Source organism: Megascapheus bottae, chromosome 9 (genome assembly GCF_031878675.1).
Source record: "Megascapheus bottae isolate mThoBot1 chromosome 9, mThoBot2.hap1, whole genome shotgun sequence".
NCBI classification, from domain to species: domain Eukaryota; kingdom Metazoa; phylum Chordata; class Mammalia; order Rodentia; family Geomyidae; genus Megascapheus; species Megascapheus bottae.
This window is the reverse complement of record NC_143517.1, coordinates 55,844,146-56,100,563: the sequence shown is the minus strand read 5'-3', so window position 1 is coordinate 56,100,563 and position 256,418 is coordinate 55,844,146. Positions and strand designations below refer to the sequence as shown.

General features: G+C 41.0%; 2 protein-coding genes and 1 pseudogene across 4 annotated transcripts; 1 reads left to right on the top strand and 2 right to left on the bottom strand.

Moving 5' to 3' along the window:
- Positions 1-23,921: 23,921 nt before the first annotated feature.
- On the bottom strand, positions 23,922-164,972 carry Fer1l6 (fer-1 like family member 6). The gene is made up of 41 exons (XM_090338730.1): positions 164,837-164,972; positions 135,815-135,900; positions 132,591-132,708; positions 129,840-129,894; positions 129,531-129,662; positions 128,172-128,234; positions 124,358-124,436; positions 123,043-123,199; positions 121,558-121,744; positions 119,194-119,386; positions 115,376-115,728; positions 111,304-111,412; positions 108,500-108,686; positions 104,412-104,532; positions 102,738-102,838; positions 99,898-99,988; positions 96,733-96,852; positions 94,618-94,770; positions 89,732-89,909; positions 84,807-84,931; positions 81,925-82,059; positions 81,530-81,679; positions 76,555-76,665; positions 76,189-76,350; positions 74,848-75,028; positions 72,588-72,817; positions 70,917-71,042; positions 68,813-68,852; positions 66,876-67,000; positions 64,492-64,623; positions 63,542-63,667; positions 58,829-58,956; positions 53,973-54,143; positions 53,468-53,628; positions 48,100-48,242; positions 47,026-47,114; positions 46,495-46,593; positions 43,335-43,576; positions 41,066-41,229; positions 26,019-26,119; positions 23,922-24,533 (listed from the first exon to the last, which is right to left on the bottom strand). Exons 1-41 carry the CDS (start codon positions 164,857-164,859, stop codon positions 24,350-24,352), a joined length of 5,631 nt encoding a protein of 1,876 aa, XP_090194856.1. The 5' UTR covers positions 164,860-164,972; the 3' UTR covers positions 23,922-24,349.
- LOC150059213 (small ribosomal subunit protein eS1 pseudogene) lies at positions 32,551-33,354 on the top strand (annotated as a pseudogene).
- Positions 164,973-209,620: 44,648 nt separating the features above from the next.
- On the bottom strand, positions 209,621-255,807 carry Fam91a1 (family with sequence similarity 91 member A1). Of its 3 annotated transcripts, none has more exons than XM_090339350.1 (24): positions 255,698-255,807; positions 248,992-249,076; positions 245,873-246,024; positions 244,300-244,357; positions 243,537-243,604; positions 242,646-242,759; positions 240,362-240,452; positions 239,655-239,717; positions 236,693-236,799; positions 235,731-235,769; positions 235,172-235,284; positions 234,633-234,748; positions 231,946-232,058; positions 231,272-231,358; positions 229,609-229,741; positions 225,335-225,483; positions 223,382-223,516; positions 223,090-223,203; positions 218,668-218,740; positions 216,375-216,524; positions 214,326-214,430; positions 213,729-213,852; positions 212,261-212,330; positions 209,621-210,888 (listed from the first exon to the last, which is right to left on the bottom strand). In XM_090339350.1, the coding sequence occupies exons 1-24, from the start codon at positions 255,767-255,769 to the stop codon at positions 210,697-210,699; spliced, it is 2,523 nt and encodes an 840-aa protein (XP_090195476.1). In that variant the 5' UTR covers positions 255,770-255,807; the 3' UTR covers positions 209,621-210,696. The 3 variants fall into 3 exon arrangements, with proteins under 3 accessions (XP_090195476.1, XP_090195477.1, XP_090195478.1); XM_090339351.1 differs by having other exon boundaries at positions 214,326-214,403; XM_090339352.1 differs by lacking the exon at positions 255,698-255,807 and adding an exon at positions 255,171-255,397.
- Positions 255,808-256,418: the final 611 nt, after the last annotated feature.

Sequence of the window (256,418 nt, the reverse complement as noted above, 5' to 3'; positions counted from 1 at the left end):
CATGAGGGCTTATTAGAGTATTTATGATAGTGCTTGTAATGATGAAAAACTAATCAATATTAAAACCCATTAATGGAAGATGATTTGAATTATGGCCTACCCACACAAACAGAATCCTTTTCCATACTCTTTTTCCATTTTCAGGGGTCAGATCTGGTCTATTTTCTGCTCAAATCATGGCAGAATGATTTGACTAAGCCATGAAAACCATGCTACCTTGAGTCTCTGGAGAAAGTCCTTCCCTGCAGGAAGACCTTGCTGAAACAAGTACCTGGATCTTGAACTGCAGGCCTTCTGTTAGCCAAACAAATAGTGTCTGTTAATTAAATCTGTTATTCAGTTATAGTAATTTGAAAGAGATGAAGACACTATAACAAAATTATTTTGTTCATTTTTAATGTATTTTATTGTCAGGGTGCTATATAGAGGGGTTACAGCTACATTTTCAATAAGTGGGCACATTACTTCTTGAGCATTGCTATCCCTTCCCATGTTTTTCTCCCACTTTCTCTCCCCTACCCCTCCCACCTTTTATTGTGATGTATAGAGGAGTTACAGTTCTATAAGTCAGGTAAAAGAGTGTATTTCTTTTTGGACAATGTCATCCCTTCACTCACCCTCTCCCAGTTTCTCCTTCCCACCCCCACCCACAAGTTGTTTAGTTCATTTCCCAAATAGTGTCTAGTGAGTATCATTGTGTAGCACAACTCTTGATGAATATTGCTAGACTTCCTGGATCCTCTTGAAGAGAAGACCAAGGAAGGTGGCCTGAATACAGCGGGAAATGTGAGCAAGCATACTCTGAAGTATCACCCTCCCCAAGGTCTTGACAACCCTCTCTGAAGTGACTTGTTTTTGTTGCTCTCCTGTCTGGTGCCCATTTATCTTTGTTATGCTTCTGGGGTGGGTGGAGGGGGTACTCACATAACTGTAGTCCAAGGAACCTGACAAAGATCCAGTACCAACTTTGGAAATGCCAGGCGGTGAGTGATCTTTTTTTAATGAGAACCTCATTTCCAAGAATGAACATGCTTAGTCTCCGGGCTGGGCAACTTCAAGATGTACTCGCTGCCTCAGCTGGGATAGCTGGAGAGTGGCTAGCTCTGTGCAAGAAAGAAGTGGGAAACCTGGGCTCCCTCCACGTGGCAGCTGATATGACCTGCAAGTCGAGCTGATTTCCAGAAAGCCTCCACTGTCCACTGTGAGAGCTTAGTGGTAGCAGAACAAAGAGGTCGCTGGGGGTTGTGTCATTACATGAGCCCGTCTCTGCTGAGGTTGGATGTTGAAGGCACATGATTCTGAAGGAGATTCAAGGTTTGAAACAAAGCCAGAAGCTACCAGAAATACTTCTGTGTAAAATTATTACAGCCACCAGATACCTAGAATTGTATGTAGCCTATTGTCATTACTGCCTGGGCCACCTGGACATACTCTCCTATCAGCATTCAGTTATTTAAATCAATGTATAAAATTAGAAGTGCAGTTTATTCACCTTTCTGCTTTTTTCCATTCCCCCCTTTCCTTCTTGATTCACGTCCTATGTTTAACCAACCCTGTAATTAGATTTATGGATATTTATACTCACGTACATGTCCATGAATATGCAGGAGAAGGAAGAAAAGGAAAAAAGGAGGATAAATAATTGTATAATATATTGCATATTGGATCAGCACAGAGAAACTCCACAAAAGCTGATGATCAACAGAGAGATGAAAGGAAAAAAGAAATAAACTCTGAGAGGGTGAGGTTGAGTGGGAGGGGTTTATTAGTAGGGAGGGGGCCAAAGAATATTGAATCTGGGAAAAATAGTCTATTTGCAACTATGAAAATGGGACAAGAGAACCTGTTGGGGACAGTATTTCTTAGAGAAAGTGAAATTGATTAGAATTCAGTGCTAATGTGCATAGAAATATAACAAAAAAATCCCTTGTAACAACTGATCTATACCAACAAAAAATTCTCAGTGTACTTTACTTCCTTCTTTCATACACAGAAATTGGAAAGAAGTAGAATCTTCAAAAACTTGTGTTTATATTGCTATATCTATAGGGTACCATGTTTTATGTGTCCCAAGTATCCGGATGGGCCTGAGAATGTGACACAGCATGTCACAAATCTAATAGCCTGGAAAACCCCCTGCAAAAAGGCAGGGGATACCAGTTCTCCTGAGATACTATGAGATACTCAGCTCAGGGTTCTCCTTTAGTCCTGGTTCCAGACAACTCATTGTAAGGAATATGAATCCAAGTGTTTCATTTCAGCAAATGTGGACTGGAGCAATAATATGAGGGAGTCACTAAATCACATTTAGGGCCTGAAGTATTCTTGACCTTGAGGCCTGGTGTTAAAAAACTCTGGAAGACAAATAAAAGTAAGTTTATTGAGCAGTTGTGATGAGAGTGATAAAAGTCAAAAGTTAGTGGTTTACATTTAAAAGATGCTGAAAATAGTTGTGAAGTCAGTCTCTCTCTCTCTCTCTCTCTCTCTCTCTCTCTCTCTCTCTCTCTCTCTCTCTCTCTCTCTCTGTCTTCCTGTAGTCTTGTAACTCACCGTATGCTACTGTCCTTACAACTTAATTGTAACGTGAACGAATTATAATTTTACATTGCCTAAGTATAGTAGGGACCAGAAAACCAGGGTTAAAGAAAACCAGGCCAGTGTGTTCATATTTGATTTTATGAATGTATAAGTACAGTCACTACAGAACAGCAATTAAATAGTAATCTCAGGGTATTTCCATTATAAATGAATAACTGATGCTTTCTAAAGAAAGTAAACAGCCTGAGAATTCCAGAGGAACTAAATGCCCTCATAAACAACCCGACAAAAGGAACCTATGTAAGCTGAGGGAGAGACGAGCTTCTGGAATTCCATAAATTGTTAGAATCTTTGTAGTTCCCTGGAAAGCAGTTGGTTACATTTTTAGAAACCTTAACATATAGAGCTATGTTATATTCAAAATGTATGTTCTGAAATTTAGCCCAAGGAAATACTACCACTATGTATTTATAATAGAAGAAGTCTTGGGGGGGACAAATAATTAATTTAGTTAACACAAAGCATATCAGTGCAATGGAGTATGTGTAGCTATTAAAACAATAACACAAGTTGCACTCATATTCATGAAAAAGCATTTCATTGAAAACAAGAGGGGTCCGGAGTTCGGCCTAATGGGAGAGTGCTTGCCTAGCATGCACAAAGACCCGGGTTTGATTCTTTGGTACCACATACAGAGAAAAAAGCTGGAAGTGGTGCTGAGGTTCAAGTGGTAGAGCTCTAAGCCTTGAGAAAGTCCAAGGACAGTGCTCAGGCCCTGAGCTGAAGCCCAGGACTGGCAAAACAAACAAACAAACAAACAAGAACAACAAAAAAACCCCAGAAAACAAGAGGGCAGAGTAAAGCTTCCAGGAAGATGGAATAAATACAATTCTATTCTCCTTGCATAATACCAAAGACTTTGTACATAAATAAACATCAGACCCCATATATAAAACAAATACCAAAGACCCTGTACATAAAATAAATATATGACGACTCTGAAGCATTGAGGAGATGGCAGGCTGGAGAGGGATCAGAGACCCAAAGAACGATGACCTATTATTTTGTTTTGTTCTGTTATTGTTCTAGTTTTTCATCATATATCCCATAGTTGAGCTGTCAAATCCAGCAACTAAAATACCACTGGGAACAGGCAACAAAAGCCACAGATCATCTGTGTCCTTTGTCCCAATAAGACTGAAAACTTTTAGGCCATTGTGTCTGTACATCACACAATATTCCCAGTAGCAAAGAGCAAGCTTGGATCCAAGACAGCCACCCTCATAAGCTGCCCCTAAGCCCCTCCAGATGTTGTCATAAAAGGCCCAGCCAGAGGTTCTGTCATGTATTATACTTAAGATAGCAAAACCAGCTAGGTGCCCATGGCTCACAGCGATAATTCCTAGCTACTCAAGAGGCTGAGATCTTAGGAAAACAGTTGGAAGCCAGCCAGGGTAGAAAAGTCCCTATGAAACTCTTCTCTCCAATTAGTAACTCAAAAAACGAAAGTAGGCTCAGGGATAGCACCCTGGCCCTGAGTTCAAGCCCCACAACTGACATTCAAAAAAGATAGCAAAACCCCAAAGCATGAAGGAATTCTCAGTTGATCTATGTTCTGTGCTTCTATACTGCCCATCTCAGTGCATGGAGTCCGGACTTACACTTTTTGTAGAGTGAAAGTCAAGAGCAGAGAGGCAGAACCTTGAGTTCTGTCCCATAGCATGAAGGGACCATTGCTTCATAATCAAAGCTTTCTCTCCCTTAGAAGTGACTGCTCATAGGAAGACATGCTATGAGTCATTTATTCTGCAGTGTGTCACTGCGTCCCCTTATTCACAGGACTCTGCAAATAAATCCATAGCTATGCTATATTAGGAAGGATTCTGCCCTCTGTTGTAGGTTTTGGGGTCTCCCAAAGAAAAGGGCCATATTGCATTCCTAGAACTCCTTATTTCTAAGTTGTCCTCAGCCCAGATAGCTAGTTGTCAATTGAACGAAGACTATCATACCAAACAGGAAAAGAATGGGTGCAGGCTTAGCATAGGGAATAGTCACTTAGTATGGAGAGACTGAGTCTGTCTAGTAATTCCTACTAGATTAATCTGTACAACTGCTTGCCATCTGTAAAAAGATAACAGCCATTCACCCAAAGAGCAGAAGCTAGATTCTTATGAGGGACGACTGGTTTGTAGTAAAGACTTTTATTTTAATTAAAACAACAAGACATTGAAGAATGAACAATGGATTTTCAACTCACACATGTAAGAATGTGGGAGTCATCACTTGTCTTTCACAGGAGACAGACTGCCCAAACTGAAAACCAGTGATTTTTATCCAAATTGACAGAAACTGAAGTTACAAAGTACTAAAGGAATTTAGAGAAAGACAGTACTACTCACAGGCCAATTTCTAGCCAAATTCATACGAAACGTTGCACTAAAGATCTGTTTATCTTAGTTCTTATTACTAATACATCATGTCTAACTTTCAACTAAACATCATAAGACATGCCAAAGGTCAAGAAAAAGCACAGTCTGGTGAGACAAATATCATAACCAGAATCTGATATGATACAGATGTGTGAATTAACAGGTCAGTTATAGAATGTCACTTTGACTGACATATTAAGAGCTTTAATGGGAAAAGTAGGAAGCATTCAGGAAGAGATGGCAAACAAAAACAAAGGGAAAGAAAACAAAGGCAAATAAAGGAAATGCAAAAATAGTTTTCAAGTTTGATGTTGTTATTAAGTCGTCATAAGGCGGGCCACTCAAGTCAGGGTATGAGTGCAATGGTTCTTGACATCTCCCCTTCCCTCATTCTACCCCATTGTCCCTTTCATTCCTCCTAGCTACAAGTGACATAGTTCCCTTTTTAGGTAGTGTACATGGAATGCAATGATTCATTTGCTCATTCTTCCTTCTACATGAAAAAAACATTTTAAAGACTACTGTACTAGAAATAAGGAATTATTTTTGATTCATCATTAGACTGGACATGGTGTGGAAAAGAACTAATTTGAAAGTAGGACAATTAAAGTTTCTCTCCAACCTCAGTGCAAAAAGGATGGCTAATGGGAAAAAGTATAAAACAGAACATCCAGGGCTGTGGGAAATGTTCGGAAGTATTTGGAATATCAGCAAGAGAAGAGATAATGGAACAAGAACAAGAGATGTCATAGTAATAATGGCAGCAATTTTCCAAAGTTCAGGACAGATACTCGGGATAGATACTAGGACAGGTACTAGGATAGATCCAGGGAGCTGAGTGAAGAGAACAGGGCAGAGAAAACCAGATGTGATGTCAGTTGTGCACCCCCACAGGATACACTGGAGTAGGACCAGACCCTCGCCTCATTGTTCTCTGTACCTTCCTTACTTTTCTTCACTCACTATTATTAGGAACGTTCTTGTGTGCAGGTCTGTGGGAAGGATTTGGTCATGCTAGGAGAGCCCCATACCAGAGCTGGGGTGCCCTCTCCCCTTCAGAATACCCAGATTAATCAACACGGAAAGATGAAGAATTCTGTGATGAAGGCCTGGCACTAACTGAACATTGGAGACCTTGGAATACATGAACTCTCCTCTGCGATCCACTTGAGCAGGTGACACCCTCAGTGCACAAAGGTTCCAGGATGCTTTAGAGTTTTCCTGTGTGACTGCTTCCCCCCCTCCCCCCGTGGCCTCGCCTCTGCCTCAGCTTGAGCTCATCAAGGCCTCGGGAGGAATTCACTACCCTGTCTCCAGTGTGGCTGATGGAAGGGAGTCAAAGCAGGCCTGTGCACTGACCACAGGGACGGCTGCCAGCTGTCAGGCCAAGGAGTAGAATGGGAGCCTAGTGAGTGAGAGGCTGAAATTGAACTAACAGAGGAAGATGGGTGTCAGAGCCAAACAACTTGAAGGAGAGACGGTGAGAAGAAAGCCTCTGGTCTGCAGTGCCACCTCATGTCCTCATGCCACTTCCTGCCTACTAAAAGTGCTGTTTACCGAGGGACTCAGCTAAATTATAGCCATGATTCCGTAATGTCACTGGGAAGAAAACAAAGCATTCAGCTCTCTCAGCAGGGAAACCTCAGCACCCATGAAGTCAGACCCCCCTCCCCCACGCCACCTGGACACATTCTGTACAGATACCAATTCTGGGAATTAGTACTGGACACACTCTGTGCAGACCCTGACTCTGGGAATTAGTGCTCTCAGGTTTCCTGGAAGGCACCTGCTTTTCCATTCAGTTGTTTGTTAGAGGGAAAAAATGATCCAAATCCTCATTTGCCAAACTCAGAAGTGGTCAAAATAGAATTCGCATACTAATCTTGTATTTTTCCTAAGAATTGGTGGGAACAGATTTTCCAGGGAGATTTCCAAGCCATATTTAAATTTGTGTTTTAGGCTTCTATGTGGATCTGTAGAATAAATCCTTCTGTCTTGGAGGATGATAATTTTTTTTATTAAAGGAACCTCAAACCCATAACTGAGTCTTTTATTTTAATTTGGAAGCTGGAGTATCACCAGCAGCCAATGTATGTGCAACTTGGAAGCAAGAAAGATTTTTAGCAACTTGGAAGCAAGAAGGATTTGGGGGAACCACCCTCATTTAAAACCTCAGGATCCTCTACCAATAGGTTAAAAAAAAGAAGTTAAACTCAGTCTTTCTCCTCTCACCACTTCATGGAATGCTCCTTTTCTATATTTTGCTGCCAGATGAAAAGACTGTCGGTCAATGTCTGCTCTTCTCTGACACAGAATTTACAGCTGTGTTGTTGGTTTTCTGTGGGGAGGGGAGGTGATGGTGGTTGTGAGGTGCTAATAAGACTTCCAGCTCCACATCTGGCCTGAGCGGCGCTCCTAGGATCTATTCTCATTTTCCAGTATGTTTGCCACCTTCACGCAGAATCACCTCCCATCTTGAGCTTTGCCTGGTGCCACTTTGCCCTTTTGGGACTGAAGTCCCATCTTCATGAAGCTTTTCCTTGCACCCCTCCTCATAAAGCTACCTTCCTCTCCAGGAAGGCAGAGCCCATGCACAGTCACCTTCACGTGCCCCATCTACTCCCACACAGAGGGCCAGCTCCCTGTGACGGAAAGAGGCCCACTACTCCACCTAACTTTGAAATTCCATCTTCTGTTTTGTGCCAGATTCTTGTGTGAATGAATGAACACCTGCTGAGTGAAATGAAGAAATGAGGGACTAAATGAGTAGATGCAGACACGAATGCATAATAGGTATGTTGATTGGGACTGGGATGGAGACACAAATGATCTGAATGACCCTTTCTGGAAGTGTACCTCTGTCCTGTTCTTACATACGTGATCACTTGGAAATGTGCCCCTCCTTCTTTGGTTGGTCATGGGGTTTAAACTCGGGGAGCTGTTCTGAAGCTTTTTTACTCAAGGCTAGCACTGCACCACTTCTGGTTTTCTGGTGGTTAATTAGAAATAAGAGTGCCAGAGGCTTTTTTGCCCTGCCTGGCTTTGAACAGCAATCCTCAAATCTCAGCCTCCTGAGTAGCTAGGATTACAGGCGGGAGCGACTGTCTCAATCACTTGGAGTTCTTATGGGAACTCAGGACAGTTTCCATTCTGCAGAAGAGAACGGGAGGCAGCGAGGTATGTTGCCTTCCACAGTTCACAGTCCATTATCCTGTCCATTGGATAGGGCATGCTACCTGTTGAAGTGAAGTCGTGGTTTGGTCAAGTGGAAGGCTGGCTGCCCATACAGCCTAGGGTAAGGAGATGGGGGCACATAGGGGATTGTAAGGAATGTCATTTGACGGCTATGTGATCAGAATTTCCCAACATAGGCAAACACACGTGTGGCTCTTCCATACCCCCTTTTAAGATGTGTAACTGGGTCAGACTATCCCCTTCCATCCACACTCCAATTATTGTACTAGAAATGCAAACTGTGCAAAAATTAGTTTAGCTTCATTCTCCAAAGGGCATCTTTCCCCTTCCCTGCTCTGAATGAATTTACATAATTTTATTCAAAGAGGAAATCATCACTCAGCCTTTTCAAAAATCAACCTCTTTAAGTTATCATTTTCACCCTCTTGTTACCTTTGCAAGCAGAGCTACTATTCTGCTTTCTGATCTCGGTTCTTATTTCAATGTTGGCAGATAACAAATCACTGCAAAACGAGAGGAAGGGCCAGCAGTGAGTGCAAGACAGGTCAGGGAAGCTGGAGGAGAGGGGGAAAGCAGGAGCTCCTTGGTTGATGGTTGCACCCCACTGCTTCCTCTTTCAGTGGTCACCCAAACTAGATCAGCTGAAATCAAAGCTTGTTCAAGTAGTCTTTTAAAAGTTAAAGCAAAGTTGCAGACAGAAATCACATAGGATAGGACATCTGGATCTACTGGAAGATGGGTCAGGTTTCTTAGCTCCTTTCCAATGATGAACTTTCGTGTCTGACAAGAGGGTCTGCTCTATATGAGGTCAGGGTTATTGTATTTGTTTTTGTATGCAGCGGGGCTGTTTCAGGATTGTATACATTGAGGGGTAGGATTAACAGAAGATACAATGGTAGTTCCAGCCACATTAACCCAGGATAGACTTCCACATTTTAATCACATTCCCTGGTTGACCTTCAGGGGCTAGGACTAGGTCAACATTACCTCTTTGGTAAATCTCATGAAGACAGGGGCTGGCTTTTCAGGTGAGCAGATGACGTGATTGTGTATATGGAGAGAGCATAGTTTCTGATCTTTCTTCCTTGGCCCAAGCATGTCCAGCTGCAGGAGTCGTATGCTTCTCTAACAAAGTGCTTGAATCTCCAGCAGGTGAGCTAAGGGCCAGTTTCCTTCTGTTCCTGGAGCATGCTCAGTCCATAGTCAAAGATGTAAACCACTATGTTTCCTTCTTCCACTTTGGGTAATTTTGTTTTTCCAGACGTGTCAACATAACCCATATTGAGATCACTGGACTTCAAAATTTGGAGGAGGAGCAGAGATTTGGATCCCCCTGCCATTATGGAAGTGACAGCAAAAACCTGCTGCTCAAAGATCTGCTCAACCCTCTGACACATGCTGACTGTTCAGCAGAGTTATTTATCATTGACATATTTGTAACACTTTCAACGATCCTGCCACTTAATTCTGATTTTCTCATTCCAAAGATGGTGTGATGAACTCAGAGTCACTGGAAACCATCCCAAGGCTAGAGTTGTGGAGTTATAACTCAGACCTTCCTTAATCAGTTTGCAGACAGCCCTTGTTCTTTGTGTTTTTCAAAAGCCCATAGTGACTACCTTTTTAGTGCGACTGAAAATCAGAAGCAGATTCAGAGGTATAATACTAAGTCAAAAAAATCAAGGCACAAAAGAAATCATTCTGTGTGTATTTGAGTTTAAAAATCCAGTATAACTTAACTAAAATGACCAATGTTTAATTAATCGTTATCTTTGGGGAGAGGGACTGATATGAGAACCATACAAAAGAAGCTTTCTGGGATGTTAACACTCAGAACCATGATCTGAATGTGATTTACATAAGTACAAAAATTCATTCAGCTGTGTGCTTACACCAACTCAAAATTAATTAGGAAAGTAGGAAGAAAAAAATGAAATGACTTTAGGAAAGAAATGTATCCCTCCTCCTCTCATATTAAATCAGACTATTTTTCTTTATCGGAACTACGCGGCAATATACTTGCAGTTGTAGGGTAGATGCCAACTTTTGTCTCATTTAATAGCAATCACAAGCTCCTTTATCATAATCATCAGAGTAATATTTGTGAGAAGCTATCTTTGCATTTTTAATGTATATGTGCTGGTCATAGGGCTTGACTTCAGAGCCTGGCCACTGTCCCTGAGCTTGTTTCAAGGCTTGAGCCACAGTTCCATTTCCAGCTCTTGGGCCTATAATTGGACATAAAGATTCTTGTGAGCTTTCCTTCCCAGGCTGGCTTTGAACAGCTATCCTCAGATCTGAGCCTCCTAAGTGGCTAAGACCACCACTGCTTGGCTTCCTCGCATTTCTAATGACTGATTTTTTTTTAATCTCATGGTCTTGCTGATAGTGCAACTCTGTGAAAACTCATCAAGCTTTCATAATGTGGTCTTCTTCATATGTATTACAAAACAATGGAATTTCATTAACTATTTAGCTGGAGCTTGCTTTTGAAATTTCTGTTGTTATGTTAGTTTTCGGTCTCTTTATTTTACATAATTATTATATGGCTGAGTTTATGTCTTCCATTTCACTATTTGTGTTGAATTTGTCACCTTCTATTGAGTATTTCCAAAATTAATATACAGGCAGATTATCTTAATCAAGTTAGGAATTCAAATGATTACATGCCTCTGTCAGAAGGAGGATAATCTATTTCCCATTTGCTGTTATCCTAGGTACAGCCTTTTAAATTTTCCAATTAAAAGCCTTACGTGTGTTTCAGATGGGTATCTGTAAGTCTGGTGAGAATATCATAAGCTTTGCGTTGTCTCTCAGGAGCATTTGCTATTGGAATCAAAAATAAAACCGAAGAGTAAAGGAGCTCAAACTTCTCATCTCACATATGTTTCCTCGCTTTCCTAGATTTTGTCTTGTATATTTCCTTGTCTTCCTGATGCTTTCAAATATGTGTTCTTCATATTTTGTTTGGGTTTTATATGGGCTTCAGAATAGTGGGTCTAAAACAACTTTGTCAGTAATTATTGAAATCAAAACTCATCATTATTATTTATTATTATTCATGGTGAAACTGCCCCATGGATGTCTAGTCTACACTCTCCTGAAGTTTTAACACGTATAATTTACTTCTGTGTTACCTGGCTACATTACTGCCTTTCCCTAACATCTGGGTCCTACAACTGGTGAGACATCTAGTAATGTTTTGTTCTTTATGTGTTTGGGAGAAATATTGGAGGGCTTCATCCAGAAAATGTATTTTTATTAATGTTTAATGTTTTTAATTCTATGAGATAAATTAGCTTAACCAGTCAATATGATGTAATCAAGGTTCTGAGACTGTCAATAATTTTTATTGTAAAGAAGGGTCACCTTGTTTGGTTTAATCATATTATGTTATCAATAACAAACTTATTTTTCCTCTGTGTCCATTGCTTTGTAAATATCAGTTGCTTATATTTTAATATGGTTTAATATAACTGATATTTACTCAAACCTCTAGCATTTTTGTCTTAAAAATTAAAATATTTTGAAGACAGTTCCAAGAGGTTCTGAGAAGAATATGCTCTGTAGCTGTTGAAGTGAAATATTCTTTAAATAACTGTTAAGTCTGTTCGATCTATAGTGACATTTAATTTTGGAAGTTATTTTCAACTTTTGCTTTGGAAGACATATTCCCTGATGGAGTATCAATGTCAAAGTTGGAGTCTTTCTATGCTTTTATGTCTAGTGGTGTTCGCTTTATGAAATGGTGTTCAGACCTTTGATGCATATACTTGCAATGATTATATCTCTTGATGATTGTTCCTCTTATCACTGTGATGTTTGACCCTTCTAATTATCACTTAAAGACTTTTTGTCAGACATAAAACTCAGTTTTTGCTTTCTTTTGGGCTTCATTTGCTTAAAATGTATTTTTACATCTTTTCATTTAAACTTATGTTTTCCTTTGCCAGTGAGGTGCATTTCTTCTAGCAGCACATGATTAGGACTACATTTTTAATTAATTAATTAATTAATTAATAATTAAATATTGTTAATTAATAATAATATTCTAATTATTGAGCTCAGGGCCTGAGCACTGTCCTTGGACTTTCTCAAGGCTATAGCTCTACCACTTGAGCCTCAGCACCATTTCCAGCTTTTTACTATGTATATAGTACTGAGGAATCGAACCCAGGCTTTCGTGCATGCTAGGCAAGCACTCTACCACTAGGCCAAACTTCTGGCCAACATTCAGAGTATTTTTAAATGGCATGTAGTAATTCTTCTTTTGTTTATTTATGTAATGTCTAATTCTTTCCTAATTCTTATTGCTTATCCATTTTTCTAATGAAATTTTTTATTTCAGGCATTTTTTTGGCTGCATTTATCCTCCTCTTTTGTGTATGAAATTCCTTTAGTGCCTTCTGTAATTCTGGCTGTCTAAGTGGTCCTGACTTCCATTAGTTTTTGTTTATTAGGGCCATTTCAATTATGAAGGGTCTTTGCTGGATACAGGACTCCATATTAGTAGTCCCCTTTTAGGGCTTAAAGTACATCATAACATCCCCTAATTGTTTTTAGAGTTTCTGTTGAGAAATCTAGTATTGTTTGGATGGAATTTTTTTATATATAGTTTGGTGCTATGCTCTTGCAGCTATCGATTTTCTTTCTTTATCATGTATACTTATTCTGTAATGGTCCAAAAAGACATTGGAAATTTATTTTCAGGTCATGTCTCTGATGTTCTAGATGCCTCCTGTATTTGCATGGCCATCTCTTGTGAGGAGATTTGGTAATTATTCTGCCATTATTTAATTTAATATGATTTGTGTGCTTTTAGCTTGCACCTCTTCTTCTATACCCATGATACATGAATTTAGTCTTTTAAAATGGTATTTAGAAGTTTTATGTTTCATTTGTACTTCCTTACTTTTTTCTCATCATCACCTGAATTTTTAGACGAGTATGCATTATTTTCAGTTAGAATGTGTTTCTGATATTCTGTCTTGATCTAGTCCCTAGGTGAGGGTTTCAAATGGGTTTTTGTTTAATTTGACTTTCTAAGATGTTCATTTCTGTAATTTCACTTTTATTTTCTTCAGAATTTCTGTGTTTATTGAGTTGCTCTCCCATATCCTCCATTTCCTTCCTTATTTCATATAGTTGTTAGCTAATAGTTGCTTGAAGTTCATTCAAGTACTCATTTATGGTTTCTTATAATCACTCTTGAATTTTTTTTATTTTGGTATTTCATTCACTTCACTGTGAAATTATTGGCTTTTGGAGAAGTCATGTTGCCTTTTATGTCCCCTTTGCCTCTACATTGAGATTTGTGCACCTGAAGCTGGAGATTTCTAACCACCTATGGTCTTTCTGTTTAAGGAAGGACTGGGTAGTTGCAGGGTTAATCCACAGTTTCTCACGACTGAGCTGGGGGTGTAACTCAGTAGCCAAATATTTGCACAAGGCAATAGGACCAATTTACAGCCCCACATAGAGAGAAGAAGTCCAGCTATAGCTCCTAAGGCATAAGTTTGTGCCGAATTTGGCCTGAGAGTTGGGCCAATCAAGGAACCAATCAGTCGTCTGCTTCAGGGAAGCTTTTCTTAGAACTTTTCCTTCTTTGTGAACTGGGGTCACTGATGACCACAAGAAGCTTGGCAGTCTGTGGGCCAGTTAGATGTCCACTTGTTCACAGGACCCTAAGTGTCTGCTCCCAGGGTGAGCAAACTCCAAGCCTGGGGTGGGGGTGTGGCCCAAATGTGTCAGATTATGTATGTGCAGAAAATTGAACAAAATACAAGACTCTGGTTCTGGGAGGGGAGAACCGAAAGAATATCACACTCTATCTGGAAGTTTAGGGTTTTCAGACCCTAGCCAGCAATTAATCACTCTAGGAAGAAGAAAGCTGGGGAAACCAAATGATTTATTGGGCCTTGGTTTAGAACCCTCACTTCCACTCAGAAACAACCCACACACAGCTGAGATGAAGAAGGTGAGTCATCCACCAGCCATGGATTTGGAGCTGATTTTGTCCAGTGACCTTCAGGTAACTGAACTTGCTTTATGTGAAACACATGCTCCACTACTGAGGTACATTCCTAACCCAGTTTTGTTTTTCTTAATGACTGAGTGAAACTGTGTGTGTGTGCGTGTGGAGAGAGAGAGAGAGAGAGAGAGAGAGAGAGAGAGAGAGAGAGAGAGAGAGAGAGAGAGAGAGAGAGAGAGAGAGAGAGAGAGAGAGAGAGAGAGAGAGAGAGAGAGAGATCCACTGCTAGGCATTGGTGTTGATGCTAAATGACATTGATGGGCACCCAGACCGACTCCATGACTCGGCTGCTGTGAACAGTGCCTACTTTGCTTTTAAAGGTTTGGATCTCAGCCTCTTTAGTTAAATGCCCTATTGAAGCTCCTCAGAGTTCAGTTGCCAAACTCATATCAAAAGCTTTGACCCAAGAAGAATGGATGAAGATGGGTTCAGAGCCTGTATCCTAGCTGCCCACCCTCTCCTAGGCTCTCTCCCAGGTCAGGCAGTTGATTGCACATTGTGGAGGGGACTCCAGCTCCACACTCAGAAAGAAGGAAGTAAGAAGGGAGATAGGAAGGAAGTGCTTTCTGACTGAATGTCTGAACTTTCTTCTATTTCTAGTATAGTTGTTTTCTATGTTTCTTGGCACCTAAGGTACACAACAGTCAATTCCTTGATAAGTAAGGGTACATCATTGGACAGTGCTCTACAGTGGATAGCCCACATCTATATTTGCTGGCTTTTATTGAGCCTCCAGGGACACACAGAGACTCAGAGAATAAGCATTTCCAACTCTACACATTGAATAAAGAATCTAAATCTTGGCATATTTACAGGCAGACAAGAAAGTAGCTGAATAGAGACTAAATATCTAGTTCTTTAGATTCTCCTCTATGTTAAGCAGATAACAGAGTAATGTGTATTTCCTGTCAGGCTTGCTCCAGAGATGGGAGATGGTACTTAAAGGGTGGAAGGAGTGAGGGAGTGAGGGAGGGAGGGAGGGCATCGAGTTATAACTCTAGTGCAGTGGTGAAGTAGAGGAATATAGTCTGATTGTAATTGATGTGCAAGAAACAAGACAGTTTTTTTTTTTTTTGTCAATCATGGGGTTTGAACTCTGGGCCTGGACTCTGTCTCTAAGCTCTTCAGCTCAAGGCTACCGCCCTACCCCTTGAACCACAGTCCTAGTTTCTATTTTCTAGTGATTAATTGGAGATAAGAGTCTCATATTCTATAGTTCCCAGGCTGGCTTCGAACTTCGATCCTCAGATCTCAGCATCCTGAGTAGCTAGGATCACCACTGGGTTATCTAAGGACAATTTGGGGTGAATAGAACTCTTCCTTCTTCCTTGCTTGTTCCATAACAGTTAACTTTCCTCCTCATCTATCCACAGTAGAGGGAAAAGTGATCATGCGATCACATTTTAAAAAAAAACCCTACTAGTAGTCCCTGTATGATAAGAAATTACTTATTAAGATGGTGATATAATTTTGCCCTTTTAAAAAAGAATGAATTAGTTGGTATTCTCAGGAATGACCCTTATCTACTTGGCTAGAATCAAATGCTCAACTTTGAGTGAATCACTGTGGTATTGATTTTGAACATTGGGCCATACATCTGGGCAGGGAGGAGGAAGCTACCAAAGCCATAAGAACTAGAGGTAGAAAAGAGATGTTTCCTCAGAAATTAGAGATCCAAAACAGACCATAAACAATCACCGATGAGCATGGCCTTGTTTTTTTCCCAGGCTTGGGCCATCTCTGCCTTGAATAAAGGTTGACTTCACTTGGTTTCAGCCCAAAGGTCCCACTCATTTGTAATCTAGGATGGAGATTCACCTATTTCTCAGGCTGGCCTGTTTCCTGCAGCAAATGGTCATATACCTATTTTATTGTCAGAGTCCTTTTTTTTCCCCTTAGAAGAATCTCCACAACCTTACAAGAATGGGGCATATGCAAATAAGATCCTGGCCCCCCTCGTACGTCCACTCTCTATAGAGGTTGGTGATGATCATAACCCCAGGAAAGTGCTCTCTGTAAGTGTTCTGTGCTAAATACTGTCCTGGATACTTGAGGTGCCATCCTTATCTGGAACCTTAGCTGGGGCAGCCACGAGGCACATTTGGTGAATCATGGCGCATTCTTGCACATTGTCTTACTGAGAGGACTAGGGAGCATCTTGGGAGAGAATTCACACTGAAGGAAAAGGGGCAGCAACTCAAAAGCTGGTGTATCAGATTATCATCTCAGCTTAGTGGAGAGGGTTGTTGAAGGAAAGACCAGGCCTCCCCAAAGCTGGTCTCTGTGCCCACCCTCAAGCCAAAACTCATCAAATCTCCTCAATAATTCAGTGATTTGGTCATTTGGTAAATTGGGTTTTAGTAAATTAGCTTTCGGCAAATTGATTTCAGCAAAGTGGTTTACAGTCTGTGTTTTCATGTGGAACAATTATGTTTCCAGGGGCCACCATGCCTCCTCTGTGCTCTGATGGGGGCGGGGTGGTGCTAGATCCCTGAGCCCTTCAGGCATATAGCAGAAGCAGCATTCAGGGTCTTTCCCTCTCTTGGGAAGATCTGGGGAAAACAAAGGGAAAGAGCTATTCCACCTTTTTATTTTTTAATCAAGTAAGCCAGAACATTTCAAAATCTCCACCTTGCAGACCTTTTAGTAGCTGGTTACTGGTCACATGTTTATCCCACATGGCTGCCCACAAGAAAGGTGTTAACACATGGTACCATACCAGCTAAACCCCAATTAACTGGGAGATAGAGGACGATAGATTATGAGTTAGAAGACAGACCGAGCAAGTTATCAAAATAGAAAGGAAAGCACTGGAGGGATGGCTCAAGAGCATCTGCCTAGGGAGAGTGAGAGTGACACCCTGAGTTCAAATCCTAGGTTTTATTTCATGAACATGGGGACAGGTCTTTGTAAGAGACTTTGGTCCTACTCATAACTAGGTCATGGAATTCAGTGATTTGGGGTCATGGGCTGACTGTTAATCTCTTTTTACTCGTGAGTTTATGTGACCTGCAGAGACTTGGTAGAAAGAGATGAAAAAGACAAGGATAGATATGAAATCCAGAGCCTTGTAAAGTGTGTTCTGGATGATAGGGGGCGGAGGTGGAACAAAGTGCACTGGGCAAATGAACAGAATCAGAGCACATGTCATTTGGTGCTTATTTTTAAATGTGTACCAATACCGATATAAGCAGCTGGGCTCCTGAGTGCTGAGTGAAGAAAAGAACTACCCGCATATCTCTCTAGAGCCCCAATGTTTTGATTGGGAAGAATCCTACTCATATGTGGAAAACACTGTTACTATTGACCTGTGTCTGGTTCTCCTCTGCCTCTGAACCCGTGGGGAGAAGCCATCTGCAGGTCTGCGCTTCTTTGAGTTGCACGTGCCAACACTGTGTTGGCCAATAAAATGTAAGCAGAAGTATCAAGTGTCACTTCTACTTAGATGTTTTGGATTTGAAGTAAAGGATTCGTGTATTGAAGCATGGAACTATTTTGGAACGTTTTGTAACGTTTAGGATGTGGACCACTGGGAGAAACCAGTCCTAAGGGGTGCTTTCAGCCTCCTACCTCTAGTCTTTCTCTGTTTATTGCCATAACTTCCTGTCCACCATGAGGTGAGTAGAGTCTGCATAGATTCCCACAGCCGTGGTGTTCTACCTTGTCAAGGTTCCTGACCCAGCAGAGTCAGCCATGATACACTGAACTCTCTGGAACGATGAGTTAAAAAAAATGCATCTTTCCTCGTTTCAGCAGTCCCATTCATTATTTTGTTGCAATGGATAAAAATGTAACTAGCATATGTATATTATAGCAAAATTTAAGTCTAATTTTAAGAATTTCAAGGTGAAATTTAAAAGAAGCTCAGAGACAGAAAAGAAAGAACTTCTGTTTGGAGATTGCAGCAGCTCATTTTGGTCCTGAAGGAACCTTGTGGTTATGTTCTCCATAGAGTTTTAGCTCTCACCCGGGGAGAGTGACATGTCTTCACAGGAGCACTGTCACCTGTCCTTTACTGGTGTGACATGAAGTAACTCAAATTAAGTACTGGAGGAAGTGGTCTCAATTCTACAAGATTGAGAAAAGCATTGTGTACCAGTCTTAATTTAATTCGACTGCATATCACCTCCCACCTCTGCCAGTATCTGTGGGTTTAGAGCAAGATGTTTGTTTTGCTTTCATGTGGAAAAAAATCAGATGTAGGGCATAAAGAACTGTTCTTGGTGATTCTACAACCAACACAAATTGATTCCCTTCCTATTCTGTTCTGCTATTCTTTGTGCTGGCTTCTGTAATTAAGGTTGTCTTATGACCCAGGGCAACCAACAGAGCTCCAGCCATCACATTAACAACTCAAGTGGGATGAAGGAGGAAAGAGGGAAAGGAAAAGGTATGAAGAGTATAAGCTGAGTGAACTCCCTTCAAGGAAACTTCCTGTAAGCTGTAGTTCCACAATCTCTGCATGTTTACGTAACATTATTTGCCCCTAACCGAAAGATTGAAAATGTTTTCTCAGCTCAGTATATTTCCAGTACGGAAGGTGTTTTGTAACCAAAGAGGAAAGAAAAAATGATAATTTTTCTACAGAGTTAGCAATTTCTAGAATTACTGAATGCCTCTTCCTTTTCTTCACATAATTGATTTCTAACTTCTGTGCTTGACTATGGGGAGCTCAATGAAATGACTGCACTTCATGAGTTATTTTCTGCAGGGAAATGGTAGGGGGCTTCCCTTAGGAGAAGAGGTAAAAATGTGAAAAGACTTTAATACCTATCTGAGATAGGCATGAATGTGAGAAGTCCATTGCCTTTGCTTACCATCAAATAAAAAAAATGAGAGATCTGTGATACATGCCTGCCTGGTGTTGTATAAAACTCATTTGAGCTGCTTGAGGCATTTTATGACTTGAGGGGTAGCCATGCCTACCCCAAATCCACCATTAAGAGAAATAAGAGACTTGCGTCTGAGATCTGTCACAAAGGAGCCCCACAATCCTGAGATCCCTCTGCCAAAATTCTTTGTCTATAAAATGGAATTATTTGGAGCATGTATTAGTGAGTAAATATATACCTACTTACTCAACAAATCCTGTTACTTAGAGTTATTGGAAGAGTCAGTGCTTGTTAATTTGAATATTTAAACAATAAACAAGACAACTAGGTTTTGTCAGTAGTCTTGCACCTCTATCTATAGCTGTTATCACCTTTGAACATGCCCTGACTTTCTACAATTTTATGGGAAGTCTATGTTAGGAATGTACCATTTTATGCATCAGGAATGTAAGAATCAAAGGCATTGAGTGACCTGCTTAAGACCACATAGCTAAGGTGTGTGTCTAGGCTCCACTTTCATTCTATTTCCAAAGCCCATTTTCTTGACACTAGAGCAATGTTTCTGAAACATTAGAAAAGTGATGCTTCAGAAAGATTGAGTTCTTTCCTTAAATTGTTATTATCTTCCTGGGAGAATTGAGCTTTGTATTTCTCTTGGTTGTGAGGGCACTCAAAGGCAGTTCCAGGAAGCCCAGGGCTGGCTTGGAACCCCAGAAACAGAGCAAAGGCAGAGCAGAGGCCTTCCATACTCAGTTCTGAGCCGCACATCCACAGAGTTTCTGAGGACTTCAATCAGACAGGGAGCTTGGAATGAGACCTTCCCTTATTTTCTGAGATAATTGTCACTTGAGAGAACAGAGAGAAAAAAACAAATTGTTCTGACAAGAAAAGAGCTCTGCCCCCTTCATACACTGCAGTCACCCCACTGACTGCCAGAGCTCTACTGAAATGACTTCCTAATGGCTCTAAATTACTGTACCAGCGATGTGCAGGGTGGCAGATGGAACAGTACCTGCCTCTGCCAAGAGGTGTATTGTCTCACACCACAAAGGGCCTTTGCATCTTTTACAGATGTGATTAACTCGGAACCCTGAGGTGTGTGTGTGTGGGGGTGGCAATCCAGGGATATGTGTGTGGGTCCAGTGTTACCTCCTCAGGCCTTGAAGGCAAGAAGGTACCTGGCTGTGGACAGAATGAGACGCAAATGCAGGAGAGGGCACAGAGAGATGAGATGTTGTTGGTGTTGGCAAGGGACGCAGCAGCCTTGAGAAGCTGGGAAGACCCAGAAACTCAGAGCTTCTGGAAGGGAAGACTACTCAGGGAACACCTTGGTTTTAACTCAATAAGACCAAGCTGGACTTCGGGCTTATCAGACAGCAAGATGGTAAATCTGTGCTGCTTTAATCAACTTAACTTTTTTTTTGCCTTGAACTCAAATCCTGAGCACTGTCCTTGGGCTTTCTCAAGTCTAGAGCTCTACTGCTTGAGCCACAGCACCACTTCCAGCTTTTTCTATGTATGTGGTACCGAGGACTTGAACCCCAGTCTTCGTGCATGCTAGGCAAGCACTCTACCACTAAGTCAAACTCCCAGTTCTCAACTTAAGTTGGTTGCAGCAGTAATAGACCTTCATTGTGCTCCTCATTCTCTTTTAGACTCCCTCCTCCGACAGGGACTTTGCTTGTGTCATCTTGTGAGACCTCTTCCCTTCCCCCTATCATCTTTCATCTCCATTCAGCCATTGCTTCCCCGGGTGCCTTCCTGATGGCAGGCCCTCTGTACAATGCTGACTGCTCCCAGCCCTGTCTGGGACACTCCAACTTCCTGGAGAAGCATGAGAGAGAGGGAGGGAGGGAGGGAGGGAGGGAGGGAGGGAGAGAGGGGGGGGGCTTGTTCATTTCTTGTCTCCATCAAACTTCATGCTGCGTGGATATCAGCAGGTCTTTGTATACTTTTGTGTATCTGGTGCTGATCACAGCAACTGGAATGAGGACAGGAGCCAATTATGTTAAATTGCCTCAGCAATCTTGTCATTGCCATTTGCATCTTATGAGAGAAAGCAAGAAAATTACCAAATAGTTTAACTCCGTGATACAGAATTGCATATCCTGTATTGTACGTTGTTTGTTGGTTTGCTGATATTGTTTGTGTGTGTGTGTGTGTGTGTGTGTGTGAGAGAGAGAGAGAGAGAGAGAGAGAGAGAGAGAGAGAGAGAGAGAGAGAGAGAGAGAGAGAGAGAGAGAGAGAGTGGGGAGAGTGCTGGGATTTCTACTCTAGGCCTTATACACCCCCCTCCCTCCCTCCCTTTCTACCCCTTCCCCTCCCTCACCCAGATGGAGTCCTGCGTTTATGCTCAGGGCCAGCTTGAACCATAATCAAGCCTTTTATTTACACTTCCCAAACAGCTAGGATGAAAGATGCAGCTTTAGAAAGAAAAACGAAGCCATAAGTCCAGCTATCATACTCAGAAGACTGAGATCTGAGGGTTGAGGCTCAAAACCAGTCCAGGAAGGAAAGTCCATGAAATGTGTCTCCAATTAACCATCAGAATGCCAAAACGGAGTTGTTGCTTAAGTGGTAGAGCTGGTAGAGTGCAAGCCTTGAAAAAAAACAAAACTAGAAGCATGTCTTTCAGAACCTGAGTTTAATCCCCGATACTAGATTGGCTCCTCGAAACGTCTCCTAGGCCAGCCTCCAAACTCAGCTCTCCTTGCCTTCTGAGGAGCTGAGATTATCACTGTACCAGGATTCTAATTTTGTTTTGTTTGGGAGAAAGGTTTTGGAAAAGACAGTGAAAAAGACAAAAATTATTCTGAAACAAATTTAAGCTGCAAGAAAAACTATGCTATGAAATGAACAGATTTAAATCAGTCTCACTATAAAACAAGGATTCAGGACAACTTAAAATGGACTCCTTTTTTACTGTAGTATATATAGGGCTAGGATTGCACAGTGAGGCATAGAACAGTGTGTGATTTATTTGTTTTGTGCAGGATAGGACATATGAAATATCCTATATATAGAAGATCAGACAGTTGGTTCCAAATTATGCTTGTTAACCACTTCCCTTAAACATTTGACGACATCAGATCCAAAAGGGTTTCTTAGTATTTGGGGATTTGACATCAAGGGAAGTTGATAAGTTCTACTGAATTCAGAGGGTAGTTTTTGGCTTGTTTTCATGATGAGTACGAATAAAGTGCACTACTTTTTCAAGAGTTTATTTTCCAATTCATAAGATCTTCCTTTCAAATCTCTCCTAAAAAAATGCTGCTCTTTCTTTATCTTTTCAACAACACCAGAGATGTATGTGCTTTCTCCTAAACCATGAATCACATTCTATATCTGGTGCCTTTCTTGTATAAATTGAAGATAAAACGATATCTGGTATAATTCGAGCTTCTTAGGCGGTGAAGCTTGGAAGCATCGTGGTTTGCAGCCCCAAATTAGCATGACCTCAGCTTAACCAACAAGTTGTGTGTGTTGTGCTCCTCAAATCCCAGCTATCAGGGAAGTAGAGGTAGGACTGGGTCTGAGACAAAACCCAAAGATCCTATCTGAAAAATAACTAAAGCAAAATAACATTCTGGAATGGTTCAGATGGTAAAGCACCAGCCTACCAAGTGAGGAACCTCAAGTTCAAATCCCTGTACTTTCAAAAACAAAACACCTAAAACCTTGGGGAGGGGATGGAATACAAAATCCAGTGTAGTAGGGCCGTAAGTATTATCTCTGCTGGGTTATTATGGCTCAGCTCATAGATCCTAAGTAATAAATACTTCAGAATGAACACATGTAAGTTTATATTTATTCATTAAAATTTTACACTAAGAATAATGCATGTTTATTTCAGAGGTTTCATGAAAAACAAGAAGGAAAAGAAGAGTCTATTACTTAAAAATATCACCATCACATTCTGGCACATTCCTCCACACTTTCTATGTATATATTTATGTATATATGTATGAATATATATGCTGTACATATTTTGTATGTTTATATAGTATATACACATACTACATGTAGTTTTATATTATAACTTATAATGATTTCAGCGCATGTATCTCATACCATCCAGTATTTCTGACTATTACTAAGAGTATCTTGCATGATTGCACAGCAATTATGAATCACCATTGGGCAGAAAAAATCTGACTAGGAAAAGAAAGCATTATGGGGATTAGAGGAGAGGCGGGAATCTAGGGCCAGAATCCACAGAATCCAACAAATAATGCTGATGTCTACAACCACAAACAACATACTTTGGTTTCTCTTTTACACATCAATATTATAGAAAGACTTTCTATGTAGAAATAAATGTGTGTGCCTTTGGAAGAGTTACATTTATCCAGGCTACCAAAAAGAAGAAAGGAAAGGAGAAAGAGAGAGGGGGGGAGGGGAAAAAGAAGGAAGGAAGGTAGAGTGGAAAAAAGGACGGAAGGAAGGAGAGAGATGACCATTTATAGTATCGTCTATAGTTATAGTTCATAGATTTTGAAAGTTGCTGAAGAGTATAAATCAAAACAGATTCCCCGTGTCTCACTAATTACTACTGAGCATGCTCCACTCACATCAGTTTTAATGATTAAACAGCCATATAGGAATATCTACATAGGAATTTCAATAAGGAGATATTTTTGGTAATTCATCCAAGTTTTCTCCAAGCCAGTACCACAGCCTGAATGAGTTGAAAGGAATAAACAGGGTTAACATAGATGACATGGGCCGAATATCTAAAAGCTTTTCAATCTATTTGCTGTAAATATTTATGTGAACTAAAATACTTCTAGTAAAATGTCTCTGATTACAACCAGATATAGAAATAAAACATTCATTCAGCTCTATTTGAAGTCTCTGTTGACTATCTGAAGGTGGAAGAGTCATTATTTCATGCTGTCTATGGATAAAAACATGAATTAAGCCAGGTGCTAGTGGCTCACACCTGTAATCCTAGCTACTCAGGAGGCTGGGATCTGAGGCTTGCAGTTAGAAACCAGCCTAGGCAGAACAGTCCTTGTGAGATTCTTGTCTCCAGTTAACTACTCAAAAATCAGAAGTGACACTGTGGCTCAAAGTAGTCAAGCTCTAGCCGTGAACAAAAGCCCTAAGTTCCAGCCCCACAATCGACAAAAGTAAAAACCCTCCAGAAGCATGAACTAAGACTTAGAAAGATGGTAGTGAGGTAGAAAGGTCCTCGAGGCATGACATAAAGACAGTTTCGGGGTCCTGGAGCCTACCCATCAGTACTCAGCACAGGGTCGATGTTACCATCGACGAAGAGAGGAACATTTGTGAATAGGGAAGTTCTGGTTCCGCTGTGACCCCTACGAGCCCACCACGATCCTTCGGCTGATGGCTCCAGGCAAGGTATAGATGAAGAGAACGAGGAAGATGATAAGGATGATGAGGATGAAAGCAAGGATGATGTACTTCTTGTAATTCTTCCAGATGAGGTGGTACAGACATTTAAAGGGACTCACAAACCAGGAGAAAGATGTGTCTGGACGGCTGAGGAAAAAAATCAGAAAAAGGATCGTGTCAATATTTGACATTCTTGGGGCCAGGAGTGTGACCTAGTGCACAAAGCTTGCCTAGCATGCACAAACCCCTGGGTTCAGTTCCTCGGTACCACATATGGAGAAAAAGCTGAAAATGGTGCTCCTGCTCAAGTGCTAAAGTGCTAGCCTTGAGAAAGCTCAAAGACAGTGCCCAGGCCCTGAGTTCAAGCCCTAAGACTGGCAAAAACAAAACAAAATCTTACATTCTTAAGCAGTCACAAAGTGTTCCTATGACCCTCACTTTCTGGGACCCACAAGAATAAGATGAGGCTGTGGGAGGGAGGAAGACCATGCTGCCTCATAAAGAAGCAATTGGACAAGGGACTGGAAGTGATTCCCCTATGATTTTTGAAGGTTGGTCTGGAGTAGAGCCAGATCCAGGCAGATCCCAGTTAGAGGCCAGGCTATTTTCCATCTATCCCATCATGACCAGCTCTGCCCTACCTTTTGCATGCAGGCTGTCCTGGTCATCTCAGCTAACGAGTCCTCTTATTTTGAATTCTTGATCCACTGATTGCTTGACTTATTCCTTTTCTAATATATGTTCTCAGAACTACTGTATGAGTCTCTTTTATTTCTCCCTAAATAAATGGACAGCTCCTAGAAGGTATAGTTTGTGTCTTACATTTCTTCTGTATTTTCGAAAGTGTTCTCTTAATGAGTAGTTAATTAATACACTTGAATGCATAAATAAATATCTACTGTTTTCCTAAAACCACAGAGGTGCAAGGCTGAAAAAAAGACCACTTATCTTGAGACCCTTGGACCTGGTGGAGAATATAATCAATTCAATTCCAAAGAGACTTTTGTAGACACATTTCGTATTTCTACTTAGTTGTTTTAATTGATATATAATCAAATTACAGAAAGTAAATCTTTTTTTTCTACTAATTCTACTTCTGGAGATCTAAAGTTGTGTCTTATAAGAGAAAAAATATTCTCTTCATAGTGCAACAATGGAAAAGGTAAATTTAAGTTGAATATTTGTTTAGGAAAAGGTAGCCTAATCAATTCTATGGGTTATTTCAATCACTAAAAGTTCCAGTTAGGACAATTATGACAATCAATAAGACAAAAATTTCCAGTAAGAGATTTTAAATTTTAAGACAAAATTTTCTGTGTACAATTAGAGATCGAGTAGAAAAGTAATCTCATATGATATTCATATTCACGCCAAAAATAGGTAGAAAAATATAGGAGATAATTCTAGAAAGGCTATGTGGTACAGTACAGACAAGATACTCTCTATTTGCCAAGCCCTCTCGGGCCTTCAGACATTAGGGTTTGAAGGGTAGGGGCAACTGCAAGACCTTGATTTTCTGACCTGTGGCTTCTTAGCCTTCTTAGCAACCTTCAGGAAATGGCAGCTTATCTGAACTCCAAGGCCTGCAGAGGTCTTGTCCCATTTCCCAGGCCCTCCCCACTGCCCACTCACTTGGGCTTGGCCAAAGGCTCTGGCTCCTTCCGTGCTTTCCCAACAGGATTTTTCTCAGCTTCTTCTGCTGTGACAAGGTGGAACTCAGCTTCTACTTTGCCCTGTATGCAAAAGACAAAAGCTTTAGCTTCTAGTCACAGAGATCCACGGGGCAAAGGGAATGTCAGGAAGTATTTGCACTATGTGCTGATTTATTTTGAGAAATACTGTTGTCTTTTGGGTCCTGGGAGAAAACATTTTGTAATGAATAATAAAGGCCCCAGAATAACTTTACTAATGAGTTTTGCAGAAGGAGAGTCTCCTGAGTACCTACAGACACACAGACATCTGGTCACATGTACCACTCCATTTCAAATCACTTAATACATGAAGAAATAATTTTAATGATAAAATTCAGCCATTACTGTGTGCCAGTACCTCATACCAATAATCCTAGCTACTCAGGAAGTTGAGATACAGTTCAAAGCCAGTCATGGACAGACAGGTCCATAAGACTTCATCTCTAAAATAAATAGTAAAATCCAGGCTGGAAGTGTGGTTCAAGTAGAAGAACACCAGTCAAACAAACAAGCAGGGCAAGTATGAAGCTTGAGTTCAAACCAAGTGTCATACTCCCACTCCCATAAAAGAAATAAGCATAATAATCAGAAAGGGCACCAATGACTTGAGTAGAGGCCCTTTTGCACCTGTGGGACATTTCTTTTTTCTTTTATTATTTTATGTTTTGGTTTATGTTATGGAGCTTGAACTCTGGGCCTGGGCATTATCCCTGAGCAATACAGCTCAAGAAAGCCATAGCACCACTTCCAGTTTTCTGGAGGTTAATTGGAGATAAGAGTCTCATGGACTTTTGTACCTCGGTTGTCTTTAAACCGTGACCCTCGGATCTCTGCCTCCTGAGTAGCGAGGATTACAGGCATGAGCTACCAGTGTCTGGCCACATTTTGTTTCTGTCCATTTTCAAGAGATGTGGCTTTATACTTACCTAATTAATTTTCAGCCATCATTTATATGTTTGTCCCTACTAACGGTTTCAGATTTATCCTTTTATTCTAGCACCTTCCCATCCTACCTTGCACACCCTCCTCAACCTCACTGTAAGAAGTAGACCCTCGGGCCAAGAGTTTGGCCTAGTGGTAGAGTGCTTGCCTAACATGCACGGGTTCGATTCCTTGACACCAAATGCATAGAAAAAAAGCTGAAAGTGGTGCTGAGGCTCAAATGGTAGAGCTCTAGCCTTGAGAAAGTCCAAGGACAGGGCTCAGGCCCTGAGCTCAAGCCCAAGACCAGCAAAAAAAAAGAAAAAAAAAAAAAGAACACTTTTTTTTTTTTAAAGAAGTAGACCCTCTGACATGAACATTGTGATTTATCTGTTTCCTTAGAGTAAAAGGTATAGGCAGTGATGTGAGCCTTGGGTTGTCAAAGGATGGGACAGGATCTGTGCAAAAGTCAAGTGATTCAAGTTATTCAGTCAGTCATTATTCTAGGCGTTGGGAGCTTAACAGAGATTAAGAAAAATAAATCCCTGATCTCTAAGAAAAAGAAGAGCACCTGTTCTGGGCAGAGGACACTCTCTGCAGCCTCCTGGGTATTCTTAAGGACGCAGGGGCAAGGCAAAATGGCAGGGACTGGAACATCTTAAGGAGTATATTAGCACATTCCATTATTAAAGATGACATTAAAGTTTGCTTTCCTCTCTAGGTGACACAGAGATTAGATATACTACTTGGCATGGCCGATTTCTTCATTTTTCTTTTGTGGTACTGGGGTTTGAACTCAAGGCCTTGCATTTGCAAGGCAGGTGTTCTACCATTGAGTCATACCTCCAGTTCTTTTTGATTTTGCTTTTGATTTGTATTTGTTATTTTAAGATGGGCTCTCACTTTCTTCCAAGGAACGCATCTGTACCAAGGTCTTCCTAGCTTAGGCTACCTATCAGACAAGCACATACCAGGGTTGGTTCTTATGCCATGAATATCCAAGGTTCAGATGAGCCAGAGATCCTGTGTGAACTTTCATTTGGAAAAGAGGAGAGATTCTCAACCAGAAGACTTGATTGCCATGGTAAGGTTGTGATGAGAAAATTGAAAGGACAGTAGAATATTTGGGATAATGTTGAGAGGCAGGAAGAAAGACAAGACCCTATCTGTCTAAATGAGTAAAGAAGTGCAGAGGGATTTTGTTTCACGTGAAGTTGTGAGTTCAAGTTTGGGTGGTCCCATCTACTCTCCTATTGCAACATTGGACCAACTCAAATGATCATTATATGTTCTGTCATCCAGAAACGTTCCTTAAATGCAGGAAGATGCATAGTCTCTCATCCTTACTGAGAAAGCATAGCTTCACAGGCCATGACCTGGGTATAAGAACACTCAGAAAGTATGTGAAAAGTGTGAGAAAGGAGGCATATAAATCCATTGCCTGTATTATATCTTCTGTATAGCTAGCAACATGGGTGACAATACTAGAAATTGTAATTGTGATAATCTCTTGATTGCTTATTTGTTGTAGGTTCATTAATTGTTATTGGTTCTATCTGTCTATGTACTTACCTATGTATCTAATTATATATGTGTGTATCTGTCTATGTAATTATGTATTTATGTCTCCACATATCTATGTATCTATCCATCCATCTAGCTACTATGTACATATATACATTTATATCTCAGCAATAAGCAAGGTAGATCTCCTGTCTATATATGTTGAAATGATCCGAGAGGTCAAATTATTTTTCTACAGTCATATACAAAAGAAGTCAATCATTTAGAATTTGAACCCAGGTATAAATGATAACTAAATGTATGTTCTCTTTGACAATAATGAGCTACCTGCCAATTTATTCATCCAGTTGTAAGAGAATTAGACCAGAGATTTTTACAAGGATCTTCTTAACTGTAAAGTGAGATGATTCCATGATCATCTTCATAATCACCATCTAAAGGCACTTGTGTTCTTGGGTCTCAGTTCCTTCATCTGTCAAATGGCTAACTGCTTGCTCAAACCACAAAAGGTAGGTAGGGCTAAAGCCCAAGAAACTCTAACAAGACGTTATAGCTTAAGCTCAGGACAAAGGGCTTTTCTGTTTTCCTGTTTGGATAGGACTTATTTCCAGAGTTCTCTTTGAAGTGACCTTAGCTGTACTGAACAACAATTTATGTACTAAGAGTTTTATCCAGTGGCTCTGTTTGATGGAGAGTCAGTTTAAGAGGAGCTAATCAGTTGCTAGGCTCTCAACTGTTTGGAAGAGAAGACAGAAATCAACAGAGAACATATTGGGACCAGACCAAAAGTGCTTTTTGCTTTCTTCTACTAAGCTGAGCCATAGAGCTTTATAGTTTGTGTAGTGCTTCACGAATTCATGATTGTATTTAAAGCATTTGACAATTCAGACATGTACATAGCATTTTGATTTCTATTTTGCAACCAAGGAAACCAAAGATTGATTAGGGGTCTTAATTTGTTTCACAATATGAGGACTTGTATCTAGGTCTTCTGACCTCAAACTTCATTTCTCTGCTATGGTTGTACCTGAGTAGCCCCTTATCGAGAAGCTCCTCATTGAGTGGGCTACTCATTTAACAATAAGTGTACCTTCTCTGAAATGCACAGGAGAGACCCCATCACCTTGCCATTTGCTTTGGCATTGACCCCAATCTGTAAGCTGGCCTTGGCGAGTTTAAGGTATTATGCAGTGTAGCACAGCACAGCCAAGAGTTGAGTGAAGAGAACATAGTGTAGACTGAGCAGCCTTGAAATGAGGTTCTATTAACTGTGTGACGTTGGATGAATTCCCTGTTCTCTGTAAGTCCGTGTCCTGGGGATGTTAGCAGGATGTAAGGTTACTTTGAAATATACATGAAATAGCACATGCACAAATGCTGGGTTTTGTACCTGGTAAGTCAAAACCCTTTAAAAATAAGAATTGTCACCTTTGACACTCTGCCATCCATAGAAAAATGATACCAGAAAATACCCAGAATACCCAGAAACGTACAATGGGCCCAAATGCTTAATGAAAAAAACAAACAGAAGGAAAAAAGGCTGAGCGTGTTAACTCTGTTGCAGACACTGGGAGTCATCTGTTGTTATCTTGTACAGCCTTGCTCCCGCCTTACCACACGGCCTGAATGACTGCAAAGATTTGTTGGGTGTCAGGAAGACAATGAGAGAATGGACATGTTCTGATAAATGCTGCCCTTTGCGGCCTATCTCTCTGTACAGAGCATTCTGCATCCTGTCCTGATCATCACTATCCAGCCAGCACCAAACAGAGGCGTTGAGCTAATAATATTGTCCTAATGTAATGTGAAATCAAGGTTAGTAAAAACCAAAAAATAGACAGCTTGAGAGACTATTAACCCAACGCTACCTGTGGAGGGGGAAAAAATGATAAGAAAAGGTCTGTTAAAAAAAAAAAAAAGGCCGGGAGTTTGGCCTAGTGGTTAAAGTGCTTGCCTAGCATGCATGAAGACCCAGGTTCGATTCCTTGGTACCACATATAGAAAAAAGCCGGAAGTGGTGCTGAGGCTCAAGTGGTAGAGCTCTAGCCTTGAGAAAGTCCAAGGACAGTGCTCAGGCCCTGAGCTCAAGCCCAGGACTGGCAAAAAAAAAAAAAAAGAAGATTGTGGATGTGTTGTACAGTGTTTAACCATTGATGAGCATGCCTGGTGAGTATATACCGAGGGAAGGTGGGAGGTACTTACATTCAGAATAAACATGCTTTATGTATCGATAATTAGTGCTCATTAAAGTGAAGATATTATTATGCTTGGATTACACAAGACATTCTCACATCTTAATGGTAGAACATACACTAGTAAAATTCTTTAGAAAAAAACTCCATACATTTATACATAGATGTACATAATATATAGAGAGAGATGCATACATGTGTATGCATGTGTATATGTAGTCATACTCTCAACCTAGAAATTCCATTTCTGGGTGCTGAATTAAGGAAAGAATTCAAAACTCACAAAAGCTTTATGCACCAAGCACAGTTACTCTGCCTTTATGTGTTCAAATTGTCCCATTTGCCTCAATGAGTTATCTCAGGCTCATCCTGGATTTACCTGCCCTGCACCTGAAGTCAGCCACTTCAGGTTCTTTTGGTAGAATCTGGTATTTCAAAACCAGGATCCAAATGTTAAAACCCATTTTGTCTTTTCATTATAAACTAATAGACAATATATTTTTTAAAATTCATTCGTCTACAGGGATATTTTTTTAATGGAACAAGAGAAAAATGTCCCATTTTTCATTATTTGAGTTTACCTTCTTTCCTGTGCCATTACTGAACTCAGGGCCTGGGCACTGTCCTTAGAATTTTCATTCAAGGCTAGCACTCTACCACCTGCGTCACAGTTCTACTTCTGGCTTTTGGGTGGTTAATGGGAGATAAGAGTCTCTTGGAGTTTCCTGTCTGGGCTGGCTTCAAAGCCATAGTTCTCAAATCTCCACCTCCTAATTAGCTAGGATTACAGCTATAACCCACCGATGCCCAGATTTGAGAGTGATTCGTATACTATCTCTTGGCTCCAATATTTGGAAATTGTGAAATAAAATGAAGTATTTATTTTGTCTCTTTGGGGAGTCAGAGAGATCAATGACTGTAATTTATTTCCAGTGTATGATGGAAAACTCTTCTTAGTAGATGAATGCAACTACAAAAGGAGAAAGAATAATAGATTTGGATGATAATAAAAGTAAGCAGACATACAGGCAGATAAAAGGAAAAAAAGAAAAGATGGAAGAACAGAGGGAGGGTAAGGCAAATGATCTTAAAAAAACCAATGAAATGAATGAATCAAGGTTCCCAGTGTTGCTAAAATCACTGGGTGGAAGGCCGTGGCAGCAAAGGAATTTCTCACGGTGCCAAAATGTTACCCGACCAGTTATTTGCTAAATGCCAAGGGGAAAATATGTCTTTACCAATATAACTCACTGAGCCAACCAAGTGCCATATATACAGGACAGCATGTGCCCTGGCAGACTTCACCTTGAGTAAACAGCATCACAAGTTGTGTGTTCTGGTCAAAGGAATAATTAACCAGAACCTGACAAAGCTGTTGGGCCTTATTTTCCATTCACAGAAGACAGAAGGGATAGGGAATAAAATAAACAGCATCATGAGAAAACAGCCAAATGCAACAGGCCCAATCTCATCAATTAGTCAATGCCTTCGTGAAAACAACCAGAGGACTAATCTTAAGTTAAACAGACCAAAGAGAGGTAAAGACAACAGCCACACATGAACTAGGACCAGATCTTGTACAGAAAAAGAAACCATTATGAAGTATATGTAGAGAGCAACAGGCATTGTTTTTATATAGATAAAGAAGTGAATAGGTCTAGATAGCCAATTGTACTAGGAAATCTTAATTAACTCATATATGTTTTCATTGTAGGAGAGTGTTCATACATGATTTAGGGGTAAAATTCCAGAATGCCTATAAAAAAAAACCAGCAACAACAACAACAAAAACAGTGAAAAATATCAGATAGACCTTTTGGCTCTCTGACCAATGCCATGGCAGTGGACAAGAACAAGTGCCTTAGGAAAGGCGGCAAAAAAGGAACCAAGAAGAAAGTGGTTGACCCATTTTCTAGGAAAGATTGGTATAATGTGAAAGCCCGGCCATGTTCAATATAAGAAATATTGGGAAAACACTAGTCACAAGGACTCAAGGAACCAAAATCGCATCTGATGGCCTTAAGGGTCTGGTGGTTGAAGTGAGCCTTGCAGATCTGCAGAATGATGAAGCTGCATTTAGAAAATTCAAGCTAATTACTGAGGACGTTCAGGGCAAGAACTGCCTGATCAGCTTCCATGGCATGGATTTGACCCAAGCCAAAATGTGCTCCTTGGTCAAAAAGTGGCAACCATGATGGAAGCTCATGTGGATGTCAAGACTACATACAAACGGGTATTTGCTTTGTCTGGTCTGCGTTGGTTTAAAAAAAAAAAAGCAACAATCAGATCTGCAAGACCTCGTATGCTCAGCATCAGCTCAGCATCATGTCTGCGAGATCTGGAAGAAGATGATGCAAATCATGACCCAAGAAGTGCAGACAAATAACTTGGAAGAAGTAGTTAATAAGTTGATTCCAGATAGCAGTGGAAAAGGCATAGAAAAGGCTTGCCAGTCTATTTATCCACTTATGATGTCTCTGTTAGAAAAGTAAAAATGCTGAAGAAGCCCAAGCTTGAATTGGGAAAACTCATGGAGCTTCATGGTGAAGGTGGTAGTTCTGGAAAAGAGTTCTGGACGAGACCTGTGCTAAAGTCAAGTGAGCTGATGGCTACGAACCACCAGTCCAAGAATCTGTTTAAAATTTAGAGTTTTAATTATGACAGATAAAAGGCCTAGTTGTGATATTTGCATCTCAAAAAATATCATATAGATAAATGCCTAAATATTCTCACACAACTTTATGGACATAATAAATATAACACAAATAGTAACAAGTATTGAATCTTGTTCAATGTACCCCAGTTTCTTCACCTTCTCTGTAAACTCACATTTTAAAAAAAGGAGTAAATGTTGAAAGAAAAAAGCATAGTGATTACATCATGGCCTCTCTATCTTGAGAGTATAAAGATTTAATAATAGCTTAGAAAACATCGTGTTGGGAAAATGTGCATGGTAATATTGAGTGAACGAAATGAAGATAAAATTTGTATATACTCATAAAGTTCTGGAAATTGCCCCTGAGGTTTTGCACATGCTAGGCAATCCATTGTTGCTGTTAGTCCATGGAAAAAATATGGAAATAACCAACACATCAGCAATAGTTTTTCCTAGATAGACTATGAATGTGTGCTATTTCTTCTTTTCTATACTTTTGTGCTTTTCAATTTTTTAAAATAAATATCCATTATTTATTCAGTATTAAAAATACTCTTCATCCTATTAAGGTCATTGACATGAACTTAGAGATATAACTATATAGACGTAGACATAAATCTATGATGAGTTATGTAGTCTTTTATGTTTATGGGTGATGGGGCTTGAACTCCGCCTGGGCGTTGTCCCTGAGCTCTTCAGCTCACAGCTACAGTCCTAACCTTGAGCCAAGACCCACTTCCCGTTTTCTAGAGGTTTTTTGGAGATAAGAGTCTCAGGTCCTTTTGTGCCCGGCTGGCTTTGAACCTTGATCCTCAGATGTCAGCCTCCTGAGTAGCTAGGATTATAGGCGTGAGCCACTAGGCCTGGTGGGTTATATATTCTATAGACATATTGATATAGTATATAGATCGATACGGATCCATGACATACAAACTCACAGCTTAATTTTAATTTTGTTCTTAAATGTATGTGCCAGTAATCACTTATAGAAATTCCATTCTTGAATACTTGTTTGTTAAACTTGGCATTTGAAAAATGATGTAAAAAAATCAGTGTTAATAAAATCTTTTAATAAAAAATTACTCTTCTGCTTGCCTAGCATGCACAAAGACCTGAGTTCGATTCCTCAGTACCACATACATAGGAAAAAGCTGGAAATGGTACTGTGGCTCCAGGGGTAGAGCTCTAGACTTGAGGAAGCCCAAGGATAGCGCTTAGGCCCACAATCTTTACATAAAAATACCCCCATCTCATATCCTACTGAATGTGAACCTGCTGAGCATTTCATTTGCTGCCAACCAGCTAAGCCATGCACTTTAAGATCCCAGCAAGCTGAATCCTTTGCCCTATCCTGTGAGAGTATAGCCACAGAGGATGACGGGGTGCAGAAGCCCTCCTTTAAATTACAGTTATTGATGCCCCTGAGACTTGACCTGGCCTACTGATTCACTGATGAAAGAAACTTCCATCTCTTACTAGTGATTTCTATAAAGGAAGTTTTAGGAGACAGAGTCAGGAGGGCTATCAGGTGCATGGTGCCATGTGTTTCATGAAGAACATGCACCCTAGGCATGTCCTTTCCTTTCCCCAGGGCACCCAGCCATCCCCTGAGCTTTTTTACACAGACCTTGAGGACAGCCATGTTCCACCCTAGATGCTGTGTGATCCAAATGTCTAAATCTTTCTGCTTGGGGTACTGATAAGCAGCTTTAAAAATAAACCCCGCAGATGGCAGTGACAGTAAACAAACCCCTTCTTCCCTGGCAGTAGCTGGGACAAGAAAACAGTGACGTTGTAAATGCTTCAAATCATAGGGAGTGGGTCAGGGTTGTGGTGGTATCTGAGAATGTGCTGGGCCTTGGAGGACCATTCCAGCCCATTCAATGAGAGACCTGGAAGTTGAGGCCTGGACACCGGAAGTGCTCCCAGTGACAGATGTTTTCTGTGACACCATTTTGCTCTGAGATCCTCCACCTTACTACAGTATTAAGAGAATGTCCCTGGTGGCTGAGCTTCTCCCACATGGGGGGCTCCTAGAAGGGGTTTGTACCCCTTTTTCAGGCACAGCAGGGCTTTCAAGGTCTGGGTCTCATGCTGGAATCAGCACAGAGTCTGTATGGAGAAGACACTGAGTTTAGCTCTCCCCTTTAGGGTGTGTAGGAAATAAGAAAGAGGTTTCATCTTCCCCATTGGACATAAAGAGAAGAGACATGCCTTCTTCCTTCTCTGTTTCTTTCTTCTCTTTGAAATGTATTATAAATCATTTTGGAAACTAGATAGGCTTTTGCTTTTATCTCAATTGCCTATCTCAATGACTTTGGAATCAGTTTTGTGAAACATAAATGTCATGAGACTTACATCCCAGTCTGGCCTGGTTCTGTAATCCTAGCTACTCTGGGGGCTGAAGCAGGATGATCACAAATTTCTAGGCCAACCTTGCCACAGGGTGAAACCTTCTCTCAATTGCTAAAAACAAAAAGAGCTTTCAGAGACAGGAGGGCTGGGAGAAAAACTCTAGTTCTATTACCAGGGAGTATAGAAGCCTCATTTCTGCCTGTACCTTATTCCTCATTGCAAAATTACTTTTTATTGCAACGATTTGCTAATTTTCCCCCTCCTACCTAGTAAAGCCAAGTTTATCTAACAGAGGTGGCTGTTAAAATTTTTGGGAAAATCTAGAATGAACAACATCTGACACATGGGGATATCAGTTAAGTCCTTTATGAGAGAGCTTGTTATCACTAGCCATGAAAATAGGTATGCAGAAGATAATAACCATGGTGGGTATTCTGGGTGCTCCCTCCTCACTTTTATTGTATGCATACTATTTTCACAGAGACTTGCTGAAGGATTAAAAGGATTTTCTCTTTTGGAAAAAAAAAGATAATAACCACAGGCTATGTAATGGGATAAGGTATCTATCTATCTATCTGTCTATCTATCTGTAATCTCTTTAAAAAATATCTTTAGTCAGTTGTGCCAAGAAGCTGGCATTTAACAAAGCAGCTTCTGAATACAACATATCTTGATTAACGTCACCCCTTTCAAGGTTTCATCCATTTGGTAATCTCTAAGCAGCTTGCTTGTGATACACTTCACACTCTGGCTTGATAATTATATATAATAAAATTGTTCTCCCCCTCTACTACATTTGTGGAGAAGCTTTCTGGGTTGGAAGAAGGTTGTGTTTTATGTTAGATTTTCACCATAGCTGTCCCCAGTGTCTTGCATGCAGCAGACTGCAGATAGGCCCAGGATCAGATTGCACATCTCTTCTGCCTCTGTGATCCTTTGCTAGGAAAGAAAGGATAGTGCACAGTGGTCAAAGTGAATAAACGTAGAACCACACAGCCTGGGTTTGAGTCTTGACTAGCTGTGTTACATGAGGTAAGTTATTTGACCTCTCTGTGCCTCACCTTCCTTATTTGTAAACTATCATTTGATACACACACACACACACACACACACACACACACACACACACACACACAAAATCATCTACATAGAGAAATGAATTAGTCTATATTTAGCATTTAAACTGTGGAAGTCAGCAAAGTCCTCTGAACAGAGACTAAAATGGAGTGATTTACTCAGAGCTTGCTGTAGCAAGCAGTCATCTGCAGTCACTTCTGTTTGGCGCAGACTCACAGATGGAAGGCTGGGGAGTTTCATGGTGAACAAAGGCTTTACATTAGCTCTGAATGGAGGGTGCTGGCCTGGAGGAGGTAAAAGCCAGCTGACTGTGTGACCGGATGGAAGAGCTTCTTTAAAACAGGAGCAAGGTCAGGGAAATTGGTGTCCTTGATCAAGCCTGCCATTGGGGCTGATCTCTGCAGAGGATGTGCTTTGATTTCTAGGTCAAGGGTCAGAGGTCAGGAGTCAGGGAGATATCAGACTTCTATAGTCATTTTAGGTCTGGCTATTGTTACTTTGTATTTCCAGTCCTTCAGAATTGTGCCTAGTACAATTCGTTCATTCTAGCAATACTTCTTATTGCCACAGTCAAAGCATGCAGCACTCAAAAAGCTGGTAGTTGCTGGATGTTTCTCTGGTCTGTCTTCCTACATCAAGCTCTTAGGTCTATGGGCTACATCCCATCCACCCCTGATTAGGGACATGCTCCCAAAGATCCACTCAGTACATGGTCCCCTTATCATTCAGCAAGTGATTAGCTGATGGAGCAGCATCATAACCTCTACTCAAATACTCAAAAAAAAAACCCCCAAAGCTTCATTAGCAGAGATGAAGAATATTTATTTCATTGAAAGCTCCTACATTTAATAATACGAATTGGCCAATTCACCATTTATGACGTATTGAAGGACTCATTCTCCTCTTTCCCCCTCCCTCAGCCTATGAGGATCAGACATATTTACTAAGATAGTCCCATATTTCTAGTTTGAAACATTTCCCTTGTCTTGGGGGCAAAATAGGAGGTGGAAACAGGGAATAATGGAAACACTTGTTGCCAAGCAATGGTTCAAACCAAAGTCTAACAAATTGTGGAGCACTCTGTTCTGGGCACACAGGTTGTATCACTTTTTGGGGGGGGGGCAGTCCTGGGCTTGAGCTTAGGGCCTGAGCACTGTCCTTGGAATTTCTCAAGGTTAGAGCTCTACCACTTGAGCTTCAGCACCATTTCCAGCTTTTTTCTATGTATGTGGTACCGAGGAATTGAACCCGGGTCTTCGTGCATGCAAGGCAAACACTCTACCACTAGGCCAAACTCCCAGCCCAGGTTGTATTACTTTTAAGGCTCCTAATAGCTCTGTGACATGTATATGATCTTTCCTATTTCTGCAGGTAAGGAAGCTAACACTCTGGGGGACAAAGCTGCCTGAAGTCACACAGCCAATAAATAACCTAGCCAGACTTTGTACCTACTGTGGTGGCCTTGACGAGCTACTCCTATTTCCTTCTTCCCATCTTCTGGCAACCGTGTGTGTGTGTGTGTGTGTGTGTGTGTGTGTGTGTGTGTGTGTGTGTGTGTGATCTAAAGAATCAAGTCATTGTATGGGCTCTTGTAACAGGCTTCTTTCACTCGGCATGTTTTCAAAGTTCATCCATGAAGTATGCGTGAATACTTCATTCATTTCTATGGCTGAATAATGTTTCCTTCATCAGCTGTTGGAAATTTGGGTGTTTCCACTTTTAGCATATTAGGAATAAGGCTGCTATAGAGATCATAACCTTGGTTTTTGTGTGTTTTCTTGTTTTGGGGGTTTTCTTTTTTTGGTGATCAGGGGCCAGTCTGCTGCTAAATTCAACAGCCATGTGTTCTTTTTCACTTCCCTGTAATGGCTTAGAAGTATTTGTCATTACGACCCAAGAGCTCCTCTCAAAGGTCATATTCTCTGGGTTTGTTTTATCTTTTCTTATCTTTACTGTTCTTTATAAATCATTGTCTTTCTCTGCTTCTTCTAGGCTCAACTCTGGTTCTTCTCTATCTTTCTCCAGTTTGATCTTCTCCTACCCCTTGTGAGTCCAGTCCCTTCACCTTCCAGGGGAAATTGATCCCGTTATGCTATGCTTATGAGGACCTTTTTTTTTTTTTTTTTTTTTTTTTTGCCAGTCCTGGGCTTGAGCTCAGGGCTTGAGCACTGTCCTTGGACTTTCTCAAGGCTAGAGCTCTTCCGCTTGAGCCTCAGCACCACTTCTGGCTTTTTTCTATGTATGTGGTACCGAGGAATCAAACCCGGGTCTTCATGCATGCTAGGCAAACACTTTAACCACTAGGCCAAACTCCCGGCCCGACCTTTTTTTTTGCCAGTGCTGGGCCTTGAACTTTGGGCTGGGCACTGTTCTTGGCACTTTTTTTGCTCAAGGCTAGTGCTCTTCCACTTGAGCCATAGCACCACTTCTGGCTTTTTCTGTGGTACCGAGGAATTGAACCCAGGACTTTGTGTATTCCAGGCAAGTACTCGATCACTGGGCTATGCTCCCAGCCCCAAGAAGGACACTTTTTAGTTCATACTTGGGTGTTTAAAAACCAGACTTTCACCACTGAGTCTTTCACAAAGATATTTGTTCTGTGGGAAACTGTTTTCTTGTGTTTTCTCTCCTGTGGCTTCATCAATCTCAGTATAGCTTTACAGCCATAGTAAGGCCTTCCTAGCACCACAATGAAAAGAGATATCAACATATTCTTTAATTCAGAACTGTGCCTCTCACCTAGTCTTTTCTTTTGTTGTAAACTGTGCTTCTGCGTGTGGTCTGCAAGGGTATAATTCACTAACTTTACACTGTAAGCTTCACAATGGTGGAGAATTTGTCTATATGAATCTATTTTATTCCCATGGCCTATCATTAAATAGAAATGCAATCAGTGTTTAAGGGATGAAATGAAGAAACAAATAAATAGCATGGAAGTTGGAAAGGACAGCATGAAAGAGGGCTGTCTATGTTTAGTGAATGATGAAAGGGTGTAAGAAGTATAGATGACTGAAGCTGTGACTGTGCATATATATAATATTACTGCTCATTAATGTTTAGACACAAGAATGACGTCACAAAATATGAACTTGAACCTGGATTTCTGGACCTGACCTCCCTATTTCCTAACTTCAGTGGAAATTCTAGCTACTAAGTCTTCCAAATGGGTCTCTGTCACTGTGGTTTTTATCTAGAAAATTCCCTTGCTTTTGATAAACCTCATTCTGTTCTACATGACCCATCAACTCCTTCCTGGAGAATGAGATCGCTTTCCTCTGTGCATTTCACACTCCAATTGTCTCATGAATGACTTCAGTGTGAACATCTTTGTCCCTCTCTCCAGCTCACAGCCGTTTGAGCATGGATGCCACGACTAATTCAATTCTGAATTCCTTCATTCATCTGACAAACACTGAGCATCTATTAAGCATTCAACCCTGAGCCTAGAACCAAATCCAGACAGTGTCACAGTAGTAAAGCCTCAGTAAGTCTTTAAGCCTTTTTACCAGACATATCAATCTTAGAGGACTAAACTGACAATGGAACAAAAGAAAAAGCCCCAGAAAACACAATAAAACTAGATACCATGGGTCAGGCCATTTATCCAGTGAGATACAAGGGGACACCTGCCTCATACCCATTGCATCCTTAAAGCAGAGACAGCAGCTAGCTGCAGACAAAAGAATCCGCCTGTCAGCCTCAGGGCCTTAGCACAACTCTCTGAGCACTTAAGTCAGGCCTCCCCCCTACAGGTAGGGAGAAAGGAAAAAGGAAATGTCCTTCTTAATATTTGCGAAAGGTCCAGAATTCCTACCACACATTTCGCTCACGCTGGCAATTCGGAAAGGACCTTCCCACTAGTGGATCTTCCCACTAGTACCTTCTTGAGGACATGTTAAGCAAATACATCATGAAAAAAGGAAATGGAATCCTGTGTTTGAGGGTAAAAGAATAAGATAAGCTAACACTGAAGTTGTACTCTATGCAAATTGTCAGGCAATGTTGAGAAAACATTAAGGCAGGGCTATAAGTTCAGACGCAAAAGGTAGAAAACCACCCCAACACAGGCAGCTACTCAATCAAAAAGCTGAAATGCAGAAAGCTTAATGCATTCATAGAGCTTCAGAAATGTGCTTCTCCGTGGAACCTTTGCTTCAAGGGCTTGACCCCACTGCAAAGCACTTCATTTGAAATTCACCAAATGATTCATTGAAAGAGTACCATGGCCCCCTGACTACCTGGCACCTGACAGCTGTCACTTACTGTGAGCTCTTTGCTTTTGGCAAAAGGCCACCAGCCACGCACTCGCTTTTGCTGGAATATCGAGATCCTGTTCTCCTCACTTGCATTTTCAAATTTGGAGAGATCGCAGGCTTTGGCAGACTTGGCTGCTCGAGGGAAACTGTTGAGGTTCATTTCCAGGGAGCCTGCAGAGAGATGGTCGTGAGTCAGCCTACTGGTTCTTCACCTACTACCTTGCACATAATATACACTATGCCTTGAGAGGGCAGCTGTGATCAAGATAGGCATGGTGCCCCTGGAAAACTGACAGCATGGTGACAGACACATAACAAGGCAGAGAGGCACCCTTTTCATGCCTTGGTTTTGAGGGTTATCACTGCTGAGTACCTTCCCTGCTGCTTGAAACTAGCACCCTGTGTCTTCAGCTTTTATTTTTCGGTGCCAGCCCTGAGCCTCACATACGAATCTCCTCCCTACCCCTTCACCTCCCTCTTGTAGACCATTAAACTTCGTCAGGTTGGAGATCAAGCCCTTCTATCCATGACACAGAGGATATCCTCTAGGATTTTTTTTGTCAGTTCTGGAGGTTGAACTCAGGGCCTGAGCACTCTTCCTGAGCTCTTTTACTCAAGGCTAGTACTCTCCCACTTGGAGCCACCGCTTCACTATTGGTTTTGAGTGGTTAACTGAGGGACTTTTCTCCTGGGTTGGCTTTGAACCTCTGGCCTCAGATCTCAGCCTCCTAAATAGCTAGGATTACAGACATAAGCCACCAGCGTCTTGCTCTTAGATATTTTTGCAGACTGGGATATAGGAATGAGTTTGTTCTGTATCCCATTTTAGCTAATTTTCCCTGTTATAAAATTGTACTTGGTAATGCTGGCAATTTTACTGCATACACATTAGCCTAAATAATAAGCATAGAAAACATTTTCCATAATTCCATCCTCTAAAAGCTGGTTATTATGGTATTGCTGTCTTACTGCATAGCTTTATTCTCCTATCTCTCTTCCTCTTTCTTTTTCACATCCATGACTAGCTCTTCCTCCTATACATTTAAACACATTCACATATGTCATTTTACATATCAATTTCAATCTTTATATATATAATAAATAAACATCTCAACAAATCTAAAAATCTCATCATATAATTTTATTATAGAATCATTTAACTGCTTAATCTCAAATCTATTACAAAAATGAGATTTTTTTTTCCTAATGCATCCAGCTCAGCCTTCCAACTCATTACATATTACAATATTTTAATGATGGCACCATTTTCAGCTATTGATTGCTTATTATGAATAAGGCACTATGGCTGGTTCTTTAATTGGATTGTCACATTTTTACAGTTCTTTATGCAGTATCACCATCCTCATCTTACAAATGAGTTAAACAGACACAGAGCAGACCAGTGATGAACTCAAAGTTTAACTGTCATATTTCTAGATGTAAAATCAACTTATGTCAATTTGAATGCATAGCTAGCCAACATACACATTCACTATAATTTATTTAGCCAATCCCCTAGCAATGGCTGATTAAAGTGGTTCCTTTTTTCCCTTAAAAGAAATAGCATTAATTTATTCTTCTTGTTAAAAAAAAATCAGACGGGGCCAGGAGTTTGGCCTAGTGGTTAAAGTGCTTGCCTAGCATGCATGAAGACTCGGGTTCGATTCCTTGGTACCACATACATAGAAAAAAGCCAGAAGTGGTGCTGAGGCTCAAGTGGTAGAGTTCTAGCCTTGAGACAGTCCAAGGACAGTGCTCAGGCCCTGAGCTCAAGCCCAGGACTGGCAAAAAAAAATCAGACTGGCGTGGATAAGCACTGGTGGCTCATGCCTGCCATCCTAACTACTCAGGAGGCTATTGGACCATCAAGATTTGAAGCAAGCCAGAGCAGGAAAGCCCATGAGACTTGTATTCCCAATTCATAGAAAAAAACCTGCAAGTGGAGTACTATGATTGCTATGGAGTGCTAGCCTTGAGGAAAAACAATCTGAGGGACAGGGCTCAGGCCCTGAGTTCAAGAGTCAAGACTGCTGTACATGCACATACGCGCTCTCTCTCTGTCTCTCTGTCTCTCTCTGTCTCTCTGTCTCACTCTGTCTCTCTGTCTCTGTCTCTCTCTGTCTCTCTCTCTCTCTCACACACAAACACACACACACACACACACACACACACACACACACACACACACACACACACATACATAAATCAGACTTAGCTTTTCAAAAACTGGGAGAGAACTTTTAAAAACTATGGACTTGACGAAGCCATTGGCTCACCCAGGAAATCATCCGAGGACAGCCTTTCAAAATCCCAAACCTGGAGCACCAACACAGCTGGAGTCTTACACTCCATCTTCTCTAAGGAGAAGATGTTCTCCCTCTTGGTGATAACCATTTGCTTTTCAGCTGGGAGATACTGAAAGGGAAACAGGAAGCGCCAGTTGAAGTTGCCCTCTCCAGTCAGGGAATTGTAGTGCACATCTGTCTCCTGCTTGTCATCTTCCAAACCCTTTATCCACCTGCGCAAAGAAGATGAAACACATGCAGCACTCAGAATGGGCTGTTCAGACGCCAGTTCTGATCAAGAGAGACGGAACTGGTTTCAGTGTGTTCACAGCATAACTTTAAGATGAGTTGGATATATTGGATTCAATGGAAGTTTCCATTTTAGCTTGAAAGAGGGATAAAGGCGAATAGAAACAAGGCTCATTCTCAGGCATGTTGGGAAATAGTTTTGATTTGTTTGGGTAGAGCTGAAAGCCCTTGCAATCAAGAAAGAATACTGAGGACATGGAAGAATCCTCACCCCTGCCCCTGGGAGCCTTCTGTGTGAAGCGAGTGGGGTCACCCCTGTACCAGATTATCCACCACCTCGAGGGCTTTCATTGGACTTAATCAGAACCCATGCCAGGCCTTCCAGGGGCTGCTCTGTATCTATGCCTTGAGAATTGGAATTATCTCAGAGAGAGCGCCTACAGGCCTGGCCAAGAATAGCACGGTAGAAAGGCTGACAGGAGCCTCTTGGGTTCCAATCTACTTAATAGGGAGTTATCTAACCCCTTTGCAACTCCATCTGTAAGTCAAAGCAGCCATGGCACCTGATATGTAGGGTTGTTCTGAAGAATTATATGAGATAATATCTGTGTTTTGAGTATATCAAGCGACCTATAATGTCCTTCCTAGTTATTATTATCTGATCTTCCTCTTCCATGCCAGAATAATGTAGGTTGCAATTAATAGATGATTCCCTATCTAGATGCATTATACCGATATGTTGAATTGAAACCTCTCTGTACAAGTACTTAAAGATAATGAAAATAAATAAATTAATATATGTCTCTGTCTATATCATCATCTATATTATCTCCTATCTATCTATTGATGGTTCCCTAGTACTTCATTTCTGAATAATTCAGAAATACATATTTTTTATTCAAACTAATTGATAACTTGAATTACATTCTCTCTGAAATTCACTCTACAGGACAAGGAAGGGGAAAATGAAGCTCCTCATTACAGAAGAGTGGGATCATCTGGGGAGTGGACCCACTTATTTGGAGAAATGTGCACATGAAAGAGAGAAAACAATAATGTAAGATGAGACATAGGCAATACCACAGACTATTTACCAGCAAGGTAGAAGGATAGAAGAGGCCAACAGAATAGGGGACAAGGCAGAAGTATGCTGCTACAGAGGTTAAGAAAGAATTTCTCAAATAAGGACAGGTTTGATTCGCTAGATAGTCCATAGAGGGAGGTAAGATAAAGTCTACTTGAGACAGGAAAGTCCAAGTGGGACCATTTAGACTTAGCAGGCTTAAGAGTATTGTATACCAGTAAGACCTGATTTGGTGGAATGCTGGGAAGGAAGCCAAGTGACTGTCATGAGAAGCGTGCAGGAGGGAAGGAACTGAAAGGATGAATGCAGACATCTCTCTTCCACATACTTTGATGGGCTGGAGCTCTGAGAGTCTCAGTCTGCATTCTTCTAGAACTCTAAATTGCATTTTTACAGGACACATAAATCTTTCATGAACTGATGATCAGAAAGAAATTTCAAAGGAACCTAGATCTGCTTCCAAATATTATTTTGCTGTATCTATTGCTCCTTCCATGTAACAACTCATTCCATTAGTCTTAGTCTGAAAAAAAGATGAGAATTTTGAACCACTGAACATGCTTTGAGGGCCAAATGAACCAAAGATGTACATTCTGAACACAGGATGCTCCTTGCTTAGGAAAGGCAAAGCGCGGCCAGCACAAGATAGGTATGAATTTACTACTGCTCAGATGAATATTGGAAGAAGCACAGATTTCTGTCCATCTTCTTCCTCTTCCCTGACCAGAGACTAAGAGAGAGAGATAAAACGCTTCACTTTCCAAGTTCTGGGTTGCTGTTTTTATCAGTAGCTTTAGCAAAGGAGAGGGCCTAAATTTTTTTTCATATATTTTTTATTGTAATTAATAGAGGGGTTACATGATATTTCCCAGATAGAAGGTGCATTAATTCACATACATTGATACCCTTTCATATGTCTTGGTCCCCATTTCCCTCCCCCCCACCCCCACCCCTCATCTTGTTTTCCCCCCTTCCCTATCCAATTTCAAATAACCAAATACAAATATATCCGATACATCCGATAATAAAGCGAGATACTGTAACAATAAGATATAACCAAGGGACAGCAAAAGAGATGAGAGATAACATAGTACATTAAGGACGAGGGCCCAAATTTATTAGTTGTGTGCATGTGTGCGTATATGTGCGTGTGCGTGCGTGCGTGCGTGCGTGCGTGTATGTGTGTGTGTGTGTGTGTGTGTGTGTGTGTGTGTGTGTGTGTACTGGCCAATATTACAGCTTAAACTCAAGATCTTATGCTCCTGTTTGGATTTTTCAGCCCAAGGCTGGCACTGTACAACTTGAGCCCCACCCCCACGTCTAGATATTTTTCTGGTTAATAGGAGATAAGAGTCTTATGGAATTTTCTGCCCAGGCGGGCTTTGAACAAACCTTGATCCTCAGATTTCAGCCTCCTGAGTAGCTAGGATTACAGGTGTGAGCCATTAGCATTTGGCAGCATTAGTCTTTTATTGGCTACACAGATGAACTTTTCATTACTAGCATTACCACACTGCTCTACCTTTTCAGTTTAAAAGCAGATATTTTTTGAATTTCACTGAAAACTGCAGGTGTGCCACTTTTAACTAAAAGATATTTAGGCAATAAGATTGGCTCCCTGGAGCCAATTATAAAACAATACTATAGCACAATGAGCAAATAAAACAAATACTTGAATTAAAAAAAAAAAAAGGAACGTAGCCTTATCTAACAAATTAAGATGGAGTTCTTCTGAGACATGGTTGCCATGTAGCACTGGTGGGAGATCAAGCAGGTAAGGAGAAAAGGAGGGAGAATGGAGTCTGCAGATAACCTTACCCTTTGACATAAATATCGCTTGACTTTTGGCCTGTGAAGATATTCTCGTCCTCCAAGATGACGTCTTGCGTGTTCCAGATGGTCACCCTCAACTCATACCTGGGGTGAAGGAGGCAGCGTTAGTTGGGGACCTTAAAGACAGCATCACAAGGCTGGGCTTTTGGTGTATGCGCTTCTTCAACGTCTACGTCAAGTTCATTGACACCAGCCCTGAAGGTCTGGATTCCGTCAGAATCAAGTTGCCCAGCTGGAGATCCCAGCTGCTCTGAGGGCTTGAGTTACTGGGGCAGCTTTTCCCTTCTAATTTCCAGCCCTTCTAGATGACGTTGTGAAGACACCACATAACCACCACTAATGTCCGCGCTTATCACCATCACCCACCCACGCTGCTCTCACCGGCCAGGGAGGAAGCCACAGAGACATCTGGCCAACCACAGAGACATCTGGTAACCACAGAGACATCGGCCAAATGCTAGAATCTTCAAGTCAGCTCACATACCTGCTTCTCTACAGGGGGTGTGGCAGACTTACCCCTTGGGTTTCCTTGGTGAAATGTCAACTGGAGGTCCAGGCGGAGGCATATCCTTAGGAAACATGTCTACCCACATCTGCAGGCGGCCCTTGGGAAGACCAGAAGATCTCTTTAGCTTTGCCAGAGGATTCAGAGGCCTAGCCAGTTGACCACTCATGGTTTTAAAAGATGCTTTCATTAGAAAGGGGTATGAAGCCTCGCTTGGTACCTTTATGAATGTGTCAAATATTCCTTAACAAAGTCAGAACTACTGTTTTACGAGGAGCTAGCTGAGCATACATTTAGAATAGGGGAAGGGTGAGGAAATCCTTATTGGGACCCAATGCTGCCCACTTTGACACATATTACCTCACGAATTCTTGCGTCGCCAAAGGATTTTGAAGTTTCTCACATGCCAGGGTTCTTCCAAAAGAATGAACTAATTCAGAGCCAGGGGTTTGGCCTAGTGGTAAAGTGCTTGCCTAGTATGCAGAAAGACCCGGGTTCCATTCCTCGGTATCACATCCATAGAAAAAAAGCTGGAAGTAGTGCTGTGGCTCAAGTGGTAAGGCACTAGCCTTGAGAAAACCCACAGACAGTACCCAGGCCCTGAGTCCAAGGCCCAGGACTGGCAAAAGTAGATAAATAAATAACAAATAAAAATAAAATTTTAAAAAGGATGAACTAATTCAAAAGAAAACTTGTTTTTGGTGGTCGCAGCATTTGAACTCAGGGTATCATCATGTTTGTTTGCTAGGCAGGTACACTGCTACTTGTTAATTCATATAATTTTCTTTTAAAAGTTTGAAGAAGTAAAAAGTTCAACACTGACCCAGGGCAGAGTTCCTTCACTTTGGCATTCTTGATATTTTGGGCTAGGTATTGTTTATTCGGAGTAGAGGTAACTGTGTTACACATTGTAGGAGATTTAATTTAGCAGCATCTACCTACTTTTAACAACGCAAAATGTTTCAGGGAATTGTGGTCGAAATGATGCTGGGATGAAAGACACGACTTCAAGACCCACGAGGTAGGGGTATATGGACAAAGCCACATTCCTTGGGCATGGGGGCCACATTTATCTGGATCACTACCTGCTCCATCCCTGGCTTGTCCTTGTGGTACAGTGGCCGGGTTTCTATGTGCTCAGGAACCAGGTGACAACCAACCATGGGGATATCTTCCCAAGAGTGTAAAACCTTGAGAGCCAAGTGCTCATAAGACTCCACTGTTTCTTCTGCAGGAAAGAAAAACAAAGAAAGAGACTGACCTGCTGTATATTCCAGCATAGAGAAACATAGCTTGTACTGAACTCGCTCTCTGATGCTTGCTTTCTCTCATTAGCTAGCGCTCTACCACCGGAGCCATGTTTCTAACCCTAAAGGTACATTTTTAACACTTCCTTTACAGGGGTATAATTTTTTTTAAGAAATAGGGGAAGAGAAAAGACAGCAAAAGAGAAGGAGGGTTATGATGAGGGAAGTAAAGACACCTGCTCAGCTATGTTCATCTCTGCACTATTCACAATAGCCAGGCGATGGAAACAATCCAGATGCCCTACTGCAGATGAATGGATACAGAAAATGTGGTATATATACACGATGGAATTCTACATAGCCAACAGACAAGATAAAATAATGGCATTTGCAGGGAAGTGGATGAATCTAGAGCGAATCATGTTGAGTGAGACAAGTCAAGACCTAAGGAGCAAAAGGCGCATGGTATCCCTAATATGCGGTAATTAAATCCAAAGTGTACAAGAGCGAGGACTCAATAACTGCATACCCAAAGCAATGGACATGGTAATGGAAATACAAACATAACTATATAGACAAAAAACCTATGACTCTATAAACATAATGTTTTATTTCATAAATTAATATGTTTCTATGACATACAAACCGTTAGCCTAATTTTGATTAAGTTCTAAAGACTAAATCCCAGAGAATGTAATTAGAGATTCCCTCCTTGAACAATTATTTGTTAAATTTGTCATGTAAAATATGATGTAAACATAAGCCATATAATTAATGATTGTTGTTCTTAAGGTACTATGTTATCTCTCATCACTTCTACTGTCCCTTGGTTATCTCATATTGTTACACTATCTCACTTTGTTACCTGATATATCAGATATATTTGTATTTGGTTATCTGAAATTGGATAGGGAACGGGGGAAAACAAGATGAGGGGTGAGGGAGGGAGGAAGGGAAATGGGGACCAAGACATGTGAAAGGGTATCAATGTATGGGAATTAATGCACCATTTATCTGGCAAATATCGTGTAACCCTTTTATTAATTACAATAAAAATATATTTAAAAAAAAGAAACAGGGGAAACGGGAAGAGAAAAGACAGCAAAAGAGAAGGAGGGTTATGATGAGGGAAGTAAGTCAGGCTCAGAGACAGTGGATGCATTTTTCTCATATGTGGAACTTAGGTCTAAAATACAAACATATATGAACACATGTACAGGCTTATATATAGTCAAACATGGATTTTCATGGCATAACATATTTGAACAAGGAACTGTCAAGTTAGCAAAATGAGTATCAGAAACTCAAACATGTTTCTGTGTGTGTATGGGGGGCATAGAGGGTGAAAATCAAGAGGAGGCATCAGAAATAGAGAGCCAGGTACCATTGACTCATGCCTGTAATTCTAGCTACTCAGGAGGCTGAGATCTGAGGATCATGGTTCAAAGCCAGTCCAGGCACGAATGTCTGTGAGACTCTTATTTCTAATTAACCACCAGAAAACTGGAAGTGGTGCTGTGACTCAAGTGGTAGAGTGCTAGCCTTGAGCTGAAGAGCTCAGGGATAGTGCCCAGACCCAGAGTTCAAGCCCCACGACCAACCATTAAAAAAGAAAGAAAAGAGAAGAAGACAAGGGATAAATTAAAAAAATGGTGAGGGAATACAGTCATAAAACACAATGTACATATACAAAAACAGAACTTGGTAACTTGAAGAGATGAGTGGAGTTGGGAGTTGGGATAGGTGAGGGGGAGGAATGATGGATGGGATGATATTGATCAAGATATACTGAACTCATAAATTGACATGTTGAATGGAAAGTCCTTTGTACAGTGCTTAAAGACAATTTTAAAAATAAATCATTTACTCTTCAAAAAAAGAGAAAAGGGCACAGAAAATGGAATGAGATGAAGAGAGACTGATGGGAAGGAGAGAGATGAAAAGTTTAGAGAGCTCTTTTCCATGGCATCTCCTGGGGGAGCAGCTGCTTCAACATGAAGCTGAATAACTCTATCCCAGCCACTGGCTGTCAGAAACTCATCGAAGTGCATGATGACTGCAAACGTCATACTTTCTGTGAGAAACATGGCCACAGAGCTTGTTGCTGATGCTCTGGGTAAAGAATGGAAGGGCTATGTGATCCGAATCAGTGGTGGGAATGACAAACAAGGTTTTCCCATGAAGCAAGGTGTCTTGACTCATGGTCAAGTTCACTTGCTACTGAGCAAAAAGGGCATTCCTGTTACAGACCAAGAAGAACTGGGGAGAGAAAGCACAAATCTGTTTGGGGTTGCATTGTGGATGCCAATCTGAGTGTTCTGAACTTGATTATTGTCAAAAGGAGAAAAGGATATTCTTGGACCAACAGATACCACTTCACCCCACCCTCTGGGACCCAAAAGGGCTAACAGAATCCACAAACTTTTCAATGTTTAGAGAGGGGTTAATAAGTAGACATACAGAACAGTTGTGATCTGGAGAACTCCATTCACACACGCTAACAGATTCTGAAGAGCCTATAAGCTAGATTTCAGATACTAGAGAAGTTATATTTTTGGAGATGTATAACTAGCTGCTAACACTGCAGTGTGAAGGTCTGGAAAGCAGAGGAAGGAGGTTAAGCAAGGAGGAGGCACAGGTACAGTGTGTTTATGGATGTCCTTTGCCTCTCCTTATCAACTCTGCTAAAATCTGTCCATAGATAGAGAAAACAGTGGAAAGATTACTCTTTTGGGGGAGGGATCTCATGGGTCTTGGATTTGGCCTGGGCCATGTCCCTGAGCTCTTCATCTCAAGGCTACTGCCCTACCTTTGAGCTAAGCCCCACTTCCAGTTTTCTAGAGGTTAATTGGAGATAAGAGTCTCAGGTCCTTTTGTGCCTTGGCTGGCTTTGAACCTTGATCCTCAGGTCTCAGCGTCCTGAGTAGTAGCTAGGATTACAGGTGCGAGTCACTGCACCTGGCTAGATTACTCTTAAAATAAGACAAAAATATTGAAAGAAAAAACAATCTAGGCAAAGTTTAGAACGGTAGATACACAATGGAATTTTACTTATCCATTAGAAAGAATGACATTGTGCCATTTGTAAGGAGCTAGAAAGACTTGGAAAAAATTATATTAAGTAAGGTTGCATAGTTTTCACTCATTTGTGGTAGCTAAAATGTGCCTAAAATCTCTTAAGTAAACACATGGAGTAGTAAACAAGGGGTTACAAATGAATTAACTGACATGTAATAGACTCTCTGGAGAGCTCAAAGAGTATCATTTACAAAATGATAGAAAATTTAGAAAGACTAAGTCAAAGCCCAACAGAACAAGTACTAGGAAATGAGTACCTGCAGAGTGGGGAGCATTATATATTATTAAATTAAGAAAAATAAAGGAAAGGATAGGTTGAAGGGAGGTGAAAATATTGATGGGATGACATGGATCAAGATGTGATACATAAATAAACTGATTTGTTAAGTAGCAGAAAAATGTCAATACATATTCTACAAAATTATGAAAAGTGAAAGACGATGTAGGCTGGGAGCAGCAGGTGAGAGGTGACATTCACAGAGACACTGTATTCATGAGCTACTTTGTTGAATGACAAGTTTTTTGTACAACTACTTGAAGATAATTTAAAAAATAGAAAAAAATTATAAAATGATAATTAAAATATAGAATAAAATTACAGAATGATGAAATTTGATAGAAGAAAACTGAACTGGACTTTAAAAAACCAAAAAGCCACAGAAGAAATCTCCTGATAGCAATAACAAGCAGTGAAAATTGATAAGGTTAAACAAGTAATCGATGAACAAAATCTTTGTTGTAAAACATAATCAATCAGGGACTGATCTTGAACACAATTTTAGATTAGTATTGGGATAAAAAGGTAATTGTTTTAATCATAAAATGTATACTATTGACCAAAGAATGAAATTGGATTAAGACTATATTTTTCTCTAGAAAGTAATCAATATTCTAAGCATCAGCAACCACATGCAAGAACCTTCAATAGGTTCTTGTAAAAATAATGTCCTGCATTCAAATGATGAGAATCAAGACAACAATCCAACACCCTGTCTCTGTCCTTAATTGGGTTCTTTTCATCAAAGCACTGCATGCTGGAATGTGACAATAAAATGATGCTTATTTTCTTACATATGAAAGCTAGACTTAGCTTATAAACTTATAAGTAAATGCAGTGCATGGTAATGAAGGCGTATACAAATGTTTTAACTGTAGTATGATATATTCAAGGAAGAACTCAATGTAATTCCTTAGAAAGGCAAAGTCAAAGTTCAGCAAAATAAAACATGAGGAAGTTGGTAGTTGGAAGAGGCGGGATGGGGTGAAAGGGAGAGGAGTAGACAAGTGAGGAGGAGAATTGGGGAGAAGGCAGTTTAGAATTAAAACATTGGAACATTGGGGAGAGGTTGGGTTGGGAAGGGACAGTTGAGAGCATTGAAAGGAGTGACATCTATCAAGATACAGTGTATTCATAAATTGCTTTCTTAAATGGTAAGTCCTTTGTACAACTACTTAAAGGTAATAAAAATCACTGAACTAATAGACGTGTTGTGAATCATTAACGTATGCAACTTTTTCATCCTAAGTATGTGTATGGACACCCCTCTTGGAACTTTGTGTAGTATTTTGTCCTGTGAGGTTTATATGAAAAGCCTAGTTCTTGATGTTAAAATATAGTTATTGCCCATCTTTATAGGAACTATGGTTAATGTCCAGTAATTTATGTTAACAATATTCATTTTCATGTTATTTCCTACATCTAATACAATTCTCTTCCTATCATATGTACTAGAAATAAAAAGTATAAGATACAGATAAAGAAGTATATTTTAGTATTAACTGCAATAACAAAAAAGCAAACAAAAGGTAATCAAATGGTATAAGCATCAAATGGATTTTTCTATGCTTATTTCAGAGAGCAAAGGAAAACACTCATGATCTACAAGTCATAGAAAAAGCAGAGTACAAAACTATATATGGTGTGTTAACAATTCTTTAACACACATACGCACACGAAGACTGCAAAGAAATTTACCAACATGGCACAACTATCTGAGTTTTAGGGTTCTAAGTATTTCTCACTTTCCAGCATCATTTTCTAAGTGTTTTATAAGCATGCATCACTTTTGTAGATAGATGACCCTAGCCACAAGAAGAACAACATCCCCATAACACTACAGGAAGTTACCAGTGTCCTCTTCAGTGAAGACAGTTTTTCCAGAAAAGACCTTGCTTCCTATTTGTATTTTCCCAGGGCGAAAATATGGTCCATCCAGCTTGTTGTCTTTGCAGAGCTTGGTGAGGATTTCCGTGGGTTTGGATGTGTCCCTCCAGGCATTGTATCCTTCTCTGGGAAGTGGAGGAAGAACAGATAGGGTAAGGTCTGGTAAACCCCCATTAAAACGCTCCCCTAAGTTTGATCCACACAGTTTCCCAGATTCACTTGCCTGCCTAGGCCCCTGAGGGCAGTGCTTTTGTTTTGCTTCATTTTAGTTTAGTTTAGTTTTCACTTTCATCCATATGGCATGTGACTTGTGAGTCACTTGACATAAGAAAATTGTTTGCAGAGTTTCCTTTTCTTCCCCCAAGCACAGTACCATTCTTTTTTCTTTTTAAAAGAATTATCTGGGTTTTCAATTCAAGTTGTCAGTTTGCACATACCATGTTTCTTGATTGCCAGAGAAAGGACTTACATTTCATATTGGCTCTGCAAGCCACAGGTGGCTCGGTGTTTGCTGTAGAAACGGTTCTCCAAGTCGATCTTGGTTTCACCGATAAGGTCATCTGTCCCAATCATGTCATGATCATAGATCAAGATGGAGAGCAGTGACTCCTTCGGGAATGTGGCCTGGATCTCAAATGACCTGAATCCAAGAGAAGCTTTTGTCATACAAAAATGTCTGACGACACGGGGAAATTTTTTTTCTCCAACTTTGCTTATAGCTACTCTACCATTCATAGAAACTCCTCAACTGTTCAGTAATTCAGTTAATACTTAACAAGTGAAGTTCAATTTCTGATTGAGGCACAATCAACTTCTAATTCCACTGTCAATTTCCAATAGCAATATACTCTCTTTTTTTAAAGGCTGTGTCTTACAGTGTTTAACAAGGGATGTTAGCTTGTAACAGAACCATTCTTGGTTTTGAATCTGTAACTTCCTGTTGTAAAGTTTGGGTTACGTTATTTAATCTCTTTTGCCCTTCCCATGTGAAGATGGGGATAAATACTTTTTAAAGTTTTTAAGTTTCAGTTGCTTCGTTTGCTTTGGATTTTGTTTTGATGTTTTTGCCTATTTATTTTAAGACAAAGTGTTACTATGTAACTCCAGTGAACCTTAGCTTACACTACTTCTGATTCAGATTACTGAGGCCTAGGATTGCGGTTATGAGCTACCATGTTGGGCCCCTCTACCTGGATTCTGAAAGTCAGAAAACCCTGATGATGATGAAAAATTCACATACACAAAGAACTGCAGGACGCTAAGGCTGTTTCCATGCAGGACTGGGGCTTCTTGAAAGCAGGGATCCATTCTTTTGATCTCGGCTTTGCCAAAGCTTGCCCTGGGCGTGGATGTGGAGTACATATACTTCATGGCTGCTTCTTTGAAATCCAAAGGATCTCAGAAATCAGTGACTGGCCTAAGACCATCAGTCCGGAGTTGGTGGCCAACTACACTTTAAGCCCTAATTACCATACCAGTGAAAAGCTGTCAAAGAAACAATAAAGCTGTTGGATTTCCTAGGATGGTGGAGAATCCATGCTATGGAGTTTCTGCATTGGCACGCATGATTTAGAATTGAACATTAAGTAAAACCTTTTATTTTAAGCATCAGAAGACAATGGCTTTCTTTTTTTCTTTTTTCTTTTTTGGCCAGTCCTGGGGCTTGAACTTAGAGCCTGAGCACTGCCTTTGGGCTTTTTCCTCAAGGCTAGGGCCCTGCCACTTGAGCCACAGCACCACTTCCAGATTTTCTATGTGTGTGGTACGGAGGAATCAAACCCAGTCTTCTTTTATGCTAGGCAAGCATTCTACCACTAGGCCAAACTCCTGACCCCAAAACTTGTATTTTAGAGAAATGTCTTCCATAAAAACCAAAATTGAATGCATGTAAATGAATCTGCAGTTGTGGCCAACTCTGGTCCCTCAGGAACTGGGAGGGCTAGAACAGGATCTAGTGACAGAGAGAGAAATCAAATTGTGGGCCTTTATTTCCCTGAATGTCTGATGGCCATCTGGACTGCTGTCCTTACGGTTAGATCCACTTAATTCTGGCACTTCTCTAGTCTTGGCTTGATCAGAAGCCAATTAAGTCTGACCAGACAGAAAAAAAAATAGAAATGAAGTACAGCTCCAAGGATGATGGAGAAAGTTGTACCAGGCTAGGAATGAGGCTGTATATGAAAAAAGTCCATGTGTCTGCTATCTGAACACATAGTGCTGTCTTCCTGGACTCCAAGACTTGAATTCCCAGCATAAATTATAATTGGAGAAAATATCTCACAAAGAAGCCTCACAAATCTATCTCTGAGCTTTGCTATCACCATGGCTGCCATTAAGGAAGGATTTAATAATGGCTTAACTGCCCCTGGCATCCATTAATACAGAAGGAAATTGCTTTGGTTCAGCTTCTCAGAATGTGCTCATTAATTAACCTTGCCTGAATTGTAACTGGAGCTGTCATTCAAAGAGTTACTTAAATTCTTCACCATGGAAAGACTCCCAGCTATCAAGAGCTTCTGGTTTCTGGCAGCTTGTGTACCAGTCACTTCATTAGATGAAAGGCTGGTTTGAGAAAGGACAATGCGCCATGAAATGAGCAAAAACTGAGATGGTGCAATGCTTGTTTGAGGAAAGGCAGTGCACCATGAAATGAACAAAAACTGAGACGGTAAAAGCTTATAGAGCCTCCAAACTTCAGAGCAAAGCTTCCCATTGACTTTAACTTATCCATTCTTTCATTTGAATTTATTACAGATCCACTATGAGCTAGGCCGTGAAGATTTTTAGGATGAGTAGAATCATTTCTGGGTGGATAAAGCAGAGAAGAAAGTAACTAAAGAGATGGCAGTTGCTCAGATAGCACCATTCGTGAGGTGTTAGAAGAAGGGAATAAAGGATGAAGAAGAAGGCTCTTAAGTGGGATCTATGGAACTTCTAATTTGCCTTCCCACATCTTAGTAGGTAGTTGAGGATGGCCCCAAACTGAGATTACAGACACATGCTATTGCTCCCTGGTATTTCCCAGTATTTCCACAGGGCTGGTAAACTGTGTCCTTATCTTCTCTTTATCTTTTTTTCCTCTCTGTATTCATAGGAGTCCTGGAAAGTACAGACTGGCAAAACACCTGACTCATGATGGATTCTTATTACAGTAAGGAAGGAATGAGTTCATGCAGAAAAAGGCAGGCCCTGCAAAAGCCTGCAGACATGAATGGACAAGAGAAGTGAGGGAACTGTTCCTGCAAGGCACAAACCAGCAACTTGGGATCTCATTAGGATTGTTTATGGATAACTGACAAGGCAATGGAGATAATGCAGACTTGTGGGGAAACCTGACTACTAAGAGGCTCTGTCAACCTCCATGGACAGTGCATAGTGGTAGGCTTCATCAAATCCTACACTAGGAAGGGGCTAAAATTTTCTCTGCTCCTCTACTTGAACACTCATTTACTCCTTTATTCATTCATCCATCCACCCATCCAATCATTCATTCATCCCATAAATACTTATTGAATATTTGCCACGTATTGGGCCCCATCCTGAATACTGGGGATGCATCACTAAGCTGACTAGAGATGGGGAATGGAGCTCATGACCACATGAATATATCAGATTCACATCAGAGGGGGGAGTGAGGCGGGGCACGGAGCCAGGGCCTCAATGGCTAGGTCCTCTCAGTGTCAGTGAGTAGCAAGAAGGGTATGAGCCCAAACTCACTGCTCTCTCTGCTGGAACACAATGCCAAAAAGCTGGCAGCTTTTGCTGCTGAATAGCAAAGACAGTTCCAACCAAATACTCATCCCTAGACACCTGAAGAGGCTCTGGAAAAAGCAGGAGGAACCAGTTAGCTCATCATGCTGGCCCCTGTGGACCATGGCCTTATAATGGGACTAATAAATCCAGTCCAATGTGCTGGGGTGCAAGCAGCTAATAAAATAGGACTGCCAAGAAAACACAGAAATGGTAGGGTACCATTGGCTCTAGATCAGGAAGGCAAAGGCAAGTGTTCCCCTACACTCCCATTTTAGTCGTTTGCATTAATCTGGACAGACAAGATCATTTATTGCTTCATTTCCCCGGGAGTAATAAAATCCAAGAGGCTCATCAGATGTAAAGAGGGCCTAAAGTGATTATAAATGTGTAAGTAGATTTAAACGAGGCTGATGGAGCATTCATTCCCCGCTCCTAGGAGAAATGAAATATACTTAATATGTACAGGCATTGCTGAAATTGTCGTGAAGAAGAGGAAGGGAGCCCAATGGATTAAGTATCCACTGCTAGACAGTCATTCACATATTCCCCAAAGGGAGCCTGAGAGTCAGGTGTTACTACTTCTTTGTGGATGAAGAAAACTAGGATCACAGAGGTGAAACCAGTAAAGGTCACACAGAATGTGCACAAGAGCCACAGAGCTTCTATGTGGCAGACTTTTGACACTCAAGCAGCTAATACCAATACGTGATCTGCTGGTTGGTCAGCAGAGGATAATAAGGCCCATGAACTAAGAAAATTTCAATTCCTAGACTCCTAGGTCACCCCCCCCCCCGCAATAGAGAGAAGCAAAACACACTTGGGGGCCACAGTTTAACTTTCTGAATTCAGAAGTAACCTTAAATCAGCAGTAACGCTGGGGGCTGGTGAGTCACACCTGTAATCCTCAGTACTCAGGAGGCTGAGATCAGAGGATCATGGTTTGCAGCCAGCTCAGGTAGGCAGACAATTCCAAGAGAACCTTATCTCCAATTAACCACCAAAAAGTCAGAAGTCGAGGTGTGTCTCCAATGACAGAGTGTCAGCCTTGGGCAAAAAAGCCAAGTGAGAGTGTGAGATCCTGAGTTTCAGAGCAACAACAACAACATGAAGGCAGTAAAGTGATGTGATAAAAAAAAGTCTCTCAAGTAGTAGACAAAAGAACAAGTCTCTGGTCCCTTTTCCCATTCTGACCTCTGCAAACTTGAATGTTAGTTGAATGCTCAGGACTTTGATTGCCTTGTTTGTAAAAGAGAGATCTCTTTTATTGAAAAGGAGAAAGAGGATGATCTGATGACTTTAAATAATAATGATGACTTTAAATTATGATGATAAATTTAAGATCCGAAAAATGATTACTATAAGATGATCATATTCACTACATTCTTCAGGAGACCATAAGAAACATTGTATCTATCTTCATGAATGGGGAGGAGTATTATCCAGAGTCACACACACACACACACACACACACACACACACACACACACACACACACACCCATCTCCTAAGAAACATAGCAGCACCAACTTCTAGAACTGCAGTACAACCCAGCCACAAGGGCTAACCACTGACCTTCCAAATACTGGGTTCAGCTGCTTGGGGATGTATTTGTCCCGATCTTTGATTTCAGTTTTGCCAAGTCTGAGCACAATATAAGGATCTGATTTGCCGTCTGGATCAGCTGGGCTAAGATTAAATGCCTATGGACGAGAAAGGAAACTGCAGTGATTTGGTGCTGTGAACATGGGCCATAAATACATCACCTTGATACTTTCATTTTATTTTATTTTTATTTTGTCAGTCCTGGGGCAAAAAAGGAGCTCCGGATCTAGGCACTGTCTCTGGCTTCTTTTGCTCAAGGTTAGTGCCACAGAGCCACTTCTGGCTTTTTCTGAGTAATTCATTGGAGACAAGAGTCTCTTGGACTTTCCTGCTCAGGCTGGTTTCAAAGCATGATCCTCATATCTCAGCCTCCTGAGCAGCTAGGATTATAACCATGAGTTACCAGCACCTGCCTCTCAGTGGTTTTATGAACAGATACTCTCCTAAGACATGGTCTAAATAAGGTCGGGGTTCTTGGATGTTTTAAATACATTTTAGGTGATTCTAAAGTGCCAAGGTCAAGAATTACTGTTATGGTCCCTATTGTGCTGTTAAAAGAAAACTTGTCGGCTTTGCTAAAGTTCATTTTCCTCTGGTATCAACAGCTCTTAGTATGAAGAAACAGGAGCATGATAGATGGAGGCAGAAGGCATGTACTAGTACTAAGTAAGTACTAGTTCTATGTAGTCATGTTATCATGGGCAAATTACATTGTTTCTAAGATCTATTAGTAAGATTGAGGTGTGGCCCTGAAGGTCCCTATCAGAACCACTGGTCCCTGAATCCATGACCCTATCAATCATGCACTTGACAATGGCCAGCTGAACAGTGATGTGTTTTCCATTATGAAGTCTGATTCCAGACTGTGTGAGCCTTAAAATATCTAAAAGTAAATAGTCTGTAAAGAAGGATCAGGGATGAAGGGATATTATATCAAAGAGAGGGAGAAATCACCATCAAAGAAAGTTGAGAAATAATTCCACATATAGGATTCTATACAGCAAAGAAAATGGCAGAAACTTATAAGGCTGTATATTAGAGGATGTTCACTAGAATAAATGCTTCATGGTCAAATTTGTAAACAACCCACACATTCCAAAATAGCCCTCTTCTAGTATTCTGTCTGCATCACCCAAGTTTAGTATTACCGCTGGCTTAAATCCTGTTTGTTTATCCTTTTTTGTGCTTAGTTTTATATGCCCTAGTCTTCATGTAACTCTCAAGTAATGTGTAATCTCGAGCGTTGGTCATTCATTATTTCATTTTTAGGACACTGAACAGGATCTTAATATTTGTCGAATGAATAAATGAGAGAATATTTCATTCTTTCAAGAAAATATTACATGAATACTTTGAAGAGTTATCTGTGTAAACGCTATGTCTGTAATTCCAGCTATACAGCTGGCATAGGTAGGAGAATTGTAACTCAAGATCTGCTGAGGCAGAAAGTGCAGGACCCTATCTGAAAAGTAACTAGACCAAAAAGGGCTAAGGTCATGATATGAGCAGCAAAGCCCTGGCTTTCAAGTGCTAGGCTCTGAGTTTAAACCTTAGTAGTACAAAAGAAAACAAAATAATTAAAAGAGGTAGGGTGTGGTCAAGGGGAAATGGATAGATGAATGAAGAGGAAAAGAGAAAAAAAATGCAGTCAAGAATCGAATGTATATCTGACAAAACTAAGAAGAGTAAGGAGAAGGGTGCCTACGGGAGGGGTGGTGAGAACGTTGAAAGGCGTGACATTGTCTTCATAAACTGTTTTGTTAAATGACAAAAAATAAAAAGCATATGGCAAGAGGTAGCTCATGCCTGTAATCATAGCTATTCAGGACATTGAGGATCGTGGTTCAAAGCCAGCCTGGACAGGAAAGTTAGTGAGGAGACTCTTATCTCCAATTAGTCAAAAGCCTGAAGTGGAGCTCTGGCTCAATTGGTAGAGCACCAAATCTTGAAAAATGAGAGTTATTGCCCTGAATTCAAGCCCTTATAATAGCACTCACAAAAAGCATATGTACTGATTTGAAAGAAAATGCTACCTAAAGTATCTTGAGAGTAATGGTGGGAAGATTTAGGTTCTTTATGAAATTTTTAAGTAGTTTTGTTCTTACCTTTTTTCATTTTATTAAATCATGGTATTTTAAAACAATTTCTTGGCCTGGCACAGTGAGTTCATGCCCATAAACCCAGCTACCCAGGATGCTGGGATCTGAGGATCATGGTTCAAAGCCAGCATGGACAGGAAAGTCTGTGAGACTCTTATCTTCAATTAACCTCCTAAAAACTAGAAGTAGAGCTGTGGTTCAAAGTGGTAGAGCACTAGTCTTAAGCCAAAGACTCAGGGACTGTACCCAGACCCTAAGTTCAAAAAATACAAAAATAATGAAAAACAAAAACCAGTTTCTTACATAGTCAATTCATTAAATATTAGTATAAAGGAGAAGATGACACAAGGAGATCAGGATCCACTACTAGAAAAATTGTTACCGCTAGGAAATTTGACACATGGCACTGAGTTTTCCTATTGCAGTGAACTTCTCTCCCCACAACCCAGGGTTACCACCCTCAGACTTTTCCCAATTTTCTCCTGTCCTCCAGCTCTAGTCTCCCTGTCCTCCCCCCCCCCCGTCCTCCCTCCCTCCCTCCCTCCCTCTTTCCCTCCCTCATGCTGCTCCTGAGCAGGGACCTGAGCAGTAATTCTGGCCCACGACACAAAAAAGGAGCACAGGAGATATTTGCTAAATGAATAGTGAATAAAGGGACAGATCCTGCTTCCATCTCTGTAGCTTGTACACGCATCTTTCTCTCCTTCCTACTAGTTATCCTTGCGATTTCTGTGTTCCCCAAGCTAGCAACTACAGATCCTTAGTTCTTTCGGAGGAGGAGAAGAGATATGGGACAATAGAGATTAGAAAATGGTGTTCAAGTCTTGACAGTTAAATAGGGTTGCTTCTATTATTCTTAGCCTTGAATGTGCGAATGACCTTTGCAAATCTCAAGAGCTGGAGAAGGTAAATAAATGAATGGTTATATTATTTCTCCACCTTACTTGAACACAAGGTCTATTTCCCGAGGAATGCCTATTAATTATCCCCCGAGACTCAGTCACAATTTTGAAAAGGGCAGTCTAAATCTTCTTGAGGCGAGGGTTTAATATATACATCAGTATTGTCAGTGATTCTGCTAAATCCTTGTAATCTGTCCAACTAGACTGACTTTCAAAAGGACATAGACTTCTTTGAGTCCCAACATCTTTGTCAATGTGGTTGTGGCAATGATGCTTAGAATGTTGAAGGATGCCTGAGAGGTGCATGAGAGGAGAACATTTAGTCCTTGTTTAGCATTAAATAATTTGTTCTCGTTTTATGCTTCATTTATGCTTCTCAAAAAATAAAGACCATAGAAAGGGGGTTGACATAAAACAAGGCTATTAGAATCAAATATAATTTGAAAGTCAAATCTAACTTGAAAAAATTAAAACAAAGCCACAAACCATAAGGCTTCACACAACTGCTTTCATTTAGTGTCATATTTTGACCCTGCCTTCCTGACACTCAAACTAAAATGTGGCATGCCTCATTATCAGAAAGGAGGGAACTTACAGAGGATAATCTATTTCTTGGAAACATGTTCAAAATGAAGTTTCTGACTGTAATAGCGCAGAAGCACAGCCACTGGGGAGAACTTCTCACGGCAGCTGGCATATTCCACCCTGGCTCTTCCATCTCACTGTCTTCCCTGCTTCTAATCTCTTCCGTTTTCTTTTCTGCTGGGAGGCAATTAGAGAGCTGAGAAAGCTCCTCAGAAAACTTCTGTGTGCCTGAAAATAGTTTCCCTGAATGACAAGCCAGCAAGTGTCTACACTAGTGAACAAACTCTGTATCCTGTTTAGACTGAATTGAGTGCCTCTGGATGTACATGGTGAAGCACCATGTTATCATATTGAGACATGGTGTTAGGCAAACGCTCAAGGTCAAATGAGATGAAAACTGTAGGGTTTTGTAACAAATGGAGAAGATCCCAGCGCCCTTGGCCCCATTTCGCATGAGCACTTCATGCTATGTGACCCCGGAGCTGGTAGCTCACATCTGTAGCTACTCAGGAGGCTGAGATCTGAGATGGTTCAAAGCTAGACCAGGTAGAAAAGTCCATGAGACTCCTATCTCCAATTAATCACAGAAAAAGCCGGAAGTGGTACTGTAGATCAAGTGGTAGAGTGCTGGCTTTGAGCCAAAGGAGCTTGGGACAGTTGCTCAGGCCCAGAGTTCAAAGCCAAGGACTGGCAAAAAAAAAAAAAAGAGGGAATGAGGGAGAGAGAGAGCGAGAAAGAGAGAGAGTGGGGGGAGAGAGAGAATGAGAGAGGTGGGGAGAGAGAGAGGAGGAGGGAGAAAAAGAGGGAGGAAAGAAGGGAGGGAGGAAGGAAAGATGGGAGGAAGGGAGAGAGGGAGGGAGGGAGGTTGGAAGACCAGCCATGTGAGGGCAGAGCAAGAAGGCATCCATTTGTAAGCCAGCAAGAGAAGCCCTACCAGAAACCACTCCTGACAGCAAGCACCTTGACTATGGACTTGCAGCCTTCAGAATTCTGCAGCAGAGGTTCCAGTTGATTTAGTCGATTTAGTGCCAGTGATACTTGGAGATAGAAGTTGCAGCAGCCTAATCCCCTCCCTCCGAGCAAAGGAGGTGTCTCACCGCAACAATGTACACCCTGATCAGGACTTGGATGGGGTGGTTTGGTGGAATCCCTTGCTGGATTCTCAGTTGCCTACTGTCCTCAGAGGTCAAATCCTCAGGGCTTTTGTAGATGCAGAAGGAGCCCTGGAACCAGAAAGTGCAACCCATTAAAACAAGATGGCGATATGGTCTGTGAGAAGCTATACAGAACCCACGGCTGGGGCTCAGGGCAGCTGGCACTACCTTCCCCAAGCGAACATCCTCAGGCAGTTCATCCAACCTGCCTACATCTGTGCTTCTTCATCGTACCCTGGTGGAGCAGCTCAGTTCACTAGCATCCTAGCTCAGGACCATTACGTGAGGACCACAACAGATATGACCCAGCCACCTTTTATGCATTGGAGACTGTGCTTACATTTCTCCTAGTATCAAATTCCATTCTGACTACAGTATTCCTAGCCCAATAGCAAAGGCTCAGGGCAGTTAAGTACGTTGTTTCAGGTCCTGCAGGTGATCAGTATTATAACGAAGATTTAAGTCCAGATTGGCAAATTATAACACTCAGTCTATTTGCCACACACCCTGTTTCATATTATAGACCCAGCATGCAGCAGGCAGGTAGCAAATGCTATTGCAATGTGATAGTGAAATTGCTAGGGAAGGACTTGTGCCATTTGATTGCTTTCGGCATCTAGCCAACAGTGTGCAAAGAATGGAGAGTACAGAGTGAAATGCACTGGTGTTTCAAATAACAATGCCTCTCACGTTGCACAAACTGAGCTCTGACCCATGGCCACAAACTAAAAGTATCACCAAAGACTGGAACTGGGTCTCTGGGGGTTCCAGAAGGTTCTTAAGTAGGAATCGAGTAGGATTCCCCCCCACACACACATTCAACACTAAAAGTTCATGGTTAGAATTGAGTCATAGCTGACGCTGACAGGATGAACTAGATCAGGGGAACTTGCCTTAAACTTCCCGATGACCCGGTCTCCATCCAGCCCCTGCTCTTCTTCTGTAGACTTGCCTCGGAAGAGCTCAAAGGTTTTCACCCAGTCTTCAAAATGGTCGAATTCACTCTCAAGATCACCATCGTATATCTTTAGGGAGGAAGGAGAAGTTCTGCTAAAGAGGCTCAGGGCCAATGTCATGAGTCATGCCAAGACTCTCCAAAAGTGGCCTTGGTGTATATCCCTTTGGAAAACACCAGACTATTCTAACTTATCTTTAATAACGTAAGGAACACAGATGGCTTAGCATTCTTAGAAACTGCTACTTTGAACAGTATAAAATATTTGGATTCAGTGTGTGTGTGTGCGTGTGTGTGTGTGTGTGTGTGTGTGTGTGTGTATTTGTACACATGCACCCATGAACATTGGGGTTTGAACTCTGGGTCTATGCACTGCCTGTTAGCTTTTTTGCTCAAGGCTGGTGGTATACTACTTGATCACACTTCTTTCTACTACTGAAGTTTTTGCTGGTTAATTAGCTGTAAGACTCTCTTAGCCTGCCCAGGCTGGCTTCCAACCATGATCTTCAGATCTCAGCCTTCTGAGAAGCTAATATTAGAGGCACAAGCCACCAGCACCTGACAGGATTAACTTTTAATTTCAAACACAAGGACAAAAAATAATCTATACAGTATGCAATTATAAATACGAAAAGCCATTTTTATAGTTAATTGGTTGTTAGCGACAGACTATAGTACTTGGAGGAAATTTTAACCACTAATACTAATTCTTAATGCATATCTATGTGCATATTATACTGCACATAGATATGAATTTTCCAAGTAGGAAAATGATATATACCTATCATAGAAATGCAAAATAGAATTGGATTTTATGTCTGCTAACATAATTAAATTACGTATTCAAGTTTCCTATCAAACTTGCTTATCTGGATTGGTTTTCTCCATACATAATTTTCATACTCCAAATTTGCATAGCCATAAATATTCCACTAACAAATACTCTAGTACTATTGCTAGCATTGATCTGATGGACTTAGCATTAGTTGGAGTTAAAGCTCTTGCTGTTTTGAGGGTGTCCCCATCATTATGAATGTCAGGCTCCAGAAGGGGCAGCCTGGGGGGAGCTAGACACTACCTCTCCAGGCTCAAGCTGGACAGCTTAAGCTGTGCTTCTTTTCAATAGGAGGGTGTAGAAAATGAAAACATCCTATCACCTGATGGAAACAGCCCAGATACCCTGTAATAGGTGAGTGGATCCAAAAAATGAAATGGCTATATACAATGGAATTTTACACAGCCTTTAGAAAGAATAAGATTAGGCCATTGCAGGGGAGTGGATGGTCCAGAAACTAATCAGGCTAAGTGAGGTAAGCCAAGCTCAGAGGGACAAACAGCACAGGCTTTCTCTCAGATGTAGAAGCTAGATCTAAACTATACCAAGAGAAATGATAACTTATACAGGACTTCAGACATTCACACACAGTGAGAACAAAGGAGGATATTTTTAGGAGAAGAACACAAGATGCAATGTCTATGTGCTGTCTAAAATAATACTGAAATAAATTCCAGGAAATGCGAACAAGAAGTTTCATGCTTAATTGTTGTCTTGTTCATTCATTTTTCTGTCTTTAGGAGAATAAGGGTGGTGGGCACAGAAATGGAGGAACAAAGGTTGAACAAATTCAGCAGTGCTACTCACTGGGCACTATGTTGAAAATGAACTTGTGGATAGGAATGGGGGGGAGAAACTGGGAAGGAGTGACATTGTCCAGAAAGAAATGTACTCTTAAGGGAGAGTGACAAAGGGGAAGATGTTGATGGGATTGTGTATGACACCTTCTTTGTTTAACTTCTATAGGCTACTGTAATGAGACACTTTTTTTTACTAGTCCTGGGGCTTGAACTCAGGGCCTGAACACTGTCCTTGGGCTTTCTCAAGGCTAGCACTCTACCACTCAAGCCACAGCACCACTTCTGGCTTTTTTTTTTTGGATGTGGTACCGAGGAATTGAACCCAGGGCTTCGTGCGGCTAGGCAAGCACTCTATCACTAGGCCACGCTCCTAGCTGAAGAAATCTTTTTTTCTAAAAGAGAGAGATGAGAAAGTAAAAAACAAAAACATAAAAAAATGATATTAAAAAAAACCCAAAATGTATTCCACCTGACTTAGTAACTGTAATCCCTATGTATATTGCCTTTATTAAGCTCTCTATTGACTTGTTTATATGCCTATTAGCCTTCATTGCTCTGTATCAGTTACTATAATGCAGGCACAAAGTTAGTTCAAAGAAAGGCATTTCTGGGATTGATCTAAGCATGAAGGAGCCCCCACCCCGTTTCCTGGTGAGAAAGAGAGTCACCACTCCAATGTCCACATACCTTCAAGACAGCCAGATTGGGAATGCCATCATTTCCATCATCTTTGAGTTTCTTCTTGAGCATTTTGTCCTTCTTCTTCTTGGGGCCATCTTCTATATCTAACACTACCTCATCTGGTTTTGCCTCTGCAGATACGCAGCAGAAATAGTTAGATTTCTCATAATAGTTGATGTGTTTAAGAACAGGTTCAAGCTCCCTCTCTCCTCTCACTCTGTTGTGGCTCCTATGCTGTTATCTTTGTTTTAAAAAAGAAATCATACCTTTTCACTGTAGGATTGCTACATCGAGCCTGTAATCTATGGTACTCATGCAGAAATGGCAGTGGCTATGGATTGTTTAGGACCAGGCAATGTGTTGATTTGGCTACGCAGGTAGAAGCTCTCAGACAGGTAAGTGACTCACCCATTCATCCAAGTAGAAAAGAACAGTCAGGATTTGAATAGATTCTAAAGGGTTTAATTACATGCCCCTCTCAAATATCCTTAGAGACTTGAGTCTCATCTAGCTCAACATGAGACTTGGCTCTCTTGAGTCTGGCACAGGGTCATGCTATTGAAGTTACTTAGTCATTTTTCAGCAGTAGATCCTGGAGAAAAGAAACATGCCATGGACTTCGAGCTCTGCTGCTTTCCAGCTATGTAACCTTGAGAAGGCTACTCTATTTCTTCATCTGCAAGCTGATGATACTACCAACTATGTTGTAGGATTAGCCACAGGAAACAATACAAACTAAAATGTACTAATTACAAGGGGCCTTAATGTGAGAAGTGGTGTAGGTACTGCTCAGAAAATGGTGATATTGTAAAGGTTTCCTAAACAGCTCTATTTTAGGTTGTGCAAAGTTTGTTTTCTCTCCATACTTTGACCACATGGGAGTTGCCCAAATTCATATCAGATGCAACACAGTTCTTTCCACTAGAGGGTGGAACTTTTGCATGTACTTTTGTCTCTTGGAGTAGGAGTCAGGGCGACGGTCAAAGTCTGTTCATTTTATAATCACAAAATGGGAAGCAAATGTAACAATAACTGACTTGGAGGTCATAGGTCCATGCATGTGAATCGGTAGCATGCATAATGATTTGCATGCTAAGCTTCAATAAAACTCTTACAAAGTAGATGGAAATTGTCCCAGCATGCACAGCTAGTTCAAACAATTCCACTGTCAAGCTCTTCTAGGCTTACTAAGTTAGACAAAAATTCAGAGTTAGAATGATTTTTTCATTGTTCTGCACCACCATGATACCTTTGGTTGTATATGTATTACTCTGCTTTGGCTAGTTCTTTGCTTATCTGATTGACATACGAGATAAATATACATGCAATACATAATACATTTATTGTATTATATATAGAGATATAAATATCTTCATTTGTATCTTTAAGAAAAAAATAAAGTGTACTAATTACAAGGGGCCTGAGGAACTGAGGCTGGTTCTCTTACTTTATCAATGTCACCTAAAATTGCTTTTAATGTTGATATTACTGTTGTATTTAGGCCATGATTCACTGTTGGCTTAAACTGAATTTGTGGTAATTTCAAGTCCCAAGCTTCTTTTGCTTGAGTTTCTGCCAAACCAGACCTATCCAATCTTTGTAAATAGAACCTAAATCTAGATCTTTACACTCACCTCTGTTAAAGCTTATCTTATTGGGTTTGGCCTGAGATGCAAGCTTTCTCCTATTTTTACTCCACTATTTCTACATCAGGACTGCCAGTATAGGACATGAGCCAGAGAATCCATTTCTTCACTGAACTGAAACAGACACCTGGGTGCTCAGGCCAATTCCAACATTGTCCTGAGATTGCTTCCTCATTTGGGATAGGGAATTGAGTTCTAATATATCCCTCATGGATTCTATTCTATAATTCTATTTTATAATTCTCTTACTATAGTGGCTACCTTCTGTGTCCAAGTATCACCAGAATAGCTACTTACCTGCTTTGTCTTTTCCCTCCTTGGTCATGCTCTCTTTTGCCTTTAAAAAAGGAGAGAGATGATTGATCCTTCTGTACCTAATTTATTAACCCCCTACTGCTAACCATTCTAATTCAATGAGTCCCTAAGATAATGATATTTGAAAGAAGTTCCCATGATAAAAACCCTGCTTCATAAGCCAGACTCAAGGGAACATAGGCTCAATGGTTTCCCTCATTTGTCATAACCAGTAGAAACCTTGGGCTCTCCTAGCAGAGATTTATAATAGAACAAAACCTAGATACATAAGGCTATATAGTATGATGCTAAATGAAAGGACCTCCAGGATATAGAAACAAAAGCCATATAATGAGTGATTATTGTCCTTAATGTACTATGTTATCTCTCATCTCTTTTGCTGTCCCTTGGTTATCTCATATTACAGTATTTCTCCTGGTTATCTGATATATTGTATATATGCATGTTTGGTTATTTGAAATCAGATAGGGAAGGGGGGGAAACAAGATGAAGGGCAGGGGTCGGGGGAGAGAAATGGGGACCAAGACATGAGAAAGGGTATCAATGTTTATGAAGTAATGCACCTTCTATCTGGTGAATATAATGTAACCCTTCTATTAATTACAATGAAAAATATGGAAGAAAAAAAACCCACTTCAAAGTTCATTGAGGATGACCTGCCCAGAAGAAGAGGCATTTATTTTTTATGTATATACATACTTTTCTTTAAAAAAATTTATTGTCAGGATAGTGTATAGAGGGGTTAGAGTTACATTCTTCATGTAGTAGGTACATTACTTCTCACACATTGATACCCCTTCTTCCCCCACCCAATAAGAGGTATTTATACTCCCAAGAAAGGTGACCCTAAGAGGCAGTAGATACCTCTTTCCTCAAGGAGCAGTCAGCTTTCAGTCATGGGGAAGGCAAAATTCTCTTCCCACTGTTTTATTTCTCTCTGGAACAGCACATCAGTCTGTACTATGAGTGTCACTCATTGACATTTTGGACCCTTAAATGTGTACCAGGCATTGAGGAGGCTCCCAGAGAAAGGGTCAGAGGCTAACCATTCACTAGAAGTGGTCTCATTCATCACAAGAAAGAAGGCTGGAGGAGCTAACAGGAGGTTCCTTAGCGTCCTCTATATCCACATTTCTGAATAGTCCTGGACAAAACTGTAGTCTTTCTAAATTAAAAGAATCCGAAGAATTCTTTCTTGATTTAAATCTGATAACATGTTCTGAACTTCTCTTCCCTTCCTGTGGTGGGACTAATAAACTTTATCAAATGCAATAGCTGAGCTGTTGTCTTGTTTCCATATCTACTCCTCTGGTTCTCCAGCTTTGTAATTTCATTTTTGTCTGATTCCTTATACATCTGTCCTTGTTCTTGTTCTGGAGCCCATTGATTATTGCCATTTGCTAAGGCCAAGACCTACTTTTACTTGGATAATTCCCCATGCATTGGTAGAATCCAGCTGGAGATGGCTGGCCCTATCTATCTCCAAGAGCACTTGAAACCTTTTACTTTATCTGTGGGATCCATCTCTCCCAATTGGATCTCCCTGAGTCTCACTGGGGAAGAAGGGAAGATTTCCACAAACACCATGCTGGACCAAATATTCTTCCAGCACTTAGAACACAGCTTTTATCCTGGCTTGGTCCCAGATAGAAGGTAGGAATTTTGTAGTTTAGGATCCTTGATCTTCTAGGCTTTTTAGTCTCCTAGTTAACAGAATCACATTTACTAAGACCTATGTCTAGTGGAATTTATAAAGAGGTGTGTGAAATTCAGGGTTGTAAAAGATGCTATGGACCCGGATGCTGGTGGCTTATTCCTGTAATCCTAGCTACTCAGGAGGCTGAAATCTGAGGATTGTGGTTGAAAGCTAGCCAAGATGGGAGAGTCTGTGAGATTCTTACTTCAATTAACTACCAGAAAACTGGAAATGGAACTGTGGGTCAAACTGGTAGAGTGCTAGTCTTGAGCAAAAGAGCTCAGGGACAGTGCCAGGCCCAAAGTTCAAGGCCCACAACAACCATCAACACCACCAACAAAAAAGTGCTTTGATGAATCCTTTGGCTATAGCAAGCTGGAGAGACTCTACCTGCTGTGCTTTCTTCAGAGAAGCGTAATACTTAGACCACCAATCAATGACGTTTTCAGCAGATTCATCTGCTATGGTCCTTTTTCTCCTTTTAGTGGATCTCCTGGAAGGTTTCCTGACATCCTGCTAAAAGATGAGGATGGATTATTCATTTGGTCTCATCTCATGTCATGTCGGTGGCCAACTGGTTGAACAAGGAAAAGAATAATAGGTTCCCACCGAAAAGTAGAGCATGGTGGCTATAACTCTCTAAACCACTTTAATAAAGGAAAGTTTTATTAGCTATTTATGTCTCAATTTCCCCACCCAGGGATGGTAATGCATGCCTGCTTCAAAGGATTAAGTGTCATAACTGTAGTCAGCCCCACTTTAGCTTCATTTCTAATCTCATAGGGGCAAAAAAAAAAAGATGCACAATATATGTGGTGGGCTAGAAGGCAACATGGTGGTGATGTGTGACACAAAGGCGGCATCTCAGGGAGAAGACAGTGGCTGCTTGGGAGGCTAGCCATATGGAGCTCTCCATGAACCCACCATCCCTTCTCTCCTGATCATCTTTTAGGTACCTACCTCAATAGTGTGCCTGACACTCTAGCAAGTGACCTGGAGATACAGTGTCAAAAATTATCTCTATCAGGATGGGAACATGGCCTAGTTATGGAGTGCTTACCTACCATGCATGAAGCCCTGGGCTCGATTCCTCGGTACCACATACAAAGAAAAAGCCTGAAGTGGTGCTGTGGCTCAAGTGGTAGAGTGCTAGCTTTGAGAAAGCCCAAGGACAGTGTCCAAGCCCTGAGTTCAAGCCCTGGGGCTGGCAAAAAAAATCATCTCTGTCATAGTTTTATGATAGCAAAAAAAACACTCGATGAAAATTCCAGCATAAAATTGTGAGTGCAATGCTAGGACAATGGTGAGGGGTGGAGGTTTGGTCACTGAAGATGAATCTGAACAAATGTGTATGAGCCTCCAGCGTTCTTTTTATTTCATAGTTTATCATTTACTCAGTAAGAAGATTCCTCAGACCTTTTATTTTGAGGGGAAGGGGAATTGGGGACTTGTTTGTAGTTAAGGCTGGGCTGGATCTTGTGATCTTCCTGCTTCATTCCCTCAAATGCTAGGATTACAGGAATGTACAACTGTGCCACACAAAGACTTTTTGAAAGGGATGTTGGATTTTATTCTCAATGTAGAAAGACTAATTACATCCTGTTTGTTGCAGGGTTTTACATACATTCCCACTTTTCCTTTCAGAGTCTCGGCTATCTGAGTATGAGAAAGCTTTATTCCTCTTAAGAATTTTTGAAAAACCACATCTTTTTATTCTGATCTGACCTTGTATCAAGTTGGCTTTAAATATTTGTACAGAAGTCCCAGATGAAGAAAATAGTGTGTTTCCAAGCTAATGAATTCAGAAGAACTGCTGTCAATTAACTATTACTGTTCTATTTGACTAGCACTTTAATTTCATGCACATTGAATTTTTGAACCTACAGCAATTTTTGAGGTAGGCCTCAATAACCCTGTCTTACTAGTCAGCAAATTGATATTCACAAATGCAAAGTTGCTGGCACAGGATGACACACCCTAGTGGAGGAGGGATTTGTGTCTAGTTCCTCCAATGCAAATTCCAGTGAGTATTATGAATACCAAGAGGAATTACGTTCTGACCTTGACTTTTCCATCTTCTTTTCCAGCTTCCTGGGCATCAGGCTTGTGTTCAGGCACCAGCATAGGGGAGGAGTCAGGGATATCCAGTAGGATGGCTGGCTGAGCCTGGGCAGAGTCAGGTACCACTGTGGGAGGCGGCTCAACATCCACATAGATGTGATCTGTTGGGGGAGCCTGGGCAGAGTCGAGGAGTCCAGAGGACTCAGACTCCATTAGCGAGCCTGCAGTAGCTGAAATGAAGGTCATTTGGTCAGGGAGTAGAGCTGCAACACAGAGCGGTCATTTCAGAGATCAAAGACTAGGAATAGGAACTAGACTCAATTACAGCAAGTTCCTAGCATTTTCAGACCACATTTTCTCAGCTTATAGAACCATAGTAAAAGTATCTATTTCATTGGGGGATAAAATGAGAGTGTGGTAGAAGATATCTGTGCATAATAGACAATCAGTACATGGTAGTGTTTGTTACTGATTCACTAGAGAAAATGCTGATCAATTGTGAATGCTGGGATCACAAAAGTCAAGGTTTAGGACATGATACCACTGGATTGATGGTCTCTTTTCAGTGCAATAACTTGAGGAAACTTTGGAGGCTTAAAAAATCCACAACTTCTTCTATCCCAAATGTGGGTGTGGGCACATGGATCGTGTGCTTACTGGGGAGACAGGTGTGGCCCCTGGGCCTTAGGAGATTCTTAGCTGGATTTTGATGTAGGGCAGGCTAGAAAGTGTACAAATATATGGTAACTTGATTTATGAAAAATATCACAGTAAAATCAATAAGTAGAGAAAAGACTGGCTAGTAGAACTTTAGGGGGGAAATAAGTTACCCTATAGAGAGGAATGCAGTTGTACTTATTACCTAAATTCATGTACAAAGGCAGGTGGGTTAAAAATGTAAATATGAGCACTAAAACCAGAAAGCTAATTGAATAAACTACAAGGTATGTGTGTGTAGTCAAAAGGAGACAGTTTCTTAAATAAGATTCCCAAAATACAAATCATAAAGCTTTAAACACAATGGATCTCATTCTAGCAATATCAGATTTCTGCTCAAAATAAGGAATGTAGGCAGGCTAAGGAGCCATTGTACTAGGAAGAAATAGAAGTAATATTTAGAAGCTACATAATACTAGTATCTAGGATATACAAAAATTGGAGAATCAAAAAGCACATAAAATACAATCAAAAGATCTGGCAGCGAAATTACAGAAGTGGGAGCTAAAATGACAGCAAAGGTGTTACGAGTTGTATACAGTTGAAATTAAACAAAATCCCAATCTCATTAGCGATACTTCTTTACACTGACAGAATAACAAAACAAAAAACCCAGTAAGTCAGACAGCAGGAGGAATTGTGGAGGAGGAGGAAAATGGGGCTCTGGATGTCGTAAAGGAAGAGGTATATAGAGACTGTTAACAATCACGCAATCTTCTGGCTCTCCCTCTGGCTGCACTCAGTGGAATTACACAGGCATTTTCCCTGAGATCCGGTAATCTCATGTCAAGTGGGAATTTCAGAGAAATTCCCTCACGTCAGCTTCCCCTGGGGACCACATACAAGGTCATCATATCACTGTATTTGGAAAGGGGAAGTTATAGGCAACCTAAGGGTCCAATGCAAAGGAGAAAGAAAAGGAAAATGTGGTAGAGGCAATAGGAAATAGTATGAGATCATTATTGTACACATAGCAATGTGGATAAATTGGATAAATCTTAAGACAACATTGAATGACAAGAATGGGCAAGTAAAGGAATGTTAAGGCATTATGGCATCCAATCACTGAGGGAGAAAATCTGTCTATATTTTATCAGGATGCTACTGCTTGGCCTTCAGTGGGAGGGGACTGGGAGTGTCCCCAAAGAAAGACATCTGAGGAAGGTAGATGTAGTGACAGAGAAGCTTTAAACAGATCAGCGATGATTATTCAGCATGAAACGGAGAGGTGCAATTAACTCAGTGCGGTGCACCTGAGCTCCAAAATGGAACAAACTAAAATCACATCAAGCAGAATGCCAAGAAAGGGCAGAGGAAGGAGGAAAGGGGACTGACATCCTATTCAAGGATGTATTCTGAGAACAGCTGACTGACTCTGCTGCAGATCTTAAAGTTAAGAGTCTGGCAGCCAATGAAGGCGGAGGAGCAAATTGGGCAGAAAGACTCAGCCAGCCACTTGCGTGCTGGTATCTTTTTTGGGCCAATAGCCCAGTTGCAGGCACCCGCTGGCACCATGAATCCCGGGTGGCAGAATCTAGGATACCTGGCTCGGCTTGGCCTCCATCCATTTGTGACGTCACAGCAAGGGGATCCCTGGATCTGCACAGAAACTGCTTCAAGCAGTTGATGGTACAGGTGCCCACCAGGGTGCTCCTTCCAAACGCTCGCCAGTCCACCACGCAGATACTCAGGGGAGGGTGCAGAAGCTCATTCTCAGGCAGCTCCTGTGGGAGAGACCGAGCAAAGCGCACCACTGCCTGGGCTTGGTCTGGATGCATCTGTCTGGCTGACACCTAGCCCTGAGCAGGCCCAACGCCAGCCAAGTGTCCACTCTTCCCTGCCCCTGCCTGGCGACTCTAACCCTCAGGTCAGCCCTGTGACCTGCCAAAATTCTAGAGCATTCCCTTCCCAAGCCAGGGAACCAGGAGCAACCCCCCCCTCCCCCAAACTCAAGGATGTCCTACTCATGGCTCATCCCCAGTGTGAGGGGCACAGACGCTCACTCCCCTATTCTTCATGGTGGTATCTTCAGTCCGCACATTGTGTCCTGTCAGCAATCAGAACTTTCATCTCAAATGACAGTTTGCCCAGATCCACTATATAAGACAGACAAAAGTCAAGTCCTTTTTCCCCTTTCATCTTAGTGGCATTGGGATTTGAACAAAGGCCTTGTTAGGCCTAAATGCACTTGCAAACTACTGAAATCATATAAAAGATTTTTAAAGCATGTAGCCATTAAAGTAAGCTTCCACAGGCCAGTGGTTCTCAATCCTCAGACCATAGCAGACCCAGCCACAAAGCCTTTATTTATTTAATTAATTAATTATTTATTTATTTGCCGGTCCTGGGTTTGAGCTCAGGGCTAAGCACTGTCCTTGGACTTTCAAGGTTAAAACTCTACCGCTTGAGCCACAGCACTACTTCTGGCTTTTTTTCTAGTATGTGGTACCCAGGAATCGAACTCAGGTCTTCATGCATGCTAGGCAGGCACTCTACCACTAGGCCAAACTCCCGCCCCCAGAAAGCTTCTTAAACCAAAAATGTCCTCCCATTCCACAGCTTCTGACTCAAGAGTCCTGGTAAGTCACCAATCCCCCAGGTGAGCTGGAGTGATGAACTGGGGGAGGGGGCCCCACTGTGGGAGCCATAGGCTGAATTTTTGACCCCCACTGGAAAAACCCAACACACAGCAGCAGTAATGCGCCTGCTTCGTCTCATCCTGCAGTTGTGACTCTTCACCTCTGGACGTTCTTCTTGGCAGTCAGTGGACATCTGGTGCCCCAGAAAATCTCAAGCCCGGCAAGAGGGAGGCGAGGGGCCCCTCTGTGAGAGGAAGGGAGGGAGGGAAGGAGGGAGGGGGCGAAGGGAGGGCCTGTGTCCTCACCACTTCAAAGGCCTCTGCCTGCACACTGAAGTTGGGGTTGTTCTTGTAGCTCTGGATCACGCACGACTTCACACCTTGCCCCCCACACTCGATGAGGACCTGGGGCCGGTCCACCGACAGCAGCTGCACCTTCTTCATCTCTCGGACTCCCCAGAAGAGAACCTGAGGAGATGAGCAGGGGAAGGGTCCCCACAAACCCCATGCCAACCTGGAGAGCCACAGTGCGGCAGCCCAGGCTCCAAAGAGGCAGCTGTGGGCAGCGCCCAGCGCGTGGACTGCAGCTGGATGGGGTCTCACGCATGCCAGCTGCCCACCCCACTGCGTCCCTCCAGTCCCAAAGGGCTCGTGGCCAGTCCCCCACCATACCTCCACGCAGTATTTACTCAGCACTGGCCGGATGTTGGCAGGGACCGGGTAGACCTGTGCCACGCTGGGTGGGTCTACAGGGGGCAGACCCTGCAGCCCAGAGGAAGGGACCTGCCACACAAAGCAGGCACAGGTGAGGATGAGGGCGGGGAACGGCTCCACACAGACATCTCCGCAAGCCCTCAGGGCTCCGTCCTCTCAACATGTGACCAGGGCCTGACAGTGGGTCCCCCTTAATTGCTCATGAATTGACAAATGCATGAATTTCCAGGGTGGCAGCAATTAGTGAGCACCTAGGATAAGGTGGTAAGGCATCGCTTTCAACAAAACCACAGCACAGAAGGAGAAAATAAAAGAGAATGGAAGAGTCTCACGTCCTGACAAAAATAACCCAGTAGAGGATGGAAGACAGAATTTGATCAGAGTCTGAAACTTTAGCCTTAACCGTCTACTACTTCCAGCTCATCAGATTCTCTGGAAAGGCCAAGATGCACTACCGACAAAGGAGATCCTTATTTAACGAACTAGAGACCGAGGTCTTTACTGAGGGCGTTGTGCTTGCCAGCGGGCATTCTACCATATGAACCACGCTCCCAGTCCCTTTGCTTTACCTTGTTTCTCAAGCTGGATGACATGCTTTAACAGGGCTGACCTCAAACCATGATTCGCCCACCCCTGCCTATTGAGTAGCTGGGCTTATAAGTATGTACCACCCTGCCTGTCTCAGATTTCTTTTTTTTCTTTTCTTTTTTTTTTGCCAGTCCTGGGCTTGAGCTCAGGGCTTGAGCACTGTCCTTGGACTTTCTCAATGCTAGAGCTCTACCACTTGAGCCTCAGCACCACTTCCGGCTTTTTTCTATGTATGTGGTACCAAGGAATCGAACCCGGGTCTCCGTGCATGCTAGGCAAGCACTTTAACCACTAGGCCAAACTCCCGGCCCCTCAGATTTCTTTTTAAGTAACATTTTTATTATCTTGTACAAAGGAGGTGCCATATGACAAAGTAGTTTATGAAGACAGTGCATCTTGATCAGTGTCACCCTATTCAACATTCTCCCTACCCTCCCCCTGCCCGCATCCAACTCCTCCTTCCATTAACTTTTCTTAAGGTGGAATATGTCCTGAGTTCTTGACTGTATTCTGTCCTCTTCACCTCTTCATTGTCCACCCCTCTCCCCTTGGCCATATCCCGCTCTTTTGCAAGTACCCATTTCCTGATGCTGATTTTGTTGGACTTTGACTTTGTCTTTCTGCAAAACCACACACTGAGATCTCCATAGAGTCTGCCATACTTCAGTTCATTCATTTGTAACCATCTGCATACCACCCAATGTGCTTACTTACAGATTTATAGACTCATTCTACCTACCACAAATGAGGAAAACCATACAACCTATGTTTCTCTGGGTCTACCTTGCTTCACATCACATAATTTTTTTCCAATTTGCTCCATTTCCTTACAAATGATATAGTATCATTCTTTCTGATGGATGAACAAAATTCCATTACATATATATATATATATATATATATCACTTTCTTGATCCATTCATCCACCAAGGGGCATCTGGAATGATCCCATACATTGGCTATGGTAAATATTGCTATAATAAACATAGTTGTGCTGGTGGTTTTTACCATAACCTCATTTGTGATCTATTGGATAAATATCCAAGAGTGGATTGTTGGGTCATAGGGTAATTCTATATTTCATTTTTTGAGGAGCCACCATACTACTTTTCATAGCAGTTGAACAAACTCACACTCCTACCAACAGTGTAGTGGAGTTCCCTTTTGGGCATACACTCAACAGCATTTGTTATTGTTAAGTTTTCTTGATAATGGCTATTCTATCTGGAATGAGGTAGAATCGCAGTGTCGTTTTGATTTGTATTTCCTTTGTGGCCAGAGGTGTTAAGCATTGCTTCATGTGTCTACTGGTCATTCCATCTTCTTTTTCTGAATAGTCTTTGTTTAAGAGGTTGGCCCAAGTGGGCCAATTTAATTGGGTTGTTGTTTCTTTGAGGGTTTCATTTTTGAAGTTTTCATTTTTTTAAGCTGTACGTAAATTCTGGATATGAGGCCCCTGTCAGGCTAATTTTTCATTGACAAAACAGAAATGAAGTCTTTCGAAGACAGAACTCAGAGGAAAACAAAACATGCCACTTCTGTGCTCTCAGGGTTAATAAAACGGCACAGAAACCATCACTGGGCTTTGATGAACTCTCCCACAAAAGGCCTGGGGATTTCCATTGAAGAGAGGGGCTTGCCCACATGAAGACCATCTTGCACTACTATTAAGAACTGGCTCAACACATGCATCTGCTTGCTTTGGCCCCAGCCACAGTGGCCATTCTCCTGTCCAAGGCAGCACATTTACTATATAGGCTCAGTGTGAAAGTTTGAAACTGATAGAGCCTTCTGAAGAGGTAAATGCTATGACCAACCTATGTTCTAGAAGTAAGGTGGAAGATAGAGTGAGCAGGAGGCCAGCAGAGCAACACACAGCCATTGTAACATTCAGATGAGAACAAAGAATCTAGGGAAACAGAGAAGTCAGAACTGATGAAAGAACCATCCATGGGGCTGGCCTGAGTATGGACTCAGACCTATGGTGCATAATTAAGGCTTGTTCTCAGTTTCCATCCAGTGTGTAGGTCACTAGCATGGTATGGACCAGCCCTAAGGGATCAGAGGGCTAGCATCCTGGGGATCAGGAGTGAAATGGATTTAATCTCGTGCTGGAAAAAAACAAGCTACTAAATCCTTCTGAATGAATCATGGGAGTGTTTCAAGGCTGGAGACAAGAGGCTGCCAGAAATTATCCACAGACGCAAACTGAGAGCAGCTTGCAACAAATAAAGGCATTTCCAATCCCCACTTCTCAGCAGGTCTGAGAACCAGATGCTAAGGCCATCATGCTGATGATCAAATTACTTTTTGAACAAATGATCAAATGAGAAGAATTCTTAATGAAACCCTAATGAATTGTATGTCTTCAGCCTCTTACCTCTCACAGTGCTTCTTGATTAAGTCAGGTGTTGGGAAACAGCAGGGGCCTCTTTTTAGTGCACCCAGCTCAGCACTGAAGGAGGAAGCAGGGGAGCTGAGGTCATGCATCCAGGAAGCAGGGCAGCTCACCCAGCCCTTCGTGGTCAGGGACTCAGACCCAGAGCCCTTTTGAGGGTACAGATGCATGATGGGAAGAGCAGATACCTGACTAATTTAGTTACCCTTGGTGTTCAGCTTCTTTGTGTGTCAACTGTAAGTGTTGGACTAGATCTGATTTCACCAATGGAGCCATTTTTCTACCACCTTTACCACTTCTACCATTGTTTTTTGAATAAAACATCTTTTAAGAAAAGTTCATTATTTAAGGAAAAAGAGCATCATAAGTGCAAATTAACTTAGAAAGAAAACCAGTGGGCACAAAAAGATGCTATGGGAATATGGAATTTGAAGCAATTCTTTTCCTCTTTCACTCAGATTTGAAGGGGCTGGTGTTCAAAAAGAAAAAAAAAGAGCTAGGAGTGGTGGTTCATGCCTGTAATCCTAGCTACTCGGGAGGCTGAGATCTGAGGATCAACGTTCAAAGCCAGCCCAGGCACTAAAGACTGTGAGACTCTTATCTCCAATTAGCCACTAGAAAATCGGAAGGGGCACTGTTGCTCAAGGAGTAGGGTAGTAGCCTTGGGCTGAAAAGCTCAGGGACAGCATCCAGGCCAGAGTTCAAGCCCCCGACAAAAAAAAAGAAAAGAAAAGAAAAAAGAAAACAAAACAGGTTTAGCTTTAGGAAATATACTCATAAAGGTAATTATCTTTTTTTTGCCAGTCCTGGGCTTGAACTCAGGGCCTGAGCACTGTCCTTGGGCTTTCTCAAGGCTAGTGCTCTGACTTGAGCCACAGCACCACTTCCAGCTTTTTTCTATATATGTGGTACCGAGGAATCGAACCCAGGTCTTTGTGCATGCTATGCAAGCACTCTACCACTAGGCCAAACTCCTAGACTGTCCTTGAACACTTTTGCTCAAGGCTAGTGCTCTGCCATTACAGGCACAATGCCATTTCTGGCTTTTTCTGTGTAAGTAGAACCCAGGAATCGAACCCAGGGCTTCATGCGTGCTAGGCAAGCACTCTATCACTAGGCTATGCTCCTGGCCTGAATTATCTTTTTGAAATCCTGTGGCACAGAAAGGAAAGTTGTAACCTGAGAAAGATTTTGTAGACAGATGAATGTCAGTGTAGGGACTCAGATTCTCTTCTCTTTCTTTATTGTTTTCTATTCCAACTCAGTACTTGTGGCCCCTTTTGGGGCTTGGCTAGCGCTCCACCCCACAGTCTCTTTTCCTAATATCCTGCTACTGCCCTCTGAAAGGGTCTTACCAGACACCTATTCATAACCTTTCTAAGGTCTTTATGAGAAGAATGTGGAGGTCTTTGTCTGTGGAAAACTATGTGACCATATAAGGAGTAAAAGCCCAGCTTTGGTGCTCACTAGCTACAGGAGGAGGTAAGTTAGTCGAGTGCACTGGTCCTCAGTTTACCCTCTCTGAAATGGACATCATAGAATCTAGCTCAGGGGGCTTGTGGAGGCCTTGTGTGATGAAGATGATGAGAGGCAAGAACCACAACATTGGACACATGGTAAGTGTTTCACAGATGTCTGCTGTCACCCTCTTCTCTAATTGCTTTAATGGTTTGAATGGAGCTCCAAGACTTTGCTAAAGCCCAAGGACTGAAGATCAAACCTAGGAAGATTGTCATGCTGGGGCTCTGATTGCAGAGCAGGAGCTCTAGGAATAAGCCATGTCACTAAGTTCTTACATGTCTTCTCCATTTCCAGCAGAGGTTCCTCCAGATGTCAGATCAAAGAGAAGGACCAGGCACGGGCAGCGATACTTCCAGAAGGAATAATTTTTGGATGGGTAGAGTTGATATAACCAGCCGGTGCAAACACCACGTCTAGATCCCTTACCTGCAGCAGCTCAAACACAGCAAGGAGGTCCCCTCCAGAGACATTCCCGCAGAAGATGGGGTGATAGCTCAGCTGGGGGGGCTCATAGTCCTGGTCAGCTAACATCACAACTGGAGCAGCCACCGTGGCACCCAAATATTCTGGCTTCCCCTAGAGAATAAAAGGAATAGACTTTTGTCTCTTGATTGTTACTTGGTTACGCATCTGTGAAACTTCACAATTAATCTTCACAAAGATGTCAGCCTCAGCATGTCCCTTTAGTGTCCTCTCTCATTCTCTTCTTGTCAGCTGAGGTCCTAAGCCCTCACAGGGTCAGGACTTCATTTATTTTTATATGCATTGACTACAATGGGGCCTGTGTCAGGAGTTGAGTTGGTGCCTGTCCAGTGACTTACCACTGCATCGCTGTCATACAGCTCCACCACTACCAGTGGTGGGGACTCCACCAGCTCCTTCTCATCTCCATATAGCACCAACTCATTGAACAGCAGCATCTGGTTCCAGGTTGGAGACAGAGTCTGGGAAATGATCTGGAAGGAAGGACCAAAGGAAATACTGAGCGAGGTGGTGAGGAGGCTCTGAGGGTTTTTCACCAGAAGGACGTGGAGCGCAAGAATGAATTACCACAGTTCATTCATTCGACATTCAAGTAACTACATAAACTGAGCAGCTCCTCAGTTCACACACACACACACACACACACACACACACCTGGAATTTTAAATTTCATATTCTGTATGGAACCCTACAGCTTTGTTGTGGTTTAATGATTCATTCAATAGGTCAGGGTCCTCAAAATAAAGCTTACCATTTTGTATGTCATTGTTCTTTCATGAGGTTTGCTGGGGCAGCAGACTGTGATTTTTGGGAGCTGGCTGCACCCATTATACTAATGGAGAAACCCAAGGTCAAAGAAGGATAGTAACTTGCATAATTGGTGAAGATCCCTGAATCTCACCCAGTATTGACTTATTATACCATGCCAGGTCACTCAATGGATGCATTTATCAGGCAGTTCATATTTGGGCATGAATCTACTTCCTTGTTTACCTGGCTATTTTTGGAAACAGAACCAATTTCACAGAAATAAGGACTGGAGTTGTTTGCAGGGTGGGTGGGCTGAGTGCCTGAGCAGAAGATTCCCCATGAATCTAGGAAGCCAGGTCTGGAAAGAGTCCATTGTCTCAGCTCTCCTTCAGACCATGCATCTAAGGGTGTTTTCACAAGCAACTGTGCACAGCAGTCACGGAGGTCTGAGGAAATTTCCACAGCCTCTCAGAATTACATTTTTTCTATGCTGCTGCTCATGCCAGGAGGGCTTAGCCAAATACCTGGCCTGGACCAACTCCCAGACTCCAAAGTCAACATAAAACTGTCATCACAAAGTTTTACATTGGGCCATCATCAGTTACAGAATTAAATCATTTGCCCTGTGCTCACAGAAGAATATTTTTATTGCTCTTTATGTGAATCATAAAAATTCTTCATACTTCTGCAAATTCTATCCTTTCTTACTGTTTTGGTTTTAGAGTATTTTATGCCTCCAAAACATTGCAGTTTTAAACAAAATCTCTTCTGAGAAAATGGATCTTTTCTGATAAGAAAAAAATGGCTTCAACCAAGCAATAAACAGGAATTTCAGAATTACAGTGCAAGATTACCATGGCTCAGGGGCTAAGCGCCCAAAGAAGCATGTGCTTTTATGTTGCTTTTGAAAACACACATGTGGTCTCTCCTGAAGCATGCACCAGACATTGTGGTACCCAAGATATTTGTGACCTTCACAGCATCTTTCCTACATTTTGATGCTTTCTTTGGCAAAGTCACTAACTCAAAGGATTTCAGAGGCCAGCCTCGATTGACTAATTCATATATATTTATCTAGGTCATATAGTATTCTAGGTACACTACTAGACACTAAAACAGCATATTGTGCATGGTAGGTGTTCATATGTGGACCTTGACCTTCTCCAGATTTGGTCCATGTATAAGAGACGACAGGAGAGGCACTAAAAGACTCAAACATTCTCTCACCCCTCTGCCAAGGCATCCACCATTAGCCTCTCTTCCTGAGGGCTTCCCTAAGGAGTCATGCATTGAATCATTGTTGGGGGGACTCTAGAGAGGGAGTCACATATCATGAGCAGAATGTAGCTTTACCACTCACAGAATCCAACTAGGACAGATGATTTAACCTCTCTCCAATTTTAGTCTTCCTCATTTACATAAGTTTAGCATCTACCTTTGTGGGACAGTTGAGATGATTGACAAACAGTATTTACTTCCTAGTATATAGTAGGTGCATAGAAAATGCCTTTCCCCTAATTTCTTCATACACATACTCCATCCAGTCCATACTTGTTTATAAAGGGTCAACATTTAGGAGTGAGAATGTAGCTCACAATGGAAGTGTGTATGCTATTATGTCCAAGCTTTAAGATAGATTTCCAGGGCTGGGAGTTTGGCCTAGTGGTAGAGTGCTTGCCTAGCATGCACAAAGACCCAGGTTTGATTCCTCGGTACCACATACATAGAAAACAAAAGCTGAAAGTAGTGCTATAGCTCAAGTGGTAGAGCTCTAGCCTTGAGAAAGCCAAAGGACAGTGCTCAGGCCCTGAATTCAAGGTCCAAGACTGGGCAAAAAAAAAAAAAAGAGAGATAAATTTCCAGCAAAACTCTCTCTCTCTCTCTCTCTCTCTCTCTCTCTCTCTCTCTCTCTCTCTCTCTCTCTCTCTCTCTCTCTCTCTCTCTCTCACACACACACACACACACAGAGTTACTGAACACTACCACATGCTAGCCTTAGTATGTGGCATAGGGTAATCTTGTCTAACTACCTGTGTCCACAGGACTAATTATCAATCTGATTGTCAGAGGCCTCTTATATCCCTGATTCTTCTCTTTCTCTAAATGTTCCATTTTTCAGTCTAGATCTTTCTGACTACCAAAGTAGAAACCCCCCCTCCTGCCCCAGAACGCCCTAGTTCTGGCCAAATGTGGAGCTTTCACGTTTGTTCTTGTCCCTTCACTCAGTGTGCCTGTGCACTTCTAAGGTGTGCAAACTCTGCTTCTCCTCCAATCCAGGCCTCGCGCCCTCGGCTGAGAACAACAGCTCCAAGGGAACTCTGCTGCTTTCCTGGGCGACTCCTTCCTGATTCACACTTGCTTCTGAGCCTAAAAACCCCCGCAGCAAGTGTGACACACCCTGGTCTTACTTTGCTGACTCGGCTGTGGGTCAGCTGTGGCTGCAGGGAGGAGGAGCTGATTCTCTGGTTACCTTTGTTGTCTGGCAGTGGGACAGAAATGTGACTTTGGCAAAGGGGTCTGAAAGGCCATTGCTGTCAGCTGCGATGAGGCCCCGAGCTTGGTACATGTGAGCTCTCAGCTGGAAGGTATGCTGGGCTGTGGACAGATCATACAGAAAGCAAAGGTAATCAGAGATATCCTCCATATTGAAGAAGAAAATGGTCCACAAAATGATAATACACCTTCCCAAGTGTGAAGACTCTGGATTTTACTTCTGTCTAGAGTTCATACTCTGTTCCTTCAGCCCTGGTCCTAATTGTGTGTGTATTGAGGGATTACTTCACAAATTGCTTTATTGAAGTAAACACAATGAATGCATCAGGTCATTCTTCCATTCTGCCAGCCAATGACATTTGTATATGTACTAGATGTAATCTTGGTTTTTAGTTTCTGCAGTCCTGTTCTCTAAGGATTGTAACAGAATTAAGAAAACGCTTATCTGGGAGGGATCCTGGAAAAAGGTGGAAGATGAGGTAAGCATCAAAATCATAGGGACAGGAGGTCAAGAATGAGTGTCCTGTGGGAGATACAGGCAAAAATCATGCACAGTAAAAGGCAGGAGTGAGCATGCCCAATGGGTGGGGTGGGAAGCAAAGAGAGGAATGCAGGATAGGGTAGATCGGTGTTCAGAGGGGAAACCTCAAGGAGAAGACTAGAGTCCATGGAACTTCTTTGCCTAATCTCATTTACTGTGTAAACATATCTTTGACTTGGCATGGGCACTGGTATATAATCAACTTAAATAGCTCTACTTAGTTTAAAGTAAGGGTACAAAAAGTCTGTGGGCATCTTTTGCCATGTATGTACCATCTCTGCTATGCATACCCACCCAACCCATTCTTCAGCAAATATCGTACAGGTCCATATAGGAATCATCCATGGTTATACATGGTTACTAACCCCTTCTATACCCTCATTTTCTCCTCTATGACATGGGTGTGATAAATAGCTCCTCCTGGGACCATTGTAAGGGACTAAAGGGCTGAGAATGGTACTTGGTACATGGCAAGAATGTGAGAAGCCTGATGATGTTGGTATGCTGTTGTTACCCTTTATTGGAACAGGATCTGTGTGGATGAGCATCTGGAAGCAGCCTGAGAGTGTATAACATGGAAGTGGATGGGAAAGAGAAACATTAGGGTGCTTGATTAAGCAATGGAAGCAACAGGTTAGCATTTTACAGGGCAAAATAGATGCATCTTGACCATATAGGATTTGGTTTGAAAAAAAATTAGCCTGAGAATTTACCCAATCGTCCAGAAACAAGGACATACTAAATCCACTACCACAACGATGTTCATTGCAGCACTATTTACCATAGCAAAGATATGGAACCAACCCAGATGTCCCTCCGTTGATGAGTGGATCAACAAGATGTGGTATTTATACACAATGGAATTCTATGCTGCTGTCAGAAAGAACGACATTGCCCCATTTGTAAGGAAATGGAAAGACTTAGAAAAAATCATATTAAGTGAAGTAAGCCAGACTCAAAGGAACATAGGCTCAATGGAAATGGCTCATAGGCTCATAGGCTCAAGAAAAATGGGGACCAAGACATGAGAAAGGGTATCAATGTTTGTGAAGTAATGCACCTTCTATTGGGTAATACAAAGTAATCCTTCTACTAATGACAATAAAAATATATGAAAAAATTAGCCTGAGAAATGCAATTAAATTGTCCATGCAAAAATAAGAATACTTGTGCAGAAGAACAATTCACATAATCAAGGTGCACTCAGATATTTACTTTTAGAACAGGCAGACTCTGGGGAAGGTGCCCTGAGCAGAGTCCTAAAGGATAGAAGCATTTGATTAGTAGGGCTGGCTGTCTCAGGTGGTTGTAGCACAATGAATCACGACACAGACAGAAACTCCAGCCCCGTGCGTAACAAAAATGGGTCTTGTATTCTGGAGAACAGCATCTCTGAGAGTGGCAGTCACATTGCTGAGTGCCTCAGAGGCCTGAGTGAGGCATGAGAACTATTTTAGCAGGCCATGGGGAGGAGAGAAAGCAAATGAGGGAGATGCTGTGAGTTGAGGAACAAAGAGATGGTGCTGCCCCCTTTAGGTGGGAAATTTGAAGGATCAGATTTCATGGGCTGGTGGAGCTGGGGCAGGGGAGACTCCAAGGAGGCCTGGGAGTGACCTAGCAGCTGGAAGAGCTACTGGATTTAGATGCTGATGGGGGGGGGGGGGCAAGGAGGAGCATGGAAGGCATGAGGCATCAAAGACATTTCCATACTTGATTTTCATGAGATGTACATACAGTTTCCCCTCCTACTCTCACCCCATACCATGGGGTCAACCTAAAGTCTAAAAATGTAGCAACCTGGTCAGTCCCTATTCTAATCCTGCAAAGGATTGAGAGCCTCTACACTCTGCACATTCTCCAGTGCATTCCAAATGCCAGGTTCTCCAAGAGCTGTTCAAGTCAGGGAAATGAGAGTTGTAATTCCTTTGAGCTCAGTTCACCTTCAGCCTCTCCACCAACACTAACAAGCCCTAATGCAGAGGGACTGATAAGAGTCCCTTCAAATGGCCACAGTAAATGGTGGAATTGTCCAGCAGGTGTCACAGGGGGAATGTCAGCCAATAGCTCACCTGTGCCTTAACATTACTACGTAGTCTGGCAGATTTCCCCGGTGTGAAGAAACTTGGGGATGTCTCATTCTCTGGGAATGTCCACTAGCTGTCCAAAATGACTAGTCCTGAACTTTCAGCCAAGTTTTCAGTTGTAGCCACACAAATAGTTGGCATAACTCTGTAGCCTAAGTTTGAGAGATTTTTTTTAAACCTTGAGTTATTCTAGCTCTGTTCCTTGGTTAACTGAAGCAGCCTCCTCCCACTCTAGTGGTCTATTTCTTATGTCATGGCTCAGTTGTGTCTTGTGGTTATTAGAGATACACCGCGTGGCTCTATTGGAGGGTCAGACTTAACCTTTCACTCAGCACTTGGTCCCCTGTCAGGGTCTCCACCATGCTTTCCATATATAGCTGCAAACTAATTATTTGCTGAATGGATTCTCTACAGAGCATAACATTCTCCAGTAGGTGTGGAAGGCAGCCAAAGCCGTCAATGTCAGTGCACAGCAGAAAAAGGTTTCTTAGGTCATGGCATGAAAACAATGTGGTGCAAAGAATCAGAGAGTGGTGGAAAACAGGATTATGAGTAGCTGGACAGTGAATATGTCTGGGTCCTTAGGTCTGTAGTAATACTCTCTGTAGAAATAGAAAGATAACTTGATCCCAATGTTATTTGTTGAAAGACAACAATTCTCAAAGGCAGGTGTTGGAAAACAGAAAATGGAGATGGTTTGCTCTGTCCTTTAAGAGTTGTGTGATTTGGGGCAATTTGTGAGCACCATGGGTATAGACTCTCTCCATGTGGAAAATGAGAAAACTTCCCAGAGTTGATGAGAGATAAATGAAAGCTTATGAATAAATTGGAGAGTACATGATTGAAACAACGTGGGTTTTATACATTTTCCCCAAGATAGTGCTCTTACGCAGTGACATTGCACAGATACTTCACGCTAACCCACAGGACTCATAGCTCTTGAATTTTCTCTTCTCTGATAATTGAGCCACTTTGGCAGTCAAGGTCAATCAAGAGCAGACGAATCTTGTGTGACATAGGAGACGTGGGCATGCGTACAGCTCTCCAGCATTTCCAACTATCTCTACCCCAATTTCAACTTCCATAGAAGTACAGATTAAACTGCAATTAGCTTGGTCTAAATTCAGCAGCAAAACAAAAGCTTGCAAACTAAAGCATATTAGAAAAAGAGCAAAATATAAGAGTGAGGCATTTGACAGTTATAACAAAATGCAAAAATTATGATTATATGGAAGAAAGGATTTCAAATACTCAGAGCCTCATACTTCTACCACGTAAACCACAACTCTAGCCCCTGTTTATACTGGTTACTCTTGAAATAGGGTCTCGCTTTTATGCGTGGACCAGCATGGGCCTCAGTTCTCCTATTTAAGCTTGCCTGTGTCAGTTGATGACAGGCAGGTACCACCACACCCAGCCACTGCTTGAGATGAGTCTCACAAACTCTATTCTTGTTTTGTTTCACTTATGCTGGTCTCAGACTGTGTTTCATCTGTCTCCACTTCCCCAGTAGCTAAGACTAAAAGTCTCAGTCACTACTGCCAGCTAGTATATTAACTTTCAATAGCACCCAAGCTATTCCTGTAGCACCTGAGCTACAGGAACACGAGTGACACCAACAAGGCTGGTGGGTGCTCAGTCAGTAGTGGAACATACATTCGGTCAGAATCTCTATGCCAGGGGAAGAACACATTTCTTCTATAGCTCATACTAATATGAGGTCTTACTTTAAAAGTCTTTAAAAGATTCTAATTAATTACAAAAAAGCCACAAGTGGAGCTGTGGCTCAAGCAGTAGAGCAGTAGAGTATTCGCCACGAGCTAATGTGCCAATGGTGTATTAAATGGTGAGGAAGAATATTTAAAAACTATATTTTAAAAATGCAAAAAAACTTGATCTTAAAGCAATGTGCAAGCTGGGCACAGTGGCTCATTCCTGTAATCCTAGCTACTCAGGAGGCTGAGATCTGAGGATCAAGTTCAAAGCCAGCCCGGGCACTAAAGTCGTAAGACTTTTATCTCCAGTTAATCACCAGAAAACTGCAAGTGGAGCTGTGGCTCAAGGGGTAGGGTGGTAGCCTTGAGTTGAAGCGCTCAGGGACAGTGCCCAGGCCTAGAGTTCAAACCACACAATCGACAACCCCCCCCAAAAAAAAAGAACAAAAAGGAAAGCAATGTGCAAGTAGCATATCCATGCTGACCCCCCTCACTGTGCATGTGTTGAAGCCCCCTCCTCCAGACATCTCCTACGCCCCTCCCTGCCAAGTGCACATCTCACCTTGGTAGAGGAGGCTGGCTGGAGGATGATTCGTGCCCATCACTTTGGAGGGCATTTCTAATTCATAGCCAGTAGGCAAGTTGTCCAGAATGGCAGTGGAATATCTGGTGGAGCCCAGCCACAGGTACATATCGACTTTGGCCTGCACTGACCAACCGGCCGGCCGCTTCCCAGGGAGCTGGGGAAAGAAGGTCACTTGGTTAGCAGGAGAGAAGCATGCGTTCCACCCTAAGAAAAAGAGATCCTGCCTAGAAACACACCTGCAGGTTTGTTTGGAGTGAGGGAGAGGCAGTCTCACAGCCAGAGAAACACTCCAATTGCCACAATGCACAACTCCAGAGAAAGAGTGGAGGCTGAGGCATAAACACACACTGTGATAAGCACTTCTGAGCCCAGGACCACCTAGACACGAGAGGTAGATGTGCTTATTGTCCAAGCTTCATGCATGAGGAAACAGGCTCAGATTAATCAAGTTGTCTAAGATGCTAGGTCTTCAAGTCACGGGATGAGACTTTCTGAGAGCCTGGGGCCAGGGCATCATCACAGCCACTGAGGCACATCTGGCCCCTCCCTTTCCCCATCCCAGAGCCCACATCTGGATGAGGGGGTTGACTGGCTTCTGCCTACTGAAATGGGAAGAGTGACTAATAAGGGAGCAGAGGAGGGACCATGGATATTTTCATCCAGTGTATAAAATGTAAAGAAAGGAGTGGAAATAGGCATGGTGGTTCATAACTGTAAGCACGGTACTCAGGAAACTGAGGAAATCATGAGTTCAAGGTCAGCCTTGGGCTATAAAGTGAGTTTGACTCTAACCTGGGCTACACAGTGAAATCCTGTCTCAGAAAAAGGAAGTAGGAAGAAGGGAAGGAAGGAAGAAAGGAAGAAGGGAGGGAGGGAGGGAGGAAAGGAGGGAAGGAGAGAGGGAGGGAGGGAGGGATTGAAGAAGAATAAAAGGAGGGAAAGAAAAGAAAAAAGATGATTAGTCACATGTAGTTACTGTATCTGACTTTGTTACCTGGTATACTGTATATACACTTACTTGGGTTTTTTTTTTTTTTGAAATAGGGAAGATAAGGGGGAAAACAAGATGATTGGGAGGAGGTGGGGAGGGAAAGGGAGACAAAAACATGAGAAGAGATATCAAGGTTCCAGAAGTAATGTACCTATTGCCTGACAAATGTAACCATAACCCTTCTTTCTATACCTTATCCTGATAATAAAATACAAAAAAAAGGATAAAACAGAAGAGGGAAAGAGTGGGAAGGGAAGGGAAAGGAAGGGGAAGGGAGGGTAGAAAGGACAGAATAGTGGCAATGCATGTGAACTCTGTTGGAGTTGACTATCAGTAAGAGTTAAAAGGAAGGCTTGTGGATCTTGCAGAGCATTTTTCTCTGGGAAAATAGCCAGATTGTGCCTTGATTCATGACTTCCTTCTGCATCCCAGGGAAAGGTGAACAGAAGGAGTAGAAAGAAAAGGACTGTGAGGTATGGATAGGACATAGAATACGGGTAAAGGCAGGATGAGTAAAGGTGAGTCATCACCAAACAAGACAGTGGTAAAGAGTTTCTGTTCCACATCTGTGGCTGTCCAGGCCATAGAGGAGTCAGTATGGAAAGGAGAAAACTCAGAGGTTATGGGATAAGAACTGGGCTGAGTTCTGCAAATGCTGCTCCATCAGTTTTGGTAGCATCACGAGTATATTTAAATCAGAGAAAAGAAATTCTTATTACAGTTACAAACCAACCATCACTTGACCACATGATAATAGAGGACCCGCCTTTTCTTCTTTGTATATCATTTTCAAACTGGACCTCAAAGGACAGAGGTTTCTTAAAAGTGAAAAGCTACTCTGGTGTGTCACTATTTATTAGTCAAGTTATGGAAACAGCCCAGATGCTTTACAATAGATGAGTGGATAAAGAAATATGGTACTTATACACAATCATTAGAAAGAATAAGAGAATGTCATTTGCAGGGAAATAGATAGGCCTAGAACTAATCATGTTAAATGAGATAAGCCAAGCTCAGAGAGATAAATGACTGATGTTTCGTCTTCTATGTGCTGGATGTAAAACGTACCACGACATGATAAATCATACAGGACTCTAGGCATTCACACACGGTAAGGTCAAAGGAGGACACTCTTAGAGGAGGAGCACAAAGGTACAACACCTATGTGCCTCTGATCATATAAAATAATATTTATCAAAACGAACTCCAGAAGGTGGAAACAAAAAGGTTTCTTTTTCTTTTGGTCTTGTTTATTTATCTATGTTTGCAGCAGTGGTATTCACAAGATACTATACTGAAAATGAACTATACAACTAGCAGAGGGAAAAACAGGGAGAGAGCTAAGAAAGGGGTGATAGTGTCCAAAAACAAATGTACTTGCTATCTGACTTATGAAACTGTAATCCCTCCATACATCACATTTATAATCATAAACAAATTTAAGAATTAAAAAAAAGATTTTGAAAAAAACGAATCTGGGAGAATACACTTGGCACACATGGGCTTATAAAGTTCAAGATGTTTCCCGACTGCAGGACTTCTTGCAACCTTCATTAGGCTGACGAGCACAATGAAATTCAAGTTTCTGCCATCGTGACCTCCATTTCTGGAGTTCATCAAACATGAGGTGTTGATGAAGCCGCTCAGAGAGCACTGGTTCAGGCTGAGTGCAGTGACTCATGCCTGTTCTCCTAGGTAGACATAGGAGGAGCTCAGTTGGAGGTCAGCATGGACAAAACGTTTGAATGTGTGGGCAAGTAAGTCAGGAGGTGGTCATACTTACAACCTCAGCTATACAGAGGCACGAGTGGAAGGATTAAAGTCCGAAGCCAGCCTGGGTTTAGGGGTGGAAGGAGTGTAAGCTCCCATCTGATAAAGAACCCAAAGAAAAAAGGATTCGAGGCATGGTTCAAGTGGTAGAGCACCTGGCTAGCAAGTGCAAGGCTGAAAGTTCAAACTGTAGCTTGAGGGAGAGAGAGAGAGAGAGAGAGAGAGAGAGAGAGAGAGAGAGAGAGAGAGAGAGAGAGAGAGAGGCAGAGAGAGATTGTCTATCTGTGCAGCAACTCAGATATTCACAGTTTATCCTTTTATCTACTTCAAAATTCTCTAGAATGAGTGGAAACCAAAGTGAGTGACAGGGGTGGGAGGGCTGGGTCTCCTGGTACAGACTTTGCTTTTTCCACACTTAACACTTCAAGGAAGAGAAAGACACATGAAGGGAGGTAGTGGGTAAGGGAGTTCAGAGCAGGGGCAATGATCAAAAACTGGAATGGAAATCATGATACTGAATCATCTCATCAAGACGTTTCATCATGTAGGTGTAATTGGATCCGATGAGTTTTAGAAAGTTATCACTGAAAGCAATCCCCATGGAAGAAGAAAAATACAGATAAGGAAGAAAGCCAAGGCAAACAGATACAAATCACACACACACACACACACACACACACACACGATGAAAAACTCCTGGAAAATTCCAGTCCATTCTCTGGTTTTATTGACAGCTGTTCTCTGCTCTAATTTTAAACTATTCTAAGATACAAATATTTAGGATTCATACCAGTTTCCAATTATTTTTAGCACAAGGCCTGATATAAATGATTTGCTGTTTTTAAGATAGATGACCATTGCCTACCTAATATTCCTGGAATGGAAAACGCCTAAGAACAATCTCTGCGACAATAACTTGGACGGAAAGCTGTTTTATCCTGTTTTGTTTTGTTAACATCTCAGTTATATAGGAGTGCATTATGAAAATTACTTTATGGACATGACAGAAAGCGGGATGCAGAGATCTAAACCAAGACTGGCTGTGATGGAGATTTGTGATGACAACCACATTCTCTGAAATGCTGGCTTCCAGCGGTTTGAACACTGGTATGGTATGGAGCGTGGTTACACGAGAGGAGACACAGTGTGAGTTCTTCATGTTCACTTAATCCTCACAAATACTTGCACTTTATGAATGGAAAAATTGATTGTAATTCTTCAAATGGAAATGTAATATTTATCAATCTATGCAGAATTATCTAGGCAGTACTAGCCTAGATTTAATTGTTTCCACTAAATTAATATTTTAAAGTCTACCAGTACCTTGATTTGGGACTTTAGGTCCTTGGAAGTGTAGGACATAATTAATTGCTGTTGTTTAAGCCAGATGGTGTGTGATAGTTTATTACAGCCACTTTAGCACATTCATACAAATTCTAAACCAAATTTGCCTGATTTCAAAGTTACTGCCCTCCCTTGGGTTTCATGCTCTGTCACATGGGCCCTTCTGCCTCCAGCTCCAACTCTCACCTCCACAGAAGCCTCTCAGGGGCTCTTCTCTACAAGCCTGCTAACATTTTTGTCCTGTATCTGTCCCCAGGTCAGGATGAAGAAGGAAGGCAGTCCCAGTTCCCATTTAAGGAATTGTATCTTTGTAATGTCTATGGTGGGGCCCAGCTTTATTCCTCTCTCTCTCTCTCTCTCTCTCTCTCTCTCTCTCTCTCTCTCTCTCTCTCTCTCTCTCTCTCTCTCTCTCTCTCTCTCTCTCTTCCTTCCTCCCTCCCTCCCTCCCCTACTCTCTTCTCCTTCATCTCACCCTTCCCTTCCTGACCCTTTCCCTCCCCTCTCCTCCCTTCCTCTCCTCTCTTCTTTTCTTCTTTCTCTCTTCCACTCCCATCAACTTCATGGCAGCCCACAAACACTGGAAGACCTCTCTGATTGTTTACCAACTCTCTTTCTGGCTAAGCATCGCCATCTCTTTACCTTTTCTTCCTATGGCTTAACTTTGGGCTTCATAGCCCCCATCTGGGCAGCAGAAATTGAGACTCACCCAGGAAAAGCAGACAATTCCCTCTTTGAATGCACAGTAGCACGGACTTACTTTGAAGAAGTGCGTCTGGATCTTCCCGCAGTGCTTTCCCCTGTGTGCCTGGACGGGGGAGTAGAGCAGGTCTCTGGAGGCCACGCGCGCATATGCCACGCGCTTGTTGTTGCTGAGCATCCAGATGAAGACGTCGGGGATGGTGTGCTGTGGCTGGGGGATTGGAGAGACTGGTTATCAGTGCACCTCCAGAGTTCTCCCACCCTGAAAGACAAACTTCATGCCACAAAAACCAGACAGGTGACTAAATACCTATGCAACCAATCAAGTCAGGTGTGGCCTTGCTGGGAAGAGACAACCCTGGTCATGAATCAAGGAGATATACCCTGTGGTTTGTGGACATTCACACTAGACCTGTCACTTAGCATCTTTCTTCTTTCCCTTCCCACCCCTTCCCTCTCCTTCCCTCCCATCTCCTCCCTCCCTCCCTCCCTCCCTTCTTTCTCTCTCCTTCTTCCCTCCCTCCCTTCTTTCTCTCTCCTTCTTCCCTCCCTCCCTCTTTCTTTCCTTCTTCCCTCCCTCCCCCTCCCTTCCTTCCCTTCCCTTCCCTTCCCTTCCTCTCCCCTCCCTACCCTTCCCTTCCCCTCCCTCCTTCCCTCCCTCCTTCCCTCCCTCCTTTCCTTCTTTCCTCCCTTCCTTCCTTCTTTCCTTCCTTTCCCAGTTCTCAGACTTGAACTCAGGACTTGGGCACTGTCCCTGAGCTTTTTTGCTCAAGGCTAGCATTCTACCATTTGAGTCACAGCTCTAGTTTTGGCTTTTTGGTGGTTCCTTGGAGATAAGAATCTCACAGACTTTCTTGTCAGGACTAGTTTTGAGTTTTGATCCTCCTATCTCTGCCACCTGAGTAGCTAGGATTACAGATGTGAGCCACCAGTGCCAGGCTGCTTTAGTGTCTTCAATGGCCTACTTTTCTCCATCTGTACAACAAACATCTTTTTCTTCAACTTCCCACGGATTCTTTTTTAATGCAGATGGAATGATTCAGTTTTAAAGTGTTAGACCTCCTAAGCAGTAACATTTCCAGGATATTCATAAACAAAAAGACAAGACCAAAAATACACAAATGTCTAGTGGACTTTCCACTTTCTTTTAAGTAAGGGAATGAAAATATGCAAGAAACCTCATGCCTAATATATATAATTGCCAAATATAGCTCAATTTTCAGTGATTTTTGGAAGGCTCAACTACATTGCACAGCAAATTAGATTTTAAATTTGAGCTAATTAAATCAGGAAGCCCAGTCCCCCATTCAAAGTAGAATATTATGTTGCCTTTGAAACACACATTTCTGAACTAACGTAATTATCAAAACAAAATGAGGCATATGACTTTCACACTCCTGGGTAGAAGCAGATGCTCGGTCTTACTTTGACACTCAGGTACAATTGGTACCTATCCATTCTTTCTGCCTGGTACAGGAACAGATGTTTAGGATGGGTCTTCCTGACCCAGGCCCAGGCAGTCACAGGCCTACAGGCTCGTTGCCTGCCTCAAACATTAAAATTCTGTCCGTACTGCCTTCCTGCTTCACTGCTTAACACACATCTAGGGAAGCACTGATTTGAGACAGGGATGATAACTTTTAACAACCACAGAAGCAATAAAAATGTACCTCTCCCCAAACACGTTCTCCTATAAAATGCAGTTTTATACATTTTTATATTTCTACACACTTTCGGGTTCCAAAAAAGCTTCAGCATCTGACAGAAGCAAAACTACGAAGGCCTTGTAATGACCATTCTGGAAGGCAATATTTACGTCTAATTTTAAGATGAGATGATGTTTGACCTTTACCAGACATGCGTTTAAATCCTCTTATACTTGAACACTGTTCAAAGATCCCACTATCAAAATGCTTAGTTTGACTTTTATTTAATCATGCCTTTTATTCTGCTGAATACTCAGGACTTACTTTTTTTACTCAATAAAGCTGTACATGTTGGTTTAATTCTAAAATCTCTTCTCCCATCCCCAAACAAATATTGGCAGCTCAGCTCAGCAGGGCTTAGGAAAAACAAAACAAAACAAACAGGAATCCATTGCTCTATCTTTGCTCTTTGGTCTTCACTGAGAAGAGTTCAGTCTATCCTCATTTAGCCTGAATAAGCTTCTTACCTCATCAACAAGAAAGCGGATTTTCTCCACAAAGTTCTGGGCTTCACGGACTATTTCGTCAAGAGATAACTTTTTCTTTTGCTGTTCAATGATTTCATTGGCTTCCTTGGCCATTGCCTTCTAAAACAAGATACAAGATAAGAGTCAATGTAGATCTTTCTGGAAGGCTGGATGACCAATACTGTACTGTGGTTGATGAGCCCTGAAGGAATTGGTAGGTCCACATTGAATCCTTCCAGAAATGCTGCTCTGAACTCTCCCCTCTGTATACGCTGTCCATTTAATAGAAACTATAGAGAAATGTGGACACATGGGAGACTGTTTAGGCCTCCATGACAGATGAGAAGCTGAGGTGAGACAGAGGTGGGTCAAGGTCATATGGCTTTGTGAGACCTGAATCTCAGTTCTCTGATATTTAGTAACAATGATTATATTCTATTGAGTTATTGTTCCATGCTAGCCAATTTTCCAGCCACTGGATAATCCTTAGTTCTTTTTTGTTCCTCCAGTGAGCTCCCAAATTCAGCACACTCATCTGATTTGAAGGCAGAGCAACCTCAGTACCGCTGCGGAGTAGTAGAGTCCAGACTACATGTCCCCACTTTGTTCTCATGACTGGGCTCTAGCTCAAGGAGACAGCACCTGACAAACACTGCCGACAGCTCATTAGAGGGACTGAAAGTCTAAAAGGCTTACTTTTATTCATTTTTAACAAGTCCCGGGGCTTGAACTCAGGGCCTGAGCACTGTCCTTGGGCTTTCTCAAGGTCAGAGTTCTGCCACTTGAGTCACAGCACCACTTCTGGCTTTTTCTATGCATGTGGTACCAAGGAATGGAACCTGGGTCTTCATGCATTCGAGGCAAGCACTCTACCACTAGGCCAGGCTCCCAGCCCTTATTTTGATTCATTTATTTAGTCCATATTTATATACTGTTTGCAGTGCCTCCTAGAATCTGTGCCTAGGCTTTGCCCTGCCTGCTCCCTGCACCTTCGTATCACAGCCCTTCCTTGTCCACCATGCCCTGGTGGACTGGTCCTAGAGCACATCACGATGCCCATCCTATGGTGGGAGGACAGGAAGCTTCCTCTTGGTCACATGATCTTCCGAGATGCCACGTAACTTCAACTTCAGTATCATCATTTCCTCACATTTTCCTGTGTACAGTGGCTTTTAAACTTTCCCTTCATGTTCCTAACCTGTGACCATTTCTGTGTGTTTGTTATTTAGCTATCTATCTATTGTCTTCTCCATTGGAATGTAAGCTTCACTTGGCCAGGGTCTTCCTCTGTCTTGGTCTTACCTTGTACCCTGGGTGCCTGAGAGTGACACTGCCACTAGCAGTAACACCTAACATGTTCCCAGAACCCAGAAGGAGTTAAATAAATATTTATAGAATAAGTAGACTAGTCAATCTATGAAGTCCTCTTGGTTTTGTGTTCTTAGCACCTAGCCTTTTACCTGGAACCCAAGCAGCCTACTGGTAACGCTGGCCAAAGATCTGAATACCTACTCCCTACCAGCCAGGAGCTAAGGCTCGGGACAGGAATGAGACCTAATGCTACCTTTGCCCTGAGACTTTGACAGCATTGTTAAGTGAAAGTAATATATGCAAGTATTTAAATGTACAAAGCATCATAGAACCAGACAGGGACAAAGACAGACTTTATGAAAGGTAAGTCTTAAACAGCAAATTTTTAAACATGAATAGAATTCAGCAGATGTTGAGAAGTGAAAAGACAGCCCAGATAGAGGGGAAAATTTCATGCACAGATAATCAGCAGGACTCCATAAGGACTGGTGCCACCGATACATAGATACATGGGAAAGGTGGAGTAGGGGAGGAGGCTGGGATGTTAGGCCGTGAACAGCCCATGGATCATGTCAAAGGAACTTGGACTTTTTCTTGTGAGTGACTGAGAGATTCCAATGATTCTTAAAGTAATCTAGCGATACTTCACTTTAGAAATGTCTGCTTACAGTATGAAAGATGAATTGGAGAAAGTCTACTGGAAAGTCTAGGCTAGAGACATGAAGACATTCAATCAAGGCAGTGATTGTCTAATGAAGTAGTTAAGTTCTAGAGTATTTAAGAACCTGGGATCACATTGGCTGTTTGAGGTGAGGGCTAAAGATTCAACATTGACACATATGCTTCTGGTGGGAGTAAATAAACATAGGTGAACCAATAAGTGAAAAAGATTAGGTAAGACTGAGTTCAGTTAGCAGGAGACACTGAGTGCAAAGCAAAAATGAGGCAAGCATATAAGATTTCAAATGGGAGGCAGGATACAGTGAGTTACCTAGGTATGACATTGAAACAAGTGGGCTTATCCAGGCCCAAGACAATAAGAAGACAGCTCTGCAGAAAACATGTAGTGGCAGGGTGGCTGGGGGGATGGTGGGCTCCCTTGTGTTTTGAGGGATGGAAAAGTATTCTGGAAAGAAAGATGAATGACTTAGATTGTAGTGTCTAGACTGCAATGAACTAGCTGTGACCTTTAAAAACAGATTTCATCTTTCTAAAACTCACTCTTATTTTTAAGATATCGCTGAAAAGTCTAACAGGGTGATTTTTTTTCTTTTCAGATTTTTTTTTAGAATGTCTTTTGGTGTTATGGCTGGAATGGAAGTTTCCAGGTGAGGTCTGACTTGGTCTGGGATTTCTCAGCCATTGCTCACTTAGCAAGGACAGAGACTGCAAGCACATACAGCACCTGCACGCAGTGCACAGGTCTCAGAACACAGATGGCATCAATGACTGCCAGGTTCTTGAGAAATATTAACGTTTTTAACCCAGTTCTTAAGGAAAGGAACTTAAGGAGATGGAGAATCAGTATTTCATTTGGTCACTTGGTCTGTGAAACAGTGAAGTCTCAGCCTTATAACAAGAAAGAAATGTCAAGAAGATGCAGAAAGGGAGAATGCTATCTGAATAGGAAGCAGGACTGGTAGGCTTCTAACTCATGCTTGCAAACTTTTAATTTATGCTAGCTCCTTTCCAGGTCAATACATATGTTCCTCCCAGTCTTGTCTCTACGTCACACAAAGCCATATCCTTTAACCCTTATCCGTATCTGGCCCATGAACTATGCCCTATCTGTGAGGTTTATTTCTGTAGTACACATTTTAACTCTGTTCAATATATAAATAGCTTTGCACATACCAGCTCCTGCCAACAGAGTGTAAGTCGTTTCTTATCTAAAGTGGTCTGGTTCAGCATTTTGGGCTTTTTTTCTGCTTCTGAGATAAAGGCCCTAAAAGAGAAGAAAAACCATTTTAAAACCTACTTAGTGAAAAATCCATTTATATCATTCCAAAGATTTGCAGATATACCTTCTGGGGTACAATGGAAAGGTGATGAGTGGAGCCACAGAACCCAGATTTTAATTTAGCATTAAGCAATGATGCACTGACTTTTCTAAGAGATAAAATGGGAATTAACATAGTCAAATCTTCATGCGTTTTAAGGATTTAATATTTTTTCCATGTTTTTTTAATGCACATCCATTGTAATTGCTATCAAAATTAATTTTGAAAAGCACACATATAGCAATGCAGTTTTTCTTCATCTTAAAATTTTAACATATAGTATGAGTTTCTTAAAATTTGTGTTTAGTATGATATGAAATCTAGTATTATGATACTTCCAGCATTGTTCTTTTTGTTTGGGATTACTTTTGCTGTTATGGCCTTTTCTGTTTTCATATGAGCTTTAGGATTGAATTTCTATTTTTGTAAAGAATGACATGAGAATTTTTTATGGAGATTGTTTTGAATCTGTAGGTGCTTTTATAACCACTGTCACAATAAGAATCCCATCAGTTAGTGAGCATGAGAGTTCCTTTGACTTCTTGATGTCTTCTCAGGATTTTATAGTTATCATTGTAGAGATCTTTTGGCTACTTAGGTTTATTTCTGCATAATTTTGAGGCTATTATGAGTGGAATTGTTTTCCTGATATCTTTTCAGCCTGTTCATTGGTATATAGAAAAGCTACTTATTTGCATGTGATAATTTTATATCCTGCTGCATTGCTGAAAGTTCATCAGCACTTTCTTCCTTCCTTCCTTCCTTCCTTCCTTCCTTCCTTCCTTCCTTCCTTCCTTCCTTTCCCCATCTCTTTCTTTCTTCTTTCTTTGCTTTCTTCCTTCCTTCCTTCCTTGCTTCCTTCCTTTCTTTCTCCTTTCTTGTACCAGGCCTGAGGCCTGAACTCAGGCCTGGACACTGTCCCTGGGTCTCTCTGTGCTCAAGGCTAACGCTCTACCACTTGAGCCACAGCACCACTTCCAGTTTTTTTCTGTGTATGTGATACTGAGGAACTGAACCCAGGACTTCATACATACTAGTCAAGCACTCCATTACCAGGCCACACTTCCAGCCCCAATTAGCACTTTTTCTGATGAAATCTTTAGAGTCTGCAGGCAGATAAATTGACTTTGTCTTTCCCTATTTGAAGTCTTTTTATTTCCTTCTCTTGTTTTTATGTTCTCCAAGTTCAATCTGCTTTCTCAAGTCCAAGTTTACCAAAGAGAAACAAACATTTGAATCTTTAATATTTTTTCAGTGGATTGAAAACTTGAAGAAAAGAGAAATACTTAATTGTCACCTTCAAGAAATCCTCTAATACGGTAAAATTACTGAACTCACAAATGGATCGTAAAACCATATGTGGCTTTCAAAAGACACTTAAAAGGAATTCCAGATCACATATAATTCTCAGCAAGAGTATCACTAGTATATATTGCTTTTTATTTTAGATGTTTTGTTTCTTTAAATTTTTACATTGCTTTTATGAAAAATAAAGGTCAAAATCTATCCTCTTGCACATTTTTTAGTACAAAGTAAAACTCAGCCAGTTTTACTTTAAGTTGAGAGATTAGGCAAGACAGAATTTATAAAACAGAATGCCAGGTTTCACTACTGCCTGTCTACTGGTCTTTGCCTTTCCCAGAGTTAATCTCTATTCTCTATTAATTCCACTTTGGCAATTTCTCATATCAGCTCAAGTCTTGGCTTAATGAATTTCAAGAGTTGGTGTAAGTTTTTTCCACATGAGTTAAGCAGCCTCTAAAGAGACTCTTCCCCCCACCCCCCACCCCACCACATGTTCCTCCTCCTGCAATTCTACCACAGCGTGATCCCCTCCCTTCAAATGCGGGCTTCATGTAGAGGCCGGATTCTAAGAGAATGTATCAAGAGTGGTTATTATTAGACTATGACTTGCAGGCCTGTCCTATCTGGCTTTCCTTGCACCTTCTGATGTTATGAGAGGCAGCTTGAAGAGGCCCTCCCATGGCAAGAAACTGAGGGAAGGCCCCAACCAATAGCTAGCAAGGAACTAGAGCTTCCAATTTAACCATCCAGGAAGAACCAAATTCCATAAGTAACCACATGAGTGACCTTGGAAATGAATTCTGCTGTCCAGGGTGCCTAGAAATGACTCCATTGGCAGATAATGCCTAGAGGATCTAGATGAACCACTCTGGGTCCTGACACCCAGGAGTTGTGAGATAATAGCCTGTTAAGTCACTATGTTTGGGGATAATTTGTAACTCAGAAATCAATAATTATACTCCATGTTTTTATTTTTATTTTATTTCTTACTGCCTGGAATAAGAGTCTTTAAATGGCACTTACTAATGTGCTTTGTGGAAAATTCAATGACATAATAATGGATAGATAATATCTATTGGTTGAAAAGATCACTAAGTATCTATGCAGTGCAAAATACTGTGCTTAGCCTTAATGCTGTGAGCATTTCTGTTGCTGTTTGATCAAGAATTGCTGTAAAGGGGTGCCTTTATAACTTTTCCCCTTTGGATTGTGCCTTACTTGTTTACTGCCAGGAAGCAGTAGCTAGCTTACAAGCAACTGCTAAGTTACTGGGCAAAAAAAATGGATATAATATTATAAAGTATTCCTCTGAATGCATGTGAAACTGATTGTCCTCTCAAGGTAATCCAAAGCCGATTCCACACACACACACAGTCCACGGACTGCTACCTGCTTTGGATGGCAAAATCATTCAGCGCATGCTTCATCTTCTCTTCTGGTGCCTCTTCAGAAATCTTGAGCAATTCTCTGACTTCTTCGATACTTTCTTCCTGAAAACAAACCACAGGCACAGGCAGGAGAGTGTTATAATGATTGTAAATCGAGTATTATAACATCCCAGAAGTAATATTTGGTTATTGTTGTTGCTTTGGAAAGAAAGGGAGAGTTCCTTCCTTGTGCATAATAAGCTGGAAATGCTACTGTAGTCTTAACCCTGAGCCTTCCTTTTCCTAGGCAGAATTGGCCCAAATACACATCATCTCCTGTCTTGCTGTGTTGTTGTTTCTGTCACAGATCCATTCCCTAAGTAGGTACCATTTGCTTAGAATCTACCCTAAAGGGAAACATAATTTCATGGCAAATGCATAGTAATGTAGAGTAAATTAGATATAATTACCAAAAACTTCACAAGCAGTATTTGAGTCCCTTTTCATATACTAATATAAAGATACTAAGTGACCTCTGAAATGAAAGGCCTGCTCACTCTTCTGAGGGTACAGGCACATTGTGACTATGTGACTGGGTTTCTATATTTCATAATTGTATTTTTTCTTTTTGGTCTAAATCCTAAGAATCCAATCATTAGCTCTAAGGAAAACAGGACCCAAAGGAAACACCCATGCTACCACTGCTGTATGAAAATGTACAAGAGGTACATTTTTCTAACACATATCAAAGTCTAGAGGCTGAGAACACTAGCTCTCCTCTTTTTGCCTTCACTAGAAGAAAAGGCAACCCTATGGAGTGGCTTAAGATTTGGGCTCTTGGTTAGAAAACCTGGGTTTAAATCTAACACTTACAAATGAGTCCTTCTATACCACTTTCCTTATCCATCAATCGGTATAATTATAGTACCTCCTGCAACACGGCAGGGAGTTTGAAAATCACTCATGTTGGCCCTGATAGAAGGGTCCTGACTATAAGAAAGAAATGCAAAATTAGTGCTAAAGGCTACTGTGGTCTCTAGAGAAAATTCTGATGTATTTTTTTTTTAAGACTCAGAGATCACCTATGTGTTCTGACTGCAGGAGAATCAAAACTAGCCTTACAAAGTGTGTGGCCACCAATGTGTGATCCCCAAACCAGCCCTCTCTGACTGCCTGGAATACCATGACAGAGATGATATTCAGTTTTACCCAACTGGGTTTGGAAAGCAAATGGAGAGAATTTCGTTCTTTCCTCAGCATGTGACAGAATAGTGTCTAATAGGTCACGTGGTGGGTGTTCAGAGAAAGCAACAAAACTGTGGATGTGGGGAGAATGGACTAGTTCAAATCAAGACATGGCAGTTTCATAAGACTGTCCTCAACCCTCCCTTTGAGAGATTAAAGAATCAGCTCATTGCTAGCTCATGCCCCAGTAAGAAGTGGGAAAAAGGATTTGGATGTAGATAATTTCATTTAAAGTCCAAAGATTTTAATTTCATTTAAATTCCAAAGATTTTGTCAAATGTATTCTCATTCTTCTGAATCCACACAGTAGAAGCCACAAAATGCAGCAGCCTTAGTTCTGTTGCGTTCAAAGCGAGATGCAGACACTCTTAAGAGGATGGAAACAAGGCTCTTTGCCCCACCCCCACCCCATTTCCTAGTCTGCAAAGCCCACACAAGTGAAATTACACACTAGGAGTTCTGCCATTTTCTCTAGCGAGTTGGACCAGTGCAGCCTGAAGGTCTGATCTCCCCAGACGCTGATGAAGGACACACAGGGCTTCTTGGCTTCAAATGGTAAATAGTTGTAATTCCTGTGAAAGCGAAGTAGGTTTGGAAGTCAGTCGGAAATACATATTTGCAGGCAATTTCAACCACTGGTTTGTGTCCTCTATATTCTGGCGGGGTGGGAGGGGATGGGGACAAGATTGTCCAACTGTTAACGCTGTCAATAGTCTGTAATTGGGAAGCCACGAGCCGTGAGCAATCAGGAATCATGCATCTGAAATGCGAGGCATTCACACCACCATTCTAGCGAGGGCAAAGGTAGAAATGATCACCAGAGGGCAGGATTCATCACCAGGAAAGCCATCTTCAAACAGGCTTTAAACTGAGGGAGGGATACGTGCCTGCATGCTAGGTATAAGTGCATCTGTTAATGAGGGTGAAGGCATGTGATCCAAAGTAAATTTCAACATTCGATGGCTTAGCATTTTCCTTCCTTCTTTTCTTCCTTCCTTCCTTCCTCCCTTCTGCCTTTCTTCATCCCCTTCCTTTCTCCTTTTCCTCCCTTCTTCCCTTCCTCTCTCCCTCCTTTCATTCATCCATCCAGGCATCCCTCTATCACTCCAAACTTGTTTTAATAATATAGGTGAATCGCTTGGCTAAGAAGGAACAAGGGATAATGTGCAGCCCCAGGGTTGAGAGTGGTTGAGAGCGGCAAGTGGATATACTTAAATTCTGATGAAAAAGGGCCTAGTGCTAGAGTGCTTGCCTAGCATGCACAAAGACCTGGGTTTGATTCCTTGGTGCCGCATACACAGAAAAACCTGGAAGTGGTGCTGTGGCTCAAGTGGCAGAGCACTAGCCTTGAGAAAACCCAAGGACAGTGCTCAGGCCCTGAGCTCAAGCCCCAGGACTGGCAAAAAATATTCTGATGAAAAAGAGGCAGCAAATGAAGTGAGTTAGAGGACATAAAAGAATAAATGAGGGCTGGGAGTTTGGCCTAGTGGTTAAAGTGCTTGCCTAGCATGCACGAAGACCCGGGTTCGATTCCTCGGCACCACATACATAGAAAAAAGCTGGAAGTGGTGCTGAGGCTCAAGTGGTAGAGCTCTAGCCTTGAGAAAGTCCAAGGACAGTGCTCAGGCCCTGAGCTCAAGCCCAGGACTGGCAGCAAAAAAAAAAAAAGAATAAATGAATGCACAAGTTCAGTTCCCTCCAAGGAAAGGATGGGTGTGAAGGCAGATAGGATGGAGAGATATAGGAAATGTTTAAAAGTTTCCTGTGTTTTGAAAATCATTTTCTTGACCAGGTTTCCACCAGCTGCTTTATAACATTCTCACAGACACCTGGGGCTGCATAAAAAGAACTGGGGAAGAGAGGCTGAAGTGAAGTGTTGGGAAGACTGTGGCAGGGCATGCAGTGCCACCAGTGTGCCCAGTGTTTGGAATCACTCCATAGTGGTGGAGTAAACAGAATACAGACAGGCAGGCAGGCAGACAGGCAGGCAGACAGGCAGGCAGACAGGCAGGCAGACAGACAGAGGCAGAGAGGCAGAGAGAGAGGGGGTGGGGTAGGGGAACAAACTTTGTTTCTATCTCCATAGCTATAAAGAAGAAATAGTTGTTCTTTTTTTGTTATCCAACCCAAATATCTTCTGAGTAGACAACGAATGAGCAGAGTTGGCAGCATTAGCAAAGGCCCCCTGGATAGCTGGAAAGAAAATTAATCAGCAGGTATCCATCTAGAAAAGAGGCCAAAACGGAATCTTGGAAGAAACTCAGCTCGTCCTTTTAGCAGGACAACGAAGGTTAGATGCCAAGTCTCTATTTGGTCTCTTTTCCAATGACCCTACATTTCTACACACTGGCGTACATTGCTCAACATGTTTCTGTGTGGACCACTTCATGCTAAGGATACTCAGGATCTTTGCACTGGATCCGTGGAGTTCTCTATAACCTAAGTCTACCAGGATCGGTAGCTTCTTAGGTGACCTGCAGTACAGATGGAAAAGAGCAGATGGAAGGGGGCCCCGTACTGCCAGGAGGGAGCGTAGAGAGCCAGTTTGAATGGCTGCCCTGACACAGGCCCAGCCATATGACCTTGGGCAAGAGGCAGTCCTGAATTCTGGGAAGTTAGGATGACCTAGCATTGGATGTGTTCAATTCCAATCTCAGTCCCAGACGCTCGCCCAGCTCATACTTTGTGAAACTAGAAAGCCTAGACTATCTATTTGGTGGTATTTCACTGCAGGCAATAGCAAGCTAGTTTGTGTATGCAAGAACACCCATGTGTATAGGGCTCTATTACAGACACAAATTCCAACTGTGCTGTTACCATCCCAGTTTTCCATGAGCTGGACAGTTTCAATATGCTCAGAAATATAAGAGAAAAACCTCAATTTACAAAAAATAAAAAACCTAAGCACAATTTCTTAGTCTCCTGGTGCACGAGTGTGTGTGGGTGATACAAGGATGTCCTCACCCTAAATACCTGCAGTCAGTAATGAACAGACTCCTCCAAATAGGTGAGGAATCCATTCAGATGCCCCACGAGTATTTCTCAGAAAGTAGCCCAGAGTTTCAGAGTCGGTTATCGAATTCCTTACTAATGTCTGCCATTTGGGAAACTGAAGTTAAAGTACAGAGAGCCTGTGGTTCTTTTTAGTCTGAAGGCAGAAAGAAAACCAAGTTTGGCTGCCAGAGAGTGAAAAGAAGTCCTCAAAGTGATCCATGGATGGGAGAATGGAATCCATGGAAGACACAGGGTGCAGAAAAATAGAGTTCTCAAAAATGAGGAGAAACTAGCTAAGATTATTTTATTTAATCCTATCTACTTTGTCCCAAATATTCTCCCTCTCTCTTTTGAGTCTCCCCTTTTTCTTTAGGATGTCACATTTCTTGTTTCCTAGCTACTCAGGAGGCTGAGATTTGAGGATCAAGGTTCAAAGCTAGCCTGGGCACTAGAGTCTGTGAAACTCATCTCCAAGTAATCACCAGAAAACTGGAAATGGCACTGTGGCTTAGAGGATAGGGCAGTTCAGCCTTGAGCTGAAGAGCTCAGGGACAATGTCCAGAGTTCAAATCCCACGACCAACAAAAAAACTATAACAACAACAACTGTGACCATCCAGTCACAGTCGCCCCTTAACTCATCCCCAAACATATGAGCTCTTCTATGTACCAGGCAAGTAAAATGTCAACGACCTGGCCTCAAATATTCCCAGGCTTGCAGAGGAGACAGGCAAGTAAACACATCTCCATTCAATGTAATGGCTGATGGTAAATACAGAATGACCTGGAATGTGGAAGGAAGTTGGAGCTAATTCTCAAAGGCTAAGGGAGTCATTGGCTGAAGAGGAGCTTGCTGCCAATCAGAGGGAGGATGGTGTTCAAAAAGTCAGACACAGGAAGGAGAACATGGCGGCTGGCCTAGTGGTAGCATGCTTGCCAAGAATGCATGAAGACCAGGTTCGATTCCTAGTTACTACATACATAGAAAATGCCAAAGAGAGGCTGTGGCTCAAGTGGTAGAGTTCTAACCTTGAGAACGCCCAAAGACAGTGCCCAGACCTTGAGTTCAAGCCCCAGGACTGGCATACATGCGCGCACACACACACACACACAAGAGTCATACACAACCAACAGCATGATACATTAGGAGAATTTCCAGGAGGAGTGTGGGACAAGAGAAAAGGGGTGCTTCGGAACTGGAGACAAAGGTGCAGAAAAAGGCTCAGATTGAATCCATAAGCTTTGATCTCTGAAATCCTGTGGCTAAAAGCCACAGGGAGTCAATGAGTGGTGTGGCTCAGGAGAGTCAGTGGGCTGGATACTTAGTAGAGTAGGTACTGACTGTGTTGTTCCTGTTTGCATCTTGCTCCCATAACACACACACACACACACACACACACACACACACACACACACACACACACACACACACATACACACACACTCATGTTTCTGATTTTAGAGGACAGAATAAAGCCACTTGTACCATTGGGCAGCATCCCTCCATCGGAAACCTTGGCTGTGTCTTTCTGGCAGTGTCTCCTACCTGTTCCCTTCTGTCACCAGCGGCTTCTCTGGGTGAGTGGTGGAAGTCACGGAGAAGGAGGCATCCTGAGCCACATCCCCTCCTTCTCCTCCAGGCAGCAGAGGAAGGCTGTCTTCTTCAGCAGATTCAGCTGGCTTCTTCTTACTGCCATGATGGGACCCGCCATCAATCAGGTTCCCAAAATTCCCTGCAGAGGCAGGAACAAGGGAAGAGGGGCCCAGTGTCAGCGAGTGACGCCTGAGGGACACAAGGTCATGTCCCCCCAGCAGCAGGAAATCAAATCTCAGGATGAAGATGAAAGGAAGGAATGATGAGAATAATAAACGACACTTGCATCCTTTGTACAACTACTTAAGACAACAATAATAAAACCAAATTAAATTGAAAATACTAAAAACATAATCAAGAGAAAAAAGACTTTCTATCATAAAATAAGCCTTGTAACATCTTACTGTACATCCTGCCAAATGTTTACATAGAGATGTTGCTAAAGGATCACTCCAGATATATTTTGTAACCAACTTTCTCACTTAACAAAAATCATGAATACCTTTCCCAAATCAATTCTCCACAAAAAAAGACTGCTTGTGGAAGTCTACAAAGACTATATCATGTTTTAAACAGTAGAGGAGGGGAGGAGAGACCAGATGAAGCGAGCAGGGGCGCTTATATTTTCTAAGCATCTTTGTATAAAAATAGATACTCCTTCCATCATATTTGTGCCATTTTCAGTCTGATTTCAATTTTTTTAATGATTAAGGTAATATTCAGTACTTTTGGAAAAAGCCCTAGAATGAACCCTAGTACAGACCTGGTTGGTTTTGGTTAAGGAAAGATCTAGAATCACAATTTGTGATTGCGCAGCTCATTTCACTTGGGAAGCCTTCCTGAGTTCTTCTCTGTTGCTCATCTCCTTCCCTGACCCTATCTCCCCCTCCACAGAGAGTGGCATTAAGCCACTGCTCTGCTGCCTCACCCACTTCCCCTTAGCAGGACAGGGAAGCCAGCCCAGTTCCTGAGAAGGCTGCTAGCAGCTCCAAATGGTCCCCTAGCCTGGAGAGCTGCATTCTGTTGATAGCATTGGCCTCTCCTACAAGACTCTAAGATCAGTGCCTTGAAGCCACCAGCTGGGAAGGTGGGAGCAGGGCTGTGGTCCCCCTCATGCTTCAGAGCTTCGCCCAGGGTGAACTGCTGCCAGTCTTCCTGCCCAGTGCCCTTTCTTTCCCACCTTTCTCCCCAGAGCACACCACCAAAATCTCACCTGGGCAAAATCCCTCCAGGCTTTGTGTTTGGGATCTGAAACACATCCCACATATCACATGAGCCTTCTATCACTCCTCTACTATCTTGTTTTCTAAGACTACTATACCATACTGTACTTAAATGTTTGTCAATGTCTAAAGAATGGAAAAGAGGGTTTTTTTTAAATTGATTATGGCACAAACACTCTTGACTTGGTGAGTCAAGAGTCTGATGGCTACATGAATTCTATTAATTCCTTCCCTTCTCTCCTACTCCCATCTTCATTTAGGGACCAAGGGAACCACAGTGGCTTCTTTTTTCATATATTTTTTATTGTAATTTATAGAATGGTTACATTTTATTTGCCAGATAGGAGGTGCATTCATTCACATACATTGATACCCACTTCCCTCCCCCGCATCCCCACCCCACCACATTGGCTTCTTAGGAAGAAAAGGAGACTTAGAGTTGGTAGACCTTCTTTCTACTGTACACCAGCTAGAGCCACCTCTGAGGCCCCTCAGTCTGTATGCCAAGCCTCTCCTCTCAGAGCTAATCCTTTCTCTCCATGCCTTCTCTATGAAGATCTGGGTTCCCCCAAAGAGATCTTTACCCTGTGAACATATCTATGAGATGTATGCATGTTGTCTAGCTCATAAAGACTATATTCTATCATCCCTTTCTGCTCTGTGGCAAAAGCTGCCTGGATATGAAGCAAATCTTTCTTTGGTGGAATGCTTTTAGATAGAATATATAATGTATTATATATTTGACTATATATTATATACATAATATATACATAATTATATATTATGTTAGAGATGATATAACATTACATAATATGTAATATTTGATATCATTATTGATTCTAATAATAGCATAAACTGGATGTACAGTGCTTTCTATGTTAGTTCATTAACACTGTGAGAACTTACTATTTCTACTCTATAAATAAAGAAACAAAGACTTGGGAAATTAAAGAAACTTGGAGTGATAGAACAAGGATGAAGCCAGGCGCTGGTGGCTCACGCCTGTAATCCTAGCTACTTAAGAGGCTGAGATCTGAGGATCACAGTTCAAAGCCAGCCCAGGTACAAAAATCCACGAAATTCTTATCTCTAATTAATTAACCACCAGAAAAACCGAAGTGATGCTGTGGCTCAAAGTGGTAGAGTGCTAGCTAGCCTTGAGCTGAAGAGCTGAGGGACAGCACCCAGCACCTGAGTTCAAGCCCTACAACTGACAAAAAGGAAAGAAAGAAAGAAAGAAAGAAAGAAAGAAAGAAAGAAAGAAAGAAAGAAAGAAAGAAAGAAAGAAAGAAAGAAAGAAAGGAAGGAAGGAAGGAAGGAAGAGAAAGAAAAAGAAAGAAAGAACCAGGATAACTAATCCAGGCTTCTATTAATCTATTCCTACACTGTTAATTCCTCTTTTAAAGTATGAAAATGAATCTGTTCCCCATGTATTGACACTAGCATAGACAATGATTCTGTCTGAGTATATCTTCATGTAGAGCCCCCAGTAGGTTATTTTAAAAAGAAGCCTGTGCCAAGCATTGTACTTACCAATCGAAACTTCAAAGCTAATGGGCTTGTCTCCAATCTTTCGGTCAATCATGGTAGCCTCAAAAAAGGCTCCAAAGAGTAAAAATTCTTCATATTTTTCTGGTATGATCTACAAAGAGAAAAACAATTGCTGGAAAAGATTGCCTCGATTGCTTAATACAAATTTCTCTCCCCAGGAAATTGAATTAGTGATGTCCAGCATTATTTATAAGTATTTGCATCCTGCTCCAATCTTTTCTCTCCATTAATCAGACAGGCAAGAATTGCAACCAACAGACAACAGTCTATATGCAGCTACGTGCATAGAATAATGCAGGCCTGACCTTTGCAGTTGCTACCTTAATATATGGAAAACACACTTTTTGTGTCTAAAAATGAAGTTGGTATGGGAGTCTTCCTAAGATGTCCCTGGTAAAACACAGGCAAGGGATGACCCTTCATTGACAAGGAAAAAGAAAACTAAACAGTGAGATACTGCGAGTCACAGCATTGTTCTTCTACCTATGAGTATAACTTTATGGCTTATCTAGGGTGCTCTTATATATTATCTAGTTTCTTCACCTTCACAACTTTGGGAGGTCAAATCTGAACCATTCTCATTTTAAAGATAAGGAAAGTGAGGAGATGGAAGCCTGAAATTATCCAGTAATTTTTTTTTGCCAGTCCTGGGCTTGAGCTCAGGGCCTGAGCACTGTCCTTGGACTTTCTCAAGGCTAGAGCTCTACCACTTGAGCCTCAGCACCATTTCTGACTTTTTTCTATGTATGTGGTACCGAGGAATCGAACCTGAGTCTTCGTGCATACTAGGCAAGCACTCTACCACTAGGCAAAACTATCAGCCCCAATCCAGTAACTTTTATGGGTGGTTTTTATTTTTTTTTTAAATCATGAATAGTTTCTAGTGACCCAAAGTAAAAAAAAAAAATGGCTTCCTGAAATACTGAATTAAAAGGGGAAAGAGCTGGGCTCACTTCCGTAAGCATCCACCAGTCAATCAATCGTGTGCATCCATACTGTAGGCGCTGCTGGGAGGGATATACTAGTCCTGTTTTTCTATTGAGAAGGACATTAGAGGTCATCTACTCCAGTCTCCACCTTCTACCTCAATGAACTGAAGGTCAAGGGAACTAGGGGCTTCCTTGGGTCACATAGAAAGTTCAAGTCAGTGTAATCTTTAGGATTAGTCTTCATGGAAGTTGCTTTGTCAAGGAGTATGTAGTCTGGAAGACGAAACCACAACAGGCCACAAGACAAGAGCCATCACAAGGTAAAATGTAATTGTTCACCAATGACTCTTACTGATATAGAACAATTGTTTTTACAGACACTTGAGTCTTGCTCCAGCCTTAAATGCCATGACATTTCTGAGCTAAGATCATAAGTGAGTTTTATATAGTCTGGGATTTCTGGTTTTATGATGGAATTTATTCAACTCTTTAAAAAAAAAAGCAGTAGTTATAGTGAACAAATCAATTGGGAGCCCAAGGAATGAGAGCCCCATTAGAACATGAGCCCTGGCTGACGGTTCTCAGAGAGCTTTACATCATTGTAACAGATGCCTTTGCGGAGCCCCTGTGGTGTTGGAAAACCCAGGAAATGTTTTTTCTGACCATCAACCACTGGGTAGGGTGGAGGCGCCATGCTGGAGCTCAACCATGCACTGTCCACTAGCTATAACCCAGCCTGGATTTCACTTCCCAAGGCTGGGTTTACTTTCTGGCAGGAGTGAAGATGGTACTGAAAGACCTGGCAAAGGCCAACCTGGGAGCCAGAAAATGAAATGTTTCACACAATAGCCGCCATGACTTCCCTGAAATTCTAACTGTAACTTCCTCTCTGGTGGACGTTGCATAAGGCACATCCATTCTCTGACTGTCATTCTCCTCATCTATGATGTAAGTTGCACCATTAATAGGGCCCACAACAAGGAGAGGGGACAGAAACTATATCATTCATGGGAACATCTGGTAAACACCATACCCATATAAACCCCACAAATAGTCATTGTAAGTATTTCAACAGCTTTGAGTCAGTATTTAAATCATATGCACCATTAAAGACCCAATTAAAACGATTCTCCCTTCTGGAGGCATGTCTTAAGCCATTTACTATTAGTATTCACTAAACTCACAATATTTTAGGTGTAGGATTAAGAATTTGGCTACATTACCTTACGTGATTCTCACAGCTACATAAGGAGTAAGGGGCTCTTAGTATACTCCCTCAGAAATGAATGAGTACAATGAGAGAGAGTCTAGTGAGAGATTAAGAGGACTGTTGAGTGTTATTAAACAAAGCTGATATTTATTGAGCATTTATTATGTGAGTCTCTGTTCTGAACACTGCATTTATGAATTCATTAAATTCTTACCAAGAAACTATGAAGTAAGGATTATAAGAAAGAAGTATATACTCATATTGTTATTGTATCTGACTTTGTTGCCTGGTATATTGTATACAAGTTTATTTGTTTATTTGAAATAGGAAAGGGAAGGGGGGAAAACAAGATGATTGGGAGGGAGTGGAGGAGAGAAATGGGGACCAAAACATAAGAAGGGGTATCAATGTGTGAGAACTAATGCACCTACTACCTGATGGATGTAAGTGTAACCCTCTATACATTACCCCAACAATAAAAATAAAGAAAAAGTATATATACAACTTTTGGGGGAGGGAACTCAAGAGGGAAAAAACTGGGAGAGAATGAGGGAGGAGATAGCACTGTTCAAAAGGAAATACAGTCATTTCCTGATGTATGTAACTGTAATTTCTCTGTACATCACCTTTACGATAAAAATGTTTTAAAGACAAATAAGTATAACGATATGAACCAGTTACCCCAAATTGCAAACAAAGGCAATGTTTTTCTACAGGCTGAGCAGTGACCAGAAAACATACTGCCACAAAGCAAATCCATCTACCTTCCTTGGGGACCAAGGCTTTATTATTATTTTTATTTTGGAGGACCAATCTTTTAATCATTATTCTTCACTCTTCTCAGGAAATACTGTCACTAGGACCTTCTAATGTACCCATTACTTTCTACTTCCTGTTCTGTTTGTTCTGCATCGCTTCCCTCTTCTTCTATGTCATAAACTCCATGGGCTTAGCCCTTTGGGTTTGTTATTGTTTAAGGAAGCTGTTTCATACTTATTTAGAGAATTGTTTTATGCCAGCACTGGTCTTGAACTCAGGACCTCATGCTTTCACTTAGTGATGCTCTACCACTTGAGTCACGCCTCCACTTCCCAGAAATTTAAGGAATTTAAAATAGCAAATAAAAGTTTGTGAGGCTGGCTTTATTTTCTGTGAATTTGACACAAAGGTGAAAATCTTGTTTTGTGTACTGCTTGGATTTGAACTCAAGACTTCATGCTCACCTGACAGACAGCTCTGGGAGAGGAACCCTCGCCTCTTGCCCTGTTAACCTGAGAAACAGTTCCAGAGGCAGAACTGGCCAGGTTGAGAATAGGAATCTATGTCTTTTACTTCTAACAAGGTATAGAACTCTTGTATAAATCACCACCACTGAACTAGGCACTGAGAGAAAACCCACCGTCAGTGTGCACCTTGGAGCCCTAGAACGCTTGCTCGTAATACAGAGGTAGGCCAGAAATATGTGGATGTCCTTTATCATGGATAAATGCTTCCCATAGTTGCGATGTCCTCACAGATCTGAAGGAGAAACATGGGCTTCTCCAGTCGTTATATCCCCACCTACTCTCCCCTCCTACGCCATCATACTTCCAAAGCATACTCAAGATCAACACAGCGCAGCAAAATTAAGCACTGATAAACCTTGGTCAGCCATCCCTCTCCTCATTCCTTCCATCACCCCTGGAGTACTTTTATGCCTCTTTCCTTGAATACCCATGGAACTCGTGCTTGGGGAGACTCTAAGGGAATTTATCAAGAACCCATGACTGCGCTGTGTGAAAGAGGGGACAGAACACAGCACTGAGCCATTCCAGGGGGGAGACACACACAGGAACACATTGTTAGGAGACTGTGTAGGTGCTGTCTTTGCCCTGGGCTCCCATCAGGTCAGGTTCTGAGGAGTGCGCATACCTACCTCGGGTGGTACATCGAAAGATTCCACCTCCACTTCCGTTGAATGTGTCTTGTCTGAAGCCTGCTGGGGTTTTCCATCATTGGTTTTATCAGCTTTGTCCTTACCAGAGCCTTTGGAAGATTTCGAGTCTTTGTCCTTAGAAGATAACTTAAGCTCCTTCAAAGCCTTGGAGAATTTAGACTCCTGGGCCCCTCCTGAGAGAATTTCTACAGCAATTTCAACCAAGATTCTTCCCCTGAAGGACACACCTTCCCCAAAGCCTTCATTCAGTTCCTGGAAGTCATCCATCAGACTGTGGTTTCTGGGAGAGCCATACAGGTTAATCCAGGCAGGGCCGAAGGTGGGCAGAAAGCCTAAGATCACAGGGGTTGGTTTTGTGATTATTGTTTCCACGGTATCATGCGTTTGCTTTTAGAAAGTTTTAGCCTGTCACTTAGGATTATAACAAGCTAAAAAGACAGCCTATAAAATGCCAGCTATATATCAGACAATGGCCCAGTATCCAGAATATACAGAGAACTTAAAAAATTAAACCCTCAGAAACCAACAACTGATAAATGGACTAATGAGCTAAAAAGAGTGTTCTTAGAGAAAATGGGAAACAGTGTTCAAAAAGAAATGTACTCATAGATGTACAATAGAATTCTCCTCATTCAGTAGAAAGAATGATCTTGCACCATTTGTAAAAGAATGGAAAGGCCTGGGAAAAATTATGCAAAGTGAGACAAAGGATGCATGTTTCCCCCTATATGTAAAAGTTAGATTTGGCTTATAAACTTGCAATTAAATGCAGTGGGTGGTATGCAAGTTTATACAAATGTATTCTTTGAAATAGAGTAGATTCAAGGAAGAACTCAAATAGTGTAATTCCTTAGAAAGGCAAAACCAGAGTTCAACAAAATAAACACCAGGAAGCAGATACTTAAAATAGAGGGAAGCTGGGTCAAGGAGAAAGGGGTAGATGAAGAAAGAGAAGAATGCACTCAAGAATTTAATGTATACCCTACAAAATCAAGACGTGTGAGGGAAGGAGTGGGGAAGGGAGAAATGGGTAAAATGTTAAAAGGGATGACATGGATCAAGATAGATTCCTAAACTGTTTTATTTTATTTTTTTGCCAGTCCTGGGCTTGAGCTCAGGGCCTGAGCCCTGTCCTTGGACTTTCTCAAGGCTAGAGCTCTACCACTTGAGCCACAGCACCACTTCTGGCTTTTTGCTACGTATGTGGTACCGAGGAATCAAACCCAGGTCTTCGTGCATGCTAGGCAAGCACTCTACCACTAGGCCAAACTCTCAGCCCCTAAACTGTTTTATTAAATGGCAATTCCTTTGTACAACTACTTGAAGACAATTTTTAAAATGTAAAAATTGAAACAAATAAAAATATAGAATATGGAGAAAAGGCAAAAGAAAATACATAACAGAATACCAAGAGAGAGAATATTGCATATTTGTCTTCTAGTTCTTTTTTCTATGTATGTTTCTACTTGTTCATATTTACAGTTGTATTATAAAGACCAATGTGTACCTCTCTGGCTTCATTTGTTCATCAAATATTTGATGACTCCTAACATGAGTCAGTATCTCACCATGCTAGATATTACCATGGAGTTCAGGAGAGGGCCCTTAAGTAGAAATATTCATGAATAAATATTTACATTGTATACACCAAGGAGGAGAGATATCTTGTGTTAAAAGAATAAATAACAGATTGACATAGCATGAAGTGGAGAAAAGCAGAGAGAGAAAGAGAGAAAAACAGACAGAGACAGAAACAGAGAGAGAATCAGACAGACAGACAGACAGAGACAGAGATGGAGAAGAAAAGAGACAGAGACGAAGAGAAATTATGAATGGACAGAGGCAGCCACAGAAAGAAGTGTGGAACTAGAGGCTGAGCTGTGTGAGAAGACCAGAGGGGCAGAAGGATTTGGGGATTTTGACATTGATTTAATCTTTTCCTAAAACTATGGGAATATTTTAAGGCTGTTTAAGTGACGTTGTGGTACAATCACATCTCTCAAGACCATTATGCCACTATGTGAAGGATCATAAGAAGGGATGTGAGAAAACTGGCTTAGAGACCCTTTCATCATCAATGATGAAGACAATGTCACTGGAAGCAGGGTGAGCAATCAGATAGTGAGAAATAAATGTTCAGAAACATGTTCTAAACATAAAACTAAAAAGACCTGGAGATCATAACTATTTTTCTCTTCTCAATATGAACATCCTGGATAATTCAATGTCTGTGTTAACATCTTTTGGGTACCACAATGATCTTTCTGCCAAGAAGTACAGTGTGGTGGTTCTGAACACTGACTGCCTGGGTTCAAATGCCAGCTTTAGCACTTCTTAGCTATGCAAGCTTGGGCAAGTTAGGTTGTATTGCTTAACTTTTCCTGCGTTTCCATTCCTTCACCTGGAGGAAATGAAGATAGTGAGACTGTCGAACGGAGTAACATCAAGATATATTATATTCATAAACTGCTTTGTTAAATGCAGTTCCTTCATGCAGCTACTTAAAAACAGTAATGGAATTAAACTTAATAAAATTAATTAATGGAAAAGATAATATCTATTAAGTATTCACATGGGCCCCTAAATGATGGTTAAGTATATTAGCTATTAGTATGAATAAGCAAATGTATCATAACTTGCTTAACAACTTCTCTACCACTGCCAAGTACATGCTTCTGTAATTTTTTCACCATTTATAATAGTTTTGTGTCTAAATATCCTCTATTACCCTATCCCTCACTTCCACACACTGGGTTCTATCTATCCCTCAGATTCTGTCAATCTGTAAAGTAGACTCAAAGAAGCAGAAAAACTGTTTAAAAGGATAGAAAGATTTTCTATGGTCCCTGATAGCTACTTTTAAGACACTGAAGCATAGTTTCCTGAACAACATCAAGATATTTCTGAAAAGTTGTGACTAAAACATGTTCACATATGGGAGATAAATGGTGTAGGTGGGTGAGTATGTTTTCTTTAGAATGATAAATACTTCCATATGATGGAGAAATAGGCAACAGATAATTCACTGAGGCTTTTTCTATGATGCCACCCTGTGTGTGGCATAAAAATGCTTAAATCTTCTCTATTCTTGGCAAACCTTCAGTCTGAAGGGAAAAAAGAAAATAATTATATCAACTCCATATCTATGTGATGATATTTATAATATATTTATAATATACAAGTGTAGCTGAGTGTTTACACATGCATACATAGGTGTGATAGGTATGTGCACAGATGTAATTTGTTAATTATCATAACTTTGGATTATAGAGAAAACCTGCCTGGGAATTTCAAGAAGGAGAAATTATTGAGTTACAGAATTAGCACTTATTGACTGGGACTTTACACATAAAGAGCTATACAGTATCTTGGATTGCTTTCCTTGGTCTTGTCCTGCTGACTCAATGGGCTAGCTAGGGCTCTCTGCTTCTTTACTGTCATCCTGATGCTCTTACACTCCAATTCATGGTTGGGGACCTAACTTTTGGGGGGAAGGGACAGTTATTTAAACATGCAAATTCTATCACAGCCAATAAGCCATACAAAAATACCTAACAGGCTGGATTTGGCCTTCGGGCTTTTGTTTACCAATATCTGATTTCATCTAAGCTCATTTTCCAGTAACAACAGTGATCACATCTCCTGCCTCCCCGGCTCCATCCTCTGTGGAAGCAAGGCAGGCCACAGACCGCCAAGACACAGATGGAACCAACACAAGCCTGCTCTGATCTTTAACAAGGAGGACTCTAAAGCCGTCATTTTGAGACTTGTTTCCAAGTGAGACACTGAGAGTCTACCTTTATCTCCATCCTGCTCGTTGGAGATTTTCTTCAGGTCAATGAAGTGGGTTGCCAGTGCTACATCGTTCATACTGCCTTCATCCCACACCTGAATTTTCACCCTCCGACACAAGGGAGGGAACATTTCCTTGAAGACTATCTGTTCATTCCACACGGGATCGGCACAGTTTTTTTGCACTGTGGTTCTTCCCTAGAAACACAACCAGAAGGATATACATCACAGAAAGAAGTAAGTATATAAAAAAAGCAATTATTCTTCACACCATCTGGAAATATCATCCATTTCACACAGATCCTAATGGAAATCACTTGTACCCCATGAACATTATTGGTGATATACTGTCATAAATGTTTATAGGAGCACCTGGGGCAATAAGTTGCAATCAGAGTTAAGTAAGAAACACCAATGCTATGAATAAGAGTTCTACACATCTGGAAGACTGCAGAAAGTATGTTTGGCCCTGAACTCTTACTTTATGAATATGACCTTAGGCAAATTACTGCTCCAACCTAGACCTCAGTGTCTTTGTCATAAAGTTCAGGCAATGACCTATATGACCTCCAAAGTCAAGCAAAAGCAAAAAATACTCCAACATTTCCTACCTACATCCATCCCTCACAAAGGAGCAGAGGGAGTCAGGGTAGGTACATATCTCGATGGCACAGACACGTGTTAGTAAACAAAGTAAGTCAGATAGCCCAAAACATAGGTTGCATGTTTTTCCTCTTTTGTAATCATTAGAAGGTGCCTATAAATCTACACAAAAATGCAATGGATAGTAAAGACAAAAAATTACATTTGGGCATGAAATATCACAGGACTCTAAATATTCCCACAATGAAACCAAAGGAGGATATTCTTAGGAGAGGATTTCAAGGGCTCAATAGCTAGATGCATGTGATCACATAAAATGATACTTATTGAAATTAATACTACAAAAGGGAAACAAGAGGTTCTTTATTTTGCTTTATTTTTTTCTGTTTTTCCCCTTCTATTGCTGTCTTTGCTTTCTTCACCTTTTGTCTTTTATGTAAGTTTATCTGTTTGGGGAAGGGTAAATGGGAAGCACAGAAATGATGTGGGAAAGGGTGACCTAAAGCAGCAGTAATACGAGATAACATGCTGAAAATGTGTGGGAGAAGGGATTGGAAGGGAAAGAAACTAGGACAAAACAAGGGAAGAGGTGACATTGTTCAAAAAGAATTGTACTCATTCCTGACCTACATAACTACAACCTCTCTGTAATCACCTTTAGAATAAGTTTTAAAAATAAAAGCTTCCAAGGGGCCGGGAGTGTGACCTAGTGGTAGAGTGCTTGCCTAGCATGCACAAAGACCCAGGTTCCATTCCTCAGTACCACATACACAGAAAAAGCCAGAAGTGGTGCTGTGGCCCAAGTGGTAGAGCTCTAGCCTTGAGAAAGCCCAAGGACAGTGCTCAGGCCCTGAGTTCATGCCCTAGAACTGGCAAAAAAAATCTCCCAAGTCCATCCAGTCAGGACCAAGCTCTGACCACATACAAGGCCCTGAGAGTTCCAGTGGCTTTTGAGCAAGGAAAAGCAATGCCCAGGCTGATACGTAGGACAAGGGTGACCTGGCACATTGTGAAACAGACTGGGAGGTGAGGCTAACTCTACCAGACCTGGAAACTGGGTAAGGTCTCAAAGAAGTGGCCAGAGGTAAAAAGGATGTTCTGTCTGCCTGGCTCATAAGCCAAAATCCATTCTTAACTGCTTCTCAATATCTCCATGAAGAGCAGGTGCATAATCCTCTCCAACCTCCTGTCACCTGACTCCTTATCTTCTGGTAAGAGGCTTTCTTTCAAGTCACTGATTCATTTTTATTTTTACTTAGTTTCATGTATTAAAATATGTCCTGAACCAAAACCATGCATGGGTGGTTCACACCTATAACCCTAGCTACTTGGGAAGCTGAGACCTGAAAGACGAGAAGAAAGAAAATTTTATGAGACCCTTTCTAAACCTATAGGTTTATAGGGGAAGTTGGAATTAGGAGGATCAAGGTTCTAGATCTGTCTGGTTAGAAAAATCCACAAGACTTGATTTCCTTGAAGTAAAGTTGGACATGGTGGTTTGTGCCTATGAGCCTAGCCCAAACAGGAAGCCTACAGTAGCTGGATGGTGGCTCAGGGGTGACCCCAGGGTCAGAAGCAAGACTCTATCTTAAAAATATCAGTTAAAAAAATAGGGCTAGAAGTATGGCTCCGTGGGACTGCACCTGCTAGGAATGTGACATCCAGAGTTCAAACCCCCAGCGAGACAAAAAGTGGAAAGAGAAATTCCTGGATAAAGAGCAGGATTGTGGCCCAGGATTTTACTCCTGGTGACAACAGTTCCTCACCGTCTGCCCAGCAAAGGAGACTTCCACAAAGGGATCCACGAGATCCTTACTGTCCCCCACAAATGCCTTAGTGACGTTCGCCATAATGCTGGAGTTCATTTTGGGCAACCCTTCGGCTTTGTAGAGTCTCACATAGAATCGAGCCCAGGGTCTTTCTGATGGAAACCCTTGGGGTATCAGGAGGTTTCTATGGAGGAAAAAGAAACAGTACCATGCAAAGGTGTCACTCCTAAGAGTAGAGAAAAATGATAGAAGCCTTTGCAGGGGTGGGGAGGGAAGGAAAGCCAAAAGACGAGGATTCATCTCCAAAGTGACATTTTCTTCCAGTGTAAATGGTAATAAAGAACATGAACAGAGTGAATGCAAGTACATTCAAGTACTGAAATGGTAGCATTTAAACAGAACTCCACTCTGTGCTTTTCAGTTTTCCCATGCCATGAACTGCTGTCTAATAATAATAATAATAATAATAATAATATTATTATTACTGTGCCTTTGTCTTCTAGGTAAGTTTGTGTGGTTTGGGGAAGGGAAGGGGAAGCCTAGAAACAGTTGGACAAAGGATGAGCCAATTTAGCAGTGATACTCACTAGACACAGTATACAGGGGATGGGAGTAGGGAGGGGAAAATGAGAGAGGGAGTGAAAGTGCCCAAAAAGCAAAGCAGTCATTACCTGACTTATATAACTATAACCCCTCTGTACATCACCTTTATAATATTTTTAAAAGGAAACAAATAAGAGAACATACTTATTAAAAAAAGAAAGAAAAGAGAAGCCGGGTGCGGTGGCTCACGTCTGTAATCCTAGCTACTCAGGAGGCTGAGATGTGAGGATCACAGTTCAAAGCCAGCCCAGGCACTGAAGTACCTGAGATTCTTAACTCCAATTAACCACCAGAAAACCAGAAGTGGTGCTGTGGCTCAAGGGGTAGGGTGGCAGCCTTGAGCTGAAGAGCTCAGGGAGAACACCAAAGCTTAGAGTTCAAGCCTCACAGCCTACAAAAAAATAAATAAATAAAAAGTCCAGATAAGTCAGATAAGCTCAAGAATGGCTCATCTAGCTGGGTGGGTGCTACTCAGGAGCAGGAAAGTCTGTGAGACTCATCTCCAATTAACCACCAGAAATCTGGAAATGGAGCTGTGGCTCAAGTGGTAGGGGGCTAGCATTGAGCAAAAATGCTGAGACAGCACCCAGGCCCTGAGTTCAAGCCCCATAACCAACAGAAAAACAAAAACCAAGCACAACAACAGAAAAGAATAGCTCACCTCTAATGGACAATTAAACGAACCCAGACTATTCTAGGCCTAAAAGTTGAGCTCCAAAAGGTGGACCAAACCCTTGAGAAGACACACTCTGGCGTCTCTGACAGTCATAATCTCCAGTGGACAAGTGTGACTGTGAAAGTTCTCATGGACTGGTAAGGCTGGGGTGGAGGGTGGGGAAAGAGTTGCATAGAGTGAGGCCCTGAATGGACCTGTCTCACTTTTCTATTTGTTCCTCTGCATCCGAGGTTTTGGGGTTGGTGTTCAAGATGTCGCCTTTCCCTGTCACACTGATGTCACACTTCAGGTAGCCCTTGGTGCCAGTCCTGATGTCACTGGGATCTGTGAGTAGTGCCCACTTGTCACAGAACTGATGACCTGCAAAGCACCAAGGACAGCTCCTATCATCCACAGATGGACCAGGGTCCCAGTATTCTTCCCACAAGCCAAGGCTCCCACACTTGCCTTCCTCTGCTTCTATCTCCCTCACTCCTCTCCCCGCTTCGCATTTGCTCCCCACCCAGTTCTCTGTCTTTTCCACATGGTACCTAATGGATCACCTGGAAAGATTCCAGCGGTGACAAAAAGGAGGACATGAACGGAGTGCAGAAGCAATTTCTAAAACATTCTTAGATCCAGTACTACTGGGCTCTCATTTCTGCACCATAGCAAATGCTGAAGGAGCCAGGTAGCCTCTGGCACTTTTACTAGGAACCGTGAGCTCCCATTCCGCACACAGCCCCCTCTCAGTCATGCCCACTCTGCGAGGGCAACTGGGATGCAGTGAGTTGGAATCTGTTGAAGAGTGAGAGACTTCCATGAGGACTTCTGTCTTTGTTGTCCATTCTGTTAGGTATTTGCCCTTGACCTCACCTACTCACTCTGTTTCATCTTCCTTTTTAAATTATTACTGTATTTTATTGTTGGAATGATGTATGGAGGGGCTACAGTTACATTCTTCAGGTAATGGGCATGTTACTTCTTGAACATTGATATACCTTCCTATGTTTTTCTCCCGGGTGTCACCTTTTTATAAATCAGGGATGACAATAATAATCAACACGTCAATTCTTGAGATGAATTACGCCAAGCCCTTTATGTGTCCTTATTCACTTCACCCTCCAAAATCCCTCCAAAATTCACTTATTCTTAGGTCTACGGATAGGAAAACAGAGAAGTTCAATCTTTTCTCTGAAATTGCGCAGCTAAGAATCTGAATAGGGTCGAATGTAAATTCAAGCCTTCTGACTCTGACAAGCATTGTTCAATATCTACTTTCTGTTGCCTGTCCTGCTCAGGCCTTACATACCCATTTAGAATTTGCAATGTCTAGGAAAGTGCTTAGAAGTAGATATAGAAGCTAATTCTATTGCCAGATTTTCAAACTGAAGTACAAGAGCCCTATGTCTTCCACCCTCAAATAATTGGAAGTTACTGAATGTATGTCTAAGAGAATAAAGATAAATGAGGTAACTCTGCGTGCTATAACTCAAAGGAGAAGAAGAGAGTGAGATGGGGCAGGGGACACTTTCTTACCTGGTTGGTTGTACACAGTGCCCAGGTCTACTTTGAATGAGCCAATCAATATGCTTCCTATTAGTTTGTGGTGGAAGACCTGAGGAGAGAGACAGAGCCGGGACAAGTTGGTGAAAGGGGCTCAGAAGTTTCACCCTTATCTCACTTTGCCTTTGCCCAGAGGGTTGTAGAGTTTGGTCATAAAAGCCCTTCCGGAATATTCCACCTGTACACTCTCTGCCTTTCCCGCAGCAGGTTCTCAGCCAGTGCTTTACTGAAGGACATCTGACACTCTGCCTAAGATTTCTTCTAACCAATACAGAGCTACCATAAGCTACCTTTCAAGACTCACTTCTGCCTGCTAAAACTGCTCACCTCCAGTTTCTAGGGCAAATTTCACCTCCTCCAGTCAGTCCATGATCTCCCCAGCCAAACCTCCCTGACCTTCCCCACTAAATCTCCAAAACACTGTGCTCATGACTTCAGTAAAGAACTACCACAGATTTCCTTGAGATGTTGGTGATGTCCACTAAAGCAAAAGAGATAGCGCATGATCAGCAGAGCGCCACACGAACAGCTGTCTGTTTGTTTGCGTACTGTTCGTTCCTTCAGTACTAGGGTTTGAACTCAGGGCCTCACACTTCTCTAGGCAATCATTCTACTACTTGAATCCTACCCCTAATCCTTTGTTGTTGTTGTTTTGCAAATAAGGTCTCTAAATTTGGGCTAGTACTGAACCATGATCCCGCTGTCTCCTCCACCACCATGCTCCAGTGTGAGGAACTCCCAGAGAAGATTAGCAGAGCGGCTGCTGCTAATCTGTAAGTCGCGTTGTTTGAGAAGTGGCTGGAGAAGCAGGAGTCATTTAATACTTAAGTCCAGAAAAGAACAAGGAGGGGTGGCAGGGTATACAGCAAAAAGGGAATGGTGACTCAGATGTCCTCAGATCCTGGTGGGCAATCCTGCCCCCAGGAAAGAGAGTCAGGCACCTCTGCGTGGCTTTCAACTAACAGGAGATTTCGGCTCATATAGAAACAGTTTCTATGACAGCCAGAATTTCTCAGCCACGGTGTAGGATTTCCAGGAGTGACCTCCCTCCCCACCGCTGGAGAAAACTGTCATGTCCTGGGAACTCCACATAACAGAGTAGGTAGAGATGAACTGTTGTGCCTATTGGAAGATGGCCTAGGAGGCCTCTAAGCTGCCTTCTAGCTACAAGTCCATGAGTTCTTTCATCTCCTACCCACCACATGGCTTTGTTCATAATAGATGTTCAGCGCACATCCTGTGAATCCAATGGGGGGGGGGTGAATGGGAGGATTGTGTGGCTTCTAAATAGCTCCCTTTGGCAGAGGCAGTAAGAAAAGTTAAACTCAACTGACCTCAAGAGAGGACAGCCCTTCTCATCTCTCTCTCTCTCTCTGGCCCAAATCTCCCAGCAGTATTAGAGAACAGAGGGGAAGCAAGGACAGCTTGGCCCATGTAGAAGAGCTATTTCAGGCTACACACCAAACCCTCCCTCTGTCACCTGCATGCTAACGGTTGTTAGAGTGGTTGCCAAAGACCTGCAAAAGCTCAGAAGCTTGTCCCAGTTCTAGTCAGTGGACAAGGGTCCTACAGACAAAATGGCACACAAGAAACACAAATGAGCCTACCATGAACACATCAGGACTCCTTCAAGCACCCGCCTCATGGCTACATGTCTGGTGTGCCTGGCACAGTGATGCATCCGATTACCAGGCCTGTGAGGGCCTCTCACACCTCCGTACTGGACTCTACCTCTGCCCACTGCTGGCTGCCCTGAGAGCATCTACTCATTGCCCTCTCCACTACTGAATTCTTCCCAAGCACACTGAGTTTCATTTCATGGAGTTGTGGGGGTGGGAGAGGATTGTACCCAACGTCTTTAGCTCCCTAGACAAACACTTCATAGTAATACTTATACTTCCAGTCCTTTTCACTTTAGTTGGTTTTTCAGATAGAGTCTTGTGCTTTTGCCCAGGATGGTGTCAGATCATGATCCTCTTATCTCAGCTTCTCAAGTAGCTGGGAGCATGAACCACCAGAAAAGTACTCAACGTTCCTGTCCCAACCGAGTTTTCCTCTAAAAATCTTTTGTCTCTCTCTCCACAAGTTATTGAAGGATACCAAAGCATTTTCATCTTCCAAATTGGAGGAACACAAGAGATAGGCAATATTAGCTTTGATCTTGTATCTAAAAAAAAAAAATCTGTATACCTGTAATTCTAGCTACTCAGAAGGCTAAGATCTGAGGATTGAGGTTCAAAGCCAGTCTGGGTACAAAAAGTCCATGAGACTCTTATCTCCAATTAACTTCCAGAAAACTGGAAGTAGTGCTGTAGCTCAAGTGGTAGAGCTGCTCTATCCTTGAGCTGAAGAGCTCAGAGACAGCATCCAGGCCCAGAGTTCAAGCCCCACAATCAAGCCCCCCACCCCCCCCCCAAAAAAAAACATCTGTATGTTAACTCCATAGCTCCTAACCTTGCCTCTGCTATGGCATGAAAGCCTAGTCAAAACCTTCATCCGTGGAGCTGCTATGGAGTAGCAAACAGGTGGCTGCTATTTGTGGGCACAGTCCCAGGCCCCTAAAATATCTTCTGTACCTGTTGTCGTCATGCCTGAAAGTCAGACGCTACGAGCACTTGGCCCTTGATCTTTCATTCCTTAAGCATCACCGTCTTCAAGTGCTCCTGGGAAAGGTAACATCAGAACTCCACTAGGACTGAGCCTTGCACAGGGGGCTTTATTGTTGTTGTGTTGCTGGGGTTACATCATGGCATCGTGTGTGTCAGACCATGTGAGTGCACGATAGGCAGGAAGACAAGAAAAGGAGATTTCTGAAAGGTGCTGTTATCCTCCCAATTCCAGCTAGAGTTCCGTTATTCTCTACTCTCTTTTACAAGTGCGTAAACTAGTTCTGTCCTTGGGGAACTCTCGGGAGACAGCATTCATTTTTCTTTAAGCACCTTCCCCCCACCCCCATTCCAGGCATATCCAGCCTCAGTCTCACATTCTCCCCGCGGGAGAGTTAGTCATCACTGAGTCTGAGGAGATAGATGCTCATCCTCCTCTCATCGTGTGTGCTAGGGAGTGCTCCCATTTGGCCTCCCTCCCTATCCCTTCAAGAAGGACAGCTTCAGCGTGGACGTTTTTCCTTTCCACATTGGTAGGGAGATGGGGACCAGGATAAGCCCCAGGCTGACCCTGGTAACTCTGTCCTTTTCAGACCTAGACTGTGGAGGAAGCAAGCCCCTAGTGGGGCTAAGGAAAGGTCCAGATAGCAGAGCTAATACTCCTGGGCAAGTCTTGAGGTCCATAGTTTGAGACAATATGTAAGAATCTCAGTGGTACCCCTTGCTCCAAATCACATTCACTGGTCTAGCATCATCACTGATGAGACTAACACAGTTGGTTCCTTCCTGGTTTCTCTTCCCAGTTCTCTAGCTATCACCAACCAGGAGTGAAGAGGCCCTGATTAATGATCACTAGGGTGAATAAGCATGCCACACTTACTCAAAATGACAATCCATTAAGATGTCATCTGAAGCATGTATTTCACATTCCTGCATTTGATTGGTGTAATTTTGTTGTTGATTCCTTCCAGCTTTCTTCCGAAAAGCACAGATTTTAATGAGATGGTTTCTTTACCTCTGCCCTGGGGAATCTCAAGTTTTGCTTCAAACTCACCAACCCCTACCACACGCAGCCAGATCCACTCATTCCTAGCATACTGAGCAGCCCTACAAAGTCCCCAGTGCCTGGACTCTCTCTCCCAGCCCCTTCCCATGGCCACCTCCATCCACGGTGTACTTACTGAGATCTTGATGATCTTGTCAAAAAGATGTACTTGAGGCCCAATGAAGTCGAAGACGAAGTACTGTAAAACATCAAGTTCACCCTGGCTTGCATCTACGACCTTTGATAGGTCTGCTTTATTCTAACCAATGAATTGGATCATTCCCAATGGCTTGAGTACATCTGCAATTGAGCAGCCACCTTCTATGGAAGGTCATTCATATTGTTTTCAGTGCTCATTTTTTTTGAAGTCTGTAATGAGGAATGCTATCAGTAGCTTTGCATAGGTTCTATGTAATCCTGTGCCACTAAATGAGATAGGAAAAGTAGAATCTGTACATTGTGAATATATTAAATTTTAACACAGTATTAAAGTTTCTTTCAAAAAGAGCTAGGCTGCTTTAGATGCCCACCACAACATAATGAAAACAGTCATTTCTTTACTTCCTTACCAAATCTTGATATTGTTAACTCTTTTCACTAGTTCTCTTGAACTTGTCACACAACAGACTAGACAAGTAGTAGACATTTTATTTGACCTTTGCTTCAAGTCAGTCTCTTCTATGAGGGCAGTTAGAGCATTCTAAGATGCAGAGGATTTGCGGGGTGTCACTGTGTGCTTGGTTGTATGTATGTTTGGGGACTCTCTCGGGTGAGGGAGGTGGGACTCAAATATTTTCCTTAAATTATTTCCTTCAGGCTACAGATTGGAAGAATGACACATCAGGATTGGATATGCTGTTTGAGGCCTTATTCTTTTTTTTTTGCCAGTCCTGGGCTTGAGCTCAGGGCCTGAGCACTGTCCTTTCCTCAAGGCTAGAGTTCTACCACTTGAGCCACAGCACCACTTCCAGCTTTTTCTATGTATGTGGTACCAAGGAATTGAACCTGGGTCTTTGTGCATGCTAGGCAAGCACTCTACCACTAGGCCAAACTCCCGGCCCCTTGAGGCCTTATTCTTTTCATAAAACATGGTTCCTACAATTTCTGCACAGTTCAGAAAAATTCAACATGTTCTTCTAACCAAGCAAACCTATTTCAAAATCAATCATTAAATTTCTTCATACCTTTGTCATGAAATAGAATGGGGCTAAAAATGAATGTTTATGGAACATTAATAGAACTATTTTGAACATAGTTGGGAAGGACCTTGTAAAAATACAATAGGTGCAATAGATGGGATCACAGAGTGATCATTTTTACATGACAGAGAATTCCTTACTTGTTCAGGAGTTTTGGGCTAGAAAAAATGTACGTGCTGTGTTTGTATGGAGAACTTAGAGGAGGGACTGAAAAGGAGTGGAAGGGTATAGTTTTCTATTTGGTTGAAGAAAGGATGACGGTGAAGAGAACGCTGGAGGGAAGGATGTTGACTTACTTCATTGTAAAATGGACTGTTGGTACCTTCCTTCACCGTGCTTTGCTTCTTCTCATCCCCGATCTCAATGGTCACAACTGGGTCAATGTTTTCTCCCACTAGCTGCCGTGCCTCAATGATGGTTATGGAGATCTACAAGACAAACTCAGTATGTTGCTATTCTGGACTGCACACTGTGTTCTCACATAGGCTGGGCGGGTAGAGCTAATCAGTAGAGGAGGCTGGGTGAAAAGAACCAATCAATGGAAGAAGCTGGGCACAAAGAACCAATCAGTAAGAGGGACTGAATGGAAACAACCAACCACTTACTTGATAGTTTTGGGATTTGACCTCCCCATCATGGATCTTAGTCAAAAGTTTTGATCTATTAAAGAAAAAAGTAAAATGCATTTGTTTGAGCCAATGGAACATACTTTATGTCTATAAGCCATGATAATATTTTCCCAAATATTTGCTAGTGTATTCATATACATTGGATCATATATTTTCTCTACATCTCTGGGGAGATAAACATAAGTGGCGAATAACTTAGTCACTCTGTGACTCAGTTTCCCTATGCTAAATGGAGCTAACTACAGCACTTAGCATATGAAGTAATTGCTAGAATTAAATGATACATTAATAAACATATCTTTGTCTAGCAAGAATAAATGTTGAAAGTTTCTGCAAATAAGATTACCCATGGAATTTATGATTTTCCTTACAAAAGCAGAACCCAAGATAACCTGAAAGTTAGAGTCAGACACCTGGATCAAATCAGGGTCTCCCAATTTCCAGCCTGATTGTAACCCCAAACCATCTCACCATTTCTAGTAAATGAAATAATTCTGAGCTTTATGATTGTCTTTGAAAGAATTGGTAAAGGAGAAAATTGGAAGAAGTGACCAAAATGTTATCTCACAGAGAATTCACATTCCAGGAGATTTCATTTGTCCAGACTGTCACAGGTAATTGAAAACAGATGTGCAACACCTGGCACTTAGAGATTGTATCGCAGTGGAAAGATGTGAAGAATCCTTGTGAAAGAAGCACCAATGGGTAGGAATTGAAATGAGCTTGAGTTGCTACTGAATTTTATTCTCTTGGTGCCCAGATACCATTTGATTTAATTCCATTTAATTGCATTTGATTTAATTCCATCTCTGATGCATATAATTGAGTCCATAGAGAAAAGATAGTGAAAAAAAAAAACCAAACAATCTCAAGGCTTTAGAGTGGGACTGATCTGGAATGCAATTATTCTCCCCAGTTTTGTCTTTAAGGGTTAGTTTCCTTATCTGAATGCAGAGATCATAATTTTTATTACGTAGAGTCATTCTGATGGCTAGAGGAGATAATGTGTTAAGAATTATCTCTATCAATAAATGGCAAACTCATGCTGAAGCCTAGTGCTAGGCTTACTTAAAAGGAAAACAAAGATGATAAAATCATCCCTTGACCTTTGTAGAGCTAACAATCTATCCATAAAGAGAGGACCAAAGCCTAAAGAAGAGAACAAGTAGCCCGCACAGTGGCTCATGCCTGTAATCCTAGCTACTCGGAGGCTGAGATCTGAGAATCACTGTAGAAAGCCAGCCCAGGCACTAAAGAACCTGAGATTTTTATATACAATTGATCATTAGAAAACAGGAAGTGGGGCTGTGGCTCACGGGGTAGCTGAAGAGCTCAGGAACAGTGCCCAGATCCAGAGTTCAAGCCCCACGACTCACAAAAAAAAAAAAAAAAAGAGAGAGAGAAGAAGTATTGAAATACTCAAGCATGAAATGTGACAGAAGAACTCTAAAGAAATCATTCCTAAGGACTCTGTAAACTACAATGACTCAACAACACAAGTCTGGTGTGAACTGCACATTGATGAGTAGATAGAATTCCAATTGCTGAAGAATCCTCTCACCAAAGAGGATGAAGGCTAGAAATCCTTACTTCTCTTTCTCCTGCCTTCTTCCGTTCAGCCTTGTCTCTTGGTAAAAGAAATGCCAAAGAGCATCTTTAAAGGCATCAGAGAATGACCAGAGTCTCCAGGCAGAGGCCATAGGGAAGAGTGGTGGCTGTCAGGGTATTGTGTTGCTGGACTAAGATGTGGTAGTAAGTTGTATACAGATGTGTCACCTCTGAGCTATCGCCTTCCCTGACCCTCACTTCCCTGTCCATGCTGATAAACAACTCTATTATCACAGCTAACAAACAGCAGTTCAGGAAGTGCCAACTGGCTTTACTGATAAATACAATTCTAAGAGGGAAATGATGAATGCTCATAAGAAATGGGCATAAGCAAGCATGGCAGACTGAAAGCATTGGTCACGTCAACAATTAGCTTCTCTGTATATAAGCACACTGCCCTGCATCTTGTGGTCTCTCCTCCCCCTCTGACATGGGCTGACCTTCTAGTTTCCTTGCCCAGTACTATACATCAGTCCAAGTCTCACCCTATTACTTCTTCTGTCTTAGAAACCTTCCATTGTCACAATTACTATAAAGTCGGATATCTGGGCCCAGTGATCCTAGCCAAAGTAATATTAGACTTATCTCAAACTACAATGACCACAGAGCCAGGAATGACACTGCTGATAATGCTCTGGGAACAGTTGAAACTATCCATCTAGCCCACAAACTCAAGAACAATAATAAAGGCCTACTGTATTAAGCCACTAATTTGGAGAATCTTTTTTACTCATCTATACATGATACAATATGCAGAAGGCCAATTCATTGAGGTTGTGTCTGTGGGTAATGTAAGAACTACATTCTCAGCGGCAGCAAACATGAAGCTGTGACAGATTAAAGGCTATGAGAAAATAGCAAACAAGGGGACAGCTCCTGAATCTCTCTTCTGCTCTTGTTGCAATTGCTGAGCCCTGCAGGACATTTTAAAACCTGAATTTGATATCTGCTAAAGACTGGCTGATATGAAGAGGCCAGTCTCAGAAAGAAAATTGAGTAGATACAGCATCCCGTCTTCCTGCCTCAGACTCTGGCTCCATGTGGACTGGGCAGGTTGCCTTCTTGCTGCTCCAGAGCTGAGCTTGTAGGTGATCCTCAGAGAATGCATGGATCCTATACCTTCTCTTTGGAAGAGCTGAGGAAGAAGTAAGGATGACATCATCATGAACCACATCTCCCTCAGGTCCTTCCTGAAGAGAGGCTCCCTCCTGGAGCTCTTCTGTTTCACTCTGACCATCTAGAAGAGCAAATCAAAGCAGAGAATCCCATCAGATGACAACAGTGTGGGTGCTCAAGCCTCCATACTCTGTGGCAGGCACCGGAAAGGTACAGGGTATCCACAAAACTGTCTGCCACATAAAACTGAACATATTATTGGCAGAAAGCCAGACACATGCTTTGACATTTCTAAACTACCTGCTTCAGAACAACAAAATCAGGCCTACGTGGATTTTCTTCCAGAAAGAAGGCTGTGCTATAAATCTGGCACTTTTGTGTCTGGCGCCTGTGTTTGGGAGGCTCCCAGAGAGCCTGGCCCTCGCAGCAGGATGGAAGGTATTTACCTTCCAGGAGAGGCTGATTCCCTTGTGCCCTGTTTGCTTTGTGGGCTGAGGCATGTAATCAAGAGCCACAGCCTTCAGATTCTCAGAAATGCCTGAGGTGGAGGGCTCTGGGACTGTTGACCAAAGGCCACCACTGGGCCAAAAAGCCCAGGCTCCTCAGTAAAACTTTTCTACTTACTAGCTGTGTTATTTGGAGCAAGCCACTCACCCTCTCTGAACCTCTGTTGTAAAATAAGAGATGTAGAATCTACAGTTCAGGTCAAATAGCAAGCATCAGAGACTTAATAAACGTCACATGTATCGTTTAAGAGAAAGGACAGCACATTCACACTTGTGTCCTCAAGATCTAAATTCAAGGACAACAAGAAAGACCCAAAAGGGGCTAGGAGTTTGGCCTAGTGGAAGAGTGTTTGCCTAGCATGCACAAAGACCCAGGCTCAATTCCTTGGCGCCTTGAAAAAAAAACCCAAGGATAGTGCTCAGCCCTTGAGCTCAATCCTAGGACTGGCAAAAAAAAAAAAAATGGAAAAAAGGAGAAAGACCCCAAAGTGTTTTTTTCCATCCACTCCCTGAGGCCATCATGTTGAAATAAAGGACAAGTGCCTGCTAAAAGTGTAACAGTTTCCCTTTTTACCCAGGAGTATTTTTTTTTTTGTCGTGGGACTTGAACTCTAGGCCTGGGTGTTTTTCCCTGAGATCTTCAGCTCAAGTTTACAACCCTACCCCTTCAGCCACAGCCCCACTAGCAGGAGTAATTTTTAATTATTATTATCAACCTTTCAGTGCTTCCAGACTTTCTTCTGTAACAAAATTTCTACGAGGCCACTCACCAGCGGCTCATGCCTGTAATCCTAGCTACTCAGGAGGCTGAGATCTGAGGATTATGGCTCAAAACCAGCCCAGGCAAGAAAGTCTGTGAGATTCTTATCTCCAATTAAAGACCAGAAAACCTGAAGTGTTGCTATGGCTCAAAGTCATAGACCGTTAGCCTTAAGCAAAAGAGTTCAGAGCTCAAGAGCCCAGGCCCCAAGTTCAAGTCCTACTATGGACAAAGATTGTTCTACCTTTAAGGCCACAGGCTACCTGCAGCAGACGGCACTGAAATTCCCGGTAGACATAGGGGAGGAATCCAAAGGGGTAACACCTCTGAACAATGTACTGTTTTTATCAAAACGCTATACCAAGAAGTAGAAACATATCTGGGGGGAGGTTAAAAGGGGAGCACAGGAGTGAAGAGAGGAAGAGTAAGTAAATGCAGTCATCATAGTCAATTCACACTATATAAAAAATGAACTATGTAACTTAATAGGAGGGACAGGAGGGAGAAAATGGAGGAGAATGAGGAAAGGGTGACATTAACCAAGAAGCATTGTACTCATAACCTAACTTGTAGAATTGTAACCCCCTTATTCAACTACTTAATGATGAGATGATGATGATGATGATGATAATTTTAAAAACAAAACTACCCTATGTCCCATAAAGAGACAGGAGACGTGAAGACTAAGACCAATCATAGCTGTGGATCATGGTGGCCTGGGGACCGTCCAGTCTTGAACAGTCTGCTATCAAGTGTCCTCAGAAGTCTCCAGGGCACCAGCTAAATGTGTCTACTTGGATGCCATTGATCCAATCTACCATCACTGAGTGTGGGGACAAGGCTTAGCCTCCACTGGCATGGCTTATGCTGTAACTCAAAGTTTTGTTCTTTGGGAGAAGGAAGTCACTCGTTTAAGGTGACTTAGGGCAGAAAGTAAGGCAGAGTAGACTTCCATTTCAAAGCCACATTTCCCTGGTTTTGAAGTCCCCGTGCTCAGGGCCAGCCTCGTAGACCTGTGGTATGTGTCCAGACAGGGCTTCATCCTCAAAAGGACCTTGTTACCCTTGATTTAAAGAGTCCTTGTTGCTATCTTGAAATTCGATCCTCAACATGGCTTTGCATTTTCATTGTTCCTGGGTGATACAAATTCTGTGGCCCGCCTTTTCATGCTTTTGTGAGAGGGGTTGAAGTCCTAGGGTTTGAACTAAGGGCCTTATACTTGCTAGACAAGAACTCTGCCACTAGAACCATACCTCTGGTTCACTGGGCTTTAGGTTACTTCTTTAAACAGGGTCTCATTTTTTCCCCAGCTGGTCTGGAACCATGATCCTCTTGCCAACAGCCTCCTCTAGCTGAGATGACAGGCGCAGAGTATCACTCTCAGATATTTGATTGAGATTGGATCTTAATAACTTTTTGCCCAAGATTGGCCTTGAACTGTAATCCCCTCAGTCTTCACCTCCAAAGCAGCTGGGTTTACAGGTGTGAGCCACTATGTCCAGCCCAGCCTTCTCCACATTTGATCTGCCCTCTCCTCCCCCCTGGAACTTCCTTTGTAAAACTGTGGCAGCAAACACATTGGGGAAAGGGGGTTCAATAAGACATAGCAGAAGAGACCTCCTTATAGAGCTTTGATTCTTATTCTTACTTGAAAAATTTCACTGAAATTTCTCCATGAATGTATGAGGTCAGCCTGCCAGCCACATGGTAATGATAGAAACCGAGAGTCAGAACTGCTGAGTGGCTTACCCTGGGTCACAAAACAGAAATAGAGCTTGAACTCTAATCACTGCTTGCTCATGGAGACCTTACCAGAGCCCAGCAGTCACCCACACACCACTGGGCCTTGGGATGGTTTTCCACACTGGGATGGCAATCTAACGTGCCAGCGAATGGCACCTTTCCCCCTCATGCCTGTGAGACCCCTCAGGGCCCTACGGCCCATGCCCCACCTCTCTCACCTTGTGCAGCCTTGTTGGCGAGTATTAACCCTTTCTCTGCTTTATTTTTCTTCTTCTTCTTTAGCTTCAGCCCAAACATCCCCTTTCTGAAAAGAAGAAGAAAACCTAAGCAATACAGTAGTAGAGACTCTGAGTCATCCCCACATATTGGGAGAACATAAATATGTACTGGATCCTCCTAGCTCAGGCCCCTTATTCACACAACATGAGAAGCCAAAACCCTAGCATCAGGACGCTCAGAACTCCAACAGGACCGCTTTCCCAGAAACAGTTCCACAGAGATGAGGCACGCTGGGAATTCTAATAGCGTCTCTATAGCATTTCTCCATTTTCCTGGCTCACATGTGCCAAGTAAACACTGTGGCAGGCACTGGAAAGGAAGTATATCATTCACTCATTCCAGAAAGTCTCTCCTGCTCATATTCATAGGAGGAGTCAAGACCCAGAGAGGCTGGGGATTGTTCCTTAGGTCCACAGCTCTGGGCACCGGAGCTGTCTCTGGAACACAGGTCTGCCTGATTTTAGAGCCAGGCTCTCACCACTGGGAAGCGTGGTCTCCCATTCCTGGCTGAGAGAACAGCCTTGTCAGAAGCAGGTTCTCAGACCATTTTCAAGGCAGAGAGAAAGTCCTCAATAGAAGCAGGTTCCCAGATCTTTTCAAAGGCCCAGAGGCTCGGGAACTTACAGAGGTCATGTTCCAAGCAAACAACTAAGTGGACACATGGCACCATGCACCAAATGTCATTTCCCATTATTATTGATATTTTTAGCCAGTAGCAGACAGCCATTTCTGAGCCATTTCTCCCGGCATCTCAAGGAAGAAAATCCCTTCCAGGAAACATTTCTGGAGCCGAGGAACTAAAGAACACTGTGTTGTGTGGGGGAGGATGGATGCTCAAAGCTCAAAGGAAAGTGGTGTTATTAGCTAGGGTCAGTCTCAAAGGACAGAGGAAGAGGAGCCAGGCAGTGCACACATGGAGACAGCCATGAAGACCGAACACGCTGTGGCTCTAGGCCAAGGCATAGAATGCACAGAGCAATCTGACCCCTCCACATTTTGCTTCCCCACTGGAGGTGAGTGGGGCACCGTGATGGAGGCTAGGAACTCCACAGCCTGACTCTGATTCCAAAGCTGTTTTCACAACACTTACATCTAGACACAACTTGAGTCCCCTATAGAATAACCAAAAAACCCTTTCAGGAACACCTCAAATATTTCTACCAGCTCCAGGGAGCGAGTTGATGTTAGTTTCACAAACACACAGGGTGTTTGCCTGAAACCATGAGTCAGTGGTGAGGGGCACACCCAGTGTGACTCCCAGCACCAACATTGCGTTCTCCCCCCAGTTCATGGCATCCAGCAGCAGAGGGGCACTGCGGCCCATGTGTAGGCACCATCATGCCACCCTCCCACTCCAATTTCTCAAGTAGAAGCAATTGCATCAGTGACATAAGACCCAGCTTGGGGGCCCCCAGCTGTTGAATGTGGTGCTGAGTAGTTAGATGAGTTTGTTTTCTCCCATGTGACACAAAGACATTACTTGCCCCAAACCCAGAGCAATATAAATATAAATATAACAATGATGATAAGGAGGAAATAAGTTTCCATTGTTTATTGCATTGGTATTGAGCTATGACCGGAAGTCGCATTTTATACACAATATCTTCCCCAATTCCCCACATCTCTGACAAACGAGAGGGGATGGATTGGGAGTTTCCAGCAATATCTAGGGGTCAACTACCAAATTAGGAATACTTACCTGGTAAGTCTCCATGATAGCTGCTATCACACTTGTCCTCTTGCTGAGAATTCCAGCATGAGAATACAAGATGGATCAAGCTTTCTGGATTAGGATCTACAAATCTCCTCCCAATTTAATCCCAAGATAAGTTAAGGTACACAGGCACACCTATACCAACCTGGTCTCCTCGGGGTGAAAGCTACCGTGACTTCGATATCTGTGTCCAAACAAGAAAAGTATTCAATAAAGCATGGGTTACACTTGCTTCCACCCATCTACTCAAAGCAGTGGTTCTCAGTGCAGAACAACAGCTCCTGCACTGCAGGAGGTAGCCAGCCTGGCCCCTAGATAAAAGAGCCGGACTCCTGGTGGGGTCTCTCGTCTAGCTACTGTCTAGCCATCTGATGGGCTGGCCCTGGGGTTCACCTGGACACCAGGCTTTTCCGAATCTCTTTCAGGAAATGGTCATATACTTAATTGCTTTTCCTCATTTTCTGAATAGACAGCCTCAGGAGACCTCAAGTTGAACTGCTTTAAAATTTCTACAACCAATTGATGTAATGACATTTCCAAGGCTCGGTGGGACATGGACTGGAAAGTTGCCTGGAGCTAGTGGTACAATGGGGAGTGCTCCCGCTGTGCCACTGGAGTCCTCTCTTTGATTGGAACCACTTCCATCTGCTGTGCAGGTCAGTGGCATGGCCCACACTGGTTCACTCTGTCCCTTCCCATCTCCATCTTCCAAATCCATCCCCACAACACCCAGTATGGGAAAGAAGAGCAAAGCCAAGAATAAAACAAAAGGCCTCCAGCTGAGAACTGAATTTATTTTATAGGAAATCTCTGATAAAGCTTTAAAATTAAAATACATTTAGTTATATATTAATGAGGTTCTTTCATCAAAAGAATCCATTTATGTCATCAGATCCATCTCAGAAACAAAAGAAGTAGTGAGTGTGACAGTACACACTTGTAATTCCAGCACTTAGAAGGCTGAGGTGGGAGGATGGAAAATTCAAAACCAATCTAAGTGGCATAATGGTGTCTTATCTCAAAAAAAAAAATCTATCATTTTAAGTTTATCCAAAGAGCCTTGGATAAATTCCCAGTTCCTTCTGGGAAATACATTCTTGGAATACCCTATTTACATATTCATCTTATTTCTAAGACTGGAACATATTTACTAAAGGCAAACCACTATAGAAGCAGCTGTAACATGGATTTGATAGAAGATAGTTAACATACCAGGACATCCCATATGATGTCCTGTCCTGCCTGCTAAGGCTCTGAAACATTTCCCTCTTCCCCCACCCCTAGTGCGCCCTCTCTCTCTCTCTCTCTCTCTCTCTCTCTCTCTCTCTCTCTCTCTCTCTCTCTCTCTCTCTCTCTCTCTGATCTATCTTCCTATCACAATGTACTTGCTCAATATTCTAGTTATTTAAAACAAGAAGCTCCTCTTCAGCTGCATGACATATGTTTCTGTGAGAGAAGGGGCTTGGCTTTCTACAACTCTTCACCACACCCTGGCAGGTCCCATCCCAGAAAGTCACGCTCAGTGATGGGACTGAGAAGTGAAGCAAGTGAAACGCCCACTGATGCTGATGTGTACCAGGACTGCAAACTTAGTACCAAAAGGAAGTTCAAATGGCTATTTCTTTCTTATAGCACATGCTGATGGCACAAGGGGGTTTCATGGTACTATATCCATGCTACAACGAACCTTACTAAGTAATCAAATCCACTCCTGCTTTCATTTTGCCTCATTCTTCTCTTCTGAACACAATTTCAACAGGTTTCATGGTTTGATTCTTATATATAAAGTACTTTGATCATATTCACTTTCCTTCACTCTTTCTTCCACCGACACCCACTCCTCCAAAAAAACTTATCTATATGCCTGCCGTTCATTGTCTTTAGTGTATACTAATTGTATTAAGGGGTTTTGTTGGGATGTTTTACACATGCATACTGTATATATTAGTCAAGTTAAACTACTGTTTCTTTTTCTTTCAATGACCTCGACCTCTAGTATGTAACAGACTTAAGTTTCCTTATGCCATCTTCATACATAGACAGAATGCATGTTGATATTAGAGCTTACCCTCTTTTACTCCCCATGTGCTCCCTCTCACCCCCAAACAGTCCTACCTGCAGATTCAAAGTGACATCATGGTGCTGGCAAAAAAATATCAATATAACAAACAATGGAAGACCCTGAAATAAGCCTGTACAGTTATAGGCATATAATTTGGGCAAAGATGCCAAATCATACACTAGAGAAAAGACAGCTTCTTCAACAAATGATGCTGGAAAAACTGAATGATCACATGTAGAAGACTGAAACTACATTCCTGTACTAGTACTAATACTAATTCTGAGTGGATCCAAGACCTTAATGTGAGATCTTTAACTTGGAAACAAGAGTGAGAAAACACTGGAAGAAAAAGTTATATGCAATAATTTCCTGAATATGACTTAAGTAGTTCAGCAAATAAGAGCAAAGATTGACAAATGGGATTACATCAAAGTAAAACCCTGTATCAGCAAAGAAAAGAGTCATGAAAGAGACAGGTTACTCTGCTAGCTATTCACCTGTAAAAGATCTAACAACCAGAATCTACAGAGGGCTCAAAAAATTAAACTCTCAAAGACTAAACCACCCAACTAACAAGGACAAGTGAACTGAACAGAAAATTCTCAAGGAAAGTACAAATGGTCAATACATATAAAAATAGTCAGGGGGCAGGGAGTTTGGCCTAGTGGTAGAGTGCTTGCCTAGCATGCATGAAGACCTGGGTTCAATTCCTTGGTACCACATACATAGAAAAAAAGCCGGAAGTGGTGCTGAGGCTCAAGTGGTAGAGTTCTAGCCTTGAGAAAATCCAAGGACAGTGCTCAGACCCTGAGCTTAAGCCCAGGACTGGCAAAAAAAAAGTAGTCAGCATCTTTGGCCAAAAAAGAGATGCATTGAGAATCTATCTTACCTCAGTCAGAATGGTCACCTACCAAGAACACAAACAACAACAAATGCTAGTGAACCAACCTAGATGTCCCTCAGTTGATGAGTGGATCAACAAGATGTGGTATTTGTACACAATGGAATTCTATGCTGCTGTCAGAAAAAACAACATCGCCCCATTTGTTAGGAAATGGAAAGACTTAGAAAAAAATCATATTAAGTGAAGTAAGCCAGACTCAAAGGAACTTAGGCTCAATGGTTTCCCTCATTGTCATAATCAGTAGAAACCTTGGGCTCTCCTAGCAGAGATTTGCAATAGAGCAAAACCTTGATACAAAAGGCCATATAGTAGGACGCTAAATGAAAGGACCTCTAGGATACAGAAACATAAGCCATATAATGAATGATTGTTGTTCTTAAGGTACTATGTTATCTCTCTTCTCTTTTGCTGTCCCTTGGTTATCTCATGTTGTTACAATATCTCACTTTGTTACCTGATATATTGGATATATTTGTATTTGGTTATTTGAAATTGGATAGGGAAGGGGGGAAAACAAGATGAGGGGTAGGGATGGGGGGGAGGGAAATGGGGACTAAGACATGTGAAAGGGTATCAATGTATGTGAATTAATGCACCATCTGTCTGGCAAATATCATGTAACCCTTCTATTAATTACAATAAAAAATATATGAAAAAAAAGAATCTCACAGATTTTCTTGCCCAGGCTAACTTTAAACCATGATCTTCAGATCTGAGCCTCCTGAGTACCTAGGATTACAGGCGCAAGCCACTGGAGGCCAGGTTATGACAACTAGCTTAAGTAATTTTGGAAAATAAAAAGCAAATAAAATTTAAACCTAGCAGAAATTCACTTGTAAGGCAATTTTAAAATCATCTAAAATGGCTCAAGTGGTACAGCGCCAGTCATGAGCAAACAAGTAGCTCACAGCCTAAGTTCAAGCCCCAAAATGAAAACAAGGGAAACAGCATTTATAATATAGATGTAATTGTAGAATATATATTAAGTATCATTCTTCCTTTATACCTACAAAATTAAGATAAACTCAATTATAATTTATTAACTAGCCTTGAATAAATTTAACTTTAAATATCAAAAAAAAGATAAAGTATAAAATGAACACTAATACACTGTTGGTGGGACTGTAGTGCAGACACTATGGAAATCAATCTGGAGGTTCTTAAAAAGAATAGAACTATAGTAGGATCCAGTGATACAACTCTCAGGCATATATTTAAAGAACTCTGAGTCAAGACACAATTGAGGCACTTGCACAACTGTGAAAGCACTATTCTCTATAGCCAAGCAATGGAACAGATAAAGAAAATGCAGTATAGGTTGGGGGATCCTTTCCCAGCCTGAGCCATGACCTCCCTTCTCCTCTGCCTCCTCATAGCTAAGAATCTGTCATGGCTGAGCTGCTTAGAGTACACGACAGACAGAGAAACAGCTATTGGCAGGTGCTGGCAATGCCAGCACAGAGTTGCTAGGGCCCACCACTCTTTTGCCTGGGCCCCTAAGAAAATGGTGCATCTTTCCTATTCCATCTTTTTTCTATCAGGCTAAATTGCAGCTCTGAAGTCCTGAATGCCAGGAAACCAACCTTTAGGCCCCAGATAAGCTTCTCGACACAAAACCAGCAGCTCTCTCCCTTTTTCTCGGTCTTCAATGTCCCACCCATCTAAGCTTTCTGCTTTGCTCTTCTCCCTTGTATTCCTTGCTTATCCATTGATGAAATGAAGAATCTTCTCAAAGGAAGACAACATCCAAAAGCTCCTATCAATATATGGTCTTCCCTTTCGAGGTCTATCTACTCATGGAATATTTGTATTCTATTTTCTGCTTCCGCTTCCACTTCTACTTGAGGTAGCAGAGTTCCCTTTCCCCACAGCAGCTGGGGGAGCCTATCCGATGGAGGAGGAAGGGTGTGTAAACCAATCTGGAGCCCTGTCTGAGCAGCCTCCTCTAGGGTCTTAAGATCTCGCTTACCTCTCATGGTGACTATACCCCTACTCCCTATTTGATGCCTAGAACTATTTTTAATGGGGTTTGAATGATGAGGGGAGGAGTAGGATATGGTTGTATCTTCTGGAACATTGACACACTGACTGATAAAAGATTTTATCACAAGGGTTTGTATATGAAGCATCTCCCATAGGACCGTAGGTTGAGGGTTCAGCCTCCAGCTGATGGAGCTATTTTGAGAAAGGTAGAAAATCTAGGAGTTGAGATCTAGCAGAAGGAAGCAGGTCTCCTGCAGTATGCCTTTGAAGGGTGTCTTGACTCCCTTCTTGATCTCTCTCTCTCTCTCTCTCTCTCTCTCTCTCTCTCTCTCTCTCTCTCTCTCTCTCTCTCTCTTTCTCTCTTTCTCTCTTGCCAAAATAGCGCAGATCCTAGAGGATCCAGAGACAAAAACAAAAACAAAAAACAAAAAAACCTGATTAAACAGTAAGGATTGCTAATCATAATTGGTAAGTAGGGCATTCATGAAACTTTTTCTGAACTTTACCTTTTGATGTTTTGAACAATAAATGTAGGAAAATTAACTTGGTGTTAAAATAAATCAAGTAACTGCCTTTATTGTAGGATTTTTCAGTCTTAAAAGACTGATGTACAAGGTGACTTGTTAAGTAGGTAATAAGCAGAAAGCATTTCCAACTGGATTTGACTTTCTACTGCATAATCTGAGCATATCAGACCAGACTGTACACTTTGGTCTCTTGGACAACTCGTAATCTCTCACTTACCTATGGATCTTCTGCTAAAGTGACTCCCTCCACGTCTCTATGAAGATTAAAGCTTTCTTTTAGGTTCAACTCACATCTCTTTTGATGTGCTGTCTTCTTGGTTTTGCAAGGGGAAAGAAGTTGCCCCTCTTTCCACTCCATTAACACTTTGTTCTCATCTCTACTATGGAATTTATTACATGGACATAGAGTTAATTGATTAAAAAACACACAAAAGAAGCACTCTACTTTATAGATACTGAGATTTTGAAGGCAGTATTCAGCTCTAGTTTATGTCTGTACCATCATTAGCCGGGCCCGTAGAGGCTTATGGGGGCACTGGGCTATGGGCAGATAGACAGCCAACAGGAAGGATAAAACCAAAAGAGGCTTTCGGCCCTACTTAAAATTTGTCAAATAAGACAGAAGAAATTAAATTTATTCTGAGGCTCAAAACCAAGGCAGAAGAGAATAACTCAAAATGTCAATGCCTGAGCCTTGCCCCCAGAATTCACCTTAGATCTGAGAAGAAAGTGGAAGTTATCCACTGTGGGGTCAAACAGACCATTTGTACTCTGTTAAATGGTGCATCCATTCTGGCTGACACCCAGCCTCACCTCCATCCATTTCCTAAAATCACTCCTTTTTCAAATGTATCCTTCTTTTACCTTTTCTTCATTGTGATTAAATATCTTCTGTCGGCTGGTGATTTTTTCTCACTTATTCAGAGAGTGTATAAAATCCTTTCCATCTTGCACTTGCTGGTACTTTTCTAGGCCCTGGCTTACAAAGATAAATATACCAGAACCCTAAGCCCTCAGCTTGAGGATAAAGACACCCATGTGTTTTAAGCCAGCACAAATACTATCTTGAGTAGGAAGCAAGTGCTTTCAGAGTGGAGGAAAGAATGACTTACACTGGTCCAGAGATGTAAAGTCAAATCTAGAGCAAAGAATGGTAAGGAGAGTGGAACAGTTACTTTGTAAAGGATAAGAAAATAATTGAATAATTTCCAACACCAAGGCAAAAAAGAGAGTATGGAAAGTAGATCTTCTCAGACTGACCTTGAATACACCTTCTTATTTCTCTCTCTCTTTCTCCCCTCTAGCTAGTCAGGAAGTAGACATCAGGAGGATCAAAATTCAAGGTTAATTTTGGCAAAACTGAAGAAGACTCCCATTTCAACTAATAAAAGCTGGACCCAAGGACTCAGGAGATAGAGAGACCAGGTAACGTCAACTCTGCTTGCTTGTGGATACTCTTCTATCCCATCTATGCAAAACATAGTGTCTCAATTCCTGTGCCTTACATAAAGTGTACTATAAGATTACATGTGAGAAACCCTGATTATTTTCCTCTACTAACAAAATAAAAATAATAAATGAAATTTCTGTCTGCCAGAAGGCAAAGTGGTTCAAGGTTGATAAGGAATGCCTTTGGTGTGTCAAATATGTCCTGCGAGGATCTTCCCTCCTTCAGGTGTCTGATTTCTTTAATGACTTCTGCAAGCAGGAGGAGGACAGCTTATTTACTTGTGCTGATTAGATCCAAGAGTAAGAACTTTAATTAGTGAAGTCAAATGAAGCTCTCAAAAATCAGTTAATCCTTGAAATATATGGAGCCAACTCAACGCAATTACTCACAGCCTCCAGTCATCCATAGCTCAGAAGTGACTCAGAAGGAAAAAAATAATAACCATTGCTGGAAATAAAACTGAGACTCATCTGTCAACCCTGCAATCAAATACCTCACTGCAGGTGTTTGGGGAGAATGTAGAGAACCACTTATCTTGAGCAAGGCTTTTGCATGAGATTCGGAGTCACAAAACAACAACACCTTGTCAAAACTTCTCCTGCTCCTTCACTCCGTATGTCCTTGAAGCCTCTGTCTAGAATTCTTTTCATTTTTTTTTTTGAGGAGAAATTGAAGTTTGAGCCTCTCGGGCAGAAGGAAGCTCTTACAGGCCTGCTGGTTCTGACAGGATTAACTGCCCTGGAAATTTCAGCCTCAGCCTAGAGCCTGATAGACCCAGACCCCAACTCACAAAGGCTTCCCCCGTGCTGTGGTTTCCCAACTTGTCTTGGCAACTCCAAAGAGAAGTCATGCAGAGTCATGCGCCTTGAATCCAGGAGATTCAGAATCGATTTGCTTTGCACAAACTGCGCAAGCAATGAAGAAGGCCTCACAGAGTGATCAGAAAGGAGAAATCCAATACTGAACTGATACAACAACTGAATACATCGCTTTCTACACCTGCTTAAAATCCCAGTTTACCCAATGGCACACGTCACATGCCTATGTCAAAAAGAAAGGTAGACCAAGACCTTGCTACAAACAGAAATAACTGCAGGCAATACTGATATGATGCTCTTCCCGCCCTCTGAGCAGGAGGCCAACTACCAAACAGAACTCTGGGAGGGAGACTGGTAGCATGGTCGGAATACAGGGCAAGACCCAGCTCTGTTGTGACTTTGGCTTCTACTAGTTTTCATCTGTGTGACTTGGCACAAACTGCATAACCTCTCTCTGTCTTCTTTCCTCGTGTGTAAAATGGGTACCAAATAGTTACCGCTGCCCAGAGCTCTGCTTGAGTTTACGCATGTGAAGACCTGAGAATGGCTCCTGGTTGGTGAAAGGAAATAATTTACAGAGGTTGGACAGCTGCTCAAAGTGACCCAGCTACAAATCAGCCAAACTGGGGACAGAACCAGGTGGACCTTACTGCTCACTGGATGTTTCTCCAGAACTCACTGAAATGAGTGGATGTACAGTGTACATTTTAGCAAATAAGTTCATCTAGTTTCTTCTTCTTCTTTTTTTTTTTTTTGCCAGTCCTGGGCTTGAGCTCAGGGCCTGAGCACTGTCCTTGGACTTTCTCAAGGCTAGAGCTCTACCACTTGAGCCACAGCACCACTTCTGGCTTTTTGCTATGTATGTGGTACTGAGGAATCAAACCCAGGTCTTCGTGCATGCTAGGCAAGCACTCTACCACTAGGCCAAACTTCCCGCCCTAGTTTATTCTTCTTGTTCAAAGCGCTCTAGGACAGTCATAGTAGCCACTATTGATTGAATGCTTCAGTTATGCCTCCCAAAATCCATCTGAGGAAGGTGTCCAGTGTTCCCCATGAGGAAATTGAGGCTAGGTGCAAGTGGCCTATTCCTGTTAACCTCAACACTCAAGGGGCTGAGACAGAAAGAACACAAGTTCAATACCAGCCTGGATTACATAGTAAGATCTTGTCTCAAAATACACACACACACACACACACACACACACACACACGTATATGTATCTATGTATGCATATATATATATATTCACACAAAATACACATATATTTAACTGTATATACATAATATTTATATTATATGATATATAATATATGTTATTGTCTCTATTATCTAGATCTATATTATCTAAACAATTAAAATATATAGATAAGTCTAAATACATATAACTAAAATAAAATAAATACTCTTAGGGCCTGGAGTTTGGCCTGGTGGTAAGAGTGCTTGCCTAGCATGCACAAAGACCCAGGTTTAATTCCTCAGTACCACAAAATAAGTACTCTTATAAGCAGTAAAGTTGCAATCAATCCCGGACTGCGATTTCTGTTCTAGGCTACTTCAAGCTGAACCACCAGTTCTATTTCTTACTTTCTTTTCTGTCAGTACTGGGCTTGAACTCAGCTCCAAGTGCTCTTGTTTATGATTTTCACTCAAGACTGCTGCTCTGCCACTTGAACAGTGCCTGTACTTCTGGCTTTTTGCTGATTCATTGATGATCAAAGTCTCTCAGAGTTTTGTCTCCCTGGACTGCTTTCAAACCTTAATCCTCAGATCTCAGCCTCCGGTGTTACTAGGATTCCAGGCAGGCACGAGCCATCGGCACCTGCAGAGCCACCATTTTTGAAGCAGCCTACCATGTCATCGTCACTTACCAGCTGCACAGAGCCTTGGCTAACAGATGTTGAGGAACTTGCCTACAGCCACACAGCAGTCCAGCATCCAAGTTCAGCCTCTGCTATGCTTGCAGCCTCACCCTTGCTAGCCCAGGACTCTACAGCCAAACATAGAAGCAGCGTCCAAGGGCAGGTGCCCTCACAGCTGAGCTCAGTGACAAGAAGGGGAGCACTGAGCCTCCCTCCCTTTGACAGAGAGGTGCCAGAGTAGGCACAGAAATGCTCTCTCATTTGCTGATGTCCTGGACCAAAGAATGTGAGCTGCTGGAGGAATGGTATCTACACATGTCTGAAAAGGAGGGAACTCTCCTGGGAAACCCAGTGACGCAAGGGCGTGGCTATCAGCACTTACTGACTCCCTCCCTTAGGGTGGGTCAGTTACAGGAAGTATCTTTTTGTGTACCTGCCTGGTAAACTCCCTATCACCATTTAAAATTGCTGTGTTCAACTTAGCTTCCCAGGCCAGGACTCTGATCAGCAAATTCAGAGCACAGAAGAAAAGTCACCAATGTGTTTAATTCCAAATCAGGTAACCACAGCTGCATCAAGACTCAAAAGAAGGCTACAGGACATGACTGGATACTGGTAAAGCACTTGCCTAGCATAGGTAGATGCCAAGTTCCATCCTGAGCACCAACAAACAAATAAGCAATCAAATTTAAAAGAGCCTATCTCTATATAATGCCAAAGTCCTGGGGCCAGCCTTGGGCCAGCCATTATACTGTGAATTTTAATTGTTTTCCCCATTCCCTGCTTGCTTATAATGAGTTTTCATTGCTTGCTTCATAATCACAGTGATAAATATTATTATTCCTGAGTACTTTGCCTCCAGTCAATTTTATCTCTGTGAGTGTCTCCCTACTCAAACCCCACAGAGAGTAGCAAAGTCAGTGTGCTTATGTAAGAAATCACATCAAGGCTGAAAGGTCTTTGCTTTTGAACTGACCCAGGATTGAGATGGGGACTTACTAACTTTTTGCCAAGACTAATCTTGAAACCCAGTCATGTCAATTTTTGTTTCTGGAGTAACCTGGATTACAGATACAATTTTTTAGATGGAGAAGTAGACATATGGAGTGACAAAGCTATTGGCATAAAACCATGGAGATTTTAGACAACATTTTCTTTCCTATATTTCTCTTAGTGTGTGAGTGCTAAACCTAGACCTTGAACTCGGGGCCTAAGTCCTGTGCCTAAGTTTGTGTGCTAAAGGCTAATGCTCTACCATTTGAGCCATAGCTCCATTTCCAGTTTGAGTGTAAAATTGGAGATGAGTGTCTCATGGACTTTCCTTTCGAAGCTGATTCAAACCACAATCCTCAGATCTCAGCCTCCTACACAGCTAAAATTGTAGACATGAGCTGCCAGCACCCGGGTCCTCTATTTCATATATATGACAACTTTTCAGTAAGGCTCATAAATTACTTTGCTATCAGAAACTAGAAAGAAGTGAGATTTACTATTACCAATTTTTTTCAGTTGTATATTACTGATCTGTTATCTACATTAGAGCAAGAGTACATATGAAATACCCAGACAGAATTAAGTTATGCTAAAGTTGCTGATGTTCTAGATGGGGAAATGAAAAGCAGTTAGTAAATTCTGCCTACTCTAGATTATAACTGCCTCCCTATCTTCTTCCCAACCTGGTTTCAAGGGCACTGTGAGTGTTTGGCAACCTCTGCTCTTCCCTGTACATCCAGGATTTAACACATTTGGCTAAACTTGCCTGTGACCCTCAGGGCAGGCCCTCTTAGTACTGTGGTCCACTACTGATTGCTCCATGGGTGGACTGGTTGTATGGAAAACAATATAACAATGATAACCATGGATAGATGATGGGTAGAGATAGATAGATGATAGACAGATAGATAGATAGATAGATAGATAGATAGATAGATAGATAGATAGACAGACAGATAGACAGACAGAATTCTGATTGGAGATCACCAGAAAGCTGGTAGCAGGGGTAGAAACCCAATGTTCACAAAGAAAATGGCAGTCTGCTAAAGTGACAGGAACTAAGAAATGGTGACATGGATGTTCCTGACATGCACTAGGAGGCAACAGGAGTGACACGATGGAGAAGGAATGAGAGGTAACTCATTGGGCCAGGCAAAGCAGAGACAGAGTAATGAAGACATCATAATAAATAACCAAGGATGCCCAGGGAATACCAGATAATCATAGCTTCAGCTATGATCCCAGAGTAGCGTACCAGATCCAAGGCACAGCTCCAGCAAGACAGACTCTATGCTGAGGTTCCTGCTCTTCACAAAGCTGTGTCTTCTGAAATAAGTTTTATATGTAATAATGACATATACAATGATGAGACATAACAATGGCAATTCTTGATTCTACCCTTATACCCAGAATTATGGCAAACACTTTTATATACTTACTCTTTTCAATCTCCAAGCAACAAACTCTATGGAATGGCTACTATTACCTCTAATTTACAAAGGAAGAAATATACACAGAAAGATTAAGTGACATGCCTAGCACCAACCAAAACATGCCAAATCCTTTGCTTTTCACCTCTGTATATTAATCTATATTCAATATGCCTGTAGAACATACTTCTGTTACTGAAGGTGACTTGGACCATATTTAATTATGTACAATCTAAACCCAAATCACACTTAGGCTACACAACTGAAGAACAGTACCACTGAAAATGGCCTCTTTCTAGACAGTAACGTGTTATAATCTGCACTTGATTATTGCTGGGCAGTGAAGAGTGACTATTTATATTCTATGTGACTGCAAGGTTCAGATCAACTAAGCATGCTCTCAGAATCTATTTCCATCACCATCGCCCTTGGCTTCTTCTCAGGCCTGCCAAAAGCTCCTGAAGGGTGGAAACAAGATATATTTCATTTTTCTTGTCCTCAGCACCCTATCCAGTATAGGCATCCAATAAATCAAGATAGCAAGTGTTCGAGTTTCTTTCATGAAAAATGGAGAAAACTTAGCAATTCAATTCAGTTCCTTCACTTTTTGCCAATAAACTAAGGACCAACTTAGCCCTGATGCCTAGCGGTCAGATCTGTTCCAAGCTTGGGGTGAGATCCAAGTTCTCTCCCTATCATTTTAATGCTCATTCTATTGTACTACAAGGTCTTTCTTGAAGAAGTGATAATAGTTTTTTAAGTTGGTTACCTGAAGAGCCTGTTTTTCCTGATTTAGTGAATTAGGATATAATGAACATGCATAATATTTTTAAAAGTGAATTATCTTGTGTCAGGCTGGTCAATGGACAGGTATAAAAAAGGGTAGCTGTGCTTTCTTATCTAGATTCTAATAAACACAAGCTTTATTAATTGTCAGTGGTACTCTGGAGACCTGTTTCAAAGGTCTGAGATAGACAGATTATCTAGCTGTACTGTAGACAAGATAGAAGAAAGCCACTGGGTATATTGCTATCTCAACTACAGAATAGCCCCTGGAAGCTATCTTTTGTGTGTGTATGTGTGCTAGTCCTGGACTTGAACTCAGGGCCTGGGCACTGTCCCTGAGCTTTTATTCTCAAAGCTAGCATTCTGTCATTTTAATCATGGCTTCATGTATGGCATTTTAGTAGTTAATTAGAGATAAGAGTCTCACAGACTTGCTTATCCTGTCTGGTTTTGAATCACTATCCTCAGATCTCAGCCTTCTGGAAAGCTAGGACTATAGGCATAAGCCACCTGCACCTAGTTTAGAAGCTGATTTTTTAAATCTTGAATAGTACATACCTTCTTGGTTTATTAATAGCCACCTTATTATATTAACAGCTGAAGGGCCAGGAAGGGTCAGATGACTGGGTCCCAGGGAATGAGATGTTACAGTACCTTTATTTTGCCTTTGAAAATGTAACACTACTTCATTTTTGAACTCAAACTGTAATCATCTTTTATCTCAAAGACATCAGTGCACTTTCTGAACTCAGAGGGCAGTGTCTTACTTAACTCAGTAAATAATGCGTGCAGGCCTTATAAAAATCTGTGGTAAAAAGATAGGGCAAAGCATCGTGGGAAGAAAGCAGCTTCCCTTCTTCCTCTCCCTCCCCAGATCTGCCCCTTCATTGGACACTGCCACTAAACAATGAGGCCAGCTTCTGGCTTGAAATAGCTGGGAAGGCCCAGAGCTTGTGAACCTGGCACTTCCTTGTCAGCACGCATCCTGGCCAGTGGTCACCTCCAGCCTACTGGCTATTTGTCTTCTCCTCCTAATTGACAGGCCATTCACAGCCTATCACCATGCATGCCTGTCAGGGGCTGTGTTGACCAAGGTTCATGCATCCACCCCAAACTCAGCCCTTGCCTTCGCCATCAGCAGCTGGGTCTGTAACCTTATAGATATCAGTGACCAACCTAGTATCCATTTCTGGGATTCTCCACCATTCCCGAGGCCAGTCCAGAGCTAATGCAGTATGTCCTGGAGTAAAACTCGTGCATGAATACCCAGGTTTCTGCTTTTTTCATTCTTAGTTTCATTTGTTTTTAAACACTTAAATATTTCAGTTTGTTCCCTCTCTTATAATCAACTTAAATACCTTTTGCACCAGAAAATATGGAAGTGTTCAAAAAAGAGAATAGAAAAGGTCAAAATACAGTACCCTGAAGGGGCTCCCTCTGGCAAAATGTATAACCATTTGAGTATAAAAATAATGAGAAGAATGAGTTGTAATACATTACAAAAATACTCCGTAAACTCATACTGATAGAAAATGGAACATGAAAGAAAAGGCAATACGAACTCCTTCTTTTCTTACATAGAGGCAACCACAACAACAAAAAGTTAAATCACCATTTTCCAGCCATTACACTAATCATCAATCTGCTAAGCACAATCCACTGATGCTTTGCTATCTTCTCCTTGAGAAAGCAGAAGGAAATGGTCTCTTCCTGGACAGGCCTGTGCTGTGTGACCCTGCAGTGGTCTGGACAGTTGTCAGGGATTGATAAGATTCCTAACTACTTCCTGATGTCATTGTAACTCAAGACTTCTTTTCTCGCAACATATGTGTCCCCAAGAAAGAACTTTCAATGGAGCCAAGAGGTGCAGGTAATCCCAGGTGAGCCCTCTATAAAGAAGTGGATTCCTGCAAACCATCTCCTACTATCCTCCTAAGATGGGGTGCATACTGGGGTGAGACTCACGCCCTTGAGGTACAGGTTGGAGAAGTGGGGGTATTACCCACAACACCCTGGTTATTCCAGAAGGAAGCTTCCTGGGACCTGTGACTCCCTGGATTGATAACTGTCTATGAATATGTTTTCCCCATAAATCACATCAAAACTTCAATGCATGTCCTATAAAATTCAGAAAAGTGAGGGAAGGGGTGGGTTGGGAGGGGTGGGTGAGAGTGTTGAAAGGGTGACATCGATCAAGAAGCACTGCATTCATAAACTGCTTTGTTGAATGGCAACTCCTTTGTTCAATACTTACGTGTACATGGTCATACATATATATTTTCAAAGGAATTGCAAAGTAGAGTCAGAATCTCCACACCCGCAGTGAGATTGGCCACCAGACAAGAAGGATACACAGTACCAGAACCATAATGGAATGTAGGCTGGGTATCAGCTCTCCTGTATCAGGGAGAAAATTTACTATGCTTCTCCACAAAGTCAGGGCTAAGACAGGACACCATTTTAAGTAACTCAAGACCCATCTCACACTACTATATCCAAGACAATTAAGAGCAAAATCTGTGTGCTGAGAAAGTCTTACCATGCGCCACTTTACCCATGGAAATTCCTAATGCATATGCATTCTACTTCATCCCTATTTGAATGATGAGAAGACTGACAATATTTAGAAAGGTTAAGCTCTTGCCTTGGCCTACCCAGATAGAACACGGTGGGGAGTCACAAGTGTGGCCTAGTGGTAGAGTGCTTGCCTAGCATGCACAAAGCCCTGGGTTTGATTCTTTGGTACCACATACACAGAAAAAGCCAGAAGTGGTGCTGTGACTCAAGTGGTAGAGTGCTAGCCTTGAGAAAGCCCAAGGACAGTGCCCAGCACTGAGTTCAAGCCCCAGGAATGACCAAAAAAAAGAACATGATGGAGAAGGAATTCAGCCTAGACAGTCCTTTTCTAAGCACTTGAGAAAAGTTCCTGCACTCCCAGCCCTGGTCATTTCCATCCATAGCTCTCACTGCCCAGCTCTGCTTTGCTTCTGCTTCTGTCTTTAAAGCCAGATAAATGGTTGTTTTGCATCCTCCAAATATGATATCTGTCATAACATATCTTTACGGGTACTGAGGACACATGATACAAAACAAAAGGAAATAAAATCAAGGAGGGAGAGGACGTACTATGAAACTGTAACAGGGAAATACACAGGATTCTAAGGCAGAACCAGTCTGCATCTTGTCTCTGACGGTGCATACTCAATGGAGCACATGTGACAAATAAGAGAGAATTAAATACACACAGCTAAATGAATTTGTACAATATCAGTAGGTTACAATCTTGTACATGTCTTGGTTGTCCTCTGGTTTGATGAGATGTCAACAATGGGGAGAACTTGAGAAAGAAGACAGGTTATCTCTGTATTACTTCTTACCACTGCCATGTTCCCTACATTTCTCAGTAATCCGCAAATATTTTTAATAAAGTTTTACTTAAAAAAAGAAAACTGGCTGGGAGTTTGGCCTAGTGGTAGAGCGCTTGCCTTGCATGCACAAAGACCCGGGTTCGATTCCTCGGTACCACATACATAGAAAAGGTCAGAAATGGTGCTGTGGCTCAAGTGGCAGAGCATTAGCCTTGAGGAAAGCCCAATGATAGTGCTCAGGCCCTGACTTCAAGCCCAGGACTGGCAAAAAAATTCCATAGGAGACATAAACAGGAATCAATCAGGCAGTGATATTTGGCTGTGAGTTGAAGTGTGGGGAGAAGCACAAGAAGAAGCCTTAGGAGGTTTTAAGAAAGGAAGAGAGTAGCAGGATTTCTGTTTTTATATAGAACTTCACTGTTTTTCTTTGCCTCTTCAGGGCTTCTTTAATAGATATTGTTTCTAAGTAATTTTATGAATGAATTAAAGAATATGATTATGAATGAACAAATGAGCAGATTTCCTTCAAGACCCTTAAACCATGCCTTGTAACTAAAAACAATCCTAGAATCATCTTTATAGCCTATCTGCTGTCCAGAAAAATAAAATAATCAGGGGCAGAGGTAAAAATGTCAAATAATCCTTTATATTGTTTTCATTAATGTATACTAACTGTACAAAATAAGGGGTTATATTATTTTGTATGCACACATACAATGTACTTTGATCATATTCAGTTATCACCTCCCCAAGTAATGTTTCTGATTAAATTGTTTTCTTCTGTAAAAAAAAATGTGTATACAAAGAATAGAAATGAGTCTCAGTAGTAGAGCACTTGCTTAGCATGTATGAAATCCTAGATTTCATTTCAGCACCACAGTAAAAAAAGAAATTAAATAAACCAATCCATACAGCATGGATGTATAATTGAAGAGGTCCCAGTCTAAAGGGAAGACTGACTCAGTTCTTACTTTGACTTCTAGATTGTGGTATCAGCACGTTTGGAAACCATTTCCTTTGAATGCCACAGCCATAGGCAGCAAAGGTTAAGTGGATGGAGTCCATTCACAGGTGCTCCCCTCTCCTCATTTCTTATCCTTAAGGATTGCCTTCCAGGGTACCTGCCCTTCCCATCAAAGATGCCTGATGTCTTCCTGTCCCCAAATCTCATCCATTCACCATGATCCATGCATCAGAAGCATCTTTCCAGCCACATTGTAAACAACTGAGTCAGTTAGGGTAGAGTTGTGGGATAGTAAAGAGAGCATTAGTCTAGAAAAAGGACACTTGCTTCTACATGGAGCAATTTAATTCCTGCTCCAGGCATATTTCCTTCCTATATAAAGGAAAGAAATAATAAAACATTTACAGTTTTCTCTCCGAGTTGGTTTGAGCTCTAGTAGTGAAAAGGGTCTAATGCTCTGAAGATAATACATGATTCTGGAACCCAGAAAAATTGGAGTTTACTGCTCAGTTTTACTACTTATAGTCAGTGTCATTGGAGATAAACGCTCACCCTCTCTAACTTTCAGTGAGTGCAAAAACCTAAAAGCTCTCACTTACTACATGTGAAAACACATTGAAACCCCAGAGAGCCAAAGCCTTCGTCTGTCTCTGTCTCTGTCTCTGTGTGTCTGTCTGTGTGTCTGTGTGTCTCTCTGTGTGTTTGTGTGTGTGTATGTGTGTGTGCCTTTCTCTCTCTCTCTCTCTCTCTCTCTCTCTCTCTCTCTCTCTCTCTCTCTCTCTCTCTCTCTCTCTCATGCACACACGCACACATACACATATGCATACACACACACCCTGTGGTATGATATGGTACACATTCAACAAATGTATATTTACTGTGTGTAGAAGAGCTCAAATCAACTCATATTGGAGAGCTGCAGGGCCACCTCTAGCCAGGATCTCTTTATGATTCATAAGTTCCCAAGAGACCCTGTTCCTAAAGCTACTGGTGAGTTCTACATCCATAGCCATTCATCCATAGCTCTAGTATCAACTAACCTTCCATTTCCCTTAGAAATGCCTTAGCTGACTGGGCATGTCTTTCTGGAAGGCTATTCTCAGCAATGAGCTGGATTAAGTTAATAATGAATCATCAAAGAGTGACCTGGCAAATAGTCTTGATATCTTTAAACAACTGAAAGGAGACAGGTATAAAAGAGTCCAATTCCCTTGTTAATACCCTCAAATTCTAGCTGTTGAACAAGTGGATTGCTTAGATATAAAGCATAGAAGCCCACTCTGGATAGATTATATAGAAAAAAAAAATCCGTGATGCTGAGAACAGGCTGCAGCTTTCTGAGGCATTTCAAAAATGCAGTGTGAAGACTAGAAAGGCCAAGAGCAGTGGCCACCTCATCACAGTTGGCCCTGGGTGGACTCCACTGTGGAAATAACTCCCTGTAAACAGAGGGTATTATCTGAACCTCCACTGATATTCTCTCTAAGAAAACAGGCCCTTATCCCTTTCTCTCTCCAGATGGCCCTACACTGCACCTGCTTGTTTGTGTCAGTAACTTTTGACTCAAAAAAAAAAATCTCAAGTATGAACATCTAATTGGTAGTAGCTTGGAGCAATATCTGTATTCTAGCTTCAAGGAACTAAGAAAACTAGTTTATAGATTTTATCTTGGGCCATGTTTATGAATTGGAAAGGAATTTCAAAGCTAGATACTAGCCAAAGAAGAAAACAAAGTTTGACTTTACCAGCTAAATTTCTATAAATCACTACCAAGCTACAATATTTAGTTAACCCAAGCATCACCTTTGCTGCAAAAATTGAACGTATCAGAATATGCACCTATCTTATCTAGACACATGCAAAAGTAGCAAAACTATGATGAGAAGGCACTTTGTAATTTCATTAAAAGATAATTTATAAGAAAACCCAATCCTTAATTTTCAAGTGTGAGAGATTCGTTGTATAATGAAAGCCAACCACTCATTCTATGTACACAGCATCTATTTCCAAAAAGGAAATAAAATTGTGAAAATAAATCATCAGACAAAAAAATAACCAACACTGTGATATGTAAAGGTGGAAGAAGGTAGTCCATGAAGCCTCCATAAAGAATAAACCTTGTCAAACTAATCTAATTCAGTTCTCTAACCAAACCATTGAGAAGAAGCAATAAATGGGATCTATTTTTGTCCTGTCAGGGTTTAGGATTCTATCTTGAATAATGTGGGCATCAGCCAGCTCAGCAAGCTATGAACCAGAAGTATAACTTCTGAGAAAAAAAATTAAAGGAAGATTTTCACAATGAAAAATGGTCCTGTTACAAAAGCCAGCAGGAAAAAAAATGTCAAATTTTAGTGAATTTATTGCAAAGCGCACTAAATCAAAAACCCAGTTTAATGCAGAAACTATTAAGTAGATAATAGAGACTGTTACTAATGAATCCATGAAGAAATCCTATGGTTTTTCTACAGATTCCATTGCTGCTGTATTTTTCCATTAGACACTCACAGAAAGAAAATCTCTTCCATGGAGCCTCTAACTTACCCAAAATCTAGATCTACTGTGACACGGACTTGTCTAATCACTTCAGCCAAGTTGAAGTTTAATGAGTTGGAGTGAGAGTTTTATCTGAAAATGAGATTGGTCATTGATTTCTCTCATCAACCTTCTGACTCACTTTCCTGCTGTAAGAACCAGTCTGCAAGCAGGCCTTTTCCACTGACTTCTCACTCCATGGACATCATAAAACTTCTCTGGTTCTAGTTTCCTACAGTTGGTACTGAAATCTCAAATGGTGTCATGAATACTGAGTTCATTTAGTAGCCTTGAGGAAAGTCCAAGGACAGTGCTGAGACCCTGAGTTCAAGCCCAGACTGGCAAAAAGAAAGGACTGACAACTCAGTGTAGTGCCTGGCATACATGAATGTTCAGTGAATGGGTATATTATAAACACATATCTCTTATCCAAAATCTTCACAGCAGTGTATTAGGAAGTTGAAGACTGGTCTGATTTTAGAAAGACTATAATAGTGAATCCTCACTTATGGCAGCATTTTGTCACTTTGTCCAAATACATTAGATTTTCCATAGTGAAATATGCAAATATTCATATTAACTTGGATAAGGAAAACAAATAGCCTCAGATCAGGTTCTATAATAAAAGCGTTTGTATCACACTTAGAGAAAACTCAGTTTTGAGAGACAATGCAGATTCTAGAATTCCAGCTATTTATATTCTGTACCAGTCACCTTGATCTGTATCCATTTGATTACTAGGATCTTCCAGGTAGCCTGAGTTTCTGATCCATCCTTCTATTGTTGGTTGACAGCCATAACCTAATGGCTGAGTGGATGGCCCAATCTAGCCATTTTTTGATGCTCTCCCTAAATTTCTCCATTCCTCGTGCACTTTGGTCCCCAGGCACAGGAATCAGACAGTTTAACTGGACATGCTGATCAACCATTTCTAGGGTATATGGGCATAGCCCCTGCCCCAGGACCCAGAGGAAAGCAAATCATGTGAATTACCAAACACAGCATTAAGAAACCATCAGGAAGCAGGGTGCGGAGGCTCACACCTATAATCCTAGCTACTCAGTAGGCTGATATCTGAGAATCACGGTTCAAAGCCAGCCCAGGCACTAAAGTCCATGAGACATTCATCTCCAATTAACCACCAGAAAACTGTTCCACTGTGGCTCAAGAGGTAGGGCGGTAGGTAGCCTTGAGCTGAAGAGCTCAGGAACAACATCCACGCCCAGAGTTCAAGCCCCGTGACTAAAGGAAAGAAAGCAAGAAAGAAAGCAAGCAAGAAAGAAACCATCAGGAGAAAGCCACATAAAGAATCCTTAATGAAGTCACACAGAAAGTCTCCTCCATTTCCAGGAATGTGTAATTGGCATTACAAGTCCTGAAAAGCATTTCCTAATTCCTTACGACACCAAACCCAGATCCCTGCTGCTGTTTTATATAATTTAAACTCCTTTTTCATATACATGCATATCACATGATTCCTTTGCTGCCACCAGATTCATTGTGCACACCAGAAATAGGATCCAACCCAACATATGAACCAAAATGTGAACTTTAAAGCCTAGGAACATGACCATTTCACTTGGTAGCAGGAAGGGAAGGGTAGAGAAGGGTGAACGGAGGACTTCAGTCTGTCTATATTAACCTGCCTCTCGGATGTATTTCGTTAGCTGAGCTAATGAAAGGGCTCTACCTTTCCCAGCCAGTTGCTAAGTCCCTAGAACACACATCCCAGTGCCTTTCATCATAGCTTGCTGGGCCCCTGCACAACGAACAGGGGCAGACAAGAGCCTAGGCATGTTTAGGCCAGAAAATGGTGCACCTGCAGCACTGACTGAGTCTGAGAAATTTTCCTGATGCCAACCTGTTTCCTGATGCCAACCTGTCCTTAAGTGACTCGGGCAGAAACCCTGCTTATCACTCTACCACAGATGCCACCTTCTATTGTGCAGAACCAATATCCCCTGCCCTCAGCTGGCAGCCACCAGCCAGGATCCTCAGACTTTCCACACCTGCAGGGGATGTCATATGAGCCACTAGCCCTTCTACACAGGCTGGGCACAAAGCCTAAGGGGTGGGTCTAGTGGGAAGAAGGAACTGGTGCATTTCAGGTGGACTGTGAGAAGGTTCCATGGAAAGAAGCTGGACATGCATGTCCTGAGACACCTATAGGACCCACCAGCTGGGGTGACTACACCTGCAGTGCCAGGGCAGGTCCCTGGAGGGCAACTTTCTCTCCAGTAGCTGTGTTGGCTATTTCAATAGGAAGCTCAGCAATAGATATTCTTCCCTTGAAGCAATTTGTCTAAGGCCTAGCCTCGCTTTCTCTGCCCTGTTCTCCAGTAGGATTGGGTGGCAGCAGCCCCCTCTCTCTCAGCCTGAAGAATCTGCACTAGGGAGACCCTGGAAAGTAATCTGTGGCTTCCTGTAGATCCTAGCTCATCGTGTGTGTGTGTGTGTGTGTGTGTGTGTGTGTGTGTGTGTGTGTGTGTGTGTGTGTGCATGTGCCAGTCCTGGAGCTGGAACTTGGGGCCTAGGCACCGTCACTGAGACTTTGGGCTCAAGGTTAGCACTCTACCACTTGGCCCACAGCTCTACTTCCACCATTTATTGGGGTAGGGGTTAGTTAATGGAGATAAAAGTCTCAGACTTCCCTTCCTGGCCTGGCTTTGAACCACAGTCCTCAGATTTCAGCCTCCTGAGTACCTAGGGATTACAGGCGTGAGTCACTGCGCCTGGCTCTGGCTTCTCCTTTAATGGCCTCCCCGTCCAGGCGGAGACTTCTCTCTGCGTGCCCCCTCTGTTCATTCAGAACCATCTGTGCCATCGGCCCCTTGGGCAGGGTCCTACTGGACCCCTCCAGGCTTGCTTGCAACTCCTGCTGTCTACAGGTTTGAGAGCCTTTAATGCCAGGGCTAATGCGTTGACCTCCACAGCATCCTGTGAACACTTGATGTGGGTACTCAACTGTGAGGAATCTAGGTCCCTTCACTGTCTTTGTCCAGGGTCTTACCAGAGACTCACTCCGGTAATTGAACCCAATTGGATACAATCAGTCTGGTTATTCATGGTATTTTTAAGGACTGCAAAGCAAGGGCAGTGTATCCTGTTGCTGTGGAACTGCTTCTACCTTCATTGATTCTCTCTACACACTGTCATTCACGCCTTACCCTCTCCTACACATGCCTCATGCTATTCTAGCTGTGCCAGCAGATTCAAGTCGGGTCAGCCTAGTTCAGCTATGACAGCCTATGCGTCTCTATCCCCTTCTCATCCTTGAGCTCAAATACAAACTGAAGTTTAAAACCCTAAGCCAGGTGCTAATGGCTCACACCTGTAATTCTACCTACTCGGGAGGCTGAGATCTAAGTGAGGATCATGGTTCAAAGCCAGCCCAGGAAGGATAGTCCATCAGACTGGTGCTTAATCTCCAGGTCAAAAAGCCGAAAGTGGTGTTCAGACCATAATGCACCAGCCTTGATCAGAAAGGAAAAGAAAAGAAGCTAAGATCAATGGTTTCCCTCATTCATCATAATCAGTAGAAACCTTGGGCTCTACTAGCAGAGATTTGCAATAGAGCAAAACCTAGATACAAAGGCCATATAGTATGGAGCTAATTGAAAGGACCTCCAGGATATTGAAACAAAAGCCATATAACGAATGATTGTTGTCCTTAATGTACTATGTTGTCTCTCATCTCCTTTGCTGTCCCTTGGGTATCTCATATTGTTACAGTATCTCACTTTGTTATCTGATATATTGAATTTATTTGTATTTGGATATTTGAAATTTGATAGGGAAGGGGGGAAAACCAAGACAGGTGGGGGGTGTGGGGGGGGAGGGTAATGGGTACTAAGACATGTGAAAGGATATCAATGTATGTGAATTAATGCACCTTCTATCTGGCAAATATCATGTAACCCTTTTACTAATTACAATTAAAAAAAAGAAAAAAAAGCACAAAAAAAAGAAAAGAAGCTAAGGGACAGCACCAGGCCATGAGTTCAGACACAGTTCTGGTGTGTGTGTGTGTGTGTGTGTGTGCATGTACGCATGCACGTGGACACACATACACACACAAACAACTATGATGACAGTGCCAAGAATGTGGCCTAGTGATAGAGTGCTTGCTTAGCATGCACAAAGCCCTGGGTTCCATTCCTTGGTACCACATACACAAAAAAAGCCTGAAGTGGTGCTGTGGCTCAAATGATAGAGCACTAGCTTTAAGAAAAAATTGCTCAAGGACAGTGCGCAGGCCCTGAGTTCAAGGACTAGGACTGCAAGAAAAAAAAAATCTATGATGCCAGCCTCCTCATATCTCATAATTTATCCTGAGGGTAGATGATGACACAGCTTGGCACAGAGGCAAAGTTGAATCCATCCAGATGTTCATTAAGAAATAATTATAAGGGGAATAAGTCAGCTATTTATCTATTTACCACTGAGATCTAGTTAAATAAACTCATTTTGTGGGTACAATGGAATGTCACTTGATCATTGCTAAGCACTTTAGAAGTCAGCTTGCTAAACTGAAAAGGGATTTGACACTCAAGATCTAAGCACAAACTTTATTAGTTCAAGGAGGAAAATGTAAAATAAGACCTAACACTCACAGTATTCTAGAATGCTGTGATGGAAGAGACCCAAAAAATCACAGCCTCTTTAAATGATAAACATCTCTTTTCAATCATATACCCAGTAATAGAACTCAACAGTATACTGAAAATGTTCAGAAGGAAGGAAATTATAAACTAGCATGAGTAATATAACATCATATATGTAAAAATAATGCATATAAAATGCTTAAGATTTTTTTTATCAAAAGTATCTCTGGGAGGTGGAACTTGGATTCAATTTTATTTTGTCTTTCTACTTTTTTCTATACCAGCAAAGATGTGTTTTACACTTTTATAAAGGTTCTACATTATTTTTATATCCAGCAAATACTGAACAAAGCTCTTGATATTTTGGAAAAATGCATCTGGGATAAGGAAATTCACATCAAATATGAGTTCAGTAGAAACTGGACTAGATCCTTTGGGCACAGCATGACTTACATTAATGTCATGAATAAAAGAAGAATTGAAGGCAGACATCATATTGCAAGAAGATGCCCTCGCCTATTCTCTAAGTAAACACTATCGCTGTGGCCACTGCCCTAATATCAGTCAAGTCTTTTCTAGTCTCAGAAAGGTTTCACTTTCAGTGTCCCATTTGACCTTCAATTATTAGTTCCTCAAACTGAACTGGGGAATATGTTTCTGGTCATCACCAGGCAACATTTCAAAGTTGTCACTTTGTTGATGGTTTGTTGGATGGATAAATTTGTGGGTGGTGGATGGATGGATAGATGGATGGATGGACAGATGAATAGACAAATGGATAATCAGATGGACAGGTGGCTGCATGAATGCATGCATACACATGGGGATGCATGATACATGATGGATGGATGGATGGATGGATGGATGGATGGATGGATGGATGGATGAGAAAACTAAGAAGGCAAGGTGAAGCCACAAGCCTAAGGTGATATAGTTAGCAAATAGTAAAAATAAATAGGTTGAACTCACTATACTATGTTGTCTTCTAATCAGCATTTTATACCAAATGCATTTTATTTTTTTCAAAAATGCCCTATAAACCTATTTTCTCTGAGCAGAAATGCCTCAATGTCATTGGCAAGCACATCTGACCAGAGGGAATCATAGTTAAAATACCAATGGCATAGTATTGATCTGCAAAAATGCCACCAGGCTTGGCATCACCTTGGATCTTAGAAGCCTTCTGCTATACAAGGCATTAACTATTAACTACTGGACACAAGTGCATCCTGCGAGTCAGAAGGACCCTGGATGGGCTCAAGATGAGAGCTATTCACTTACTGATATGGGAGTGTTGCATTATGTTAGCAATGAATACAACTAAACAAATGCATGAACCTTGCTAAAAATCCTCCACGGCATGAAAAGAAGCTGCTGCCCCCATGAGAGGTTCTGCCCTTTTAACTCACATCGGAGTGTTTATCATGTCACTTACAACCTGCATCTTGATGAAACCAATCTGCATGAACACATGGAACCAATTACCCTTATCCTCGTCTTAAAAATTATCTTGAGCTTCACAGTGGCAGGAAATGAGGGCAGGCACATGGAGGAAAATGAGCGAGAGAATACAACCAATTCTCAAGACATTCATGATAGCAGCACAGAAGAAAAGTTCCCATCACAAACCCAGCATCACCTGAATATACTCATTATACAAGACAGTCAGAACATTCCTGATTCCAGGAAGGCAGAAGAAAAGATTATTGTGTCCGTGGAAAGTTTCTGAAGACAAGGACATTCTGAGAATTCATAAGAAGGAAAGTTTAATTCTACCAGAAGAGATCTGCCTGAAAGAAGCCTTTGCGTGAGTCTTCAGAAACAGGAGGAAGAGAACCTTCAGGAGGAAGAAAAATGTGCCCTCGGAGACTAAACCAGACCAGCCGTGGGATAAACATTGTCCAAGACACTTACTAACAAAATATGCAGGATGGACATAGTACATTCTTCGCGGAACTTATCATTTCCAAACACACTTCTGCACTTGCTCAGGCAGTGTACATCTTCCTTTTGGAAGTTTACTTTCTCCTTCTTTCTCCACATCCTTTCTCTAGGTACTGACGTCCCTAAAATGTCCCTCTCCCTCCCCAGATTGCAGCAATTTCTTGAGTGTATCTTGACCTAATACTTGCAACACTCCGGCTGTAATCATTGATTTCATTGCTGATCAACAGCAGCAATCCATAAATGTTCTGAGAGAGAAATTGGGTCCTTGCTTGCAGATTTGTCCCGAAAGCACGACATTATAACAGAGTCCATAAAATTTAGCAAGCCATTGATTAAATGTTTAAGATGATCCAACAAGTCTATCAAGTCACTTAGCAAATAAAAATATACAGATGTGTCTAGACTGCTCTAACCCAGTCCCAAACCAACATAAAAGAGAAAACTTTCTCTGAACCAGATGACTAAGTGCCCCAAAGCCACATAGCTATAGCCAAGCCCCCTAAGAAGTCTATAACTGAGGCTGGTGACCCTGATTCCCATGAAAGGCTGGGCTAATCTCAACTCTCATCTCCAAATCAAGAAACTTAGAGGCTGAATAGGACAGCCAGAGGGAAAAAGCAAAACCCAGGCTTAGGTTGAGTTTACAGTTCAATGCAATTGCACAAAGAAACAACCTGGTTTCAAATAAAAGCATTTAATAGCCCTTACAGTCTACTTCAAGAAAAGAATTATGCCAATGTTCAAAACAGTGGTTACCTCCAGTGATAATGAGTGATTACCAAAACCCTCACAGCTTCTACATTTTCCAAATTTGCTACCAAGAATATCATTTTCGTATGAAACCATAAGAGAAGTATGACTTTATGGCCAGACTGTCCCTGCTAGCACATGCTTCCCTGCTAAGCTTTACCTCCTAGTTCCCCCATGAAGACACCTGAAGCAAGAACCTCACCCCAGCTCCTTCCCGCTGCACACTGGCCACACTCAGAGATCTTCCTTTAGAGGGAAATACATTACTTGGTTTTAGATGGCTTCTCCATTTTTTCTCTTCTTAGTAGCTCCACTGAGCTAAGAACAAGACAGATCCTGATGTCTGTCTTTATCCACGACCTGGACACAAGATGCTGAGTTTCAGAGTAAGCAGGTAGGGGAGGCTCTTTGTGGGGTGTGGTTGAATTAACAATTACTGGTCTTCAAGGTTCTTTGTAAGCATGGTGTCACCCAGTGTGGTCAAAGATATAAAAGCAAACTGTACCATGAAGAGGGGCCGGGCTGTCCAACCACTCCTGCTGTCTGCTATGCTACAGCAGGCTACACCCTTCAATTACAGAGCCTCCGATGGTTACTTTTCCAGAAGTTACATGATAAGAGCACCTCATCTCAGGAAAAATACATTAAATAGACCATCCAGTTCTGCTAGAACAAGACTAATAGGACTTTTTCCAAAGATGAAAGTGTTCTGTTTCTCCATAGCCCGATAAAGCAGTCTCTAGAGTGACTATTGAGAGTCTGAAATGGGGCTAATGCAATTGAGTGAATATTTATATTTTAATATCAGTTGAAACATCCACATATGATTAATAGCTACTACTGCATTTTAGATGTGACAAGTGAGAATCTCGAAATGTTAATCCTGGAAAGGACCCAGCAAATTTTGGGGACTTGTGCTCTTCAAGCTTTGTCTCTGAGACACTCTTCTGAGGAGTTTTGAACTTAGGGTCCTATGCTTTCTTGGTATACCACTTGAGTCACACTCCTTAGTCCTTCTTGCTATTGTGGTTTTTCAGATGGAGTCTTGCACATTTGCTGGCCACGTCTTGGGTTATAATTCTCCTATCTACCTCCACTGTGGTTGAGATTACAGGTGTTAAGCACCATATTAGGCTTATGTTTTTTGATAGAATGATATAGGAACTTTATAAAGGAAAACTATGAGAAAAACTAAACTAGTTTCACTGATATTTTGGTGAAATTCAATAATCTTTGAGATTTCCTAGAACTTTTTTAAGTCCCCTTGTCTTGTGAGTTCTATTGGCATCTGTTACTACCATCCTAGAAAAAAGCAATAAAACAAAAATCATCCCTTACAAATAAACCAAGTGATGCGCTCCTTTCAGTTGTAGATAGCAGTAAACGAAAGAAAGAGCCTAGGTATTTTCCCATTCCAACAGCCACCAAGTTCACAGAGCACAGACACATGTCAGATTCCTTAGCCTGACTCTTCTTCTCTTCCTATACTGTCTTGTCTCACATGCCTTGACTCCATACACATCCTGTTTCTCTAGATCACTGTACTGGTGGGAAAATCAACCAGAGTCAATCCTTAGGGCTTAATATAATCAGACTTTCAGCTTTAAAGTTTTGTGCCTTTGGATTCCCATTGTCAAAGAACTATTTCCTTTTGTAATACAATCACAGTGACTAAAATCAACCCCGGACTCTGAAACTAAACAGCAGTATTTCAATCAAAACTCTAGTACCAGCCACAGAAAATCTGATGACTTACTTGTTCTCTCTTAGTCTCACGTTCTTCATCTATAAAAATGGTAGGAAAATCACCCCGTAGTCATATTGAGAGCTCAAGTCTACTGAAATAAAAAAATCACTGACCAGAGACCCTTAGAATTAATCATGCTTGCACACACATGTGTGCGTATGCATACCCCATGTTAATCTATAAATTCCTGACAGCAAATATTTTTGCCTTCATTTCCCAGCCACCTCTATTCTTTGTAGATTCAAAGCTCTTTCATTCAGAGTAGATCCTGTGGTGGCTGTAGATAACAACTTTGACACCAGATATACCAAGAGATGAATGCTGGCTCCAGTACTTCTTAGGTTTATTTTATTTATTTTATATTTGCCAGTCTTGAGCTTGATCTTAGGGTCTGAGCACTGTCCTTGGGCTTTCTTCAAGGCTAGTGCTCTACCACTTAAGCCACAATACCACTTTCAGCTTTTTTATGTATATGGTACCAAGGAATCAAACCCAGGTCTTTGTGCACGCTAGGCAAGCACTCTACCTCTAGGCCAAACTCCTGAACCCTTAGGTTTATTTTTAAACAATGACATACCTGGGACTCTGATTCCTTCTGTATAAAGTGGGATTAATCCCTCAACATGTTTAATTTTAAGAAGGAAAGGATGTGACATGTGACAAATCGCTCATAAAGGCTGACTGCTGCAAGCATTCTCATGTATCATCTTCCCCTCACCTCGAGGAGCCCAAGGTAACAGTTCTATAGAACTTGCTAATGAACAAGAACTTATGGAATGGCATCAATGAACTTCCTTATTTGTTCACGACATGCCAAACAGCTTCTCCATTGCCAACACAAGCCAGAGGCATGCCCTCCATAAACTCAGGGCGTGTGGCCATAGCAGAGTTCACGCTACATGCACCAGCTGTTCTTTCCAGAATAATTACATTCTGCTCTGCAATTCTCTGGACTTGAACCAACAGCCTGTTTTCAGAAAAGCAATTCCAAACAACTAAAGACATGCAACCTCATGTAAAGGATACTCACTGCTTCTAGTACAAGACATGAGATGATGGATTTAGTCTCACTAGTAAGAGCTGTGTGGTTTGGGGAGTCTCTTGCACTGCTCTGGGCCTTTGAGTTTCCTTTTTCCTAAAAGGAAGGGCTTCGGTTTGGCAATCCCCAAAGATCACTGCTGCCTTTCTATTTCAGCACCCTGGGATAAACTTGAAACTAAAAGGAAGATGAGCACAGAATGCAGAGCCAGTGAGGACTCGGGGTTCAGATCCCTAGCTGCTAGACTTGAACCAAGCATTATCTCAACCTGCTTGGTTTTCTCTCCGGTAAAAGGGCAATAAACATGGTTGCTGAAGGACTTGAGGTGAGTGTCAGTTGTGACACTCAATAAGTAGTGGCTGCTTTTGTTAGTGCAATCATCCATCATCACCACCATCACTATTAACATTCTTTTCAACAGTTAAGTGTCAAAGAAATCTGATCGTATAACACAAGGCATTCAATAACATTATCAATACTTCACTATACGTTTCCTCAAGTGATAACCAATTTTCTTCTCCTGTTTATAATTGCTGTTGCCATCTTCTATCTTCTCCCTGGCTACCTTCTACCAAGCTACTCAGCCATCCCCTTCTCTATGCCACTGACTACGTTCCCCACTCGAATTCCTGCAGAAGACATAGTCAAGCTCAGCTAGTTACCATTGTCTCTGTTTGGCCTCTTGTTTGTTTTGTTTTGTTGGTCATGAGGGCTTGAACTCTGGGCCTGGGCACTGTCCCTTAGCTCTTCAGCTCAAGGCTAATGCTTGAGCCACAACACATTGAGCCACAGCGCCATTACCAGTTTTCTGGTGGCTAATTGGAAATAAGAGTCTCATGGACTTTCATGCCTGGGCTGGCTTTGAACCATGATCCTCAGATCTCAGCCTCCTGAGTGGCTAGGGTTACAGGTGTGAGCCACCGGCATCCAGCTGTCCTCATGTTTTTGGCATAAGGGCTCATCCTAGACCACTGATCTCAAGACATAAGCTACTGCTGGGTTAGATGTGATGGGAGGTGACACGCGTGGATGCCTTGGGTAGAGTCTTTCACTCTAGCAACGAGTGTGTCCATTTGACTTTGAAGGAAGCAGTCCACCGTGCTGTGAGCCACAGCAGTGACTGTGAACACCCTTGCTTAGAAGAGATTTTATACCTTGAATAGAAATGTTTTTTTCATTTTTTAGCTATCTTTAAGGAGGTGCCATTTAACAAGGCTGTTTGTGAATACAATGCATCTTGATCAGTGGCAACCCTTCAAAATTCTCACCCCTTTTTACCCACCTTTCCCTTACTTTTCTTAGATGAACTCTTGACTGCATCCTCTCCCCTATCCGTCCTTCATTCATCTGGCCCTCTCTACTTAGCTACCACTCTTGGATATACCCACTTCTTGGTATTGATTTCATTGAGTTTAGAACTACCCTGGGACCCAGCAACTCCTTTCCTGGGGATTCACCAATACGTCACAAGCAAGTCTACAGTAAAGTTATCAGGACAACCATGTTCACTGAAGCACTATGCACTATAGCCAAAGTATGGAATCAGCCGAGATGCCCCTCAGTGTATGAAAGGATCAAGAAAATGTGATATACAGACACGATGGGATTCTACTTATCTTTTTTTTTTTGCCAGTCCTGGGCTTGAGCTCAGGGCCTGAGCACTGTCCTTGGACTTTCTCAAGGCTAGAGCTCTACCACTTGAGCCTCAGCACCACTCCTGTCTTCTTTCTATGTAAGTGGTACCAAGGAATCAAACCCAGGTCTTCGTGCATGCTAGGCCAGCACTCTACCACTAGGCCAAACTGCTGGCCGGGATTCTACTTATCTATTAGAAAGAATAATATGGTACCAGTTCTAAAGAAATTGAAAGACTTGGAAAAATTTTATTAAGTAATCCAGGCCCCAAAAAACAAAGGTTATATGGTTCCCCTTGTTTGTGGTAGCTAGAATGAGCCTATAAATCTATAAGTAAACAAGTGGTATGCAAGTGGTTGCAAATTAATTAACTGAAGTATAACAGATTCTATCGGGAGTCCAAATACCATTATCTCTTAGAAAGTCAGCCTAAACCTGCCTTTATTGTCACTATTTTTAATATTTCATTATCTTTAAGTAGATGTACAAAGGAATTGCCATCTAACAAAGCAGTTTGTGAATATAATGCATCTTAATCAGTGTCACTCCATACAACATCCTCACTTATTTCACCTTCACCTTCACTAGTCTCAATTTTGTAGTATACATAGTGAATTTTTTCACTTGACCAAGCAGTTTATGTATGCAATACATACATATCTCTTCAACCTTTTCAGTACTCTTTGACCTACCACTTCCCTTATTTTTCTTAATTTTGTGGTGTATACAATGAATTCTTGTCTATATTCTCCCCTCTTCCCAGCTTCATTCATCTATCACTCTCCCCTTGGTTCAACCTCACCTATTGCAAGAACTCATTTCCTAGTGCTTATTTTGTTGGGCTTTGACTTTGTCTTTCTTAAAAATTGTATTATTTGAGCATTCTGAAATGCAGTGTGGAGATTCCTCTAAAAACTAAACACAGAACTACCCTATGACCCAGCAATACCAACCCTGGTCATTTATCCACCAGGTCACAAACAAGGGTTAAGTAAAGCCACCAGCATATTGCAGCACTTCTTTACCATAGCCACGCTATGGAATCAGACCAGATGTCTCCCAGTAGACAAATGGATCAACAAAATGTGATAGATATGCACAATGGAATTCTAATCATCCATCAGAAAGAATGAGGTTGCACCACTTGTTGTCACTAGTAATAATACCTTTCATGCTTCTCTGTATCTGTAAAGTCTTAAGTGATAGGAAATCCTAAAGATAGCTATAATAACATTAAGCAAAACCCCTTCCATAGATACAGTACGTGAGGGTGACAACTGCCCACTCAGTCCCTGTGCCTCTTTCCACTTTCACAGTATCTCCATGTTGAAGGACAGCCATCATCATCACTCTACACCACAAAATCAGGTAGCAATGTGTCCACGCTACCCAAGACTACACCTTACATTTAGCAAATGTCCAAACAGTACTCTTGAATTAAACTTGTTTTAATTTAATTCTATTAGCAGTTACACTTGCTTGTAGAAACCAACTGATCATGGTGGTTGCAAATTCTCCCATTCCACACCTAGACTGAATTTCTGTTAGCTCTAATAACACATGCTTCTCACTAAGAGCCTTATCCCGTAAGGAAACAAACTATTTTTCAAAGTTTTATTGATTTAAGATTTAAGCTCTTAAATAAATCATCATCTCAGGGGAGAGAAAGGCAGTCAGTTTGCTTTGGCTGTGGTTCAAGATTACTCTGAGCTGCAGAGTATGTCCCAAGGATTTCACAAGAAAAAAGAGAGAAACACCCACTCTCTAACCAAATGTAGGAATTAAGTCACCTTGTGTCATAACCTATTCCCGAACTCTGCTTGCTTTTCTCAAATAGTTCAAGTTTCCTACGCATTTCATTTGTTCATGAGACTCCACTATGCTCTCATTTTGTGCGTTACACTTTTTACCAGTTACTTGTTTGTATTTTTCATTTTCACTTAGAAAGTTTTATTTTATTTAACAGGAATTTTTTAGCATCTATCCAGCACTGTGGGTAGTTCTGGGATGATTAACAAAAAAGATATAAATATTTTGTTCCCAACAAAATTAACTCCTAGTCAATGTGGAAATGAATATATCACTTAGATAATGCATGCCACATGATAGCCATACACAGTGCAAGCCTTTGTATTCATATTTGTCGTGCAAGCCTCTAACCATTTAGGCAGTCACCATTTTTTACTTTGTCTTCCCATTATCTGAATTCCATTCTATGCTATTTTTATGCTTTCTTTCTACATAATTGAGGGAAAATCAGGCTTGCTACTCTGTAGAGTGGAAGGTATGTAGTTAGAAATCAGAGGATGCCCTAAGTGTCTCTCAAATAATTGTGCACCAGGAGAAAGTTATTGGCCAATCTAGGGAGACTTTCTGAAAGCTCAGACCGAAGAAAACTTGAGGTCATATGATCAGCCATTGAGCTGACCTAAGGGAGGAAGGATGATGGTGATATGAACGGCTGTGACCACGGTAGTCTTCTGATGTTTTCTCTTAGTGCCAGTACTGGGGCTTGAACTCAGGGCCTTGTGCTAGCATTTAGCTTTTTTACTGAAGGCTGGTGGTGCTCTACCACTTGAGCCACAACTCCACTTCCAGCTTTCTGTTGGTTAAGTGGGGAGAAGAGACTCACAGAGTTGTCTGCCCAGGCTAGCCGGGGTACTCAGTCTCCTGAGTAGCTAGGACTGCAAGCAGGAGCTACTAACACTTGACCCACATGATTTATTGTTGAAAGGAAGACCAGAATACCTTCTCGTGCGTCTATCTCCTTCTTTCTTCTAGTTTATGTCCACAATAACTAACCTCCCTTCTTCTCCTGCTTGTTGGCTTATTATATTATACAAAGGTTATACTGAGGGAAGCCAACTTTATTCACTAGCCCAGAAACTAGCACACTATAAGCTCATCCTTAATCAAGCTCCTAACAGCTTTTGTAAATAAAATTTTATTGGAACATAGCCATTCACTTATATAACAGCTATTTTCATGCCGCCGTGACAGAACTGAATGGTCTAGACAAATCTTATCTGGACTGCAAACTATAAAGTATTATAATGACCCTTTTCAGAGGACTTTTCCCAATTCTAGTCTAGGCCAAGAGAATACAGAATATCAGTCAGGATCTCTGAATACTAAACAAAGAACACACAGCAGAGCTCCAACATGTGAAACTAGATATTAACTCACAGCAATTGTCAGTAGTAGGAAAAAAGAAGTGTTCTTTAAGTTGTTGAATCCTTCTTCTCAGGAAACGTTAGATTCATAAATTCCCAAGAGTGCCCAGCAATTCTGGCCTTGATTCCTTTCATGCTTGATTTGCTATTCCCGGAATATTGAGGGAAAAAGTAGCATCTTCCAGCAGAGGCACTGAGAACATTCTGCAATGGAATAATCCACAGTGGCTTTCCATCTGTTTATCCTTCCATGTAAATGGAAACTTCATAGAATATGCCTCTTTTCCTTTTCTTTTCTTTTCTTTTCTTTGAGACAGGTGTCTCAATGAGGGACAGATTGGCCTCAAACTATCATCTTCCTACCTCAATCTCCCAAGAGCTGGAATTATAGACAAGCACCATCATGCCCACTTCTGCTGGCTCTTTTCATTGGCAATGAGATGGACACTGAATGATAAACTTTCCATTATTTTCCTTTGCCAAAAAAAATACTTTCATAAGATATAATTACATTTAAAAAAACTAAATGAAGATTTTTAGCTTTCATAGAATTTTCATTTAAAATTTGAGGTCATAAAATTTACTTGTATTATTTTAAATTTTAATCCTTTTCAATATATTGTAAGAAAAATAGATTAAACTATGAAATAGAGTAATCCTACTTTATACTCATTGAATTGTATTATGATTTACATGCATTCAAATTTGTTTATTTTGTATATAATTACCTTCTGTTTGAATATTTTTAGAGGAGGTATATATAAACTATGGGCTGAAAAATAAGCCTAGCCTACTACTTGTTTTTATAAATAAAATCATACCTTAAGAGAGACAGTTTGTTTCTGGCTGCTTTTCTGCTTCCACAACAGAACCAATAATTGTGACAGAGATGAATGATCATTCAAGCCTAATGTATTTATTATCTAATCCTTTTCAGAAGAGTTATTGCTTTCCTGTCAATAGAGTGCCAATTATGTGAAAAATCCCAATTGAATCAAAAAGTTAGTGATTTTGCGAAAATAAAGTCAAGAAAATAATGTTCCCCAGTTTAAAAAAAAATAGCTTGCTGTAAAGTATATTTTCTTATATTCATTATTTCTGCACCCAAGCAGAGATAGCTTGTCAACAGCACATGTGGGCGAGCAAAATCATTAAACTCAGACATGCTTGACATGATACCAACTTCCAGCCCTGTAAAAACAGTTTCTTTGCCCATATGTTTTGATGTTGTCATTATGAGGGCAATTTTGTCAAGTTAGAAAGACATTCCACACTTTGCCAGACGGTTGGTAGCTCAGTTTCTGACTTTGAAATCTTTCCACACGTAGGATATTGATCTCCATTTGTCACTAACCCCTAAAATCTGTATATGATAGCACTAGGTCTAGCACTTTCTCCAAGTTGTCTCACTTCACTAACAAGCTCATGACAAGGACAAAATTGGCCCTGGTTCACAGATGACAAGACTCCTCTAATTTTTTTATTATAAAGGTGATATACAGAGGGGTTACAGTTACATAAGTCAAGTAATGACTACAGATCACATTCTCTCTCGTTTTCTCCCAATTTTCCCCATGCATACCCCCTCACTCTCAAGTTTTAGAGTTCATTTCCCACAGTGTCTAGTGAGTACCACTACTGTATTAGTTCACATTTGTCCCTCCATTTCTGTGCTTTTCCTTTCCCTCCCCTAACAGATAAACAATACAATGGGTACAAAAATAAAAAACAGTAACAAAAAGAAGAAAAGAACTAAAAACAGTATAATAAAAGCATCTTGTTTCCAATTCTTGGGGTTCACTTCAATAAGCAACCTTTTATATGATCATTTGCACATAACTATTGAGACCTTGTGATCCTCTCCTAAGAATATCTTTCCTTTGGTCTCACTGTAAGAATGTTTAAAGCCCTGTTTAATTCATCACATCCAAGTATAATTTTTTATCTTTTACTATTGGGTCTATATTTTCCATTGGGTCTACCTGTAAATTTATAGGCACATTCTAATTACTACAAATGAAGACTCCTCTATGTATAACAAAATGAATGCCAGAAAGCTTAATTGTGTCTTGACTGAGGGGAACAGGGGCTAAAAGAGTGATGGATAGATAAATGAAAAGAGGAATGGTGGGTGAATAGGCAGAATTCTCAATGTGTGTCCATGAAAATGGAACCAGAGACAGATGGAGATGGACAGTAATGGAAGAGGTGACAATGATAAAGACACATTGCACACATAAGTGGACATGTTAAACTCCTTTGTATGCCTTTTGAAGATAATAATTAAAGCCAGGAAACATACTCAGTCTGGGGGAGAAAAGATATTGTAGGGTATTTAGAACAAGGGTTATATAAGTTAACTCACATTTTGACAGGAGCATTCTAATTGCCATCTAGAGAGATAAGAGTACAAACAAGAGACTAGGTAAAGGATGAGAGATACTTGGGCTTCCAGGACAACAGCGAAGTAGGTGAGAGAGTCTGTGGGTGTAACACAGTGGAAGATGCTTTGAAATTTGCTAATGGCTCTCCCTTGAGACGTGTGTGAAAGAAAAGAATGAAATTGAGTGAAGGGAGGGGCCAGGGTCTTCAATGCAGAATACCTTGGAAGAATCAGTTGCAGGGTCTGGTGGGGTGAACCAAGATAGAATGGAGTTGGATGGATGAAATTTCAGAAGCTTATCAGCTGGCCCAGCAGTGGTACTGGGCATCCATTCTAGTATATGAGCCTGGCATCCAGGGAAAGGCTGAGTCAACAAATGAATTTTGGGGTCATCGGCCTATAGATGGTGTTTAAAGCTATTAATTTCTTTTTAGAGACAGATCTTCTCTTCTATGGTGATAAACATGGACATAGCTTGTGTGTCTTTAAGAAGGAAAAAAGTCACATCAAGGAAATACAAGCAAAATGTAGTGGGAGTGGAGGGAGCAGCATGGTGAAAAAATAAATAATAGAAATTTGAAAATAAGAAGCTCTTGACCTTTGAGGCAGAAAGAAAAGCAATGCAAAACCAGGTCTTTCGAAACCACTTCCAGATGCATAGTAGAAAGATTGTTTTTTGCAAGTCAAACCAGAACAGTTTTCTTCTGAGAAGGATTTTCTTTAAGACTTTAGCCAATTTATTAATCGGGCTGTTGTTTCTTCAAGGGTTTAATTTTTTGAGCTTTAAGTATATTTTGGATTCTAGGCCCTTGTCTGATGTATCTCAGGAAAAATCTCCCATTCTGTCAGCTTTCTTTTTAGCTTGTTAGCTATGAATTATATTAAGTGAAGTAAGCCAGACCCAGAGAAACAAAGATTGAATAGTTTCTCTCATTTGTGGGAGCTAGAATGAGCCCATAAATGAGTAAACACACTGTGTGGTATGCAAACAGTTCCAAAAGAATTAACTGAATTATAAAATGCTATGCAGAGCTCAAGTGATACAATTATATAGTATGTACATTATATATATTGTATATATATTATTATAAAGGTGATAAACAGGGGATTATAGTTACAAAAGTAAGGTAAGGGCTGGGAGTTTGGCCTAGTGGTAGAGTGCTTGCCTAGCATGCACAAAGACCCGGGTTTGATTCCTTGGTACCACATACATACAAAAAAGCTGGAAGTGGTGCTGAGGCTCAAGTGGTAGAGCTCTAGCCTTGAGAAAATCCAAGGACAGTGCTCAGGCCCTGAGCTCAAGCCCATGACTGGCAAGAAAAAAAATGCAATGTGTACATTTCCTTTTTTCTTCTTTTTCTGTCAGTCCTAGGGTTTGAACTCTGGGCCTGAGTGCTGTCCCTGAACTCTTCAGCTCAAGGCTACTGCTCTACCACTTTGAGCCAAAGCATCACTTTCAAATAAGAATGTCATGAACTTTTGTGCTTGGGCTGGCTTTGAAACTCAGTCCTCTGATCTCAGCCTCTTGAGTAGTTGGGTACAGGTGTGAGCCACTGTGCCTAGCTAAGATGCATGATTTTTAACTTACAACTTTGGGAACAAGAGACATGAAGGCTGTATGTAGTGCAAGAGTCTTGGAGACAAGAGCGATGACTCAATATTCGGGTACCCAAGGTTATGGACATGGTCTTGGGGATATAAAAATAGACATAAAAATCTATGATGAGATATATACTCTATAGACATAATGTTATATAGATTGATATGTATATTTGACATACAAACCCTCAGCTTAATGTTAATTATGTTCTAAAATCTATGTGCCAGTGATTGCATATAGAGATTCCCTTCTTGAATATTTGTTTGTTAAACATGACATTTGAAATGTGATGTAAAAATCAGTGTTAATAAAATCTTTCAAAACTAATGTCATATACTTTAAAATAGAAGACAGCATTTGAATGTGCTCACTATACAGAAATAATAAAAATCAAAGACAATGGACTAGATAGTTAACTTTGAATGGAAAATTATTGCATGTACACATAAATCATATTATGTCCAATAAATGTAGTGCCTGGAAAAACAGCATTTGGACAAGATCCCTCTACCTCCAAAAGCATTTTATTTAGCAAATACTTGGTTCTGTTCTAAGCCAGGTCCTGTTTCAAACACTTGACAAACAGCAACTTATTTATCCTCAGGTTATGTTTCCTAGAGGACAGAGCTTCCTCAAGTTCTACTCAATGTAGGGGCAGAAGCCAGGACAGAATACCGAAGGTCCCCTGGCTTCAGAGACTCAGCTCCAACTCCTATCTTTCATAGAAGCACCACCCAAGTAATAGAAGTCAGGAAGTGCTGAAGAGAAGGCCAGTGAGTAGGCCATAGTCATGGGCTACAAATTTGGTTTCCAACAAGTATAGCTTGACATGTGACCTAGTTGTCTTCAAACACTGCTCCAGCTTGCCTTCTAACTCTGACTTTGTGGCTGTTTCCTTAAATCGAGTCACGAAAGAGATAAATGTACATGTGGGAGCACAATGTCTCCCATGAGTCCTGTGAAGTCCTCTGCCCTAATTTTTGGCAGACCTCCATCCCAGCAGGCACCTTCCTGTCTCTCCTCTTTCCTGGATCTACTCTGGAAGCTCGGGCATGCAAGGCTACTGCAACACACACACACACACACACACACACACACACACACACACACACACGCACACGCACACGCACACACATTTTCTAGCTGTTTTTCTAAGATTTGCACAGAATGACATAGGATCACACCACAATTTTAAGCCTTCATTTTTAAAGGAAACCATCCATCTTATTTCTAAAGCTATAGAAAGCATATTAAAACAATTCGAACATTAGATTCTTTACAACACCAAAAAAAGATTTCCATAGAGCTCTCTCCCACTCTCTTCTTTCTTTTTCTTGCTCTTAGAATAATAAATCTGCATACAAAAAAGGCAAGAGTAATTTGTCCACCTCAACTACAGCTGGCAATTCTTTTTCATAAAGGTTAAAGCTTTGTTATGAGCAAGGGAAAAATCTATCCCACTGGAGGCACTAGTTTTATTTTCTCTGCAGGGGCAGATAAGAAATTAAAGTTTAAGTAAGTTTATTTTTTTCATATACATATTCCAGTGGGTGTTTTATACACTGTTATAGAGTTTCTTGTTATTGGAGCAATCACATGGAAATGATAATGATGGCACTTAGGAGATGTAGATTCATGCAAGAAGAGGCTACAAATGGAACCCCTCAAAGAGTAAGCCCAGAAGAATCCAGCCGTCACAGTAGCAAAGACCATGGCCTCACCTCTCCTGCAATTACATTTTCTCCACTTCATCTCATTTGCTGGCAGGATTGCCAACTATTGATTACCAAAGCCCCTGAGTGTTCTGAATTATATCTGAGCCCAGAGGAGGTTTAAACCCGCAAGACCTTCTGTCTTTTTATACAGAGAAAATCCTACTGCTACACTTGGAGCACAGAAAAAAAAAATAGTACATGACTAAACATGCTTGAGATGAGAGCTGGATTAAGAACACGGCAGTGAACAAAAGGGAAGCCAACTGTGGTTCTAGTAAGTCCAATTCATCACAAAATTGAATCATTTTGTCCCACCATAGGCGATTATATGTGCAACATGATGTGATCAGCATGGGGGTTTGGGGGCTGGTGAGGAAACCCAGTCTTAGGCCAGGATATGGGTGAAGGTGTTAAAAAGTGAGAAAACAGAGCAGCCACATTTTGAAAGGTCCAACTCTGAGGTCATTATTAAAAGGCTGGTGACTGCATGGTGGACTCCTGTCTCAAAGACCAGCAACCAGCAAACATTGTTAGGAAACTGAGCCATGAAGGCCAGAGAGGAAAGAAAGAATTAAAACAACACCAGCAAACTAATTCAGCTCCAATGGAGAGCTGAAGTGGGACGCCATGGTAAGCGGAGAAGAGCCAGAAGACAGGAGAAAGGACATGGACAGGCATGGGATAATTACGCCCTGAGCTGGTCAGGGCCTAAATAGAGTCAGGTCAGGGGGTAAGGTCACAGGAAACTGGACACTGGACTGACAGGTTTAGTAACCTACCATCCATGGGCCCAATGCTGCCTCCAGAGATTCAGGCACGCCATCACCCAGGAGGTGGGGCCTTCACCTTCCCCACCACGAAGACAAGATTCCAGACCATGTGGCCAAGATGGTGGCGGTCAGACCTGATCTCCCCATTTCCAACAAGTGGGAAGAAACGGGACATAGACCAAAGTTACAACGTTCTGAGTGCAAGGCTCAGGAGAGCAAAGCAGAGGGAAGCCAAGCCAGCTGAGGGATCTCAGGGACACAGGATCCGGTAAGGGTTTTCTTAGAAAGTGACATGGAAACTGAGTCTTGATGGCTATGCCACCACACAAATACAACAGAGACTATTCTAGGTTCTGAGGCTACATTTGTGGACAAAACAAAGCCTCTGTCCTCAGGCAGCAGATCATAAACACACGTCATGTCAAGGGGAGAGAAGCATTAGGAAGAAAAAAAAACACTTTCCCTCCTTTCCTTTTGAAAAGGTGAAAAAGAATCCTCGTCTTATCCTTTGCGGCATCTGAAGAAAAATATTGCTTCCTACTACTTTATCTGAGTTGCCTTGAATACACTGCCTGCCTACTAATCAATTGTTCCTTCAGCCACAAGTTGGGTTCTGATGCAGCCCGTGGACACCCCACAGCTTTCCCTCCCTCTCTGAGCTGTTGATTAAATCATTTGTGAGGCTGTGCTCTTCATTTTCTCCATGTTGTTCATCCATGTTGTCTGCATACTCTTTGGGATCTTCCTGCCTGGATCATCTGCTCCGAATTTGTTTTGCTACTCTGCATCTCTGTCCTGAAATTAAGCAGACAATTACTCCCTCTGGAGTAGAAAAAGAAAAATGAATATCAATTCCAGGCAATAGATTTATATTTGTTTTTCTCACAGATATCCTAACAGGTCTGCAGAGAGCTCTGTTTGGAAAAAAAAAAACAGTGAGGTCACGTGGGGGCACCTCTAAAAGTATATAAGCAGCAGAGAACTGTTTCCTGGGAACGGGAAACAATTCGTACTTTAGAGTGCATTTTCATTATATAAAGAAATGGGCCTCGGTTATGATCAATAAAATGGATGGGGGATATAAATAAAATGGATGGGGGGATATTGCAGAGGGAAATGAAAAGCTAGGTTGAACTGACATTCATTTAAGCAGCAGGCCTGCTTGAAGTCATTGCCCTGGAAAAGATTCTAGGTTTAAAAATTTTTTTTTTACTTATTATCTTTCCTTGATCCATCTCTCAAAGCCCAAATCACTAATTCAAAAAAAAAAAATACCTTACCACACTGGATTCTTAAGTGCCTAGATTTTCATCCAGTCAGCTGTGAAGGTTTACCAAATCCTTTTAATTAGTCTAAGTAACATATTTTCCTTTTTTAAAAAGTCTTATTAAGACACCCAGCCAGATATTTTCCTCCCAATAAAGTCATAAACTAGGAGAAAAGGAGGAGGAAGAGAAAGGAAGAAAGGAGAAGAGAGAGGGCTCACAAATACAATTGTTCAGGGAATGAAACCAGACACAGTAGGCAATTTCATGTGCAGGAAAAAAAAGAACCCACACTGCTAGCATTTAGACCAAGGCCTTCCCTTTGTGGGTAACAGTGACTGGTAGAGGGTAAGAGGTGGTTGTGGGTACTGGTATTATTCTATACCTTAATGTGCAAAGTGGAGTTCAGGGTGAGTCCCATTGGTAGGCATTTATAAAGCTGTACCCTTTTCATATGTAACCTTTGCTGTGAACTTGTTAGGCCTCAATAAAAACCTTTGAAACTCAGGAAAAATATCATCCATCTTTATGACAACCACATGTCAAATGAGGAAGACCCCAACAATCCTTCAAATAACTGTAGTGATGCTCACAAGAACGGAAATTGACCCCTTCCTGACAGCTAGATGCTTACTGAATTCATAGTACCACTCTGGAGTTGAATTGGTGAAGTTTAAGAGCACTGACAAGCCCTCAGAAATCTCGAGACAGAGATGAACATGACTTTTGGCTTTTTGTTGTTGTTATTTTGGGTCATGGGGCTCGCACACAGGGCCTGGGCACTGTCCCTGTGCTTTTTGTGATCAATATTAGTATTCTACCACCTTGAGCCATCTTTGCTTTTTACCTTTGAGTGTCGGAGCTGGCCATGGCAGACGAGGGCAACAGGATGGCATGAGAGGGCAGTAAAAGGGCAAAAGCTGCCAAGAATCTCTATAGATCAAGGGCGACTGCTGCACATTCCCCAGCCAGGACAAGAGCTGTCAGGGTGAGGCTTCGCCATCTGACCCCCTGAGGGAGCCAGCCAGAGAAGGGGTGACTAGAAGTAAGAGTGAATACTCCTAATGGGATAGTACTGAACTGGGAGGGAAGGCCAAAGCTTTGAACTGGAGGTGATGGTAATACTTTGATTTACATTGGGCTGAACTTCTCAGAGCCTAAATGTAAATCATGATTGCCAAAACAGAAATAGAAAGTTATGAAGTCTTGCTGAGATAGTTTCAGGGGTCTGGGAATAAAAAGCTATCAGATCAAAAGAAGTCAGTGGTTGGGAAAAATTAGATGTATTTCTTACTTGTTCCTCCCACAGAGTTCATTTACAATAAGACAAGCGCAATAACATGCTATCTTTGTGAATTTATGGCTGCTGTAACACACTACCTGAGAACAGATCATTTAAAAAGGAAAGGAGGTTTTGCTCTTTGTGGGTTTTTTAAAAATCTGTTTTGGGGTGGATGTTGTTGTTGTCATTGTGTTTTGTTTGTTCATTTGTTCACAGCTCTGAAGTCCAAAATGGACGGCTAGCTGTACATACTCATAAATACCTAGTGCTGCCCTGAGCACTGCAGAAAAGCAGAAAGGCAGTAACATGAGCAATGAGAGAGCAGGCTAGACTTTATGAACTACACACTTTTAGAGCTATCTCCGTGCTTCCTACCACTGCTCTTGTGTGTACCACAGTCTGCCGTGTAATTCCATTTTTTTAAAGCTTTGTTGAATTTACATGATTTAATGTTAACCATTTCGAAGTATTGAGGGCATTGAGGGCATCCAAAATGGTAGGCAGCAGCCTTTGCTCTCTAGGTCTGTCTCTCACTGCCCGCACCATATCTGCAGCTTCTCTTATAATTTTGCTCGTGCCGTTTTCTCCTCCAAGACCATCTGTGTTCATTTGAACTCCGGGGTTCTTCCCCACCCTCATGCCCAAGCAACTTAGCATGGTCTCAGCAGAACATGGCGATGGCTTCATCCAGGCCTTCTGTTGCTCTTTCTATGCTTTCTAGCATGGTGTCCAGGAATGCTTTTAGATAACCCCCTTTCCTGCTGGCTCCTCATAAGAACTACTTTGTGTATTATCTTAATACACACGATTTGTACCTACTAGTTAATGTTAGTTAACAATTTAGTGCATATGGAGTGATAGATGATGATGGAGTTCACATCAGTGGTTACCTGTGGCTAAGGACATGCATCAGGAAGGAGCAGAAGGGAGTTTCCTGGGGTGTTAGAAATGTTCACTTCCAACATTTGAAAACAGGCCAAATGCATATGTGTATGCACGCGCGCATGTGTATGTGCATGTGCATGTGTATATGTGTGTGTGTATTTGAGTCTTTCAGTGTCCTGAGAAAATCAGGAAAAGAAAATGTTGAGGAGTTGTTTCATAATTACAGACGACAACAAAGCAATGTCTTAAGATGGGGACACCATCACCATTTTTATAGCTATGCTCTATAGCTAGATGCCAGTGGCTCATATCTGCAAGCTTATTATTGAAGAGGCTGAGATATTAGGCTCATGGTTCAAAGCCAGCTCAGGCAGGAAAGTCTGTGAGACTATCTCCAATTAACCACCAAAAAATGCTGGATCAAGTGGTAGCGTACTAGCCTTGAGGAAAAAAAGAAGCTCAATTAGTACAAACCTCGGACTCTCGTAACAGAGGATTACAATAGGGCAAAACCTAGACACATAAGGCCATATAGGATGACGCTAAATGAAAGGACTTCCAAGATATAGAAACAAAAGCCATGTAATGGGTGCTTGTTGTCTTTAATGTACTATGCTATCTCTCATCTCTTTGGCTGTCCCTTGGTTATCTCATATTGTCACAGTATTTTACCTTGTTATCTGATATATTGTATATATGTTTATTTGGTTATTTGAAATAGGATAGGGAAGAGGGGAAAACAAGATGAGGAGTGGGATTGGGGGAGAGAAATGGGGACCAAGACATGAGAAATTGTATCAATGTTTGTGAAGTAATGCACCTTCTATCTGGTGAATATAATGTAACCCTTCTATTACTTACAATAAAAAATATGGGGAAAAAAGCTCAAAGACAGTACCCAGGCCCTGAGTTCAAGCCCCACAACCAGCACAAAGAAACAGCTGGGGAAAAAAAGCTATCATCAGTTACAATTCCTTCTCTAAAACACATTCTGTCTTGATGTAAAGGAAAACTCTCATTCGTCAGGTTTTAGCCTTGGAAATGGATTGTATTATTTCATTTACATGAGTGATTTAAAGGACTAAAGTGATGGGAACATAATTATCAGCCTATGTCTCAAGTTCCGCAAATCCCCAAGCCCAGTTTTTCTTACTCCAGTTCAAACAGAGATGCCAGTGAAGTTTGATGGAGCTGTTGCCAAGTCATGTCCCCTGAAGAACAAAACAGGCCTGGAAATTAGATTACCTCTCAATCGTTAAAGAGAAGTGATGAGTGACTGAAAGACTAAACCCCTGACGCATGACACTGGGCCTTTTTTCCCCTTTTCTTCATAAAAGGGAATATTTTGACAATGGCATTAAAACGGCTGAGGTGACACTAACAGAATACTGAGCTGAATGTATATTTGGTAGGACTTAACCAAAAGAAAAGCTATTCTGTTCACTCTCCATGTATCAACTCTCTCATTTTACCTCAGTTAAACTTTGTGTAGATCATCAGATTAAACCTCCATTTTTCTGATCAAAGAAAATAGACTTCAGGTTGGGAGCGTAGCCTAGTGGTACAGTGCTTGCCTAGCATGCACCAAGACTGGGGTTCAATTCCTTGGTACCACACACATAGAAAAAAACCAGAAGTGGTGCTATGGCTCAAGTGGTAGAGCTGTAGCCTTGAGAAAAGTCCAAGGACAGTGCTCTGAGTTCAAGTAACTGCATAAGGTATTACTTAAACCACACACACACACACACACACACACACACACACATCATGAGGTAAAGTACAGGAATCAGGAATGGAGTTGAGATTAAAATTAAGATCTGTATGACAAATGAACCAAAGTTCTTAAACCCTGAATTGGGCTGGTGAAGTATTCTTATGCATCTTTATGTTTTATGTATGAAAACATCATTGATATTATTCAAAAGGACAGCCAGAGTCAAGAGTCAGTCCTTATGCTGTTTTCCTAAGAGCAAAACTGAGTCTCATGAAAACACTGAACACTGGACTTTCCTTTTTATTGGGTAATCTATATCTTATTGGCTTATCTGTATTCTTGTCAGTGATTTCTATTGTTGAAATAAAAACATTGTATCCTTTATTTTCTTTTCCTGTGATAGAGTCCAGTTGTATAAGTATAGGAAATGAGAGACTTAATTATAAATGGAAAAATCTTTTTTAAATTAGTTAATATATAGATACTACCCAAGTAACTTGCAATGGATACAATGTATTACATATTTCTTAGTTTACATAATTCTTACATTGCACTTAATTATCTCTTATGCTAATCATGCTTTATCTGAATTTTTAATGCCCACATTATTTTCTGCAAACCATGAAGTCTATCAACCAAAGAAGTCTACATTTCAAAGTAAATTTAAAGGAAGTAAACTTTAAAAGGGAACAATCTGACATCAAGAGAATCTTTAATCTCTTTACATTAATTATCTGGAAATATGAAAGAAAAAAATGATTAAAAACACACATGCTTTAGCCACAAAAGTAGAGAGATAGCCAACTAACTGGGAAAAGATATTTACCAATAATACATCTGACAAATGCTTAATATCCAGTATCTACAGGGAACTCAAGAAACTAATCCCCCCAAACCCAACAAACCATTTACTAAATGGGCAAGGGAACTAAAGAGAAACATCAAAAGAAGAGATTAAAATGTCAGAAAAGCATACGAGAAAATGTTCATCATCCATGGTCATAAAGGAAATGCAAATAAAAGCTACCCTAAGATACCACCTTACCCCAACAAGAATGGCCAAGATTTTGAACTCAGGCAATGACAGATGCTGGCAGGGTTGTGGAGAAAAAGGAACCCTACTACACTGCTGGTGGGATGTAAACTAGTTCAGCCACTCTGGAAAGCAGTGTGGAGGTTTCTTAAAGAACTGAAAATAGACCTTTCCTATGATCCCGCCATACCACTTCTGGGAATCTATCCTGAACATCTTAACTTATCTATGTTAATCTCTGCACTATTCACAACAGCCAGGTGATAGAAACAATCCAGATGCCCTACTGCAGATGAATGGATACAGAAAATGTGGTATATATATATATATATATATATATATATATATATATATATATACCATGGAATTCTACATAGCCAACAGGCAAGATAAGATAATGGCATTTGCAGGGAAGTGGATGAATCTAGAGCAAATCATGTTGAGTGAGACAAGTCAAGACCAAAGGAACAAAAGGCACATGGTATCCTTAATATGTGGCTATTAGATCCAAATAGTACAAGAGGAGGACTCAATGTTTGCATACCCAATGCTATGGACATGGTATTGGAAATATAAACACAACTACATAGACATAAAAACTTATGACTCTAAAGACATAATGTTTTATTACATTGATTAATACATATCTATAATATACAAACCCTTAGCCTAATTTTGATTATGTTCTAAAAATTAAGTGCCTGTGATGGTATATAGAGATTCCCTTCTTGGACACTTGTTTGTTAAACACTTCATTTGAAATATGATGTAACAATCAATGTTAATAAATTCTTTAATTAAAAAAAAAACACATGCTTGAGTTTAGTTGCTAGACCTTTCCTCAGTCTGATTACTTACCAAGCCAGTTCTTTGTTTAACTCCCTGTGTCCTTTCAGCTAAAAAAAACAATAGATATATGGTATAGAACCTAGAGAAACTCCATTACACTCAGAGTCTAACTCCTTGCTTCATTTTTCCTATAACGGAAGTAACTACCTTCTCAAGTAAATTCAGGTTTCTGGTTTCCAAGTTTTCTTTTTTGAGCTAAGATTGGCAAAAAAAGAGGGATAGGGTACCCCAGTCTTCACTCCTCCACAGAAGCAGGGATTTAATAATAATACGCCTAACAAAATACCTAAGAAGATTGGAATCCAGGGTTTTGAAATGTGGCAGTGTACCCTGGTAAGCTCAAGGCTGAGAAGAGCTACCTTGAAAGAGATAAGAAGAGGGATTTTGTTTCTTGCTTATTAGCTCCCTCCTCAGCACAATGCAGGTCAGCAGGAAAGAAGTCACCTCAGCCTGAGTCACTCACTCTCCCTGAGTGGGGGGTTCCGTCTCACCTCTGCGGGAACATTTGTTTAACAGAGCCAGCTAAGAACAAAGGAAAGGAGGAAGGCATCTCCTTTCGCCGATGTGGCCCCACAAGACAGGAAGAAGGTGTAGAATTCAAAGCTTGTACAGAGAGAGAGAAGGTGGGGCAGAGAGCACAGCTTCCAGTAATCAAACAGCAAAGAGAGCTGGAGGGTATAGCCTTCTGAAATAGAATCAGCAAACTCCTCTAATTAGCTATCTGTTCACCTAAGACCAAAGAAAAGACATCATAGACAAAGGTTGAGAAACCCCAGAAACTCCAGCCAAAATGGTTGGTAAAGGCCTTGCTCTGTGAATGTCAGTTCATCAAGGCAGGGGACAGATAGCTGTTTGTTTAAATGCGCACAACAGATTCCAACAAAGAGCAAAGATTATCTACACCAAATGCAAAGAACCAGGGGAAGATGAGACATGCAGAGGAATTGCTTATTTGTAGATTTCCAAAGAGGCATGATTTTCCTAAAAAGTTCTTGATGGTCATAATATCACCTCTTATTCTAATTCTAAGCAACTTGATCATGGCTTAAAAAAAAAAAAAGAAACTTTTAACGCAGAAAATATTAGATTCCATCTACAAAGGAACAAGCAACACAAGCAGAAACTCAAGGTAGGAGCTCATGACTCAGTAAGTTCCTCAAATGAACACTGCCAGCCAACATATGGTTGACATCATAATGTAGTTTTGAATTGTTTTTTCTTTTAGTCATATATCATTACATCCTCACGGACTGGTGATTACAAACAGAAGGAAGAAGGAACACTAACGTTAGCATACAAGATTAATGAGGCACATAAAACAATGATGATTCTATGTACTTAAGATGATCTACACAAATGCTATAGATCACAAATTTAACTGCTCCGAAGACTTCAAAATTGATATTTTTAAATAGAAAATATTCAAGTTGGAGTAGCTACAGCTCAATGGTAGCATACTTGCCTAGTATGGATTCAATCTTCAGCACCACACACACACACAAAAGGAAGGGCTACAATGGTCATTCTGGCTTTTTGTTGTCCATACCTTACAGGGACAGAACTCTCTCTCTCTCTCTCTCTCTCTCTCTCTCTCTCTCTCTCTCTCTCTCTCTCTCTCTCTCTCTCTCTCTCTCTGTCTCTCTCTCACACACACACACACACACCCCATATATATATATATATATATATATATGTATATATACACACATATGTATATTTGAAGTATCATGGTTTTAAAATGTATAAGGTATATAGAAAATACAGAGATGTATAATGATTTTAGAATTCATAAGGTAGTTTTGGGTATGATGTGAATCATAAAAGCAATATGTGAGCCAAAAAAAAAAAGTATGGAAATACCACCATACCAGACTGAAAATGTCACTACATGATTTTTTTAATTTTCTGCTTTGTTAACAAAGGATACCCAAAGAAGGAACAATAACTATTTGAATTAATTCATCCAAAAACTTAACTCAGTGCTTCTTAACCCCAAATGCCCAACTCAATCATTCAGGAAGCTGCTTCTTCCTCTTCCTCTTCCTCTTCTCCCCCCCCACTTCCACTTCTTCCTCCTCTTCCTCTTCCTCTTCCTCTTCTCCCCCCACTTCCTCTTCCTCCTCTTCTTCTTCTCCTCCTCCTCCTCCTCCTCTTCTTCTTCTTCTTCTTCTTCTTCTTCTTATTCTTATTCTTATTCTTATTCTGTAATGGGGATTGAACTCAGGGCCTTAAACTGTTGCAAACATTCAACCATCCCACCTGGACAGCTCTTTAAAAGTAAAGACATCCAGTCCTGTGAATCAGATGTTCTACTTCAGGTCTTCTAGAGCAGAGTATGGGCAGATACTTCTAACTTATCCCAAGTGATTCTAATATATTTGTCTTAACTCAGCAGGCTCACCTATCTTTGACAGAGGAATTCCTTTGCCAGGAAAAAAAAAAAAACTTTCTATCCAATAAGGCTATTTTGATGGTACTGTAGGGGGGAGATACAAAAGCTCAGAGTCCCAGGTTCCGGTCCTGACTTGGCCCTACACAAATGTGAATGCCTCACTTCTATGGTGTTGTGTTCCTTCTTGGAATCACGTGATTTCCACTGCACCTATCACTCGGAAATTACTACCACAAATGGTTATATTTATAGGTTATAATAACATAACAAACAGCAAAGCAGCTTCACATTATGAAAAGAAATTCAGGGGCAGAACCCAAGTCCAGTAGAGAGACATGAGCACGAGCCAGTCCCAGATGCCTTCAGGCTCCCCTCCCCCTGATCTTATGCTCCAGGACGGTTACCTTTATTCTTTCATTCCAGCTAAAAAGACTAGGAAAAGAGGAGGAACGGAGAGCCCACCTCCCTGGGAGGACATAATCCACAGGTTGCTCAGGTAAATTCACTCCATCTCCTTCACCAGCACTTAGCTGGCCACACTAGTGCAGCAGCAGACTGGAGCGCAACTGGCCTTTATGCTGGACATCCGTGTGCCCAGCAAAAATGAGGACTATAAGAAGCTAGGATGAGTGTGTCTCAGGGACAAATAGCAGTTTCCCATCCATGCAAAAGACCTGGGAAAAGGTTCCGGGGTGGGGAAGGTTCTAGCACACTGTAGCTGAAGAGCTTTCCAAGGGTGCCTGTCCCTAACTTCAGGATCATCCTGCAGTCTCAGTGATGGAGTACCGTTTCTCTAGGCACTGGGGAGGCACATGTCCTCCTCCAGGCCAACATGAGAGACAAGAAGTAAGATTCCATTAGGCATCCCTTGTCACTTTCTCATATAAAGCAAATTGATTTTTATCAGTGGCCTCAACATACCACCATCAGTGCCATTTATGTCTGTCCTCTGATGCCTGTGTGCTCTGTGGGTCCTCGGAGGAAGGCTTACGAGCTCTGGATTCTCAGGCTCATGTCAGGAAACATCTGGCACTCACTGGATTGATCACAGAATCCAGAACAGTCTGGAAAGTCTGGGCCTTGTGTTCTTGCTAACATCTACTATGACTGGGTGGAAATAGGCTTGGTGGACCCTGAAGTACTCTGCCCACAGCACTTCCCACATCACCTGACAGCCACAGCAGCTTCCACGGCCTGTGACCCTCTGCGGAGGCCACTCCAGCTGAGGTGGACACCCAGATGCTGTGCCTGCTCTCAGATCTAGTCAGATTTACAACCATGCCAGGCCGGCAGGGAGTATCTTATAAACCTTAGCTAAGTGTGTCATCATAACAAGTGTTCCCAACAGAGTCTTTAGTTTGTGAGCTGCATTGGGGGCAGAAATTGTGCCTTCTTCCATTTCTGCCTCCTCAGCACCCAAACTGTTTCTGGGCTCTTATCCAGTGCCAGTCAGTTTATATAACAAAGCTCCACGCTCAGTGCCAATCTGGGTCCTGAGATACAGTGGAGTCCTTCATTCTTGTGGTTGCAGTTCCTAGAATTTAGTAGAAACTCAGTAAATGCTTCTGAAAAGAAATCCAAAAGGAAGGAGGGGAAAAGAAAACTTGATGTTTCACCATACCTGCAGATACGATCACCAACCCTGAGTGGAAGTAGAGTAGGTAAATAAAGATGTACATTGGCCCTGGACCTCTTTAGCAACTCTTTCCATTGCTCATCAGTGAAACCCTACCTGTAGCTCACGGAGCCCCTCCTAATCCACTGAGCCACTATCCTGTGCCTTGACGCCCAGATGGTCCAGGCTGAAGCAGCCCAAGATGAGCAGCCAGGCATTAGTGGCTCACACCTATTATCCTAGATCCTCAAGAGGCTGAGATCTGAGGATCGCAGTTTGAAGCCAGGTCAGGAAGATATATCTATGCAACTCTTATTTCCAATTAATCCCCCAAAAGCCAAAAGTAAAGCCATAGCTCAAGAGGTAGGGTAAGGGACAAGTGCCCTGGCTCTGAGTTCAAGTCCTAGGACTGGCACACAAAAGAAGTTCTAAGATGAGGATTAAAGCAATCAGAAAGAACCCTTCAGAACAAGATGAGCAAAAAGTTAATATTTGACTGTAAGAACAATGGGGGTCCAGTTATAGCTACAGTCCCATGATTCCCTCAAAATGAAGTAAAAGTCAATTGCATGTACATATGTAAGGAAGATCAGATAAGTGCAAGGGAGGGGATGTTTAGTTAGGATAGACCAATTGCTATGACACACCATCTCAAGATCCCAGCCCGAAGCTGGTGTGGTCTCTGTGTCCTTGGTGACTCAGGCTCCTGTCTACCCTTTTCTGCCAAGGGCCATTTAGATATCATTCTGGAGCCACACAGGCAGATGGGCTGCAGGAAGACAGACAACTAGAGGGGTGTGTGTGTGTGTGTGTGTGTGTGTGTGTGTGTGTGTGTGTGTGTGTGTGTGTGTGTTCCCTGTCATATGCCCATTGATTTCTCAGGCCTCATACATCCCACAGTTGTTGACACCTCTGCAGGCTTAGTCTTGGAACTCTTACCAGATCTAGGAGAGAGTCGGGAAGAAGAGAGGGAATGGGAGGGGAGGGAATAGAGGGAGGGAAATGAGGACAAAAACACGCGAAAGGGTAGCAATCTTTGTGAAGCAATGCACCTTCTATCTGGTGAATATAATGTAACCCTTCTATTAATTACAATAAAAATATATCTTTTTTTAAAAAAAGGAGGGGCCGGAAGTTTGGTAGAGTGCTTACCTAGCATGCACGAAGACCCAGGTTCAATTCCTCGGTACCACATACATAGAAAAAAAAAAGCCAGAAGTGGTGCTGAGCCTCAAGTGTTAGAGCTCTGGCCTTGAGAAGGTCCAAGGACAGTGCTCAGGCCCTGAGCTCAAGCCCAGGACTGGCAAAAAAAAGGGGGGGGGGAGTAGAGAGGTTTTCCTGCTCTTTAGTGCCTTGGCCTTTCCAAGCAACTCTTCCATTCACATTTCAGAGGCTGCATGCCCAGTGCCTCCCCACCCTCAGATGCAAGGTCTTTGGGAACCTAGTCTAGTCTCTGCTAACAAGAAGCAGGTTGGGGAGCATCTGTGAGCCTCTGTCACAGAGCTTCTGAGTTATTACAAGGAACTTGGGGATTTGAAAGAAAAACTTTATGGAGGGTTATCTCTAGATTTTTCTGGAGAAAGACCTGCAGGAGAGAGGAGTTGCAGTGAGTGGTCTTGTTCACTCATTCCCCACACATGCATTGAGAGCCTGCTCGAAGCTGCCCCACCTCAGAGGGGCTTCCTCTCCCGTTAGGGCTGGAGACAAGCACAAGGGCTTGAGGAGTGCCCACGCTGCCTCCCTCAGTCTGGTGATGGAGTAAGATGGCGGTACATCTGATCTGTCCAGCTGATGCAGCTCTCTCATTTTCCAGGAGTGGTCAGTTTTTATAACTTGAGCAGCTTCAGTGAGTCTGGGATTAGGGGTGGGGTGGCAGATTCCTCTGTAGCATATAATCCACGTTCTCTTGGGCCCGAAGCACAGAGGAAACAACTTTGAAAAGATGGAAGACTAGAATAGGCTTGCGAAAAAGCAGAGGCCTAGAGACCTGATTCTCGTTGCATCTCCTCTAAGCTTAACCCAATCCCTGTCTGAGTTCCATCAGCATCTCAGGACCCCTTCAGTGAATGGCACCTCTTTGTTACAGAACTGAGCCAAGTTTGTTCTCTTACAGCCAGCCTGGAGTTGGTTATGACCACAGTGCTGCCAACAAGCATCTCGGCCAGTAGCCAGTGTGCTGGCTGACGTGGAGAGCCAGGCGTCAGCAGATGATGGGAGCATCAGGTTGAACCGCACAGACCATGGGAAAAGATGCTCATGATATGGTTCCTCAGACATAGAATAATTAAGAAAGACATCACACCGAAGAAATAAGCTGGGAGGACACCCATCATATCATCGTCAACAGAAATGAGGGGACCGTGACTGGGTGCTTTGTGCAAACTTCCTGTTTGGTTTGAGTAATAAGCATGGATATTACTTGGTGGGGTGGGGAGGGTGGAAGCAAATATCAGCATAAGGACAGCATCTGCTATTCTAAAATCACAAGCGAGTGGAGCTGATTCTGTGGAGCACCTGCAACGGAGTGGGTATAATGACACGGGAGCAGGTTTACCTACCCACGCCTCAGTCCAGGTCCTCATGATCACAAGCCACCCTTTTATAGCCTCCACCTCCTGCTCTTCTTGTCTGCCCTTGCCTGGACATCACTAATTAATGGGTTGTGTGTGTGTGTGTGTGTGTGTGTGTGTGTGTGTGTGTGTGTGTGTGTGTGAGTGTGTGTGTGAGTCATGGGGCTTGAACTTGGCCTGGGCGCTGTTCCTGAGCTCTTCAGCTCAAGGCTACCTCCCTACCCTTCAGCCAAGCCCCACTTGCCGTTTTCTAGAGGTTAATTGGAGATAAGAATCTCAGGTTCTTTTGTGCCCTGCTGGTTTTGAACCTTGATCCTCAGATCTCAGCCTCCTGAGTGGATTACAGGAATGAGCCACCGTGGGTACTATTTTTAAGTTTGTAATTTCAAGGACAATCTACAGAAAGATACCAGGGGCTTGTGCCTTTAATCCTAGTGATTCAGGAGACTGAGATCTGAGGATAGAGGTTCAAAGATAGCCAGGGTGGATAAATTGGAGTGACTCTTAACTCCAGTGAACCAGCAAAAAGCTGGAAGCGGCACTGTGGCTCAAGTGGTATAGCACCAGTCTTGAGTTCAAGACTTAGTACTAGCATCAAAAAAAACCCTTCACATGAGCCTGTATAGTATTTCACTTTATGGATACACCATTAATTGTTTCACCATTGATCCATAGATGGACATTTGGTGTTTTTATCCCATTGGGGACTATAAAAAATTGTGTGGAGAGTTTTGTGTGGGATTACATTTTCATTTCCCCGGTATCAGTGCCATGAGTGCAGTTGTTGGATTGTGTGGTATGTCTTTAGATTTGGCAGACCCTCTTTTCCAGAGTGGCTGAACCATTCTGGGGAGGGGAGAGGTGAGAGGGGGGCGGAGAAGACTCTGCCTCCTTGCCAACAATTTAGCGCTGTCGCTGCTTTTTATTTGAGCATTCTAAGAGGTGTGCAGTGCCATTTCTTTATGGTTTAATTTGTGCCTCTCTAATGGCTAATGATGCTAAACATTTTTTTGATAGGCACTCAAGAAACGTTTAATGGAAGAAGGCCAGGCTGTGCTGCCAGGCTGGACCTGGGATAAACATGCATTCTCAAAGCTCTGCCAGATTCCCTGAGCCTCAGACTGATGATGGGGGTTAGGCAGCAAAAACAAATAAACAGAAGAAGCCTGCCAGAAAATGGAGCTCTCATTATTTCTTTCCCATCAGTGCTGTCCCCCTTCATGTAAGACAATCCTTTCTGCTCAAGAGGACAACCTGATGGATGGGTTGATGGATGGAGGTTGCTCATTCAGTTAAAGAACAGTCATTTTAAGCTTAGAACATCTCATTTGCATATCTAAAAATAAATGCTTTTCTTCTGTTTTTTTAAAGGTCTTACATAAATAAAGAAGAAGCTAATGGAAGCTCTATAATCAAGTAGACAAACTCTGATGTCATAAGAAGCCCCCATGGAATTGGATGGGACAAGGTGATACTTAGCCAGCGTTATCTTATACCGATGATTACTGGGAGATTTGACCTTGACCTTGTCTCCAGTGCTGGGGTTATAAGAGCAGTTTTAGAAAGAAAGAAAGAAAGAAAGAAAGAAAGAAAGAAAGAAAGAAAGAAAGAAAGAAAGAAAGAAAGAAAGAAAGGAGAAAGAAATTTGTAATCTGCTCTGAAGTATAAGCTGTCTTTGGCTGAGACCTTAAAGCATCTGTCTTTCTTGTTATTTGTCGGAGTTTTTAGTCCTTCTGCCTCCTGACCCGCAAAAGGGATAGAGGGAACACGTCCTGACTAAGACAAGGCTGAGAAAGGTTAGGGCCGACTGGCCGCCTTTACTCAGTCCTCCCTCGAAGGAGGACAAACAGACGAACCAGGGAGATCCATCACCACAGAAACTCGTTTATTGGGGAAGGACATTGGGCTAATATAAGATGCAGGAGCCAATCAGCATAAAGGTGGGAAGGGCAGGTAGGATGGGTGTGCTGTCAGAGAGAGCAGAAGTGTGCGGGGCCAATCCCAGAGGTAGACCTCACAAACCACAGCCAAGCCTTCCAACCACAAAAGAACTGTGTCACCGTCTGAATCAATTTGGGATGGAATGCTCATTTCTAAGAAAACTTCTAAGTGTGACAATAAGCATCATATTCTTTCCCCTCCTCCTCTTCTTCCTCCCCCTCCTTCACCTTCTTTTCCTCTTCCTCACCAACTAACTCTGTGGAAAGAAAAATAAGAAGGCAGAAGATTCTACCTCTCCATCGATTACAAATTTGTCCAACAAAATGACTTGCAAATTTGTTCTGAGATGACTGACATGAGGAAATTTGATATATTGCTCAAAATTCCTGACTCTCAAACTGTGGCTCTCTTATAGCCTAATTTCCAAAACCTAATTCCCAGGGATTTGTTACATGAATCTTTGGTGGATGTTCCTCACATCCACCAAAATGTATAAAGTTCTTTTAGGTCAATTTTGCTTTGAAGCTCTTCATTATTTGGGATTCTTTTCTAGATATTTTTAATGATGGTTGCATTGAATAGATTGATTTTGCATGATTATGTTTTGCTTGGTAAATGCAATCATCTATATAAATCCACAGAGTGTGTTCTATTTTGGGTGGAAAGAAAAAGAATGACATAATTGTAATAATCAAAATAACCAAGTGGAATTAGAGGCAGATGAAATAATCAACTTCAGGGGTATGCCACAATTTACTTATCTCTGAGTACTTATAGAGACCTGAAAATGTTAAATAACTTTCTTTTCCACAAATGTCTGCAGACTAATCACATTTGTCTGGGATTCCCAGAATGCACATACTTATTTGTAGGTCAATCCCCAGTTGTGTTTCTTAGGGGATGAGAAGGAATACCACCCACTCTGGTCCCCATTTGTGGTACTCTCTTTTAATTTCTATTGACAACTTTTTAAAATTATTACTTTATTATTATAACTTTTAAAAATTATCTCTAAATAGTTGTACAAAGGAGCTGTTACTCCCTTCAACATTCTTACCCTGTAGTATTTCTTTTCTTGAGATTGAGTATGTATGTGGGTGGCTGTGTGTGTGTGTGTGTGTGTGTGTGTGTGTGTGTGTGTGTGTGTGTGTGTGTGTGTGCTGGTTCTGGGGCTTGAACTCAGGTCCTGAGCATTGTATCTGAGTTTCCTTTTTGCTCAAGGCTAGCTACTCTACCCCTTGAGCCACAGCACCACTTGTACTTTTTCTGTGTAGTTTACTGGAGATAAGAGTTTCATGGATTTGTCTGCCTGAGCTGGCTTCAAACTGAGGCCCTTAGATCTCTGTCTTCTGAGTACTGGGATTACAGAGGCAGGGACCACCACCACTCATCTCTTGTGACATTTTCTTAAGGCACTAAGCTAATGAGCCTGTGACCAAAACCTCCTCTTGGAACCAAACTGTAATGGCTCTGCCACCTTCTTCCCTATCACTTACCACCATTTTGCTCTGTGCAGGCTTTATTTGATCTTTCTTTTCAGTCCTGAAAATTGAACCCGAGGCCTTATGAATGCTAGGCACACACGCTACATCACTAGGATTTTGAAATAGGGTCTCACTAACTTTGGTAGAGGCAGAGGGCTAGATTTTCCTGCCTCAGACTTCAGAGTATCTGAGATACTCTGTGTACTACTATGCCTGACAATATTTTGTCTCTTTTTGTCCCTTTTCCCTTGGGCTATTAAGCTCCATAAAGGGTCAGTGATTTCTGTCTGGCTTATATACTGCTGTCACTCCATCTTCAACTTCTAGAATAGTATATAGAAAATCAGAAGGCATTCATTAAGTTTTTGCGAATGAATGAATGAACTAATGATCCAAGTTTCTGGTTTATTCCTTCCTCTGAGAACAGGTACAATTATACCATTACTTGTCCTTCATCAAAAGCCCATATCCACCCACAACCAGGCTTACAGCTGTTAGAGGTTCTAGCCCTCACTTTTTTTTTTCTAACTGAATTTTTTTTATTGTAATTAGTAAAAGGGTTACATGATATTTGCCAGATAGAAGGTGCATTAATTCACATACTTTGATATCCTTTCATATGTCTTGGTACCCGTTTCCCTCCCCCCCCAACACCCCACACCCGTCTTGGTTTTCCCCCCTTCCCTATCAAATTTCAAATATCCAAATACAAATAAATTCAATATATCAGATAACAAAGTGAGATACTATACCAATATGAGATAACCAAGGGACAGCAAAGGAGATGAGAGACAACATAGTACATTAAGGACAACAATCATTCATTATATGGCTTTTGTTTCACTATCCTGGAGGTCCTTTCATTTAGCTTCATACTATATGGCCTTATGTATCAAGATTTTGCTCTATTGCAAATCTCTGCTAGTAGAGCCCAAGGTTTCTACTGATTATGATGAATGAGGGAAACCATTGAGCCTAAGTTCCTTTGAGTCTGGTTTACTTCACTTAATATGATTTTTTTCTAAGTCTTTCCATTTCCTAACAAATGGGGCGATGTCATTCTTTCTGACAGCAGCATAGAATTCCATTGTGTACAAATACCACAACTTGTTGATCCACTCATCAACTGAGGGACATCTAGGTTGGTTCCATATCTTTGCTATGGTGAATAGTGCTGCAATGAACATTGTTGTGCTAGTGGATTTATTATGTCCTTGTTTCTGGGTGGTTGGGTAAATGCCAAGTAGTGGAATTGCTGGGTCATAGGGAAGCTCTATGCTTAGCCTTTTGAGGCACTGCCACACTGCTTTCCATAGTGGTTGAATGAGTTTGCACTCCCACCAACAGTGTAGTAGTGATCCCTCCTGGCCACATCCCCTCCAGCATCTGTTGTCATTCGTTTTCCTGATCCTGGCCATTCTAACTGGAGTGAGGTGGAATCTTAGCGTTGTTTTGATTTGCATTTCTTTTATGACCAGAGATGTTGAGCATTTCTTCATGTGTCTATAGGCCATTTTTGTTTCTTCTTCAGAGAAGACTCTCTTTAAGTCTTTGGCCCATTTTTTAATGGGATGGTTGTTACTTTGGAGGTTAGCTTTGGAGTGATTCAATTTTTTGAGTTGTTGATATATTTTAGATATGAGGCCTTTGTCCGTTGTTTGGTTGGTGAAGATCTTCTCCCACTCTGTAGACTTCCTGATTAGTTTACTAGCTATGTCCTTTGCCATGCAAAAGCTCTGCAGTTTAATGCAGTCCCACTTATCCAGCCTTTCTCTGATTTGTTGTGATTCTTGGTCCTTATTAAGAAAGTTTCGACCTGTGCCAAGGAGGCCTAGTGTATCTCCTATTCCTTCCTGTAAAGTTTTCAGTGTGTCAGCTTTTACCTCCAGGTCTTTGATCCATTTGGAGTTAATTCTAGTGCAAGGTGACAAAGAAGGATCCAGCTTTAGTTTTCTGCAGGTGCTTAACCAGTTCTGCCAGCACAACTTGTTGAAGAGGCTGTCTTTCTTCCATTCTATTTTTTTGGCTCCCTTGTCAAAGATTAGGTGGCCATAGGTCTGTGGTTTAATATCTGGGTCCTCAGTTCTATTCCATTGGTCTTCAGGCCTGTTCCTGTGCCAGTACCAAGCTGTTTTGATGATTATAGCTCTGTAATAGAGTCTAAAGTTTGGAATTGAAATTCCTCCAGCGCTGTTCTTTCTGCTAAGAAGTGTTTTTGCTATACGGGGTCTTTTATTATTCCATATGAAATTTTGGATTGCCTCTTCTATTTCTTTAAAGAATGACATTGGGATGTTGATGGGTATTGCATTGAATTTGTAGATAGCTCTTGGCAAGATTGTCATTTTCACAATGTTGATTCTTCCAATCCAGGAGCATGGGAGGTTTTTCCATTTCCTTAGTTCTGCTTTAATTTCCTTTTTTAGGGTTTTAAAGTTTTCGTCAAAAAGGTCCTTTACATTCTTAGTTAAGCTAATTCCTAGGTACTTTATTTTCTTTGATAGCCCTCACTTTTCTGTCTCTGTTTCTGTCTCTATGTCTCTCTCTGTCTCTGTCTCTCTCCCCCTCCCCCCACTTCTCCCCTTCCATCCCTCATTTCTGAGCTGGAGAGTTTGCCCAATGTCTGTTTCCCAAGGGCAGACAAGGCCATATTGCTTCTTCACCCTCTCCTCATCTCATCATTTTGGCTAGGAACATTTGTTTTGATATACCAATGAGACCTTACCTAAGTCATGCTCCCTACCCAGGCCTTAGCTCTGCACTGAGGTAGGACAGGAGGCCCTGGCTGGCCTTTGCAGCTCCCCATAAGCATGGTATCTATTTCCCATTCCCACATTCACAAGAGAGAGATGATAGAGTCCAGGAAAAATTTGGCCATCCTGATTTCTGAAATATCATTTCAGATCAGGCCCCACTTCCCAAGTTTTCACTAAAATGTTACATGCAAAGAACTTAGTCCATGGTCACTGCTTGATAAACTAGCTATTGCTTCAAGCATCTGCGTGATAGACTGATGTTGTTCTTTTTTTTCTGTAAAGGTGATTACAGAGGGTTACAGGTACATGAGTAATAAGGACATTTCTTTTTGAGCAGTGTTACCCCCCTCTTATTTTCTCTTATTTTCCCTCCTCCCTACACCCCTCCCCTCCCCCTAGTTGTGAAGTCCATTTCAACATAGTGTCTAGTGAATATTGCAGTTGTATTGTTCACCCTTTCTCCCACCATTTCAAAATGTAACCATGGGGCTTGAGCTCAGGGTTCAGGTGCTGTCCCCGAGCTTTCTGTTCAAAGCTAGCACTCTACCACTTTGAGCCACAGCACCGCTTCCAATTTTCTGGCTGTTAATTAGAGATAAGAGTCTCACAGTTTCTTGACTGTGCTGGCTTTGAAACCTGATCCTCAGATCTCATCCTCCTGAGTAAGATTACAAGCGTGAACCACCACCCAGCTTACTGATGCTATTCTAATGGCACCTTCTTCCCTAGTCTACCCAGACAGAATTCCCTCCCTGGAATCTGAGCGCCTTGAGGGCAGGAAGTAACGCCATCTTGTGGTAGAATTCTAAGACAGATTTTTGTGTTTGTTTTCTCTGGCCAGTGTTATAAAACATGAGAAAGGATATCAATATTTGTGAAGTAATGCACCTTCTATCTGGCAAGTATAATGTAACCCTTCTATTAATTAAGATAAAAAATATATGAAAAAACAAAATACCATAGTCTAGCCAACTCTCTTCTCACTATTATGGCCCATGATGGAAGAATACAAATGAGCTCTCTAAAGTCTCTTTCTGTAAAGATACCAATCTATTCACAAGGGCTCTGCCCTCCAGGCTTCAGTCACTTCCCCAAATCTCTACCTCTTAATACCATCAACCTATGAACTTGGTGTAGATACAAATATCAGCTTATAGCAGCCCCCAAGACCCTATTCCTGGCATATGCTAGTAATCCTGCTAGTCAACTTATCACTTATAATGACACTGCCATGAAAGGATTGTATAAATATGAGTTCCAAGATGGGTGGGTATGGAGGTCAGACACAAAGAAGCTATGCCCAAATTCAGACCCTTAAAGCTGTGAATAAATAAAAGGATGTTTCCATGTGCCATTGGCTCATGCCTGTAGCCCTAGATACTCAGAAATCTGAAATCTGAGGATCATAGTTAAAACTCTGCCCAAGTAGGAAAATCAGTGAGATTCTTGTCTTCAATTAGCCACCAAATATAAGTGGAGCTGTGCCTCAAGTAGTAGAGTGCAAGCCTTAAACAAAAAGCTAAGGGAGAATACACAGGCCCTGAGTTCAAGTCCCACACCCACATAATCCATCAGTAGACAGAGAGTCAGACAGATGGAATGGGTAGATAACGCCTTAAACCACCAAGGTTGTGGTCACTTATTGTGCAGCAATGGGTATTTTTATTTAGTAAGTTAAAGGCTCAAGAGGCCCCCTCCATACCACAACATTGACTCACGGACTCTTGTCCCACGGGCCCATGCTCTGACTTAGTGATGTCAGGGCTGAGTCAGGCTTCTGCTCTTCCTGATACAGGACAGGAGTGATTCCCAGAACAAAGCAGGTAAGAAGAGGAGGTACAGGTGCCAGGCAAGCTAACAGTGTGGCCAGCTCAAAAAGTGTTCCCACAGCTAGCCCTGAGAATCATGTCTCAATGGCTTCAAAGCTGTTTTCCAAGTAAACACAACCAAAAAGTTAACAAGAACAAAGGCTGGAAGTGGGTGCAAAGGAATTCTGCCTACTCCTTTTTAAAAAATGTGTGCTAGGGCCGGGAGTTTGGCCTAGTGGTTAAAGTGTTTGCCTAGCATGCACGAAGACCCGGGTTCGATTCCTCGGTACCACATACATAGAAAAAAAGCCGGAAGTGGTGCTGAGGCTCAAGTGGTAGAGCTCTAGCCTTGAGAAAGTCCAAGGATAGGGCTCAGGCCCTGAGCTCAAGCCCAGGACTGGCAAAAAAAATAAAATAAAATAAAAATAAAAAATGTGTGCTAAACTTGTACATGTTGAGGATTCATATTTTTATGATTAATACAAGGATGAAAAGGATAGAGGGATTTAAAAGCTAAACACTGCCACCCACTGGAAGAGGAGAGCCTGCAAAGGAAGTTAAGCATGAGGACTCAGCTGTGTCTTCAGCCTTAGCCTTGAACAGAAATAGCAGAGCTTTTGTCTGACCCAACACCATCCATGCTGCCAGGAGGTTGTATGGTGCTGTAAAAAACCAACAATCTAAACATATGAGAGATAAAACTAAAAGGGAAATTTAACTTGGGCAACTGTAACCACTGTGTTCTATGCACAGACTGATCAAAAATGACATCAGGATAAATTTCTGTTCAATAATTCTGTCTGAGATTAAATAAAATGTTCCTCATTGTTTATCTTTTTGGTCAAAGATACTGTATGTGTTTACATATGTGATATTTTAGATATAACATCTACATATGAGAGAGAGGGGGGGGGAAGAGATGTGACCTTTGACTTTCTGAGCCTGGATTACTTTAATAGGTGTTTAGAGCCATACATTTCCCTAATTATATATACTGGGGAGGGGGGGCAGTCCTGGGGCTTGAACTTCAGGGCCTGAGCACTGTCCCAGAGCTTTCTCAAGGCTAGAGTTCTACCACTTGAGTCATAGCACAACATCTGTATTGTTCTGTGATGTGGTATCAGGAATCTAACCCAGGGCTTTGTGCATGCTAGGTGAGCACTCTGCTGCTAGACCATGCTCCCAGCCAATTTTACTTTTTAATGGTTGAATATTCCATCAATTTATCAGTTATTGGGCATCTGCCTCATTCTCATAGCTTTCCTTTGGAAGTAGAGCAGCAATGAAAATGGTGCGCAGGTACTATTATGTCCTGATTTACTTGAATAAATGCCCAAGAGTGGAACTGTGGGAGTGCAGAGTGGTTCTTATTTTTTTTGTTTTGTTTTGCTTTTGTCTGCTCTGGGGCTTGAACTCTGGGCTTGGGCCCTATTCCTGAACTCTTCAGCTCAAGGCTGGCACTCTACTACTTGAGCCACAGCACCACTTCCAGTTTTCTGGTAGTTAATCAGAGATGAGTTTCATGGACTTTCTTACTTGGACTGGCTTTGAACTTCGATCCTCAGATCTCAGCCTACTGAGTAGCTACAAATGACAGACATGAGTCACCGGTACCTGGCTTGGTTCTTAGTTTTCTGAGGAAGCTCCATGTTGAGAATTTTTCCATATGTTGATTGGTCATGTGTACTTCTTTAGTGTTCATTCAATGCATTTTCCCATTTATTAGGCTACTGATTCTATGGGAGTCCAGTTTTTATTGGCTCCCAGTATATTCTGATTATTAGCCTTGCTCAAAGGTATACCTAGCAAAAATTTTTGTCTTGTTCTGTAGGTTGACTTTTCAGTCAACATCCTTCACTTCACAAAACATTTTTACCTTGATGCAATCCCATTTGTCAACCTTTGCTCTCATTTGCTGGGCTACTGGAATTCTATTCAGAAAGTTACAGCCTATGCCAGTAAGTTCTAGTATTCTCACTTTTGTCTTTTAAAATTTGAACACCATGGCTATTCTTTTGCCTAATTTCATCCACTTCCAATTCCAGGGTTGCTTGTCAGTAAAAACTGTGTGGTGACAGACCTATGGCCACCTAATCTTTGACAAGGGAGCCAAAAAAAATAGAATGGAAGAAAAACAGCCTCTTCAACAAGTTGTGCTGGCAGAACTGGTTAAGCACCTGCAGAAAACTAAAGTTGGATCTTTCTTTGTCACCCTGCACTAGAATTAATTCCAAATGGATCAAAGACCTGGAGGTAAAAGCTGACACACTGAAAACTTTACAGGAAGGAATAGGAGATACACTAGGCCTCCTTGGCACAGGTCGAAACTTTCTTAATAAGGATCAAGAATCACAACAAATCAGAGAAAGGCTGGATAAGTGGGACTGCATTAAACTGCAAAGGACATAGCTAGTAAACTAATCAGGAAGTCTACAGAGTGGGAGAAGATCTTCACCAACCAAACAACGGACAAAGGCCTCATATCTAAAATATATCAACAGCTCAAAAAATTAAATCACTCTAAAACTAATCTCCAAAGTAACAACCATCCCATTAAAAAATGGGCCAAAGACTTAAAGAGAGTCTTCTCTGAAGAAGAAACAAAAATGGCCTATAGACACATAAAGAAATGCTCAACATCTCTGGCCATAAAAGAAATGCAAATCAAAACAACGCTAAGATTCCACCTCACTCCAGTTAGAATGTCCAGGATCAGGAAAACTAATAACAACAGATGCTGGAGGGGATGTGGCCAGGAGGGATCACTACTACACTGTTGGTGGGAGTGCAAACTCATTCAACCACTATGGAAAGCAGTGTGGCAGTGCCTCAAAAGGCTAAGCATAGAGCTTCCCTATGACCCAGCAATTCCACTACTTGGCATTTACCCAACCATCCAGAAACTAGGGCATACTAAATCCACTAGCACAACAATGTTCATTGCAGCACTATTCACCATAGCAAAGATATGGAACCAACCTAGATGTCCCTCAGTTGATGAGTGGATCAACAAGATGTGGTATTTGTACACAATGGAATTCTATGCTGCTGTCAGAAAGAATGACATCGCCCCATTTGTTAGGAAATGGAAAGACTTAGAAAAAATCATATTAAGTGAAGTAAGCCAGACTCAAAGGAACTTAGGCTCAATGGTTTCCCTCATTCATCATAACCAGTAGAAACCTTGAGCTCTAATAGCAAAGATTTGCAATAGAGCAAAAACTTGATACATAAGGCCATATAGTATGAAGCTAATTGAATGGACCTCTAGGATATTGAAACAAAAGCCATATAATGAATGATTGGTGTCCTTAAGGTGCTATGTTATCTCTCATCTCTTTTGCTGTTCCTTTGTTATCTCATATTGTCACAATATCTCACTTTGTTATCTGATATATTGAATACATTTGTATTTGGTTACTTGAAATTGGACAGGGAAGGGGGGAAAACCAAGAGGGGGGGTGGGGGGAAGGGTAAGGGGACCAAGACATGTGGAAGGGTATCAATGTATGTGAATTAATACACCTTCTATCTGGCAAATATCATGTAACCTTTTTATTAAATACAATAAAAATATTTTAAAAAATTGTGTGGTGAAGGTATTGTGTGAGGGTCCTTGCAAAGACTCTGACTTCCAATAAGTCGGGGTTAGGAATGAGCCTCAATTACTTATGGAATAAAGTTATGTGGTCATCAGTTCTCACTTTAGGATTATCTAGCAGTGGGAAAAGTTGAAAGCAGTTCATTCAGCAATGACGGGCATGTCCATAGCTACTCAAGAGGCTGAGATGTGAGGACTGTAGTTTGTAGCAAGCCCAGGAAAATCTGTGAGAATTTTATCTTTAATTAACTAGAAAAAAGCCAGAAGCAGAGGCATGGTTCAAATGTCTCAGCTTTGGACAGAAAAGGTCAAGTGAGAGTTTGAAGTCCTGAGATAAAGCCCTAGTACTGACACACATACAAATACACACACACACACACACACACACGCACACACAGAGTTGGGATGGGAGTTTGGCCTAGTGGTAGAGTGCTTTCTTAACATGCACAAAGACCAAGGTTCCATTCCTCTGTACCGCATACATAGAAAAAGCCAGAAGTGGTGCTGTGGCTCAAATGCTAGAGCTCAAGCCTTGAGAAAGACCAACGACAGTACTCAGGCCCTGAGCTCAAGCCCAGGACTGGCATCAAAAAAAGAAAAAGTATGTGCGCGTGCGTGTGTGTGTGGGTGGGGGGGTGTTGGTGTGCATGTGTGCACACGCTCATGCATGTGAATAATCTCTTTTCTGTGCACATGAGACAAGATAACTAATATTATTGAAGCTGAGTGTAGGGCACATAGAGAATCACTATATCATTCTTTTGTGTGTGTTCCTTGATAAAACACAAGGCTAGACACATGTTAAATGCTTTTTGCTCTAGACAACGTTCACTGAAACCACAAAATTAAATGAGAAACAGACACAATCACTAATGAAACTAAGATAGGCTTGTAACCATGCACCTGTGCATGGAGAGAGACAGCAGACATCTAGGACTAGCAGACAGCTTTGGCAGAAAAGTAAGCTTATTTTTAAAGAGCAACTCACCCCAACTCCTCCTCCAGACAGGAAACCCAGGGGAAACTGCAAGCAGGAAGGCTGATGTGGATGGTGGCCCAGAAATGGTGAATGAAGGGAAGCTTGAGGGCTGATGGTGGAGACTCCACTCCCTTCCCAACTGCCAGATTTGATCCTGGGACTTCCAATGCCTGCACAGAAAATGGAAGGGACTTCCTATGGAAGTCTGTGGTAAGCTGGAGACACAGAAAAGTGCCCCAGCCATACCACTGACATGTAGTACTATCTGGCCCAGAGAAAACACCTCTAGATCCAGGAGTTGTGTGTGCCTTCTCCAGTGATCCTCATCACTCTCCCAGTGACTTATGGAGAACTTGTACTCCTTACTTAGAAAACCCTCAGGGTACCACAAAAGCAAAGTACCCTGGAGAAAACCGATGACTCAGCTACAAAAGAATTTCCAAACTTACAAGTGAAGCTAAACCATATAAAAACAGGTGTTACCATTTCAAAGGAATATAAAGAGCTCACCTGCGCTCACCCATTTCTACTTCTGAGATACATTGGATTGTAAAGTTACCACTGCAGTAGCATCTTCATTTATTCATCCTTCCTTATCAACTTTTGGGTTGTTTCTAGCTTTGTGCTGTTACAATGTAGAGTTGTTACTTGCCTCTCAAAACACAGTCAGAGCAGCTACTTGAAGTCCAATATTTATCTCATCTGACTTTGGGCCTTGTTATCTTCCTTTCGTATCTTTGTTTTCTAACTCATTAGGGCCTGAAGTTAATTCCTTTGTAAAACTGAACTCCTTACAATGAATGAGGATGATCAAATGGATTATTTGCATATGTGAAAATCGAATTGTGTAATTGGGGAGCAGGATAGTGGTAGGGGGAGTAGGATACATTGTATTTATGGATGGAAGTTATATCACAATGAAATCCTCCCTTTTATTGTCAGTGAGGTATAGAGGGGTTACAGTTACATCCATCAGGTAGTGGGTACATTATTTCTTGAACATTGATATCCTTTCCCATGTTTTTCTCCCAGTTTCTCTTCCCCCATCCTGAAATTCCCCTTTAAAAACTAACATGCGTTAACATCTCCTTCAACTTCCCTAATTTGAAATAACATTTGTCTCATGTGAGACCAATTTGATTGGTAATAACACTGAAAATTTGCAACACTTAGATCAAGTCCTTTAATTAGGCTCAAGGGAAAAAAAAAATCACCCTAATAAGCAGAGCTCCATGTAGACTGGAAAGTCCCCCAGGGGATTTGTGTTGGGGTTATGGTTTCTCTACAGAAGAGAGCTATGTAATTTTCAAGATCATTAGACAGCCCATAGCCCATAGCAAGTCCTCAGACCCAGAGACCCCATGTGGCCTTCAGGACAAGCTCTTGAGCTTCCTCTTGCTTGGTATCCATTCTGGGTACAGGCCTCTCTGGGATCATCTTCCCTGCCTGAGGCAATGGAACATGAGTGATGCCCCATGCCAGCATCAGCTACTACTCAAGGCCACCAGGTATGCAGAACCTGAGGGTGGGGGCTGGGAGAATTTCCCCAATTGCCTAGCCAGGCCTTTTCTACTCCTAATAAAATGTGTATTTTCATATTCCCAATGCTTTTTTCCCGTCATGTACACACTCATCACCCCATATACTGAGCAACTGGAAGTTGACGTGCACTGGATCCTCACTGCAGTTTAGCCCACAGCAGGTGCACAGTCAACACTTTTCTTTCCTGCATTGCTCACTGGGGCTGACAGGGTCACATCACATGTCACAAAGCACAACACTCAAACTACACTTCCTACACAATTTGTATCACTTTGCTGAACTGGAAAATCCTCAGTGGAACCATCATCTGATAGAATCAAAGCTCCTTAGAGAAATGGTTAAGACTACTGAAACAAAGAGGGTTTGAAATTAAAATTTAAAAAAAAAGTAAGGAAAGAAGGAAGGGAGGGAGGGAGGGAGGGACGGAGGGAGGGAGGGACGGAGGGAGGGAGGGAGGGAGAGGAGGGAAGAAAAGGGGGGAAGAGAGGAGGGAGGGAAGAAAGGAGGGAGGGGAAAAAAAGGGAAAATGGGAGTACATTGAAGGAATTTCAGAGGTTAGAAAAGCCCCCAATGGCCAAAGCTGGAATACTCATACAACATAAATGACAACTGAGGGCTGGGAGTTTGGCCTAGTGGTAGAGTGTTTGCCTAGCAGGTTCTATTCCTTGGTACCACATACATAGAAAAAAGCCAGAAGTGGTGCTGAGGCTCAAGTGGTAGAGCTCTAGCCTTGAGAAAGTCCAAGGACAGGGCTCAGACCCTGAACTCAAGGCCTAGGACTGGCAAAAAAAAAAATATAATAATAATAAATGACAACTAAAAGGCCAACAGTACTCAGCTCACACTAATACAAATGATGGAGGGTGGGGGGATGGAAAGTGGGAGAAAAACATGGGAAGGGATATCACTGTTCAAGAAGTAATGTACCCAATACCTGACTGTAACCCTCCATACATCACCCCAACAATTCAATTGAAAAAAAATGCCAATGATGGAACACATTTTTAAACAAAAGGAACAAATTTTCTTTAAACAATTCTAAGTAACCTATAAACACTCTCCCTCAAGGAAGTGAAGTTCCTTCTCCTTTCCTGTGTCCTTGCCTTGGTGACTCTTCCAAAGGATAGAGTATCAAGGCAGAACAGTAACTTACAGCAGAAACCCCAGGAGACACAATCTTAACAGGGGAAGTCACCAGTAAATTCACTGACACCATGCACCTGGCCTGGTATACTGGAAAGGACCTATCAGCCTCTGTGGCGTCCTTTCTGATAAAAGCCTCAATCTAGTCATGAGACAATGTCAGATAATCCCACAGAGAGGCATGTCATACAAAAGAATGAACCAATACTCTGCCTGGGGTCATGGTCTTGGAAGACTACAGCAGTGCAGAGACAAGGAGACAGACTGCCGAGGAGCAGGCCCCTATCACATTGGGGAATGTGTCATCTCAAAACAGGAGAGCAATACCAGAAAACCATAGCTTTGTAGCCAAGTTTAATAAAGCTACCAAAACATGTCTGGACTATCCTCTACAACTTTACAGTATGTATGAAATTAGTATGAAATAAAAAAGATGACTTAAAAAAAAAGCACAGAAAGGACACAGTAACTGAAAGCATAGCTGTATTTAAAATTAAGGAATTGATTTCCAGAAGATTATACACATTTTCACAGGAATCTGATAACACCGCAGTTTATTTGTAAACATATGTGCCAATAATCAAATTGACAACGCTCTGTATATCTCAATTTATAATATTAACATCATGACAGAAAAACAATCCACTGTACTCAGTTATAGTTTTGGTACTTTAAAATCTTTTAATACCGTTTGAAATACTGAACATAAAAAAAACACGAATGGCAGAAAAAGACAAAGTATCAAGTAAAAGAAGTCACTATTATTCACCCCAAGATACACATAAAATCCTCTGATTACTCATTTGTAAAGGGTTAAGGAAATCAGGTGATTATATTTGTAAATGACATTAAATTGCCTTTCTTCAGATCCATTTGAGAGACGAAATCCTACCCTTACTAAATTCTTTGCCTTTTTTCTTTAGCTTTTTTTAATTTCTTGGTTCCTAAAGAATTTTTGCTAACCATGGACTAAGCTTCAGTAAGGGGTGTGTAGTGGCTAGGCAGAAGGGGGGGTCAAACAAGAGAAGGTGGTACAAAGCCAAATGATCTAAACACTTGCAAAATAAGTAACATTTTCCCATAAATGTTCTTTGGCAAGTAACACAGTCTATCTTTAAATTTATTTTTTGTTGAACTGTATCAGCACTTCTAAGACTTAAAAAATGCTTTTTACATGAGTAAAACAAAGCCACATTCATAAAGCATACCACCTAACATCAGCATTTTCCATCTTGCTCAAAGCTCTAAACACACAAATTCTCACTCTGTAATGTAAGTATGAGGTCTTCAGCTGAGAACCTGGTAGATACATGAACACACGCTGCCCATTCAACACTAGAAGCCACAGCTGACCCATGTCTTTACAGTACTCTCCCTGAAGATCATGATCATTGTTAACTCTATTTCTCTCTCCATTATCTCGAAAGGAAATACGGCAGCACATCACTCCCTTATTTTAAGCTTTAAACTCAGCAATAACTGGGTTTGCTGTCAAGAACTACAAATGTTCAGTTCTTTATTAGTGTACATGTCATTACAATTGGCTTAGATGGTCAATACAAGAATAAATAACTATAATTAATTCAAGTGAGGCAAATTAAAGTAAGATTATAAAAAGCACTGATCAAAAGAAATACAACTTTCAGTTGAAAAACTGTGGCAGTTACATATATACATACATAACTAACAGCACTAGGAATGTACAGTATCAATTATTGAAAAAACAAATAAGTGGCTCACAGTCAAAAGAAGTTATTTTAGATTAGTATCTATTTTTGTTTTTGTAGACAAACATATCCATGGTTTCTACCTCAAGCAAGACAAAGTAGAAAACTGAACATTACCACATTTAACTGAGCACAAAGGTAATCTGCTCCAAAATCTCCAAGTCTATCCAGACCATGCTATTAAAAGCACAGCTTTAAGAATGGCATATACTTCCAGAAGTATGTTAAATACACAAATATCCATTCTATAAATAATCAAATTCATCAGCAAAAATGTTAGGCTATCACATTCTCAAATTTTCTACTGTTTAAAGTATTTTAGATAATGCTTTTAGCCAGTTTGGTTACAATTTTAAACTAACAAACCATTTCCCTGTAAGAAGAGCAAAAGTAAATTATAATACTGCAGTAACTTCCCAAGAAAAGTAACTTGAAAAGTCTAAAAAGTGATTCCAATTGTATAATTGACATGTGAATTACTAAAATAATCACGGACTCAAGAAATACATGGAAATTATTCAATTTTTCATTTCCTCCAAAACTACTAACGTAAGCGAGATACAAATTAAGAATATATCTTCAAGGTAGGCTTATCAGTGAAGTGTTTTAATGCAAAGACATATTCTTAATACTTCTAATATGTAGTGCTAAACTAAAATCACAATCCGTCAATTTCCATAACAATTCACTGGTAAAGCTACAAAACAAACAAAACATCAGACATGCAGCGGTCTTAGCTATGAATGGAAATAAATTCTATTTTTCCACAAGGACTCTATGAAAATATAAAGCCCAAAGTGAGTGATAACTGAAGTCTACAAATAAACATTGTTTAAAAATAGAATGTTTTCCAAAGCTTCTCATGGGATGTCAATGAATAGTCAGAATTAATATCTGACAAATCAACTTATACACAACTATGATGATTTACATACCTTCAACAATATTCAATTAATACACATAATTTACAGACCTCACAGGAATTCTTAATGCCCCATCATACCATTTGTCAATACTGGATGTTTACTGTTTTACTACTTTAAGTATCAAGAAGCCTTTTCAGAGGAAGAGTTCTGTCTCTTCTTTGATCCCCCAAAGTGTAGATAACAAAACAGAAAATTAAACAAGATTTATGTCTGATAAACTAACATATAAAATTACCATTGCAATATTCATAGTGACTGTTTATAAACATAACAGTCATCATAAAGCCTATAAAGTATACCCTTAGTTTTACAAAAGAAATGCAGATTGTCTTAAGGTAAAAAATACAGTGTAGCTGCTAAAAAGCACTTTGTTGCAATCAGATGTGCAATACTGAACAACTCTTCAGAAAACATGAACGTTCCCAAACACGTAACATCAGCAAGGCAAAAACTGTCCTGGAGCAGCAGGATGCTTTTTAGTGGCTGTCACTACAAAGCTAACATGAAGAAAGAAAAAAGGCAGGAAGGGTGAGCAACAGATGGTGTAATCAAATTATTGCAAATGGAGATTGGCAAAAAGGAGCGAGGAAGGTGAACATCCATTCCATTCTGATAAGATGCCATCTTTAAATATTAAGTTCTTAGCAGGAAGTGGAACTCCCACATCGGCACAGGATGACTGCGACTGCGAAAGCAAACTTGAAAAGCTGGGTTCTGTGTGAATGTCCAGTGTTGAAGCACCTTCCTAAAGAACCAAGAAACAAGAGGAATGACCACACTCAGCTCTGCCAATACTACTTAACCAACTCAGAACCACTTATTTACAATTGAGAAACAACTTGACTACCTGAGAAATGTTCATGGGATACAAAATACTACAGGAGATGCAAAATCTGCCTAACTAACCTAAAATAATGACACAAGTTAAACTGTAGTAAGTGCTTTGAAATTGAAATAATAAAAGCTAGGAGAATGAAAGATTTGAAAACTTAAGTTTTCTCAGAAACTGAACCTACTGTAAAGTTATCATACACTAGGAGAACACTGCTAAAAAATCTGTTACAACACTGAGTTCAGAACGATCTCCACACGTGGGAAGATTTTTCTCACATTCACATACTTAGCACTCATCTCTCCCCTTTCTTTCTCCATACCTATTAGGCTCTGTCGGAATACTCTTTTCCACCTGTAGATGTCAGCTAATTTCCCTATTTTTAAATGAGGTATTCCCTCAGATCCCACCACAGTATGACTCCTTCAAAGTACTTTCTAAAAGCTACTTACTGACATATTTTAATGCTTGACTGTTGTTCTACTATAGAACTCCACATTTTCTATTAGTCTTACATGTTACCATTCCCTGGCACTTGGCTAAAGGTCTGGGACAGGGTAGACTTATAAACAAATGAATGAGTAAACAAAAGCCATATAACGAATGATTGTTGTCCTTAATGTACTATGTTGTCTCTCATCTCCTTTGCTGTCCCTTGGTTATCTCATATTGGTATAGTATCTCACTTTGTTATCTGATATATTGAATTTATTTGTATTTGGTTATTTGAAATTTGATAGGGAAGGGGGGAAAACCAAGACGGGTGGGGGCTGTGGGGGGGGAGGGTAATGGGTACCAAGACATGTGAAAGGGTATCAATGTATGTGAATTAATGCACCTTCTATCTGGCAAATATCATGTAACCCTTTTACTAATTACAATTTAAAAAAAAAGAAAAAAATTCCATTCTAAAAGTCTATACATCAAATCTTATAATATCCTTGGCTCACAGCACCCATCTTTACTGGGACTGCCTCACCCAGCAGTGAAGGCATTAGTGGAGGTTAATACACCTGCACCCCAGCTCCTAGCACGGTACATGGCTGCAGCCAAACTCAACACAACTTTGCCAAATGATACATTGCATGGAATCTAGACTTCTGGCTTAGGTCTATGAAGAGCTGGTCAGTGAAATGGACAAGTCAAAACTTCTTGAATTTCAGAGTCATTATTCATAAAATGAAATTAATACTTATTTCATATATTTTAATGCAACAAACATGGAGGGATTCTGTATACTGAAAGTTCTATACAAATGCCGTTTGAGTTTTGGGGGGTTTGTTACCTGGAATGAGTGAACAAAGTTAAGGACTTGCAGAGAGAGTTTTCTACTGGAATGTAAGAGATTTTGAAGGCTGAAAAGAAAAATAGATGAAAGGTTTAAGACAAATATAACATTACAAACTAAAATACACAAGATTTTAGCATTTAAGTGTATCTATGTATGGATATGCATTCTAAAAATTTTTGTGGTTGATGGTAATCGTGGCGCTTTAACTCAGGGCCTGGGTTCTATCCCTGAACTCTTTTGTTCAAGGCTAGGACTCTACCACTCTAAGCCACAGCACATCTGGTATTCCAGTAGTTAACTGGAGGTAAGAGTTTCACAAGACTTTCCTGCCCTGGCTGGCTTCAAATCACAATTCTCAGATCTCAGCTTCCTGAGTTGCTAAGGATTACAGACATAAGCTACCAGTGTCCAGGCACATAACATTAACTTTTTTTTTTTTCAAATTTTTCATTAATGAACCTTTTTCCTGTTCTAATAATATGACGTTTAAACCATCAAGTGTTTTAAAGGGTCATTTTGAAATAAATTATAATGCGCAACCAACCATATCATAGCTGAGCAACCAACTCCAAAGGATCAGTTGGTAAACGACACCAAACCTGCATATCATTAAAAAGCAATATGTGCTCATTTCAGAAAATGGAAAAATAGAGAAAATTTTAGAAAGTCATTTGAATTCTAACATCAGGCCATTATTATTAATATAACTGGAGTGTATAATATGCTGAGAAAGAGAAGTACATGAGGAATTTTCTATAAATATTTTTGTATTCAAAACTGGGTTCATACTCTACATACGCATTTCACCACACCTTCACCAAACCCAGATAAATAGGCACATATAAGTAATCATAGCACTTGCCACCTGATCACCAAAATTTAAGCCTCTCATTTTTATTCAATCATCAAATGTATACCAGGCCACTACCATGTTCGTGTATGGAATAAAAACAGTAAGAAACTGTAATTTCAAAGCCAGGTGTAGTGGCTGAGTGATCTGAGGATCAAGGTTCAAAACTAGCCCGGGCACGGAAAAGTCTGTGAGACTCTTCTTGACAATTAACCATCAGAAAACCAGAAGTAGCACTGTAGCCCAAGGGATAGGGCTGTAGCCTTGAGTTGAGAAGCTCAAGGACAGCGTCCAGGCCCAGAGTACAAGTACCACAACTGACCAAAAAAAAAAAAAAAAACAATAGTAACTTTACTGGTAACTTGAAGATGTGCTAGACACTAGTATGGAAGAGGCTCTGACTGCCAGCCCAGGAAGATAATCCTACAAGACTCTCTATCTCCAATATGCCATCAAAAAGAGAGAAGTAGACATATGGCTCAAGTGGTAGAGCACCAGCCATAGTGAAGGTGAAAAAGCCAACCAAGTGTGCAAGGTCCAAAGTTCAAGCCTCAGTACTAACAAAAACAAACACACCAAGAACCTCTCCTGACAATGAATATATGTCCTCACCTCTCTTTTCTGCAAAGGCCATGTGTAGCAATTTTCTGACATACTTTCCGGTTTAATTCAGAACTAAACAAAGGAATTCCAAAGCACAGCTCAAGAGGAACCCAATCTGCTTCTGTTGTGGTACCTAAAAAAGGATGCAAGACTTAGCATTCAGGTGACACACAAGCACACACACACACAGTGTGAGCCACAGGGGCCCCAGTGATAGCCACCATGAGCTTTCTGAGTCGGGAGGGGATTCAAACATATCAAATAACCTCAAAACACAAGAACCTATCTTTTGACTCTATATATGCATTTTAAGGAGAAGCACACAGCTTTCACCAAATGTTCAAGGTAGGTATGTACAAAAAAAAGGAATAGAATGATGAAGAGAATTAATATATAAAAGTATTAACCACAAAAATAATGAAGATGAAGTAATTATTCTGAGTTCATAACTTCATACTAGAATTCTTATTCTAAATATATACAAATTTTCTTAAGAGAATTCATATTTAAAAGGTCCATTAGAACAAATATCAGACAAATGGCTTAACAAAAAAGTAAACTAGTCTCAGAAACTAATAAGATTGCGAAGTATTTTTAACATCTTACCAGAGTTTTGTTTTGTTGTCAAATCTACAGTGGCTTCCTCAATGACCATTTCAAATGACTCTGTACTCCCGTGTACATCTGAGCAAGAAACCAAATCAGGTTCACCTTTAAAGACACACAAAATTAGGATTCTAACAGCCAAAACTGTCAACTCAATCCTAACATAAAGAAGACTGCAAGCAACAGTGCTGATGGACGTAATGTTTTCTGTTTAAAGCAGTTGTGTGGATCCAAGGGAACAACTTTCCCCTAAGGATGTTTGGCAGTGTCCTGGCTCCCAAGCAGAACACATGCTTCGGTGTTCCTTTATACGGTGACTAAAATCATCCCCAGCACTGCCACAGTGTGATTATAGTCTTCCTTTTCAAATTTTTATTTCAAAATTTTATTTCATATCTTTAAGCATTTCCTAGATCTTATCTACTTGACTGTTCACTTACCACTACTCTCCAACAATTCTTTCTTTCGGTTAATCCACACTGCTTCCTAACTCCCTCTGTCATTTTTTTAATGCTCAGACTACACTGCACCTTGTCTTCAGGCCAAGCTGGGTGGCTCAGGTGGGCTGAGGCAGGCCTTCTCTGCCTTTTATCAGCCCTGCAAGCAGTTCCCTACCACATTACAACTCCCCACCATGCTTTCAAAAACCTTGGAATATATAAAAACAGATCTTAACAACTGAAGTATCACTAGTACTAGAACACATGTTTATTGTTTAAATATTTGTGGGATGAAAGGCAAAAATAACAGCTGTGGTAGACACATTTTTTAAATGACTGAATTCTCTTTTCTGCTAAATGCCACTAAAATAACTGGCAGTCATCTGTTGAAAACTATCCAACTCTTTTGACTAAAGATAAATGGCCTAGAAATAGAAAGCGAACTCAAACCTGCCAGTCCAATCCACAAGGTAGCTAATAATTAATCACATTTTCTCAAGAGTTCCCATTCATGAAATACAGCCAACAGTGAACCAAAAGGTCTCCCAGAGTTAACAGGTCAGAGCTGGCTGGCACCTATAGTCAAAGCCAAGGCAAACCAGTCTTATAGAGAGCAGGAACATTCACTAGACATGAGAAGGTGATTCTAACATGAATTTAATTAAAAAGAAAAATGTATAGCACAGTAAGTTGCTGGTAACATGCTGAACAGATTAGAAATAGAAAATTGAGGACAGGAAGCCTAAGCAGGAAATGGTTCTAACATGTCCATATAAGAGCAAAATCTTGATAAATAAGGCCATATAGTATGAAGCTAATTGAAAGGACCTCCAGGATATTGAAACAAAAGCCATATAACGAATGATTGTTGTCCTTAATGTACTATGTTGTCTCTCATCTCCTTTGCTGTCCCTTGGTTATCTCATATTGTTATAGTATCTCACTTTGTTATCTAATATATGGAATTTATTTGTATTTGGTTATTTGAAATTTGATAGGGAAGGGGGGAAAACCAAGATGGGTGGGGGTGTGGGGGGGAGGGTAATGGGTACCAAGACGTGTGAAAGGGTATCAATGTATGTGAATTAATGCACCTTCTATCTGGCAAATATAATGTAACCCTTTTACTAATTACAATAAAAAAAAAGATCCAGATAATATCAGCAGTTGTGTAAAAGATGTTTCTAAAGTCTAATTTGCAGAAATTCAACACTAATAAAGCCTACTTCGGAAACATTTTCACAAAGACAATGAGTTCTGAAACCAACACATCCTAACCTTATTCAAAGCTTATCAACACAAATATTATCGTAAGGAGCAAGAAGACCCCAGTAGCCATTCTGTATCTAGCCTCTTTAGTTAAGGCACTCAGTATTTTCTCCATTTGAACAAGTACTATTTGTTTGTCGGTCTTTAGTATAATAACTAACAACATATATATCACTAATATAATGAATAATTATTTGGACAAATATTTTCTTACTCTTCAGTGAAAAAAGTATTAAATAATTACCCTCCTCATAAAGATCTGCTAAGTTTTTTAATATGTTAAGACTGGATTAAACTTAAACCACTTATGTGAATTCAAAGAACCCATCTGTTTACTAACCTCTTTCATCAGAAGCATCACTGAGTTTTCTACTTGCAAGCTGGCTAGAAGAATTCAACATGGTGACATAGCCACAGAAATGCTGCAAATCCACTTTGTTCCTTAATTCTTGCAATGCTTTGTGAACACCCATATTGACACGGGTAAATTCTAGGAACAAAGAAATGACAACGAACACATGAAGTCGTACTGCAACATAACATCACTAAGAACTGAAATGTATGTTATCAAGCAATTCTTAGAACTACTTTTATACTTTAGTCTAACAAATGGATTCTAATGAGGAAATACATAAGTGGAAAAGAAAGCTGTTTACCTGTGACATATTTTACTGTCCTCAGGAGGCATCTGCTATAGCAAAACAACCTGCTAGGTAAGCAAACTGAGCCAATCAGTGGCAAATTCTCTATGCTTCTCTTCATGTATCTATCTAACTTGAATAGCAAATTGGTGGGCTTCTTCCAAGAAATGTACTAAATACAAGTTGGAGTTTTCTTATGATTTACTTGCAATTGTATGCCTAATAAACTTATTTAGAAATTAGCTAAAGATTTCATAAGTATGCAACATATTAAAGAAACGTTTAGCCACTCAAATCTGAAGGTATTTTCTAATATATAATTCACTTAACAATATTTCTACCAGCAGTTCTTGAGATTGTATATCTTGTCAGTACCTGCATTATCAAGAAAACAATTCTTTTCCCCTAGAACTTAGGAAGTGTTAGATAAATAGTATTCTCTCAGTAGGGGATCTCTGGGGAGAGAAGCGTCTTTCTTTGGGTTTTTGTACATATATACTCATGAGGCAGGAGAAAGCATCTTTTATTTTGAATGGACGCTTGCCATCTGGAGGTTCCAATCAAGCAACCACACATCAAAATTTCTGCACCTGCCCTGTCATTTCTATCATTCTCCCTAAATAACAGAGTAGAACAACTACTTAGAATGAGATTCACACTGAGTTCATGGTACCTAATCTAGAGATGACTAGAGCACATGCTTAGGTTGTGTGCAAGGCCTACACCACTTTGTACAAAAGACTTGAATATCGATATGCAGCCTTTGGCAACCTTTGCAGGGGAGGGGAGACTCTTGCTGAATAGCAAAGAATATCTGAATAGCTTCTTAACATTCAAAAGAGAAAAGTTATCTCCTGTAATATAAATTTGCATTTATAGAAATTCTCTGGGCATACTGCTTCTAAAGGCTATAAGCATGGCCTTCTTACGTTGCTGTTCACAAGCCCAGCATCCACATAAATCCCCTGTATCAGCAAAAGTAAAATGTGGAAATGAGAAATAGATGCAAGTGTTCTATGAACTATTAAGTAGTATGTACATGTTTGTTAGGATCCATTTTAAAATTACCGACATTTCCAAAAACTAAAACTAAAACTAAAACCATTAGAGTTCAAGTACAGTCTAATACACATATGTTATAGGGACATACAGACAAATTAAACCGTAAAATGACATTCCAATCTGTTCTTTTGTTTGTGGTTTTTCTGAGATATGGTCTAATAATGTGGCACAGGCAGCCCTTGAATTCACAAATTTCCTGCCTGGGCCTCCTGAATGCAGGAATTACAGACATGCACCACCACACCCAGAGAAAACTTCTGATTCGGATATTTGAACTTTCCCTGTAACTTGTATTCTCTTCCAATCTCCAAATGAACAACAAAAAAATTAAAGGCTAAATACATAGAAATCTAGTCTTTCATCTAGACATCTACTTATTCTCTTCATCTCTAAAACAAACCACTATTCTTTCAAAGATCCTAAGTGAATATTGGTCTATCAGTTCTTTAGTGAGAAAAGCATACAAAAACAAAAAAAAAGAAAAAAAAAACCCTACTAGCACTATTCTTTAACAGCAGAATGGTTAAAAACCTAGGACTTAGGGCCTGGGTATGGTAGCACAGGTCTGCAATCCCAGCTTCCTGGGAGGTGAAGACAAAAAAAAAAAAAGAAATCTTAGTTGAAAAGCAAGTTGGGCATGTACACACAGGTAATCCCAGCTATCCTAGGAGGAAAAGATAGGAGGATAGCAGTTGGAGGCCAAGCCCAGGCAAAAAAAACACTCTGACAAAACTCCAATAAACAAAAACTGACAAGGGGTATGGCTCAAATGGTAGAGTACTGCCTAACAAGCATCAGGCCCTGAATTAAGCTCCAGAACTAAGAAAAAAATTCTAGAACTTAAAGATTTTAAGATTGTATTCCATTATATTTTCTACCAAATTGTTGCCAAGACTTGTGATAGTCAAATGGATACAATTCAAAGAGTACCTCCTTGTAGTTCTGTGTCATCAAATGGAAATGGTATATGGACAGTTTCTCCTATCCCATGTAAACCATGTCCCTTAAACACAAAGAAACAAAAGTTGAAAGGCATACAAGAAACCCGTATTTCCAGTAGCTAACATACAAACAATTAAGACTAGGCAATATAAGGGTAGGTTCCACAGTAACTCTCCAGCAAAATGCTTTTGGCACTCTTCTCTTTTTCTACAGCAACAACAATCTTGTATGTTAACCTATTATGTAATGCTTCTCAAATTGAGCATATGAAAAAAATAAAGAACTGACTAATGTTTAGGTAAATCAACCAGGTATAAGCCAAGTGAAGACTGGATGGCATTAAGTGCATGTGCACAATGGCTAGCTGGAGTCAAGACAGAAAAGAATCTTCAGCTGGGTGCAGTGGCTCAGGAGATTGGGAGATTGATGTACCACCATCAAAAGAGTTTCAAGATCCCATCTCAAGTGAAAAAAGCTGGGTGTGATGGCACATACCTGGTACCCCAGCCAAGGTGGAAAGGGTAAAAAGAGGAGGACCAGGGCACAGGGCTAGAAGCCTAGCAAGCAGCACGAAGCCCTGAGTTCAAACCTAGTATCTCTATCCCTAAGAATCTCCATAATTTACATAGCATGTTATGAACTAGAAATGCAAAACTCAAAACCTTGCACTGAAATGCTCTATATCCAAGATACTTGCTATGACAGTACAATTATATATAACTATAAAGAAACAAAAGGCCCACCATCAGAATACTGGGTAAATAAATTTGATACACACTTCCAGTGCATCTGAAAAGAAGAAGCAGAAGCAGAAGCAGAAGCAGAAACAGAAGCAGAAGCAGCAGAAGAGGAAGAGGAGGAGGTAGAGGAGGAGGAGGAGGTGGTGGTGGTGGTGGAGATGGTGGAGGAGGAAGAGGAGGAAGAGGAGGAGGGGGAGGGGGAAGGGGAAAGGGAGGAGGAGGGGGAGGGGGAAGGGGAAAGGGAGGAGGAGGGGGAGGGGGAAAGGGAATGGGAGGAGGAGGGGGAGGGGGAGGCAGCCCTTTGTGAATGAAAATGAAAAGCTCTCCTATGGCCACATGGAAAAGCATAGGTACTATCAGTGAGTAACTGCTTGTGTCTGCATCTGCATACAGAAGGACAAGGCAGATACTAATAAATGGTGATCCATCTGAAGAAAAGGTGAGGACAAGACAGACGGCATTAGAAGGATGACTTTTTCCCTGTTTACCTTATAGTGTTTTATTTTGAATGGTGTGAATGTACCATTAATTCAAATATCAAATTTCATCTACCTTGTTCCCACATTACAAATAATTTAGCTTTACACGTCATTATCAAATTTAAAATCAATTAAAACAAACAAAATTCATTTTAAATTTATGCTCATCTTTAATTCCTAAGTTTAGTTTCAGGTACAGTTATGTAATAAAAGCACTAAATTTCTGAATTTACATATTTAAGACCTTTATAATGGAAATTTTAAGCAAGCACTGAAGAACTATCCATTTTGCCTTTAAAGGAGACCTAGGCATTGCTCAAATTCAAGAAATGTTGACACGCTAAAATCACATTGTGAAATCACACACATTATGTTTCTGAGTGTTCTCATTCATTCTGATAAATTTAAGACTTAACAGTTTTAGTCAAAAATCAATTAAACTCTAATTCATTTTATATTTTATAATACATTATAAAGTATAACAAAGCAGATATTTCTTTTTTAACAAAGGCAGAACTCCCTAAGACCTTAAAACCAGATACCATTACACTGATTTATGTTTCCCCCAAAACAGCAAAAACCTTACTTGCTTAGATGCCTAAATGCTGTATACAGAGCAGGTGTTGTAATCACACTTCCATTTTACAAGGAAAACTGAGGCTCAAAGAAGTGAATGGCTGACCCCAGACAGTGAGTGACAGAAAAGCCAACCCCCACTCCACTAACACACAGCTAACATGTGTGAGATGGCCAATGTGCTCAAGCACCTTATATGAATTATCCATCTTAGTCATTCTTTTCAACAACCTTACCAAGACACAAAGACAGAAGGCTTAAACATATGTTATAAAGACATAACGTTTATAACATCTTATAAGCAGAAGATACCTTACCTTTACCTTTTCTAGTTGATAATAATGACACTGAAGTAAATAAGGTTATTTAACTTTTCTAAAATTACAAATAAGGATAGGACCAAGTGCGGATTTAGGCATTCTAGCCTGTCCAGTCACATTATCTCTGAAATGTTCCCTGACTAATTTCCTCTTCTCAGGGATTCAACTATCACTGACATGCTGAGGCTGATACTGAGTCATCTCTCCTGTGAATTTCAGAATACATTCAATTGGCTCTCCATTACTTGACTGTCCCCCAGGAACATTATACTCAACAAGAGATGTGGAAAACTCAACACATCATTTGCCTAATACGCTGGTTTTTCAGCACCCTTCCGCTGCCACAATCCCATGCCCAGGAACCATCTTTCTTCATCTCATGGACTTCTTAGACATCTGACCAATTCTATTAATCATATATTTCAATAACATCCAAATCCATTTCTTCCTTTAATGTCTTTCCAATTCCTGAACTGACCTACTTCTGTGCTTCATCTAAACTATAAAACACCTTTGGCTTCAATATCTCCCCCTTGCCCTGTCCATTCTCAGTGTAGCACTCAGGCTGATTCCTAAATACTCACCTGGCTACATTAATCCCCTTCTTCAGTTAATCTCTAAACTCTACAAGAGTTCACCAGATCCATCTCTGACCAGAATTCCAAAATACTAAGTCACAGCCCCCTCCCCACAAAAAAGCTTCTTCATATGCTGTACCACTTTGTTTTCCTAATCAATTTACTTCATGGCACTAATTGAGGAGCTAATATGAGTCAAGCCCAGTGCTAAGGGAATAGCAGTGAAGAAAAGCTCTATCCAGAGATATATCCAGGCTGACCTCTATCCAATGCCTCTACTGTAACTAATTCTATTCACAACGAAACAAAAATGGAAACTGTTGACTGTGCAACTTTTCCCCCTGGCTTTAAACGCCTTGAATACAGGGATCATGTTTTATTTGCATAATCCTATTAATATGCAGAGAACATAGAATACTTAGTGAAATATTTGCCAAGAAACTGTATGAGAAAATACCCTACATATTTCACAATGTACATTCTGATTTCTTTCTCTCAAGAGGTAGAGTTACTATATAGGTAAGAAGCAAAGTATATGGAATATCATCAAAATATCATGCAGCCCAATAAGTACACGAAAAGATGCTCAACATTAGTTGTCACCTGGAAAATTCAAATAAAATATATAATAAAAGAAAAAAAGTGGTTGGGAATGTGGCCTAGTTGTGGAGCTTGACTAGCACACATGAAGCCTGGGTTCAATTCCTCAGTACCACATACACAGAAAAAGCCATAAGTGGTGCTGTGGCTCAAGTGGCAGACCGGCAGCACTGAGCAAAAAAAAGCTCAAGGACAGTGCCCAGGCCATGAGTTCAAGCCCCAGGACTGGCAAAAAAGAAAGAAAAAAAGTATAATGAAATACTACTTCACTTACCAGGGCCGCTAAACCAATAGCTAGGTAGTACTCAGTGTTGACAAGAATGCAAAATGGAGTAGCTACTTTGCAAAACAAACACTGAGCGACTTTCCCAACTATTCTATTCTCAAATATATATATCCACGAGAAATGAAAATATATGTCCACACAAAAACACAAACACACAATTGTGAACAATAGCATTGTTCAAAAGTGAAAACAATAGAAATGCCCGTTGTTGATGAGTAGGGGAAAAAAATGTGTACATCTGTACCATGAAATGTTACCTGACCATAAAATTGTAGTGGCAATACATGCTACAAAATAAACCTTTTATTATGCTGCATGAAATAAGGCAGCAACAAAAACAACCCCATGTATAGGGTTCTGTGTATATGAAAAGTGCAGAGTAAATCTTTAAAAATAATACTGCTGTTTAGAATTAGGGAAAAGAAGAGAAAGAGGAAAATCAAGTTATTGTTAACTAAATATATCACTGAATTCACTTGAGATGATAAAAATGTTCTAAAATTGACTATGTTGACAGTTCAAATTTGCAAAAATACATTGAACTGTATAATGTTAAATTTCAAAAGCTAATTTAAAATTAAGTAAATAGTGATCACAGCTAGCTAAAGTTGAGGCTGCAATTCAAACCTGGATCCATGTTCAAAGTCCACGCTGATCTACCACTTGCACACAACCATGAAGCAGGACTAAAACCCAATCTCAGACTCCTCGTATTTCAACTTTACAAATAACTAACATCTGACTGCAACTCAGTAGGAAAGATAGACAAATTATGATCTTAATTAATGAGAAAAATCTAAAAACTGATAGTTTCAAATGAAGTAAACATACCTGAATTAAAACTGCAGAATGTGTTAAAGCATCATTCAACATTGTGAGCACATTTGATGTAGGAACCACCCCAGGATCATGACCCCAAGATGTTATGAGTAATCGATCATAACCCTGTAAGAAAGAAAGGAAATCACATATTAACAATTCTGAGAAGGAAAATAAAAAGTTATCTATAACACTGCTTACCAGCTTCTATTCACTGAGAGAGAGAGAGAGAGAGAGAGAGAGAGAGAGAGACAGGGACAGAGACAGAGACAGAGAAAGACAGAGAGAGCACTCATGTACCTACCTGGAATATACTTGGCAGTTTTCGCAGCCTTGTACCTTTGGACAATAAGAGAGATGGTGGTCCTTGTCCAGTGATATGGTAAATATACAGTTTAAACCAGACAGAACTGACTTCTGGAATAGCTGGTCCAATATGCTATAATCAACATAAAACAGGTAAAATAAACAAAATTTCACAAGTAACCAATCTTACAATCTTCAAAGCAGCTAAAGACTCAAATTTCAATCGCCAGAATTCTTATGAAAACAAATGCTATGTGTTCCACTAACACAGTTTCGACTTCCCCCTGGGAACTAAGAAGGAAAATCTTAGGACTGCAGTTAAGAGACCTGGCTCTGGAGTAGACAGTCTATGCTGAGCGTGAGCTTCCTCTCCTCAGCTCTATCATCTTATCATGTTAAGGAGGCAGTTACTTAAGTTTTCTATGCTTTGTTTTCCTCAATCTATGAAAAAAAATAATATATCAGTAAAGAATCTATCTCATGAAATTGTTCAAAAAGACTTAAAATAATACCTGGCACTAAACAAACTTTATATTAGGGTGTTTGTTAGTCATGATTATCATTAAACTCACATAATTAGCTCACAAGTTTCTACTATGCCAATAGGAAAGATGGGTTAAATGCAAATCCAGATCTATTACTGCTGAATACAGGCCAAAATTTGGTGTGCAATGGGTGTTGGGTGTCCACTGAGACAACTAGAACAACATGGACAACAAGAACAAAAACCTCATATAAGAACCCCTTCCCAGAGTAACAGGGACAATGATTAGAATATATCATAAATGTGTGGAAAGACAACAATAAAATCCTCCCGTATTAACTAATGTAAGTTACTTAAAAAAAAAAAAAATCCTTAGGGCCAGGAGTTTGGCCTAGTGATAGAGTGCTTGCCTAGCATGCACGAAGACCCAGGTTCGATTTCTCGGTACCACATACATAGAAAAAAAAAGCTGGAAGTGGTGCTGAGGTTCCAGTGGTAGAGCACAGCCTTGAGAAAGTCCAAGGACAGTGCTCAGGCCCTGAGCTCAAGCCCAGGACCAGAAAAAAAAAAAAAAATCTTATTTTCTTCTATATAGGCTTTAATAGCCTACACATCTAGAAAACCAGACAGAAAGGAGTATGGTAGAACAGCAATCTCAGCTCCACTCTGGCAGCACACACCTTGCTTGCTAAGTATACAAATAAATGGAACTGACTAATTTCTAAAAAGCAAAATAGCAGAAGTAATTTTCACATATAAATCTTATAGCTATCTAGAGTTCAAGCTTTTAGATACCATCTTCCATCCTCTTCCCCCTGCCGCCCCCTGTCGCCCCCCACCCCCTGCACCGCCCCAGTTGGGGGCTTTAATTGTAGGCCTAGGTGCTGTCCCTGAACTCTTTAGCTCTAAGCTACTGCTATACCACTTGATCCACAGCACCACTTCTGGTTTTCTGTTGAGTAATTGGAGATGAGAGTTTCACAGACTTTCACGTACTTTCATGCCCAAGCTGGCTTTGAACCGTGATCCTCAGATCTCAGAATCCTGTGTAGCTAGGATTTACAGGCATGATCCACCAGTGCCCAGCTCAGGTACCATCTTTTCTTTTAAGCTAATTTAGCATCTCAGTCTCATTCCCAAAACAGGTTATTTCCCCAATTCAATTTCTCTTTTCCTTCAAAACAGTATCAGCTTCTTCCTTGGAGCACCCCAAAATACCCACTTTAAAATACTTCTTACACAATCAAAATTTTATGTAATGAATCACAAGCCACCAGATGATTTATAAATTAAACATAATAATTACACTTCACAAACATCATCTTACAATTGTGAAACATAGAAATTTGCCTTCAGAATTGGTGCTTTTAATATTTGGCATCTGTAAACTGAAAATGAAGAGAACAAATCTGTTCATTTTCTCAGTAAGATGATGGCACCACCAGCTGGACAGTCCTGATGGGTTACCTGGGGGGTGCAGCTGCTGACAGGCCGGATTTCATTGGTGAGAGGAGCCATGGACACCAGCAGCATGTAGTTTTTGTTCAGAACTCTGCTGCAAGTTGCAGGGTCCAAACCAAGAAGGCTTTCACAGCGCAAGAGGTCCAAGGGAAAACCTGAATGATGATCAAGAACACAGAATAAATAAAACCCTGACCTGTGTGAGACAAAGTGTTGAAAAATGAACTGTTGACCACTGCTTGGGACTTAAAATATTTTTAAAGGTAGAATCAAAAATTTTAGGAGATTACTAAGACATTTAAAGACAAAGTCAAAGCTTTTATTCTCTGGCCTAGAACCAAGCTGCTTCTTCATATTTGCTTCCTTTAAAAGACATGCTTGCAGGCCCAATTCCTAGCCCTTTGTGCCTAGCATGCACAAAGACCTGGGTTCGATTCCACAGAAACACATATATAAAAAAGCCAAAAATGGTGCTGTGGCTCAAATGGTAAAACTCTAGCCTTAGCCTTGAGATAATGCTCAGGACAGTGTTCAGGCCCTGAGTTCAAGCCCCAGGACTGGCAAAAAAAAATTAAAAAAAGATGGGTTTGCTTTACCAAACTTTCATTCTCTATGTCCAGTCCCTCTGTAATTGCCACAGCTAACTGCCAGGGATAGAAGTTGTGCCCTCCTCTCCCATCTTCGAGTCTACAACGAGAACCACGGACCAGCTTTGGCTCCAGTGCATGGGCAAGCATTCCTCATTTTGAAATCTGTGCCCTACACTGCTAGGCCATAAGACATCAACTGAGCATGCCACTTATTCATCCCTGTCCTTAATCTTATGGAAAAACACAAAATCTGATTGATCTCTAAAGGACATACTTAAATTGAAAGCCATTTAAGGTCAACTGGTTAGGTAGACTATCTCTGCTTTCAAGTAAGACTATTTATCAAAAACTATATGGGCTGGGCGCTGGTGGCTCACACCTATAATCCTAGCTACTCAGGAGGCGGAGATCTAAGGACTGCAGTTCAAAGCCAGCTGGGGCATGAAAGTCTGTGAGACTCTTGTTTCCAATTAACCACCAGAAAACCAGAAATGGCACTGGCGTTCAAGTGGTATAGCAGTAGCCTTGAGCTGAAGAGCTCAGGGACAGGGCCCAGGCCCAATACTGAACAAAACAAAAACAAACCAAAAAACAAAACGATAATGAGTGGGCTGAGAAGCACTGAGCACTAAGCAGCACTAGGGTCCTGGACTCTGTCACCATTTTCCAGAAAAAGCAAACAGACTCCTAAGAAAAATAGATGAGCTGGGCGCAGGGACAGCACCCAGGCCCAGGATTCAAACCCCATGACCCACAGAAAAAAAAGAAAGGAAGAGAGAGAGAGGGAGAGAGGGAGAGGGAGAGGGAGAGAGAGAGAGAGAGAGAGAGAGAGAGAGAGAGAGAGAGAGAGAGAGAGAGAGAGAGAGAGAGAGAGAGAGAGAGAGAGAGAGAGAGAGAAGAGAGAAAGAGGAATAAGCACAGGACAAAAATGAGATCTTACTGTTTTTAAAGTAAATAACTGCTTTAAAAAAAAAGTCCTATCACAGTAGACAGAAATAGTAAGTAGTTTGAACACAAATCTGAAACAGGAATACCTAAGAGAGAAGGGATGATTTAAAAAGAAATGTAGGCCAGGAGTTTGGCCTAGTGGTTAAAGTGCTTGCCTAGCATGCACAAAGACCTGGGTTCAATTCCTCGGTACCACATACATAAAAAAAAGCCGGAAGTGGTGCTGAGGCTCAAGTGGTAGAACTCTAGCCTTGAGAAAGTCCAAGGATAGTGCTCAGGCCCTGAGCTCAAGTCCAGGACTGGCAAAAAAAAAAAAAAAAAGAAAGAAATGTACTCCTTATCTGACTGTAATCCCTCTGCATATCACCTTAACAATAACAATTCAAAATAACTGAAATGGTAATGACTAATTATAGATCATTGCAAAACAGGAATTCCATAAATCCATCCCCAAAATACAAGACATTACCTATTCTTTAACTGTTAAACATGGAGAAATACTGGAGTTGGGGGAAAATATTACCAATTTACAACTGTCATAATTCTAATTCAGGAAGAGCCATTGCTGGGTGCTATATTTACTGGGAAATAGTAATAGAAAGGATTCTTGTATTGTCTTGTCTCTCCACAGACTGCTTCTAAGTATGGGGTAAAAACAGTCATTCAGTGTTCTGTAAGGACAGCTCAAAAAAAACGAAATGCTTAAGTAGCTATAGGTTTGGTCTTAGGGAAAAATTAATCAAAACTTAACTCTGGAGCTCTAGCAACTATTCAGAGCAATTAGCTCCAACTGGTTCCAGGCACAGCCAAGGTTAAACATACCATACAGGTGAAAGTCACATTATTGTTACACAGAATAAGCTTAGGGTTACCATTCAACTTTGACAGTGCACAAAACACTTCATACAGGTGCCTAGCCAACAAATTATTTATATAGAGTAAATCAATTAACAGCTTAGTGTTCAAGATAAAGATAATCAGTGTAATGGAAAAAACCCAGGGATAAGGATAAGAGTCTTCTACTTCTGGCCCTTCCACTCAATCATACGAGTTTTGATGACTATATAAATGGGCAAGATAAACTTCAATTTCCTCAGCTAGAAACAGTTATACATGACTGGTCACTAGTGCTAACACTCTCAGATCCTATGATAGGCAAGAAAGAATAATGTATTGTAAGACATCCATAAACAGGACCGTTTCATACATTTTTTTTTTCTTTTTTGGTCAGTTTTTGGGGCTTGAACTCTTTTGCTCAAGGCTAGCACTCTACCACTTTGAGCCAAAAATCCACTTCCAGTTTCCTAGTAATTATACAGATGAGAGTCTCAGAAACTTTCCTGGCTTTGAACCATAATTCTCAGCTCACAGCTTTCTGAATAGCCACCAGTGCCAGGCTATTTCCAATATTTTAACCCATGGTCTCCATAAATAACTAAAATCCCCCAGAAATTACAGTAATTTTACAGCCAAAGACATCTTATCTTCAAGACCATGTCAAGCACTGTTTAATCACATGATCTAACATTTGGTAGCATAAAAAGGTTACTCATCAACAAATTTTCATCAATAAGTACTTCTGACTCCAGACATTGGTGATTACGTAATTATTCTCAGCTTAACTATTTAATTACTTATGTTTATAAGTAGTTTTACTTATGCTCACTGGGCACTTGGCTAAAATGAACTAAAAGGGAAACCAGTGCTAAGAGAAATGAGAGGAAAATGGGCATGATTAAGAAACAGACAGTTCTTGATCAAAAAATCCCAGGACTTCAGGCAAATAAATGAATGACTATAATTAAATGTCATCATGATCCTGAGATGCAACTCTTACAACATGCAAGAACTCAAATCAAATACTCTTCCCTCAGTGCACTGCCACGCTGAACACAGGAATCATCCTTCTATACATTCCTGTGTGCCTTTTCATATCCAATATCTACTGAACCAGAATCTTCGTGTACAGGTTCTGAGACGGCCAGTTCAACTTAAGGTTAGGATCTGCATCTATCACAAAACTGACTCTGTATTAGCACAATGACCACATCAACACATGGAAGCTGCTACTTTCTTCCTTTTTTTGGTTTTTTTTTTTGGTCAGTTTAGGGCCTGGGCATTGTCCCTGAGCTCTCAGCTCAAGGTTACTGCCCTACCCCTGGTGCCACAGTGCCACTTCAGATTTTCTAGTGGCTAACTGGAGATAAGTCTCATGGACTCTGGTGCCCAAGCTGGCTTTGAACTGTGATCCTCAGATCTCAGCCTCCTGAGTAGCTAGAATTTACAAGCGTGAGCCATCATGCCTGGCTTCCTTCCACATTTTTAAGTAAAATACTTTAATGAATACTATAATAGTATGTGAATTAATTTCATATAATGGAATCTATCACACTTAATTTTATGCTCCCAACATTAACTACATTTCAGTACTTGTTAACTACTTAGACCTCATGCCTATTCCAGATTCCATTCAGCTTTTAAATAAACACTATTAGCAAGTTTTTAGCAGGTACTGAAATATTGAAATACATTATTGTGAAAAACATCAAATGTTAGTGGCACATGAGAAGAAAGAAAAAATAAAGAAACAGCTGACAAGGAAATTTACAAAATCTCCAATTATAAATTCAACACTGTATCTAGACAAACTGAATTAAGTGTTAAGTGACCATGATCTGTTTAATGCTTAACAAATAAAATTTTGTAAGATCATATCTTCAAACTTAAGTATATTTATCATACCATAATTGGGTTGGTCTGGCTGAGCAGTTTGCGCAACTAGATCTTTATTATGACGAAGAAAAAGAATTGTGTTTCTTAAAGTCAGTGCATGATCGAAGTATCTCTGTGCTTCTCCTTCACCAGTGCTCTGAACCTAAACCAAGAGAAAATATATTTAGCAACAAATACCACTCTCATGCCATTTACTATAAGAAATATTTGTTTGAGAATATTAGGTATTATGAAAAAGCAATAAATCAAAATTTTGAATAGGTAATACTAAGACAAATAATCTGAATCTTGCCATTACATCTATGAAATTACTCCAACAAACAAATAAATGTGGTACCTAGATTACTAAATTATGATTAAAATAGGTTGCCTCAAAAATCAGAAAGTAAAAAAAAATTGCTTCATTCAGAAAAGTGCAATAATACATAGATATCAACCAAACCTCCACTCTCATTATTTGTTCACAGTTCAGTGTCATCTGTCAAAGGTACACTAGAGTACATGACTCAATGCGCTGTTCACTATTGCTGACCACACAGCTAATTCCTTCAACAAGGGTTTACCAAGCACTTCCTATATACTATGACTGGCCCAGGAGGCAAGAAAAAACTAACAAGGGAAACAGAACAACACTCCTGATTTCACAGGCCTTATATTTAATCCATGCTTTCTGAACACAAGTCAGTGAACTTTGAACTTTTTCATATATTAAAAACATATATATCCCACATACACAGACACAGATACAGACACACACACACACGCGCGCGCCCGCGCACACAGTGGAAATACAGACCTATGGAAGAAAATACTTGAATCAAATTTATACTAAATTAGGGCTGGGGGTTTGGTCTAGTGGCAGAGTGCTTGTCTAGCATGCATGAAGATCCAGGTTCGATTCCTCGGTACCACGTACATAGAAAAAAGCCAGAAGTAGTGCTAAGGCTCAAGTGGTAGAGCTCTAGCATTGAGAAAGCCCAAGGACAGTGCTCAGGCCCTGAGCTCAAGCCCAAGACTGGCAAAAAAAAAAAAGACAAAAAGAGACAAAAATACATTGGCAAGGTGAGAAATGAAGCATGTAAGAAATGTTGAAGTATAAAGAGAAAAGTTTAAGAGACCTATTAATAAAAAGGATTATCTGATACATTTCCTAAGGAGAAAAAGCAATGAAAATGTTACAGGTCCATATATATATATATATATATATATATATATATATATATATATAAAATCTTACGGATTTACAGAATCATCATATGAATTAAGTAGCACATTGAATATACACAGTTCATTACTAAAATACAACAGGTATCAAAATTCTCAGTCAAGGAACGAATTAGTCATATAAACTTTGCACAGTAAGACCAGTGGACAGAATAAAAAACATTAAGGACATCGAGATTTAGAGTTAAGGAAAACTAAGGCTATATGCACGAAGAAAATGGTAGTGAGAAAATATGGCTGACATCTTTAAGATGCTACAAAGGATTCACGAGTGGACATAAACATGATAAGCAGAGACATGATCTTAAGAGTCATACCAGCAAAAAAGGAAGATTCTTAACCCCAGTGTTAAGATGGAGAATGAGATAATAAAAAGCAAGAATATGTCAAAAATCCATGATAATCAATACACCAACATATGCCTGCCCTAGCATTCAATTTAAGTTACCTTTTCTAATTCTATAAGAAAGCTGTCCAGAGACTCATCTGAAAGTTTGCCTACTTCAAACATGGTGACTGCATGACTTTTCAAATTCTGCAAGAAAAAAAACAAAAACAAAACTGAGCATTAAAGTTCTTTTCCTTTTCATGCCAAGTACAAATCACTCATATTGTCCATTCCAAAATAAACTTAAAAGGTGGATGAGATAAGGAACTAATTCCTACAATTACAAAAGCAAACCATACAGAAGTTATCAAAATCAAGAACAAAAAGGTCAGGAATGAATTTGTATATATAGTAAATGTGTGTGTGTATATATATGTATATATATGCATCAAATATAACATATCACATATAAAATATAATGATTAATTTATATATCATCTTTACTTGAAACTATTTATTTATTTATTTTGTTGGTTATGGGGCTTGAGCTTTGGGCCTGGGTGCTATCCCTGAGCTCTTCAGCTCAAGGCTACCTACCGCCCTACCCCTTGAGTCATAGCACCACTTCTGGTTTTCTAGTGGTTAATTGGAAATAAGAGTCTCGTGGTCTTTAGTGCCCAATCTGGCTTTGAACCTTGATCCTCAGATCTCAGCCTCCTGAGTAGCTAGGATTACAGGCATGAGCCATCACACCCGGCAAAACATCTTTTTATTTAAATAAACACTTGACTTACTGGTGAAAGGTTTCCCATCATCAAGAATGCAGTGAGAGTTGAGTCAAATAGGAATGCAATACGCTTTGTATATCCTGTAGACAGACTCAAACTGCTTACACTGGCTGTGTCAGCTGAAAAAATAATCAAGCAACAGAAAAAAAAAAATCAAGGAAGTGAAAAGGCAAGTAATATGAAATGAAATAAATGGAAATTATTTTGTGTTTATTATTTAGAATAAGGAAATATTTCCTTTCAGTTTGGTATCTCAGTTATGATATGCTATAAGAGGTCCCAATCATACCTGTCTCAAAGCAGAGAGAGTGGAAAAAATAAAAACACTTTTTGTTTGAACCAATGTCTTTCTATGTGGTCCTAGCTGGTTTTCAACTCAAGATCCTCCTGCCCTTACCTCCTAAGTATGTAGACTACAGGCATGTGACACTATGCAAAACTTTTTTTTTTGGTTGGCCATGGAATTTGAACTCTGGGCCGGAGTGCTGTTCTTGAGTTCTTCAGCTCAAGGCTAGTACTCTATCACTTTGAGCCACAGGTGCTTAATGGCAGATAAGAGTCTCATGGACTTTAGTGTCACAGCTGGCTTTGAAACACAATCCTCAGATCTCAAGTTCCTGAGTAGCTATGATATAGACATGAGCCACCAGGCTGGCTGCAAAGCTTTTTTTTTTTAATTTTAAAAATTACTTCCTGGGGTGAGGAGTTTGGCCTAGTGGTAAAGTGCTCGTCTAGCCTGCATGAAGACAGGGGTTCAATTCCTCAGTACCATATACACAGAAAAAGCCAGAAGTGGTGCTCTGACTCAAGTGGTAGAATGCTACCTTGAGGAAAGCCCAAGGACAGTGCTCAGGCCCTGAGTTCAGGACTGACAAAAAAAAAAAGTTACTTCCTTTTGTTTGTTTGTTTTTTAAAAAAAGAAGAATCATTAATGAAAATTAATTGTCAAACCACAAGACTAAGTTGCCTTAAGCTCTTCAGATATGCCATTTGCCTCAGAAAACGAATAAAAACACAGTAAGGGCCAACTTGGCTCCTCATACCCTCAACCTTAAATTCGGCAGCAGACTCCCTCTGGGCTCAGCTCACATTATTCTCCTGGGCTGAAATGGCCTCCCTCACCAACCAGCAGGCTTCATATTCATTCTCAGCCCAAATAACATCTTCTCCCTGAAGACTTCTCAAACCTCCCCAGTCAGCAAAAAGCCTCTTCCTCATTGCACCCTCAAGCACCAGTGCTCTCAGTATAGGTATTTTGGTTACACCCCTTTCTTTCCCCTTCAACTTAATCTAAAAGAGTGACTATACTCTTGGCAGTCAAGTTTATATCCCTAAAATTTAACACAGCATCCAAGTACTTGAAGGATGCTTATTAGATGAAGAAATCTAAGACTGTAAAACAGCTGTTAAGAATGTATGGTTGAACAAGTTTATATGCCTACCAACAATGTAAAGACTTCCCAGACTCAGTGAAACACAGGCTGCTTGGTTTCCCTCATTTGTGGTAGCTAGAATGAGCCTATAAATCTATAAGTAAACACACTAGATGGTAAGTTAGGGCTTACAAATGAATTAACTAAAGTAGAATAGACTCTATGTAGAGTATAAATAGTATAATTCTTTTTAAAAATATATAATAAATCAAAGCCCAACAAAGTAAGTACCAGGAAATGAAATGAGCACTTGAAAGAAGGTAGGATGGGACCAAAGGGAGAAGGATAGAAGAATGAAGGAGGAAAACCAGGGAAAATATAGGCAAGAATTTGGTATATATCCCAAAGAACTGAAAAATACAAGGGAAGGGGTGGGCTGAAGCGGGCGGGCGGGCGTGTGTGTGTGTGTGTGTGTGTGTGTCTGTGTGTGTGAAGATTTTGATGTGATGACAGCAAGATGTAGTATGCTTTGTTAAAAGGCAAAAATAAATATATAACATAAAATTAAGATAACTAAGGGAAGAGGTGGGCTGGGAAGGGTAGGTGAGAATGTTAAAAGGAATAACAATGATCAAGATGAACCCATCAAAACTCTTGAGTTAATAAAACTAAAATCCCCTTGAGAAATAAAATGAACGAAAATTTATTTGCCTCTTTCACTACCCCAATAAACTTCTTTGGTGAATGGCATCTCCATTGCACAACTACTTAAGCATAATAAAAATATTTAAAAAAAAAAAGAATATATGGGGCCGGGAGTTTGGCCTAGTGGTAGAGTGCTTGCCTAGCATGCACAAAGACCAGGGTTCAATTCCTTGGTATCACATACTTGGAAAAAGCCGGAAGTGGTGCTGAGGCTCAAGTGGTAGAGTTCTAGCCCTGAGAAAAATCCAAGGACAGTGCCCAGGCCCTGAGCTTAAGCCCAGGACTGGCAAAAAAAAAAAAAAAAAAAAAAAAAAAAAAAAAAAAAAAGAGTATATGGTTAGCTGGGTACCGTTGGTTCACACCTGTAATCCTAGCTACCATGGAAGCTGAGATGAGGACTGTAGCTCGAAGCCAGCCTAGGAGGGTAAGTCCATGAGACTCTTACCTCCAAAAAAAGGCCAAAGTAGGTAGAGCTGTGGTTGAAGTGGTAGAGCACCAGCCTTAAAAAAAAAAAAAATGGCTCAGGGACAATGCCCAGGCAAACCAACACCACCAACAACAAATAAAAAGTGAAGATTTGGATAGATGCCAGACTCTTAAATTAAACTGAATTACCTGGATCTTCTTGACTATTTGTATCAGTGTCAGTAGCCGAAGAAGCTTCTTGTACAGGACTTCTACTTTCTCCACCATCCCATGACAAGAGCATCTTCTGTGGATCTAAAGTACTCCTGTTAGAAAGAAAAAAAAATTTCAAAATCATATAATCTTAAATAAAACAGCTTCTGAAGAAATCAGTATTCACACTGCAAACAATCCATCTAAATCCAGTTCTTTTATTCAAGTCTTCAGTTGAGATGAAACCTAAATATTTTATTGGCCACATATAGCCAAGGTTCTTAACTAAGACCCAAACCAGGCTTCTAGGAATTAAAGAAGTCTTCAAAATTGTAAATTTGCAAAAGATATGCCTTTTCCCTAGTGGGCTCTTACTTTTCATTAGATTCTACAAAACATCATTACACATAAAATTTTAAGTACTAATATCCTGGGCTCACCTCAACTGACAAATTGAATACACAGAAATTCTGCATTAAGATTACATTTCTTTTCAAAAGGAAACTCTAATATATCACAATGAATAAATGAGTTACTTTAATCTGTTTACAGATGGAACATTCCTCCACGATGAATGAAGTTGATCCAAATTTATTACTTGTCCCTTTTTATGGGCAAAGCCCAATCGGCAATACATTGAGACAGCATTCTACAAGGAATATAAAGGAAATTTGCATTTAAAATAGAGACCAAATTATTTGCAGAGAAAAAAAAATACTGTAGAAGATGAAGCCTCTGGTGGTTTGCAAAGATTTTCACACCACTACTAGAAAGTCTGGACAGTCCTGTTCTTCCTGCAAGGAAGATTCGTATAGAACAGTACAATAGGACATGTGCTTTTAGTGAGGCAAGGCTGTGGTTTAACTAAGATACCAAATCAGTTTTATACACTATGAGTTCCTTTAATCCATCAGCTGAAAAACTTTAGGATTCCTGACCTTATCCTTTTCTCTCCTTGCAAGTATCACCTTATTGTGCACAAACCCTGATCAGCTAATAATGAACACACCTTTTTCTCCTAAGTATACCAAGATAAGAATCACTTAGCAAAGTCCACTCAGTACTATTATTTAAAAGCATGAAAGAATAGCATACCTTAACCAGGGATAAGTCTATCTCCAGGACATTTGCAAGCTAGAAAATTAAATACAGATTTTTTCATTCTTAAGAGTTAACAGAACACTATACAATAGATAAATGTAATCTTATGTAGCAAACTTTCAATTATAAATGATTAAAAGACTATTGAATAAAGTTCAAATTCAGAATTCAATTTCCTCTACAACTCTGAGTAGTACAAAATCCAGGTAGTATTCTTTAATTTTGTCCCATTTAAAACACAAAAATTCACAGCCACGCACTGGGGGTTCGTGCTTGTAATCCTAACTACTAAGTAGGCTGAGACAGTGATTCAAAGCCAGCCTAGTCCATGAGATTCATATCTCCAATTAGCCAGCAAGATAAATAAAATTTTTTAAAAATCCAGGGGTCAGCAGTGTAGCCTAGTGGTAGAGTGCTCGCCTGGCATGCACGAAGCCCCAGGGTTTGATTACTGGGTACCACATACTCAGAAAAAGCCCAAAGTGGTGCGGTGGCTCAAGTGGCAGGGTGCTAGCCTTGAGAAAAAGTTTCCAAGGAGAGTGCAGAGGCCTTATGAAGTTTCCAAGGAGAGTGCAGAGGCCTTGAGTTCAAGCCTCACAACTGGCAAAAAAAAAAAAAAAAATCTAGAAATGGAGGTATGGCTCAAGCAGTAAACCACTGATCTTGGGTCAAAGCCAAACAAGGCTCAGTACTAGCATACAAAAAACCTTATTTTAATACAAAAAGTCTTATATAAACCAATTCAGTCTATAATCCTTTACTCTAGTAAAGGTATATAAAGTTATTTAACAAAATTATTAACTTTATAAAGTTTTAACAGTGGCATTTAAGTACATTAATGGTCTATGATTTCCCTATGTACAATTTTTAAAATATTTTAGCCATTTTCATTAATTTTACCCAGTTAATACAAACTTATAATCTTAGGAACTCTCATAAAATGTTGCAACACTTACCTCTGCAACATTAGTGTGCTCATCTATTGACACAAATATCTTATAGAGTAGAGTTTCAAAATAATCACCTTGTACTCGATTCATTACAAAACCTTCAAGAGGTGGAACTAAAATAAACAAAGTAAACATCCTCAGTGATATGACTTATAAAACAAGAAGGCATAATTTAAACAGCTATTCAAACAGGAATCTCCTATTTAAGAGCTGAATACTACTTTTATTTCACCAAGTACACTGCAAGTTTTCTAAAACTCCCAGAATTGTTATACACAGCAGTATCTATCTACATGGTTTCTCTGAAGATGAAAAAAAAAGTCAAAGAATAATTTAACTCATTTGAAACTCGAGTATTACTCTGAGGCAGGAGAAATGCTAGCAGACACAGACGTGGCTCCAAAGCAAGAGAGCAGATGCTGCTTCATTGAAGTTTCCAATGTGCATTGTTGATGCCTACTCAGCAGAAAAATGAAAGACTGCAGGGAAGAGTTGCTCTACTATTTAAAGAGAGATTGGTAGGAAGTTTTAGCTCTCTGCCACTTTCATTATCATCCCCACTCTGTTCTAAAAGAAAAAAAATGCATCTGTATAATGGCCATGTGTACCAGTGGTCTGCACATTCAGTTATCCTAATTTCTAACTCTGTCTCTGGTTCAAATGCACTCCTCTGACTTACCAGAGAGCTCTTCCCAGCCAACAACAAAGAAGCACTATGCTTTCCTTTGAATATGTCCCTTGAAAACATCCTGGGGAAAAGAGTGCTGAAAACTGCAACATTTCAGCATACTTATGTCCACTGGTCCTAATACATTTGATTATATCCAGGATCTAACACTAAAACCAAGATAAAACTCAGGTGGATAAAAAGAAGAGGTTAGGGCTGGGAGTTTGGCCTAGTGGTTAAAGTGCTTGCCTAGCATGCATGAAGACCCAGGTTCGATTCCTCGGTACCACATACTTCGAAAAAAGCCAGAAATGGTGCTGAGGCTCAAGTGGTAGAGCTCTAGCCTTGAGAAAGTCCAAGGACAGTGCTCAGGCCCTGAGCTCAAGCCCAGGACTGGCAAAAAAAAAAAAAAAAAAAAAAAATAAGAGGTTAAAGTGCCGGGAATTTGGCCTAGTGGTAAGAGTGCCTGCCTAGCATGCATGAAGATCCTGGTTCGATTCCTCAGTACCACATACATAGAAAAGCCAGAAGTGGTGCAGTGGCTCAGGGTAGAACACTAGCCTTGAGGAAAGCCCAAGGACAGTGCTCAGGCCCTGAGCTCAAGCCCAGGACTGGAAAAAAAAAAAGCATATGAGAAAATGCTCATCATCCATGTTCATAAAGGAAATGCAAATTAAAACAACCCTAAGATACCACGTTACCCCAATAAGAATGGCCAAGAATATGAACTCAGACAATGACAGATGCTGGCAGGGTCTTGGAGAAAAAGGAACCCTACTGAAAGTTCAACCACTCTGGAAAGTGGTGTGGAAGTTTCTTAAAGAACTGAAAATTAGACTTTCCCTATGATCCCGCCATACCACTCCTGGGCATCTATCCTGAATATCGCAACCCAGGATATGATAAGGACACCTGCTCAGCTATGTTCATTTCTGCACTATTCACAATAGCCAGGCGATGGAAACAATCCAGATGCCCTACTGCAGATGAATGGATACAGAAAATGTGGTATATATATATACAATGGAATTCTACATAGCCAACAGACAAGATAAAATAATGGCATTTGCAGGGAAGTAGATGAATCTAGAACGAATCATGTTGAGTGAGACAAGTCAAGACCAAAGGAACAAAAGGCGCATGGTATCCTTAATATGTGGCTATTAGAACCACACAGTCCAAGAGTGAGGACTCAATATTTGCGTACCCAATGCTGTGGACATGGTATTGGAAATATAAACACAACTACATAGATATAAAAATCTATGACTCTATAGACATGTTTTATTGCATAGATTAATATGTATCTATGACAAACCCTCAGCCTAATTTTAATTACGTTCTAAAATTTAAGTGCCAGTTATTGTATATAGAGATTCCCTTCTTGAATACTTGTTAAATACGTCATTTGGAATATGATGTAAAAATCAATGTTAAGGGGGCTAGGAGTTTGGCCTAGTGGTAGAGTGCTTGCCTTGCATGCACGAAGACCCGGGTTCGATTCCTGGGTACCCCACATACATAGCAAAAAGCCAGAAATGGTGCTGAGGTTCAAGTGGTAGAGTGGTAGCCTTGAGACAGTCCAAGGAACAGTGCTCAAGCCCTGAGCTCAAGCCCAGGATTGGCAAAAAAAAAAAAAAGAAAAAAAAATCAATGTTAATAAATTCTTTAATTAAAAAAAAAAATGATAGGCTGGGAGTTTGGCCTAGTTAAAGAGTGCTTGCCTAGCATGCACAAAGACCAGGGTTTGTTTCCTCAGTACCACATACACAGGAAAAAGCTGGAAGTGAAGGGCAGGGAGTTTGGCCTAGTGGTAGAGTGCTTGCCTAGCATGCACAAAGACCTGGGTTCGATTCTTCGGTACCATGTACACAGGGAAAAAAAGCCAGAAGTGGTGCTGAGGCTCAAGTTTAGAGCTCTAGCCTTAAAAAAGTCCAAGGTCAGTGCTCAGGCCCTGAGCTAGGGCCCAGAACCGGCAACAACAACAAAAAAGCTGGAAGTGGTTCTGAGGCTCAAGTAGTAGAGCTCTAGCCTTGAGAAAGTCCAAGGACAGTGTTTAGGCCCTGAGCTCAAGCCCAAGACTGGCAAAAAAAAAAAAAAAAAAAAAAAAAAAAGAAGGAATTTAATAATATCAGTGGTTACAATGTAAAAAAAGATGTTCTCCTTTCACAAAATCCTAACAGCTAAGATTGTTAACATATAAGATTCTAAATTATTCCTGTATTTTGTTAGGATGATAAAGCAGTACTCAGTACAAAGGAGCCATTCAATAAGTGCTAAAAATTGTTAGCGCACACTTACCTGCTATACAACTGTCATCTGATATTGGTACATCCAGGTAAATAAATCCTTTGTTATACAAACCTATAAAAGCAGAAGTGTCTTGTTTTAAATGTAGAATTACACAATATTGGTTTAAATACTTTATTAATTTTTTAAAAAACGAATTCCTGGCTTTATATAAAGATTCTTACAACTAAGCTGAGCACTGGTGGCTCATATCTATAATCCTAGCCACTCAAAAAGCTGAGATCTGAAGATTGCCATTCAAAGCCAGCCTGGCAGGAAAGTCTCTGAGCCTCTTATCTCTAATTAACCACCAGAAAACTAGTAGAGCTGTGGCTCAAAGTGGCAGAGCAGTAGTCTTAAGCAAAAAAGCTTAAGGACAGCCCCCAAGCCCTGAGTTCAAGCTCTACAACCAACAAAACATAAAAATAGATTCTCACAACTGAATTCTATAAGATGAAAAAATAATAGAAAAGATTATTTTGTTTTTAAAAATTGAATTTCCAACACATGTTTACAAATACAAACATTTTTACTATTCATTTCTATAAATTTCTAGTACATGTGACTGATACAGTCACTGGAAAAAATAATGGATTATGCTAACACTTGAAATAATGACTTGGCATTATTTGTGCCTAATTGCAAGGCAACTGCTACTAATTACAAATGGCTTAAGTAAGTTTTTATTTGACAAAAGACCATTTCTACTAACCACTTACTATGTACTACATTGTAATCTAGTGATCCAGAGAGTTGAGGGCCTGAATCGATGATCTTATCAATTGCGTATTTCTCAGGCAAAGTGCATATCTAAGAAAAGCAAAATATTTTCCATTAAGTTTTATCCAAATTAATTAATCAGCCTCCTAAAAGTTCTTCATGTTGAAACCAATAATTATAATAACATTAGCAGAATGATTTGTTTCAATTATCATTCTAGAATTCAAACAAATAAACAAAAATCAATGCATTTAAACAAACCAGTGAGGTGCCAAAATAGGCAGCTACTAGAAGAGTTTAGAAAACAAATTAATTCTAAATACCAATAATTGCTAACTATAAGAAGTGCTTATGGGCCAGGAGTTTGGCCTAGTGTTAGAGTGCTTGCCTAGCATGCACAAAGACCAGGGTTCAATTCCTCAGTACCACATACATAGAAAAAGCCAGAAGTGATGCTGTGGCTCAAATGGTAGAGCACTAGCCTTGAGGAAAGACCAAAGACAATGCTCAGGCTGGCCCTGAGCAAGCCCCAGGACTGGCAAAGGAAAGAAGTGCCCACTAATAAACACCACTCTGAAATGGAACCAGACCTATTTGCTGACTGTGCATTTCTCAAACCAGAACATGATTATAAGAATCTCCACATGTACAATGGTTTATATCTGTAATCCTAGCTACCAGAGGTAGAGATCTGGAGAATGGAAGGTCAAGGCCAACCCAAGCACAAAGTCTGAGAGGCCCTCATCTCAACCATTAAAGGCTGGGTATGGCAATACCTATCTGTAATCACACCTAGAAAGAACCACAAATAGTATGCCTAGGCCAGCCTGCATATAAACGTGAGATAATTAGAAAAAATAAAGAAGGGAAAGTGGTTTAGGTACTGCCCAGCAAGCATAGTGTCCTGAATTCAAAACACAGCATCACAACAAAAAAATAACAATAAAAAACCCTATATGAGTATTATTTGTGACAAGGCCCAGTACCTTATAAAAGCTTGACTGTTCTCTCCAAGGAAGTAATTACATGGAAGGAAAATTTAAGCCTTCCACTCATTGAATTCAATATGTCCTAAAAGAAAAGCATACAGGCCAAAAGACATAGATTCACTGACACTACACATTGATATAGCAGTCTCTGGACCCACTCAGAACCTGTCCCCCTCCACTAAATCAACATCCCTGCAAAAATATGTAGAAAGCTCTCATTAAATGTAGTCTGACCTCTGAGAATATCATTTCCCTTGTCCTTGACACTATCATTCCCATCAGGTACCTACCACTTCAACACAATGATTAATAAACTGATTCTATAGAAATTGTCAAGGCAAAAATTCTAGACCCCTTCCATCTTCTGACTTGAGCCATTAACTAACCACTCTGGGTTCATTTACCTCATCTGTGAATAAGAGATACAAATAATACTTTCCCCTCAGGTTGTAATAAGAACTAAATGAGACAAAACAAAAACACAATAGTGCATAGCACATCAAACACACAATAAGTACTCAAAAAAAGCCACAGTACTGCTGTGGGTAGCAGTGATTTCAAAACACATTATATAAAAGCTCTCATAGTCCAAACTACTGTACTAAGTCAAGTCTTCTTTCACCATAAAAACTCCATCAATATTCTAACCTACTAAGATCATTTCAATTTTGAATGCATTTGAATGATACCTTTTTTTGGGGGGTAGGGGGGAGGAGGTTGATCATGGGGCTTGAACTCCTGAGCCTGTGTGCTATCCCTGAGCTCTTCAGCTCAAAGATATCACCCTACCCCTTGAGCCACAGTGCCACTTCCAGTTTTCTAGTGGTTAATTGGAGATAAGAGTCTCACGATCTTTAGTGCCCAGGCTGGCTTTGAACCGTGATCCTTAGATCTTAGCTTCCTGAGTAGCTAGGATTACAGGTGTGAACCACTGAGCCTGGCCTTGAATATACATTTTTAATTATATAACTATAATTAAAAGTTGCAAAACAAGCCAGGTAATTAGTGGCTCACATCTATAATCCTGGCTTCTCAGGAGGATGAGATCTGAGGATTGCAGTTCAAAATCAGCCTAGGCAGGAAGTCCATGAGACTCTTATTTCCAATTAACCACTAGAAAACTGGAAGTAAGAGTTGTGGCTCAACGTGGTAGAGTGCTACCTTTGAGCAAAAGAGCTCAGGGACAGAGCCCAGGCCCTAAATTCAAGACCCATAAATGACCAAAAAAAAAAAAAAAAGAAGTTGCAAAACAGTATTAGTAATAAAAAAAAAATCTATGTTTAATTTTCTTCACCTTGATGTCATCTTCTGTGATATATCCAGACTGCACTACCCACCATGCCTCTATGGCAATTTCTACTGGCTTTACTGGTAGAAGATCACGGGCAGTTTTCCTTCTGAAAAATTTCTGCAATGATTGGAGAATTTGCAATTTGCATTAGAGAATTTGCAACCAGCCTAAAAGAACCACTTTCTACTTTTAATGATCATATAATTTAAAAAAATGCTTATAATAGTATCTTTTCATTTTTTTACATCTAAAATTTTATTTTATAATACATCTAATACTAGAGAATCATTATTAAATTGTTTCAAAATAAGTTATTTCACAATACTAATCATTAAACCTAAATATAGAAACTCAAATAAGACTTAAGAAATAATCATGAATCCATCAATTAATGAACTCTGGGGCAAGCAGAAGTAAAAAAATAAACAGAATAAAATTACTTTTGAAAAATAAATGTTATATTCTGGGTTCCAGTGGCTCACATCTATAATCCTAATTACTTAGGAGACTGAGATTTGAGGATTGCTATTCAGAGCTAGCCCAGGCAGAAAAGTCTGTGAAACTCGTATTTCCAATTAAACATCAAAAAAGCCAAAATAGAGCTGTGGCTCAAGTGGCAGCGTTAAGTGTCAAGCAAAAAAGCTCAGGGACAGTGCACAGGTCCTAAGTTCAATTCCTAGGACTGGTAATAATAACAACAACAACAATAAACAGGTTTCATATGCTGTAAATATTTTTCTTAAATCACAAACTATACACTAGTGAAAACTGAAGATCTGCTCATTATTTCTAGATTAAATAAACTTTCAAGAAATTATTAATGATTACTAAAAAATACTAATAAAACTGTGTGACAAGGAGGCCAAAACATGAAAAAGAAAAGGAAATTCTTACTTTTGATGATCTACACTGATTCATGAGATCAATGTATTGGTTTCTTCCTATGCCAAGAAGCCTCAGACCTGAAAGAAAATCCTCTATTTAAAAAACACTGAATATATCTTGAAATGTCAGGATACTCAAGAAATTTTATGGTAAGTCCTCAGCTTGTATTCATATGATTCATCAATATAAATTCAAAAGAATTCTTCTACTTCTTCTACCAAGATATAAAAGAAAACTAAACTCTGGGAAAGGCAAACTCAAGCTGTCTTTTGAAAGCTAACTAGAAGGTATTTTAAAAAGAGAAGTCTTTCCAATTTTAAGAAGTATAGTTTTCAGCAGAAACTTTTTAATGGAAAAAAAAGAAACTCTTTTTACACAAAGAACTGTCACATTTTAAATGTTATTAAAATAGACATAAGATGTCAGCAAATATGTTTGCAATGTTATGCTACTAAATATTACAAACAAGTTTTCTCCTCACTTAGCACACATGTTGTGCAAATACCAGAAAAAAACTTAATTCTGTAGAAATATGTAATTTAGTTTCTTTCTTTGACTCTACTTCTTCAAAATATTTTTTCATTTAGAAACACATCAGACTAAATTTTACATTTGATTTGTATTGTGTGATAAAATTTCCACTAATAATGTTGCTTACTCATCTTATTTTTCAAATATTTCAGGTTAAAAATACTCTACAGTACTGACAACAACATGCATAAAGGAAGAAACAATCTGAACATTACCTACTTCAGCACAATTGGATACTTACAGTCAGCAGCAGTAAAATTGGGCAATGAATCATAACTTTTTTCGCTGTTCATAATGTCCTTTCAAAAAGAAAAAAATCAATATTTGAAGTGACAAATGTCCTTAGATAACAATAAAAACATGTATAAATACGTAGATGAATAGCAATCATTACAGGAAGCATTACAGGAATCATTACACCCTAAAGCATGCACATTATACTGTGCTACTTTCCCTGGGAACCTATCTAGTAACTAAATAGGAGACATTTGGGTCTGGGTTTCTCATATTAGTATACGTAACTATGAGACAGTTGTCCTGTAACTTCTGTCCCATAGAAGCTTTGCAAGGAATATCTCAATGATAGCTCAGGGTTCCAGCCTCTCACACTTTTAACCCATGATCCTACCCCAAGAAAAGAGAAAAGGCTAATAATGTGATTATAGCTTCATCTATATATGCATCCAAAACAAGGACTACCATCAAAGATCCTAATCACTTGGTAGGCTTTACTCCACAAGTTCAGAGTTAAATTCTGGGGCTAGACTTCCTTGAGTCTAATCTGTTTCTCTAATAAATGAACCAAACCAAATGTTTACTGTAAGATAAGCCTGGTTTCCAACTCAAGAGCTAAACTAAATGGCTCAACAGAAATCGGAAACAAACAGATAAAACTGAAATGAAGATTGTAAATGGAAAAAAATCCCAGCTATTTTATCTTTTAAATCTTGTGAGCAACAAAAGGGAAAGAATTAGAGATTGTTCAAAGTTACTGATTAGCTGCCTGCCTTATTATGCTAACCTGATACTTGAACTACTGAGCTCAAAAGGAGGGAACACCAAAACAGACAGGATGGTAAAAGTGCCACTTCCACCCTGTAGTACTTTAGGTAGCTACAAGGGGAGTTCACATAAAAGCCCCCAACCACACCAAAATGGGAGCTAACTATCACACTATTGCAGGTTCCTAGGGTCTAGGCTTCCCTGTGGCCAGTTAACCCCAAACAGCAGCATTTCAAATATCATTAAATAGCACATGAATACTAGATAAATAATCCTTAAAACCCACTTAAAAATTGTATGTAACTAGTATTAAGGTCATTCAACTCAGTCACGTACAAATTACCTTTGGCAAAATCTAAAAATTGAACGTTAATAATTCCAGAGCAGCAGCAAATTCTAATAGAGTTCCTTTTTAACACCTGTATTATATAATGTTGGGTTATGTCATCGTTTATTTTTTATACATGTCATTAAGTTTCTCTGAGCTTAATGTGCAGTTCTGTAACCTATATTTCAACCTTAATTACACCTTAAAAGCAACAAGTTTTGTACAAACTGCTAATACAAACGTTTGATTTATGCCCTGACAACACAAAAGGTCAAGAACACAGAACAGAAATGGGTATTCTTCCAATGTGGAAATGTCAATAACAACTACAAGTGTGGCTCAAACACTGAACTTATAACAGCCACCCTCTTCTAACTAAACTTCAGAAAACCTGTCTGCTGTGGCCTAGAGATACTTATCCGCAGCAGAGTCCCTGGCAGATAGTCCCACCCCAATCTTAATGGTTCAATCACTGTAAACTCACCTCCATGATCCCAGTATAGTATGAAAAGGGTGTTATCCTCAAGCCCTTCACCATAATATCAGATAAATGGTAAGGGTACAGCATGAGATGGTCTCTGCTGTACTTCAGAAGCTCCTCATAGTACTTGCGTTCATCTTTCTTGACATGTTTAACTGAAAGAGAGAGGGCAATTATCTACCTTTCTTTCAAGCAATATGAAACTCAATATGATTTCAAAGAAGTCTTTTATAAAACCCATATTAATTTAAAAATAATATTTAAGTTAGATGAAAACAAAATATTCTAAGATGAGACAAAACAATACTTAGATCACAAGAAACAGAGTTCACAGTAGACAAGGAAAATGTAGATCAGATAAAAGAACTAATTCTTGTCAAATCAGAAAACAAGTTTGAAACGATCAGCAAGGCCCACCAAAATGTACCAAATAAGCTATAAGTCTCAGAGCCTCACCATACAACTGTATAAGAAAGCCAAACTGCATGTTAGTTTTTAATAAAACTGAGTATACTTTTTAATTTCCTATTTTTTGCTTTGTTGTTTTTCATAAAAGGCTTTTAAACTTCCACAAAAAAAATTATATGGAAAAACTACTTCTAAAATAAGGTCAACCTACGCATAGCAGAATAATACCCTAGGCAGAACAACAGAATAACCAAAGCAATCTGACAAAAAAATATAAGAATAGTAAAAAATTATGGACCTGTTTAAAATTTGTTCCAGCTATAGTTTTTTGTTTGTTTGTTTTTTAAGGATGATCATTTTACTTTAAGAAGCCATTTAGGCTATTGGGTCTTAGTGAACCAAGATACTCTGAATTTTCCAAAATAGTATTACTGAAGTACCAAGATCTATACAAGAAATACGTTAGACCACAGAGAATGACTCAGCTCTCTAACTACTGTGTTTCACAGCAGAACATTAAACTGAATTAAGATTTCTAAATCATAGGTTCACTAGATAGTTCAAATAGTCTTAGTGACACATCTCTATATATAGTATCTTATGAATAAATAGCATGTAAACTTCTGTCACATACTAATCAAAGGAATAGTCTTAACAGCAAATATATATAGCATAAGAAAAACACGAAAAAATGCTCATCATCCATGGTCATAAAGGAAATGCAAATAAAAACAACCCTAACATACCACATTACCCCAATTAGAATGGCCAATATTCTGAACTCAGACAACAAATGCTGGAGGGGTTGTGGAGAAAGAGGAACCCTATTGCACTGCTGGTAGGAATGTAAACTAGTTCAGCCACTCTGGAATGCAGTTTGGAGGTTTCTTAAAGAACTGAAAATAGACCTTCGCTACGATCCCGTCATACCACTCCTGGGCATCTATCCTGAGCATCATAACCCAGGATATGATAAGAACACCTGCTCAGCCATGTTTATCTCTGCACTATTCACAACAGTCAAGTGATGGAAACAATCCTGATGCCCTACTTCAGATGAATGGATACAAAAAAATGTGATACACGGGCCGGGAGTTTGGCCTAGTGGTTAAAATGCTTGCCTAGCATGCATGAAGACCCGGGTTCGATTCCTCGGTACCACATACATAGAAAAAAGTCAGAAGTGGTGCTGAGGCTCAAGTGGTAGAGCTCTAGCCTTGAGAAAGTCAAAGGACAGTGCTCAGGCCCTGAGCTCAAGCCCAGGACTGGCCAAAAAAAAAAAAAATATGTGATACACACACACACAAAATGGAATTCTACATAGCCAACAGATAAGATAAAATAATGGCATTCTCTGGGAAGTGGATGAAATCAGAGTGACTCATGTTGAATGAGATAAGTCAAGACCAAAGGAACAAAAGCGCATGGTATCCTTAATATGTAGATATTAGATCCAAACATTACAACAGCGATGATGACTCAATTGGGTACCCAAGGTTATAGACATGGTCTTGGAGATATAAACACAACTACATAGACGTAAAAATATATGATGGGATATCTACTCTATGGACATAATATTTCATTACATAGATTAATATGTATCTATAACATATAAACCCTCAGCTTAATTTTAATTATGTTCTAAAATCTATGTGCCAGTGATTGTATACAGATTCCCTTCTTGAATACTTGTTTGTTAAACATGACATTCGAAATATGATGTAAAAATCAATGTTAGTAAATTCTTTAATAAAAAAAGAAAATAAAAAATATAGATAACAAGCTTCCATTTTTACTAGGTTTCAATATCCTAATCAGATCTGAGTAGTTTTCATCCAGCTATTATAGTTTTACCTTAACGTTATATCATTCAGAAAATGGCAACAACTTCAAAAGTGAAATGATCAAAAGCTAGCAGGACAAAGCCTGTAATCCTACCTACTTGGGAGGCAAGTATTAGGGAACTGCAGTTAGAGGCCAATCTAGGCAAAAAGTTTGTGAGACTCCATCTCAACTAATGGCTAGGTGCAGGGCATGCGCCTGTCATCCCCAGTGATGTGGGATACACAAACAGGATGAAATCCAGGCTAGCCTGGGTACAAAGCCCCTATCTTGAAAATATCAATGCAATGGCACTGGTTGATAGATGGACTGAAGTAGCGAAGTGATTCCCTAAAAAACACAGCACAAGGCCCTAAGTTCACTCACTAGTATCTCAAAAAAGGGGAAGGGGGCAGGGAGGCAAGGAAATAACTAAGAATTAATAAATCTTTTAGTTTCTAGCATATGTTCCTGACCTCAGGTAAAAAAAGGAGACTGGAATACAATTAACATTCTACAGAAAAAACAAATCTATTAATGATTCTTTGAAGAAGAAATTTATAACTAAAAATAAATAAATAAATAAAAAAGAAGCACTGGAGTGTGGGGAGTAGAGTGCTTGCCTAGCATGCACAAAGACTGGAGTTCAATTCCTTGGTACCACATATACAGAAGAAGCCAGAAGTGGTGCTGTGGCTCAAGTGGTAGAGCACTATCCTTGAGAAAGCTCAAGGACAGTGCCCAGGCTTTGAGTTCAAGCCCCAGGACAGGCAAAAAAAAAAAAAAAGAAAGAAAGAAAGAGAAAAAGAGGTAGGGTAGGAGCCATGAGATCTATAATAAAAAGACAACTAGTCAACTATTTGCACCTAATGTGAAATGCCTGTACTTACCTAGGTTACTTCTGTAGCGTAACTGATTGCGGATACTATACAAGACAACCTGCTTTTCATATTCCCTCTGTGAATTTCCAAGGCTCTGAAAGAAATTATAGAAATTAAATAGCATCCAGTACTTTTCCTGTAAAAGTTCAAAACCATGATCCTTAATTCTGCATAGCAGCTCTAATTTGCAAAATTGAATAAAGAGTATTTTCTTCAACTTTATTATAAACTTTCTTGTTATAATATAAAAACAAAAATTCAACATGCTTCTTTGCACTGTGACTTTCAAAAACAAATCACTAAGGTTTTTTGAGTTTTTGTTGGTTGTTTTGCTGTTGTTATTGTTGCTGTTTTGCTGTGTTGTCGCTGTTGTGAGTTTTGTTTTGTAGTGCTGGAAATCCAATGCAGGACCTTGTCTATGCTAAGAGGTCTGCCACAGAGCTACATCCCCATCCCTTAGCCAGGGATAGGGAACCTTTTATCCTATCAAAGGCCATAAAAAATTTATCGCATCATTTGCAAGCCATATCAAATGATCAATACAGGCAAACAGTTAGGAACATCTGACTAGAAGCATATGTGTCTGACCTGCCAAGTACCTTAATGATTTCAAGACCTTGGATATTCTTCACCCCTGCTTTAACCTAAAGTTTTGTTTTTTGTTTTTGTTACTCCTGAGGAGTGAACGCAGAGCCTGGGCACTGTCCTTGGGCTTTTCTCAAGGCTAAAGCTCTACCACTGGAGCCACAACACCACTTCCAGCTTTTCTATATATGTGGTTCCGAGGAATTGAACCTGGGTCTTTGTGCACTATGGTAGGCAAGCACTCTACCACTAGGCCAACTCGCGGCCCTAACCTAAAGTATTTAATGTCAAATAAATTAGTACACGAATCTTACTTCACGTAAGTTAACCAAGTTCTACTGAGAGATTTTCTTCTGAAATATCCCCAGCGTGAAGGTGTTGGATGGATGCATAGATGGTTTCTATGCTTATTTAAGAATGGTGATGGAAGATGGACATATCCTTGACTTACTGTCATTGTGACTGAAGAATGTGACCATTAGAGATTAAGATTTTTACGTCATGTAGATCTCACTGTATATAAGACTGCTTCTTTAAAATATCCTTCCCTAGCTGGGTGCTGGAGATTCATACCTATAATCATAGCTACTCAGGTGACTGAGTTCTAAGGATCAAGGCTCAAAGCCAGCCCAGGCAGGAAAGGCCCTAAGAATCATATCTCAAATCAACCAGCAAAAAGTATAAAGTGGAGTTGTGGCTCAAGTGGAAGAGTACAGACCTTGAGTGAGAAAGGCAAAGTTGAGCACAAGGCCCTGAGTTTAAGCCCCAATACTAGCACAAAATAAAATAATAAAATAAAAATAAACTGTCCTAAAAGAAACATCCTCTATACCTGATTTATGTAACTATAACCCCTCAGCACCCTTAGGATAACAATAAAAATAAATAATGTTGTTTCCTTGTAGCTTCATCAGAAGACATTTAGACAAATTTTGGAAACAGTTCTACCATTCCAAGGATACCAAAACCTAGTCCCTTACAAATGGTATAGTATTTGCACGTAGCCCAGACATCCTTTTGAATGCTCTAATTCATCTCTAGAATATTTACAATACACATAATATAAGGTAAATGACCTAGATTTATAAGACATAGGTAAATGACTATAAAATAGCTTTTATATTATATTATCTATGGAATCACATTAAGCAAAATGTCTATTTTTACTCAGAACAAACCTACTTCTTTTGTTTATTTTTGATCAGTAGTTGGTTCAATGTATACAATGGATCAACCCTATTTTTAAATAAGCAAAAACTTCCTAGTTGTGCACTCAAGAAAGTTCAAAGTTGGAGTACACAAAAAAAAAAAATCAAAGAATAAGCCAACACAGTAACCATAAATTTAATTTAATATATGGCTGTTCTCATCTTTCTAATTAATAGATGTGGGCTTTCCAATACACAATAAAGTAAAACTTGACATCTTTAATGATAGATAAGAGGATTTAGTTCACTGTATGTCTTACAGGGTTTTGAAAGCCATAATAAATGTCCAGACACAAATACTTCAAGAAATCTTCACAGCAAGACAGATGAAACTACATCTACACATAGCCCATAACTGTACACAAATGGTGAAACATGCTGTGACAGAACTAAGTATCTTTCTTTCCTGTTAAAGAGAACTTACTAATGCCCAAATGGATGTGCTTATACTATGCTTATCTGTTTAAACATCCTAATTAGCCAAGAGTAGTTAATTGTGAAAAACTACTCTGCCTTTCTCCTCAATAGCACCAAACCTAGAGTCAGAACTGAAGGCATTTAGGGGATTGAACCATCTGTCAAATTTGTAAAGGTTTTGTGTAGTTTTACTGTCAAATAAGTCACTTTGTCAGGAAACACAAAACACACACGCACATGCACACATACGCATCAAGCAACTTTGTAAAGCCTTTAGCAAATTCCTAACTAGAAAATTTGCTATTCTGCTTGCAAATCCTTACTATTTCTCCCTTTCAAATTCTACTCCTTATAAGTCCAGAATAAAAAAGTATAAATCAGGCCGGGAGTTTAGCCTAGTGGTTAAAGTGCTTGCCTAGCATGCATGAAGACCCGGGTTCGATTCCTCGGTACCACATACATAGAAAAAAGCCAGAAGTGGTGCTGAGGCCCAAGTGGTAGAGCTCTAGCCTTGAGAAAGTCCAAGGACTTGAGCTCAGGCCCTGAGCTCAAGCCCAGGACTGGCAAAAAAAAAAAAAAAAAGTATAAATCAAGCCACTCACACAAGACGTAAAGGTCTACACTGGTAAGTCTTATTAAAGGATACAAACTATTAAACACACAACCTTTAGTATTAAGCACTAAGTAAGTACTCGCTGGCCCTAACCAACCAAATTTGTCACACAAATACCTAAAATCCACAATAAAATTAAATCTACTCTTCTGTACACAAATGTGTAAAGTAAAATGTCTTTGCTAAGGGTGGCAACTGCCCACAATCCCACATATTTGGAGGCAGACATGAAAATACAACAGTTCAAAGAAGCTTAAGCAAAAGTTAATGAGACTATTTTAAAAACAGAAAGCTAGAGGAAAGAGGTGCCACTGTTCAAAAAGAAATCTACTTATTACCTGACTTATGTAATCATAACCCCTCTGTACATCATCACCTTTACAATAAAAATAAATAATAAATACTAATTAAAATTAAAACAATACCCGGCGCGGTAGCTCACGCCTGTAATCCTAGCTACTCAGGAGACTGAGATCTGAGGATCAAGGTTCAAAGCCAGCAGGCACAAAAGGACCTGGGACTCTTATCTCCAATTAACCTCTAGAAAATGAGAAGTGGGGCTTGACTCAAGGGTAGGGAAGTGGCCTTGAGCTGAAGAGCTCAGGGACAGAAAGTGTCCAGGCCAGATATCAAGCCCCATGACCCACCAAAGAAAAAAAAAAAATTAAAACAAACAAAAAAACACACCAGAAAGCCAGGGGTGGCAATGCATACTTATACTCCCAAATCAAAGGTAAGAGGCAAAGGTCAGGCCAAGTAAAAACACCATTCAGTATCTAAAGAATAAGCTAAAAGCTGAAGAGCTGTAATAAGCCAATCTCCATTGGTCTGCTCTCAAAAAAAAAAATCTTTGTTTAGAGTCTTTGCCTCTCTGATACTTCCCCAAATCTGCTTCCATTTTAAAACACTGTTGCCACTACAGATTTAACTTTAAATCAAAAGGAAAAGGAGAAAATGCCATTTTTATCTAAGTCAATGGTGAGACTACAAAAATACTGAGGTCTGACACACTAAATCGGGCTGCATACAAAAGGACCAAAACAGATGAAAGGACATGGAAACAAGTCACCAGCCAGAGCCTCCATTGTGCAGAGGATCCTAAAGCACAATGACTCTATAAAGCCAATGCATCTAGCAATCCCCATCCCAGTGAGTACCTCCTACTGGGTATTCCTCCTCACAAAACCCACACAAAGAAAAAATTGTTCCTTCCCAGATTACACAGGATCTCAGCACAAGATTCCTCTTCAGATACAACTGTTTTGAACAATGAATATAAGGTATGGGTATGCTAGAAAACCCCTGAAAATAGTCCTACCTGTATATTTTAAAGTCTAGTGTGACCCAGAAAACATTTTTTTAATTCCATCTTATCTACATGAAAAGAATTGGCTTGAAACAAGTTTTTTGAAAACATGAATCTCCCTCCCCCAGCTTTCTGAACTAGAAATGAGTCATTTCCAAATTAAGCCCATCAAAATGTACTGGGAATCCTAACAAACTACTTGGTATCTATACAATTTGCCTTCTGAATATCCCTCACTTCTAAAGTAAGTTTCAGTGACCCAGGAAAGTCCATTAGACAAATATTTACTAAAAGCCAACTACTTATAGGCTCTTGGGGTACAAAAGTGTGACAAATAATAAAACTAGAAAACACACCATATCCTGAGCTGAGAGCCAAAGCAAGTGAACTGTGCTGTGCAGGGCACTGCAAACAGATTCAAAAATGATAACTGAAGAAGGCTGACTCTGATTCAGGAGATCAGGAACAACTCCCAGGACTGAACTCAAAGAAAAGCTAAAATACAAAGGCGACAGATGGTGATAGGCCTGGGTTTGCATGTTAGAAACCTCATCTGAGTGTAGTATGAAGAATACATGGAAAGATCCTATTCTGAGGACAAGGTACCAGACAGAAAATTGATGTAGTGATTTAACCTCAGAACGAAGTGGAAAAGCTGAAGAAAGGTTAGGAGAGTTAACTTGTATAGACAGGTTGTGTAACCATTATAAATGACCATACTATTCTAAACAAAAAGTGACCACACACACACAAAATCAGTTTGATTTCATTTGGACCTAATTTTAACATTGTCCTATGCATATTTTTAATAATTATAAAGTTTCAGAAAGCCTTTTTCCAGTACAAATTAAAATGAATTATTCGTGGTGGGCACAGTCTACTCATTCCTCTTTGTTTCACTGTGCTCCACGGATTTTGATGAAGAGGAAAAGTGGAAAAACAGAAAAGGAGGATGGTTGATGCTTCCAGTTGTCTTCAGATACACCACAGAACTCTAAAGAACAAAATTGCCCACCAAAGCCTCATTCAAACTTCACAAGAAAAACTTGATCCTTCGGCATTAGAACTTTCTTTTCTCACTTTCAGACCAATGCCACACAGGCTGCCATTAATACTCAAGAAGGTTAGACCCTAAAATACATCCTTTCCCTTCGTTGGGTTCTGTTGTCTTACAATCAAAGCGTTTTCTTTACCAAGTAATAGTACTACTCTTAAATTATTCACTCACTTTATTGGGGAGGAGAAAATCAAAATAAGGTACAAGAATTCATTTTTATTTTTTATAATTGTCCAATAATGGTACAAAGGGGTTTCAATTTCACATATCCATGTATCTCTACAATGCATCTTGACGAGCATCATCACTTCCATCATTCTCTTCTCCATCAATCTTGCTCCCATTCATCTCCTAAGGTTTCCTAAATCAAATGTCACATGTGTACATTAAGTATGGTACCTAGACTCACCCACCCATTCCTCTACCCTGCTCTACTTAGCTCCCACACTCCTCAGACATGTTTCAACTTTTTGGTATTTTATTAAATACAATGATCGTGATACTATCACCACCACCATCCCAAGCTTCCCAATATCACTTGCTTGGCACCAACGGAAAACAGAATTTCACTCTCAACCACGTATGGAAGGAAATGGAAGAGAAACAATGCCTCCTGCACACACTATCACGACCTTTTTAAGGTTCAACACCACTTGCCATATTACAAATTCATTCATTTATTTTAGGGCCTATCTTTGCTAAAAATATAAGCTCCATGAGGGCAGGTCTTTGTCAGGTTGACTGCTGAAAATTCCCAACTAGGAGTGCAATACCTGTTGCAAAAAAAAAAAAAAAAAAAAAAAAAAGTGAAGCTGCCACTCAAAAATTTGAGCATCAACCTTAAAAAACATTAGGTCACTCTCTTGTTGATATGCATTCCCAAGCAAACCCAGCTTGTCTCGAGGGCAAAGTTTAGCAAAACAAGTCCTTTCAAAAATCGGGCCCTGGCTGCTCTCCCCTGTCTCATCTGACACCACTCAGTCAGACACTCCACACACCCACCTCCAAATTCATCCACACATAGACCACTCCAAACTTTTGGCGAGTCAGTTGCTGGTTACTCTGGAGACCTGGTTCTTCACTCAGCCAAGAAGAAGTCCTGACGCCTTTTTATCTTAGCTAAACGCTTACTGGTCCCCCAGGACCCAACGGACATGCCTCCCTGAAGGATTCCTACTCCCGCACGGACCGCCGTGGAGGAACGTCTGCGAGGTGTCGCCCGATAGGGCGTTCCCTCTTCTCGTCCCGTTTCCCACCATCCTCGGGTTCTGAAGATCTCGGTACGGCGGGCGCCCGGCCGGGGCGGGCTGCGGGCCCAGGCGCCCTGCGTGTCCCCCGGACCCGGCTCCGTCTCATTTATCGCGGGGGGGTGGGGGAAGGTGGGCCAAGCGTCCCCGCCTCGTCTGGGAGCAACCAGTGGGTTTTCCCGAGACCCGCCCCCCGACCCGGAAGGAAGGAGCGGGAACAAGCGACGACGGGGCGGGGCCCGAGACTTGGGGGGGGGCCGGATCCCCCGGTCCGGGTCGTACCTGCCTCACGTTGGCCGGTAACTTGCTCCAAGGATAGTTGTGCCGGATATGGAACTCCACGTCTATGTTCATGGTGCCCGTGCCGGAGTGGAGGGACGGGGGTCGGGGGTCGGGGGTGGGGGGGATCGGCGGGGGCCGCGGCCGCAGCGACGCCGCCCGCCGGGGCCTGCCAGGGGAGCCCGCGGGCGGCCCCGCGCCTCACACTGAGGAGATCCGGCGTGGCCTCATGGCCAGGCCTCTGGACATCTCAGCGCGGACGCCGCCACCGGGCTCTGAGCGGCGGCGGCGGCGGCGGCGGCGGCAAGCAATAGCTGAAGCGCGAGGGCAAGCGCCAAGTTGCTTCCTAGTTTCGGCTCGCCGGAAATGGCTCTGGGGTTGCGTCACTTCCGCCCGGGGCTGGAGGGGCGGGGCTCCCAGCTGCTTCGTCCCGCCCCCCTGCACCTGGGTGGATGGGACCTAGATGTTGACGCCCTGGGGATACAGGAGGGAAAGCTCCCTCTGCCCCTCGGTCCTGGAAAACTGGATCGTGACCACGCAGACCCAAGCGACTACTTCAGCTCAAGTCAGGCCGCCCCGAGCCAGGCTCAGGAGGAAAGCAGGGCTTAACGCCATGCCTGCAGAGCTAGGAGCCACAGGTAGACCAAAGCCCGAGGGAGCCAACGTCCCTGCCAAGCCGTGTTTGCATTTTGTGGAAAGAGAACGTTGAGCTCCTTCCAAGATC

Excerpts from the sequence above, each read along its gene's own strand:
- Fer1l6 (XM_090338730.1), bottom strand. The coding sequence starts at position 164,859 with ATGGAGAAGCCATCTAAAACCAA. Across the intron at positions 129,663-129,839 it reads TCAAATCCCAAAACTATCAA|ATCTCCATAACCATCATTGA; the intron begins GTAAGTGGTTGG and ends TTTGTCTTGTAG. Across the intron at positions 54,144-58,828 it reads CTGAACCCAGTATTTGGAAG|GTCATTTGAGATCCAGGCCA; the intron begins GTCAGTGGTTAG and ends TCTTGGATTCAG.
- Fam91a1 (XM_090339350.1), bottom strand. The coding sequence starts at position 255,769 with ATGAACATAGACGTGGAGTTCCATATCCGGCACAACTATCCTTGGAGC. Across the intron at positions 231,359-231,945 it reads TGATGGGAAACCTTTCACCA|AATTTGAAAAGTCATGCAGT; the intron begins GTAAGTCAAGTG and ends TTTTTCTTGCAG. Across the intron at positions 213,853-214,325 it reads GACAACAAAACAAAACTCTG|GTACCACAACAGAAGCAGAT; the intron begins GTAAGATGTTAA and ends ATCCTTTTTTAG.